Below are 283,962 nucleotides of genomic sequence, written 5' to 3' on the forward strand. Positions count from 1 at the left end.
CCCATTAACTAAATTATTTTCCAGGGCTCAAGCAAACACATGCTCCACAGAATCCGAAAAGCCCCAGCAAAAATAAGAGAAAGCTACACCTCATTCCAGATAAAAGGGATTGCTTCCTACACTCTTGTTACAGAAGATGTGCATATCCTAAATTGGGTATCATTCAAGGCAAAACATAAGCATTGAGTAGGATAATGTGCCAGGATCACCTAGTACCCCAGAGGAAGGTGGGAATGGGAACTTTATGCTCACTCCTTAGGCTATTACACAACTCACCTCTACCAATTCAGAGGCACAAAAACCAAACAAGTTTTCTCTTTATCTTTCCCAATATCAGCTCTCCTAACTGTTTGCTCAGGAAAGCATTTTCTTTGGCTCTTTGTGAGACTGAAACAGACACATTTTTTTACTCCATGCTATATTGAATACCACCATCTTTCAAGCTGTTTTCCTCTATGCAAATGTCAGTGCTTATTAACTGCCTCATTAGTTTAAAAAGTGGTTTCAATTCAGAGTTTCTCATCTGTAACATTCCTGTATATTTAAAAAGCTAAGCTTATTTTCAGAAGACAACAAACAAAACACCTCTGTTTTTCTTCAACATACCAGGTTTCCTCTGGTCTGTTCCTCAGTCATCCAGAAACACTCTCATCTTCTAATCTGTATCTTCCACATATCCCTGATAGAATAAAACACAGCAATTAGTTGAATACATATAAACTACACATAGCAAAAACATGTTTTCAGAAGAGCAGGAGTTATCTTCTCAGCAGATTTGCTAAGGTTGTGAAACAAATCACTCAATGTAGGCAGGCCCCTATCTACACAAGCTCAGAGTACATCCCTCCAATCACAAGGCAACCTTGCTAATCCCCATATTAGTAATACAACCATTCAGCGTAACTTTCTACATCCTCTGAGCTCAACACCTACACCTGTGCAAGGTGGTACTCAGCTAATCTAGGCTGTTGAAAGCAGCAGAGCACCTGTTAAAGATATCCTTTCCTCAGTGCAGGTTAAACCCATTACATTAATTCACCCAGTTCAACAGTTGCTTCCTTCACACCATTTCCACACGTGGACCAGTTCTCTCCCAGCCCCTTGCTAAACCGTGGATAAGAAAACTTACTTTTCTATTTGCCTGGACAAATAGGTGCAGCCATGGCTGCTCAACAACTCCTGGTCTCTGTGTCTAACACAACTAGCACAAAGCATGGGAATGAATTCATACCATAAGCTGAAGCTGAGACATCTCAAGCTCCTTTCACAACACCAACTCTGAACTGGTGAGAATGGCTTTGGTTAATGGCTTAATTTCAGCTGAAGATATGTGGAGAAAATGCTGAGCAGTTCATTAGGGCTAATAAAGACCCACTACTACAGTAGTAGATATAGCAGCTCACTAGAGCTACTGTACCCGAACCCTCAGTGATTCTTGACTGAAAGGATACATATGTACTCTAAACATAAAGACTGTTAAAAGAGCAGTAAAGCTACAGAATTTAGGATTAGGAAACTGTAGCATCAAAGTTACTTGTCACTTACAAAGAAAAAGCAGTTCATGAAGGCTAATCTCAGTGTTACCATTTGAGCTCTATTAAACCAGCCAAATGGAGCGGTTTTCTCCCAGATACCAAGCAAATAATAAATATGAAGTCTGAAACTGGAAGCTTCAATAGTGCTTGAACAGAGACACTTTAAAATACCATTGGAAGTGCTTATTGCCACCACACAGGATACCGCTCATTTTGCTTCTGTTATAATAGAAAGTACAGAAGTATATGCTCATCCTTATACAAATACAACACTGATTACACATACAGAGAGTAGTCCTGTTCTAGGACACGATGCCATATTTGCACAGCCCTTTTAACAAATACTTTCAAACTTCAGCAATACTTCAAGTATATTAGCGTTTGCTGTGTTCGGTGATAGCTTTTACATGCCTTTTATATTCACAGCCTGCTGCTCTGATCTGTTACTTGAAAATTAAGTGCATTTTTAATGGTGTGCAGCTGATTTATGTAGCACAACAGCTCTGATTAAGAGATAAACTGCTGAAATTTGGAATTGAGGCCAGGATGGAGGAAGGAGAGGTGGTTACCAGGGTCTGTGCCCTAAGGAGACCCACTTGAAGGAACAAGCCATCAGCTGCAGCCCATCTCTCTTGGCCACCTTGTGTCACACACACATGACTGACACTGTGTGACCCTATGCAAAGGCACACTAAGGAGAGTCACGTATCAAGGGAGAAGTAAGCTGAGAGCTCTGCATCTTATTGCAGCTTTCCCTGCACTATAATGCCAACATAAAAAAGTTGGATGAAGAGCACGCAGGTCCCCTTCTTCTTGAAAGAAGGCAACAAATAAGCTTTAAATAACCTACTCAGAAACCAAACCTCTTGGCTATTCATATCACACATGACCAGTTGGACACACTCTTTGCAACACAGACTGGAAGTCTAAAAAGGGGATAAAGTGCTTTGTAAGAGGAGTCAGTGCTGACCCTTGCTGTGTTTTCAAAACTTCTGGTCAGATCCTGGCTTTACAGGCAGTATCACCATCACATGTAGCACACAGGAATAAACATAACCATGGCTCTTTTAACAGGAGTCTCTATTAGCCAAATACACAGAGAGGCATCAGGCAGAAATCACCTGCATAGCTTGTATATGATGTTTACCAACTGTCAGAGGTTCCTTTTAAATGACTGATCAGCCAAGAAGAACATATCTAAAAGTAGTTCTTCCATTGCAGATTTGTACCTTGGATATCAAATTTATTAAAAGCCAAGTACATTCCAGTGGCACAAGAAAAGCTCTGAATAAAAACAGGACATTTGCATCCAAGGGTAGTTTTCCACATTAAGCAGTCTGTTGTTAAACCCAAATCCAACACACCTAACCCTGGAGGAGAACACTTTTCCATAGCAACAGATGCTGCTGCAGATGTGATAGGACTAATGATGTCCCAGCTCAAGAACACACCTGGAGAGTAGTAGGTGACTTATTTGACAGAAAAAAACATGCAATGGGATTTGTGTGCTCAATTCCTTTAACATTTCTTTGACTTGCTGTAGGGATGATACAGCAGAGAGTATCTCTCCTAAAAAAAAAGACAATTCATTATTTATGGCTGTTCTGATCTGAATATACTTGTACAGTCTTCATGTCTGGAGAACAGGTACTCCTCAGATGAACAACAGCAACATTGAATTTGATCAAAACCAAAGCAAATTTCATTTCAACCTGTCTTACCTACTTGAACACCTTTACTCCAGGTAACATACAACCCCCTTATTTGCTAGCTTTGTGTCTTACAAGACTTGCATTTTTTTCAGCAAAATAATGCTTTAAGTTACTTTCACTGTATTAAACACATCGGACATTGTTCCCAACAAAGCAGGCACTGAAGAGGATACAGGTACTTTCCAGCTGTAGCAATTAGCTATTTACACTGAAAATCATAAAAAAGAACATATCTGACTCAAAAGAGACTGTTCAACCAAACCAATCTGTAACAAAGCCCAAATGTCACAGAGTGCTCAGGTCAGGGCAGTACTCTGTACAGGAGGAGCCCACTGACTTGGTGCCTTCACATCAGGCTGGCAATACTTCTAATATGAGAGGGGTGGATATTGCTAGCTCCAGGTATGACTGGGGGGATGCAGTGTTTCCCAGTGTAACACAGAGATCTCCAGCAGTTTGGAGTCTCAAAGGAAAAAGCTTACCCCTAACCACACAATGTGACAGCAGCAGAGCTACTAATTCAGGAGAATTTGCACCCAATAACATGGCAAACTGTTTCCCTCCCCTGATTCATCTGTACTACAGGTCAGGAAAAATGGACAGGCCACTTACTAGTGTGGGAGATAACCACAATAAAGAGAAGGCAACACCATGAAAAAGGGGAAAATCAGTTTACAAACTCACCCACATGAGCAATGGAGGTGCCAGGACCAGCCTGCATGGAAGTGGCTCACCACTGTCACTTAACCCTGGCTATGCTGTGTCTCTGCAAAGTCCCAATAGGCTGCTGCACGAAAAGCACAATCCCAGACTGGAAACAGCATCTGGAAGAAGGCCAACAATGCATTTTAACTCTCTGCCTTGCTGCAGTATCTATCTCTTCTCTGTTTACTGCGAGCACATGCAAAAAAAACCCAAAACAAACCCAACATTATTCTTAATGACCCATTTTTTACAGAAACCCTTCTCCCCCCAGAATGGTATGAAAAATGTCAATCTGTTTGTCATTATCCATTTGAGGTACTTTCTCACCCCAAGAACTGACACTTGCAACCTGGACAGTTTGCTTTCCTGTGGCTTAGGTCAGGATCTACCATAGCTCAGTTCCTTAATCACTTTACCCTGTGCATGGGTGATGAGATAGGTCCTGTCGGATCTTTTTTGCTGTAACAAAACTGACTGTACAAGGCAGTGAACTGGGTGACCTGGCATCCCTGAGAATGTGAATCTCCCTGCCACCCTCCTGCCTGCTAACAGCCCTGACGCCAAGGTGATGGTCTCACCTGGTAGCCTATGTCAGCCTAAGGAGGGCACTCGCTAGGAGGCTCTACCATACAGACTGTGCTCAAATCATACCTCTGGGCACTCAGACTCAGTAATTCCCACCAAACTCTATTTTACTTCTTTCCTCTCAACTGCCCCTGCATGGTTCCCTCCTGCCTAAGTCTGATAAAATACAAGATCAGACCCAAAGGAAAACATAGCACAAGTTTTCAGCCTGCAACTGGGTTGGTAATGCAGGTACTTTTGGCTGTAAGCAGACAGACAGACAGCTCTCTACGTTGGCACTATATCACACTGAACACACATGCACCCTTCACGAGGCTAGAGTCCTTCCAGGCAGGCCCATCGACAGGAATAGCTTTTCCTGTAGTGCCATCTTCTGGATCAGGGTGTAGGAACACTTCAACTGAAACTGATCAAGTTACTTATCTGTTAAAAACTTAAAACAGCTTTAGGCTATGGCTCAATATACAGAAACAGTCAAACCACGGGAATTCTCTCAACAGATTATCTACAATTTAAATCTCAATCAGTCATTAGCTTTAAAATGACAAGATTTTGACCATTATTTCCTGGCTCCATCTGCTTTGCCGTTTGAGCCACTGCAATCTTGCTTTTTAGATTTTGTTCTATTTCTCAGCAAACACGAAGGCTGCTTGCTTACAAATTTTGTGCCACCTCATGACTTTGGAACAGCTGACAGTTCTCCAATGCCATGTGGAGTGAGAAAAGCAGGTAAAACCTTATTGATGGAGCCTATATATTGCTTTAACCTAATCCTCATCACAGTGATGGCTGTAGTTTCCAGTCAGTTTGTAGCTCAGGGTTTTGTAGGTAAAGGAAGCAGGTAGGAGCTCCTTTCTCACTGAAAGATCCCAGACTGGTTTGGGTTGGAAGGGACCTTAAAGCTCATCCAGCTCCAACCCCTGCCACAGGCAGGGACCCCTTCCACTGGAGCAGCTGCTCCAAGCCCCTGTGTCCAACCTGGCTTTGAGCACTGCCAGGGATGGGGCAGCCACAGCTTCTCTGGGCACCCTGTGCCAGCGCCTCAGCACCCTCACAGGGAACAGCTTCTGCCTAAGAGCTCAGCTCAGTCTGCCCTGTTCTGGCAGGTTAAAGCCATTTCCCTTGGCCTGTCCCTACAGGCCCTTGTCCAAAGCCCATCTCCAGATGCCCACTTGCAGCTCAAAACAGTGGATTCAGGAGATTATTATCCATCACCTGTGCAGTGTGGTGACCGCATGAGCTGAAGGAAGAACTCTGACTTAAATCTTTATTCTTTCCTGGTTTTCTCTTCCTGACAGTAATGTTCTCTCACCCTCCTGCACACAACGATCATAAACATCCTCCTCATCTTCACTGAAGGATTTTGGTGTGCAGATGCCATAGACCAAAACCCATCGACGTTAGGCCTCAGGGGTCCTACCGCCAATATGGGCCCCGAGGGCCATTGCTGGGCCGGGTGGTACCGTCCCTTCCCGCACCGCAGGAGAACACAGGTTCCCCCGGCTTCCTCGTCCCTGCCGACCCGGGGAGAGGTGACGGACCTGCCCCTGAGGAAGGGGTACGGACAGAGCCAGGACAAAGCCGGGAGCGGCCGTGACTCCGCACAACAACGGGAACCCTTGGAGCCATAATCCCCTTCGGGCCCCCTCCCTCAGTGCCCCCGAGCGGCCTTTGTTCCCACTCCCCTCTGGAAAGTGATTTCAAAACGTTACTATAACAATTAATACAGGTATTTCAGGGCAATCCTGCCCGGATCGAGCCCAGGGTTTGTATCACGCGAAGGCAGGAGCCAGGATGACTCCAGGGGTGCGTGTTATAACAGAGACTGCGGGCAGCAGAAACGCCCTCACCACAGAAGCTGAGGGGAAGCGGACAGAGCCCAGCAGCCCCTGTGGAACGACCCGGAAAGAAAACAATCATCTGGAATCAACAGCACCGTGACAGGGCAAGGACCGTGCCCCGCCTGCTGCCGGCTCGCCCTGCCCTCTCCCGTCCTGTCCCACCGCGGCGTAAGATGGCGGCTCGGTTGTGCTGTGTGAGGGGATTGCTGCGGGCCGTCGGGCCCCGGCCCTTCTCTGCCCAGGCCAGGTTAGCGGGGAGCGGGCCGGCGTTGGTGGGCAGCGCCGGGGTACAGTGGGGTGTGGTGGGGGTGCCTGAGCGATAGTCTGGGGTATAACTCAGTGGGCTTGCACATGCTATATGTATATATGCACATATATAAACTATATGTATATATACGTATGTATACTTGTGAATATACATACGTTGTGGGTGTCCCTGTTGTGTGCGTTTGGAGGGGTGCAGGTGTGTGCTATGTGTATGTGTGGCAGGCAGTTTATAGGCACAGGTCCATGTGTATATACTGATGTATGTGTGCGCCTGTGCCTCCATTGCTGGAGGTAACTGGGGTCTGGTGTCCCCCAGCTCTGGACCCTCCTTCCCCCTGTGCCCTGGGCTGTGGCCGGCCCCCCCCCCCCCAGGCCTGGGAACCCCCTGGATACCCTGGGCTGTGGCATGGCCCCCCCTCCTGCCCCAGGCCTGGGAGCCTGCTGAACCCCCAGTGCCTGACAGGTTTGGGGGCCCCTATGCATCCCATGATGGGGCTGACCTTTGCTCCACTTCCCATCCATGCTCTGGGAACATCGAGTCCCATAGTTGCAGCAGGTGACAGGCTGGACATGCCTTCTCCTGGGAATGCTGGACCCATGGCAGCAGAGCACTTGGAATGGGGTTTTTGGGGAGCAGAAATGCAGGGACATCTTCATACCTCTTCTGACTGTGTCTCCTAGGGTTGTGGTTGGTGTGCTGGAGCAGCCTGGCTCTTCCTGTGTGCCACATGGGCTGTGAGCCACAGTTAAGTGGTCTTAAATACAGCTCAGCAGCATCTTAAACAGCGTTAAATATAAAATGGAGCTTTTGGGAGAGCCCAGCATGGAAAGCCTATGCTTGGGGGTCCAAAGTAAGTTGCAGTAGCTTGCTGCTTTCAGGTATCAATAGCAGTACATAGAGTCCGTGTTTAATCCTTTGCACCAGGAACAGCATGAATAACTTCATGTGGCAGTAAATAAAAACCTTTGTCTCAGTAATGGAGTAAGTGTAGGCTCAGTTAAGCTCTGTGGGACTGCACAAAATTGCTGTGCTGTGCTGAGGATCTGAGGAGAGAGGAACAAAACAGTTTGAGAAAGGAACAGTGAATGCTTTTCTATTTAATACAGCTCAGCTCTGTATTTCTGATTTCTGGTGGTTTGTGGCCATAAAATAAAAGCAAGTCAAAGAACACAAAGAAATGACTTTTCATTACAGCTCTAAAGTAATATGTCATCCTTGACATTCTAAGCCCCTTCAAAAGCTTCAAACCCTTCCTTGTTACTTTGTAATTGCACTTCCCTTGCCTGGTTTCAGCTACTGACATCTGCCATTGTTTCAGTTCTTATTGTTAAAGGAGCTTTTTTGCTTTTAGGTTAGTTTGTATGAGAGTTTTGGGAGGATTAGCCTTTCTCTACAGAAAAGACACTGAAAGCTAGAAGGAATTAAAAAATATATTCAAGGTTAGAACTATGCAGGTATATATGAGAATGCAGAATATACTACAGCCCTCAGAGCATGCAAATCCATATTGTACTTGTTTATATCTTGAGTGTGTGAATTTTCAATGTCATGGGCTTGGAGGCTTTTGGGGGCATATAGAGAATGAACAAAACCGACTAAAAAAGAGTACTTGTTCGAGAAGTTACCCTTCCAGTTTAAATTGAGCTGAAGTGTATCTTGGAGGTTGGGTGGCAGGGGAGAAGGCAGTGATGATTTTTAGCATCTCTAATGAATAGAAACTTTATCCTCTCACCTATGTATGTATTATTATCACTTTTAGTTTAGTTGAAGTGTTAAGGACAAACTGGTGTTGCTTTGCCACCTTTCATAGCCCAGTGAAGTACAGTGTCTGTTAAGTTTTACATTTATCGTGGGTATCCTTTAGACCTAACAGTGTGTAAGGCTTGGGATGTGAAATATGTTTAACAACGTAGGTGTCCCCTTTCTTTTAAAGGGTTATGTAAATGGAGTGTGCTAACAGATGCTTTCATTTGTCTTTTTAGTCCTCTGCAAGCTGAGCAGCATGGAACAAAGCGCCCTGAACCATCTTCTGCTAAAAGCTTGCTTGATATAGGTACTCGGAGGATCTTCTCGTCAGAACATGATATCTTCAGGGAGAGTGCCAGGAAGTTCTTTCAGGAGGAAGTGCTGCCTTTTCATGCAGAGTAAGATAGCTCTTCCAAATTCTGGTTTGCCAAATAATGTGCATTTTTCACAAAAAATGCTTTTTGGGGGTGTTAATATGACAAGATAAACAGGGTTTTTGTTTTAATCACAAGCTATTTTAATTTACTCAGTTAAAACAAACCTGCCTGTGAAAATCATATGGGGGAGGGGAGGAGAAATCACACCTAAACAAAAATCACTTCATTATTTGAGCTCCAGTGCAGGCAGTCTTATCCTTAATCCTATGAGCAGACAAATGCAATTTGCTGAGTTGCAGCAAAAGAATCCCTGCTTGTAGGTATTAACTCCGACACCAAAATCCTGGGGGTGGAATTAGGGAAACAATTCAGTTCTTGAGCTATTGCACTGCTGTGATCTAAAAAAAGCATTGACACTGTCTGGGTTGTATTGCAGTAGGTTTGTCAATAGGGTACAGGTAGGATGGTAATTATGTATTACCAATGTAGTTGGTAATTATGTATTACCAATACAGTTGGCAATTATGCATTACCAACACATTTGCACAGAGCATCTTTGTTTACATTTGTATCTCTTTATTTTTTGCTTCCATGGAAATGTGTGGTCTTTGCACAGATTAGAAGCGTTGTACTTCCATTGAACTAGAGCTGGTGGGTGTTTTTCTCCCTTACTTCAGTTATAGCAAATCATGTTATAGTTGGGGAAAGTAAATTAACTAAGAACATGTTTTTGAGCAAAAAATGTTAAGCTGCAGAAGTGTCTAAGCAATTTTTACGTTATCTGAAAAATAGTCCTCAAAAAAACCACCAGGGGTTAGAGAAGGACTTGTTCATAGAATCCCAGACTGGTTTAGGTTGGAAGAGACCCTAAAGCTCATCCAGTTCCAACCCCTGCCTGTCCAACCTGGCCTTGAACACTGCCAGGGATGGGGCAGCCACAGCTTCTCTGGGCACCCTGTGCCAGTGCCTCAGCACCCTCACAGTAGAGAATAAAATGCAATGCTGTCTCCATTGTTCATTCTGTTGCCCACCACCTGCAAATTCCATGGTGCCATGACTGTCTGATGGTTACATTCCTGCACTGTCACTCCAGGTTTCCTCCTGTGCTGTGCCCTGCTCTCAGACCACCTTCCCAAGGACAGCCCCTGTTGGACCAAGATCCCTGAAACATGCTGACCTGGCTGTTTATTGGGCTTGACTCTTCTGCATAGCCTGGCCTTAAGTGCTTTGAGGGATGGGGCAGTCACAGCTTCTCTGGATACCTTGTGCCAGTGCCTCACCACCCTCACAGGGAAGAATTTCTGCCTAATGTATAATACAAATCTCCCCTCTGTCAGTCTAAATCATTCTCCCTTGTTCTATTGCTAGCCTTTCTCCAGGTTTCTGGTTGGCCTCTTTAGGTACTGAAAGGCTTCTCTAAGGTTTTTCTGGAGCCTTCTCTTCTCCAGGCTGCCCCAGCCCAGCTCTCTCAGCCTGGCTCCAGAGCAGAGCTGCTCCAGCCCTTGCAGCAGCTCCATGGCCTCCTCTGGCCTCGCTCCAACAGCTCCACACCCCTCTTGTGCTGCTGCCCCTCAGCTGAATCAGGACTGCAGGGGGGGTGGCCCCAGGGCACAGCAGCAGGGCAGAATCCCCTCCCTGACCTGCCACTCAAGCTCTGGGGATGCAGCCCAGCACACACACACACACACGGGGGGGGGGTGTTTCTGGACTGCAAGTGCACACTGCTGGGTCATGCTGAGCTTCTCATCAACCAACACCCCAAGGTCTTTCTTCTCAGGGTTGCTCTCAATCCATTATTAGCTCAGCCTATCAGCGATTGCCCCAGCCCAGGCCTTGCAGTATTAATTATTGCACTTGCATTGTTCTTGAATCTTGCTGCTAGACGAGTTTCCTGATGCAGCTCACAGTGTGTTTCCACAAACAGCTGAGGTGGCACAATTGAGTAGGTGGGGTGTTGTGGCTCTGGGGCAGAAATGAACAGCAGGAGGCAATGGAAACAGCTTGCATCAGGGTTGTTGCCAGCTATTTTTTTCATCCTCTAACCATAACCTCAAAGCAGTATGCTTTTCCACTGAACAATCATATCCTATCCAGAAAAACAGATGTTTTTCCTCATCTTTTGTTAGAATGACTTCTAGGGTAGGTCTGTGAATGGGTACTGGCTCTGCTTGAGACTGGTGAAGATCCAGCTAGCTTGCTGATAGAATGATTTGCTAAGCAAACTGGAATAAGTTGGACTTGTATTTTTGTATTATTTCAGCAACCTATGAACTGTTCTTTTCTCAGACCTTTCAATTAAAGGAGGCTTCAGGCTTAGTTTATGAAGTAGAGACAGGAATGGCCCTGAAAGTGGTGGTGGGAAAGCAGAGATGTTCATGAGAGGTTTGTTTAAGATTTCCCGTGTAAGAACAAAAGGTCTGAGAATGAGCTTAAATATGTAGGATAAGATACTTGAGTAACTGTGGATAAAGTTCCGTGGCATAGCTCTGCTGCACACAGGTGTGTCAGAGGAGAGGTTCTGGTATAATCTATCTACCATAGATCTTTAAAATTGTGGTTCAAAGAAAGACACCAAAAGCAAAAGCTTGGCCATTAATGTCTGTCTGATTTCCCGGTGAGTTGGCAAACTCCATAAAGAGGCACTGTTTTTCCAAGAGTAAGTGATTCCTGTGGTGTTCAAGTTTGCAAAGTGTCAGCAAATAAGCCTCAAGTATCTATTTACAACCTTGAAACTCCCTTAAAGCAGTAGTTGACCATGATACAGAACTGACTTGTGATAAGTGCACAGGAGCTGACTTTATATAAAAGCGACTAATATGTTAATGCTCGGTTCTGATGAAGCAGTTCTCATTGGTAGAGTTGAAATCTTTCACAAAAGGTAGTGATGTGTTACACTCATTTTGTACATGGGGAAAATGGAATTTCAGGAAGATAAAGACCAGATGGTTGTAGCTAAAGCAGTCTGGTACTCAGTCCAATAGAGAGCACTGCCTTTCATAACAAGTCTTAAAGAGATGTTAGGTTTCATGTTGGAAGCAAGAGTTCCAACTTGTACAGTTGGTGCCCTGTTGTGTCCACTGTGCCATCTGTGGACTTGAAGAATAAAAGAACTATTATTAAGCCATCACTTCCTGGCTGCAAAATATCGTTGTCCACATACCCTACATGTTGTCTGCTGATGAGACTGAAAGCCTCTTCCTATGCAGTGAAACCTGACTGCAAGTGTTGCAGTGTGAAGCAGCAGCCGTGACAAATAAGCAGTAGCACATGGGGGATTTAATGCATGGCTGTCCTTGTGCTCATTTTGCAGGTGGGAGAAGGATGGCCAGGTGAGCAGGGAGCTCTGGGAAAAGGCTGGGCAGCAGGGATTGCTGGGTGTTGCTATCGCTGAAAAGCATGGAGGCATCGGAGCGGATATCCTCTCTTCGGCTGTGGTCTGGGAGGAGCAGTGAGTATCACATGCTTTGGGAAGAATTTCAGTGATATTATCAAGAGACTGTTGTTTTTCCATGAGGTGCCCTCATTGTGGAATGTGTTTGCTTACAGAAAATAGTGTTATCTTCCTTGTGGAAATAATAGCTTAGACCCTATTGTTTTAAGTTTTGTGGATGATTGTTTTAAGTAACAAATGTCATTGTGCTCCACTGGTAGGGCTTTGTGGCTGGGAGAAGGGTTTTTGCTAGTCTGGTAGGCTGTATACCCATTTGGCTGTGAAAATACATTCTATAAATAACATTGCAAGTGCCAGAGCTCTGATTGTCCAAGACTTCTGTGTGGTAGGGCTTTCTTCATTCTTGGGTCTGTGTTGTAACAGTGTAAAGTTCAGTGTTTAATCTTTGTAGTACTTTTTCTGAACTTCTTTTCCCTTACTCCCCAAGGATGTATGTTAACTGTACTGGCCCAGGATTCAGCCTTCATTCAGATATAGTCATGCCCTACATTGCAAACTATGGCTCTGAAGAGCAGATAAAACGCTTTATCCCCGAAATGATCGCAGGCAAGTGCATTGGAGCTATTGCCATGACAGAACCTGGGGCTGGCAGGTAAGCTAAATACTAAAACAATGGTCTTAACATCATGTGCTGTCTATTAATTTGTCAGTGAAAGCAATTCTGAGCCTCCTGGTTATTTGGTCATTTTAGTTACTAGACTTTGATTTACCTTTATAGTATATATATTTATATGTACCTTGATTAGGTAGGACCTCAAAAACCCTTTTTTTGTCATTTTCAACATACTTGGTCGCAGTCCATTTCTGTATCATCCAAATGTGGGCAAACAATGATTTGTGTTTGCTTTTATAGTCTGAGTTTATAGTTACTAACTTGCTTGTCATGTGAACATAATTTTAATACCCAAGGTAGTCAGGAGAAAATTACATACCTCGGTAAAGAGGGCTTGACTTTAGCTTTTGTTGTGGAACAGAATGCCCTGTTTTCTCTCCTCTGAATCCTTGCAAACAGAGAAGTGTCCCTCCTTGCCCATCATTGTTGAAGGGCAGACAGCACATGTTTGGAGTAGACACAGCTGATCTGGACAGTTCCCAAAACAGAGAGGAACAGGTGAAAAGCAAAACTTGGTGTCATGCTTCTACAAATGGTAGATGTTGCCAGTGGCTTTTTACAGAACCTCCTGATAAGGGTTGAGCCTGCTTAGAAGATGTGATTTTGTCTGGTGTTTATCATTTAAGGCATACTTGTGTAAGGGGATACTGACCCGTTGGTGTTAGTGCTTATGACACCACCTTCCACAAGCCAGACCAGTTAAAGTGGGACCTCCTGTTCTTGTACAGTTGCATGGATTTATCATCCCTTTCCACAGGGTGCTTGTGGTTTCTTACACTCCAACCTCTTTCACCATGTTTCACTGTCTGCATTTTCACTGACCCTATTCCTGGACAGTATAAAATTACTTTCTTTTATATTGGGTAGAATTCAAGATGCAAATTGAAGCTTCTGCAGTGTTTTCTTGAAGGACCTTTTGAATTTCATTTTAGTGACTTGCAGGGAATCCGAACATATGCAAAAAAAGATGGAAATGACTGGATTCTTAATGGGAGCAAGGTAAGTGAACAGACATACACACCTCATAGGCTTTGGGAAGTGAATGCATTTAAGACAGTGAAGGATGTTCGCCAGTGTTATTATCTCCCCCAGTCCTTTCATTTTTGTGGGGTTTTGTGAGTTATGCTGTGATGGTGGGTTTTTTGTTACCCAGTTATTTTTTCCTAGGACTTGAGATGTTGCTGGCAATTTATAGACCAAGTTATGGAAGGGCCTGAGTAAGTTATTTTTGTAGCTTTTAAATAACCTTATCAAAAGGCCCATTTTCTCTTAAACTGGAGAGAAAATAAGTTCTGCACAGAAATAAGCCGCACCAGAGCTGGTTTTTAGTACTGAGGCTGAACAAGAAAATGGCTGTACTATCACTGTGAAATCTTCTGTGACCCAAGTGAAAACTTGTGTTGCCATAATGCAGGCTGTGGAATCTTTATTCAGGAGCCCACTGATTGTGTTAGGAGAAAGAACCCAACCGGATCAGATGCTCTGTGTGTGTTGTCAAGCTGTTGCAAAGCTGGCAGCATTAACCTCTACCTCACTGCCATAATAAAAAAGCAAATGGAAGTTTGGGTTCAACAGGGTTTGTTTTAAAGCTTTGAAATGTCTTAATCTTATTTCTCCCTGCTTTCTTTTGTACTCCTGCTGATAACATGGTGCTGGTAGAGACTTCTCTCCTTAGGAGAATTTCCAGTGGTGAGAATGTGTGCAAGGAAATACATACGTATAGGTGTTCAAAAGGATATTTGCTCATGCTGCACCATTGAGGCCAAGCAGGACAGATAGCTCATTTCTTTAGCTGGAGTTAAGATGGATCACTTTGGCAGGTTCATGAGTCATTCTGCAGGATTATAATAAGCAGTTGTGACAAGGAGCCATTGATAGTTTTGCATATTATACCTTGCTAATTTAATTTTCTAGGAAAGAGATCCTCTGTGTTCATTTAATCTCTACATTCAATACCATGTTCCTTCTTTATCATGGGACAGGCAAAAGAAACAGACGTTTGCATTTAACTTCGTACTTCTGACCCACGCAACACTTCTCAAACTAATTCCTACTTTCATAGACCTGGTTTCGAAACACTTAATTCTGGAAGCTTTAAAGTCTTTTGCATACTTACAGCTCACCCTTGAAAGAGCCAGTACCATTTTTCTAGCATGTTGCTTTATTCCAAGCTGCATTTTTTACAGGTATTTATCACTAATGGTTGGATGAGTGATGTAGTGATCGTGGTTGCGGTTACCAACCGGGAAGCCCGATCTCCTGCTCATGGGATCAGCCTTTTCCTGGTGGAAAATGGAACAAAAGGTTTCATCAAGGGACGCAAGCTGAACAAAATTGGCTTGAAAGCTCAGGTGAGTTCCTACCATCCCTAACAGGTAGCTTGGAGGAAGTCAAAAATCACTTCATGCCTGGCATTAGCTAAATAAATATAAAAACTGTCAAGTTCTTAGGCTTTAGAGCACAAGTGATGTACATGCAAGGTATGATGCTGAGTTTGGCTACATAAGTCTGAAGCATTCAGTGAGTAAGGAGAGACTTGAGGAACCTGGATTTGTTGATTCTGAAGAAGCCTGGAAGTACAGGGTCTGATTGGTGTCTTCAGCTTACCTAACAGTTGGCTGTAGAGATGGTAGCACCTGATTCTTCTCAGAGGAGCATAGTGAGAGTGGCAAGGACACAAGTTATGTTAAGGAAAATTCTAAGTAGGTATTAAGAAAAAAGATCACCATAAAAGTGATCATATAGTGGAACAGGGGCCAGGGAGGTTGTGGAGCCTTCCTCTTAGGAGCTTTGGAAGGAAGTGGACGCGGCCCTCAGCTGTTTGCTTTGCTGGAGCTGCTTTCAGAAGGAGAGAAACAAGGTGAGCTTTGGAGGACTGTTCCAACCTAAATGGTTCTATGATTTCAAATTAAAGTGTACAATAGCAAGAAAAAAATGGGGCAGAGGAAGTGGAATGAAGAGATGAGGATGTTGGGCTCTGAATGGTTGTGTTTAAAATCCTCTTAGGACACGGCAGAGCTGTTTTTTGAAGATGTGCGGTTGCCAGCCAATGCCTTGCTTGGAAAAGAGAACAAAGGCTTCTATTATCTGATGGCAGAGCTCCCTCAGGTAAGAGGAACTGAGTGTTTGCTGTCTGTAGGAAGAATACAGGATGATTTTTGTCATCATTAAAATCTGCCTCAGTCTGTAGGATTGTGTATCGTGGGCAGCCACCTTGGGCTCAGAATCGGGATGTCTGTAGGCAAGACTGTGTTGATAACTGCTGTTTCTTAACTGGAGTACACAGTTCCTAGTGCTAATGGTGCAATTCTTTGGGCATTGATAAAAATGTTGATACCCCACCAGCTCAGCCCAATCTCTTAATCAACACCCCAGCTATTGGAGAAGATGAAGGGTAGTGTATTTAAAAGAGCATACCTACCACAGTTTTCCTGTATAATTCTATCATGAAACCACTTTGCTTAGGAAATTAAATACAGCTTGGAGGTGTCAGATGCATTTGGCATTCTCTTTAAATAAACAAGCAAACACTGCTATTTTAGCTGTTACACCAGTAGAAGCATATTAAAGATACAAGGAACTCTTTTCTTTGTCCCTATAGCAAAGTAAAGAAGTTGCCAAAATACCTTGCTAGTAGAAATAACCGTTTACGACTTAGTTTATGAAGTTTTGTAATTATTTGAGAGGATAAAGAAGCAATGTGGTCTTTCAAAGCATGACTGCTTTGTCAAAACTATGACTTTGTACTTGCCTTATCTGGTAGGGAACATGTTTGTGTAATTTTATGCTGTGAGCAAGTAGAAAACCTGATCAAAGGAAATGTTTTACTGCTTTAAAGAAATAGATGCATTCATGAACAGGTTCAATCTGATGCATGGGATGATTTCAGTGGTGCTAGAAGCAATTGTTCTGTACTTAGTTCCTGTTTTTCAACATGTTATGAGGAAGGAAAAAACAGCCAGGGTTTTGGTTGTTTTTTGGTAGTTTTGGTTTGGTTTATTTTTGAGTTGTCCTATTGAAATGGTTAAATACAGTTGTCCTTTAACCTCAGCAGTGAAAACCAAAGATTGAACCAGAATTTGGTGTGAATTTTTCAGTCAGCATGAGGCCTGTGGTTGATTTGTATCTATTTTCTGAGTCATTGTTGTGATAGAATACTACCCAGAAAAAGACTTAACAGAGCTTCAGGCAGGGGGCATTTGTCCCACTCATTAATTTCAGTAATGCAATGTGTCTGAGTTGATACTTCATGTGACTTCTGCCCCCCTCCCTTAATGAACAGCACTGAACATCTGTGCCCCAGTTGTGCATCTGATATGGAGAAATGTAGGTCTCATTCAGCTGGATTCTGTAATTTGTGTTTCAAAAGGAAAGACTGCTAATTGCTGACATGGCTCTTGCCGGCTGTGAATTCATGTTTGAAGAAACAAGGAATTATGTGAAGCAAAGAAAAGCTTTTGGGAAGACAGTTGCACACTTGCAGGTGAGTTTGAACTGAGAAACTTGTGTACAGATTCCAGTGTGCTTTTGCTTTATATGTGAAATAGGGAGCAAAGGAAAATCACTGGGCTGTTTTCAAAGGACTGTTTGCACAGTTCCACTGTTGGACCACTGCTGTTGTTTGCTTCCATGCCTGACACCACAAAAGCCTTAATGTATGTGTTCAGTTAGATACCTCCCAGCAGTGCTGCTTTTGGAAGTGAAATGTGCAAGCTGAAACAGGCTTTTTGCTGCTAGTGAGACAAAATCACTTCGTTGCTCTTAGGCTTGTGTTTTACTGTCGGGGGTCTTAACCACAGAGTCTGTTACACCTGCGTATGTGTCTGTATCTGCCTGGAGTTCTACAGACTGCAGAAGAGCTTGGTGTATGTGCAGGTGCTGCTTTCCTGTGCACAAAATGCATTGCAGAAAAATGAACTTGGAGGCTGATGGTGGGGGCTGCTCCTAGGCAGTGACCTTGCTGCCTGCATACAAAGGTGTTTGTATTCAGCTTTATGGGTATTGTAATGAGATTCCTCAGCTAGCTGGGTATTCAAGTGACTGCATATAAAAGTGTTGGATCATTTTCTGTGTGCTTACCTCACTCCTGACAGTGGTAGTTAATTGTGGTTGAGACACTTCTGCCTACACTCTTTAGTTGCAGTCATAAAACAGATGTTGCTTTCCACAGTACTGCGATGTTCGAACTTTCCTGAAAACCATGTCAGCTGTTAGGGCTGGAGCAGACCAAGCTCCTGCATGTTTGGTGTATAGGACAGAAGTGATTCACATGGGTTGGAGGATGTTGTTGAGATTTCCTTTGTCAAAATTAAACCTTTAGCTGTGAATAGCAGCAGAATCAGGCCCTTTAGAGGCTGGACTGCTTGTTGTCTTTCAGAAAATTATGATTTTCATCTGTTTTTGAAGCTAACATTCAGAAATATAGTATATGCAGTGTGCAGCTTTAACACAAAAGAAATATTGTACCTTTTTTGTAATGTAGGTAAGGGGTGCTTCCTAATTCTGATAGTTCACTGTGCAGAGACCTCCAAAATAATCTCCTTTTTTAGGCTAGCCCACTACCAACCATCAGGTGGCAAATAATGAAGCATATTATTTTTGCTGAAGTAATCCATTCTTGCATATCTCTTCATTTTCCTTTCTGTTGCTGATGGCTAGAATATGCATATAATGAAAATTCCTTTCTAATTAGAACTCTGCCTTGTCTAATTCAATTAGTCATGCCACAGGACATTGTTTGAAATCACATCTTTGTAATAGTAGACTGGTCCATTATATTTCTTGTCAAGGGAAGCAAGAAGATATTTTATATATATATTTATATATACATATATATATGTGTTTGTGTATATATATACATATACACAGTTTCAGAACTGTGAGATTAGAAGACCTATTGTTAGTGGGTGGTGGTTTTATCCCCTTCCTACCAGAATGTCACAAAAATGGGTGGATGCTTGCGTGGCCTGGCTTTACAGAACCTTAGCAATGGATTTAAGTTTCTTTTACCTCTTCTATTTAGAAGCTCATCCAAAGTGACAGAACTCAGTGTTGAAAAACTTCCTGATAGTCTAAAAATTCCTTTGATTTTGCTTGTGTCTCTTTACATATGACTTAAACTCTCAAAAACTGAATGCATAGAAAAAGCTTTCAATAGATGATGAAACGATATTAATTGGGGAAGTTGGTGGCTCTGTGAAGTGAAGGGACATTCCCCCACAAGAGGGAGCCTAGAATGACAGAGCACCCAGTGCCTCCTACTCTGTGCTGTCTAGGAATTTGTGTCCAGGTTCTTGGGGTTCAGGTTCTTGTAAAGTAATATTTTGAGTTGGTGTTGAGAAGTAAAGGGCTGTAATTTTCTTTAATGAGATTGGTAAAGCCATATTTGTATGGAAAGTAAGCTGTCTTCTGGTGTACAGAGCCAAAGTGGTTTGAAATGGCGATTTCTAACATAAACCTTTTTAGAAAATGCTCCATTTTCTACTTCAGGGATCACTTACAACTGTCCTGCTCTTTCTTTGTCCATTTCCAACATCAGACAGTGCAGCACAAGCTGGCAGAAATGAAAACACAGATATGTGTGGGCCGAGCTTTTCTGGACAACTGTTTGCAGCTGCATGCAGATAAACGTCTGGACTCCCCCACAGCTTCCATGGCAAAGTATTGGTATGTGGTTACTTGTATGATCTTGACAGGAGGCTGATAAGAACACTGAACTGTTCAGATCTACTGAAAAGATAACATTGCTGTCTGATTAATAATAAGGTAGTCAGCTTCTAATACAGACCACTAACTTTAGATTTAGTGGTGTAGCCAACAAAAATCTTTGTTACATTGAAAACCAGTGTTGTTTAAACAGATCAATTTCCAGACAATAGTGTGTTTATAAAACAGGCTTCCATTAATAACCAGATCAGGACTCAGCGTTAGCTTCAAGTAGAAGTGAGTATTTTGTTGGTATTCAGGCAAACACTTCTGTTTTGCTGTAGCAAATTGTTGTTGGGGATTTTTTTTTGGGGGGGGGGTGTTTTTTAATGGAGAGTGTTTGGTTTGTTGTTTTTTTTTTAAAGCACAGGTTTATTTGGAGCTCATATGATTATTAATCATTAATTAGTTAATTTTACTTAGCAGTAGCCCTTTCGCCCACCCAGTTTCTGAAGCTGTCTGGTTTAGGAAAGGAATAGTTGGCTATATCTACTGGTGTAACCAAGACTAAACAGTGCTTTCTTTTATTGGCCAGAACTCCTCCTTCCTCTCCCCATACTTGGTGGTGTTATCTGTTAACTTACATTTAACCAGAGAAAGCTGGATGAGTAGAAATATCTAAGATAGTGGCACATAAATTTGTATAGTTTTCTTTCTGCTTGTAAAGATGGGGGCAAAAAGAGCACATCAGATATGAACAAATCATTGTGTGGAAGATGCACTTGTGTACAGCTCCTAGAAATGAGCAGAGAATACTGAGGAAATCCAGAGAGAGTATTTACAGTGAAAGGAAGGATTTTGATTGAGTGCTGTTCTTGGCAGTGATTACCTAGAAGTACCAGGTACGTAAGGAGAGGCATTCAGTTTTGAGGAGGAGGGAGCAACTACTGCCAGCTCAGATATGTAGACTTATTTCCTCAACAAATTTCCCAGAGCAAGCCATTTGAAACTCCCCTACATTCCGAACTGTTTAGTGCCACAATTTGTTATGGATTTCCCCTTTTCCTAATGGAGTCTAGAAAATGCCGGAATGTAGAATTGCTTTATTCCCTATTAGTTCAGGATAATGTCTCCAGTTAGTTTTGCTTCAAACCTTTTGTATAGTCCTCAACTTGAGTGAGAGCTTTGAAGTATTTTAAAGCATGGTTTGTGCATTTTGTTTCCAATATGTGATGATAGGTCTGAAGGTTTTACTTTTTGGTGACAGTTTGTATTGTGTACCTACATTAATGTGAACATACATTTAGGAAAGAGAGCTTCAGTAACTCACTGCTGCAGACTAAAAGTTCCTATAATAAACTGTAAGGATTTAAGGATTTTGTCCTGTAGTGACAGGACAAGGGGTAATGGGTTAAAACTTAAACAGGGGAGGTTTAGATTGGCTATAAGGAAGAAGTTCTTTACTGTTAGGGTGGTGAGGCACTGGAATGGGTTGCCCAGGGAAGTTGTGAATGCTCCTTCCCTGTCAGTGTTCAAGGCCAGGTTGGACGAAGCCTTGGGTGATACGGTTTAGTGTGAGGTATCCCTGCCCATGGCAGAGGGGTTGGAACTGGATGATCTTAAGGTCCTTTCCAACCCTAAATATTCTATAATTCTAATCGGATGAGGGAATGTTTTGGAGAATAGGAGAGGAGGTGTTTGAAGAAAAGGACTCTTACATTCTTCATTGAAAAGAAATTGCCTTGAATTATTTTCTTTCTGTTCCTTCTCTCAAAGTTACATGCTTAGAAAGTGTGTGGGAGGGTTGGTGTCTTTCAACTTCAGCTTGACCTTCCAGTGCAGTTCAGATCTTTATTTTGCAGTTAAATCTGTATTTTGCAGTGAGAAATCCTGATTAAGAATTACAGTATTTTGTAGAATTCAAAACTATAGCATCTGTTGGGGAAAATAAATTATATTCAGGTGATGGATATACTCAATAGCATCGTGGTGTGTTGCTAGTGGGAGTGTAGGGGGCAGCCTGTGATTGCTGTTTTTTTGACAAAGCTGAGGATTTGGTAAGAAAAGAGACTATTATCAACCTGCTTTACAAAAGAAATCTCTGTAGCTATGAGAAAGGTAAGCAAGCTTGTCTGTGTATAGAATAAAACGTTTGGTTCTATTTTTGACTTGCTCAGTTATCTGTGTATCTCGTGATGTTTCATAGCATAACATTATTCTAAAAACCAATTTTTTTTTTTGGCTATTTAAGGGCTTCTGATCTCCAAAACAGCATAGCTACCCAATGCGTGCAATTGCACGGAGGATGGGGGTACATGTGGGAGTATCCAATTGCAAAGTAAGTGAAGCATTTCAAACTTGAATGATGAAAGATTACCAGCAAACTAAAATGAGGCACCCCTTTTACATCTACTTGACAACTGTTTAATGTTTAGAACTGATTACTGACCCTTTTTTCAGCGTGTTTGTTGAAAGGCAGTCTATGGTATGGATGTTTGCAGGAAGGCTTTGTTTTGATTCTCCAAATAATTCATAAGCTGATGAGCACTTATCTATATTATTATCTGTTTTCCACAAAATAGAAGTTGCTTTTCTAGAAGAAAATGTTAATTGTAAAAAAAGGGAAGCAATGTAAAACTAAAAATGAGAAGAGGTAGTTAGCATGTTTTATCTGAAATAAAATGCATGTGTATAAAGGAAGGAAAACCTGTTGGTCAGTTGAAATCTTCTGTAATACTCTAGCATAACAAATTGCCTAAACAAGAGTATGACTGACTACATTCAGCTTTTTACATCCTTTTAAGTGAAAAAGCTCAGAGATCTATATGTAAAAAGAAGGTTTTGTAATTCCAAATTTGTGGCTTACTTTATAAATTTAGGAATATTTATGGGGTTTTTATATATTTCCTTGTGTATTATCTGTGAAGATGTGTTTCCTTTTGTGTACATGCCATTTGCCACACTAAGAGTTTACTGGAGCTGTTTTTAATAAAACAGAAAGAGGATGTGATCTGATAGGTGGAACAGGAAAACCAGGAGTGCTGTGCAGTTGTCATAAGTAAACTAAATTAGTTTAACTGAGTAGGTTTGACTTTTTTTTTAATTATTATAAATATATTGAGTGTGAAATGTTGCTTTAAAATAACTTTTCTGCATGTTTTAGTGAGTATAATTTGTGAGTGTCTTGCAGCCTATCTAAGTTGGAAGGCCAGTAAGTCCTGTTTAGGGTGTCCTCAAACTGCTGCTTATCTGTGTGTGCAGTAGTTGTCCATACAGGGTTTTATTATCCCCATGGTTCAGCAACATGCCTGTTTCCAGAGAATGCCGTATTGCTCCTGGGCTGCTCTCTGAATAATGAAGCAGAATTAAGATGGAAAAGCAAGCTGTCATTGTCCTGTGTGTTCTCACCAGCTGTGCATGTACTGGCACCAGTTCCAGCACAAGGATGGAAATGGTTTGGCTGCATGCAGCTTTTCGGCTGCTGGCCCAAATAGAGCTGGAGCTGGTGTCAGTAGAAGGCTGTAGCCAGCTGATGTGAAAACCATAGACACTTTCTTCTCCTCCCAGGGTGTTTGAGGCCCACCTCAAAGAAAGAACTGACAGCACCATTAGCAGTCCTCTTGACAGGATCAGACAGGCCAGGGCATTAGAGCAATTTACCACGATAACTATCAATTTGGCTCTGCAGGAGTTGTTTTTTAACAACAAGGAAGCACCTGGGTGTAGCAGTTCATGCGGGCATACTGCTCTGCAGGATGAGTGTGGTGGGGGAATGGGGGTTTTGATGTCAAGCTGGGTTAATGCTCAGGTGCTGAGAGGAAAGGAGGGAATAAGTATTGGGAGAGGAAGAGTAGTAAGAGTCTTGTTTTATAGTTTTATTTGATTAATTAATTAATGTATTTAATTAAGGGGGATAGTGATATCTTTTAATTCTGATTGTGTGTCCATTCTGAAGAGTTGTTTTTAATCTTTCCTTTTTGTTGTTGTTTTTTCCCTTCAGAGCTTTTGTGGATTCCCGTGTTCAGCCAATCTATGGTGGCACCAATGAAATAATGAAAGAACTTATTGCTAGAGACATTGTCAGTGACAAGTAGGGCAGGTTCTTACTAGTTTGAAGAGTCTTCCCAGAATCCCATATACTAATATATGGTATGAAATCAGACATCAGAATGTAAGTAAAATAAATGTGGTATATTGTATTCCTTCAAGGAAGTGATACTATTAAAAATAGTAACAACAGTGTGCTCTATGCAGAATATCTAATATTAAATTACCTTTATTTTAAATATCTTGGTAATCCTCTGGGTTCCAACAGTTCTGGTGGCAAAAGGCAGTTTTTTGTCTGGGATGTTATGGGTAGTATTTCAGACTTGGTGCCATTATATTCAATCCAGCCCTCGCTTTTCAGAATCACAGCTCCAGGGAAATCACGTTCTTCACAAATGAACGGAAGTTATATTAGCATTTATCACTGAATTTGTATTCCCTTTTGACAAACTTAACTACCGTCACTATACAGAATGGGGAGGGAGTGTACAGCTGACCTCGATGTTTACATGTAACCCGAGCTGCCTTATTTTAATTACTTTCTTTAAATAAATATAATAAAGCATTTCTATGCAATCTTACGGTTGTCTGCATTCCTTTAAAACCTGAGGGAGAGTCGCTTCCTTTGGGCCCGTATTCTCCTCAGGGCTCGCAGAAGGAGTTTTGAGGAAGGGGACTGTGAGGCTGGTGAATTTTATCGACCATTTCCAAGTTATACACGTTAAAAAAAAAGAAAAAAGCTGGAAAATGTGAGTTTATCCCTGTTTACGCGCAGAGGGTTGGCTCTAACCTCTCAGCAGCAGGGCTCGGCGTTCTGGCCGCCGTCCTCCCCTCAGCGCCCCGCCTCAGGCCCCCCGCCAATGGCGGGCGGCAGCCCCCACGCAGAGCTCCGCCCCCGGCGGCTGCTGATTGGCTGCGCTCCTCCCCTTACTCGGGGAAGCCCCGCCCCTCTCGCCGCGCTGCGCTTTAGCTGGGCGCGGACTCTTCAACCTCGGCAGTGGGAGCCGCGCCGAGAGCCGTGCGGGCCGCAGCGAGCAGCGCCGGCGGGGCCGAGCCAGCGGGCGGAGGCAAGCGGGGGGCTCCGCTGGGGGGGTGAGGGCGGCGGGGCCGCGGCTCCGCGCCAGCGGGAGGTACCGCGGTAAGGCGCGGTGGGGGGGGGGTGCTGGGGAGGAGAACCGGGGCCGGGCGGCGGCCGGTTCCCGCGGCGGGAGCGGCCGTGGCGCCGCCGAGCGCTGTGCGCGTGCGCGGGGAGGAGCCTGAGGTGGGGGCGGGGTGAGTGAGGGGGGGTGGGCTTAACGGTCATGGCGCGGGGCGGGGACGCCCCTCACCTCATCGGGCCGCCCCTCACCTCATCGCACCGCCCCGCCGGCTCCTGCCGTCCTCTCCTCCCCGCTCCACAGCCAACCCCGCCCGGCCCTGCCCTGCCCGTCTCGGGCTTGTGGAGGGAGTGGGGTCCCGAGTGCCTCACAGCGCGGCCCGTAGGTACACGCTGTTGTGCTGCCTTGGCCTTTTTTCATCGTTATTTTTAATATTTGGGTCAGGAAAGCTTCACTCTGCGTTTTCATGTGTGGTTTTTACGTGTTTTTTTAAGTTCCCGCGTTGAAACTTCCCTGTGGTAAACAGATTACCACAGATTCCTTTGCTTCCTAGTGACCCTGACCCAGCTGGCTTCCCAGCCCCAAGATCATTACTTATAAAACTGAGTAGATAAAGTAGATAGCAAAGCTCTGGAAGGCAGCCCAGCTCCAGGTGCGTCCCCTCAGCTTCGTGTGCTCTTGAGCAAGGCTTTAATCCACTTTGTGCATCAGCTCCCTGGTTGTAAAACACTGAGGTATTTGATACCCATTAGCGGTGGGAAGCAAAGTAAACCAGGGTACAAGAAAGCCAAGTGGATTTTTCCAAGTGATATTACTTCCGTGTGCTTAATAAAAAGGAAATACTAAAAATTAAACTGGGTAAAGCATGGCTGTAATGCTGATAGATGTAGCGACTCGGAAAGCTACTGTGTGCCTGAGGACCCTCCTTCCTTATTGGATCGCAGTGTGAAATCCTGTCAATGTTTTGGGGAGTTTAAATTCCAGTCATCTGAATCAGTGCCTAAGAGCTGAATGGGCGTTGTTTAAGCCCAAGTTTTATGGCCCACTCTTCAAAGAGTGGAATTTGTAAGGAGAACTGAAATGTTGGTAGGGAAATGGATCTGAAAGCATTATGTGTGTTTATGTTAGCGACATATACAACCTGCATAGAGAGACACGTGTCACGTACCACAGAAAGGGCTTAAGTTTAGCATATGTTAAAAACAACTTCAGATGTTATGTTACAAATACATTATAGACAGAACAGGAATTGGTTGATGGCATAGTAAATAAACTTGGGAATAAGATACAACTCCCTGTTCAGAAGCAGTTACGAACAAAGAGAAAAACAACCCTGTTCGGAGATTTTAATGAGTATTTTATCATAAATGAATACTAATGAGTTCCACTTGAAGTGTGTCCTTTTTGATGTTTTTTATGAGTAAAAGTGTTTGGGTGGTCTGTCTAAAATTGCATTTTCAAAGGGAGATCCTTTTAGGATGTTATGTGTGTTTTATTGTTAGTTTGGGGTTTTTTTTCCTCAAGGAGGTGGAATTTCTGGTTATATCTTCTGGGGAGTGCAGAACACTGGAGCTTGCAGCTTTATCTGTATAGTACTGTCTGCACAGTGAGTGCTGCTGAAAGCTGAGACTCCCCACATAATCCTGTTTGGGTTGTTGGGTTTTTTCCCAGTCTATTAATAGAACAAAACACTAAAATGTTTAAATACACGTCAGGAGTAACTGGGCTGCTTTTGAACTGAAAACAAAAGCTCTGCCTACTGAGATGATTTTCCTTTCTCTTAAAGGTTAGTCCCTGGTGTGTTAAATATGGACTTCTTTCCTTTTTCTTTCATGCTCTTAATCAGGACATACCCAGTGGGGCCAACATCTCTTTTTGCCTTCGTTGCTGCAGACTGTTCTATGAGAAAGTGCAGCTTATGCTGTTGAGCTGTTCTCTCTATTCTTAGAAGTTAATATGGTCCTGTGAGTTTTGTGCAAATTGGGAGAGGTAGGTCAAGTACTACCCAAGTGGATGCCACCCTCCCACCAGGCACAGCTTGGAGCTGGCCAAAGCCAGCTCCAGCTCTGGGTCTTGGCACACAGTGAGGGCAGTGCTGCAGTAGTGCTTGTCTGCCAGAACACCGCTTTATTTTTGTCTAACCAGTATCAGGGAGGCTGGCCAAGAGTTGCTAGGGATTAGGGGGCAAAACAACCCAAAGCCGTAGGAAACCAGGTTCTGTCAGTTGTGGTGTAGGCAGATCAAGCTTGCTCATGTAGCTGCCGTCTCTTCTGCAGGAAGGCAGCACTTGTCAGTTTGAAATACAGTATTTTTGAACGTTCTTGCTGAGCTTAATTTGAGGTGTGTCACCAGATGCTGTTTGCTGCCAAGGACTTCATTTTGCTTTTGAAATGCCTTCTAGGCAAGAAATAAACACTGGAAGTTTGCTTATCTGAAACACACTTCATCTATGGATAAACTGGAAACAGTTGTGTTAATTTTACGCATTATTTGTAGGCCCTTGAATTTGAGAGCAAAATAGCATATAGATATATAATATATACACACATTATTTTTTGTATATATATATATATAATGTAAGTCTTCTCCTGGCCTCCAGGAATCTCACTGTTAACAAGAAAGTTTCAGGTGTTTGGGATGACAAAAGATGACTCCATTCAGGAGAGAAGGTTTGTAGAGGGGAGCCTTACAAACGCTCATGCAAGTGGAGTTTTATTGTCACTGAAAACGAGAAGATCACAATCAAAAACCCCGCTAAATGACACAGCAATCCTTCCCCATTAAAAATCCCCCAGAACATTGTCTGCAGCATTGTGTAACAAAAGGGACAGTGTTATGCAAGGGGGGGTAGAGTCAGAAAGTGAAGTGACTATAAACAAAAGCTGTGAAGGGAATGCTACCCTGTATGCAAGCAGGTTTGTGGTTGGGGTTTGGTGTGTTTATTTGAATAGGGTGCTGCTCATTACCAACATGAAGACACTAGTTTCAGGATTTAGACAAATTCCGTTGGGGTAAGCCTGAGAGGGAAGGGTATAACATGAAAATGTTGAGTGAGGACTAAGAAATAAGCAGAAGTAGCAGGGGAGAGAGGATAGGGAAAGGAGCAGAGCTCATGGCAGAATTAAGGATTGATAGCTGTTGCAAGAGAAGGGAGCAGGGAGGGAGTTCTTGGCTGTGGTAAACTGCAATTCCCAGCTATATCCTCCCAGGTAATTAGGGCATTAGGGGAGGATAAGCATAAAGTCACTTTAAACATCAGTTGCTGTACTGTGCATGTCTGGTACTTGTTTTTTCCCTCCCCCGGTACTTTACGTCAGCTTTTCCTTTTACACTTCTTTCTTGTCTTTCAAGTAGAGTGTGTATTCAGCAGATGAAAAGCAAACTGGTTGCCAGTTTAGTAGCATTTCAGCTGGTCTGGTTTTGAAACCGCAAGTAGTACACAATGGAAAAAATCCTTGAAATGGTTTACCTAGGACAAAAAAGCTTTTTCCAGAATGAAAATACAGCCTCTTCCTGAATACTGTGCTGCAGTACTTGTCTTCCCTCCCTCTGCACTTTCTGGGGTGTTTTTTTGTCCCCAGAAGGTAGCAGGTTTGCCTCTGAAAACTCACTTCCAATAAGGTGAACTGAAATTATTTTTGCTGCTTTCTGCCAAAATGAAATAAAATGTGTCAAAATGAAAACTGCACCATTCTCACTGAGCCAAGGACTTGTACTAAAATTTGGGTTTAATTTTTTGATTTTTGTGGTTTTGCAGTTAATACTCTGTTGTGCTCATTTACCAATGACTATTTGTGTCTGTGTTTGTAAACTTCTTGGAGAAATGCCAAGGACTGGAGACTGGGACAGTACCAGCTTTCGTAAAGTCTTTTTGATGGCACTGAAATGAGAGGAACGCACCTGAAGTGTCTCACACGACTGTCTTCAGGGCAGAAACATCGTGTGAAGTTTGCACCTTGCTGGGTAAGGGGCTAATTGAGCGATTTCTCTCTTCGAAAGCATTTTTTTTTAGCTATATTATAATTTCAGCATCATCTGTCAGGAAAACGCAATTAGTGGTTTAGTTGGTGCTCTTCAGTTTCTGGTCCCATTTGAAGGTACTTGCAGGTAAGAGGGAAAGGAATCTAAAAGAGGGGAAAAACTGCCCCTAAACTGAAATAAAGTGTGCATTGCAATTGAGGACATCTGAGGCTGTACCAGAAAGGTTTGTAGTATTGGAGGATGTATAAATCAAGTTAAGACACTAGAAGCTTTTGGTGCCAGTTTTTTTAATAGCCTTCCTATTCACGTAGGTATGAGATATACACCTGCAAACTCCTTCTTTGCTTGAGCAGCAGCTCTGCTGTGTGTGGGTGTTTCCTGGCTTTCAGGAGTAGCAACCTCCGACTGTTAACCACTGGGGTTGAGAGAGGTAGATGGTGAAGTTGGACCAGTCCTAAACTCATTGCGCAGTGTATTGGTCTGACAGTGTTCTGAGAGGGTGTTTTGGAACTCCCAAGGACAGATCTAACATGGGACTCCCTTGAGTTCATAGTAACCCCACAGAGAAAGCATGGGCTTCAGTTCTTTCCTCCTTACAGTTTAGCCATCCTAAATCCCTTTGATTTATTATAGTTATTTGCCATATGCTGAGATGGGGGGAGGCATAGGTGTCTGAATCCATACTCCTTCGGATTTAAAAATTCTGTGCCTGCTAGCAAGAGTTGAAAGACACAAAACCAGGAGTCAGTCAGGTGCTGAGAGCATTGCTAAAGTCACCAGAAGCTTTGCAACTGGGGCCACAGCTCTCATCAGTGCATTTCCCTGTCTTATCCTAGTAACAGAGCTCTTAACTGAATCGCTGTCTGCTGGGGAGGACTTTATTTTGAGCTCCTCTATAGTCTGAAGTTACTGGCTTGTTGATAAAGGTTAAAATCCTGGGGATTTGAATAGTATAGTTCAGGATTAGCATTAGGACCACCAAACCTGGTCCTTGTGATGCTGAGGAGGTAATGTACAGCATGAAAACCTCATGGTTGAAGTATAATGCAGTAGTGAAAGGTGAATAAACCATACAGAGAGTGTTAAGGCAGTACTGGAGCATGTGGTACTCTTTTTTTCTTTGTATTTTGAGGGCTAAGGAGAAGGCATCCAGACTGGTATTTCTTAGCTCCTTAGTGTTTCACATCTCCCTTTAATGTTTGCACCTTCAGTGTAAAACCTGTAGTTATAAACAAGCCAAGGCTTTGGACAGGGTGTTTGCTTTTCTAAGGATCCATACATGGCAGTCTCGGAATCGTTGACCCCTTATGGGATCTGTGCGTTGAAAATTGCTGAGCTGGGCAGCTGCTGTGGAGATCAAAGAAACTGAAGACATTGAAAGAAGGGCAGTGGAAATGCTGTTTGTCGTGGTTTAAGCTCGGCTGTAAATCATGCAGTCGCTCACTCACTCCCCCCCTTTAACTAGTAACCAACTAGTACACTGGTTAAACAGAGAATTTACTGTGGAATTACTATGCTACACTCACTCATGTTTATTACTCTCGTATTGTTTTTGTCTTTGTCTCTAGCTTCTTAAGGAAGATCTGACAATATCTTTCGGGCTTCTGCAGGCCATGTTCAGTTAAATCTTTCATTTGGTTTATTGAACTGTCTCCTACACAGTGCTGGAAGTACAGTGTAAGGCAGTGATTCCTGCTGTGTAGGCTGTGAAATAGATATAGTAGGATATAACAGCATAGCTGCTGACAAGAGGTGGAGGGTGACACTGGTGGTTTGATCCCAAAGTTAGGGAACCTTTTGCTTAAGCTATGGCAAACCACAGGCTAAAGGGCTTGTATAGGAAAACTGTTGGTCTTTACTCAAATAGTAAGGAAAATAATTAAAGAATATTGTGTGTCTAGTATGTAGGCAGTGCCTGACAAAGAAAGAACTGGGTACAAAGGCACGGATAGATTTTTTAGGAAACATTTAGAACTTCCAGTTCTTTGTTTTTAAAGCATTAGCCTTGATGATTGTTTTCTGAAGTGTTATTTTTGAGAATATAGACTACATTAATTTAGCAAATGTTTGCTTTATATAGATTTACATTAAATATGTTTCTCCCAGTAGTGCTTCTGAGTTTATTTCAGAGTGTTTCTTTTTGTGGTAGGTGTTCTGCTGTGCCGAACTTGTCCTAGGTAGCTGCCTAGCTGCCATTGCTGGGATACTGTTGTTAACTCATTTGAGTATAAAAAATATACTTGAACAAAAAGGAAATGCAGCTCAAAAAGTAACTTCTATCCAGGGCAGGTTGCAATAACATCCAGGCAGAGTTCTGGGGTGGGGATGTGTAGATGTTCACCTCTGTGTGTGCCTATACATACACATGCATTCACACACGTGTTTTGAAACACATCCTTCCAGTCACGTGTCTTATGGTCATGTTTTTCAGTTTGGGCAAGCTTAAATGATAGTCTTGAACTGTGTGAGTCTTATTTCTCAGACTGACAGGATCAGAAATGCAGTGAGGTATGAACACTTACTCCCATGAGAGATAAAGGCTTTCATTGCACATGGAACAACCTCTGAATGGAATAAGGACAAAACCCAAGAGTGTTCTTGTTTGACTTGGTGGGGAGTGTAGTCTATCCATGTGCTTTAGATAATGTGCTTTTTTAATTGAATCTTTGAATATTGAAATGTTGAAAGAATGAACTGACAGTTGTTATATTTGTACTATGTCATGAAAATGAGAAAATTTACATGGCCCATGTTATTTTCAGGTTTGCTGTAAACTACCTACAGTAGCTATAATGACACCAGCCCTCAGAGAGGCAGCAACAAAAGGTCATGGTATCCACTTGTCACCTTCTTTGTCCTTTAGAGCTATGGAGTCTGATACAGCTTTGTGCATGGAAAATTCCAGAGCAGTGGAAGAGAAGATAAAAGAGGACTCCATCGCACAGATTACTTGCTCAGTCCTGGGGTTCCCCACTGCTGAGCCCAACCTCAGGAATGATATCCTCAGTGTACAGCATTTTGGTTCTCCACCATCCTCCAAGCGCTATCAGTCTGTCTTGTTAATGAGTACAAATTCTGCGTTTAACAACAAAACCGGGAAGCAGACAAAAGTGGGAGAACCGGGCTGCTCCAGGATGGGAAAGTCATTGCATAATGGTGCTGACACCTCAGCTGGGCAGATTAGTCATCCAGAACCTGAGGAACAGGTCAAAGGGCAAATGTTTTCAGAGACCACATCTTCGAATCTGGCAGAAACGCAGAGACTTTTGGAGTCCAGTGTCACTGAGACCAGTAATGCAGAAGAGATGCAGCTTTTAAATGGGAAATGGTACAAGAAGAATGGTTTTTTGGGTAGGGCTTTGGAAGTCTGCACTGAAACAATAAAGGGGGATTTATTACACCAAATTCTTCACAGGCCTTCAGAAGGGATTTCGAGCTGCACCCCGGAGGAGGTGTATGCTCGCTTACTCCAGTGTGTCACTAAGCAACAAATGGAAATCAGTCGTGCCAAAAGAACTCAGAAACGTTTACAAATGCTTCTGGCAAAGCATGTTATCAAACACTGCGATCAGCAGCTGAAATGCTTTGTGAAACATCACCTACAGAGGATGAAGGTTTTCCATGAGCCAACCAGATTTTTGAGCAGTAGCTCCCTCAGGTGCACTGAAGGTTGGCCAGAAAGCAACACAACTACTTTGGAGAGTAGTTCGAGTACAGACCCACAGAATGGAGTTACCATTGCACCAGGTGAAATCCGGGGATTTGCACTTCATACTGGAGGGCTGCTGTCTCGTGTGGAGAAGGATCTGGACTCCGATGCAACGTGTAGCAGCTCAGATGAAGATGGTGAGGAACAGACTGTCAGAACAACTGGGGAAGCGTAAGTGTTAAATTCCTGCTAGACTCATGTGCTTCATGCTTATAAATCAAGATGCAAGGGCCTAGACCTGCAGGTTCCTTCTTGTGTGAGTAACCTCTCTCAGTAGATAGTCCTGCTGAAATCAGTGGGACTACCTGTGTGAGCTAGGTTTGTCAGGGGCCAGGCAGAGAGTAAGAACCCTTAATTACAGCGTTTAAGGAACAGTTACTTTACTAGACTGTAGAGCTAGATTTTGTAGTGCACTCTTATGAGTTTGCATCCCATTAGTACTGCTAATGATTCAGTACTCAGACGGTGTGGTAAGTTGAATAGTAGTAGCAGTGCTGTAAAAGTGCTTTTTGGTCAGTATGAAAATAATTGTAATTTTATTCTGGAGTTATTAAGAATTAGTCAATGTTAGGATCTTGAAATCCACTGCTATGTGATAAAGAATAAAACTGATCATCTGATGCAGGTGTCAAGCCATCCAGTGTGTTGGGTTTGTACATTGAAAAAGTTTGCTGCTTTGAATTGTGATTTGTAAAATGTTAGTTTACTTCCTGAAGTTAGTTGTTCTGCTCCTGGGAATGAAGGTAGGAGTGGTTTTTTTATCATGGCTGATGTCTTTTTCTCAAGAAGAAACAGAGAAATCGGTCTCATGAACTAATACTGTCTTGACTTCACAGGGATCCTGTCAGTACAAGTTATTGTAGCTTTGGAAATCAGAAGCGGGTGAGAGAAGTAGATAGTAAAATTATTCCTTTATGGTGGTACAGCCTCTTTCCTTTCTCTTCTTTTTTGTCCCCTACCTTGCTACACTATTAAAATTTCATGACCTAAGAGATTGAGTTAGAAAGCAGTGAAAGGACAGCTGCTTGGGAGATGAAGAGAACAGAGTATGTCTTGAGGTCTGTTAGGATATGGTAGTCAGGGCGGTGACACATGGAATAGAGCTTCACATAAACACGGCAGCTTGCTAGGAGCTACATCGCACCTGCATTTCTAGCACTTGAAGTCAGGATTGGTTTTGTCTTTCCTGATCTCTTAAACTGTTGTTAGTGGGTGTCTAGAAAGCATTAAGAGCTACACTGGTGTTTGAGGAAAAATAAATAGTGAAAAGCTTATCTTGGTCTGTTTCTTGGAAGGCATAATGTTCAGAAGAAATCAAGGAAGTTGGAAAAGAGCTGTGCCCTGTTATGTGTTCATAGCTTCAGTGAGGGAAGCTTCAGTATAGCATGGTTGTATGAAATCGTGCTGCATTTCCTTAAATGTATGCCTGGAAACTACAGAGGAGAAAAAGTATGAAGTAAAAAGTAGTTTTGATTTTTCTTTCACATGTTGTCAGAATGGTAAATACTGTACTGGAATGCATCCAAGGCATAATGACTTGCCAGCTAAGTTGGGATCACCTTAGATATTTGAGTTTGTGCAAGTAGTATTCTCCTTTTGAAATATTTCAAAGAAAAAAGAGCATTTTTGTCTCTTCCCAGCACAGGAGAATCTGCATTCTTCTCACTGATAATGTTAGAACTTCTGAGTAATATCTCTGCTTCTCAGATTCTTATCTTGTGATTACATGAACTGAAAAAGAAAAACTGATGAGAACTCATAATTCTTGAAGGGTAGTGGGTAATGTAAAACTTGGACTGAAGTTCTGTGCGAGGGGTTGTTGTTTTATCTCTTCTTGCCAGGGGCAGTTGAGTTTCTAACTCTGCCTGCCAGTCCTTTACCTTTATTTCTTCTTGTGGCTTTTGAATTCCTGAAGTTGTCTTTTCCACTTGAGGCTTGCTCACTTTGTTTTGTGCACTGAGTAAAAAAATCCCCAGAGGATTATTAAGTACAAAGACACCACCTTTGGCTCAGGAAACCCCCAAGCTGCTGTTGCAGGCAGCTGAGGGAGTGTTCTGGAAAAGCCCTGCTCCCTCCATGCCTGCCCTGTTGTGGGACTTGGTATCTTGACCACTACTGCTAAGAGACACAGAATGGGTGGATCATCCATAGTCTTACTCATTGTGACCCTTTATCTGCAGGTTGTGTTTTTCCTCACTTGTTTATGCTCTTACTGCTGAACAGCTGTCAAGCAGCAGCGCTGGGGTTAGCAGTGTGCATTAGCGAAGACATTGCAGTGCAAGAGTCACTGGGGTTTGAACTGTGCTGCAGGGCCAGCAAACTCAGTTTAAGTACAACCTAGTTGAGGGAGAAGGTCTGTGTGCATAGGCTGACGCAGTGCTTGAATTAAGATTGCAGTGAGGACAGACTCTCTTATTTGAATTTATCATTATCTTCAGCTTGGAATGGTTCTCTTCATTTCTCCAACTTCCCTAAGATCTGACTTTGTTGCTGAATGGTTGTTTTTTCTTCTAGTGCCAGAGGTAATTCACAGTGCAGCTGCTGTGATTTGCTGTTTCTGAGCTTTCCCACTTTAAGGCTCTTTGGATTGCCTTTCACCTGGACAAAGGAAACAAGCAAAATTAACATCAATTTTTATTTCTGCTAAGTGGATTTACATTCTTTTAAATGCCTTTCTTCTCTCCAGGGAATTGACTGTTAGTACTTTCCAGCAATAATGTGATCATGTGGATGAGAAAACACTTATTTCATTGCTTGCAACTTATTTTTCGTAGTGAAGACTTTTAATGACCTGGAAAAACTCTTCCTTGGTGAAATTCTTCATAGAACTTAACTGTAGATGTCAGAAGGTTCTATTAATGCAGTGAGGAATGGGAAAAGTGTTTTGGGTTTGCCTATATCACAGTTTACTGTTTGCATTTAACTTGAGTGTGTAATCACACTGGTGGCTGGTCACTGTTATGCCTGCATTGCTTTTTATCCTTTTTATGGGGGGAGGAGGTGTCAATCCATCACAGGGAGGGACCTGCTGTTACTGTGCTTACCTGAGAACAGCCTGTTTCTTGTCAGGAGGAAGAAGCTGATTCCAGCTCCAATTCTTCATGGTAGCAAAAAACCTGGAGCAATTTTTAGCAGTTTGAACCTGTTCATTCTCATTATCCTGAAGAGAGTTCTGCCCAATGAGTGTTGACATAAGCTCTTCTGAGTGGTAACTCAGTGCTTTGTGTCTCAAGTAAAATTGTCTTTATCCATCTATTTCAATACCTTTGTTGTTTAGTTGCAAATAGCTGTTATAAGATATTTAGACCACTGCTCGTCCCTTGTGAATTAAATTGGTGTTGGCCTCAACACCAAAATGAAGAAAGATCCTAGGTCTTCTGGTGAAGGCAGTTGTTCTAGCTGACAGTTCACTTATTGAACTTACCTAGTTCCTAGAGCGGCTGGAAAACTTCATCCCATTTCAAGAGCTTAATCAAAACATATTTGGTCCTTTGAGTGTGTGCTAAAAAGAAACATGAAAAACCAGCTGGCTTTTTTTCAGGAATTCTGTCATTTTCTGCCAGCTTCAGCACATTCATGTTTTTAACCTGTCAGTTTTCGTGGAAGGTTTCTTAGGTAAAGCACCAAGTTTCCATCAGTAATTTGTAGTGTATTCTACTGCCCTTACAGCTTTTGGGTGCAGGAAATTCCTTGGACACTGCACAGGGATATGATAAGAGAAAAGCATGATAGTACTTCTCCGGTTTCTCAAAGGCAGATGCTAGGTGCTGGTCCCTAGCTCCCAGCCTAGGAACTAGCAGCCAAAGTGGATGGGCTGAGGAGGGCATTACAAAGCTGACAATAAGTTAATTCCTTCAGGAATTCACAACTAACATAAACAACTAACTTAACCACTTCAAATGCAACACAGACAACATTTAACGTGAGTTTACTTGGAACTTGTCAATCATCTTTGTAGTTAATGAAGATGGAAGATGATCTGTAGAAATGGTCACAGATTTCCAGCAAGGTTAAATGGGGGAGGATGTGAGCTCAGAGTTTTTTCAGCAACACAGCTCTGGTGTTGGAGCTATATGTTGTATCTTTCCAGGCCAACTCCACATCTTTATCCATGTATTCTGTGTGTGTTCCTGGAGCAGTTTAGAAGTTCTGCTTGTTTGCCACAAAGAAATCTGATGCTGCAGTGGTCAAATAACCACTTTTATAGTTACAGGGTACAGAGTTTTTCTTCTACATAAGATACATGTATGATCTTCCAGAATCGAAGATGTATCTTCTCCACAGGCACTGCTGCTCACTCCATCAAATAGTAATACATGTACCTAATGGATTAGAGAGAAAAGCTGCTTACAATAGATGTTTGCTGCAAAATAAGTAGCTGTCTACTCATGAAAAGTCCTGTGCTCCAGATCCCCTGTCTGAGTGCAGATTCTTTTGCATGCTTTGGTGGGATTTTTTCCTTCTGAATTATTTTCCTGCTTTTTCTCTTGATTTTTGAAAGACATGTTTTACTGATTATCCTTCAGCAACCTCAAGCCTGACGAAGAAGCAGTGTTAGGTTTTTCCATGCCCACAGGGTTTATTGTGCCTGGAAACTTTTATAGTGAATGTGCAGAGATAGTAAATCTTTTTCCCTGCCCTCCCCACCCCCTTAGATTGCCAGTTGGAGAGAAGCTGGGAAATCTGCTTTTAGTACACATACTTGCTGGGGAGGGGAGCAGTGATGCAGAGAGACTACAGGAAGGAAGAAAATATTATAACTAATCTCTCCAGATCTAATCTGTTTGTTCTAGATTATTTTCCATTTTTCCTGGCATTTTTTCTCAAGGCCAAATGAGCAACATCAATGCAGTTCTGCAAGCCTTGCTATAGGAGACACTGCTTACGGGCTAGAGTTTATTGCATGTCTTTGAGCAACATTATAAGGGGAAGCTGTTAGTTTTTGCAAGGTCAGGTGCCAATTTTCCACTTCAAGCTGTAATTTCATTTCATACCTGATATGAGAACTGAATTCTTGTTTTGGGAAAGGGAGGAAGAGAGTCTGCCAAGACTAAATACTCATCTCAGTTTTTCTTAAGCACAAACCCCCAGTTATTTCCCCGTGTTTTTTTAAGACCTTTTAAGTTTACAAGTCTGGGAAATGTCTTGTTTGCATAGAAGATTAACGTGAGGGCTTTTGAATGAGTATAAATTCATAGGTGCTAATAATACACTGATTCTGAAATGTTTTGTATACTGCTTTTTCATGAATTCCATTCTCTCAGTTCTTGGCTCCTGTCACTAGGATGTGGGAGGAGAATTGTTACCGGGGAATTAAAGAAAAGATAGTTTTCTATTACCTTCTGTTTTCATTCCAGGATACATGGATTATTTCAGAATATATTCAACCTCACTTGGTTGGGTTTCTGTAAGAAGGATTTACAACTTCTTTAGGGTCCCACATGCATTTACTGGTTTGTTTTAGAGATCTCATGTACAGCAGTAACAACTTGTTTTTGAGCAAGACTTCCTTTTCACAATACCAGAATAGTGTTCATGTGAGTGAGGAACCTGATTTCTAACCTGTAATTATATTAACATTTTTGCAGCTGCTGAAAGCTTTTAATGAAAGGTAGAAGGTTTGACAAGTTGTAACCTGCAAGGGAATCTCAGAGCTAGGAATGTCAATGCTTTTCAGTTAGGTGTTGAATGCATGTTAAATAAAAACTTGGCATCACTCTTCTGAATGACAGTTTCATGCACCGTCAAGGTAGGGTAGAATAGAAGATCTTTTAATCAGACACACGTGTGCATGATAACCTCTCATGCTTAATTAAATGGTAGACAAGGAGAGTTTGGTGCTTGATGGCAACTGCTGCTGAATCAAGATTTTATGGGCAGCCTTTTTCTTTTGCTAAGCTGTGAAATGTGTTTTAATAAACAGATTTGTTTACAAACAACAAGGAACTGATTTTTTAGACCATCTTATGAAGTGAGGGCAGCATGATTTCATTTCATAGATAACATCGATTCCAGGAGAAGCTACTTCAAAGGGATATATCCAGTGCCTTTGAAAGTCAGTGTACGTGGGCCCCTGATACAGGAAATCATTTAAATGCTTTCCTTTTCTCATGAAATCAAAAGTGTGCATAAAGACTTCCCAAAATAGGAATGCTCTCCTGTAACAGGGTTTCATTCATACTGCTAAATATGGGTTAGGAATGTAACTTTAGATATCAGATTTAAATATATTGACCTGTGCTCTTTCTTACTGAAGCTGAAATAGCTTTAAATTATTTTATTTTCATCCAATCATCATATTTTATTTTCATTACCTTGCTGTTGGGGGTGAGAACAAGTTTGCTGTTGAGGAATTTAAATCAATTGAATTTTCAGTTATCAAACTTTACTGATTCTGTTATGAAGGTCCATGTTTGAATGTACGTGCATTCTAACCTTCCCTTCCTCCCAGCCCATGGGGGCAGACTGGGCAGTAGTAAAAGTCTGAAACTCCACCCCAAGCCTCCTACAAAACACCCAAACCCAAGAAGGTTGTAATGGTTCAAACCTATGTTCATTACACTCTGCATCCATTATCCCTGTGGACCAGACTGTAGGGTTTAACCTCAAAACAAACCCCATCCCTACCCCGCAAAGCAGACAGCCAAGTACTGTTTGGTCACTCCTCTATTACTTAATCACAACATGCTTACAGCAACTGTGGGGGGGCAAAGGACCCTGTTTCTGATATCCCATGTGCCAAGGGCTGGTGCCAGGGTCCCTCTGGGGCAGCTCTTGGGCTGTGCTGGTGGGGCTCACCCCAGACAGGGATTTTGGCACAACTCCTCAGCAGCTTCCTTTGGGTCCCTCAGGAGCTGTGGGTCCAGACCTCAGGGCTTGAAGCAGGACCCATCCCAGCTCTGCCCAACTGTCCTCCTCCCCTGAAGAGTACTCTGGGGTCCTTCCAGCTCTCCTGTTATTTTGTTCCCTATAGCATTCCTCTGCATGTGGTGGGAGGACTGCTTGCATCACTTAACATGTTCACTTCGGTGAGGGGCAGTGGGAGGTGGAAGTCAGTGTACCTTTGTTGCTGCTCCTGCTTCTCATTTCTCACCTGATTGCTTTGCTGTGGGCTTCTCCACCAGCCACAGCCCCTTCTGAGTCTCCTCTCAGTCCCTGCCCAGCAGTTTTCTTTGTTATGCTTCCAGAAACTTGCTGATCATCTCCAGTGCCCCCTTATGCAAGTTCTGGATCAACTGCTAGTTGTCTATCCAGAAAGTCTCAAGAATATTCTTTGTATCCATTTTTACATCAAAATCTGATACTGTATGTAGCTAAAATTAAATTATTTAAAAGCTGGAGTTAGATGTTTTGTGAATACCATAAAATCATAGAATGGGTTGGGTTGGAAGGGACCTTAAAGGTCATCCAGTTCCAACCCCTCCCACAGGCAGGGACACCTTCCACTAGAGCAGGGTGCTCCAAGCCCCTGTGTCCAACCTGGCCTTGAACACTGCCAGGGATGGGGCAGCCACAGCTTCTCTGGGCACCCTGTGCCAGCGCCTCAGCACCCTCACAGGGGAGAACTTCTTCCTCATTTCTAATCTAAACCTCCTTCCCTGAGTTTAAAGCCATTCTTTGTCCTGTCTCTGTATTCCTTTGTAAAGAGCTCCCATTAGGTATTGGAAGGCTGTTACAAGGTCTTCAAATCTCCAGGCTGAACCAGCCCAGCTTTCTCAGCCTTCTTCCATAGCAGAGCTGCTCCAGCCTTTCAGCATCTTTGTGGCCTCCCCTGGACTCACTTGAGCAGGTCCTTGCATTGGGGGCCCCAGAGCCATGCCATACCTATCTGTTCCTTGTGAGAATATACGTACGCATTCTGGGACCAACTTTAGTGGCTGAACAGCATTGATATGCTGCTCGTATTCTGTAATAATGTTCCATCTGCACGTATCTTTAAAGGAATATGTTGTGAGCTCAGTCTGATTTGATGTTGAGCATGGGATCCAGGCATAACACTATTTTCTTGATTTGTTTTTCAAGGGCAGTTGTGTAATACAGAGAATTTCTAGGCCTGTGTTCCTGGTGTTTTGTTGTTAGTCTATTGATGTTGTGCCATTGCAAAGGCAAGAAAAGCAGCTTGTTTCTAGGCAGCCCTGGTGTTCCTGAAGTTTCTTTCATTGTGTGTTAGCTCTACCTGTTTTTCTGTTCTCTGTTGGTCTGATTAACAGCATGCTGAGGTTTAGTGGAAGAAGCTGGGGTGCTGGGGGAGCCAGTGAAATCTTAAACATGATTTTTAAATTCTTTTAACAGAAGGCATTGGCAAACATGTATTTTGCAGTGTATTTATTGTATTAAAAGAGGAAATGGTGCTGGTTGTTTGCTTGTGCAGGTTTTTACTTGGGCAGTTAATATGCCAACTGAGCCCACCTCCACCAACCAGTTTGATTTTTTTATGATTAACAGCTCTAAAGAAAGATGTAAACAGAATTGAAGATGAAAAGCACCTGAAACCAACTACTGGGGAAAAATGAGTACTTTAACAGACAAAACTGCTTTCAGAAGCTGACCTTTTAATTTCTTTTTTTGGGCCTTACATTGAGTTAACAATTCAGTGCAAGTGTAACAGTTCAAATAGAAAACCCATAGTAATAATGTGATTCTTTTCAGGAGCCCTGTAGCAGGCAAGTACTGGCAGTGGTATCCCATCAGTTTGGAAGATGGGATTTCTCAGCTGAGGGAGCATATAGACCTCCAGTGTGAAATTGTTATGGAACTTCTTTGCTAGGGTATCCAAGCGCAGAGACTTTCTCTTTTGGTATTTTAGTTTTCTTCTATAGCCTTTTTTTCCTGAGTATCAATTTTCCTCTTCTCCCTTGTACCATGATTTTTCTCTTCAAGGGAAAAGGCTGTGGTTTATAATTTCAGGTGTTACTGCATAAATGCCTTAGGCCTGATGGATTAGTAGAAATATTCGTCTGGATGCAGGTTTTTGGTTTGGGAAGGTAAGGCTGGTATTATGTGTTAGTATCAACATAGCTACTGGATGCAATTCTGAAAGTATTAAATGGCAACAGGATGTCAGAGATGGTGGGACCAGGCGTGAGTGCCAGAAATTGTTGTGATAAGCAGTTGCTGATGTCTGTAGATGATAGGGAGAACTGTAACCCATCTATTCTGAAGCTGTGTCGTGTTTCAGAGGAAAATCTCTGCCAGGTAAAAATTGCTGTTAAGCACCAGATAGCAACCCAAGAGGCTGCTGAGGAATGACCTGGTTGCAGATCTTCACAGAGATTGCAGTGTCATTTTGAATACCAGAGAACTTCCCTTAACTGATTCTGGGGAGAGGCTCTGAGTGCAGTCAGGCTGTGATGAGCACTCCTGGATGATCCGGGCAAAGGCTGATTGATGAGGGTGAACTGCCAGAGTGAACAGTATTGTGTAGTGTCAATGGGATATGATATCAGAGGATGATATTTGTTGCACTTTGTTTTAATCTTGTTTGCACTCTGGAATGCATAGAAGAGATTTGAGTTCATAAAAAGCACTCACTGGGTTTTTTTAATGATGTGGTTATTATGGGTTTAACAGTTAACTGGTCCAGGGGAATTAATACTTCAACAGCAACTGAGGTTATTCTGAAAACCCATTAAGTGGGTGTGCTGAAAGAATTAGTCCTTGAGAAAGCATTTACGGGTCATTTCATAGTTGGATATGTTTGTTCAGCCATTACCAGTGCTGGAAGTTTTTGTTGGGAGTGAGCATTTTTATCTCATGAGTAAAATCTAGATAACATTATCTAAAATACCTACTTGGATTCACCTAGTTTAAGTGCTTTCTATGATACCACCTCTTAGTTTTCATGGGTAGTCTCTTAATTTACTGCCACTGTCTGTGGAGGGAAGAAAAATCTACATGTTGAATTACACCAGTGTGTTGACAAAAGGTATCACAAGCTCTGCGCTCATCTTAATGGCTTACAAGAAAATGACTGTACTCAGGCCAGCTGCTTTTTGAGGATTACCATGTGTAGTCAAAGGAAAACTGCCGGTGATGCTGGTGTAAAATAAGGGGCAGCTCAAAGAATTGGGAGGGGGGATGATTTTTCCAGTGTATGAAGTCTCATGAATTTCATTGTGAGTCATATGATGTCTGGATGGGGTTTAAAGATATGGAGAACTTCCTGTTTTGGTTTTATTTTTTTCCTTTTCTGTTTCCAGAATTGAATCCTTCATCAAAATTACAATCTTCTGCTGTTGTTTTCAGTGCCTTCCGTGAAGGAAGGTGACCAGCTCTGTCCTGAGGGTAACCAGTCTGGAGGTTATGAGCTGCTTTTTGCTCCCCAGTACTTCACTGTCACATGGTTGGCAACAGGCCTCTGATACCCCAGGAGCTCCTCGTGAGAGGAGTTGATGAACAAACAGGGATGGCAGAGGTCAGGACCATGGGGTCACTTTAGGACTAAATCATCTGAAAACTGGGTGCCAGAACAATGTGAATTAAACTGAAGGGGACATGGACTGGAAGAGCGAGCAAAATTAGGAGCCTGAATGGAAGTGAAAGTGTGAGGGGATGTCAGGAACAACTGCTGTTCTAATGTTTAATGCAGGAGATTGGGATTGGAGAAATTTTTCCCCTCCACACTAAGTGGGTGCCTTGTTTTCTGGCTTGCTTGTGTTTAAGAACGTTGTAACTTGAAAATGCTGCAGTTCTTTGATACAAACCTTTTGGAAGGAGACTCTTGTTTTGTGTTGGCAGACTTGCATTTTGGAGTTTAGATGTGGGTCTGTTGAAGGCACACTTCTTTCCTGTTGAGTAGGAAGCATCCTGTCATTGTCCTTGGAGATATGTCATGGTAGGGGGTATGCTACTTGTTCTTACTGGGAGTTAGGAGGCTTGAAGGCATCAGTATATAAGAAAATTGTGGAGAACCTTGCCTTAGGCACAGGGCTGCCTGATCTAAAATATTCTTTCCTGTGCTCACCATACCTGTTTGAATTAACCTGCCCGGTTACATAGTATTAATCCCAGGATCTATATTTTTTGTGCATTTTAAACACCACTGTGTTTCTCCTTCGTTATTTATGAACTAGTTTTCAGGCTTCTTTTGTTTATAGCAAGGAAATATGCATGAGAGGTTTAAATTCCACCCCTTCTCCTTTCCTTTAAACAAACAAACAAACCCCCAAGCATAAAACCCGACAGTGTGTGTGTCTAGCACAGCATTTTTATCTTGGTTAGCAATTCCTCTTTGCACTCAGGTTGCCTCATTTGGGTTTTTTTGGGGGGGACAGACTGATCTTTGCTGTTGGGAAAACATAAAACTCACCTACAACATATTGGAGGCCCTGGAAATATGTTCATAGTCCTGTTGCATTCTGAGATGTTGGTTTGGCTCTATAAAAGCAAGGTTTGTTCTCAGTTCCCTTTCCTTTTCTAGGGAGGGTGAGAGTGCTGGGGGGTTCATGCATATATTCTGTCCACAGATTATAGTTGATGACTTCTTTCAGTTCAAGCAGTAGTATGTTATAGTAGAACCATATATATATAGTAGATGTATTATACTATATTATATTACATATATAATAGTAAAGGTATATTATTTAGTGCTCTTCAATAAATCTGTTTCCTAGCTGAGTTCCTTCCCATACTTTGGGGAGCATGTTACAGCCTGAGTGTCTGTTTCCTTCCTAGGTACATAGTTTGATTGTCTACATTTGTGGCCATGCTCCTCATGGCTTGTTTGTTCTTCTGCATTTTTCTTTCTTTCTTTCTTTCTTTCTTTCTTTCTCTCTTTCTTTCTTTCTTTCTTTCTTTCTTTCTTTCTTTCTTTCTTTCTTTCTTTCTTTCTTTCTTTCTTTCTCTCTCTCTCTTTCTCTCTTTCTCTCTTTCTCTCTTTCTCTCTTTCTCTCTTTCTCTCTTTCTCTCTCTCTCTCTTTCTCTCTTTCTCTCTTTCTCTCTTTCTCTCTTTCTCTCTTTCTCTCTTTCTCTCTTTCTCTCTTTCTCTCTTTCTCTCTTTCTCTCTTTCTCTCTTTCTCTCTTTCTCTCTTTCTCTCTTTCTCTCTTTCTCTCTTTCTCTCTCTTTCTCTCTTTCTCTCTTTCTCTCTTTCTCTCTTTCTCTCTTTCTCTCTTTCTCTCTTTCTCTTTCTCTCTTTCTCTCTTTCTCTCTTTCTCTCTTTCTCTTTCTCTTTCTTTCTCTCTTTCTCTCTTTCTCTCTCTTTCTCTCTTTCTCTCTTTCTCTCTTTCTCTCTTTCTCTCTTTCTCTCTTTCTCTCTTTCTCTCTTTCTCTCTTTCTCTCTTTCTCTCTTTCTCTCTTTCTCTCTTTCTCTCTTTCTCTCTTTCTCTCTTTCTCTCTTTCTCTCTTTCTCTCTTTCTCTCTTTCTCTCTTTCTCTCTTTCTCTCTTTCTCTCTTTCTCTCTTTCTCTCTTTCTCTCTTTCTCTCTTTCTCTCTTTCTCTCTTTCTCTCCTTTCCTTACAAGTTGTGCAGGATTGACCTCCTATGGTTCAACCAGAACAGGGGAAATGCAAGCCAGAATCTCATGTGGAAGCAGCTTTTGCCTCTAAAGCAGTTCCAGCATGTTTTTCTAGGGAACTTTTAATTCATGCAAAGTCTGTGTTGCTCTGTTCTCTTCCAGTTCTGATAGTCCTAGATGAATGCAGGAGATCATCTGCAGGTTTGGAGTCATCGTTAAGAGCAGTAACGAAATAACTGTGCTACAGTTCTGAACATGGGAAACTTTGCACATGTAACGTGGTTTATATTGAGTTGCCAGCAGAATGAGTTTGCAATTCCTGTGGAGGATGTATGATGTTAGGAATTGCAAGCACACAAACTAAGTAAAGATGCTTTGCAGAAGGAACACACAGGAAGCAGGACAGACAGAAACTGTTTTTTTTCTTGTCTCATTCCCAGCAAAGAACCAGAGCAGGAGCTTCTACTTTAGCACCTGCTCTGACTTCCTCCTTCAGTGACAGGCCTGGTTATTTTTGTAGCTCTTTGTGGTTGGTTGGTTCATGGGTTTATTTTTCTTTCTCTGGATTTTTTTCAAGGTGCCACCTTGAACCAGCTTTCTTCAGTGAGTGAATGTTGTGCTGTGCTCGCTAGCATCCCAGCAACAGATTTACAGATACCTACTTTTGAAGTTATTTATTTGTGTTTTAATTGCAATAGTTTTAATTGCAGTTTATCATTCGTCACTTGGGTGACCATACTACTTTGCATGCAGACAGCCTACTTTAGGAGTGTGAGGACAGCGTGAAGTGATTTTATCTTCCTCTGAAGCCTTGCAAGCGTTAGTAAATAGTTTATAGAGAAGTAGTAGACTTGGAGGCAGAGATGGCAGGTAAATAATGCAGGATCAAACAAATATGAGTGACAGAGATAGTGATAGACCTCCTATCCCATTAATGTGAGCTCATGCTTGCTACCTTGCCCTGAGCTTCATACCCCTTCCTGTGTGGCAGTGCAAAATTGTATGTATCTGTCTGTCTGCAAGGCATGAAAACTGGGAAGAGGATCTCGACTTAACCTTGCTTTGTTCACCCTGCCTCCAAAGTTAAAGTGAAGCATTAGCAGCTCTCCTCCATGGCACTATGAAGCTGCTCAAGTGGTTGTGCAGGCGCTGGGCATGGGGCAGCCTGGGCTGGCAGGAGGGAGAAGCTGAAGTTGCTTCTTTTAGCATGAGCTTAGAATGTTTGTGCTAGGTTCGGTGGAAACTCTTCCTTACAGAGGAGCCTAAGGACATCATTATTACAGTGTAATTAAGTCTTGGTAGTTTAATTATATAGTACACTTTAAAACCTTCTGAAATACTTGCATAGTGTTTTACAATGAAGAAAAAATACATGTAATATGCTTAATGGTGAATGCCATCAAGATTTAATGCTGTGGTTAAATGTTGATTGTTGATTCCCTTAGTGCCTTTGTGATTCCTTTAGTGCCATGCTGATTCCATGCAACATATATGACATCAGACCAGTTCTGGCCTTTCCATTCTGCTTTTTGTTTCCTGGCTGGGTGGGTGCTTCTTCTGCTCATTTGCTCCCCTTTCCTCCTTACTCCCAAATTGTTGCATCTAGCTTGGGGGGATAATTCTGTTAGTGTGATTTATTTGCTTTCACCTGAGCTTTCTTGTTGCAGTGTCTTGGTTTGTGGGGTATTGGGTTTGGTTGCTCATTTGTCTTTCGAGAAAGGAGTTAGAAATAGGGACCTCAACAGTACTGTTGGGTTTTTCTCAATTATCCCCTTTATTTCTATTTACTTTTTTGTGTTACAATGATTAACTAAGGGATTTCCTGCAGCCTCATTAAGCAGCTCTTTCTTAGGACTAGCTTTTTGCCATCCTAGAGTCCTGTGACAAATCTAAAGTGTTAAGAGCCCCCATGCTTGTTGTAAATACATTATTTAATAGAACTCTGCCTTGCCATTGTCTTCCCTCTTTCCTTGTGAACTGTATTTTATGACTTCCAGAAGCACAAACATGCAAAGGCTGTCGATCCCAGAAAGATCTTGGTAAAAAGACCTGGTTAAAGCATAAGTAACCAGGGCTATTTACTATGAGCTGCTGGTGATAATGAATATACAAGAAGGGGATGTCAGAAAAATGAGTATTCACAAGATGACTTCATACGCCTTTTTTTCTAGGACAGATTCACTAATAGAATGTATAAAATGTAAATAATTTAATATGTGTCTATTTATAGAGGTCTTTCAGTTTGTTTTTGATGGTAATCTGCTTTATTTGCTTGCACATAGCATTTGGATTTAAATAGGACATTTCAAACTCCTGTCTAATTTTATACTTTTAGTTTTGTCTAGGTAGGGAAGAGTTTCAACTGGTTGTAAATTATGTAGGCAGATAATTTATGTTAAAAAGGGGGAAATTACATATTTTAGAGGTAACCTACTGAAGACTGTCTATTCTTACTGTTTCTGGTAGCTAAAGTAGACTGAAAGTTCTAAGGTTTTGATTTATATTATGTATTGTAATCTTTGCCCTGAAAATATTAGGATTCTCAGATTTGGTGATACACGGTAAATGTCTAGCAGCTTCTGCAGGGTGATGTGTTACCTTTCTTCAGTTGTTGAGGTAGTTGACCCAAAATTCTGCATAAAACAACTGCACGTGTATGATGTTCTTGTGCCAGTTCAGTGGCATCTGCTTTTTCTTGCATCTTTTTTGATACTTGAGTACTCTTCATTGCCTGGGGAACAGGGGATTATATATTCTGTGTGTGCAAAACTTAGTGTCACCTAGAATTTAGATCCAGCAGTTTATCCCTTGAGTAAAAGCACTTCTTTTCCAGAAGCAGATTGATTTTGGTTTGATAGTTCTTTTAAGTCAGCTGTGGCAAACTCCTTGACAGCTTTAGTGGGAAAAAGTCACCAGTCATTTTCTTTAAATAAATGAACTCAGTTAATGATAGTCAAGGTAGCATGTTCAAATATTGCTTTGTGTTGTCTCTGTTGCTTAAACTTACTGGATATTAAGATTCTTTGTTGAGTGGTGCCATTATGTCATTTGTTTATTTAATGTGTAGGTTGAGTAACATTTGCTGATGAATTTAACATAATAAAGTTAAGCTAGTGACAATGTCAAGTACCAGGAGGCTTATCTTTTGTGTTACAGAATACACCTCTTAGTAAAGAGCAGTGACCTCGTAGTAAGAGTGACCTCTAAGTATGCTATACTGCCACAGCTATATTTATAAACTAGCTTGAAAAAAGAAATCTAAACTACTTAGTTGGTTTTGGGGGCAGTGACTTGATATCTAACTGCTCATTGCTGGATGGTGTTTCATTAGATTCCAGTTGTTAGCAAACAGTATTCATGGAAGCTTGTGGGAGGAAGTGTGGTGTAAGAATGTGGGTTCTTGCTGGTGGAGGTACTGGTATTCTTTACAAATCTGTAATCTACATCAACTGATAGTTTCTCTAGCTCTGGGTTTTCTAATACAGAGCAGTAAACTGGCTTAGCCTGGGAATAGCCAGTGAACGTTGATTGTACTGGTTTGGGCAAGTTCTGTAGTTACAGAAATAAGCTGATGTGAAACTGGATGGTTATAATCAGATAGCTTCTGAAAGCAACTGAGATGCTTGCAACATGAGGCAGAGCAGCTGTCAAAAATGTTCTTGTGCAAATGTGGTTATCTTTATTTTTGGACTAACCAGCATTTTGTCTTCACAGCAGCTATACTTCTGAATGGAAGTGGCTTGCAGACAGAGCTAGAATTGGCAGCCGCTGGACATGGCTTCAAGCCCAGATTACAGAACTAGAATACAAAATCCAACAACTAACTGACCTTCACAGGCAGATACGTGCCACCAAGGTATTGTCTGTAAGCTCATACATGGGCTTTTCAAATAATTTTGGACAGTGTTTCGTGTAATACTTCTTTATTTGGTTCCTTGTTGTTATTGTTGTTTGTTTTGTGCTAGAGTTATTGTATCCATGCAGGCCATCACATGCAAAGGTTAATGAGAAAGAAGACATCAAGAGCTAAAATGTATGGCATCCTAGAGGCATCAGTACAGGACTGGGAATTAGGAGCTCTCACCTTCCTTACATTAACTATCTATGATAGTTAATGACTTTGGTAGTGATTTTCAGGGGCCCAGCACAAGATATTACATTTATCACACTAGTTTTTCCCTCTGCAGAAGAGGCAAGATTTCCTTTTCAGGTTGTTCAGTTTTGTGTTGTGGGCTTTCAGAGTGGGTTTTTGTGTTACTTACAGTGCATGTTTATTCTGAGGATTAGCTAGTTAATGTTTGTACAGCCCTTTGAACAGGTCAAGGATTAATTATTACTAAAATTCCAATGTGTCTAACTCATGTACTAGTTTTTGTAAATGGAACTGGCTAGACAGTGGGAAAGGCACATTCCTAAAACATTAATAATCTATGTATCAATGCAGTGGGTTCCCCAGGTCATTATCATGTGCAAGAAGCCAAAACCTGTGGTAATTCTGGTTGTGTGATAGTGAGAGGTTTTAGAGAAGAGCTCTTTGGTTCTCCATTTAGAGCCTCTTGTAGGTGGTCTGATCTATGCTGTGGTCAGATAAGCAGTGATGGAGAGGAGTCAGAAGATGCTTTAGACTTTATGTGGCTGAATGTGAGACAGGGAGGGCTCCACAGAGCATTTCCCTCTGATCACATAAAGAAAAATTATTCTCTCTCCCCCCTCAAAGTCCTTTTCATATCTCTCCTGCTCAGGACTTATCCCCAGTCTGTTTTTACTTTAAAAAACCCTTTGTTTGAGGGTCTGTCCTCCCTCTGTAGCCACAGAAGTGAAAGGAGATTTTGTATTCTGGTGAAGGGTGAGGATACCTGTATTTTAGTGCTGTCCTAAGTACCAGGTACATGCACACTGCTGCACACGAAAGCTATCAGCCTTTAGGGTGGCAGAGGTCTCATGAGCTGCAGAAGACAGATAAATAGCAGAGAAATGAGAGAAAAAAACATTCCTTTAGTCATGCATTTTCTTCACATTAGGTGGTAAGTTGGCTTGGAGCCTAGTCATCTTCCTGGTGGAGATCTTTAGTGACATTCCTTTTTGCACACTTCATGCCCTTTTTACCAGCTGTTGTATTCAGTTTTTGGCATTATGTCCTGTAGTGAAGGTAGATGCATATTTTCTTTGGCTGTGTTTTTTTCTGTGTACATGTTTGTAGCCCACCAGAGCAGCAGCTACTACGGAAGGACACGCGGACTGACAGAAGAACTCTTTGTTTTCACTTACTGGCTGCAGAGTAGTGACACAATATCATTAGAATTTGTGTGCTGTTTCTAATTGTTTCAGAGTGGTTTTCATGTGTTTTGAGTGGAAAAAAATGTGGTCCATAGCAAGTGAACAATGGCTACACACAAAACACCACTTCTTTAACACTGTAACGCAATAAGAAGTGAGGTGGTTGACTTGTGGGCAGCTTCCTGGCCTACTACATTTGTCTTCTCCATCTCTGTGCACACAGAAGTAGCAGATCTACATCTTTGAGAGTCCTTGGATTTAGAAATATATGTGTAGAATCATACAACCAACCAGGTTGGAAAAGACCTTTAAGATCATCAAGTCCTACCATTACCACAAGACTGCCAGGACCACCACTAAATCATCACTGAGGGCGTCATCTACACAGTTTGGGAACACTTCCAGTGGTGGTGACTCCACTGCTGCCCTGGGCAGCCTGTTCCAATGCCTGAGCACCCTTTGGGGAAGGAATTGTTCCTAATATCCAGTCTAAACCTCCCCTGGCGGAGCTTGAGACCGTTTCATCTTGTCTTGTCTCTTGTTACTTGGGAGAAGAGACTGATCCCACCTCACTACAAGCTCCTGTCAGGCAGTTGTAGAGAGCAGTAAGGTCTCCCCTGAGCCTTCTCTTCCCCAGACTAAAGCCCCCAGGTCCCTCAGCCATTCCTCATCACACTTGTGCTCCAGGCCCTGCACCAGCTCCATTGCCCTTCTCTGGACCTGCTCCAGCACCTCAATGTCTCACTTGTCATGAGGGGCCCAGAACTTCACACAGGTTTCAAGGTGCAGCCTCACCACTGCTGAGTACAGGGGGACAATCCCTGCCTTGGCCCTGGTGCTGATACAGGCCAGGATGCTGGTGGCTTCTTGGCTATCTGGGCACAAGCTGCTCATGTTCAGCTATGTCAATCAGCACCCCCAGCTCCATTCCCATGAGCTGTTTCCAGTCACTCTTCCCCAAGCCTGGAGCGTTGCATAGGATTGATATGGCCCAAATGCACTTTGCCTTGTTGAACCTCATCCCACTGGCCACAGCCCATTGATCCAGCCTGTATCTGCGAAATGAAACAATTCCATTCAGGGGGTGGGAGATGGGGGCAGAGGGAGGGAATGTATTGCCAAAACTCACTCTGGTTGGAACCCATTTAACTGAGAATTCCTATATAGTCAATTTTCTTCTGTTCCTATTCCATCTCTCTCTTTTCATACAGTGTCAGTTTTCTCCTGCTTTTCTGCTTTCCCATTTCCATGTTTGGTCAACAAGATTCTGCAACTTAAAAAGAATTCCATTGGAAGTGTGTGTGTGTGTGTGGTCTCCCTCCTTCACCACTTTTCCTGTGTGTCTTCCTATTTCTCTGACTTCAGAATCTGTGGTTTAGATGTTTGTGAGGGGGGATTTTCCTCTCTCTCTGGTCATGACCTATGATTCTTTTACTAAAAAAGATCTATAAAGATTCTGATTTCTAGAAGAGTCTAAAGCTGTTGAGCTTCTCTCTCCTCCTGTTGTGGCACTTGTAAAGTATATCAATACTTGAATTTCCTTGAACACACTGCCTGCTTTGTAACAGCTGCTGGTCTACAGATTGTAGTATGGTACTCTGAGGATTTGTTTCCATCTTCTGTAAATGGAAAAGCACAGATGATGGGCTACTAACTGATAAGGCATGTGGAAAAATCTAGAGTTGACTTGATGGAAATTCAGAGTCTCTGTGCCCCTTTTGGGAGCTAAAGCAAGTTTTTGAGCAACTACGTTTGGTTTTAGAGAATATCTTTGTTCTGATCTTTAAATTTGTAACTCAAACAGGGGAATAAGTTAGGGAGACATTGAGAACAGGACTGTTTCACGTTTTCTCCTAGTCTCCACTTCGAAGACTGGGTTGGGGCAAACCCTTGTATTGTATCCCCCACGCCCCCAGCAGGCTGGGGGATGAAGGGTTTGAGAGTAGCCCTGAGGAGAAGGACATAGGGGTACTGGTGAATGAAAGACTGGACATGAGCCTGCAGTATGCACTTGCAGCCAGAAGGCCAATTGTATCTTGGGCCGCATCCAAAGGAGCGTGGCCAGCAGGTCAATGGAGGTGATTATGCCCCTCTGCTCTGCTCCAATGAGACCCCACCTGCAGTCCTGCATCCAGCTCTCAAGTCCTCAGCACAGGAAAGATACAGACCTGTTGGAGAGGGTCCAGAGAAGGGCCACAATAGTGATTAAAATGCTGGAGCAGCTCTGCTATGAGGAAAGGCTGAGGGAGCTGGGCTTGTTCAGCCTGGAGAAAACTTTGGGGAGACCTTATTGTAGCCTTGCAGAACTTAAAAAGGGCCTATAAAGATGGGGAGAGACTTTTTAGCAGGGCCTCTTGCAACAGAATGAGGGGTGATGGTTTAAAACTAAAAGAGGGAAGATGCAGGCTGGATATGGGGAAGAAACTTGTTGCAATCAGGGTATTAAAACACTGGCAGAGGTTGCCCAGAGAGGTGATGGATGCCTCATCCATGGAGACATTCAAGGCCAGGCTGGTGGTTCTGAGCAACCTGATCTAGTTGAAGATGTCTCTGCTCATTGCAGGGGGAGTTGGACTAGATGAGCTCTGAAGGTCCCTTCCAACCCAAACCATTCTGTGATTTTAAGTCTTTTTGAGACTTGCTTTCATTGCATTAGGGCAAGTTGCTGCTGAGGCAAGATCAAGATGTGAGCAAAACTACAGGATCCTTAATTTTACACAACCACCACCTAGGTGAGGTCTGTCTCGCTTAAAGAAATAACATAGGAGGTTCCTTGTTCACATGTGACAGGCTTCCTTGGTTTTAGTTGAATATTCTCACTAGAAAAATTTGGAGCAGTGTAATTGAATGGGCCCATTCTTTCAATATCTGCTCGATAGCTGAGTAACAGTCAGTACTTAAAAGCAAGTAAGCTCTTTCCTTTTCTCTTTGGAAAAAGCTTGCAGAGGCTTAATAGCCTTTTCTAAGTATTAAATTTATTTGCTCAAGATAATGACAAATGGACTATTTGAGGAACTGGTTTTGACTGTTACAAAGGAGTTTTTTCTTATTCTTTGTTTAGCATTTGAAGTTGTTAAAACGAACCAAGTAAGATGTTACCTGAGAGTGTATTTGACACTTCTGTTTTTCTCTATCTATCCTGTGGAAAACACAATGGGGTCATTCTTTTCCTAGTTTCATTTATGAAACTCTCTTATTTTCATACCATGTAAAGTTATATTTATCTTAGGAGGTGGCATTCTAGACAGTAGACCATGTCAGCTACCACATTTGTGCAGCTTGTTTTGAAAAGCAATGAGATTGCCAGAATATTTAGGATAGCTGCTCCTGTCATTATGAAACTCTAAAAATGCTCACCTTAAAACCTTATATCATAAAATTAAATAAAGGGCTTCTGGTTTGAATTATATACATCTCTGCTACATAACCTCACCCCCAACCTTGATGTTTTGCTTAGAGCATGGGTGGAAAGAAGGAAAATAGAGCACTTTTAAAATGCCTTTGCAGAATTTATTGGCTGCAAAGACTATATCTAACTTCATATCCAATGGTGGCCATTCCTTACAGAAAAACCTCTTTAAACCAGCAGGCAAATGATCATATTGTTGCTCTAGTAAGTATGAGCTTTTGATTTGAATTTTGGCACAGTTGTTGAAGCAGTGGTACAGTACATAGGGTGATTGCTGATCTAAGGAGTAGTACATACGGTGCAGCTTTTCATTAATGAAAACACCTACTATTCCTATATTTTAGTTATGAAGTGTATTTAAAATCTTTAGTCTAGTAGTTTAAGTGTTCCAAAGAGTTGTTGGAAGGATTTAAGGTGGATGTGCCTGGGTTGATTGCCCCTTTAAAATTATTTAGGAGGGTTAATCCGTTGTCAACCAACTGTGTTCAATTGCTGTTGTCTAGGGGATGGTGATCTTAGAAGAATTCCCATTTCCAAAAGACATTTTGAAGAAGCAAATACAATTGACAGACCAAGAAGCTTTATTAAACGCCACAGGGAATTCGCAAGCTGCCATTGAGAGACAGGATTCTTTGCCGGAGCATGACTTTGAAATGTCACCCAGCAGTCCTACCCTGCTCTTACGAAACATAGAGAAACAGGTAAAGTAAAATGAGAACTGAATGGTCAATGGAGCCAAATGATTTCCTTCAGAAATAGGGCAGGTTCCATGGTGATGACTTCCAAAAAGGAAGATATTTTGCAGTCCCGAAGTGGATGCTGATGAATTGAAGGGCTTAAATAACTACATTGTATACCAGGTTTACAAATTAACCTTTTACTTCTGATGTGTCTGTGTTACCGCTTTGTTTTCATCAAAGCGGCCACATAACTACTTCTAACAGCTATCCACAAACCTGCCTCTGCTGTACAGTCAGTGGAGAGTTACCACAGATTGTTTGAGGAAGTACTTTGGTGAGATGAAAGAGGAAAGCTGAAGATGGAGGTATGTTGCACTTGAAACAAACAAAAAGCCCCAACAGAGTGTAATTGTTGGCCTACCTTTTCAAGCTCCAGCTCAGAGCTGAGGAATTCCAGGTACTTAACAGGCATAGCTTCGGGTGGAGTTGTGGGTCATCTTGTTCAAAACAAGTCATTTCCAAGGTTAATTCCAGGAAATAGGATCTAGACTCCAGCAGGGTTTTCTTTTGCTAGAAAGTACATAAAGAATGCGGTAGGATCACATTGCTGAAGGAGATAGAGGAAATTTAGTTTCAGCATGCAGACAGTGTAAAGCAAATCTGTCAAAGCCAATGTGGTGCATTAGTATGTTTCTCTGTTGCTGTCAATGAATTCTTGGTCAGAGACTTAAATGGGGTAAAAGTAGCTTTGGGTACTGATGCTTGTTCCTGAATCTCTGTGCCAGTTTTTCTTACTTGATAGTCATACTTTTCTATTCTTAAAATGCTTCTCCCCTGTTTGGCAGATCTTACCCATGACAGTCAGGAGTGAGAAAGCAATGATATGGGACATTTATGTGCACAGTGGTGGCAGTTGCACAAGGTAGACCAGGGAGCATTTTTAGAATGTGGTGAATGTCCCCTCTTTAAGTGATTACTTGGAGAATTAAATGCACTTTTCAGTAAGACATTTGGCAAATATTGGTGTGTTTCCTGGTCTCCATGTAGTTACAGAGGTCCAAGAACTGATGATCTGAAAATTACTTGGAAGTAAAGGGTTCATTCAGTACATCTCACAGATTACATCAGAGTTCTTCCCTTTACACCACAAAAAGCTTTGGGGTATGATTTGCTCTTTGAGTCCCAGTTCTGTAAATTAACTTTAGCTCTGAAGGTCTAAGCTTCTTCTTGCTCAGTGCCAGGAGTAGCAATGCTGTAGACTGGAGAACATCCATAGATATTCCCACAGAATTCTTCAGTTCTATGTTAAAGTATTTCCATGTTAAAAAGAATAAGTAATTTTACTTATGAACAAAAAACAAATCATAAGGAATACAAAGTGACTGGGCCTGGCAATTTTTATCCATCCTGGTTTTCAAGTCCTTTTCATATCTCTGCAGTGTTTTAAAAACATGAATTTTTTACCTAACTACATCACTTAAACATGAACAGAAAAGACAGTAGTTGTAATGAAATGGAAAATCAATTTTTCTGCCTCTTTCTATATAAATAGTAGGGCCCTCAAAATGTAAAGAAAACTCACTGGGTAACCTTTAGCAATTCTTGTTTAAAACAATCTTTGTTCTGAATAAAAATCCTACCAAGTTTATAAATAAAGTGTGCCATTTCACATACATTTAATTTCTGTTTAGTGTGCAGACCACAGTTTCCTTAAGAAAGAGACATTTATTGTCAGAATAGCCCCTAAGGTTTGACATTTAAAACAAAACAAAATCATTGTGAAATGTTAATCTGGAGGCAGTCCACAATTCATTGCTTTATAAGGGGTAACTCTTAATCTTAAAAACTAGCTGCATTAGTTATAGGGCAGTTCTGAAAGTCTGGCTTTCTATAGGCTAGGGCTGCTTCTTGCTGTTCTTGAGGATACCAGAAGATTTTAGCTGTTCTATCTGTAGTTACAGTAGTCCTCCTGTAGTTACACTTCCTTTTATACATACACCTTTGTCAAACTACAGTGAGGAATGAAGAGGATTCTTTTAACACGAGTCTTACTTTGAGTGAGCAAAATATATACAATGAGTAGTCAGCAGGCTGGTTTTTTTCCCCTATTGAAATGCTTGTTGAATGGCCAGTTAGCAGCTCTGGGCCGCAACTGTTATAATATCTGCCGTAAGGTTTTCTTGTTCCTTTTGCCTTTTCACAAATGTTTGGTTAAGTGCTAAGATCAGTTACGTGTTTTGTGTACTTCATATTCAGATGTCCTTGGCTGTTGTTCAGGGCTGTGTTGGTTTTCTGTTGTTGTCGGGGTGTCTGGGGAGGAGGGCTGTGTAGTTGAACATAGTAATTGTGAAATTAAAAACCGTGCCATACTTGATTATTCACAAGAAACTAAATATCATCATTCCATGATGTGTGCAGCTGGAACCCTAAGTAGGAAAACAACAAAAAGAAGCCTAGGACCTTTGAGCTCTGTTGAGCCTGGAAAAAAGTCTTACTGCCTTTTATTTGTTGTTTTACTCTTTTCCAGAGCGCACAACTGAGTGAAATCATCAGCAGCCTGATTGCTCCACTCAATCTGTCTCCAGCTTCTTCATCTCTTTCATCCAAGGCCTGTAGGCACAGGCAGCTGGTCAATGGCATCTCCTTCAGGTGGGTGACAGGATGGTACCTCTTTTATTTTCTTGGGGTTTTTTTGAGAATAACTTTTGTTAAAGTTATGTGGCTGGAACTGATCATTATTCCAGCAGTAAGTCAGGAAAAGAGCATTCCTTACTGCTAGCTTCGAGAGGAGTCATGTCCCACTGGTAAGGTTGAAAGTAGTAGGGTTTTGTTTTGGTCTTAATGACAGCGTAAAAGTATGCAGTACTGGGAAGATGAATATATCCGTGAAGTAGTGAAAGGATACAGTAAGTAACACACTGTCTCTGATGATTTCAGACTTAATGGATTCTGTCATGACAAGTGCAACTTTATTTCTGGAAAAGAGATGAATTTAGACTTTACTAGATTAGTAGAATATGTCAGGTTTTGTGGTAGCTACATGAATTTTAAGCACATCAGTCTTCAGTACAAGGCCAAATGTTATATTTACCAGCTACTTGTTTGGGAATGTGGAGATAGCATTTTTTTCCAGATGTGGTCTTTTGTTCTTAATTGATGTAGCAGCTCAAAATTAATACTGCAGACAAGTGGTTCTCAGTGCTACTCCATACTTCTTAGTAATTCCATTTTTCAGTCAAAGGTTTTAAAAGAGAGTGCAGGCTGTGATCAGTATTAGTCTCAAAATAGCATTAAGGTAACTGAGTATAGTTCTGTTTTACAAAAGACCTGGTTTGCTGGATATTTCTCCTGAGATATTGGTAATGCAATTTTTCAGGATGGAGGGGTTGCTGTTATTCATAGCTCTTGAGATCAGGTGGATGAAGACAGAGTTCCCTACTAGAGCTGAGGCTTTCTGGCAGTGTCTGCAGCAGAGCCTAATTCCCTGGCTCCCGGCTCCAGGAAGAGCTGGCCATGCCGTCTGTTTCAGCAGCTTTGCCATAGCCTCCCTAAAAGAGATTATAATGAGCAGCTTGGATGGGCAGCTTCTTTAAATGCCGTCTGTTCCAAAGCGATTGTGTGACTGTGCCCTAAATTTCAGGATGAAGGGGTCCTGTCACGTAGCAGTCATGCACCCGATGTATCACTTGTTTACAGATAATGTAGAGGGAAATTGGAAGATTCCTCTGAGTTTTGGAATAAAAATAGCCCTGAAATAGGAGCTGCCAATAGAGATGGCCATGTGGGAGAGTCATTTAGGCTCTTAGAAGCCTGACTCTGTCTCAAAACAGATGAGGAAGGGTTCCTGCTTTTTGAAATGTTTTTGGGAGTGTTTGATGTTGACTTTCATGGTCAGGGACTCTAATGATGTAACTTGAAGCCATTTCTTGTCTGATTTATCAGGCACTGTGTTCAAAATCAGTGTTCTTCCCATTTTATGACCAGCACAGTTGTTTGCTCATGGGCCAGTGTCTCCAAGGCTGGTTGTTTTCTACTTATGACTTAGGAAAGCCCAAAGAAGCCTGCAAATAAATGCTGTTCATTAAGGTGGTAATTAAGCATGATATAGAGTAGTTATGAGAATCATGCAGGGAAATTCACTGCTGCCTACTTCATGGGGTTTGAGTGTGTTTCAGTTTTCTGTGGTATTTTCTTGTAGCAGCCTTGTGTGCAATTGAGAAAGTTATATACTACATGTAACTTAATTTGTTGGCTGCTTCTCTCCTTGCTCTTTCTAGAGCTCACTCTGAATGTGTTCAGTGCTTGAAAAAGTAGAAATCAAAATCAAATGGAAAATAAGGTGATTTTTTTCTTTTTGAATAGACAAAAAAAGGATGATAGTGATTTTTACTTAAGTAAATTCTTGAAATTAGTTGTAGGCTCTTGATGTGAAAGATAGAATAGTGCATGTTTAAGGCAAGTCTCAGCATGAGATGCTTTGAGGTTGCTTGATTTGCAGTATGTAGTTGGTTACTTGGGCTGTTTATTCCCAGTGGAAGTGGAGGTGCATGTACAGTTCCTGGTTGATTAATTGTGGGTAACCTTGAGTTGCCATTTGTCAAGGTCTAATTTAATTAGTGGCTTCCTTTTATTATGTAGCTTTTCTCTGCTCAATTGAATCTAGATGCCAAGATTAGCAAGATGGATTGTATGAGAGTAGATGTTCATAGAAGCAGTTCCCTAAGCTACTAATAACCACTTTCTTATGAGGGGAGAGGAATGAAAAAGTTTATTACTCCAATACAAATAGTGCCTGTCTCATGGTTTGCTGTGTATGTGTGTAAGGTTTCTTCTGGTAGCTGGCTATAGAGCAAGAAAAGCTAACCTGTGAGCTTTGAAATGAGGGTTTCAGCAAATTAAGGATTCTGCATCTGGCAGTAGTTCATTTTCCTCTTCTGGGGAATCACAGTTTGAGAACCACCCAAACTAAGATCAAAATAAATGGAGAGCTCAGACCTTGACTGGAAAGCCTATTTACACAAGTGGCAGGGCAACTATACTGCTGTGTACTGGAGCTTCAAGCTGCAGAGCTGAGATCTCTGCCTCATCTGAAAAGGGAGCTGTGCATTGCTGTAAGGCACAGGAGGGTAGAGCAGCTGGCAGAGACTGAAGAGAGATTATCAAAGATCTGGGCAGACCACCAGAACAAGAGCGGGAATCACAATAGTTGAGGAGCCAAACTAAGGAGCTCTTTGTTATAATTTAACTGTCCGAGTTGTCTTTCTTGTAAGAGGGAGATATGGGGAAATCTAAAAGTTGGGCTTGGCATGGTCTGACTTTGTGGAGAAAATGCTTTTGAGAATTCAGAGAAAGTATTTTAAGTCTCTTACATGGACTTCAGACGTTGTATTTCTTTCTCAAGCTTTAAGAATGGTGTTAGATTTAAGAATGTCATGCTTCAGTATCTGGGGCTTTTGCTTGGCACTTACTAATATGTTCCTTTAAATACTTTGTACCATCCCTCTTTTAATTAGCACATTTTTTTCACGGAGTCTCTGTTGCTTATTGAGATTGTTCTGATGTGTCAGAAGGACAACTCATATTCAAACCCATCAAACCTTATTACCACACCAGCACAGCATGGGATGGTGTTTAATCACACTTTCATAACAAGCACTTCTACTTAATCAAAATGTGCTGTTAGAAGAGTACTGCTAGTCAAAAAAGATCGATAAATGGCCTTGTCATGAATTCATTTTCATGTTTGATTGTGTTATAACTTTACTAATAATAAGACCGTAACTTGCCAGATAAAGTTCATAAGAGAAAACAATAATTTGTGCAGACAGATGACCTGCTACGAACCAAGGCCAAAATATCTCCTATATTTGTACTCCCCAGGCAGTTAAAAATTACAGTCAAGGTCTTCAGTACTGTAAAAATAAATGCACACTTGAGTGCTATTTGCAGCAGGCCTTCAGCTTTGAGGGCAGATGTTGCTGCAGCAGCAAAGTAAAATCAGGATGCCTTATAGGTATCCTGAAGTGAAGTGCATTCTTCCCATGGAGTCATTCCCACCCAAATGGGAGGGTGTTTTGAGTTTTGACTTGCAGTGTTCCCGGTTCTGGTGAGGAGGCAGGCAGTAGATCAGTGACAGTTATCCAAAGGTGTTACACATAGATGCATAAGGTTTTCTACTGCTCTTGGCTCTGTGTTGTCACATAATTTTGATGAGTGCATACTGTATTACTATGGATGTGAGTACAGCAAGCGTGTGTGTACATAAGGCTGTGGAAGGATGATGCTATAACACTGAGGGAGATTTGAAAGGGACAGACTTGAGGAAATGCAGGGAATAGTGAGGTTTAAACTTAAAATGAAGCTTTTCATGTGTTCATGTTCATGTCATATTGTGACTGGGGCTAAGCTTGCATTCTTCAAAATTCTCTGGATCTTCCCAGATTCTAGATTGTAAAGACAGACAAAACAGGCTGGGCTTTCCTTCCTCCTCAAGAGCTTCCCTGAGGCTGGGCTTGGGCTCTATTGCAGAGCTCTGTTGGCACAGCCCTGGAAGTGAAGTTTAACGGCCTTGTGTTGGTTCAACTGAGCATGCAGAGTTCTCAATTTTGATACAAATGCTCCACAGTGAGTTGCAACCCCTACACTGAATAGACACCAGTTTGTAAAGCTTTACATGAGTTTCAGTTCTTGAGCAAAACTAGAAAATCTTGAAAGTATTAGGTCAGACTCAAGGTCTCCTTTATGTTCACATGACTGCTGTCTTGAATGGAATGTAAGTTTGTAGGGAAATATTAGTTGCAACATATAACTCATGTTATAAGTGTTAGAAAGAGAGTTCTTGAATTTGGAAAACCAAAACCCATTATATGCTCAAGGGCTTCACTTTGTTTTGACATTTGTTTCCCCAAGCCGAAAGGTGAACAAGAATGATGAACTTCCTCTAGTGACCTAACACAGAAATAATCAGTGAGCAAACAAAGCAAATGCATGGCTCCCTGAAACAGTGTGCTAAAACATTTTAGTGCTTCTAAAGTTCTCTTAGAATTAGGTAGCTAATGTTGGTCAGTGTGTGAAATCTTGGCCTGTGCATATGGAGTATATTTAACTTTTTTGTATTTCCTCCCTCCATTAATCATGAAATTACAGAGCTTCAGACAACAGAGAGGTATCTTCTTCAGGCAGCTGGTTGCTCGATCATCAGCACATCAAGAAAAGAAGAAGAGACAGGACAAGGCTAAGACCTATCACTGTGGCTAGTGGGAGCACATCTGCCCGGACAAGGCCACTTCATAGTTTCCAGAAGAGGAAACTCTACAGAATGCATGGTGCCTGTCACTGGAATCAGCAGGTAAGCCTTTGCCTCTCTCTTCAAGAGACAAAACCTAAGAATCCAGCTGCTAGGGGCTGCATGTGTCTTGTCTGGTATGTCAGAAGAATAATGCATGCTGTGCTGGTTATTTGTTATGTTCAAGGAGCATATATATATATGTGATGGGAGTACTGGATGTGTCAGCGGGAGCTCGGAGTTAATGAGTTGAACATAACGAAGATGGCTCAGCATCCTGCTTATCAAGTCAGTTTGTTCTGTGGCTATTGTTAAAGTCTTTGTACAGAGTAAGGGACAGCTCGAGAGCTTCCTTGGGAGGCTCATCAGTTGAGGAAAAATTCTACAGTGTAAATCAGCTGCCTGCTTGTTTTCAGCATATTTATTTTAGCTACAAGAAAGTTTACACAGCTGCTGGCACATTATTTTCTAGGAAATTAAATTGCAATATCTTAATCTTATTTCCGTTTTTGGTGTTTCTGATTAGTTACATTGCCTTCTTCATGGCAGTTGATGGATGCTTTAAAACTCTGAACATTTTCCGCATGACAAAGGAATTAATATTTTAAAATGGGGAAACAGACATTGTCTGCTGTGCAGGGCATATCTGTTCACGTCTGACATGAATAGCATATCACTGGTAAGGATATACAATGAGTTTAGCTGTTGTGCTTAAAGCCAGCAGTTCAGTTTGGGGGCAGAGATGGCATGAACTCATTCTGTAGAGCAGTGTTAATCCAAAGCGGTTTTAATGTCTCAGTTTTTGCTTTGCCTTTTAAAAGTGGGTTATATTGAGAGAAATCTCCCTGTCTTCTCAGCTGACTGCCTAGGATTTACCAAGTGTGCCAGTGGTCTGGGGAGAAATTTCCCCTGCGAGGCTGTTCCGTGTGAGTGTGCTGATTCAGCATCCTTTGCAGAATTGCACAAGTGTCCTAGTTTCAGCAAGATAGCTTATTGAAAACCTGTCCAGTTTCTTATTAGCCTGACTTCCCAGCTTCCTGGCAGTGGGGCTTAGAGACCTGGCAGTCTGCCTGGAGGGGTTGATGGTGGGGGACAGGAGTGGAGGGTTAGCGTTTGAGAGCTCTACCCCCAAGACATTTAGGCTTTTCATCTTCCTTGCATTAAGCAAGGAAACTGTTACAGACTCAGACTCCCTTGTTTCCCATTCAATCCAATCCATGTCCTGTTAAAGAGGTTTGGGGCCTTGTTCCCTTCCTGGTGCCTCCTGTACCACAGGTCCTTCTATGAAGAGGGCTCCTTGGCAAGAGACTTCAGTAAACATGAGGGGTTTCCACTCCAGGTGCAACTTCTAAATAATAGGCTCTTCTGGAAGCCTGCATCTTGCAGGCTCAAGTATGTCATATTTCTGCAAGCACTGTCTATGTCTCAGTGTTTTGAAAAGCTAGGTCAGAGTCAGTGCAGTTCAGAGAGTAACAGCAGAAGTATGTGAAGGGAAACTTCATTTCTGCAGCCTGGCAGCAGGAGTTCAAAGCAGAGCTTCCATTTTTATCTTCAGCCAGCTGTAAAGCTGAGCTGCTTTGCACACTCAGTAGTTTACCTTGACTCGTAGACTAAAAAGGTAAATTTATAGTGTACATTTGATTGTAGATTGCAATAAAGAAGGGCCCTTAAGTTACTAGTTAAGGCTTCAAATATAGGAGCCAGTGCAACTGTGTGTCTGCCCCATACACTTGACGTTTCTGATGCTGGGTTACCATATGCTAAACTGGGTCCAGCGTCTCTGTACTGAAAGTGCAGAGATGTCCCAAAGACCATGTGGTAAAAACTGCTGTAGGGAATGCTGTTTATGCTTACTGCAGCTCTTGGCACAAAACCCTGTGTTTCCACCCTGCTTTCTAATGTCCTTTCCATGGGGAAGTTAACCAAGAGGCAACATGGAGAACTGTGTCATCACACTGCAGATGAATTCTGCTTGGAGAAAAGTGGTGGCAGTGATCGACCTGTCAGCTTCAGACTTTGTGCAAGTGCCAAACTCAATTAAAGTTTTCACAATTAAGGTAAAGCAGTGAACAAAGCCTCTTACACAGTGTTGGTTAAAAACAGAGTAGCAGGAATCCTGCCGGGGCATAAAGTGATAAAATTGGTCTGGACATTTCAGTGCATTCTGACAGTCAAACCTAAATGGGTATCGAGTCTTTGAATTAAGATCCATCATCAGTGTGTATTTTCATTCAGGAACTTATTCTAACAGGGCTTGTCACTTAGTGCTGCACTTGCTACACTTGGTTACTCAGCTGCTGATGAGATTGCTCAGCTTGTAATGGAAGAGCACTGGCTATCAGCTCAGGCTGACTGCTACATTAGGCAGATGTCTAAGGGTAAGGATGCAAAATGAAGAACGGCCTCTGAGACTGATACCTAGTTTTCTTTGAAAATGCATTTTCAGCAACAGTAACCCAGCAAATTTCCTCTAACCTTTCACAGAAAACGGAGTTAACTTCTTAGCAGCATGCAGAAGAGTTGGATTTTTAATATAGTATTAGTGTGGCATCTCTAGCAAGTGCTTCTCCACTGTTTCATCAAGATTAACATTTACAGCCCCTGGTACCATGGCCTGTGAGGACTCCCATTTCTTTAAGGTCACTGGTCCGAGAACAATCTGGAGGTAGGGCAGACTTGCTGCCACCTGCCTGCAGGGGATGTGGAGTTAACAGGGACCAGCTTGCCAAAGCCTGAGGAGAAGATTGAATCTTCTTAACATCACAGCTCCTGCGTCAGATTCCTCTTGGTGCCTGGTTCAGACAATAAGCAAGTGCCTGGCAGTGCTGATGGGTGATGTTGCTCTGCAGAGTAATCTGAGCAAGACAGTAACTAAAGAGTTCTGACCAGAGAATCACAGCAAACTACAGGCTTTCCATGTGTGGAAGTTCAAGAAATGCTGGGAGAGCTTTGAGGAATTTGGGGTTTTGGGGGTGATTGGTGTACCCTTTGTGCTTTGAGTGGCATTCAGAGTCTTGTCCTCCACATCTGTTCAGATTCATTTGGTAAGCTCGTCCTTCTCTCCATGCCCCAGCATCCATGTTAGGAAAAGCAAAGTATGAATCTGTGAACTGCTATCCCATTTGCCAGTTCATAAGGTCACTGGGAAGGCAGCCACATTTTTTCTCTTATCTACTGCCATGCCACATACATTTACAGTGCTGTCAAAAGTTTTGAGTATTTAGTGACCTAGTAGCCTCCCAGTGCCTGTAGAGAGATGCCCTACATTGTCCTCTGCTGTATTTCTTTTCTGAAGAGGACTGCTCTGCTAGTAAAATAATGCTTACACACAGTAGTATATAAAAATATAGAAATCCATGAAACTTTAGAAGACCTAGAAGATCTACAGGATAGTTAGACTGCAGATAAATAAAACAGGATGCAGGGTGTTTGGTTTATCTGTCACCATCCAGTATCCTCAGGAACTTGAAACATCCTTTGGGGCCAAATCCGCTTGTCCCCTAATTCGGAATGACTTAAGTACCACAGATGATCTGTGAGTCATCTTTTGGCCATGGAATCTGTTTTGTATCTTTCTTCTTTCATTATCTAAATAGCTTGGGAAGAGCTTAGGCCATTTGTTGATTGTGAGTCAGTGCACAAACCCCTCAGAATAACTGACATGCACAAGAAACCCTGAGATTGCAGTCTGTGCTTCAGTCTAGAGGACATGATTGTAGTGATGCCTTTCTTCATTGTGATTTTTGAATTAATATTAAAACTTGTGAGCAGGATAACACAAAGGAGTAAACTGCAGACGTGGTCTAGTAGGAGGACAGGTGCTTGCAGGCAGGGGTTGGAAGTCTGAGAGTGCTGGATCAAAATTCTGGATCTGCCATTCATTTGCATTGTCACAGCTGGCAAGTCAAACAAGCTCTGGGTTATTGTCTCTTCCTATAAAATCATAGAATTAACTGGGTTGGAAAAGACCTTTAAGATCATCAAATCCAACCATTACCTCAGTACTGCCAAGGCCACCACTAAACCATGTCACTGAGGGTCTCATCGTCATGGTTTGTGAACACTTCCAGGGACAGTGGTTCCACAACTTCCCTGGGCAGCCTGTTCGAATACTTGATCACCCTTACTATAGGGTAACACTAAGAAAGAAGGCCAAGAAAGTCTGTAAGTAGCAGGTCAGTGTCAGAACTTTAAAACACAAGCAGCAATTGAATCATTTCCCAGTGGTTGTTGCATTTATAACTGCAAACCTCTCAGATGCCTGAGTGCTTCTGCAAATGCTTTTCCTGTAAGGAAAATACGTAGTATCCTCATCCCTGGCTATTTTTTGCCTAAATTTGAAGGAACTGAATTATCTGTGAGATAGCAAAAGTTCTATTGAGTTCATTTAAAAGCAGACAAATACTGTTACTACTCAGAAACCCTCAGAGAGGTATTTGTCTAGCTGATAATGCTCTGAAGTTTTCTTTTCTAGTGTTTTATCTGCGTGGCTTCCTGCAGGGTTTTGTCAGTAACAAAAGAGTTTGTTTTGCCCAGTACGTTTTGTTGGCTTCTCATTTAAAGTGCAAACCAATGACATCAGTTTCACCTTTTCAAGTCATGCCTCACCAAGAGATGGCATTGAGGCTAGGTAGTGTTCTCATCTACCAACACTTCCTGCAGGGAGATCTGAGCACTATCACATTTGGTCCTATCCATTTCTTTGCGGGGTTGTAGGGCACGGTGGGGTGTTTTAACCTGACGATTCTCATTGTATTTGTATCTCCACCTGCTGGAGGAAGAGTTGGTTGTGTGGACACATAGAGAAAACTGGAATTGAAATGTGCAAAGGTGCCAACACCATGGGAGTTGGGAATTGAGGTGCAAAGGCTCACATTTTATACACTAGCAAACAGTTGGTATAATGTCACCAACTCTTGCAGCTGAGTATTGCCATATTTTGGCTTTTCAGCCTCAAACAGGAGTTAAGTGAGACCAGAAGAGTGTCTGCTTTCATTTAGTGGCTTAAAACAAAAAGGGAGGATAAAAAAACTGTAGTGCTTCTTCAGAAGGCTCCAAAACAGACAGGAGAGAAGTATTTAAATTCTAGGGTTCGAGTTATTTCAGTCTAGTTCTTATGCAATTCTATGATTTTCATGGCCTGCTGCATTCCGAGTGCATGCTTAGGGCCAATGATGTGCTCTGTAGATGACACTTGATAAATATATAGGGGTCTTTCACCAAGTCACGTTAATTTTCAGGTTTTAGGGTATACACATACACATGCTTTTATAATTTGTATAGTCCCCAGCATGCAGAGCCTTTACCTTCTTTACTAAATGCCTGGTATCTATCTGCAAGTGGTCTGCTGGTAGCATGAAAGGAGAACAAGAGACAGGCAGAGGGGTGTGCATGCAATGCAGATAAGGTGCTTAATCTTAATATTGCCTATAGTGTGCAAGTTGTACCCTGTTTTCTGCCAGGTGACACATTTGTCTGGGGACGAATAGTTTTAACACCTATTTCCTAGAATATAATTGCATTTCCACTACCATATTATCCCATGTTGTGGTTTATTTGTGTTGAAGGACATACAGGTGAATTCTTTCTGGCCATTACCAATTACTGTTTTCTCTAGCTCCTTTGGTCTGTAAATTTGAAGAAACAGCACTGTTTACAGTAGTAATCATCAACCATAATGTTCAGTAGCCACTTGTAAGTTTTGCCTTTCACACGGTGAAGTAGTCATCTCCCCTTAGTTGCACTGAAAGGATTCTATTGGTTATCATCCACCTCCTTGGTATCCCTAGATAACTGGCTCTGACACCTGCTTCTGCATGGTTTCCTGGCATTGCTGTCTCCTTAAAAGCCATGAATACAGAGAATGTTGTGTTGCTAAGTGTCCTGCAAACTGGGTCTCAAGAAGAGGATGTGTCCTGCGTCAGTGAAAATGAACCTCTGTGGATATGTCAGTCTTCTGGTCTGGGGAGCAGAATTCCTTGGTTATGGTTTTGCAAGTTCGTAAGTGAAAACAGTAGTTGATAAAATTACTGTTTTAACACTGGTAATTAAAAAAGAAGGTCTTCCATTGGATAAAAATCAACAAAACCTGGGGAAAAAAGTGTACCTACAGATTCAGCTCAGTGTGTGACAGGACTGTTGTCTACTGGGGAGGAAGGAAGGAAGAATACCTTTATTTTTGTGATACTGTGTTACTGCCAGTGAAACTAGACCCATCCTTCGTGAGCTTATGGCAAGCCAGTCATCTTGAGCATTCTTTTGTCCCAGAATTAAGAACCTGAAGTGTGCCTTTCCACAGTCCTGCACCTTCAGCTTATTATGACATTTCTGTGGTGTTTTATTGATCACATCGACTCTTAATTTCTGTATGGCATCTTTGAAGAGTTATCCCTTTGGATTAACATGTCTTTCCTGGTCAAAGATTAGGCACTAACCTTGATTTTTCTCAATTGATTTGCTAGTTGAACAAAAGGTCTTTCTTTCAGAATGGTGAGGCTAGCATACACTTCCCACAGAGCAGGTGAAAGTCCATCTCCAATTGGCTTATAACAAGATTAAAGAAACTAAACTCCATGTATACTTATGAGAGGTGAGTACTCCCAGAACCAGTAGTAGAAGCTACCACTCCTTTTATGACACCAGCTAAAAGTCTGAATTTGAGACAAGCCGGATGCTGAGTAAGTTGTCATTAGTGTTTTGTGAAAGTCTCAGGTCTGTTCCTGGAAAAAAACTGGTCTTTGCCACAGGATCTGCTACTTTATCCACAGCTTCAGATGGACCAGAGACAGCCAAATCTGGTTACACCCTTGCTTTGCTGGACCTGACCTGTACATAGATTGCAGGCAAGTGCATGGGAAAGGCCTGTCCATGTGATATGTATAGAAGCTTCATCAGGAAGGGAGAGTCTGTCACGTAGCATGTATTGTCAGCACCATCTGTTATGCACCTTCCCACACAGGGGTGTCTCAGATGCTTTGGCTGCCTTTTCCCTTGCTACCTGTTTGTAAGAGAGAAGGGGCTTTCAGATTAACCTTCCACTATCCATGTATTGTATGTTTCCCAAAGGCATTCTAAGTCCTCCTTAGGGAATCCCTGATGTTTAGTTTGTGAAATAAGATGTTTTATTTAACTTTGTGTTCTGCCAGAGGAGCATACCTCTGTGCAGAGCAGATCCTTGTGTGCAGAAGAGGGAGGCCATGGAGAAGTGGGCTTGCCTTTAAGGCAGATGCTGAAGCACAGAAGCAAGCAGGTAACATGGTACTCTGTTGGTTTGAGCTGTATATAGCACTTCTGGAGGATTCCAATTCAGCAGTGTGTTTGCTGTTTGAAGAGGAGGTATCAGCCACCCACCTGGTGGTTCATTTGGATCCTATAATTAACTCTACAATTCAGCTGGCTACTTGTTTCCTGAAGAACAGTTTCAATATTGAGGGGGAGAGCTCTTTGATATTGCTGAGTTCTGAGTGTGTGTGTTTAGGGAGAATAAATGCTTTTTTCTTGCCTTTTTTAGCTTATAAGAGTAATGCGAAGCAGACGTGAAAGGTATTCAGCAGAGTGTATTTGAGCTAACTTCATTAGCTTCCTGCATTCATACATATCAAGGTACTTGAACCGTGGCTCCCTACACTGTTACACTCAGGCATGTTTCCAGAAATGGTAGGAGTTTCAGTGGTCAGTAGCTGTAACCATGAAATGAGAATTCACTTCCGAGTTTTTAACTGGGAGCATGAAACATGTTTCTTCTCAATTACAGCAGCTTCATAGCCTCAACCTTTAGTGTTCAGTACTGGTTAGCCTTCTGACCCTTCTAGAACAGAGGCTTGAGCCAGTTGTGCCCTCTCTAGTGCATTGATTTATCACAAGCAAGTGCAAGAATTGTTTTGACTATGGAAATAAATTGCTCATGGGATTTTGTGTAAAACAGTACTGAGGGGAAAAATGTCCAAAATCAAAATTCATAATACTTGAGGAAATAAGATTCTGTTGGTGACACCAATCCTTATCAAGTTAAAAGAGAACTGCTAATTTAATTGAAGACTTAGGGCTGCCACACTTCTGATTTCCTCTAAAATACAGTGTATTTTCTTTTCCATGATAGAATCAATTTAATGTAATGTTATTCTTCATATCTACTTTGAGCTGAGGAGGCGTGAGGCTTTCTATTTCAATAATGAAGAAGAATGTTTTAGGAGATGTACAAGGGGCACTGCGGGGATAAAACAAGATGAGTTTAGTAATCTTTCTTGCTTTTGGAAGGGTTGGCATTGTGATCAGGCTTGCTGTAGAGGCTGCGCACTGTGGCTTTCCTGAAACCACTCGTCATTGCTGTGGCTGAATGGCTGTACTTGTGGGGTTGTTTTCAGTTGGGTTTTGGTGGATTTTTTTGTTGTTGTGTTACAACATCAGTAATTAACAACAGTAAAAGCCAGTTGGGTTGTAGGCTGTGTTGTGCACTGAATTGGAAGAGAGGAGAGTTCAGTTTCCCAGTAAACAGTTCTTCAGTTTTGGTTCAATAAGGTTGAAGCTCTTTCTTTGACTGAGCAACACGCTGTTGTTTCAGAATGAAGGGCTTCCGAAATGTTCTCATCAAGGCTTGGTTAAATCGACATTCTTGACAAACATCATGATTTTACTAATTCAGCATTTTCCAGTGGAAAGCTACTCCCATCAGAAATATAAACCAGATCCGGTAGCTGGGAACACAGACATTGCCAGGATTTTTAGCTCTTTTCTAGTAACTTCACAGGCATTAGAGTAAAACTCCACTTGCTTCTATAGAAGTCCTTATTTTCTTCTGAATTAAGAACTGACTTCATGAAAGATTTCATTATTTAGGTGTTGATGGCAAAGCAATCAAGGAAATAAGACACAAATTCAGGCAGAAGTTTTTGTAACTTCCACTACAGACAAGATGAGGAAAAGAATTTTGCATTTACTAATGTTGGCAAATGGCTTTTAGTATCGTTTCAAAATAGATGGAGGCTGTGGAGGTTGTTTGACTACGTATGCATGTGTTTGAGCAGGTGTAGCTTTAAGCTGGTGTCTAAATATATTTGGGACTAAAGTTAAAGCAAGAGAGAGTGGGTCAGAGACTAAAGACTGGATGGATGTCACTTGTGTTGGTTCTGTGTATATATTTTGGAGGTAATTTTACTAATGAGTGTTTGGGGATATCTTTTTATAGAATGAGAGATTTATCATTTACTGTAATGTGGATTCATTCCTGTAAAAAAGACACGCCAGCAGACAGAGTGCAGTCAAACTTTAAATAGTGGAGATTCACTAAACAGTTAATTTTGAACACCAAAATATCAAGAAGAAATTTTCTGCAGTTTTGAAAAGCAAGCCCTTATTGCATTGAAGGTAGAGCAGCTACCTTTAAGCTTTAGTTTAATGGTCCATATAATGGGAAACATTAAATTCGCTTTAGCATCTATTCCTCTAGTGTTTCCAAACACAGGTCCCAGTTCTGCCAACGCTTCATAGACATTTAAAGTTTGACGGATGAAGATTCCCATATGTCTGTCACAGGAAAATAAAAGAATGTAGATTTAAAGGAGTCCTGGGCTAGGAAAGAATTCATTCCAAATGAAGTTGGAAGTACTCATGGATGCACCAGTGTATGGAGATCAAGGTGGATTTAGGACTATGCATGTTTTCCTGGGAAGTGAAATACAAGAGCTCCACAACCACAGGGTTCTCTTTGCTCCAGCATCGTAACGTGCTTACTTGGTCTTAATAGTTCCTGCAATACAATACCAGTATAGGGAATTTATCAGTTGGGAAGAAGGGAAGAGATGGAAAAGGGGAACTTTTTAATGAAATATTTCCTGAATTAGTGTGGGTTGTAAATACTGATGTCACTTGACTGATTCCAGTAAGTGGAAGGGGATTTTATGTGGTGTGGGTATAATCACTGCATCACTAACGCATGAGTGGCACTGCTAGAATACAGCCTGGAATAGTTCAGGCAGGAGGAAGCAGCTGAAGAGGTTTCTTGGATTTGGAAAGCAGAAATACTGAAAATACAAGTAGTATTTGTTTCATCACCTTGCCTTCATGGAACTGCTAGATGGTTTCCTTTTTCCTATGGTTTCCTTTTTCCTATGACATGAAAAGTCATAAGAAAATCAAGACAACCACTCTTATATTGATTCTTAAAGTATTTTACATTAAAATCCTATTCCAGGAGATTATAAATGTGGTTGGTTTCGCAGTGTTAGGCTGAGACCCTTGAAGTACCCCACTGCCCCCATCCCTCCCTCTCTGTAGGATTACTACTGCTAGTATGCAGTAAAGCTGAAAGTAGCATAAGCAGCACTATTTTCCTGCAGTGCTTTTGTAGCTTATTCTGAGGCTAAGTCTGCTGTTAACTGCTGCCCTGTAGTATCACATTCAAAGTCTTTGTCTTTCAGAGCTCAGGATGTTGCCTGCACTCTGCTGATATTCCTGCCCATTTTCCCCCTGCCTTTTTCCTTAGTGTCCTGCTTCATCACACCTACCAGTTCTGTGCAGTCTGTCATTGTACCTTCTGTACTTTAATGACCCTTGCAAATAAGCAGCTAAATTAATCTTCCTTTACAGCTCTCCTCTTTCTAATAATTCCTCTTACTACCTATTAGTCAATCCTCAATGCATCCCTATCCATATTTATTGCTGTGTATCTCTTGTTTGTGTTATCTGATAATTTGAATTCTAACAAGGTTAGGACTTTGCCCCCTTGCTTTGTGTAAGTACACAATGTGCTCAAAATGTTTAATATTGTTTCTTGCATGAAAATGTATGAGCTCAAACTGTCTAGACATACTGAAAACCTTGCTAAGACTAAGAGGATGAATGAAGGTTATTTAGTCTGGTGTTAGTTTTGTTTGTGTATCTATATTATGCCTGTTGTGCTGGAAATGGAATTTTAAGGGATGTTCGTATATCATAGGATATATCAAAGTAATGATTGGAAACAGTTTCATTTTCTGTGGTTGTTGTATTGTGCACTATAGTCAGTAGATGGAGGTGAGCCATATTTAGAGTATCTGAAGTCTGTAGGAATAGTTTTGCTGTTTCCGTATTAAAGAGTGTCTCTTGCTGACATTTTTCTTTCTTTTTTTTGTTTTCCTTCTGGTCTAATTTGCAGGAAGTGAGTGAAGTAGAGGTTAACCTTTGTTTCTTTATATCCTTGCAGACTTTGCCATCAAGAGATGTCTCCTTTCCATATAAAACTCAGTTCCCATATCACAGCACAGAATCTAAAATACTCGATTATGTGCAAGAGCTGGACTCCTCCTTCCATCCAGTCTTATCATTCCCTACAGGTAAGTAACACCATACCTAGAACAGAGGGTGGTTGTGCTTGTGAGAGCTGTAGAGTTTATGGACCATCTTTCTCAGTGGTTTTTAGAACTTAGTTCTCTTACAGTTCTTTTGCCTCATACTGGCAAAATATGTGAGTTTAGGCTAAATGAAAATCTTAACTTAAAATCTGAAGTTCATCCTCACATTTCAGGAACAAACCTTCTGCGTTTCTCATACCAATAATGTGATCACAACCAAAAAGCTTTGTTTAGGTTTTCTCATTGTTTTTTGTGATAGTCATTTTTGATGATCTTTGAAGTTTATGGTTACTGTCAACTGATTCTTTAATCTTGAGCAACACTGTGGATGATGATGTTTGTGTCTCAGCTCTGAAACTGGTGCACATGCAGCCTGACAGCTCTTGGGGCTTCAGAATAGCATATTTAATGCTATTATGTGCACAAGGGATTCATACAATTGGATTTGTAGTTGTTTGGGGTTTTTATTTTAGGAAAAAAACTATTTCCAGGTAGTTGCTGACCAGTACAGGAATTCTGCTGTTCTGGTGGTTGTCTTTGCTGCAAAATAATCCTGGGCATGATGCTGGGGTCTCCATAGAAGTGTTTGAATCTTTAAGCAAACCCAGTGTCTTCCCAGAATGACAGTGTAGATGCTGCAGCCTGGAATTAGGAATTCAGGGATTAAAGTAAAGCTTGGGTTTGGAGAACTTGTCACTGGCCAGTAGAGAAGACCGAAGCATGAACACGGAAACCTACAGAGGACTCAGTTCTTGCAGGTTTACGAGCGTTTACATCCCATGTGTGGGATAAAGAGATTATTTTGAGGAGCACATAGGCGGAACAGAACAGTCACTGCAAGAGTGCAACAGCAAACATCCCAGTCAGGAGGACGCTGTTGTGGAGAGGAGAGAAAAACACCTCTTAAGTCTCTTATTTACACACACTCTCTGTGACTTACCCTGTGACTCTGACAGCCCAGCTGGACAGGAGCCAGGGGGGTTAGAAGTCTGTTCAAGGATAGTCATATAAGGCTATGCCCTTTGCATTCATTCTTACCTTGCTCTTTAAGGGAGACTCGGAAGTGTAACAAGAATATTATTTTCTTTTCCTAAAAGAAAGATTAATCATAATGGAAAATCCTAAAAGACTTTGGATTGCACTGTGCAACTGTTGGTCACTTTGCCAGGATGGAGGAAGAAAAATGTTATTTTAGCTTCGTTCCAATACCAAGAACATCTTTCATTTTGAGGAATATTAATTCTGTTTTCGAGGAGCCTGAGCCTTCTTTAAAATAGCTGAGATAGGAAAAAAGTGCTGGACTCCTGCTGAGATGCAGTCCTTGTTTTTGAGGGAGGCTAGGTTTCTGCTCCTGTCTGTGCTTTGTGTGCTTTGCTGTCTCTACCTCCTCATGAAGACCACTGGTTTATTTGTCATTTTCTTTCATATAAAAGAATTATTGTGGATAAATATTTTTCTCTTTCAAAGGAGAATCATAATTTGCAAATACATTGTAAATACAATGTGGTGGGACTGGTGTACTCACAGAAAACAACAGGAGAAATGTTCTGTTGCTTTACTTAACTGTTGTGACTGATAAACCTTTCAGACCTTCTTTATGTTTTACTCAGAAGTAGAACAGGAAACACAGCAAAAACCTTGGGGTCTTGTGAAAAAATAACTAGTTACATCCATATCAAATTGAAATAAATTGTCATTTTCAGTTAGCAGAATATGTTGAGAGTTTCTTCCCTGGCACATCCTGAAGGTATATGAGGCTAAGGTTGTATGTAAATAAAACCAGTTTAATACCCACCCTTTGGCCCTGCTCTCAGTCCTCATTCTGAATGTAATAGTTGTCAGACTTGCTTCATACACTGACATATTTATTTCTACTTAATTTCTTGTTTTTCTTGTAATTTTGTTTCCGGAAAGGCTTTTCAGATAGAGATTTCTTTTTCTTAAGCCTTCCTGCCTTACAACAGTGGGTAAATTCCTTACCACTTGAGATGTTTTGCAGACTAAGTCTGGGTTAGAACTCACTCAGGAAATGAATTGCATTGCCCTGCTGTAGCCTTTGCCAGAGACGGAAAGAAGGAATGTACCTTGAAATTACCTCTAGGCTCCCAGCAGTAAAGGTTTCCAAAAGCATTCAGTTTTACTTTGACCTTCTTAATTCTGGAGTAATTGCAGTATGGACATAGTTTATTCCAGACATGACACAACCTTGCTCTTTCTTACCTGAATTTTGAACACCAAAAAATAAGTGCTGTTAATCTACTAAGGGCATGTGCCTACACTGGGACGTGTTCAAGACCAGTCCTTAAGTTTGAATCCTACCTTGATCTTCAGTTGTCCCATCAACCCTTAGGAATTCTTATGGGTAGAGAGCTTGGAACTGCTTAAGCATACTGCCTTGGTCAGCACCTGTGGCACTGTCACTTCACAGCTAAAATGAATTTGGTTTTACCCTGGCATAACCCTCACTGCAGGTTAATAGAAAGAGGGATACTTGTGGTCTCAACAACAGAGATAATTATGGGAGATTGCACTCACACAATAAATACCCTGCTGAGAATTACCTTGCCTGAAATTGTCTTTTTAATCATCCAAAAATCATTTCTTTCCAATGTGTGGCTGGGCTTTTTTGGAATATTGTTGTTGCGTTTTCCTTCGGTCTCACCAGTTTCAGGACATCTTTTCCTATATTGTCTTCACCTTTGACAGCATGAAGACACTGCTGCCATATATCCAAGTGTTCAGTCCTTGTGGAAATTACGGGTTCTTCATGAGTTGAAGGACTCAAGGCAGTGATACTCCTCGTACATAGTGTTGTGTGATGTAGGTTGATTCCTAGACTTTCAGTGATGATGCATTATTTATTGACACAGAGGTTGCCATCTTTCTGACAAATAGACCCTATTCCATTTGGATTTTTCTTTTCTCATTAGATATTCCTCTTCACATATACTTTGAAACATTATTAAAGAAGGATGACATCAAAGGAGAACCTGTTGATACCTCATCTTCGGGAGGGGAAGTTAAAGCATCTCCAGAAAATGGTATGTCAATGTTCAATTTATAAACTTGACACAAAGCAGGTTATCAGAGAAGGTAACTGGCAAGGCTTTAGGTGGATTTATATCAGAAGCCTGGGGGGGGTTCCATTATAAATAGTTCAGGAATTGAGATTGCCTGTAAATAGCACCAGTGGAAAATACATTTTCAAGATGATACATGCTTTTTCTGTTGTAGACCATAATCAGCGTAATGTTTCTGTCAAGCAATGGAGGGACGGCTGTTTATCTACTTCCAAATCTCACTCAGTGTCAGGAACATCTGACCAGCTGTCAGAAGGCAGAAAGAAAAGACATCTCAGTGAGACAGCAGTAGGTAAGAAAAAATGACATTACTTAAGGCAGCACCACTTCTTTTATAACATCTGCTCTATAGATGAATTTGTTATCAGTGAGCTTTGAGAATTAATTTTAAGTTGTCTCTAAAAATGATGTTGTTACAAAACTTTACAGGAGTGAAGAGATGGACTTAGGACACTGTGAAAAGAATTTGCTGGTTTAAAGTGCAGCAATCTTTCTCTTTCTTCTTGAGTGTATATTACAAAAAGAGACAACCTTCTGTGTTTCCCTTTCTGAATGCTCCTGAAGGAAACTGCTCAACAGTCCAATTGTGTTTTTCTAATACTGGGTGTTGTTGGTTTTAATATGAAAGAGTTTTTTATAGTAGTCAGTGAAACAGACTGAATTGCAAAGTTATCTGTCAAATCATGTGCCTGACCAAACATTTACTGTTCCTGGCATCTTTGGTCAGCTGTGTTTCATTTGTTGTGTACTGTCCTATGTGGTTCTGGTTTTCTTCCAGACTGTGAAGAGGACTTAGGGGTAGCCAGTACTTAGTGTTTTCACCCTTATCTTTATATTTTAAGCCATTGAATCTCTGCTTAAGCACTTGGTAAATGAATAGAAATTGCCCTGAAAGTTCTGTAGGGTAATATGATATTTGGGGGACAAAAAATTCAGCATACCATTGTAAAGATAAAAACCACCTTACCTCTCTGGGCTATTAGAATGTAAAACCTAACAGATTCATTTATGTGGAAAACTTTTGGCAAAATTCCTCCCAAGATGCTTGAAGAAAATAAATCATTGAGTAAGAGGACAAACTATGTTAGTTTAAAAGTTCCCTAAGAAAGAATTAAAAGGTATAAATGATAGTTAACATTGTGAAAAAGATACTTTTGGTGCATAGCCAGGTAAAACTGTTAGTGTGATCTTGCAATAGAGGTGGAGATAGGGGAATTACTATAGAAATGATTTAACTGAAAGTTATGATCTGTTTAAAAACAAACCAAACCACATCACAACCAACCAAACAAAAAAACCCTACTAATAAAAAGTTATAGGAGAGAGTAAAAGGTGGTTTTGGACACACTGGCCTCAGCTTTAGGTTTTCAACATTTCCCTAAGTGTACTGTCATACACGCTGAGATCAACAATTGGAGTTACTTGAGTGCACTAGTAAGAGAGAAAACTGCTTGCTATAAACCTTTTGAAGTTGCAATTAGTCTTCTACCAATAGTATTTAGTTCTTTGAGTTAATGGAACAAAAAAAAACAATCTTTTATCATGAGGATCAGTTTCCCAGTGCCAGAAAACTGCTATGTGTGGTGTATTTGTGAGTAGCAGCAGCAGTTCTAGCTTATTAGTGCTATGGGTATAGTACTACATATTTATTCCTAATTTGGGCTCTGTCTAGGAGAAATTATCCATGGGGAAGGTCAGCCTGATGAACAAGGCCAAAAATAAAAGCTGTGTGCCAGGAAGCTGCAGAGCTGCCTAGGAGATGAGAGTTCCTGTCCTTGACCCAGCCTGTGCAATGCCATCTTTAGGATCAGTCTTACCTCTTTTTCTGTGTTGGAATTCATTGATTCTTTTTATTAGTCAGTATGTTAAATCTGAGTTCTCTTTTCTTGCTGGAAATTAAGGTAGAGGGAAAGCAGAACATGGGTGGTTGAATTCCGAACCCCTCAAATGCTCTTTACACTGGGAGTGAATAAGAGTAAGCAAGAATTCCAGTTTGTCTGGAACAATGGACCGCTACTAGAAGAAACCACACATGGAGATCTAGAAACTGATTTTGTTTTTCACCCTTGCTGCAAGTTTTCTTTTATCATTCATCAAGGAAGAAACTGTCAGTGTGAGGGCTCAGTGGACGTCAGTGAGATGCACCCCAGCTGGGGAAGCGCCCTTAGGGAACACTGGGGACCGTTCCTCTTAAGTCTGGTTGCATTTGCTGTGTGTGTAGTCTATGGCAGTTCCTGAAAAAAAGCAGCAGGATTTGCCCATATGAAGCTGGTTCCATGAGAAGAAATCCTTCGTAGAAGGAAAGGGATGAGTTTTGTGGAACAAGAAGACAGGATAAGTAGCAAGATTTTATTTAGATGGCTTTTTTTAGTGTTTGGTAAATTAAGTGGTTAGCTGTGGGCTTCTAGAAATGACTTTACTATTACTGTATGGAAAAATATCTTTAGTCTAATAGACAATAGCCAGTATGCCTTTGTTTTATTACTATTTTTTGTGACAGGAGAACATAACACTAGGTTTGAGACATTCTCCTTTCAACAAGCAGAACCTGAATCCCACAGCAGTTTTGCTGCCGCGACCAATGTCAATGTGATGTCTAAGCCCTCTCCCAGCACTTCATCACAGGTAAAGCAAAAGTGTGTCACTGTCTTAACTGAAGTATCAACAGAGAGCTGTGCAGATTAATAATCCAAAACCATGTGCCTTTTGTATCTAGATTAGTGTTAAATTACAGTACAGAGCGTTTTCACAATGAACTAAGTGGATTATGTTAAGTAATTTATTCCAGATTGAGTATGTGATGTTCCTAAAACAGATACTTTCTTTTGCAGATCATATAACTAGAGAGTAAGTTTAGTTTATGGCCATTGGGCCTTTTTCTTTTCCAAATTTTATTAAATATAATGTGATTTATGTTCTGAATTTTACACAAAGGCTCTTATGACCCTTTTGTCTTGGTGCAGCTACATAAAATGGCCTCATGGTGCAAATACAGTTGCAGAATTTGTTAACTCTTAGCTTCACTGTTTAAAACCTTTTTGAGCAGAACTGCAGGCAAGCTCTTGGGTGTATAAATGTGCTGAGGAGCAGCAGAGCTTCTGGTTCCTGCAGAAATACTTTGTTTTATTGGTGTTCATTGACAGTTTCATCATAATACTTGGATTTCAGTCTGATAGTTCTGCTAAGCCTAGTTGTATACTGCTGCTCTGTAAGTCATCATGTTTCAATCTGGTGATGGCTCCTGTAGGGCTGGGTTTAAATCTGTGTCCCCCACATAGTTTCAACAATGCATATACTTCTTTTTTTCCCTTGCTTGAGCAGACCACCACCATCTGCTTCATTTAAAGGTCAGCTAAAAAGTGAGATCTTGTAATATGGAATGTATCATGATTAAGAATTAAATTTTCTCCCATAATTGAGGAACTTCAGCTTTTGACCCATGTAGATTCCATGAGCTGATGAGCAGAGACCACCACCAGGAATCCTGCTGTGATCACAGCAGAGAAATGCACTTTGTCATGTGTCTTTGTGTGCAGATGTCTTCTGTACTTCTTTGAGAAAACCACCCTTCCTCTAGGCTGTTCTTCACTGCTCAGTGTGAATTCAAATTCTTTGGGAATTCTTAACTGTATCACACTGAAGAATCAAAAAGGGTTATGGATTAGTAGATAGATAGAGGTTGCCTTTGTAGACTGAACCATATGAAGAAGGCAGCATTAACTTCAGAGTTCTCATAAGTATTCAGGATTAACTGTAACTGAAATCAAGGAAAAAAGCTCACTGATTTCAGCAAGAGTTATGCCAAAAGATTAAATCCTGGAGATTGTTTTAAGATTCATTGAGATTCCATCGAGGGGAGGAGCAGGGGCAGAGGTTATTAAGCTTCTAGGAAATGTGTTTGGGTTACAGACTTTCTCCTTGTGCAGTGCTGATGTTTCTCAGCTAACATGCAGTTCCTATGATTTGAGCTGACAAATCTCCTCTGATATTGATTATATTGTACAGCATAACTCCAGGAGGAGGTTGAGAAGCGAGAGCTCTTACGATATAGACAACATCGTTATTCCAATGTCGCTGGTGGCACCATCGAAGTTGGAGAAACTACAGTACAAAGAAATCCTCACACCAAGGTTTGTTCCTTAGTTGCAAAGAAGATACTAAAACAAACGTGAGAACGTGATTCTGAGATAATTTATAGTATTAAGATGATCTTTTCATGCACTTGGTTTTTTTATCTCATGTACTTCAGTTTGTGTGGCTGCAGCTGTGGGAAGACAGGGCAGCTGTTAGCACAAGGGAAAAAGTCTGATGCACACAGGGAGGTGGCAGATGCAGACTGGCTAAAAACAGAAGTGGGTTTATATCATGACTGTAGTCATATTCCTGACCTTAAATGCACCGTAAGGCTAACATATTCTGAATGGTCATTTGGAGGCTGCTGTCTCTTTTGTGTGCTACAGTTCATAAGTACATAGTTAACTATTTTCAGTGAATTAAACAGAAATGGTTTCAGCATAGATTTGTAAAATGTATCAATTCTGATACAGTAGAATAGGCTTATTTTTTTTTTCCATAAAGTGTAAACCTGTAATTCTAGAAACATCTTCTAGAAACATCTTTGGGGTTTTTTTGGATTGCTAAAACAAGGTAATTAATCTCCTGTGCTGGATTATTAGCAAATTGCATCAAACGGCTGAATGCAGTTCCATATGTTAACTCTCTGATTTGTATTTGCTTTTATATTGTCTTTGAAGCTAAAAATCATATTAAGACTATTGGGTAGCTTAAAGGCTGTGTTGGAAAAAGGAAGGTTAAATATTGGTTTGGGAAAGGAAAACCTAAATTTGAGGCATCTGTTATCAGCTCTCCATATTTGAAACTAATTTATTTGAAAGGGTTTTGAAGCAGAAGCAATGTTAAAGGAGGAGTAACTAACAATAGAGTGTAGAAACAGAGAGTCATCGCTACTGCTGCAATAATGAAGCAGTGTTCAGGTTAATTAATTTGACTTTCCTTGTCTCACTTCCAGCTGGAGAGTTGTTGAATTTCAACCTTTAGAAAGCTCTCCTACAGATGAAGAAGAGGTAAGCTGTATTTTAATTTAATCAGCAGTTGTTAATTAAATGAGCTATAATACAGAATTGGGATAATTAGTATGTATTTTCCAAAGTCACTGACTTCATGCAAGTATCAGACTGAAAATGTGTCTCATCCCAACCTACTTGACCCTGTGGTAGATGACAGGAATGGGAGTATATCTGTTCATAATCATTGTTCACCTGGTTGTATGGCTCCTGTGTCCCTTGCTGCTGGCACAGTCAGTGCTCCCTAAGGGCGCTTTTGCTCAGGCCTCCACCTTCTCTGCTCCCAAGCACTGTGATGCTGGGTCTCTTCCAGGCTACCTGTGCTGTTATGTCTGACCTTCTCTCTCATCTTATTTGTCCATGGCCAGTTCCCATGATGTGTTGCTCTTCAGATCATTCAGAATTTTGCCTGTGGGCCCAGCATGTTTTCCTCAGTTTTCTTCTCCTGCAACCTTTCACTTGGGAGCAAACTTCTTTTCTTTTGGTGTTGTCAGGAATAATGTAACTTCTGGCATTTCCTGCTTGTCCCTTGAGCTAAGTTTGCACATGGAGTGCTATGATTTCTTCCTCCGGACATAATCTACGTCTTTCTTCCAGGGAATGTCCCTGGATGTTGCAGGTGGGATTCCCTTTCTCCCCTTTCTCAGACCAGGAGGTCGAGGATTTCCTAACCCCAGCGGAAATGTACCAGCAGGTCTCTCCCTAGGCTTGTTCTCTGTCCTCCTTTGTGGCTCCTATTCCATAAACTTGCCAGTTTTGCTGTGCCTTAGACATCTCTGTCTCCCTCCAGTCTCTGCTATAGGCCTCTATCAACTGTTGTAGGACTTGTATTTGTACCTTCATCATCAGCATCATCATCACAGACTGGTTTGGGTTGGAAGGGACCTTAAAGCTCTTCCAGTTCAATCCCCTGCCATGGGCAGGGACACCTTCCACTGGAGCAGGGTGCTCCAAGCCCCTGTGTCCAACCTGGCCTTGAGCACTGCCAGGGATGGGGCAGCCACAGCTTCTCTAGGCACCCTGTGCCAGCGCCTCAGCACCCTCACAGGGAAGAGCTTCTTCATTCCAAGAGCGTTGTGCTCTCAGCCGCCTCCCTGCTGCAGTTGGCACTCATTTGGCACCATGCTCTCGGGTCAAGAGGAAGAGAAAAACTTACTCTGTGTCTGTCTTTTCTCAAGCACTCAAGAAATTCTGGTGCTCAGATTTACATCACCTCCACCACCGCCTTTGGGGTTGGTACTGTGTCTGCTAGCAGGAAACATCTCTGACTTTCTTTTGTAGTGAGAAGGTCAGAGGAGAACTCCCCTGCAAGGATACTTAATTAAACCATTCAGAGAGCATCTAATGAGGCAGCGAGGGTGTGTTGTCCCTTCAGAATGTGCTGTTCAGTACTTTCACTTAGTGATTTGCCTTCAGAGCTTCTAGGGGCTTGCTTGGAGGACTCAGTGGGTTTCTCGTTCAGGTTGCAAGATCCCGTAGACATGACTTATCTCACATACCTCTAGTGTATTTTACTGGAGAGAGTTAAAGGTGTCTCTTTATGAAGCTTATGGGCTAATGGCTCGTTTAGTAGCCCTCCCTGTACATTTGTATTTGGCATGACTGGCTGATCCTGTATGATTCATCCTTTGGCCAGGAAATAACTTGAGTTTAACAATAAAGCAGCTTTGCCTCCTGCTGTGGTCCAGTGCTTCTGTATTGTCTGTCAGCTGCTGGGTGGAATGAGAGAGATGTCAGACAAGAGAAAAATGCTAAAGATCTGTTTGTCTAAACCATCCTTTGCCAATTTCCCCCCTTTCTTTTGGGATTGTGTTAATTGGTTTGGATGTTTTTCAGAGTACTGGAAAAAGGTGGTTGCCCGATCGTAATTCTTCCACTTCCTCGATGTAGGTTTTAGGCTGAGTTAGATTTGTTACTGATTGAGCATGAAAAAAGACATGAGGAAACAGCAGCATTTTCCTTCTTGCATTTTCTGCTCTCACACTCTGACACTCTTGAAATTGTTCCTTGTACTGAAATCAAAGCAAGCTTCAGTAGATCATCCGTGAAGGACAAGAGAGGGCAGAATGTACTTTCTGCTTTTATATAAAAGTAAGCTCGCTCTTTGCTTTCTACTGCATAGTAGCCTGTGGAGGAGCTCTATGATAGTGTCTTCTCTGCTTGTCCTCTGTGTGGCTAAATTTAAAACTTCTGGAGTTGTCCTTGTGTCAGCCAGCAGTTACGGATTGCTTCCACTTGATACCTTCCCCTGCTGCTCTTTCCCTTCTCTTTCTTCTTCATTTAAAGGCTTTCAATGCAACAACCTGTAACCCATACAATAGACTTGAACCCAGAATTTCCACAAGTTACAAAAACGGGGGGTCCCAAATTTGTCATCCTCTGGGGAGCCACAACTCAGAACTTTCTGAAACTCAGGCCTATTTGCTGTCACTTTGAGTACAAAAAGCTTACCTTTTTTGGGGTGCCAGATTTTTGTTTCTGGACATTTTGCCTAACAAGAGCAAACCTAACAGTTGGGCAGTGCAGAAGTTAACCTATTGCCTACGTCTGCTCTGTTTCTTGCCCTAAAAATACTGAGGGTTTGGAAACAGCAATTGAATTTCCTGTTTGCAAGTATGGATTTGCAGTCTGCTGTTGCTTTAAGGCAGGGGAGGGTGTGGCATGGGTTTTCCTGGTTTATTTTGGGTTTAGTTTGCTTTATCCAGGTTAAAGACTCTGGCAAGGCACAGTTGTAAAGTTTAGTTTGTAGTTGTTTTGGTCATGACAAATCCTTTGGAAGAGTTCCTTGTGTCATTAGTTTTGCATTAAGTGTTTCATGGCGTATGAGTCAGTGTTTCCTGGGGAGCCAAAGACTGAAGCACACAGACTTCGTTGTTTTGAGAACCTTTCCGAAACATTCCGGGTGCTGTTCAACATTAATGCACAGTGTCTTGTACCTTAACTACATGTGATGTGGGGATCCAAACCTTAGCTTGCTTTAAGTCCTTTTCCTCCAGTGAAATCATTAGGCATGCCTCACAAACGGGCCTTCCTAATAGTCTTTTCTCTCAACATCCCTGCCAGCTCCATCCAGTGGGGAATGACAGCTCTTTTGTCCTTTTTCAAACCAACCTTAGTAGGGGGAAATAAAAATTCTCCAGTTTTAGCAACTTTAAATGAACCCAAAGGTGGTGGAGGAAATCTCTCAAGTGTTACTAAATAAACAAGTAGTTAAATCTGCTATCACCAGCTAAGGAAAAAGAACAGTAAGGCTTGTATCTGTATGTTAAAGAAACATAGAATAGTTAGGGTTGGAAAGGACCTTAAGATCATCCAGTTCCAACCCCCCTGCCATGGGCAGGGACACCTCACACTAAACCATGGCACCCAAGGCTTGGAGAGGAATGTGGACTTAGCTTTTTGAACGGAAGCATGTTAGAAATGAAGTTTTCCCAGCATGAAAAGTTCTGGCAATTTGCTAAGAAAAGTATTTTCAAAGTCTTGAGTTTTTCTTTCAAAATTATCTTTTGTTTCCACTTCAAAGGCAAGCTGAGCAGAAGGAAAAATCCTGCATTGTCCCTGAGGGAATAGCACTTTTGTAGTTCATAAAATTCACACTTTCACGCTATATGCCATTGACCTTGGAAAGTCAGCATCAGAACTGAGATGCAGCCCCACACTGATGCCGTCCAAGTGGCAGAGCTGGTGAATTCCAGAGAGAGGAGGAAACCCATTAAGTTGACTGTTGACTTGCATGAAAGGAAACCAGCGACTAACAAAGTGTTCTGTGTGTAGCATAAATAAATAAAAGCAGGGAGGCATCTTCAAAAAGCAGTCATGAGGTGGGCAAACAAAGCAGGCCTGTTTGTATTAAGGTTCCTGCTGAGTGCTGGGCTGAGGAGGTACCAGACAACTACAGCTGTAACAAGCAGGTCCTGTGGCCATTCAGATCACTCTGAAGTCTTTGGGATCCTTTTCACTGACCCCATTAGATTTCATTGTGGTGCTGTAGTTTGTGACCAGCTGCCTAGGAAATGTGCTCTCTAGCAAGCTGAGTGCCACTACCAGGTAGTTTATAGCAGCATAAATGCATTGTAATGCTTTGGATTTGTGTTCATAACAGTCATAAACCACCTTAGTGCTGCAAGACTTGATATGAAGAATGGCCTATGCAGAAAACCTATGGGCTGTTAGTTGTTTGGAGTGGAGTACTTCCAGCTGACAGTGTATCCTGCATTGTATGGTGCTGTCTGGCACTGCAGGGAGGACTCGGCATTTGGGTCTGTATTTTAGTAGTCCCAGTTGGAAGATAAATGGTGTTACTTGTGTAACACCACAGGGGGTTTTGCTTTATAGAAGAAATTCAGTTTATTTTCCATAACCCCACGATTATTGGTACAGGTCTTACTTAGGACTGATCTGGCAATGCAGCTGTACAGCTCTTATGACCAGGAATTGTTCTTTCCTAGAATTCCTCTGCTTTTGTCAGTCAGGAGCAGCTGGCATCGAATCCAGTGGCTGCAGCACTCGTGTGCTCTCGCCAACCTTGGCTTTTTAGGTGAACTTTGAAGAGCTTGGATGGTTTGGAGCACTTTGAAGTAACTCTGAGCTGTGCTGGAGGGGTCCAGCCAAGAGCTCACTCTGCCATGTGGGGAGTGAGGGGGAAGGGCAGCAGAGTGCTGCTGGTCCAGCTCGTTCTGAGGAGCTTCCTGGTGTGCTGCCAACAGCAAAACGAAGATAGTTCTTTCTAAGGGGAGATCAGAGGTGATAGCTGCATCTGAGGAGTTTTACCTAGAAACTGGCTCTTGTCTGACTGCAAACAGCTGAAAGTACTCACATTAGGGCTGTTTAAAGCTGTACCAGGGTCATGCAAATCATTTGCTAAGAAATAGTCCCTGCAGAGCAAAAAGCATTTTCTGCTTGGTTTCGTAGCAGGAATGCAGCACCTCAGGTTTGCTGAGTTCCTGTCGGTGCAGAGCTGTCGAAGTCCTTGGTGATCTCAGACCCGTTTCTCTGTGCTTAAAGAGCACTCGACAGATCCTGCTGCCTCCCAAAAGCAGTCTCTGGAAACTCCTGGAATTTTTCCTTGTCTTTATTGTGTGCTTTTAATACTGCCCTGATTTGCAAATGAATACTTGTCCTCTTAATTTTCTGCCTCTCACCATAGAGAAAAATGTGTTAGTTGCAGGAGGGGGATAATTTCTATATCCATTCAGATCAACCACAGACATGTAAAGAAATAAAGTGAAAGTGACAGCATCCCATATACCAGAGCTGTAGTGAGAGCATAAGTTGAATGCATGTATTTTGATGTGCCTTTTTACTGCAAGCATGGATTGTGTTACCTCCTCTTGTTGGGGAACAGACCTCTGCAGTTATATCTAATATTAGCTCCCTGTCGTTCTAGTGATGTTCATCTTTACGGCAGCAGCCATCCCTGTGTTTTGTTACAGATAGAAGATCTGTCAGATGAAGTGTTTGCCTTACGCCACAGCAAGTATGAAGAACGAGAGAGAGCAAGGTGGTCGCTGTGGGAGCAGAGCCGCTGGCCCAGGAGGAATAGCAGGCAGGTGTATTGACTTTGATCAGAGGGTTCCTGTTGAACCACTCGTGTTGGCTGTTGGCTCAGCAGTTTTGGATATGCTATCATAGAAACATTGGAAAATGAGGGCATTCTTCATCAGGGACAGTACTGGCTATGTCTGGTGTCATGGCTGGAAAGGAAAGGCAGTTCTGAAGCATGGATATGTACAGAAACATGGCATGTTGGTGTCCTGGAAGAAAAATCTACTCCTCTACTGAGCACACAGCTCTGCTAGTTTGTACTCTCCCAGCTGTTACAGCTTTAGCCACCTTCACTCACCTTAGATGAAAGTGCACTGCACTGACCATTACTGAAGGGTCCTGGGCTATGCCAGGCTTGAAAAAGTCATTGTGTGAAAACAGTTAACTCTCACAGGCTTGCTACCTGGTGTAAAACTCAGCAGTTGAATATAACCCCTAAAAGCCTTGAAAAAGTAGCGTGTGTAAGAGCAAACATTGTAAAGCTGTAGCTGCAGTTTGGCTCAGGGAAAATGATTCCCATAAATTGCTTCAGAATCTGCCAGGACAAAAAGCCTCCTATAAATGCTGGGATAAGTTTTTCTGCTATTTATCATATGATTGTGTCTACTCTTAGCTGAAAGTGAACCATGACACTATGAGTAAATATGTAGAGATAGGAGGGGTTTTTAATGAAGGATAAAATTAGAGCTAAACAGTATTAAGGAATGCTATTTTAAGCAGTTTTGAACACAAAAAATGCAGGAAGTTTACTGGAAAATCCAAGTTCTGTATGTACCCTTCATTTTGAAACTATAAATGTCTTGGTGAAATCTTAGTGCTCTCTGAATTCAGAAGTAAAACTGCCATCGATGTGAGCAAGGTCAGGCTTCCACCTGGCATTCAGGATGTGTGACAGTATTGTAGGTCTAGTTCAAAGTCACATTAAGGGCAAGGTCAGCGTTTTTCATCTTATTCTGACTGATTTGGAGATGATCCAGAGCAGAGCTGGGGAGTCCAGAGACCTGCTGTTTCCTCTGGAGCACACTGGCACAGCCCACTAACAGCTCAGTTTGGATTCCACAGGCTCTTGCCAGTGATGCCATGTTCTCCTGAGTGGGAACAGCCCACAGCTCCCTGACTTCTCTGGCCCAAAGTTACAGTTCTGGCAAGCGTGTGGAGCAGGAGTGGGAGCAGCCATCCTCTGTTCCACATCCAGAGCATGCCCATTGCAGCCCTGTTTTACCCAGTTAGTTCCTCCACATAGCACGCTTTGCTTTGGCTTCTGGCAACAAGGTTGTCAAGAACCATGTATGTTTTCATCTGCTCTTTGATTTAAATGAGTAGAATGCAGGTAGCATGTATGGAGAAACTGAATGCTCTGAAAATAATCTAAACTGTTCCTGGCAATGTGAAGGGGCAGGGAGCAGCTCTTAAGACTCTCATCTCTTACCCTGCACTAGGTCTTACAGCAGAAGTTCTGATGGGCGACACAGCCAAGATACGGCGCAGAAGGACCAGCACAGCAGCTCCTGCACCTCGCTGCACTGCACTGCTGAGCCTGTGCCCAGCTTGACTTCAGAGGCCCCCAGCTCTGTTTGTTCAGGGACTGCACAACTCTGCAGGGAGAACCAGGAAGCAAAGGTGGGTGCTCCCAGTAGCTTCCAGGTGTAGTCACGTCTTCATTGACCACTGTCTCTAACCTAAAACAAAGAACCTAAAGTATGCTCTTGTCTCACTGATCAACAGTTGAGGCTAACACCCTTGTTTATGAATGTAGTGTTCCTGCTGAGCTTTATTAAGGAAGCCTCAGGTAAAAATGTCATTGAGGCAAATGTGGCAGGCCTGAGTTCAGGGATACTGGATCTTTATTCAGAGATGTTGGCCAGGGTTCCAGACAGGGTCAGGTATCCTGATGGTCTGGCACCAAGGAAAAGAACTTCCCCCGCTCCTGTACTGTGCCTATTCAATTGTAGCTCTTTTACTAGTTCAAAACCATATGAAGCCAGCCTACACTGACAGCTGGTGCCTAGCAGTGTTGTATTCTTTATGTGAAGAGCACTGCAAACATTGTAAAGACAGACACTCATTTGTTACTTGATAGCAGATCATTCTGCACATAGCTAATCAGTTCAGACTCAACTGACATCCCTTTTCCCTCCTCTTTCCTCTTTTTCCACCCTCACTCCTACCCTTCCCATTCCTTTCAGTCTGGGCAGTGGGAACTTCGAGTTTTTCCACTGAAAGATGAAGAAGTGGAAGCTTTAATGTGCCAAGATCAAGTAACGAACCAGACTGAAATGTCAAGTGCAGCTTTGCCCGGCGACTCTCTCTGTAATTCCTGCACACCCATTGGGCTGACAGACAATGGCCATCCACCAAGGAAACAATCCACTGAAGAGGCAGAAGACTGCGAAAACGCTTGCCTGGGAATCAGCAATACAAGAAAACAAAGGTGACAGGGAATAATGTGGTTCATTAAGAAAGCCAGTTAAGGTGGAGAAAAGTGTAAGGTAAAATCTCTCTTGTTCAGCATATGACAGCACAATTCAAAACCTGTATGTTAGCCGCATATAATATCTTTTCTTTCTTGCTTTGTAACAGGCAGGATTAATCCCAAAGACAACACTTTCTTCTTCCTGAACCCCAAGAGAAAGTAATTATTTCAAGCTGGAAGTCTAATATTCCCAGTGTCGGGAGTGGGCGCACATAAACTGCTGGCACCATTCACTTTCTGTTCTCATATTGCCACATTGTTAATAATCATCCTTTTCTGGTTTGTTTGTTTTCAAATGCATTTCTGGTCCTAGTGGATTCTGGTGCAGCAGGAGATGCTGTCTACCTTAACCAACAACTTCAACTGAACACAGAAAAACTGCTTGAGAAAACAGTGGGGCAAAGAGGGAGCCTCAGATTATTTTCCTGTGTGGCATGACCATGGGGCAGAAATCTGCCTCTCTAAGTGCATGCGTGTAACCCATGCGTAAGATAAGGGTAGGTTGAGAACGGGCAGTTTCAAAGCAGGCGCTCTGGAAGCCTTGCATCTAGCTTAAAACCTGTACTCAGCTCTCAGTAGTGCCAGGACATGTTTCATATAGGTGTCCTAAAGCAAAGAAATAGGGATAGACCACTGCATTTCAATAGCCGCTGTATCTGCTACTCACAAAGTAGGGTTTCTGCTTCAGTCAGGTGGGTATAGAGAAACAGAAGGAAGGAGCAGTCGAGTCAAATCAGTGACGCAGCTCTCTGAATATTGTGGTTTGGGTCATCTTACTTCCTTAGTCCTCCAGTAGCAAATGAGGCTCATAATATTTTGCTTTAATATGTTAAAGACAAAGTCTTGTTTCAGTTTCTGTACAGTGCCTTGGAAGAGTCTCGTAAGTATGCCAACATTTGGTAACTAGCTGAAAAGGAAAAGATGATTGATGTCTCGTGTCCTGGGTTCAGAGTTGGCTGGGCTTAAACCACGACATCTAGGATGAAAGACCAATAAAGACCCCAAAGCTTCCCATTGTGATTCCCAGCCAGTTCACAATGAGGAAACAAAAGGCAAGTTGTTTAAACTTGCATCTAAATAGCGTAGCTTGCGATGTATCCGCAATCTCAAGAGGTATTAACAAAGATTAAACATTGAATGTAGATATAATCCATCAACAGAAAGTTTTTCTGTGTAGGACAGTTGAAGGCTATTTAATAGGAGCTTTTGTGCAGAATTCCTTCCATGTGGAACATCTGGAGTGGCACTGGACAGATGACCCAGTTTTTGTGTCAGTTTCTATTTTTTTGGTCAAAATGACAGGAAATATACACTGGGCATCTGAAAACAGTTCAGTTTCAACACTACAACCTATTGCTACATTGTAGTTTATTGCACATTCTGATTATTTTTTTAAACACTTTTTTAACACTGGTTTGTCTTAAACTTGAATCTTGCCTCAATGTCTGATACAATAATCTTTGATGCAAGGTTGGTTTTTTAATTAAAAGTTATTTCTATATATGTTGGATACAGTCTGGATTTGATGGCCTTTTGGCAGCGACGCGTCCTCTTGGCACCGAGACCTGCTTCACCCAGAAGTGCTCTGCAGGCACACTGGAGTGGCAGCAGCACTGTGCTGGTGCTGTGAGGCTGAGGCCCCCCTTCGGTGTCTCACTACACCATCCCTCTTGTCCTACACATGCATCTGCTGCTGGGAAAAGGCTTCTGAAAGTTGTGTGTCTCAAATGCTTTGCAGCTGTTTCCAGGCCTGTGTCCATTCATTAAGAAGCCTCAATCCAACCAGCTCTGATCCAGCTTTGTGGTAAGGTCAGGACTTCCTTCCCTGCCTGGTCCCTGGGACAGTGTGAGGAGTTTCTGCAGTTCAGGACCCAGTAAACCACCCTGCCTTCCATGTCCTAAAGGTGCCTCAGGAAATGGAAATGCAATCCAGCATTTTATGGACAGGACTGAGAGGGACCAAGAACAGGCTGCATCTGCTTTCCTGACATCACCTGCCTCCCTCCAGCAGCCCTACATGGGGGTGGTGAATGCCTTGTGCAGACAGCAAGGGAGATGATGGGCTTTGGGAAGCCCTAGGCTGTGCTCCTCACCCACAGCACCTGTAGCATGATTTCCACCTTGCTGCAGCACACCAGACACTGTGCCCTGCCCTCTCTGCTCTGTGCCCCCTTACTCCAGCCAGTGAGCACCCCATTTTTCACTAGCCTCAGTTCACTACAGACACAAGGTTAGAAAGCTTAAGTGAGCTTGCTCACAGGACCAGCCCCCTCCCTTCACCTTCCCCTGTGCTGCATGCAGCTGGAATTGGCACTCTCCTTTACTGCTACAGCTCTTATTCCTGCAGGGCTGGACTCCCATCTCCAGACAGTGCAGCTCTGGATGGATGCTGGTGGCATGAGGAAGACACTGGTGGTAGGAGCAGGCTCATGTTTGAAGCCATAAAGTGTGTAAGAAACACCTGGCTGGTTTTTTCTCCCTTTTAAGCCAACCACCACGTTTGCTGTGGCTGTTAAGCCATGGAAATGGCTGTCAGCACCGCTCCTAATGTTGTGGGCTGAAGGTATTAAAAAGGCTGACTGTGAAACAGCAACTTAAACACAACACAGCAAGGTCCCCCCATGCGTGAAAAAGGGTGCTGCAGTTTGACAAAGCCATTTCCCTTACACATCATTTACCATTTTCGAAGCCGTTTTTTAAAGCCACTTCCATTCTGCTCCCTGCTGCTGGAGGGTTTAAACGCTTCATCTCTGCATCCAGGACCTTAATGGAAAGTAAGTACAAACACAAACTTCTAAGCCCTATTAAAATTAAGTAAGTTCTGTGTGCATCTACTGCAGTGTTTCCTCTTGCTCAGGGATGTGCTGCAGCACCCTGAGCAGCACATGCCCAAGCACAGCCTTACTCAGCTCTCTTGGAGCTTCTCTTACCCTGTTTTCCCATGCAGACAGATCAGCCTGGACCATCTGAGCCCACATGACTCAACACCAGAGGGGCTCCCCCTTGCTGCTGCAACTTATCAGAGTATTGCAACATCTAACATCTGGCCTTATACGTACCATGCAAGCAGCTCTTCTGGTTTCCTTGTCAGTGCTGGGTTCAGGTCCTGCAGCTGTGGTGGTTCCATTACTGAGGACAGGCTGAAATAGAGCCCGATGGATTAGTTCTGTTTATGTATAGAGGCAAGAAACTGGAATGGTCTTAAGCATTAAAGGACAACTTCACATTCGTGGTACTTCCATGGATGCTCCGCAGTCACTGATAGATGGAACCTTACATGTGTAAACAGTTGTTGCACACACCTGGGTGGGAGTTAGATGGAAAGAAGCAGTTGAGCAAGTTTACTGTGGGTGTAATTTGTCCCTCTCACAGCGCTCCTGACCTGAGAGCTGGTGGAAGTGCAACCTGCCCGATTTAAAACACAGTGATGCAACCTGTGAAGGCAAATGTAGCACAGGGGTCTGAGCACAGTAATTAATCACAATAATCAGTTAACAAAGCACAGGACCTTGGTTAACCTGCAGGACTTGGGGATGTCCCCTGTCCCCCTAATGAATGAAACAGAAATGGTTTGATTACCCTTTCAGCCCAGTTTATGGCCAGCTGCAGGAGGCAAGGCTGCTACAGCTGTTCTGCTGCTTTCAATAGCATGAAAATAGCACTTTCACATCCTAAACTGTCATTTTATGGCCTGTTTGTGGCAGCTTGCCCTGCACATTCGATACCAGAGCTGGGCCTGCTTCTCTGTGCACACTGTATTAGACTCTACACAGGTTCCTTCCTGAGGTGTGAATGAGCTGCTTTAACACACTGAACAGCCATTTGGACAATTACCTTTCCTAGCCAAGCTTTCTCTACAAAAAGATGTCTTCAGTGCAGTAGGTCCTGATGACTCCATTTTTCTTTTGCTAGTTCTCAAATGGGACAATTTGTTCACCTAAACCACAGTTGACCACACAGGAAAAAGCACCTCAGCCATTTCAGACACTTCTCTACTGTTTGAACTAGCCCTAGCTCCTGCTACAAGGACAACACATTTGACTTTGGCCTTGTGCAAGTCCAACTGCCTGCAGCTCTTGAGCCTCTTCCCCTAGGGCAGCAGCAGCAGTGTCTGCAACCCTCCTGTAATGACAAGTTAAAGGGAATAAGCACCATGTGGAATACCATCAACTACCAAAGGAGACAGCAGTCCTAATTAGAGCCATGGGAGGCAGGTCTAATTAAAACAACCTGCTCAGCTCTTCCTCTAGTGGGCTCTGCCCATTCCCATACTCAAGCAGGCCAGGCTGTGAGGTCAGTACAAGCCCACTGAAGGTATGAGAACTATTTGCCTTCATAGTTAAGAGAAACATTAAGGCTGTTGCAGAGCCCTGTAGTGGTTTCAGCCTACATACACTGAAATCACTTGGTAGACAACATTACTGTACGTCACTATGTAAACTGTTTACTGAGGCACATACACAAACCAAGGAGCCTGGGGGTCAAAACAAGGGTTTGGGGTTTTTCCACCACCATCTGTAGGGTTTTAAAGTGTCATTCCTCCATGGAATCCCATCACTGGCAAGCACTGCAGACACAGCTATCTGAACTGGCTAGCTGAAAGACAAAGACATAGCTCCCACTTTATGACTGGCAAAGGTGTTGCACTGACTTGTTTGATGCTTGTCAGTTGAGCACTTGTATGCAGTAAAACAAAGACACAGGAATGTTTTTAGCAGCTGTAGCATTTGTTCTGCCCTCTTAAACTGCATTTCTGCCAAACTTACTGATTCCCAAACCCACTCCCTTTTGGCAATCAGCTAAGAGGACACTTACCACACCAAGGAAGGGGTGTTTAATGCAGAAGTGGAAAAGTTTTGTAGGAATGCACAGATCAAATACCAAATACAGACAGCAGAAGGCAGTTTTGATTAGAGTCTTCCACAAGAGAGACTGCTTGTGGTGATGCTACACTCTTCTAGCAAGCAAATAACTGACTGCAGTTTAGGTCAATCCAGTCAGTGTCTGAGGTTGTCCCTCCTCAGAATCACGAGACAGGTTCAGACCATTGCATTTCCAACCCTGGAACACAGCCAGAATGTTCTGCACTGCTGCCTGCTTCATGGCAGCGAGGAGATGATTCCTCTGTTGAGCAGCAGCACGTTTCCATAACCAATGTTCAGATGTGCATCCAGCCCTCCCTCACACGAGAAACAAGGGATCTCCTGCCTGCACGGAGCCTGCTGGAACACTGCTTGGATGGGTCTCATCGATCCAGACAGCGCTTCTGAGCTGCTTCTGAACACACATTCCTTAGGAGATTGATCACAGATCTCGGATCTTCACTCTTCATAATGGCACTGCCGGATACGATCATATTTGCTCCTGCCTGAAAGACATCAAACAGCCACTCAGTAACATGGAACAGACCCACTTCTGAAAGAGCTTCCTGGCTGCAGAACAGGTGGGACACAGGTAACACCTCCACCTACAACCACAACCCAAGTCCAGCAAAGGGAACTTCCCCGAGCAGGTAACTGCTTCATCATTGCTATTCACCCAAACACACAAGAAGCAACCGACTTCTCCAGCTTCAGCAGCTGCTATTAAAAAGGCACAAGACAGGACCACAGGAAAACACTGATCCTGTGTGCTTGGCTTTGCTGTTCCCTCTGAAAGCTCACAGCCAAAACACAATTCCTCCTGAGCTTTATTTCCCAAGTGAACTCTCAGCACAGTGACTGAGAACACTGCCCTGCATCAGCCTCTCACCTCTGCACACTTGTGGATGGTGTCAGGCCCAACTCCTCCATCCACTTCGATGTCCAGTGAGGGAAACTGTGTCCTCAGCCACTGAACCTGAGGAACAGCACAAAAAGGTTGACCCCGAGATCCACACTCGGCTGCTACAGTTACACAGAGCTGCTTACACACCCAGACAAGGTTTATTTGCTTCCCCACTGTACCCCATACTGTTAATTCGCTTTATGCTCAATACATAAGGGAACAGAAACTTGCTTTACCTTTGGCATCATGTCTTCCATGAATTTCTGCCCTCCGAATCCAGGTTCGACCGTCATCACCAAAGCCATGTCTATCTGATTGGCCCAAGGTGCCAAGTGCTCAACCGTGGTGCAAGGCTTGATCGCCAAGCCAACCTGCAGCAGAGGAGAGACAACTCCAAGTGCGCCTTAGGATGACAGCAGCAGAATGGCCTCCTAGGGAAACAAGGATGTGTCTGTGCAGGCCTGGGAAGCACAGGCTGCTGGAAGTCAAGGCTCCTCATTGCAAACCAGCTTCACGCACAGTGTGGGGACTGCACCAGCCGCTCTCTGACCACCCAGAACGGCAGCGAGGGGTCCTGCATGGCCATAACCGCGGCTGTCGGCTGTGCTGTGCACAGAGCGCTGCTCCAGCCCCACCTCCCCTCACCTTCATCCCGTTCTCCCGAATGTCCTTTATCAACGCGCCCGGGTTGTCCGTCGCTTCCAGGTGGAATGTGTACTGGTTGGCCCCCGCCACAGCCATCGGCTTCACCCACTGCTCCGGCCTGGCCACCATCATGTGCATGTCTGCGGGAGGGGAGCCATGAGGTAGGGCTGCACCCGAGGGGGGAGCCCTGTGTCCCCCGGCACCCCCTTACCGAAGAAGGGGTCCTGGCCCAGCTGCTTCCGCAGGCTCTCCACAACGGGGTGTCCGAAGGTGATGTTCGGGACGAAGTGTCTTGGGGCCGAAGAGACAACACCGGTTACCGCAGGCCGTGCCCCCCTACCCCCCCCGCCGCTGCCGTTACCCGTCCATGACATCCAGGTGCAGGTAGTCGGCCCCGCAGTCCAACATGCGGCTGCACTCGGCGCCCAGCGCCGCCAGGTCACTGTTGAGGATGGACGGCCCGACCCGGCACCCCGACGCCATCGCTGCCGCCCCGCGCATGCGCCGCCGCGCTGCCTGATGGCACCGGGGAGGGAGGGAGGAGGCGCGGCGCATCCCCGCCCGCCGCCATCTTGGGTGGTGTGAGGGGAGTGGTGTGAGGGGAGGGCGGATGGAGGGGCTCGGTCATGCGGGCTCAGGGGCCGGAGCAAGGGCTCCAGCCCTCCGGTTCCGCTCGCTCATTCCCTGAATAAGTTGCCTTAGGCGCTTAGGAGGGCACAACCTCCGCACCAAGGTTTGAACTGGGTTGGGGGAGCTTGGGGCAGTGCTTGAGGGTCCCAGTGACGGGTGTTCTGTCAGGCCTGAGGCAGCCTCAGGCAGCGGCACCCTCGATGCCGGGCTGGGGCTGCTACAGCAGGGTGAGAGCCGGGGGGGAACGTTAACAGTGCCGGGAGCAGCACAGCAAAGGCTGCTGCAGCCCCACAGGAAGGCGGTGTTGTGCAAGAGGTAAGAGGCAGGACGCTGTCCTTTCGCCATCGCTCTGTATTTAGGCCTCAGAACAAGGTTTGCATCACACACCGAGGCGAGGGGACGGACACAGGGACGAGACGCGCAGAGCCCGGACACGTTGGACATGACATGCGCTTTAAGGCCTCTAACACTAGTTAAGCAGCATTGTTTGTCTTGACAGCAGAAACACTCCAGTTCTGGCACAAAGACGCTGGGGCAGAGCAGGAAACCAGCCCGAGTACACTGTATGCACCTCATGAGCACAGCAGTAAGTGCCACCGATAGGAAAGTAAAGCACAAGAGAGAACAGGCTGGCTGTCCCACCACAACACTCATCCAACGCAACCAAAGTCAGCTGCACAGCCACCTGAATCAAATGGAATTACAGAGTATTACATCACTGATAAGCTGTGCTGATTTCTAGCAGGGTAGACATTAAAAAGAGGCATTATAGTCCTTGCTATGGCTTAACACTAAGGATTCACCGGTGTGAGAAACCTGGATGGAAACATGGATTACATAGGTTGAATGAATGAAGGTAACCACAGTTACTTTGTTAGGGTTAGAATGGAGTAACCATGGTGAGGTTTCATTAGGGAAGATGCTTCCTGCTTCCCTCTCAGTTTCGGCAGCAAAGGTCACTATCCAATGCACCACGCGTTCCCTATGTGCCTGAAACACTCCTCCCTGCACACCTGCCAGCACCCAGCCCACCTGGGGTCTGAAGGTGAAGCTGTTTTCCCTCATTGGTGCATCACTGGTACTACTAAAACTCAGCATCTGGAATGTAGCAGTTCTGGGAGCAAGCTCCAGGCTAGGAGCAGCCCAAAGGGGTCTCTGTGTAGGTGGTGCTGAGGAGTTAAGTGGTACAGTACAGTGTGTTTCGGTCAGCACAGGAAGCGGTTTGTCATTGAGGACACTGCCACCTTCACCTCGCCCTCACTCTGACACAACCATGCTCACATTGGGTTGCATTAGTGCCCCATCTATAAATGGTGGTACAAGTGGTGCCCTTCCAGGCCTGCTCTTCCCAAGAGGTGCTGGGAACCTCCATCTCTCCCCAGTGCAGAGGGAGCAGAGCATGCTCAACACCCCCAAGCCGGGGGGAAGGATGGCTTTTGCTACCTTCAGAGGTTTGATGTGCATGAGCCCCTCCTCAGGCTGGTGTGCACAGCTCCCATTCTCTCTGAGCATTTGGCAAGTATGAGGCAGCAGAGCCTGAAGGCTCCATGGGTTTCAGCAGGCTCAGACCTGCTGTCAGGTGTGCGGTTACTGTTCCACACACACCAGTGACAGCTGCATGCTGTGCTACAGCAGTGAGGCAGTGGCTTGTATGGCAGCATTTTAAACAGCTGAGCTGTAGAAGAGAGATATCCCTTCTATGGAGAGTCCTTTGTATGGAGATGGACAGGAGGGTATCATTCTGTCTCCTCAGTAAGGCTGGCTTATGATGTGTGTGTCCAAACTACAAGCCCTCGGGAGCCAGACGGGCAATGAGCACATTTCATCCCAGGATGATCTAAAGCATTTTCCTCGGCACGATAATGCCATGATTACAAACTCAGGCTCCTCTAACATAAGCTGCAAAGGGCAGGACGTGATTCCCAAAGCCCAGGGTAACTTTGGGCGTTGCTTATGATTTCATGGTTTGTTTCACAGCTGTTGTGCAGTTTGCCTGTAAGCAGTAATGGCTAAACTCACATTCCAGTGTAATTCCAGGATGCTGCAGCATAGCCCATAACTCAGCAGTGACTTCAGCTGATCCCCCACGAGGATCTCCACCTACGTATAAATGTTACATATATATATATCTAATACTTTGCAGCCATGAACATTACGTACATAAAATGGAACCTTTTGAAATACAATCTCAACATGCCAAAAATAGATTCTTTCATCAAGTTTCTGCCCTGCAATAGCCATCTTTTGTTTACAATGTACATATATATTTATGTATAGAACATGAAAATACCATATATAAATATTTAACTTTAAACCCCTATAGCTAAGTACATACACCAGCATCCATGGAGCAGTTGCTAGGTACCACATGGTCTACCCATTCCAGATGTGGTTTCTTGGGTGGTATTGAAGCTGTGGAATTACTCAGTACATTTAAGCAGGATGGCATGGGCTATTTATACCATCTGTAGGCCACTCACCCCCTGCCCAGCTCTATCTGTGCACAGCACGTGCATTCCTTCTTCTGTATGTGCTCTATTTAGTTTTACAGAGCAAATATTTTTGTAGCATGGCCTCAGGGAGTGGAATGAAACCCACAGACAGAAGTACACTCAACTGAAGCCTGCAGTGCCAAAACCCAACAACAAAACAGGTCTGATTGCTCCATGGTGCTTATCATTGCTCTGCAAATTAGAAACGATGGTTCCAGGCTTGCGAAAGACCAAATCTCTGGTACTTTTTCATCAGTGTTTTCACTGTCAGTACCAAGGTGTCAGAGCCTTGAATTCAGTCACTATATAGCCCTCCTCTCAAAACCACTACAAAAATAAACCTTGGGCACAATCTCAAGAGAGGCTTCTCTTCTGTCTCATACAGTACAACAGCTTGCTGTTCACAGTGCATGGCTGCCAGGGCAAGGTTTTATGGACCACGTACTTGCCCAGACACCCCTACCCTGAGAATCTGCTAAAACTTCTCTGTTCCTGTGGCCTTGCCTTGAACTGATACAGATTTCACCCACAGGAATTCACCAGTCTATAGCAAGCAGCTGACAGCTATTTTCTGCTTTTGGATAATAAAGTGCTCTTGTTTTAGTTAGTTACCAGGGAACTCAAAGGAGAAGGTTCCCTTCCTCCTCCCACTGCTGCACTTCCCCAAGGGTCAGACATGAGATTCGTCCAGGTCAACATCAGTCTCCCCAAGCTCCACGTTCGTGAAGCTGAAGTGAGTGGCCAGCAAGGGGTTCTCCATGCCATTGTCCTCACTGATGTGAAGGACAGTGTCCCCGTGCTGCAGCAAGCTGGTGGTCTCCAGGCCAGCATAGTCCTCCGAGTCAGAGAGCTGGGTGGGTGGGGTGCTTTGTGCCGTTGTTGGCCGGGATTCCAAGCCCTCCTCTTTCTCCTTCTCCTTGTCAGCAGGAAGAGCCTCACTCTGCAATAGAGGAAAGCCCATGGTCAGGATCAGAACGTGGGAGGGAGCCAGGGGAAAAAAGGAAGGGAGCTTCTATCAAGTATTTTCTCAGTCAGAAATACTTGTTACCATAAAGGGCCAGGCACGTGCAGATTATAAATGCCTAAAAGTTTCCTGTAATGACGTATGTTTGCTGATGAATCAAACCTGTAGCAGTGATCAGAAAGGTTATCTGATTTCAGTCATTAACACTGCCTCACTGCATGTTTTTTAGTGTAGATGGGTGTCTTTAGTTTGTCCATGGCAAAGGACACGACCCCCAAAGGCATGAGATGTGTGTGTATCTGGTGTATAAAAATGATCTCAAAGACACTAACGTCTTGAAGGGATGACTGTGATTGCCCCTGCACTGTCATCACTGGTGTCCAACACACACAGCAACTGGACTAGGAATTTCTTTTGAAATCCAATGATTTTGCTGAAAGAGTCCTGAGGTGCTGAAGAAGTCCTTCCTTTAGGATGCATTTCTCAGACAGCAAGCTGTCAAAAGCTGCGGCTGAACAATGGCCCTGGTGGGCAGGTCCAGAAGGACTGCTGTGTGATGGGAAGCTGGAAAGGGAGGAGGCAGGACAGACAGGCGATGACAGTGTCTGTCACGATGGCAGTGTCAGTCACCTTACCTGGCCCGTGCTCTGGCTGTGGAGATCAGCTACAACAATGGCAGGTGAGGAGGTGAGCAGGGGCTGGCCTGGTGGGTCCTGCTTGCTGGGCTCCTGGGGGCTGCTGTGGCTGCAGCTGGGCTGTTGGGCTGCTGGGACCGGTGTGGTCGCTGGGGAGGCTGCTGGTGCCTCAGGCTGTGCCTCAGTGAAGGTCACCGACCGCTTCTGCTCCACTGAGGGTACAAAGCAGAGTATTAAAATCAAGTATTAAATATCATACAAATAGGTATGTAAATATATATTCAATATAAATACAAATCGAGTATTAAAATGGTGCAGTTTGGAAAGGAAAACACAAGAGAGGAGAAAGAATCCGTAGAGATGTTACAGCTAAGAGAAGATGCATGATTCGTTCCGTCTTTATAAGCTGTCTAATTGGAGTGTAATCTAAAGGCCTTTTACCCCAGGCTTCCTCTAAAGCCACAGCAAGAGTCAGGGATCACCTCAGGACTAGTCACCCTACCTATCTTTGTCATGGCTTGGTGAGATAAATGCCACCCATGACATCTCTCCATCCCAGAAGAATATACTGAACTGAATTCCCATGTGAGTTAGGCATTTCTGCCCTCAGCTATACAAGGAAAGCTGAGATGCAGATACATAAGGGAATTGCCCAAGGTTTTGCAGGAAATCAGAGAAGAGGGCAACTGATTGCCCCCATTCCTGCAGACTGAGTTTGCTACCTGGGAGCAGCAGAACAGCACAGAGTGAAGGCAGCTAGGCTAAAACTTAACAAGTAAAACTGATATCCCTGCTCCAGCTCTTGATTATGTTGGATCAACTTTTCTGTTTCAGACATTTCCAACAGTGCCATTGTCCCAGCACAGCCCTTGCTGAGTTAGAAACATAGGAAGTTCTCAAGCACCCTTTCCTCTACAAGATGTTTCCTCCAAAGTTAACTGCTCACCTCAGATGGTTCAGAATACAGCCCCCTGCTCTGCTTGGTGGTGCTGACTCCTGGAATCATATGGCATGGACTAGAACAGTCCTCCATTCGTTTCCATGTACAACTTATAAAGCTCTGCATTGCTAAGCTTACAAATGATGGGAAATTTCCTTCTTTCTACTACTCTCAATGCAACTTCAATATTTACACATCTGGAGGTTTCAGACAAGGCATCCTGAACAGACAACATTGTTCCCTCAATGCAACACATGGCAATTCACCATCCATGTGCAGTTGCACCTTGAAAGCCTTTGGAGAAACCATCCAAGTGTTTTGAGGGGGTGATTTTCTGATAGGATATCCACATACAGCAAAAAAGGGTGAAACTTCTGGGACTTCACTTTGATACAGGCTATGAACATCATGCTAACTTTTCCTGTAAGCTAAACCAACACCACAGATATCTACGGTCAGACATCAGGTTGTGGGTATGCAGCTGTTCAGGTAAACCCTACCACTGGGTTTGGGCTTGGGCTGGATGCTGCGCCGCGTGGTTGACAGTCGAGCTCCATGACGGCTGCGAGGTTCAGTCTGAGTTTTCTGACGTGACAGCAGTGGTCGTCGAAGCTGAACAACAGAGGAAAGAGTTAAGCTGATGTACGTTCACATGTTACACAATCTCTGCTCTGTAAGGGGAACACATCGCCATTGGATGGGGCTTAGAGCATCCTGCTCTAGGGGAAGGGGTTAGAACTGGATGAGCTTTAAGGTCCCTTCCAACCCAAACTAGTCCATGATTCTATGGCTGTTTATTCCTCTAGATGTCCATTCACTCTACTTTTGGCAGATACTACATTTTAGGGTGTCCATGGCTCAGACATCTCCTTCGTATGAACTTGCAGGGTTTGTGCCTTTTCAGTTTCAATACTGAATGCAATGCAATGCAATGCAGATTGTGTGACCATCATGTCATTTGGGAAAATAATAATAAACCAGTTTGCAGAGGAAAAGGTTGTGGAATGCCAAACAAAGCGCACCTCCTCTCTTAGGAGTCTGTCACAGCTACGACTTGTACTGTGGTGCCTGCAGACTCAATGGACTGCACTGGTGTTATCACAGATCAGGGAAAAGGGACACGTTACATCCACAGATCATTTAAAACCAGACAAAACCAAACCAACTCAAGGAGAAAAGGTTTGTTCCCTCCCCACGTTCTCACCTGCCGCAGTCCTCTCTTCCGCCCCAGGGGCTGCTGCAGGAGAAGGTTCTGCTGCCCTGGCTCGCTCTGCACGCTCGCCACCCTGTTAGATGGTGACAGCATTAGGCCAAGCGCAGAAGCACAGTGTATACCTAGCAGGTGTCCTGGCAATCGTGACTCAAATCAATCAATAAATCAACCAACCACTAATGGCACAGTCACTTCAAAGAGCAATTCTGCCTTTGAAGGATGGGGGGACGTGTCTGTTGGGTTGTGGCTTCTGGGGCTTAGGAAATGGTGGGAGGTGGAGTCATGGCATTCAGGATGTGGCCACGCACAGGTAGCGTCCAAAGATATATAACTGCAAATTTCAGTTTTCAGTCATTGATTGATGCATCCCACTGAGCAACACTCACTTGTCTGCATCCTTTGCCACAGCCATTAAAGGCAAGAGTATCGGATCCTAGCTCAAAAGCCTTTTTGTTTGCTTTTCCTTTTTCAAGGACGATGTTGTAAAAGCAGTTTTTTGTTTCCTCCCAAATAGACTCCCCAGCCTCAGCACAATTTTGTCATCTGGGTTTCATTTCAGTTTAAGTCAACAAACAAAAAAACAAACACAGAGTGACAAAGGATCCATTCACATAATGGATGCATGAGTTATGCGAACAAGGCCCCACACTCAACACTTGCAGCCTTAAGTCCTTCTGTGGCTAACAAACAGAAAAGACAAGTAAACGTAAATTATATGTATAGATACAATCACAGCTTTGTATGTTTTAATAGCTTGGTACAAGTTATCTGAAAATCTACAGTAAAAGAATCTTTAGCAATGAACCATACCCAGCTACATACCATCTCATCCTGCCATTCAGCTAACCAGTTCATCTACTTACTATGAGATTACCACCCTCCCCTTGTTTTTTATCAAAGCACTGTGTTCCTCCAGACAGTTCCAAAGAGGTCATTTAGCAGACAGTGGTCACAGAACACGTTAGCTGAATGAACTGCGTCTGAGAGACATATGGTTACAATAGCAACTAACATTTAAGATGGACTTTTAAATCAGGCAGCTGCTCTTCTGGGACAGACCAGAATCCACTGAGCCACACATCCTAGTTAAGCAACTTCCAGCTCTATCTGGTGTGCATTGTTGAAGATCCAGTGTCACAACCCATTTTGCCTTTGGCCTGCATTTATCTAAAGAAAAACAACATTCTTTTCTCTAGCTGTATTCCTTAGATCTCCCTTGAGATGCTCAATACCACCATCAGAGTGAAGGTTTATCGCCTGACCTTACAGGAGTGGAGGAAGAAGACAAACCTAAGAACATGGTCAGACAAACCTAAGAACATGGAGGATGCCCGTGAAGAGGCTTAAAAAGTTCTGTGTCCTGGAAAGTTCATGCTTTGCTTTGGTAGAAGCCTTTAGAAGCTTTGGTGGAACAGAACTACCTGGTCTGCTCTGGGTTAAAGTCAGGTTACCCAACCTATTCCTTCTTCCCTTATCAATTTAAACTGAAGCCAGACTTCGCACTAAACCGTATGCATGTGTTTCTGTCAGCTCTACAGGGGAGACAGCAGGGGACACCAAGGAAAGAGACATCTCAAGACCATTAAGCTGTTTCTCTTCTGTCTGATCACAGCCTCATAAGCCTCAGCATGCCCTCAGGAGCCTCACCACAGCTGCACTGCTTTGGGAAAGCTTCAGCAAGCTCAAAGCCAGAACAAACAAGATGTATCTGAGCCCTTTTTAACTCAGACAGCTCTTCCAAATGAGATCACCAGTCCCTGGAACATATTTTCCAGCTTTTATGTAGGGTATCAACATGATTTACATATGGAGCATCATAAACATCAAGCAAGCACCCGCCTATGAATAAGCAGAGTCCTCAAAGTTACTTCCTCTTAGCAGGACTGTGTTCTTGACCCAGGCAATGACTGCAGCACATGTGACTGGTAGGTCCGGAAGCAACACATCATTCCTTATCAAAGCAACAAGACTGTGCTTAAGTTACTCTTTGGATTCATGATCCAGGCTACTTGCAATTACAGCTTGTAGCATTTGCTTAACCTTCTGCTTCTAGGATTCCATAAAAAACTTATTCCTCTGAATATGAAGAAGTTTTTAGAGTAGTTCCCAGTCATGGCTCATGCAGGAATCTGCTGGGGAAGGCCTTGGAAAAATCATTTTCTATTGGAATAGAGTTTGAGAATACTGTTGTGATTTCTGAGGAAGGAGCAGTAACTCTTAGTTCTATGAGTGAGGAGCAGAAAGGCTACAATGGCTTTCATTCACCATTACAAACAACGTTTTGGAAACAAACTCATTTCACATGCATCATGAGAACACTTGGAAAAAGTCATTAGATAGAGGAAGTATGTGGACTGCATGAGGGCACGGAAGCTATACATGAGGAAGAAAATGATTCTCATGGAGTAATCTGAAGGCAAACAATAGATGAGCAAAAGAAAGGCTGGACTTTGTATCTTCCTGCTGGAATCTGGGATTTTCAGCCTGGCTTATATCATAAATGAAATGAGTTTAGTGATCTGGTGGATGTTTGTTTCCAGGATGATGTGAGGAGCTGAAGTTGTGGGTATCTGCTGCAGGCAAATGATGGACCCGAGAGCAGCTGAGCTCTGCAGAGCTGCCCATGCACAGCACAGTCCTGCTGTGGCTGTCTTTTTGCCTTCTATCCCAAATTTTGGAGAAGGGAAGGGAAGAGAGGATCATAAAGGCCACACATTTCAGATGAGTCACTGAATTTTCACATCTAACCTTTCACTCCAGGAGTATTTGTGAGGGTTTCTTTGCACATCAAAGAACAGCACTACTGATCTTGTTTCCATGAAAATCAGTGTGGCAGGCAGCCTCTTGGCTCTGTGGAGCTCTCCCTCCCTCCCTTTCTTCTTTGCTGCATCTCCTTGTTTACCAGACCTGACCAGGAGTTCACTGGTTTTCTGTGGGACCCGATCAAGAAACATTGAATCAAATGCCATTTCAGCCCTCCTGTAGCAATGTGATCAATAGGAAGGGGGTTTCTGCAGTACATAAACCAGATCCATTTGGGAATAATGAACCGGAATGTTTTCCTGCCCTACACAAAAGATGCTCTGTCACTCTCTGAGTACCTGCCAGGGGTTTTATCTTCACAATAGTTAGGGCAGAGACAGGTGAGCAAAAGATCAAACCAACCCAACTTTGTGGAAGCATGTTGCTAGCACTGCAGGAAATGACAACCAGTGCAGTCACACAGTGGGGGCTAGAAGAAACTGTCAGGTTGGCCATTATGGTAAGTGATGCTCATGGTTTACTAGAAGCCATGCAGCAAAAAAAAACAAACATAAAAAAAGAGAAAGAACCAAGAAAAACCAAAAACAGAGACAAAAGGAGCAAGGAGTCTACATGTCTGTTAAACAGATGTACATGCTCGTCACATCACTATGGTAGAACACACACACTTTGTGTCCCAGGACACAGGTTAGTGGACAAAGGCCAGGGAAGAATGGGTTAAAATGTAGATGAACTCCAGCTCTTATATTCCCAGACACATCCTCACCCAGTCAGTGTTAGAGCTGCTACATTTGCCCTGGCAGTATGAATTCACTCTGGTTTTCCCTATTAGGCACCATTAAACTAAACATTAAAGGGAAACATGTTTGTGCAACAGATTTCCATTACAATGACTTCTCATTCTTCTTCCTTTCTGCTTTGGGAAAATATCCTCTCAGATTATAACCACAACAAATCACAGTGCTGGACACATATGCTTCTCAGCCCTGTATACCCCATGCTGTCGGTTTACTTCTGAGCACATATATGCTATCCCCTTCCTGTCTTCTCTGCTTTTCTCCATGGCTGGCTCTAATTGCTACAGAACAAAGGGAAACAGACTTTATTCTTTTTCTGTGTTTGTCACTATTTATTTCACTTAAAACTCCTGCCTTCCATAAGGGTCTCCTCTCCACATGATTTATTTCTTCATGCCAGTTATGACTAAACATCAGCTTTTGAATTCAGAAGGCAACCCTCAACAGTTGTTATCATTGCGCTCCAGCTGAAATCAAAGGTTTGTAAGAAAAAAACCCAGGCCTGCTTTATTCAAATCTAATGTTCCTGATTATAATTAATATTAATTCTCCTGAATAACATTAATTCTGTCCTATGACCCCCACAGCACAATAAGCTCCTATAATGTTTGCTTTATTACTTCTGTCCATTAGAGGAGGAATCCAATTTGCACATTTAACAACGCAGCTGAAACCTCTTTTCCTTCCTCACAGAATTCTAATGTAGCCTTTCCATGAAAGTTTGCAGGATTTCCCTGTCTTCTGAGGCTCTTTCTAAGGCTTTTCAGCCCTGATGTCCCTGCTTCAGATGCTTTCATATGTATCCTTGAAAACAGTAATAAACCACAATAGATCTGATTCCTATGCACCCCGGTCACCTTTTTGCCTAAGGAAATCTCTGCTGCATAGAGCAGGATGGATGACAGTGTCCTAGTCCTGAGCAAAATGTATGTGACAGAAATGAGTAGGAACCCACTGTACAGCTGATTTCAGGACTCAAACTAAACTACTGCACTTGAACTCACCTCATTTGAACTCTCATCTGAAGTCGGCCTCACCTTTATTACAAGTGACCCCCCTTATTAAACAAGATTTCAGAGTCAACACTGATGTAACATGGTATCATCAGATCATTATGGCTTCAACTCAGATACAGACCTTCTCCTTTGTCATCCTCCTCAATTGTAGTTAGGTTTTAGCTCTATTTAAAGAACGGCACTTAACTTCCTCAGTTGAATGACTTCTGTTCTCTTTTGGCTCAAACACATGCTTGGATGACCATGCAATCCATTTTACTTTATCACAAAGCCAGACAACAATATTCCTGCCTCTGCCAACAAGCCAGTGTCTTTTCCAAGCACCACTCCTACAGTAGCACCAATGAGAGACTGATCTGCCCAAGCAGGATTCACACACACACAAAGGACACCATGAATTATGGGATGATCTCACTGACACCACCAATGATAAACTCTCCATTTGTCTGCCAAGAAGAATGAACAAAGCAACAAAGCAGCCTCTCCCCACCCGAGAAGGTCACTACTGATAGCTAAAACCAAGCTAACAGAATAGAAACCATTCACACAAATGCCCTTCAACATATTCACCTCTTCAGCTGGTGTGGTGAAGTAAGGAAATGGTGTGTTACCCTCCGTGTTGCCAGTGTAAGGGCCACGTTCTTCTGGAAGGAAACGGAGATGCTCTTGGGACTGATGACAGCTCTCTGACCTCCTGAGGATGGGTTGTGAGGTGCAAGCCCAGCAGCTTGACAGTAAGGGGGATTATCACCACTGGGCTGGCTGTTAAAGGTGCAGACCTCCCTTCTAAGCTCACTCCTGACCCCTTTGACAAGGCACAGCCTTACCAGTGTTTGCATACAAACTCCCCTGTCCATGGGGAGCAGCTAGACCTGAACTCCAGTCCTAACAGAGCAATTTTAAATATGTATTAATGGGGCTCACCTGTGAGCTTTCTAAGGTGTTGTTTGAGAATTGGAAACACTGCAAAACTAACAAGTATTCCTGTAAAGCACCCACAGAGAACCGTATTCCACAGGACTTACCATCATTAATTTTATTAGCAGATGTTAAAGAACACAGCTTGATGTTAAGTCTTTTGTGGTGACACCATTGTGAGATGAATGGAAAAACAGATGTCTCTGTTTTATATAAGCTTCCAGACTAATGCTTATAACAGGCTACAGCTAATGCCTTGCGGATAATCTTTCTCATGCCTTTCAAGCAATTGCTAAAGAAGGGGAAAACCCCGAGGCTAGCCAGCCAGACCACTGCTTCACTTGCTACAGCTTTTTCTTCTCCCTTCCACTACCCCTTAGCCTCCTCAAAGTTACTGGCAATCAAAGCTGAAAACTGAAGGTGGGTTTGCTACACCTTTGACTTGCAGGCCTGAATATCAATGAGCCACAAGAGACAGAGATGGAGAGAGCAACAAAAGGTGAGGGGAAGAGACAGAGGAGGTTGGAAACGGCTCGTTTCCCAGCACACACACTGACAGACAGGTAGTGTTAACACTGTACCTAGAGAGGCTGCCCTCAGTGGCCAGGCTCGGGGAGTCATCGAGGACATTAGGTTCACTGCAGGAGGGGCAGGGAGATTAAGAATTTAGGAAAAGAAAATGCAAAAAAGCATGCGATTGTCTCTGTTTTCAAGGGGAAAACAAAACCAGCAACGGAATCAAGTCAAAAAAGGACGGTAACATTAACTGGTCTCGCACGCTCAACAGCACACCTATGACTCAGAGCAGCTGAGAGAACATCTGATAACGGGAGCAGTCTTGAGAGGGGGTTTACACTGCCTGGAGACTTCTGCATCTCTGCTGAGAACTGGGGGGGGGGGAGAACTTTGGTAGGATGGGTTTCCATAGGAAATAAAGGCAAGGAGCTCTTTTCAAAGCCATTTTCCTGCAGCATTCTCATTTATTTCAGTTCTATTTACTTGCAGCTTCATAGAAAGCTTTTTTCTTCCCCCTGCCCCATGAGCCACTTGTTCCTGAGGGAGGGCTGAACTATCTCCCATGAGCTATAGACCACTCTCCTAGTACAACTCTAAGGATAAACATCTGGAAAACAAGGTCTCGTAGTGCAATGAAACTGTAAGTAAACAGCTGGTGTGGATCCTGGCAAACCAGCACACAATCACTTTGCTTTCCTACACCTCAGCCATTCGGGCAGGAACAGCCTTCACAGCCCATAGGAAAAACATGAAAGAAAGGAAGCAGCCTGCTGGGTTACCAGCCGGAAAGCAATAATAATATTACTTAACTTTAATGAGTTTACATCTGTGAGGCAGGCTGAAAGCTCAGAGAGCATCCATAACTAAAAAGGGCATGATGCTGTGGACTATGATTATGCCTACCGAGCTTGTAGTTTCCCTACGAAGATGAATAACAATTGTCCTGGCATACCATGCACTTAAAAAGCAGAGAGCAGAGCTCTGTTGTAATGACAGTATTTCTTTCCTCAGCATCACCATGACTTGGGATTGCACAAAGCAAACACTGCTGTCAGTCACCTGTGACTCTTGGGAAGTTTATGCATTGAAGATGGTAGTGAAGGATTCAGGAAAACGCAGCCTTGCATGTTAATTTGTCAAGAAACAAAGGGACTGAAGTAATTGAGTTCAAAAGTCACCTGAGTTCCTGTAAGCCCTTTGGTGAAAACTCCCAGATAAAATCTGTGCAACTGCTCTGTGGTAAATCACATCTCCTATCTCTGCTGCTATGTACCACAGCTGTTACTGTGCCTTCATCTAGCAAGGTTATTTCTTTTATTCCAAGCAAGACTGGGGAGGGAACAGTGTTGTTTGAGTTTCCAAGGCTGGTCAAGAGATAACACAGGATTTATTCTTTAAAGGTTCAAAGGAAATAACATAAATTCATCTGTCCATTGTCAGGTATCCTTGGATAACTATGCTGCAGACACGTAAAGCAATAAGCATTTCTTACTTGGGGGGGGAAGGAAAAGGGGAATCACATTTAAATGCAAAACTTCTCTCTGTCTTTTAAAGATTTCCCGAATTCCAGTCTCTTTCTCACCACTCCATGTTAACCAGGAATAAGGCATTCAAAGCTGTTCTATCAACAAGGACATTTCTGGTTTAAAACAGTATTTAATCCCATCTTTGAACTCAACATTCAGTTTCTGTGACGAGCTAGGTACAGTCCTTGGAAGGACTGCTTTCTCCATGGAAGAAAACAGAGTAAATCAAACAGGATGTCTCTGCCCCACTTCCCAGGACTCCTCCCCACTCCCTACATAGGTTGTGTATGGTCCCCTGGGTCAATACATAACACCCAAATCACATCTTGCCTTTTTGCTATCCACGGCAGTGGCAGAGGAAAACAACAGTGCTGAGGGTTTCTGGAACTGTTTGGAAGGAAGGTTCCTATGGATGACAGCTTGTTCTTATGGACCTTACACAACACAGCTCATCCTGGAAAGTCATTATTTCTGACCCTGCACCCTTAGTCCAACACTATTGCAGGATGCATAACTTTAGCATCACTGTGCTGGCACTGATTCTGCCATCCCACATCCCTGATGTGCACATAATATACCTGCGCCATTTCTGCTCTTGTGAATGAAATGGGAAAGGTGAAAAGCTCATGTTGTTACCTTTGGCTGGGTAACATGCCCACCTCAGCCTGAGGTGCAGACACGCTGGAGAGATGGCTGGAGAACCGCCTCCTCCCAATGGCACCCATAAGGTATGCTTCCTGTTCACTTACCACACTGGGCATGCTCAAGGAATCATCTAGAAAGAAAGAAAAAGCAGGAAAGGAGAGGGAACAACCATCCTAACCTCCACCAACATGTTTACAGTTGTCAAGTGATACCAGGATGCCAAAGATGTACCCAGCATTTACTTACCAACACCCAAAGCCTGCAAGTTTGAACACTTCCATTAGATTTACAATCACAGTTCAGAAAGACATATGATGATGAACCCAGGACACATGGGGCAGGGAATTATGTATGATTTCAGCTTATATGGCTCTCAGGAAAACGTGTTTGAGGAATTCAGCTTCCACTAGGGCATAATTCCTGTGATTAATAAATTGTTTGTTAATATACAGTGCTTTATGGCATAAAAGCTGTGACTGGACATTCTGCTGGTGTGAAATGAATGCTGCTATGATAGAGCAAAGCACTGCTACAAAAGAGAAACTACATAACAGCAAAATGCAGAACTGACACCCTTTAGCACCCTCTGGGACATGCATTTTGAAACATCACCCCAAAATTACATAAATAGACTCAATTACATCATACTATAACTGAACTACAGAGCCACCTGGTCTGTGATCAGGACTGCTTGAAATTTTCAGTGCTGTTTCAGATTGTATAAAGCCCCTGGAAAGAAATGACTGTTGTGTTTCTTACCACAACAACTTCTAATTGCAAATAAACAGATGAAATAAAGGGGAAATTTTGTGCAATTTCCTCTTTTCTTTTTGACCTTTTTCAGTTTTGATATTCTGCAATATGGCAGCATTAAGCCAAGGCAGGGCCTGAGGTAATACTGCAGCAAGCACATAGGAAGAGAGCAATCACTGTTCCACACAGTGGCTCATAACGAATCCAAGGCTCAAACCAGAGTTTGCCACAGTGGGTATGTGAGCATTGTATCAGCAGTACAATGCTGGGTGGATTGTACAATGCTTAGTGATGAACCCAGCTAAAATAAGGTTGGGCTGAGCCTGGAAAGTTTCAGGCTTTCCCAAAAGGCAATTCTGCTGTAACTGCACAGGCCTTCCTTTTGTGCCACCCGTTTTCACTCCTTTTGTTTAATGTCTTTGGGGAATAGTCAGCAGTCCTCCAATACAAAAGTGAAGAGCCTGAGCTCCCGGCATGGAGGCAACCAACCACTGCAGCACCAGAAGGCAGTATCCCTGCTAAAAAAGTAGGGGGAAGCCCAAGCTTGATGACATAAGAGCAGTTTTCTACCCTGGCTTTCAGTGATGGACAGCTCAGAAGCAGAGAGAAGGCCAAATTCCAAGAATATAATGAAACTCAGCTGAAATGACAAAGCAACATTTAGGTCATTGCAAATTAGTTTCCAAAAGATTCACCATCCCATTCCTTCTAAATTTGCACCAGAAAGTCTGGCAACTCCAGGACCTGCCAGCTGCCTGAAAGGGAGATCAAACTTTTGTTGTCAATAGGTTCAAGGCTTCATTTCCTCTTTGTTAACCAAGTGATACCAATACCCAGACATTCCTCTCTGCAGAAAGCCACAGCTGGATGCTATTCAGCACAAGGACAACATATTCCACATCAGAATGTCTGGACAGAAGTGATGAGCAGGAAGTACTCAGATCCTGCAGCAACAGGATCCTAACAACAGAGCAGACAGCCTCTGTCTACTGTCATGATGAAAGTCAGAGGACTGATTGCCAAATGCTTTGTGTCAGCAGTGTAAGGACTGCCCCTCAGCCCAGGTCCCATATACTAAAATCTGCCTGTGCCCTTCCCTTTTCCCTACCCGTGGATCAGGTGGGAATGACGAGTTATGTAACAACCCAAGCTTAAATACCAGGAACTCTGTAGCAACCACACTAGTTTCTTAGCCTCGTGCCCCTATGGGCCACTGGTTCACAGTGGGACACCTGCCTTTCCCTCCCAGCCATCCCCTGGGGCATCAAGAAACCACCTTCAATGTGGGTTGGAACTAGATGATGTTTAAGGTCCCTTCTAAGGCAAACCATTGTATGATTCAGTGCTGGGGTTTAGCTTGAATCACCAGTCACATACTTTCTTCATCCTCCTCATCCGTGCGGCTCAGTGTGTCCTGGGAGGCCTGCTGGGAAGGCTCGCTGTCCTGCTCCCACACCGTGCCAGTGCCCGTGTTGGAGCGGGACATGGTGGCCAGGCTCAGGCGGTAAGCAGAGGTGGAGGTGCCCACGGTGCTGACAGATGTCTTCCCTTGGTACGCTGTGCAAGAGTGGGAAAACCAAATCCACGTCAGTGATGGCTCTGGAAACCAATAGCCAGCCAAGCATTCCTGTCACAGCGGGCACTGGATTCTGCCTGGGCTGCTGGGACAGGGGTTGGCAGATGTGATAAAACAGACACAGATGCCCTGGCTCACCTCATATCTCCAAAATCTCTGTTGTTCTCATGCAGTCTGGTTTTCTCCCTTAACCTTCGCACCATGTTTTCCAGATCAGCTTTGACATTTAGTAATAAGGCAATTTTTTTACCAAGGAAAAAGGCTGAGGCATTTTCCTTTGAATTTGTTTTGTTTTCTGAAGAACAAAGCATGTAAAATCTCTTGCTATGTGTAGGCAGTGGCTGCCATCTCGTGGCAACAGGGGCGATAATGCCAGCAGATAAGTGTCCCGGGACCCTGAGCTAGACCTCACAGTAGAGAAGAATCAAAAAGAGACCAAGAGGAGAAAGGAGGAAACAGATCTGCTGCTGACAAACAAACGTTTCTTCACAGGCAGCTCTGAATACACAGAGATTTAGGTAGGGGCTTGCTGCATTGTGGGCAAGGGATGCACACAGAGAGAGGCAGCTGCTGGGAAGTAGGACTTGGACTTTGTGCAATTAATGGGCATGACAAGATGCATTTGACAACTAACCTGCATTTGTTGGCTGTCCAGTGGCAAAGCTGGGCTGGGCATAGGGCTCAATCCAGGGGCAGGCTGTTGGGGTGTGGGTAGATTACCCTATTCCCCCTGCCTCCTCACACTGGCCAGATTGGGCTGATGGCCCTTTGCTTGCCCTGTCCTCCTTACCAGAGCCGCTGTGCACTGCTTCCTTGAGGATCTTCAGCTCGTTATTGAACTCGGCGATGAGGGAGCTCTTGCAGAGCGGGCGCGGGATGAAGCGTCGTTCCAGCTGGTCGGCGATGTGCTGCCTGGCAGTCAGCTCCTCGTGGTTCTCAGCCGGCTGGGCCAGCAGCTGTAAAGTTGGGACATGTTAGCACTGCAGGGAAATGGTGTCCAGGGATGTGGGGCTGGTCTCCAGACCAGCATGAGCCTGCAGCCAGCAGACTGTGCTCTTTTGTAAGCCCGAGGTTTTGACTCCAGCTATGAGGTTTCCACCTTTCTTTCAGGGACAACTGCGTTTGACAGAACAGGTATCAAAACCTCCCTGACACTGGTACACAGGGATGAGGGCTTCCTTATGCTAAGCTCTATGCTCCAACGTGAGACAGCTCCTTCCTCTCAGTCTGTCCAAGCAGTGAGCCATGGTAAGCTAAGTAAGGTGGAGTACCATGTGCTAGTCTACCTGGTAAGCAGGGAAGAGCTGTGAATAACTTAAGCTCTGGCAGCCTCAGCCTAAGCAGCTGCCTGTCCATCCACAGAAGCCCTATCAGAACCTTCATCCAAGAGATGGAAAGCAGAGTGATCCTGGCTGTCAGCTGTATTGGCCAGCTCTGTACAGAGAGGTATTTCTGGAAGCTTTCTGCTATCTATGCCAACCCCCCTCCTATGTTCAGAGCATCCACACTACTTTGAGTGTTCTGAGTGACTCTGCTTGTCAAATTCCACCTGCAAACCCTCTTGGTGGAGCCTTATAGTTTCCCATCCTAGGAACTAAGACTGGCAGTGCTCCATGAATCAGAGCTCCTGTATGACTGCTTTTTAATGCTGTCTAGGTGTAATCCCTGTGATGTAGTTTCAAAGGGTTCTCAGCCTTACTAACTCTGAAAAGTCACTCCCTACACAAACACACAGTTCTTCCAGGAGTGCTGTTCCTCTGGTCTCAGCGGGGGTATAAAGGATATCTTCCCTTCAGGGAGTGATCTATCAGGAGCCAAAGCAACTGTTACCTTGCACTGGATGAAGGGCCGAAGGAGCACAAAGATAGGGATCCGTGTTCGTACGATAAAGTCCAGGAAATCCCACAAGGCCAGCCCTCCCACCTTCCGCAGCGCCATCTCTTTGACTTGCAGGCTCAGCCAGTACCACTGGCTGTCCAGTTGGCGTTCAAAGCAAACAAGGATCACCTTCAGGGCTACAGGGGAACACACACACCAGCAAATGGCAGTTAGAGATGTCATCCGTGTCCCTTACAAGCACTGAAGGAGGAATGGAGGGGGCAGAGTGGGCACAGACCTACAAAGGCATACATGCATGCATGCACGTGCACATGCACACCCACAAACCTTAAGAGTCTTTATGTCAGTCTCCAAATGTGGCAGGGAAGAAGGGCAACCTTCTTGTAATAAAGGCCTTAGGATCAGGACTCAAGAGTCCCATTTCCAGAGAGATTTTCCTACTTCACATCTAAGTTCCTCTGTATTTTCTTGCTCTAACTTCTCCTCTCCCTCCCTGCAGAGTTCTTTTATCTCCCTGGAATCCAGGTATTTTGAAAGCAGCTCAGGTGGGGAAACAGCCCTGGCTGATCAGACAACCTCAAGAATCTTGACCAAGCATATCCACACAGAGTCACCCTGTGAGCACAATAACCTCCAGGTTATTTATGGGGTAATGAAAAGAACCTTTCTAGCAGCGCAGCTGCATGAGTCATGGACAAACTGTAATCTAAACAAAAACTATGGTCCAGTAAGCCAAGGGCCATAATTCACAAGAGCACTGCATTAGAAATGGGGACGAACAGCAGTGAAGTTCAAACCAGTGTTGGTCAGCAGTGACCAACAGTTAGCTCACAGGAGAGGAAAGAATCTCCCCCTTTCTATGCTCCCCTGGTCTGGAACAAATAGGGAGGCCTGGAAATTGCTAGAGGAGGGTTGACTCCTTCTTTCTTGATGGGATTCCCAAAACATCTCAGCCATCACACATCTGTATCCACATTTGTTGGGTTGGGCATCTAAATTAGTGGTGAACTGCCATTTTTTCATCAGTGCTATCCCATTCCTCAGATATGGGCTAAGAAAAACCTGGATAGAGGTCTCTGGATAAATGTCCTCACATAATCAGAAACAGATAAGCTGTGAAGAGCTCTCCTTTGAAGGAGAGAGCTCTGAGACAAAACTCTGCCCATATAACTAGCCCCAACAACCTGCAGTGCTGCTGCATCTCCAGTTTGATTGTTTTTGCTTTCCCTTCACCTCTGAGTCATATGTGAGAAAACACAGTACTACCTTGCAGCAGCATACAGTGAGCAGAGGCAGGACCGGTCAGTACGGACCATGTGTGTGCAGGACCAGCAGGCTGTATCAATGTTTCTCCACAGCGAGCCAAGGGCCAGTGAATCTGTGGCATCAGGGGCTGACAGGAAGCCTGACTTGCCTTCTGTGCCTTCACTGCTAGATTCTGGGAGTGTGAAAACTGAGTGACTTCTACCTGTGCTGCAATCTCCTCCAGCTGCAGTGCAGACACTGCTCACACGTTCCTCAGATACTCCTGGCTTCATGCTCTGGCCTGGCTCCTTGTTCAGGACAAGACCTAAAGCAGCTCCCAAGAGCTCAATTAGCTCCTGCCTGAGATGGTTTCCTTTGGTGCTGTCTATGGTCTTGAACACTCCATTTTATCTCTGTCTCTTCTCAGTGGTCAGCAGAAGCCATCACTCACCCAGGTAGGCAGCCTGGCTGGTGGACTCTGCGAGCCCTTCCCGACGCAGGTCCTTCCCTGCATCCCCTGGGGTGGAGCAATGGGCAGGGGAGCTCTCCAGCATGAAATTCTTGCTGCGGGAAGTGCTGATGATGCGAGGTGGCAGGAGGATATTGATAACAGTCTGGAGCAGCAGCAGGACCTCAGGCTGCTCCAGCCAGGGGCTGTCTGAGATGCATTGGGAGGGGAAAGAGAGAGAAAGATCAGGCTACATTCCATTAGACACCCAAAAGATCCAGACCCGGTTCAGTTCCAAAACGGGGTGCAATCTCATATGCTCCCTAAGCCAAAACTCTGTCCCCCACACCTTGTTATGCTGCTTCTCCTCCTGCAAGCAAAGGCAAAGTTTATTTTAGCATCAACACAAACACACACGCAGAACTACGCAGCACAAAGAAATGTCCCATTCAGTGGTCTCATGATCGCATCTCCTTTTGACATTTCCCTCTCCCTTTACTCTTTGCTTTCATTTAGGGATTTACCAGTGATCACCCTCTATAGAGGAAAGCAAGGAGCAGGGCTTGTGCCAGACAGAATGGGCAGACTGTGGTTCACAGGGGCACACAATTTCTGTGACCTCTGCTCCCCTCTGTGGCTTCAGCTACAACAGATTTGTCTTGCCCTGCACTCCAGTTTCAAAAGGAGCATGTCTGTGTCAGATCTGACTCAAGAACCATGGCACAGCTGAAACAAAGAGAAGAAACAACAACAACAACAACAATTTCTCCCAACGGGGCTCTTTTCAGCCTCAGACCCAAAGGGCTGATACACTGTCAGCAACAGCAAGCCAAATTCAGATATAAAAGTGAAAAATCAATGGGGGGCAGGGAAAGTGCAAACATCAGTTGTCAGAAAAGGGGGAGAAAAAGTCTTTTTGTTAAATTAGTCAGACCTTTGCTTCCAGATCCTACTGTGAGCACAAATGGAATCAGTAGGTTTAAAAGCATTCCTTCCCTTCTTTCCTGATTGGTGAATGGGGAGACGACATGGCTTAGGGGGAAATCTTCTTTCAAAGCCTGTGCAGTAATAATAAGAAAGGATTAAACGATTTCATCAGCAGATCATGAACACAAGTTACTGCAGGGAATGACAGTCCCCTGGGCACCCTGTTTACACAGCACAACACTGGCAATGATGACCTGATTGAACCAGAAGCCCTGAGACCACGTAGTCAGCAGTAAAAGGAATTCACAGAGTGAGTAACAGAGGTGACACCTGCTCTTGTCATAGCCAAGATGCAAAAAGCCGTGATTCCTAACTCATAGGTATCCTTAACAAAATCAGATGTATCCCACAGGAGTCAGCTTAGTGTAAGTCCTGAACTCTGCACTGCTGTGAATGGCATCAGGTTCTGACTCAGATTATGGGGAATACAACAAAGGAGCAGACAAAACTGCACAAATGGCATAATCTAAATATTCTGCTGTCCTAACATGGACATTTTTGTACTGCCTCGCTTTGTGTTGCCCAATCATCCTGCCTATCACAAAGAATGAACTGAAAAATAAAACAATGCACTTCCTGACACATAGTCAAGCCTAAATGGAAAGGTCTTTCATCTTCTTGAGAGGAGGTAGTACAAGTGACTGTCCCTAGAACCTCTGCTCATTTACAACTTCCCAGTTGCTACAGACTTAGCTGTGAAATGCAACTGAACCTTGCAACCCCTCAACCTTGCAGACCTGAGTTGAGAAATTCCAGGAGAAGATGTTTTCTGATGGGGTGTGAAGTGCTTCTGCTGGAAGTGTTAGGAATTATGACCACTCGTGTGTTTTCCTGACATGTTTTGGTTTCGCTACATTTAATGCCCTTGGGTGAGTGAACAGGGAGAAGAAGTTAATAAAAGTAAATCCACCCATTACTTAAATATATATATATTAATTTGGCACCTGGTTTTAAAAAAGAGAAGATTTCAGAGAAGGTGAAGGTGGCCCTTTTTTGGCTTTTGATTAAAGAACCATTACCTCAGAGCTGGAAGAATATTGCCCACTTTCTGTGTCAGTTGGTACCAAAATGTCCTTTTGTGCCTCATGCTCGAGGGACAGCAGTGTGCTTTGGTCCCTATGAGAGCTCCTTCCCAAGCCGCCCTGCTGCTCAGAAATACCTGCTGAAGTATTCGACTGGATGTGCCAATGCATATTAAAAAGTGCAAGTGGGAGCTAGATTAGGAAATTTGTCCCTTCTTTGGTCACCATTCTGTCTGATTTCATGCCAATGGGAAAGGGATACAGAGGCAGAAAGACAGCAACAGTTATGGCACTGCTATGAGAAAGGAATAGTGATGAAAATCTCTACAAAGTCTGGGATGTTGGATTTTGGGTTTAATTCTGGACAACAAGGATGCTATTGAGTCAGCAGCTGAAAAGCCAACTTGCCCTGCTTTTTTCAGCTGGCACACTGTGTGACCAGCTCAGGTAGGAGCAGAAGAGCACAAACTCCACTCTATTGCACACATGGTCCCATGCGAAAAGAGGTAGGGTTGAATGGACATGACCTAAGCCAGGGCCCATCTCCTTGTGGCAGGAGGCTTATGCTAACTCCTTTGATCCTGTAGAGAATTCTAATGTGCTTGTCAGAGCCTTAAACAGCATCAATCAGCCGAACTCCCTGGACTTCAATCACAGTGTTAAGCTGATGGATGCTCGCTGTGGACTTGGTCCCAACAGGTGAATTCTGAGCTCAGTTCAAGCCCTCATAAAGAAGGGAGAATTTACATGTTGCTTCTCTTTCATTTTTGGTGTATGTTCCACAGATTTTGCCCAGCTTTTGCAGAAAGCAAACAGAGCACCGATGAGTTGGTGTCTCAACCAGAAGCTATAACAGGCCTGGCCACAGGCCAGGGCAGACACACCTGTATCTGCAATGCTACAAGCCGGACAACAGCTGTGCTGAAGGGCAGAGGTGGCGAGAGATAAGGGCTGAGATGAAGAAGGGGTAATCCGTCAGCCACACTGGAGGGTCCTACCACTCCCATCACCTGCAATACAAACAGAGCACATCACCACAGCTGACTACTTACAGTTTAATCCATGCCATATCCTCCAACAGCAGTGAAATGGAGGTGCCTTCCATCGAGCACTGAGTTGGGATGGATCTAGGAGAACCAGCCCACCCCAGTGGTCCTTGAGTGAGCTGGGGCCAGTGAGGAGACGGAGTTCTAGCAGGGAAAGGGAGGGGAGAAGAAGGAACCAGCAAAGGATGGGAGGAGTGCACAGGTAACCCGGTACATTTAGAAATGTACCCAGTACCAGCCCTGAATGACCAGCACTGGACTGGTGGAACAGTTAGAGTTGGAGGATATGTCATGTAACGACTGTAACAAATAAAAATATGTCATCAAAGTAAAAAGTCTGCATTGAAACTGGACATCTTTTCCCTTCTCTTGCTGATCTAGTTGAGAAATAATGTCCTAAGTCTGACCCAAGCCGGGTTTTGTACAATGTTCAGATTCCTCTCACAGTCTGTTCTTAGGAACTCTGATTCATCTTACCTGACCTGTCTGAAACAAAGCCACCTGCATGTGACCTGGTTGTCTGGAACAACTTGAAATATCAGCACAAGCACATAGCACTTACAGGTGAGAGTTACGTGAACTGGTTTTGGATGTGTCCCTCAGGACGAATTAAATCACAGGCCTGCACATGCTTGTTCCTCTCCATGACTAGAAACATCTAGATGATGGGAAAGGAAGAAGCTCCCCGGCAGACGCCCATGCTTAGGGGAGATGAATGCACTCTTTTATATTATTCCCAAACTCAGCCTGAGGAAAAAGGCAGTAACTGGTTTTATGCTGGAAAACCAAAGGACAATTTAGAAGGGGAAGAGGCAGAGCCCTTTCTTTATATCACCATGGATTATCATTTAAACATTACCCCACCTTCACAGCTGATCTTATTTTGGACTTCATGAACTAGTCTATACACAATACAGCATGCAGTCAGACATGCTCCTACAGCCAACAGTGGCCACAGTTGTGACAGCTTAAGCCAAAATACTCATAACAGTAAGAGTAATCTTTTCCTGGTAGCTTTCCCTGATGTTCCCAGCCAGCTGAGCATATGCAATACGCATGGTGACTGCGCTTCAGCACTGCAGAGCTTTCTGCTATTTTTAGAGCATTGGCTAATCCTTAATGCAGGCCCTTTGGAAAGCCTGCTGGTGTGATTCACCCTGCCACGCCTGCTTGCCAAACTGCAAGTCCATTCTAAGCTTGTATTTGAGCTAAATCAGTAGCAACTTCCCCAGGCAGCAACCCTGAGTAGTCTGAGGGCTGAGAACTGCAGCACCTCCAAGTAGCTACCTCTGCTTAAACAAGGAAGATGTCTTATGGATTCTCACAGGTTGGAGCTTTTCTGCCCTTGCAGTGCTGAATGCTGAACAGACATGAAGGAAAGAACCTGGCAAAAACTGGTACTGCATTTCAGCTGATACTCACTGGTTTTAAAGCCGCTCAGAGCTGAGAGGTACTAGGAAAAGTTGCATCATTTATGTTCTAAGGATAAAATGTTATAAAGCCCAATAACAATAAAAATGCTAATGAAGCCTTTCCCCCTTTATTTGTATTTTTCCCACGTGGGATGAAAGCACACGTTTGTTCAAATGGTTGGGGCTATACTGATATCAAATGGAGAGGTTGTCCACAGTGTAACAGCTGCAGAAACACTGCAATCTATCACTGAATGGCCAGTCAGACTCTATCTGTATTGTGTCTCTGCTGTAACACACTTAGGAGCCTGAATTCTGCTAGGAGTGGGATCTGAACATTGTACAGTGCAAACCTGTACTAGATCAAGCCACGGACATTGCAGTGGAGTGAATTCACCCATATAAACCCTTCTAACTAGCCAGCACCTGATGGCCTCTGCCAGAGCCACCAGGGTCCTTCCCCACTGGAGACAGTAGGTATCCCCAGTGCCACCCTCTCCCCGTCTCTACCAGGTGAGTGCCGTCTCCACCACCCCACTCTCCAACTTGCAGCCCTCAACTCTCAGCTCAATGTGGCAAAGGTAGATCTTCAAAGTGGTGCGTGGGAAGCAACGGGGATGAATCGCTTGACCACTGCTACAGGTCACAGTGTCTCCCCATGCACCACTTCAAAAATGAACCTTGCTCTCTCTAGTGTCACTTGCGAAGTCCCCTTGCGAGGGGTAAGGGGGACAGGTAAAATGACAGGAATGGGAATGATCTGTCATCTTCAATCCAGAGAAGTCAACAGCAGGGGGAGGTTTAGCAAAGGTTCACGGGGTTGCCGCTCAGCTACTCACCAGATTGACACACACATTGATCAGAGACCTAAGGTGAGGCAGGAAGGATATGATAGGCTGCCTCTGAAGTGTCAAACAAACCCCTTCAATCAAACTGCTGGCAGGCTCCCACTCAACCTGGCGCCTGCAATACAACAGTAGGTGCTGTTAGCCGCGGGCCTCCTGCCCCCCACCAGACGCTCGCACACACGGCGACCGACACACAGTGACGCCCACAGAGGAAACGGTTCAGACAGCGACCACGTCCGAGATGAGCACAGAGAAAAGGTGTTACCCACGCAGCTCAGGAAAGCACAGAGCCACAGAGCACACTGGGCGTTGGAGAGAGACAGGAGACGAAGCAGAGGGGGCTGTGCTAGCAACACAAGCCCCCTCACACAGCAGCGGTGGATGAGCTGGGTTTCACCTCCTGATGCTTCCCTCTGACAGATGGAGAATGAAAAGGAGCCACCAGACAGCTGCCTCAGGTGTGCCTGTGTGGGGAAAAGGTCTGCTTGTGCTGTGCTCCCAGCTCTTGTTGTGGCTTGTGGATGTTCTCACTCCATCATCTGAGTGCCCTCTGTAAGCTACTCTGCAGTCTAGTCTGCTCTGCCAGAGTGACTTCCAGACAGTCTGCCCTAAAGGTAAACTGGTCCAGCAGAACAATTTTTCCCTTCCTCACCTTGTGCAGGAGGGTTGATTCACTCCCTGTTAGGACCAAAGTCCTTCATTCCAGGATCCTTGCTTCCCATACTGGGCTTTTGTCAGAAAAACAGCTTTTAGGGCTTGTGACAGATACTGAATGGAGTCCTTCCTAGTCATAGGCAGCCACAGCTTAGGTAACATCAAAGTGATGCACACCCTTCATCTCAAGTGAAGTCAGGGCCTGACTCTTTGGAGTAAGTACAGTTTTGAAGCCAGCATCTGACTGTGCACTTACTGGGACAGAAAGACAAGGCTTGCTTAACTTGCTAGTTCAAGACTAAACAACATCCTAGCCAAGCTCCTCACTGGACTTCTAGAAACACACAGGGGATCAAGTGTTCACTGTATGTTCTTACGCAGACCTACATACACGTTGTCTTTCAGCATCCACTGTTCCTAAATAGTCTGTTCTTGTACTTGTTCTTACACATACACTACTTCCATCAGACACTGCGTTTGGAGCGGGGTGCCCACAGGGGGTAGCATATAAGATTCTGATGTGAGTACCCCAATGGATGGTTTTTGGGGTCTGGCATCCAGCCCCATCTCTAACAGACTTCTTGGCCCAATGAGCTGCTTTTGATCCAGTGGCTTCACTGTCTCTGTCCCTTGAAGAGCAATTTCAGCCAGGCATAGGTACAGACAGAGAGAATATGAAGGGAGTTTTAATTTATGAGCATTCATTCAGCTTACACAAAGAGGAAAGATGTTGAGGAACAGGAAGACCCCTAAGCTGCCTTTGAGGCAGAGGAAAATATGAACAAGAAAAGAAAGAATGAGCAAGAAGCAGGCAAGACATGGCACAGAATCAAACAGGAAGAGGAAGCACTAATATATCTGCCACTAAATTCCCTGTAAGAGCAGAAGTTTCTTAGAGCAGATTGCTAGCCAAAGAAATGTGATAGTGATGCCAGAAAGAAGAGATCACTTCCCTATTATTTCCTCCATCTTAGCTGGGTACATATGATTACTGCCGAGACCTAAAGCTTTGTGTCTGTGTCCTAAACTAGGATGTTCTCTAACATCATTTGGCTTCTCAGCTGAGACTGCCAACTCACAGCTAAAATAATGAGAGTAGTGTGACGGCACAAATCTGAAGACTTATTTTGGAGGAAGAAAAATGAGATTTCTGGAAGTTCTCTCCATAGTTCTTAATACCATGAACTTCTTTGCTATGAATGAACTTCTTTGCTACCAGAAGACACAACAAAAATGTCAACATAAATGCACACTTACAGAGATAAAAACATCTGTTCGTTTGCTGATATGCTGTAAAGGTTCACCGCAACACGACAGCTTTAGTTAATGACATACCCACACTTCAAGGCTTGCAACATCAGAAACGGACCTCAGAGGGTTTCCATTGTACCTGCTCACCTCAAAGTAGGCATCTTGTGAATTTTATTGAACATACGATCCAATCTCTTTAAGATGAGGATAAGGGCAGGTCTCACCGCCTCAGCTGTCCAGTCAGTGATGGGCAGCATCTCCATAATGTAGCGCCGGAGGCCTCGGCTTTCCATCGTCTGCGTGTCGTAAGGTGCCAGTTTCAGCAGGGAATGTGCAATTTCTGCCAATCTAAAACCAGGATTTGTTAGGAGGAAAATCGAATATGACTTCTCCACACGTGTGTCAATGAACTAACAGATAGCTCTTTAGTAACCTAGTAAAATGTAAAACATGCGAAAGTCAAATGTGCTGCTATTTAAACTCTTAGACCTGATACCACAGTTCCTGGTTTATACACACGTGAATGCTTTAAAGATTAGTTTTTACACTGATATTAAATGCACCAAACAAACATCAGGAATCACAGAATTGTGTAGCTAAAATATAAGTAACTGAGCTATTAGTAAGATTACAACATGGCAAATGCCTGCAAAACACATACCTGACATCACCTGTATGTCAGTTAATGAGTGATCTGTTCTGGTTTCATGCCTGTTTTCATGCCAGCACTTTAAGAGATCTCACTTTGCAATTTTCAGGTGTTAAATTCTAAAAATAATGTGCTGGCCCATGGGCTTACACAACATGCACTTTGTATCATTATTCCCTGCAGCTTTGATTTGTTTCTCCTAACACCTCTACAGATTGTGTTGCTGTTGCTTCTTCTAACTCTCCCAGATGGCCTTGCTGATGGCATTTTCTGTATTGACTGTGAAATACCATGGCAACATTTAACTTGCACTTGCGGTTTGACAAAGATCTACTGAAAGACTTGAATATTTGCAGTAGACAAGGACAATAAAGCTACATCTACTCATAAAAGGGATGGAAACATTTGTACTCCCTGAAACATCAATAGACTTTGTAGTGCAAGATTACAGTACAATCCTATTCGTATTGTGGGGGCTTCTTCTGTAATGCCTTCAACTAATGGGACATATTTCTATTCTCTTTAAACTCTGCTTAGCAATATCAAGGGCAACAAGCTCCTCAGGTTAACCAAAAGTGCTATAGAAGTGTCTCTTTATACAGTATTTCTTCATTGTTACTTTTTACAGCTACTTTGTCCTACTGTGGAATAGATTTGTTTTCTTCAACACTGTGAAATTTAAATCATCATATGATTCTGCTTCTTTCTGGCAATACTATCTCAGCAGTATGTAGTGGTATATGAAGACTTTCTTATGTGTTATAAAGTGCAAGATCCATTTCATCCAACTTGAGACATAAACCTCAAGTAATCTTCTAGCTCCGTTCATGCAGAAATAAGCGACCTGGGAAATTCTCATCTTCCTGAAATACCGGGATAAACAGCTAAGTAGATGTGCAGCTCCCTTTTCACTGGATCCAGAAAGATCTTTAGAACTTCTGCAGTCTAAACATTTAAGTTTTAAATGGCTAAAATGGGGTGAGATTAATCCTTTCTGAAGTGACTAGCACATGATCTTGTTTTGTGAAATCTCTGAAATGGCATCTGTCAGCCTCCCAGTACCACGGCTGTCACATCTCATTCTGGTAAAGCTACTCTCTACTCAGAACTCAGGGGTTCTTTCTCCTACAGCGGTTAAATCCTGTCAGTCATGTCAGTGATAACTTAGGAAATTAATTTCTGTAAGAATCAAGACAATGTTGGCTTTGTTTTAGGCTATCTATGACAATTCCCTGCCCATGGCAGGGGGGTTGGAACTAGATGATCTCAAGGTCCTTTCCAACCCTAACTATTCTATGATTCTATGACTCAGATTTTAACCCAAATAAGGCAGTTATTTCTAGCACTTTCCAGGAGCCACGACAGAATCAGAGCACAACTCATTATCTTCTGCAGTTCAATCCCTTAGTTTGACTGCTGTAACCTTTGACCATGAAAAACCTTCTTCCTTGAAAAGAATGCAGTATTCACCAGCCTCTTCCATGTATTGTGACTCAGCTTCATAGAAAGCTTCTCACAAGAAAGTATCTTTAGAGAAAATATACCAATAACACCTTCTGTACATATGGATTTAAGTTGGTTAACTTGTCTTTTAGGACAGTGACATGAAATAGGGTAAGACCAGTTAAACTAAATTACTCCGGAATATAAAAACATATAGAAGTGAAGTTCCCATGTAACTGCTGAACTACAAATGCTTCTGGGTAGCACACCGGAGCATCCATATGTTACATCCATAAAACTATGGTAGAAGAAGGAGCAAGCCCCTTGCTTTACTGCACTAAATAAAGTTCACTCATCAGATGCATGTTCCTCACTCCCACTGAAATGATGAAAAATCCCAACCCACCATGTTTAACCAAGGAGATAATCTGTCCTGAGCATCTCACTTTGTTTCTAAGACTAAAGTTCTTATCTCAGGCTTCTATTGCTCAGTCATGGAGGTTGCAATACAGCTAAACAGATGTACTGACTTCTGGGGCTTGTGGCCCTTGGAAAAAAACATGTAGAGGTAACACTGCAGAAGCAGCCATGCCCATCAGGTTATGTTTGCAGCCAAGCACTACATAAAAATGACATGCATTTGTGGAAACAGACATCTCTGTAAAATTATCCTTTAAGTAATCTGCAGCCTCAATCCAAAGATCTCTAATTGTGACAGAATCTGCCAGCTAAGGGCCCTTGCCAGTTTTTGAAGAGCTTGTGTGTAAAAGGTAGAAGAGCTTTTAGAGTCCACGGGCAGGGAGAGAGCTGGTTCAGGGCATTTCTAGGATCTGTCACCATTCACCTTCCTATATGAGGTATTCCTGAGGAAGAAAGTATAGTACTCGAGAGAGGAATAATTCACAGCCAGAATCACAGAATCTTACAATCATAGAATGGGTTGGGTTGGAAAGGACCTTGAGATCAGGTGGGCTTCCATGGAGCTATTTCATCCACTGGAGATGGGGGTCTGAATGAGACCAGAGGAAACTATCTGAAATCTTCCTTATACACAAGCAGCATCAGGTACAACCTAAGGAACATCCAAAGCTCTGTGTGTTTCAGACAGCAACATGTGACTACACTACCAAAAAGGTATTCTGTCTGCTATTACAAAAAACTGAGAGCTAAAAGAAGGGAATCCCCCTGAAATGAGGAAGTAAACCCAGAATGCCTGTGGAATACCTCATGTGGGACTTCACATCCAGCAGCTCCAGAGATGTCACTCGTGGCTCACCAGCCAGATTCTGCAGAATCTTCAGCCTCGGACCACAGTGCTTGTAGAACTCTGTGCAGATATTCAGCAGCGACTCCCGGGGTCTCCTGAACTCCTCTCTGGCAATGCGCTCATCCAGCTCCTCTCGGGGAAGACCCTGGCCCTCCTCCAGCAGGTGAAGATTCTCCCTGGAGGGTATACAATGAGAAAAAGTAGGAAGTGTTACATACAGTGGAACAGCAGGGGTAGATTATAGCAGCTTCTCCACATTGATTTTGCAACAGATGCTTTCCATTGCAATCGAAAAGAGAGATAACTGCATCTGCAATAAATTAAGAAAGAGAAAGGATAAACTGCAGTGTGTTGTGAAAAAAAATGTCAATAGTTTCTATATGAATTATCCTTTGGTATCCATCCTTGGGGTAGCTGTCACAGCAACACTGGGTGGGACCCAGTGGGTGACTCTGGAAACCACTGGGGAACAGTTCCATCATGTCAGGGAAGATGGGGTAAAGATTTCACTGTACCTGATAAAGTGTAGTTTGGCTCCCTGTTCTGGGTACCTGGGGAAACAGAAACAGTGCAGTTGTAAACAGCAACTTCCTAGTGCCTACACTGCCTTTCTGAAAGAAGGTAACACTGTTCTAGCCCAGAAATATACACTCACCATGGGCAGGATGGTATCTTGTGTCACTGGAACAGTGGCTATACATAGGCAACATTGCATAGCCTTTATTTCCCAACTAGCAGCAAAAAACAGATTCTTATAGTTATTGCCCTTGCTAGGAAAGGAAAAATTCAGGCTTAAAATCTCTCCCAAAAATTTCTCTTACTGATTTTTACCCCAGTGCTCAGCCTGTTTCATGAAGCCAGAGCTCATCTAGTGGAAGGAATATTCTTTGATTTATTGTCATTTTCTCCTCGTTGAGAAAACATTAACAAACCCTGCACCCCTTGGCTAACACATCCAGTGCTGGAACAGTGATCATTCTACCATCATGAGCTCCTGCTGTTGGTAGCAGATGTCTGTTGCAAAGATAACACAACAGGAAACCTGGAGCAGTGCAAAAATATTTTGGATCAGAGACTGAATGTTTGATAATCAGAAAGATCTGGAAGTGTAAACCAAGATGGTTGAGTCACACAGCATCAGGAGTCTCTACACTGCCTGTCAGCAGATACACATTAACTGCTCTCCCAAATAATAAAGCACTACTTTCCATTACACCTTATTTTTCTTAGACTGGGCAATCTTGCAATGGAAGTAAATGGCATATATCCATTTCAGACTTGAGCATGAAGGGCTATGTCTGCTTCTCAGGATGAAAAGTCAAAGCTGTGTTTCATCCATGTGTGAATCCATCTTAACGAATAACAAATTGATTCCAGGAGTTAGCAACCAAGATGTATACACTACACACCTATAATTCATTATAGCCGCCCTTTGATGATTCATGCAGTGAGTGATTTCTATCTCCCTTCAATACAAAAAAAAGGCAGGGAAAAATCTGGAAAGCATGGCTTGCCAGAAGGGTGTTCCTGATTTACAGTCCTATACAGGCCATGTTATTGTACTGGACTACTGGCTATGCACAGACTTACTACCAGCTGTTACAGACAAAAGAGAAATCCAGAGGAAATACTCTGCCCTGGAAGAACAGCTGTTCCAGTTTTTGCTATGCTATGACCCTTGCAGCTCAGCACAAACATTCAGGTTTTAAGCACAGTAAAGCACAGCCTGGCCAAGAGAAGGCAGGGCTGCCCAGAAAAGTAATCAGTGCTGCAAAGACCTTCATAATCCCAAGTCTTGTGGGTGGATTTTGTAACAAGATTTTGTACACCCTTGTTCTAGCAGTAAATTGGCCAGTGGCCTTGTGTAATTTCAACAGCCTAAAAAAACCTAACCCAGACCAATGTGGGGGTAAAGATGACAGAAAGAGACCATAGGAAAAATAAAAGGGGATGGGAAAAGGAATTAAAAAAACCAACTAGAGGAGGTGCTAGTCTCTGAGTCTCTCACTTGTCACTTCAACAGTGGGCTCAGAAGGAAGCAGAGAACTGAGGGACACAGTCGCTTTGTCAGTATACTTCTAGAGTGCAAAAAGGGGAACGAAGAAAAAGACATTTAAGATGGATGTCCTCCATTTTGACATCCCATTCTTCTATTTAGTCAGATGCTTTTAAACTAGAAATTCTAAGCTTGAGGATTTTGGTTATTGTCAGAAACGCAGTCCTGTGTGCTCTTTTTATCTGTTTTCTCTCATAGCACTGAGACAGCTGAGCAATAAATGTTACCTTAAGGAAAAAATAAAAGAAAGAAAGGAAAAAAGCTGCTCAGAAAAATAAGGAAGAAAGAAAATCCCACTGACTTACCTGGTGTTCACGCCGGCTGACATGGTGTGGTTTGCTGTTGTGGTCCCTTTATGACCTTGGTCACATCGACTCATCTGTGGGGCTGTCATAGGCCTGACAGAGGGAAGGTAAAGAGCACACTGAAGGTTAAATCTAACAGGCACACTACCTGTGATCTGGTGAAATCTGGCACTAATTTTACCATGTCTAAAACTCAGCCATTATTCAAGCTAAGCTGCATATGGTGACCTCCTGTGCATTCTCTCTCCCTCACTGACAACCAAACGAAGGCCCAGACCTTTGAACCATGTGGGTTACCTGGTGAGAACTTCTACACTGTACAAGAGGGCTTGCAAAGAGGTGGCAAGGGCAGACATAGCAGCAATCTCCTCACGAGCTGCTGTCACAGTCTCTGCTTGAGAGGTTTGCCGCTTCAGTTTCTGCAAGTAGCAGGGAACCAGTGCTTCCAAGACCATCAGCATCTGGAGGCTGGAAAATAACCAATACTTGGTCTGTTTTCTTTTGTCAATCCTGAAACTCACATCAGGCATAAGCTTAATTTTCTACCTGAAGAACCCTGGATCTCTCCCTAGCCTTGTGATTTCATCGCTTCTCACCAGATAAGCAGTCCCAGGACAAAGAAACTCTTGGATCATGGACTTCAGGGGGAAAATTAGCTGATGTACAGAACAATAAAACCAACCTGAACTTCTGGGTATCTTCTGAATATGTCATCCATTTGCAGACATTCATTTTCCTTTCCAAAGACACCTTTCTTCTCTGGTTCCCTCTCAGACACTAACCTTTTTGCTTTAGCAGTTTACCTCCCTTCTCTCTGCTATCTTCCTGTTCTTTCCAGCTGCCCATTCCTCCACCTCCCCATTGCTTCTCTGACAACAAAAACCTGCAGGACACAGCATGATCCCCACTTGGAAATATAGTTTACATGTTGCTGTTCCAACTGTCACCCAGCTTAATGCTGCAGCCAGTGGCTGGCAGGATTTGGAGCCAGAGCCCTAAGAAAGGTATCAACAGCAGAGGCTTGGCCTCACGGAGGAGCCCCATGCTTAGGATGCATTTCTATATCCTATGCCTCCATTTGTCAGCCTTGCTTCCACATGCCATATGCAGCTTTCCTGAGTCTGCACAAACGAAGAAAACAGATTAGCACCTTCTGAATGATTCAGGAGCATAGGCCACCACTGTCACACAGAGCTTGATGGCTTCACTGATTGAAAAGGTCAAATCTTCATTCCCATAGCAGAAGTCTGCAGGAGTACAGCAATATGAGAAGAATGTCACACAAACATATTGAATATGAAAGGAGCTAGCACACTCCTTCCTCTTCCCTTCTACAATTGCTTGCCTCTCATGTTAACAATTCCCAACAGGAATTTTTGACAAAAATCTGTCTATATAAAGGAACCATATGTTGCACTCCCACTTGTACCCTGCCATCCAAGAATTCAGCAGGTGAGAAACACTTTTCGGTAGGTCAAATCCTTGCTGAGCTTGAGGAGTCCCATTTCAAATATCACCCATCAAAGCAGAATCTTAAGCTCATGTATGACAAGGACACATGTCAACTTAAGGACAATTTTTACGTTCCCTCTTCTTTTTCCTAGATATATCCACTGCACTAAAAATTGTGCTGATACACCACTGAAGGCAGAAGATGGTTTTACTTCTGAAAAACCAAGCCCTTTTTATGCTGGAAGCCACATGGATGCCAGGTAATTTGTGCCAGGTACCAAGAAACTGAAGTATCCAGAGAATATCTGTAATATAACCATAGTCCCATTTTCAGAAGTGACTTTGGTATGCAGGAGCCCAAGTCAAACTTTAGGTCCCAAAGCATGCAAATCACTTTGAACAATGGAACTTAGAAGTCAGGTGTGTTAGGTAATTCTGCTCTTCATATTGAAAATACCAGGCACAAAACATACTCATCTACAGCCTCATCATCAACACATACTTGGGAATCTTCTAATGCCTTTCAATAACCCTCCACAGAAACCCCAAAGATTTTATATAAATATTCACTACAATCCACAAAGAGGAAGAAATATCTTCGGGTTCTGTACCATTTTCTGTTACAACTTGTGATATAATTGTGTAGCATCATAAAATTCCAGTATGTAACAAACTTTTATCTCTAAAGCTTCACAGTTCATCATTCTTCAAAGGAAGTGCAAATTTGGAAAAGAAGTTGAAGACTCTTATAAACCCAGCAAAAATTATTTCCCTGCAAATCACAAAGCAGTCAAATTCTTTAATACTGCATTGCATGTGTAACTATCAAGAGACACAGTGTGCTGGATACATCATACAGCCATATGTATTCTGCTTTGTGATAAATCAGCACCTCCCCCTAGAACTCAGCAGTGTTGAATGTCTGAATGGCATCCATCATTTACTAGTCACAGTCTGCCCACGGGAGAGGATGCTTTTCTTTCCTGCCCACATGGAGCAGAGGAAAGGATGACACTGATCTTGTCAGCATGATACAGTTATTAGGCATCTTCATTCTTCACCCACACATGATAAAGTTTAAAATGCCAGTCTCAGACTAGCAGGCTCAGAAAAAGTAGCTTTGGAATAAAATAAACTATTACTTCCCCTCCTGCCAAAAATATCAAAAGGATGGTGGGGAAAAAGCTAACCTTAAAAGCCTCACAAGGCATAAAACCCAGATATGAGTGCATTCTGGGAGAAGAAGAAGGCCTCAAACAAATCATGCTGCATCAAATGCATATTGAATCAATAAAAACCAAACCAGAGTTACTGAATAAAGGGTGTTTTGCTGTTACCTAATGACCTGAGAGGCTTTTCTGCTTTCACCAGCTCTAAGATGTCCAAAATGTCTGGAGTATCTCCCTCTAAAGACTGCAGCAGGTCAAACAGGCACTGAGCTGACACTCCTTTGCCGGTTCCGTTGTTTGTAGCATCCTGTTTCAACAACAGACATTCGTGGTTGATTTTCTGAGGGCCTGCTTGCACCCCAGACATGTGTGGGCAACCTGTTTTTGACAAAGGGCCTATGTGGAGCTCAAGAGCTTAGAGCTATCAGAGAAGAAGCCTTGCCTGACTCAACAGATTGATGCTACAGTGGAAGCATCATCTGAAAACTGCACACAGCTACTTCCCAGAAAGAACAGATCTCTACCCTGTGAAGGAAAGAAATGTGTGTGCTCACAGTGCATGTGCAGTTAGATTTGGCAGTCCCACTTAAAACTGAAGTTCCATTAACTTGGCTATTAATACACTAAAATGTTAAAAAGTAATTAGCAAGTATTTCAAAACATGGCTTCAATTCAGCCTTATCATTCACATGTACTAAAACTAAACTAAAGCATTCAGCTTTAGTTCCTATTGCTGTATTCTAAGAAAGGATTTGCATTTTAAAGACTTATAAAACATTATTGTCCTTTTATAACCCATATACACAGAGAAATTTAAAGTGAGACCACATCTACTAGCCTGGATACCAGAGGCCTATTATCTCAGCATCTTGCTCAAATCAACTGATGAACAGAAACATGCAGAAAGGAGTTCAGAACATGGTTCTCTGCAGCATCAAGTGCAGCAAGCACATGTTCAGGAAGAGCTGTTTTGTTTTGGTGACCTCTGATGGGGAGCTGGCTGCACACACAGGTTTCCCCAGGCTGACACTAGGGAATGGTTTTGACTCACCGGGAACTCCAGGAGAGGGGCCACACTTGCAAACAGTTGCAGAATAAAGGGCTTGCGGTGCAGAACATAGAACTGGCGACAAGCAAACTCGATCGCTTGGCGTAACTGGGGGTTGCTTTCATAGTCAGCATACACCTGAGCAAATGAAAAGGACATGGAAGTGCTACTCCAGTGGGAGGGCTCTTCATCTCCTACCCCAGACCAAATCAACTACAGCCTTGTCATTCCTGGTGTGTTTGCCTAATATGTTTTTAAAGATGGAGACTTGACTGCACTCCCTGGCAAAGCATTTCAGAGACAAGCTATCCTTAGAAGAGAGGTTTGCTTGTCATGCTTGAACCTTCTCTGTCACAGCTTTAGTGCATTATGTTTTGTCCTATATATCAGAGGTAGATTCATTCCCTCTCCTTCCCAGAAGCACTTCACATGTTCGAAGCCAGTTAGTGCTTTGCTCCTCAATCTTCATCCTTTTTCAGCCAGTGAAATCCCAGCTCTTTCAGTCCTTTTTCACATGATATGTTTTCTAAACCCCCATTCCGATCTGCAGTGTCTTCAGTTAACTGATCATTTTTGTGCACTGCCCACGGCTGGACAAAGCCAGTGCTTCAAGTCACAAGCAGAATCATTCCATATTTCTTTCACAAGCCACAGATCTGTATAGTCACCCCAGAATGGCATTTGAGATACTTCCTTTTTTATCCTCCAACAGAAAGACACTGTTGATTCATGTTTAGCTTCAGACCTAGAACAACTCCAATATTCTGTCCTGCAGAAGTGCTACTGAATCAGCTACTTTCCCTTCCATATTTATGTGGCTGATTATTCATAAGGACTTGTGTGTGTCCAACCCATTTAACATAATCTGGTTTTTTTCCTCTTTTTTTCAGACAGCATATCCAATTTGTCAGGTTAATTTGAACTCCCAGCCTGTCCTCCAACACACTGACAGTTCCACCTACTCTTAAGATACTGTAAGGTTTTTAGAGTGGCATTTCCTTCAGGGCTGGCCACTGAACCAGGCAGCCAATGTGTTGCTAAAGACGTGGGATTTGTTTCTCAGTTATGTAAACAGTATAAATTGTTAGGAACAACTTCACTGTGCTTCTTCCTTCTGTCCATGTCAATTGCCTGCCTGCACTTCTCTGCTGGTACAAGTCTGTGGGAGGTTTGGGGTGGCAGCAGGTAGGATTTTCTTGCTATTTGCTGGCAACAGGAAATGCTGGTTTTATGTTAGTGCAAAATTCACATTAGAACACAGGGCTCTTAAAGGTTTCTAGGATACTATTAGAGTGTGAGACCTCTACAGAGATGTATTCACTTCTCAGTAGCCTAGCAGGCTGAAGAGATTAGTACGTCTTTAACACAACCAGAAGCCACCAGCATGCTTACAAGGACAGTCAATCACCATGACCTGTTCCACTTGCAATATGCCATGTACTTGAGGAAAGGAAAATAATTAACTGCATATGGAAAAACCTGCAACAAAAAGAGCCCTGTGTGGAGTATGTGCATGGATGCTTCAGGAATTCAGCTACTAATGGCTATTTCAAGACCCGAAGTGGTACAAGAATTTGTTTGTGATGACCACAAAGAAGCCAACAGATCACTTGGTTTTTCTTTTGGAATTGCTTTTGTTTGCCTCCTAAGAGTGGTATTTTACTGATTCAGTAGTTGACAATAATTGGTAAGGGAGTAGGGATAGGAAAGAATTGCAAAACTAATTTCTCTCAATATGAAAAGCGAGAATGAAGGGGAAGTTCCTCATTATGCTGAATGGTTACTGTCTTCAAATTGTCTTCAAAGTACTTCAAATTAAGCTATTAAGTTATTTTATTTCAAAATGCCTTGTTTCTAATGAATAAGCCCATGCACTGCAGACCTGGATTCAATACATACTTATCTAACCATGTAAGACATGGTATCAGAGTTTCCAGTTACTAAAGAGTTTTAGATAATTATATTCATCACTGATCCTAATTACCCTGCTCTGTTAACTGTGTTAAAATGAACGTACATGGGAATACAATTATCATACCTAAAGAAGCGAATGTCATTTAGTTTCAGCTAGCAGCAAATCCATATATTGCAACTATTGCCCAAATTTCAGCCATCCCCAGAGTTAAAAACAGTGAGGGAGACAGCTCTATAACAAAGTGCTCACTCAGAAGTCTTCCCTTATAATGCTCGTGGAAGTGGCTCACCTGCAACATGCTGGGGAGAACCCACTGGTACCCACTGAGGGAGAAGAGGTGGTTAAAGTGCACGGCTGTGTTGATGACTGTGGCAGCGTACTGCCTCAACAAGGCACTGTCCTCGGGGTGCAGGATCAGGGCACCGTTGAAGACGTTCAAGAACAGCATGATCTCATCCCCCCAGGGGAACTCGCTGGGCATGCCAAGGAACATCTCCTCCAGCAGCTTAATCCACAAGCTTTTCTGAAGAGTGTCCAGACCAAAGAGTTCTTTCCCAGCTGCCACAGAGAAGAGGCAACAGCAATCAGCTCTGTCCACCACAGCCAGGTTCACAACATTCCCAGAGACCAAAGGCTCCTCCAGAGAGCCATCCCACAACACTGACCATCATTCTGCCTTTGCAAAATTACTTCACCCATCCTATACTTTTGGAAGTGCCCACAGGGCTTGAGCAAACTTTGACTGAAAGCAACACATATGAAGATGAAGAATGATATCACACAGCTCGTTAAATCTCATCCCCACTGGTTGGAAATTCTCCTTCAGATGTCCCACACATTACAGGACTCTGATGCAGTTACAATAAGGCTTCTAAAAGCAAGTGCCTTTAGGGCCTGTTACAGAACTTGACGATGCTTACCATCCTGCAACAGTGGTGTGTTTAATCCCCAAGTTAGACTGGAAACTCTACTTGACTTTCAGAGCAAAGTTGCTAAATGAGTGGGCTGTTTCTATATCCCTGCCGCAGAACTGACCCAGTCTTCACTGGAAGTCCATTGCTTCCTCCAAGTAGATGGCAAAGGACTCTAAGCAATCTTTTTTTAGTTGCAGTTATGTTACTGGGCAAAATACTGCAGCTGTAGTCTCCTGCATAATTTTAATTCATAATTATAACTTATTCTCCTGTGGGTCCATGGAAAGTAGCTTTTTCTGGAGACCTCTGACAGCAAAACACTTTCTGCTGTTGTGCTAACAAACCAACAGTTATGAATCATTTATCACCTTTCAATAATGCTACAGGTCTGTGTGTTTCTAAGGCAAATGAAGTGTCCCACAGAAACCCACTGGGCTCCATCCAACCACCAGAGAAAGCTATCAAAGGCCATACCGTGGGGATCACTGAAGAGTGAGAACTCAGCATCAATGGCACTTCGGGGAAATGAAGGCAAGCGGAGGAGATCCTCCTGGAGCATAGATACATGGGACTGCTTGTGGGCAGTAGGGATTTTCTGTGTCAGTGATATGAGGAACAACACCCGCCCCACCTCTTCTAGCTTGCGGGTGAAAACCTGAGAGAAAGAGACAAAATCACAGCCAGTCCAAACAAAAAGTTCTTTACAACATACATGCACTCTTCTAGGTAAGCTTGATGGCCTTCCCTAATGGGAAAGATGCTTCACTCATGGCCCAGAGGACCCTGTTGATACTCACAGGCTAGTGCTACACCCTTTCACTAGAATTTGTGTGACCACTGTCCTTCAGCCTAGCTCCACAAAGATGGATCATGCTTGTAAAAGGTTTTAACACCACTTTCTATTTCTATTTGACCCCGAGTGGCTGTCAAACATCTTGCAATTGTGCCATGCATTTTTTTGTAGATTAATGTAAGCTTTGCCAATGTGAGCCCCAAGATGGTCAGAGGCAAACCAACTCCCAGCTGAAAGCCATGCAGTTGCAGCTGCTCTCTGCAATGTCTTGGACTATACTCAGCATGAGGTTGGAACTGTTATTTACCCCCTGGGTTGAGGTTGCTCATTTCTGGCCATAGAAAGTGTATGTATAGTTGCAAAAGAAAAGTAGCCAATAAAACAAAGCAGACCAGATTGTGTGTTACTGTAAATGAGCAAAGTCCTGCTGGCTTCATATGGTTGCTTCCGGTTACATCAACTGGGAAACCGAGTTCCATTCTACAAGCCTCCTTTGAACCTCTGGTAGGATTAGTCGGGGTAGCTATTTAATTTTAATGCTCAAAGTAACCATAAAGCAGACTGATGCTCAGCAGCAGAAGCAACTTTCTTTGGGAGCAGTTTTAAGAGAATTCTTAGCTACTGGGATGAAGCAAAAACTTGAAGTGTGTGGCTTAATATGAAACAAAGCTCAGCTTTCTGTGTCCTGTGGTCACTATGACCTTGTTCTGGGTGCTTAATCAATCAACAGTAAAGAAAGAAGTTTTCCATGGATTGCTGCTCTCTGGATAGACCCTACAGAGCTACTGTCTTTGATCAAGCTGGATGTTGTGCAGCAACTTCTTGCACGCCTACAGAGAGACTGGGAGATGCTTGACTTAAGTTTTATCTTAGAAATATTTCAGCCTTTAAGTGCTGAGTTTTAGCTGAAATAATACAACTGGTAATACCAAACTCATTCTGTTTAACCACGTCCCTCCTCTCATCCCCTTTATTTTATTTCCTGCTTGTTATCATCCTTTGCAGACACAGCTGGAGCAACTTTTCCCTAAATACAAAACTCTGCTACTGAGACAACTTTGCTTTTATGGAAAACAGAACATGGAGCTTCTAAAGGTAAAGTGAGCTTAATACCATTGTCTTACTGTCAAAAGAATTGATACTTGTAGGGGTTTGCAGCACATTAATGGCACTGCCTTGCCACTTAGGGTTTAGTTCCTAAGGGAGAGCTCCTGGGAGCTGTAGAGCATTAGGATCAGACAGATTATCAGGTCATGAGGCTGGAAGATAGGGAAGACAGTGCTCTTCTGAGGGCAGATATTCCACTGATAAAACAGTGCCTCTGGAAGCAGCTACAGTAAAAGACTAGCATCTGAGAGCAGGACAAGGAAGAGAGGCAGGTAACATTCTCTGGGTGAGAGGACATAGAGGAAGACAGAATTCCTGCTCTACAGACAGAGGTTAAAGAAAGGAATAAGCAACTTCTGAAGCTAAGGCAACTGGAGCTTTTCTGGCTAAGCGTAGGAGAACACAAAATGATCCATCTAAAAGAAGCTGGCTGGAGAAAGTGGGAGGGAATTCACATTGCATTCTTTGACTCTTCTTAAAATCCTATACACCTGTCCAATGGCACCAGAGCAGATACCATGCCAATTGCTACTTCTCCAGAAAAGCTCTCTATCTGCATGCAGCATGAGAGGACTCTAAAGAAACAGAAAGGTTTATTTACAGGGTTTGGTTTTTGGCAGAGGTGTTTGATGACAGTAAAATACCTGCTTCTGAATGAGCTCCTGACCCTTTTCTGGATGCATCTGCACCAGGTTGAGCTGGGGAGAAACTGACCTCCGGAAAGGATAAATGTCACGGACGTAGGTCTGCCAGGAAAAGAAACAAGTGTGTTTTAAACAAATGTAGTCACAACAGCATCACTCAACAGAACTGAATAAAAGACCCTTTAGACCTTCCCGAAGCTTTTGGGTACAGGCTTTTAGACAGTGTCAGGCATCATGGAAGAACATGAACAGAAAGGAAATTTACTCTTTTCTAAGACAGCTAGATGATACTGACTTGAGAGCAAGGACTTCATTTCTGCTTCTTCCCTCTTCTGTCAAACTCCAATCTTTCACCATACCCAACTAACCACCAGAGATGTGCCCACAAGACAGAATTCTCTCTTTTTATGGGCTGCTTGTTCTCTTTTAGATAACCCTGATGTTTGAAAAAGGTTCAAAATGGGAAGAACCAAGTTATCTGGACCTGACCATTGCCTTACCTTGTTGTAATGAATAAGATTCCATCGCTTATCCATTAAAAAGTAATGAGAAGACTGAGTTTCAGGTATGTTAAAAAACTCCAAACACTCCTGAAAAGGAAGAAAGAAAACCATCCTGTTACTTGTGAGTTGTCTTGTACAAAGACCACAATACCCAAAAGAAGAACATCCAACTAATAATGCATAAAGGCACAAACCAGCACACCTCAGGCTGGTACACTCTTCTGGCATTAATTCTTAGTATCTTTTTGTAATCATAAAGTATATGAGCATGTTTTTGATAATCAAGGCATGCTGATATCACAGTCCTGAAGACTGATCTAGCTTGTTTTCATGTTTTCACATCACACATATTTGCCTGGCTACATAAGCCACATGAGTATTGCAGCTTCCATTTCCATATTATGTATTTATCAAGTTTTAGCAATAGGTGATGTACAGACACACTAAAGTTCCTGTCCTTCAAAGCACTGAGATGTGATTCCCATTCAAATTCACCATAGTTGCATGAATGGAAGGCATTTACAAATCTGCTCCTTAGGTGGCTCAGTTAAGGCAGAAGGGGGAACTAATCTTTGGCAGAAAGGGGAACTAATGTCACATCTCCCAGATCATCATGGCTACTGAACCACCACTTCCACTCTGTTCTTGATCACTCTGTTGTCTTTAGTGTTGATAAAGCCAAGCATTTAAATGATGTGTGTATTTATCCAAAGGACAGTATACAGTAAATACACAACAGGCTGCATTGTCTTCAAATGTAGTTGCATTTGTGGGGTTTTGGCTGTTTGTGAGGTCAGGGCATTTCTATTGTCCTTTAATATGGGATCCTGTTTGTTGTCAACCAAGCTGTCCTCACAGGGAGACAAATGCCTGCGAGCAAAACTTAACAACATTTGAACAGGATGATCAGGCAAAATGTATTGCTGGTATACAGGTATGACAGGTAAATGTACTATTAAGCAGTTTGTCAGGTTTAAAAACTCACTCCTACCTTCAAAAGAGCCTCAAACTGTGTGTCCTCATGGACTGGTAACTGAGTTGGGATGTCACACTCATTCTGTCCATGCACGACAAGGGTTTTTGTGCCTAAAGGAAGAAAAACAGTTATATTCTCTGTGGCCTCAATTTGAAAAGACTGCCCATGGAGGAAAAGTGATAGTAAAAACTAATTCCTGGGCAGACAAACAATGCCAGTCCTGTCTGGAATCCATTTGTAGTGTTAGCATAGTCTCACACTTCACAGTTAATGAGAAATTGATCTGTTCCTACAAAATGAGCTGGCTTTAGGAGCAACTGTCACTATGAGTAAGGAACAAAACTTAAAGGTCAGATCTGGTTTTCAGCAAGATATCTCTTGCCTGACTTGTGACAGCCTAAGCTCACAGCGTGCTCTTCTTGGGCTCTCTCAAGACTTAAATCAGAGAAGGCTCTGGGGAGACCTTTTGGAGCCTTCCTGTACCTAAAGGGGGGCTACAAAAAAGCTGGAGAGGGACTTTTTACAAGAATACGTAGCGATAGGACAAAGGGGGATGGCTTTAAACTGTAAGAGGGTAAATTTACAGTAGATATTAGGAAGAAATTCTTCACTATGAGGGTGGTGAGGCATTGGCACAGGGTGCCCAGAGCAGCTGTGGCTGCCCCATCCCTGCCAGTGCTCAAGGCCAGGTTGGACGGGGCTTGGAGCAACTAGGTATAGTGGAAAGTGCCCATGGTAAGGGGTTGAAACTGGATGAGCTTTCAGGTCCCTTTCAACCCAAACCATTCTATGGTTGCATCAAATCAAGCTGAGTCTGAGCGATATAGTCTTGCAATGATCATCCTGGCAGCCTTTCACAGTTCAACTGTCACGAAGCTCTGGATTGAAAAGACTGTTCTAACTCACTTTGTTTCTTTTAGAGCTCTTAAAGTGGCTTCCTGAATCTCAGTGAATTAGAGGTGGAATTTACTGACTGAGTGCTCAGCTTAAGAAAAACTGACTTTGAATATGCAGCCACTTGTAGCAGGTCTTTGATCCAGCTCTCATGGATCTTCTTTTTGGTAGAGTGTGTCAAGAACCTGGAAGTGAGTGAGTGAGATTTAAAGGCTCATTTCTTATACCTGGCATTGAGGCAGTCACCAGCAGCTTCACTTCACACTGTTCCTTCTTCATTGTTTGTTTGAGATCCTTGAAGAAGAGTCCTTCTACATAACCCACCACTTCCCAAAGGAAGGTAAGTGTGGCAGAAATGGCATCCATGCCCCACTCACATGGAGTGCGTACAAAGTACATGATCAGTCCTACCTGCAGGTAGTAAGAGGAATATCAGCTTGTACACAGTGTTTTAACTGGGCAGAGCATTGTCTAAACACAGAACAAGAACATTAATCTTACATCCTGGAAGTTTCTATGTACTACAGAACAATCTGCCTGTACTATTCTCCCTTTTGTTAGAGAGGATAAAGGTTGTGGCCAAAAAGTACTCCTGTAGCCCAGCCCAGCTTTAAAAGCCACTGTAGATGAGGAAAAGGGAGAATCTTTGCAGTAAGAGACTCCCTTTGCCTTCTGCTCTGGAGTGCTGCCACATAGACACCTCCAAACCACAGAAGGCTCCTAGAGCCATCTATAGCTTCCTAGAGCCTAGCCTATGTCTTCTGTTTCATCATTTTTCACAACCTTGAAATAAGCTGCCATATTTGCTCCAATAGGACTGTTCATAAGCAAAGCACTTTCTGAATCAAAATAAAGTAAAATAATTAAAGGTTTCTGGTACTGGGATCCTTCTATTGGTCTACAACTCATTTTCTATAGTTCAATTTAGAAATCCATGCTTAAGGGTTTAATACAAAAAATAAAGGTTCCTTTTCCTCTCCCTAGAAGGGCTGAGCTAGGGGTATGATCAGGAGATATGAGCTACATAGGAAAAGTTAAGAGGGTTTATCTCCTTGCAGATCTAAAGTTAATCTAAGATTAACTTTTTAGGACACATGCAGGCAGAGGTGAGATTCTGGGTTGCACCTGGACCCAGAAGCTACTCACCAAGTAGTTAAAGAGGATATGAGATGTCTGGGCAGGAAAGTCTCCGATGTTCAACAAAAGCTTCCTTAACATATACATCAACTCATCCTGGAAGAAAACAAATGTTTTTCCATCACAAAACAGAGAATGGATTCACACTCTTGTACTCTCTGGCTTTGTTTCTTCCCATTTTTCCATACTCCCTTCTTCAGTTATGTCTCTCAGTGCATGAAGTAGAACTATATGCTTATGTCTGCTCCCACATTTCCCAAAATAAGGCCCAGGGCACAATACCCAGGTCAATGTCTTCTATCTCAGAGAGACCAATGCTTCCTATTGCAAATTGTACTGACTGCAGCATCCTGATTCTGCACTCTTCTCTCTGTGGTAATCCCTGTGTTGCTTATCAGAACTGACTATCTCAATGATCAGTGAAATCTGTCGAGTTCAGGTCAACTCAATAGCTGTGGCTGCTGGGTAGGAGGTATGGGCAGAATATGAACTCTGCTTTAAATGTAGACTAATTAATTTCTTATGGTGGGAAGAGGTTGTAGAGGGCAAGGAATCTCATATTCAGCTAAGGACAGGCAGACCGCAATATAGATTTCTTATATAGTCCTCATCCTCTTACCAGCAGCAAATTTGAGCTAGTGTTATGGGCATGAATATGTATAAGGCTACTCATGCCAATGATACATCTGCTAAAACTTCCTAGGAAATGCACCTGTTCTCTGTATTCTGTACTCATGGTTGTAGTAGGCCCTTGAAGAGGTAGTAAAATATCAGGCTATGATAGCTTAGAGGTCTCTAAGGCTGGATGGTGTATAGCTTCCTTCTCAAAGATATTGAACAAATAGAACTGAACTTAAATAGAAGCTTTGGGGAGATGGCTGAGAAGTCTCAGAAACAGTGAGGCCACTGAGAGATGATTACTCACAAGGAACTGAAAAGCATCCTTTCCTGGCCTTTCTCAAGGTTTAACATTCACTTTGTAGTCAGTTCTTAGATGGTGGCTTGGCAGATGAGGACAGTGATATTATTGGTATCTTACACCAAGTGTACACTTGAGGAAGTGTTATGGAGAGTCTCACTGCCTTCCTGCCAGCCAGAACTGGTATGCCTTTCTTCCTTAAAGCTCAACCGTGGCACTTAAAAGCACTCTAATAATCCAGGGAGAGACAGGGCCATCTCCCATCTTTCAGAGAAAGCTCAACACAGTGGCACAGGTGGAGGCAATATTGTCTATGTTAGATAGTGTTGTGCCTTATTAAGCAGCTGTTCAAAACTTGGCTTACAGCAAGTCAGATCCATAGTGGTGGTAAATCAGCTGTGTCCCATTTACATTAGTGGCCAAAGACTGAAGTCAGCTGCTGATCTGGACTTCCATCTACATTATGATAGCAAATGTTCCCCTCTAGTGATGCCCACAAAGTGTTTCTGCTTACAGCAGTCCCCTGCTCTAAGCAATACATACACCCACTGTGGAGAGGAGGAGTTTACCTGTCGGTTGCTGATTGTGAGCTTCTCAAGGAAATGGCGCAGAACTGTAGAGGGGTCTTCGATTAAGCAGTTCCACAGAACCTGCTGAGCAACAGCACTTACTGCAGAAGAGAAAGAAAACAAGGTGAGCACTGCCTCCCTTGGAAAAGCCTTGAACTGGTACACTTAGACACAAACATTCCTAACTTTCTACCATAACTGTCATGTTTTGGACTGAAACACCCAGGAGCTTCTTTGATGCACTAAGATTCCTGGTCACCAGTGTAGTCATCTCAGGCAGTAATGATGGGACTGATACTTGAACCCTGCCTAACTACTGGTGCTATGACAGGAAGCACTTTACCACTGAAGTCAGAGGAATAATAAAGAAATAACTATTTGGATTCACAACTCCAGATGAACAAAACTGGCTATTAAAAAACATGAATTCATGTACTTTTTTGCTCATGCGTGTAAGTTCAATTTCACGGTGATGCACTGAGAGATTCTGTCTGGTACTGGTGAACAGTATTAGACTGTCAGCAGGGAACTGTGTTGATAAACAACTCCCCAAAGTGTTATTAACTGGAATCCTATGAAGACTAAAAACAATTGTGACTTATTCATTATTTTGTCTTCAGTACTCAGCTCCTGATCACAAATGTACATTATTTAGGTGGCTGACTATATCCACCCAAAACTGAACAAAAGATGTAACAGAAAGTTAAATGTGCAATCAGCTGATATGCTGAGTGATGAGAAAGGAAGGAAGGGCAACAGTCCACCATCTATAAATGTTTTAGAGAAACAAACACAGAAAACTGCATTATTACTTTACAGATACATCACAGGCCATAACCAGAATGTTCAAGCTGTGTATAGGTGGATTCCTGTTAGTCATGGGATCAAAGAAATGTTGGTGGGAATAGACCTCCAGAGGTCTTTAGTCCAAGCCCCCCTAGTCCAAGTCCAGACAGAGCAGGAGTGTCATCTACACCAGATTATGCTGACCATGGCTTTGATTAGCCAAGTCTTAATAGCCACTGTAGATGGAGAATCAATGGAAATTGCAGTATGCTCCTAGTTATGAAGCTCCTTCCAAATTTCTAACCTGAACACTTCCCAAATTGTAACCTCTAAGTCAGAGTTCCTCTAACTCTTTGTTTCCTTTTTTATCACACCAGCAAGCCCAGATTCTGCAATCACCCCTCACAGAACACCTGTTCAGGCCTCTTACCATCCTAGTGTCCTCCACCAGATATAAATGTATATAATACAGATATAAATGTATAAATACAAGATTGTGTTACGCTTCTTTTCCACTTTAGTTATGGCTTCTAGCAAAAGTAAGTGTTCAAAGTGCTGGCAGGTTTTGTCACCCTTAAGCAAGAATCCCTTGAAGTTTAATCTAGGTGAGTACCAGCTACTCCATCCTCTCGGACTTCTCCATCTTCCATCAAATGCACAATGGGGAGCACTGCGGCACAGATGCAGGCTGGAAACACAGCTTGAGGTGGCTGTGGCACATGATGGTTTGGAGTATGCTCTGTAGTGTGTTCTTCATCTGCAGCAGGAAGAACAGTAGAAGGTGAGTGTTAGTGAATAAGCTGTGGCATTATCCAGATAGGTTAGATAGAGAAACATTTATGTTAGGTGCCATACAAACAGAACAAAATGATAGGTTGTCTGAATACTGAGTAAGCACAGCGGGTTTACTGCTCTCTAAGAAGAAACTGAGCCTCAAGCCAACTTTTCAACCAAGAGTTTTCATTGTAATATATATTTTTTCAATTTACACTTAATTTCCTGTAGGATTTGATGAAATCACATCTCATTACCGTCTTTCAGCTAGAGTGCTTCCCATGGCACTACTCTCTAAATGAAACATGAGCAGTAGGAGAAGACATTGTCATAGCAGGGGTGAATAAACTAAAGCAGGGCAATCATTTATTAGAAAGTGGCTCAAGCTTGAGAATACATTCAGCAAAAGGAAATGCCACCAGCTTTCTGGGTCAACAGGAAAGGCTTCCAATGAATGTAGTCTTAGGAAAGGACACCCACCTTCAGCACTGACTGCTGACCGCACCGACCAGACAGAGCCACGCCGGAAAGAATAGTTCCTATGAGATGTACTGGAGGTGCAGGAGGGACTCACAGAGAGACGACGGGAGGCCAAGTTGGCAACTTCTTCTACTGACAAAGAGAACAGGAAATGTCAATCCAGATCCAACTGACAGATTTTAGGGAACTTTTCTGAAGGACAGCACTTACAACCAAACTGGAACACTGAAGATTCGAGTGAGGTAACACCTAAAAGGCACCATTTACCATCTATGAAGAGCAGTCAGACATGCAAGTTGCACATGCTTTGGGAACTAGTAGAGCATTGTTCCATTAGGAGTGTTCAGTGCTTTGGTGCATCAGACTGTAACCAAGTCAGCTCTATACTTCTTTTCATCTGCATCCTGTTAACCACCATGGTTGCTGGTGTTTAATATTTTCTAAGAGTTAGGATTTCTGCTAACAGATTTCCCAAGCTATGCTGAGATCTGAACATCACTGTACTCACCTAATGGCACACACTGGAATGCTTTTAATGACATCTCTGTGCTCTGTTAGCCTGGACCAGTGAAGATCCTCACCCAAAGACTAAGCCTTTCATTGACATGTCATGTAACTTAGGCTGTCCGAAAGATTGATACTGAGGTTGAGCTGGTCAGCTAGGCTCCCCCACTAGTCAACATAAAGGTAGAAAACCACAGGGGCAATTCAGCCTATCCTAAGCTATGTCTTAAGGCAGATACTGACAAAGGGAGATTCCTCCTGCCCTGTAAATTATTAAAAGGTTAAATTTAGGAAAGACAAATTTCATTCCTAATGTTGCCTTTTCTCATTGTGTTAAATCCTGCAAGGTGATGGGAGCTTTGAGATGTTAAATGCTGGCAAGTTTCACTGAAGCTGGGGGGATAAGGGGAAAGGGACTTCAAGTCACACAGCAGGTACTCAGTATGTCCAAGGTTTTATGTTTTCCTTGCGCTAATTTTTAATGACATTTTGCCTCAATGACTTGAACTTTCCTATAAATGGATGTGGTTGTGACTTCCTTAACACTAACAATCTATGTTCCTGGACATCACACCCCTAAGCAGTGCTCTGTGCTGGTAGTAGGTGCTCTCAGATTCCTGAAATGCAGTTCCTGGCCCTGGAGCACACCTTCTTCTTCCTGCTCTGAGCTTGGAGTGCAGGTTGGCTCATAGCAGGCCTCCTGAGTGATGGGGATGGCAGTGATGAGACTGGCTTCCCGGCCCAGGCGTTTCTTCTCTTCCTCCTGCTGCAGGTTCTTCAGGATGTGCTCTGCTCGCTGATGGGAACGTGACACAGCTCTGGCTGAAAATGACTTCTGTCAGGAAGAAAAGAGAAGGAGCACGGCCTGAAGGTGTTAGTTGAGATGCACACATCCAGTATTTTCTGCCAGAGACCTCAGTGACATTCAGCAATTCAGTTTCTAAATACAAATCAGACTAGTGCTAGCTGACCAGAGATTCACCAGGAGACTCCTCTTGGATCTATGTCTACAATAAGCCTCACTGCAGACTTCTCCCAAGAGACCCCACATGAACCAGTGGCACAGAAAATGCACTGAACAGTCTGTCAGGCAGTTAGAGTGAGCTGATCTTCTCTTGGAGAGAGAACAGCTGTGTGCTCCTAAGATGTGAGTTACCATCTCTCCCAGGGATGTGACATGCAGTACAATACCTCAGTGAGCACACAGAAAAGCCTTATGCCCATGTAGAAAATTCTGTGTGCCTCCTACACAAACCGTGTACTAGATTTTTCCCAGCTGAGGAAGACAAGAAAACTCAAGAACTTAGTCCCCATATTTGGCTTAACTTTCCCCACGCAGCTACAGAGAAAAAACAGTGCTCACTCTTGTGATGTCTGCTTACCGACTGATCTTCATTTATAGGATCCTGCACACTCCCACTGCACTGAGGAACCCAGGGTGGGTCAAACATTGGCACAGATGGCATCCCCAGGACAGGAGAAGGCAGAGTGAAGTTTATACTTGGAGGAGGGATCTAAACAAAAACAGGAAAGACATTTTAATACAGCAGACTCTTAGTAATGTCAGTACTGCTAATCACAAGCACCCAGATTACCCAAGATTACATCTGCAGACTTTTCCCAGCTCTGTATCTCACTGCACTGTAACACCATGACACACATTTCTTTCTTTCATTCTCTGATGTTTTTCCTGACCTGTCCCCCCACTATCCTCTCCCCATTTTATACAGGAGTTCTACACATCACCTCCCTCACTAGTGTGATTTACACTTCTTTTCTCTAAACAGATTTTCAGGCAATTTCATGGCACTTGTTATTACACATCCAGCCCACCAGGCAAGTTGTATATGGCAACATTGTGCTTCATGTGTCCTATCTACCTTGAAGATCTGCTGTGCTCCCTCTTCCATCCTTGGCCAGACTTGATACCTAAACCTCCAGAGCGTGTGAAATTTGAGGATGGCATTCAGCCTTTGCACTGTCTCTGGGTGATGAAATTCGGACATCAGCATGTCAGAAACGGCCTCGGGCACTTTCACAGCACACAGAAGGAACATGGCAGCTGCAGGGATAGAACATCTCATCATCCGTTTTCCTTTAAAATGTGTTTATTTGGCAGAGAAAAAACTGCAGCTGTACAACCCCCCACCAAAAGAAACCTAATCTTGACTCCAGAAATGAGATCAGCAGTCTACCAGGCCTAAAGAAAACTGTAGTGCTGCATGAAACCAAGCACATGTGATTCCACCTTCTGGAGCCACACAGTGCTATGTGTGAGGCTTGTAAAAGCTTCTGAAACACCTGCTTTTAAACTAAAATACACCTTTGCTCTTCCCACTAAAAACCTCACTCATGACTGGTTTAAATGAAAAAGCAGCTCTTGAAGTACCAGGACTAATTGAGTTTGGCTTTGAAAGATGCCACTTCTGAGTGATTAATGTGATGATGAATAAAGGCTGGTTTAACAGAAGCTCTGCCTTCCCCTCAGAGCAGAAGACAGTGTCCCAGCAGGTCTCACATGTCCGTTTTCATAGATAAAACCAAAAAGAAAGGTTCTTAGGTAAGTGGTCATCCTGCAATGATTGCAATCCGCCTCCAATTAGAAACAGAGTTGCTATAAATTGCAAGACAAAGGATCAGATCACAATGGGAAAGCACAATAGAAGCTGAGCTGACCCATAATTGTTTCAATTGAGCATTGTGAATATAAACAGGCATAATCAAACTCCAGATGATGGAGGCCAATTAATCTAAATGGGTGCCTGAGGGGCACTGAGCAGGAAACAAACTAAGAAGGAAAGGTGTTGCTGTGGCAGTTCAGTGGGTGTGAGGGTCTGTGGCTTCTTTGACCAGTAACTCACCACAGAACACTGGGGACAGGTTGTCTAGGTTTGGTGGCTGTTCCTCCACAGAAGAAAGAGGACATCTGCCATCCTGTTTGCCTCAACAGTTATTCAGAAGATGCTAGGCAGGAGAGCTGTGATGATGGGAGGCAGCCCCCACTATATAAAGTCAAGGCTGTTCTTTGACTGCCTAAGTCCTGCCTTACACAGCACAGGCTCTGTTCCTGCTCCAAAGACCTGCTCCGAAACTGCAGGGACCTTCCTGTTTCACCAACCCATGGCACTTTCTACTCTTTGGTCTTTTCAATGTAACTGTGTCAAGTCTTAGTATGACTGATTTGAAAAGGTGAGCTCAAAAGAAATACTGGCTCGGAAGATGATCAGTAGATGGTGCTGTTGTACACTAACATAGGGAGGCTTTTTAATCCAGCTGGTGAATAGCATCATCATGAGTTTTCAGGTTTTGACCTTGATTAGTGAGTGTAATTTGTTCTTGGGCTGAAATAACTCCTAATTAAAAAGCTAGTTCAGACCCTCAAATGGATTTTAATCCTCCCTTCAGGGAGGGGAGAAGGAGGAAGATGTGTGTCAGAGGCTGCTCTGGAAGAGCAGCCAGCTAGTACTCCAAACAGCACCAAAGAAACCTTTGGTGGCACTCAGACTTCCCCACTACAAAGCTATCTTGCAAAGTCTTGTGATCTACTATGAGTTATGCAGCCAGGGCAGCCATACTAAGTGGTTTTGTTCTCCTACCTGCTGCTCCAGCCATGTGCTCATCCACACTGAGCAGAAGCTCCCATGCTGCTGGCTGGATGTCCCCATACATTTCTTCTGTGAGGATAGGAGCTGCTTTGATTAGCAGTGACAAAGGTGCAGGAGAGAGGCTCATTACCTGCAAAACACCAAGCCATGCCTTACAGCTGAGTTGTGTAAACTCTCCACAGTGAACAACATTCAGTAATATTGCACTAGTTTTGGTCTGCAGATTTTACACTGATAACTTCTAATTTCAGTCACTTCAGATACACTCCATAGAATATAGTTTCTTCCAGCCTACAATGAAAAAGAAAGTGTTTGCAAACTGGTTCCTTGAGTCTTTTGCTAGTTACTCGTGTCACCAAAACACTGATGAAGAGGACAAAAGGAAAGCCAAACTTTCCCAAGGTGGTGCACAGTGACACAGACCCATGAAAATCTCACAGACTCCCAAGAACAGGTCTGTGAAGAGCCTGTTGCTTCTTCAGGAGCGCTGAACAAGGAACAACAAAGAAAAGTGATGCTGTAAACTGACAGGTTGTATTTAAACACATTTGTGGAATTTTGAAATATTTTCCTTATTTTTGTATCCCCAGTTTTGATGTATCAGTTGCTGTGGGAAGCCAGGGGTGCAGAATGCAATTTAACAGAGCTACATGTTTAAAGGATTCTTTGATACCTTAAGAAGCTTAAATTAGCATGACTTGGCTGAGGAAAACATGCAGGGCTGAACTGACTGATATTCAGGAATAGTTCTTCACATGGGTTTGGAGATCCTTATATATTTCCCTTCTTGTTGCAGCCTAACCTGACATCTAAGTATCAGCCTCCCTAACTAGCATATGGCCTAGTAATTACCTGGTGCCTGATGTATTTTAGCATTCCCGAATCCTTCTTCCCTTCCAAGTTGATATCAATCACTCTCTTTTTTAGAGAAGGAGTTCTCAAGCATGACTTGTCTGAGCACTGAAAGGAAAAAAGAAGAAAGAAAGAAGTGGAGTCACATTTAGATTTCCCAAAATGTGGAGAGGGACATCATGAACAAGAAGGATTTCCATAAACTACAAGTCATACAGTAGCAGGGCTGTAGCTCAAAGCCTTCTCCTGTGCTGGCAAAAGGCCTGGTATCAGGGAGAAAATGTCTCATCATATTTTCTTCTCTTTCTAACAATATTTTGCCCAATAAAAGCTTCAAGCAGAGGCCAGTAAACCAAATAAGGAATGTGAATGTGCTATGTGCAATCTCCCCAGGTGGTATACCCATGTATTTCAGGAGAACAGTGCTTTAAGAAGGTTAGAGGTAAGAGATCTATAGTTTCCCTCTTTTTTCCTAGCTGTTCCCTAAGGTTTTGATGGTTTGATGAACGTTGAAATGTGTATCACTTTGGCTTGCAATTTAAAGTTGGAGATGAAACAACACGCAGTAATGCATGGTGTTGTTCCACTGCCTTTCATGAACACTGCCAACCGCTCATTTCAAGCCTACCTTCTGTGGAGGAAATGAGTGCCTCTCTTTCTAAATAACTGATACACTACCTTTCTGTGCTAGAGGACAGTTACAGTTTCCAGGAAAGCAGAATCATTAGCTGTTGTTTCATCTGCTCTGTGCTTTGTTCCATACAAATACCCTTTGATTTTCTAACTTGTCAGGAAACAATCTGCTAGTTGATGAAGAAACATTATGAACTTGTTTCCTACTTCTTCATTTTCCTCTTACAGGGATGATAACCTCTTTACTCAACTGAAATCTTCACAAGAGTTTTATGAACACTTTTGTTTTCAATGTTACAGCAAAGTAGCTGAATGACTCCAGCGTTACAAGTATTCAGAATAACTGTAGTCTGTCTGCTGTAATCAGGTATATGAAAGTATTAACCACCTATTGACATGATTCAGCTGGTACCTGGGTGGGCACTTCACTGAAAGCAGAGATTTATTTCCACTGAAGTTAAAAGCACCACTAAAGTGGCTAAAAAGGCACAATCTTGTATGATTATCCTCCCGAACTGGTACTAAAAGTGTGCCACTGAAGGGACTGCAACATTAAAGACTGATGTACACAGCCCTTGGAACAGCTGTGAGAGTTCAAACTGAAAATAAAGAAATTATGCAAGATTTTACAAGAACTTCAAGAAAAAGAGACTGGGTTCCAGTGGCTGAAAGAGGCTATAAAAGAACAGGCTATAAACTTTTAAATGACATTATCAGCAACTAAGATTCTTTCCAATCAGTACAGATTACATTCCTTCCATAACCCTAATTGCAAAGCTGTGTTTAAGAAAGGCTGTATTAGTTCTGTTGTGAAAGAACAGTTTGAGCACATTATGCAGTTCCTGAAGGTAGTAACGACCTGGCCAGACAACCCCCAGACATTCTGCTTTTTTCATCTACTCACTTCCTTTTGCTTTTTGCCTCTTGCCACAGTGTTCAATGTGCTGTTTTCTCGCAGAGAGTCCACTGTGTCTCCATACAGGAGTTTGATGGCCCGGACAAGGCGAGCACAGGACCGGCTGTGATGGAGGTAGCAGTGTGGGTGACAGTAGTCAATGTGGGTACATATGAAACTCTGTTGGTTGCATAATAGGATCATAACCTTGAAAAGAAAAAAAAGAGAATAGTTACCTACACAAAAGAGCAATACACAGAGAACTGCACAAGACAGACAGTGATGGAAACATTCAAGGCAACTACCTAGGCATGGCTAAAGAAACATTAATGTTAACAAAGCAAAGAGACAGAGTTGCTGTTGGATGTGTATGTCTGGCTGGTGGCAAGATTAAGGCTGAGGAAAACAGTTTGCAGGAAAGCTCTTGTATTACCACTCTGAGGTGAGGGCTTACACTGGAAATTGTCAACGACTCAATCATCATTAAAGCTGCAAACCCACCAGGTTCAGGGGTTAGTTTCCTTCAACCAACATGAAAGGAAATGTCTCAGTGTGCTCTCTAGTGGGAATAAGCTGTGCCAGTTGTTCTATATATGCTTCCTTCCCTGTGCTTGGGTAGGCTCATCCAGCCTATCTTTATGTCCTATTTCTGGTGGTGCTGCCATATGGCAGTAGGGAGTTCTAAAACCTGTCTAAGAAACAGTAAATATCTGGGCATTTAGCTATTCTGAGCTCTGCTGCAGCAGCACTGGTATTAGTCCCTAAACTACTTAATTAAAAGACAGCCTCAGGTAAGTCTACACCGCAGTAACTGCTCTCTGCTGTAACTCAGAGGGTTTCTTCCCAGAGGAGCAAAGCTCAGTCCAGCTCTTTGGACATTGTTCTTCGTATCAGTACACAAACACATCCACTTCTAGCACTTTGATGAAAATGCACAAGCATTCACACTGTAGGTCATAACTGGCCTTTATGAATCCTCTTTATCCCAGAGCTAGTGTAGAAATACCCAGAACTATCAGAAAGAAGCTATCCCACCTTTTCCATCCACTTACAGTCTGTGCTGGCTCTTTTAAAGCAAGGGAGCCACATCACTCTCAATCCTCAACTATTTAGGCTTCTAAAAAGCCAGGAGCTTAATTTAAAACAAATCTGCACTGTGTATGTGGGATTCTTGTCTCTATCTGACCTCAAAAGAACATTAACTGGAACAGGTGATTTTTCAAACCTTCCCTTCTCCTATGCAGGCTAATTACATGCAAAGTGAGACAAACATCTCAAGTTCCCTTCAGTTTATGCCTCATGCTTGTGAGTTCATGCAATCCTCCCACACTGAGCAAAGGCACCATGAGTTATCCTAAGCTGCTAGCTAGGGATATGCCTTTATGCTTTAGCAATTCATCGCCTAGTACATACTCTCATGACTAACATACTCAGTTTAGTACACTGGAGTTTCCAAAGGAAGTGTAATCATTACCAATAGCATCAGAATACTGACAGAGAAGCAAGGTAGTCCAGGGACTGAAGTACTAGCTTGCAAGACATGACATTTGAGTTCCCTCCTCTACTAGCCATGCTGAAGACAGAACACTGAGCTAATGGATTTCTCAGCTGAGGTAGCATGGCTGTCCTGGCACACTAGAGAGAAATAGTCCCTTTCTGCCATACAAATTAAATATACAAGACCAAAGCTCTCTGGTTTTAGTCCATGTTAGAAATGACAGACATTTCCAAAGTTCACAGCTTACTTACACTTGAGATCCTTGGTGCTACATGGAGAAAGCACAGATTGTGATCTGATTATTGCCAGCATGAAGGTTTTCCTACTGAAAATGCCATCCGTGAGAGCACTGGAGGTGACTTATACTCACATGCAGCCACGACATGTTCCGATGATAGTTCTCCTCTGCGCCTGTGTTGCTCAGCACCTCGGGCTCAATGCTAGGTTCGCTCGCGCTCCAAGGGCTCCCTTCTTCAAAAGAAAAATACCCAAAAGCTGGTTGTATTTATTGCTCCCTGTGTGCTTTAAGACTAGGGACAGCACTTGTAAGCCAGGCCAGCCTTGTGGGAACACACCAGAGTACACAGAATATGCCACACTGGAGAGACTGCATTTGAACATCCCTCCCCAGTCCTTGTATCATGCTGGCTTGGCAATTACAAGAACCATTTAGGCTTGGCTCACAGGCCATCGTGTCAGTAGCAAACACTGCTCCCTCCCCACTTTTTTCTTCAATGGAAGGGGAGAAGGCAAACAAAAAACATCGGAAACAAATTCTTCGCACCATTCAGATGCTGCAAGTGGTTGGTTTAGTGATCTGCATTGACTGGGCTCTGTGGTTAAAAACATGAACAAAAAACCCAACCAGAAGTGGCATCCAACTGGAAATGCCAATGGGCAAAGTCACTGCCAATTGCCCATGGAAACTGCTAATGCTATGGGGATAAAAGGGGAAAAAAATCCTGATTCTAGCACACTAGTTCTAAAGAACTCACGCAAGGGAGTGATTTCTCTGGGAACTTTACAGATCCCTGTGTTTCTTCTAGCCATTTCATAACCCGTAGGCCTCCTATCAAACTAACATAACACTCTAAAGAGATGGCTGGGGATGAATTCTGATTAATCCTTTCTTTCTCCTCTTTGAGTTAACTGTGACTTGCCACAGACTACAGAACAGGCAATCCCACTCTCTATGTTCACCTACTGATGCATCTTTTGGGGAACATAAAAATTACCATTAAGCTTGGGACGTTATTTTAGCTCCAAATGTGTCCAAACCATAGGTTTTGGTTAACATCACTAGCAGAGGAAACCCTTTTAGTTCAACTGTGATGGATATTTCTCATGGCAGGATACTCATTTGCTTTCCATAAGATAAGACATATGGTGATCCATCTTTTGAAGATTAAGAAAGTCATCTGTAAACTGTAAAAGTATATGTATATGCCAATATGTAGAAATATAGTATGCAGCATGTACATGTTATGTTCTATATATAGGGAATATATATATTACATTTCATAAAACATGCCTATGACATCATATCCTACATAGAATATGAAGGGCATGTCTGTACATATATATATATCTCCTGTCACTATGGACATATATGCATATGACCTCATGTATTCATTGTATCATAGGACTTAGGGGGGTGTGTATGTGCATATACACACGTGCATGTGCTCCCCTAAAGACAGCATGCGCTTGGCTGGCAGGCACCAGCATTCCAAGAGTTCATGCTCTAACACGGAGCTCTGAATTGCTAACCTGTGCACGGAGCCAACGCTGCACCCAGGATGTGAATGTGCTCCTGGCTCAGGCAGTCACCTGAAGAGGACTCTAGGTTTCCCCTAGCCTGCTGGGGTGTGGGTCTCCTGTCATTCCTAGCTCTGCTGCAATCACATCAGGAGTTTAGGTCCTGCCTATTGTCCCCTCCCTTTCCACCCACTCGTCTAAGTTACCTATATCAGTGACAGTGTCCCTGCTGTGGGACAGCTGCAGCTCCTCATTCTCAGACTCTGAGTCCTGCCGTGATAACTTGGTGCTCTTTAGGCTGCCGGCCCGGCGAATGCTGGAAAGGGAACCCCCCTTCTTCACCCGGAAACTGCGGGTTCCTTTAATCTGGAGCAAGCGGGAGCCTCCTATCCTGATCTTCCTGATGGGAACTGTATTAAAAGAATAAAAGAGGACTTTTTTCCCCTTAATTTTTCCCCATTTAAAAAAGAAAGATATCCTGGCCCTCCCTTCCCTCCCTCCCCTTTGCTGCCAGCCTGTACTGCAGCATCTTTTCTTCTACCAAGGAATGTGGGCCAGAGGCTCCCTCCAAAGCCACCGCCAATGCAGCTCTGTCAATCAGGCAGTAAAGATGCTTTACGGAAACGTGTTCAGCACCTCATTTCCTGGAGACCTGGTACATCACCTCAGGCCTTGTCTGTATTTGGAATTAGCCCTTGTTCACCCACCAGCAAGTAGAGTCAGCTGCTCTAATAGAAACCCAAAACCTGGACAAGGAAAACCTACAATTCACACCAATTTGATTCAATTCCTGGCAGGAAACAGGATCTGCCCAATGGTTGTAAGCTGCAGTTTTCTTTGCCAGACCCTGGGGTTTACATTAGTGCAGAATCCCCTCTTGCTAGGGATAGATGGCTGAATCCCAAACATGAACAAGGCATCATGGACAAACCTATTTTCCTGTGGGCCTGGGGTCTGTAAACCTCACTGAGCTCAGCAGTAGGATCAATTATTTACTCATACAGCACGTGTGACTGCAGAAGGGTAGTCTGCTTCATGGGGTTAGCACGTGAGACTTCTCTGAAGTAAGATTTGCATAAATCCGTGTCTCTGCATGTTACTCTTCATCATTAGAATGCTTTAGAGGAAACAGGAGCACGTAGATCCTCTCCTTCAGACAAATCAGCAGCTTTCAGGCATTAACAACATCCACTGACACTGCATTGTTGATGAGCACAGACATGAAATGGTTCAATGTTCAAAGCACCAACCGTTTGCACTTTCATTCTCCTCTTAGTTCAAAGGCAGTACATGGCAGTATGTCAGTCCAAATGTTGCAACACTCAGTCATTTTACTGCAGATCTAATCAGGCAAGGCCACGTGTGATCGATTTTGGTGTGTTGTTGAGAATGAACAGGATACAGCTTTTTGGATACCATGGGTAAGCAAAATATTTTAACAGAATTGTATTTTGGCTTCAGGCAAAAATCAAACACACCTTTATTCCTGAGAATGCCCCTAATTCCTTCAGAACCCAATTCCCAATCCCATTTCCAGTGGCTAACATCCTGGATGAAGGCATCTGGATAGGTTTTGAGACCTGCTCCTCAGTCCTCATGTATCAGCTGGGCAAATCACTCTTGAGTGACAGAGAATCTCCCTCCAAGTGAATATGCTGAGTTCCTTAGCAATCACTACTGCCTGAATTCTGTTCAGATCAGCCTCAATACAGTGGCTCTTTTCCCCCAAATGCCAAACCACTTAAGCACTTGTGACTGCATTTCATCAGGTCTGTAGAATCCCATTTTAGTACCCAAAGAGTACACAAGATCCTCTGAGAGCCTGCATCTACCTAGCTTTAGTGTCTGTATTTCAGACCTACCTGGAGCAGATTCTATACAGTAAACTTGCAGCTTTTGGATAGCTGTTAAGCCACACCTGGGGTGAGCAATGAGAGCAAAGTTTTTAACACTCCAGTGAAAAATGAAAGGAAACAGATTAGTACTTATCAAAGAGGTTAAGGTAAAGAAACCTGTCACTGCAGGCAACACAGTTCTAGTTACATTTGCACAATAACATTTTCTTATCTAGGAAAGTGTAGATTACAAAAGATGCCTCTGCATCTGTAATGTTTGGCCCAGTTGGATCCCCAGAAGAATGTGCTGTGGCCAGAGAAAAGAACATTAATTACTGTAACTTTAAAATATAACATCATCTTGCATTTATTTAGTTTCCATTTTTGCCAAGAGTATATTAGTACATTAGGATTCAATCTTCCTACCACAGTCACATTTCCCATCTCTAAAATGTAGTAAAGAGGCAGATTTAGTAAAGAAATACTGCATTGCAGCTCAGGGAAAAGGGAGAATGAGGGAAAAAACCCAACCAAAACTGCAGGGAAAATGTAGTTTAACAGAGTCAAGGATGCAGAAAGTTAATACTAACTTTGCAAAAAGAGTTTTGCATTTTGCCTGTAGCACAGTAACACATAAAGGAATATCTAAGTCAGCATTGTCTCTGAGAAAAATAAGATAGAGAACAGCCACCAGCATTTTCCCACTCAGGTAACATCCCAGTGGATGGGTCTGCTGCCTGAGATGCTGAAAAGTGGTTTCAAGTAATTGCCATAAATATATTCAAAAAAAGACCAACCCCAAAAGAAGCTTTTCCTTATCTAAATAGTTAGAGACATATCATCCTGCTGATCTTAGACTACCAGACAGACTACAAGGCTGTGTGCTTCTCCTGGCTGCCAGTGTGCCAAGGGTACCAAAAAAGATGTTGAGCATGAATTTATCCAGCTCACATTTCTTAGGTGTATACCTAGCTGTCTTCACAGGATTAACTGTCCCACCTGACACACACATAAGTCTTGGAAGCAGTTCTAATGTTTTCTAATATCTCCTCCAGTAACTGTGGCAGAGTCACAGCTGAAGAAAGCACAAACTTTACCCAAAACCCCCTGAAGTCAATAAAAGCTCCCTCTGAATCATTAATGCCCATTACAATTCCTAGAGGATAACCACTCAGACTCCATCCTTTTCAAACAACCAAACATTTATCCTTTTCAAACAGTCATCAGAATTACCATGCAAACATCTGCACCTTTACATGGCTATAATGAGACAGAATTTAAACAGTTCTAGAAGACTTCTTAGAGGGAAAATTATTTACAGGTAACTGCCACTTTAGCCTCTAATTGCAAATACACACGATGACTGTATATTGTATTGCAACACTTGTACCATCAGATAATAGGCGAGTTTTGCGTGAGATGGCTCAAAAATGGAAACAATCTGCTGGTCTTAGCAAACACAGTGAGCTTGAGGTTTGCTTGTACAGTATACAGTATGTTGGGAACATTAAACTGCTAGCCATCAAAAGCCACAGAGATGTGTGGGGTTTTCATGTGGTAGCAAAGAATTCAAGAGATCAAGTGATCAATCACTAATTCTGTGAGATGCCATGACTTCCAAACCGGAGCAGATATTCACAGAAAGATCCCTCCTATCTGTGGTATTCCCAGAATGAAAAACTGTGATCAGAACAAAAGAGGAACAAGAACACTTTTGATCTTTATTTTAAAAGTGAATCAAATAGTGATGCTTCTCTCAGCATGGCACTGAGAGACAGTTTCAGCGAAGGCATCCTCCCTTTTGGCAATCTTGCAATGCCCTCGGTTGGCATCAGTCACAGCAGTGTTTTATAAAATTTAACATCTTTGCTTCTCACATTTGTTATATTTAACCCTGAAGGCCAGAAGCGTCTCTGAAATGATTCGAAGCCACGTGACTCCATGGCTGCCTGCTTTTAACACAGTCTATGCAAATGGAACACAAAATCAAGCGCCACTTCACAAGCCCTGAGAATACAAAAGCCTTATTATGCTGACAAACCTTTTTTCTCCTCGAAGCCAGCCTCAGATTTGAGGGTGTGGCTGCTGCTGTGCAGGGAATCCTTCGAATCTTCGTTTTCATCCAGAACCCCAGCAAAGCTGATCTTTCTTTCATACCTGTGCCGATCCATCTCAGGGTCCAGACGCAGCCTGCAGCTCTCCAGATCCTGTAGCAGAATGTAGAGCACAGAGATGTGCAAGCAGGATGAGCCTCATGCTTCCCACTGCAACCATAGAAGCTTCAGGAAGAACTGCTTCAGATGGGAATTTATTTCTAGCACACAGTTCTCCATCTACTCTGACACTTTCTAATCCAGTTACTCATTGGGCTTGCAGCATCCTGAGCCAAGCTGTCAGGATGGAAGAGTTAGGAAGTGTTAACATGTTTATTAGGTTAATACTGTTGAGTGAATTGGTGCCCTGTCTGCAATCTCATGAGGGGAAAAACACATAAATAGTCCCTAATGGACAGGTGGCAATAAAAGGTGGTTGTTGCCAAAGATGCTGGGTAGATGGTTATGTCTCTGCTCCAAAAGGACCCATGGTTGATTAGAGAATGAATTGATCTGTTCTCAAGGGCAGAAAAGCTGAGAAAGCAGCTGACAGTGTGACAGCTATGAAAGCATGGCCCAGAGCAAGCTTTCTGTGTGCAGATCAGACTGAAAGGACACAGCACAAACCAGGGAGTAATAAAAATGTTGGCTGCAATTAAATTCTGGAAAATAAAAAACATTGCACCAGGGAGAAGCTAGTTTGCACCAGCATTCCCTCTTATTAACAGAAATGGCACCATTTGTGCCACCCACTGGCTACTAATTTGGGCCAAAGAAAGCAGAAGTCCTAGAATTCCACAAGCTATGGACATTTATCCTCTTTCCTTAACTACAGCTAGAAAAGGTGAAAGAAGGACTGTGAATTCCCAGACTGGCAAACAGTTAAAATCCTGGGCTCTTTAAGAACATCATTTGTACCTTTTGACTGAGGATATCATCAGCTTTGAGATCTATGCACCCAAAATGTAACTAGGTGAAATCTAAGATGACACAAAGCTCCTTGGTGTGAGTAAATTGATGGTGAACATGAAAGATAACATCATCTGACAGAGCTTAGGATATGAAACAAAGGCTAAAGCATTTCAGGATAAAAATCTGTGATCAAATCTGTCTGAATTACAGCATCTTCACAAATCAGCATGCATACGCAAAGCCATGACAGCAGTACAGGTATATTCCTAGGACATGGCCAGAGTTCCCCTACCTGGAGTGCTTGAACACATTACTCCTCCAGCTGTCTGTCAACATGCTGACACTGGAAATTGCTGCCCCCTCAAATTAAATGACAATGCACACAGTCTATCTTCAGCAACTGCTAAGTTAAAATTAATGACTTTCACTCACAGCAAATGACAAGTTCCAGTTCCCTGGCTCTACCATGGCAGCAGCAGGCTCCAAGAGAATGTATTCATCACTCCCAGACATGTGCAAAGTGAGCTTGTATCTATTCCACCAGCTTCAGTAAAAGGCTTTGTTTGAAACTTCAGTCAGGACTGCCTGCCTCACTCACACATAGGTATGGGTGCTTACATCCTCAGCCTGGCAAGTCTGGATGGACTTGGGTGGTTAAATTGGTCCATCATAACTAGTTCATTGCAAATGCTTCATTTTTTCTAGGCTGCTGTCTGTGCTCATACCTATGGAGCAGGTATGCCTACAAACACGGATGCAAGTGAGATTTCCCCTGCTGGAACTTTAGGTCTATGCATCATTATGTACTTGATTCTCTTGGAAAGGAAGCATCACCCCATAAATACAGAGATTTAGCATTTTAACCCAGAGTGTGTCAGTTCTATTCCCCCCCCACCCCCAAGCACAAAGGTAAAAGAAGCACTCTATGGCCATCTTCTCTACCAGGATCTTGCATAATGTAACTGACCTTAAGGTTTCTTCTGCCTGTGCATAACAGAATGATTCCTTCTCCTCTCTCATTTGTAAGTCTGAAAAGCTATTTATCATTTGCATTTCTGTCTGTCACAAAAGCACAAATTTCTGTTGATCTTCATTACTCAACATATTCTTAGTTCCAAGCCTAACTACTCTACTGAGCTAAATTCCAAACCCTAGTATTATTCTGCTTTTTGGATGCAATCATTTATTACATGGTAAAAATATCAATTAAGTGTTTAGGAAGACTTCTGCTGAATTTATCACTATGTTTTAAAATTGCCCTTCTTGCATACCTGGCGGCTGAGCCACTTCATCATAGGTCATGTACAGCCTTTGAAATTAATTTGAGAAACTAATGACAATAATGCCCAGCCAAATCAGCCTGTCAAGCACAACTGTCATCAGCAAAATTTGATCTAAGGCTGTGATTAAGAAAAAACAGGGTAATAGGACTAAATCCTTCATGTGCTCTTGGAAACTTATCTTCTCATTCGTGCTTTTTAATTTTTATCCTGGTTTCCCAAATAAATTAGGCTTAAAAGATGAAATTGCATGTATGCTATTCAATTCTCATCTCATCCCATGCTAACTACCTCTAAAGCTGATGGTCACCTTCAACCCAATTTGACAAAAGACAACTGAGTGCCTGTGCATTTTGTGAAACAATAGGCTGAAGGCAAAGTTAAACTGCATTAATCAGTTGTAAGAAAATCCACACAAGAATGAACCACTGGAAATCATGGGTTCACAAAATTAGTTCTCCCCTAATCAGTCATTTAGCTTACTGTTCATGCCAAGATTTGCCTATGCCTTGCTCCGTCTCATGGAAGTTTATTTCTTTCCTTGTGTCTTTGACTTGTCTCTTTCCTTACTTCCCCTTCAATTCTGTTGTCTAACCAAAGATCTGCAACCTTTACTCTCCATCCAATTCTCTGTAAACCATCCTCCTCCTTTGTCCTAGCTGCCCTGTTCAGTTCTCTGTCACCTGTCCCTCCTGATCAGCTAGTCACCTCCTGCAGCCCAACACCCACACCTCTCAGGTCCCCACACTCAGTTTCTCAATCTGCTGCCCTCTTCTCTAGTTTGAAACTTTCTTGAACTTCTACTACATATTGTGCTTCCACAGTCTTATCTTCTTAATCAACCCATTTGATGTGCCTTGCCCATCTTCTATTCACCAATGACACCTTTCTTCCTGCATCGGAGATCCACTTGAGTTACTACCCCACCCTACCTCTCCACAGGCAGAAGCCAGAGACCAGTAACTTTTGTGGGCATGGCTCTCTCTTCAGTGTGTGTTGTCCACTTACCACAAGAGGCTCGGTACGTGGCCTGGGCATGTAGGGAAAGGTCTCTCGAAGGAAAGTGGTTATCTCCAGAAGAAGCTGACAGGCTGCCATTTTCAGTGCAAAAGGGCAACAACATTTGGTAGGATTCACAGTGCCTAGGAAAAAATAGTTCTATGATGAGCAAGGAGATTATACATCATGTGGAACCAAAAGGTGATGGACATTTTCACATATGGTGCACAATGCAGGCTGCACTGAAAAGGAGGAAAATCCAGACTTCTGTCTTTTCTGACTTTTCCTACACTAGGGCAAATAACATACCCAGAACAGACACCCACACTCATGAAGCTGCTAGTGCTGGGGTGAAGGTCTAGCTTAGGGCTAATGCCCTCTCTTGAGGTCATTTCCCAAAAATGCCATTGAGCTGCTCCCACCTACTCCTCTCGACTTCAAAGCTGGCCTTTATGCAGTGATAAGAACAAATCCAGAACCACAGAAAAAGACACCAGATACAGAAAAAGTGCTAGCACACTACATTCCATGGTGAACAACAGTATATGTACACAGGAAGCAGTACATTACAGCACACATGTATATACAAATAGTGTCTGGAGAGGACATGTTTGTTACCACCTTCACCTACAACTACAATACTATGTGGTTTAACTTACTTTGATTCACAGGGTTTGTTATAGTTTTCATGCTTGTCTAGACTTTCACAGTCAGTGATCTGTCACTCCCTCCTACCCTTATGTACACACAGGCACAGATGTGTGTGTTTTAGTCGTCTTGTTGTTATACAGGTTTTCAATGATACGTTTTTATACCACTGTGCTATGTTTCTGCTTAAGAATCAGGCAAATATACTGAAGTCAAGATTTAAAAGCCTTTGGTAGGGCTGGGCCAACTCACACCATTTGCTCCCCATTTGTCATGTTGTACTTCCAGGCACGGAAAGAATAGGGAAGGAAGCTGGGGTGAAGGTGAGGGACTGGGAAATACAGCTGGGTGGCAAGAGGATGAAAAGAGAATTAAAATTAAGTGCTCCTAAAGCAGAGGTTCTTACAAGCGGGGGGTCTTGTAGTAAAGGGAGTCTCCTTACTGTCATCTAAAAAGTCTTCTTCCTCATCCTCCTTTCTCAGGCGCCTCTTGGTCTCCTCATCATAAATGAGGCCCAGCAGGTTGGCAGGGCTCTCACTCTCCGCATGGCACAGCTCATTGAGGCGGACACCGATTGCCTGCAGACAGGGAGAAACAAGAAGCACAAACAGGTGACAATTTCAGCCCAGCCCTGGAGGTCAAGGGCTCAGCCCAGTGCAGGCTGTGGAGATGTTCCAGCCAGAACAGGTTGTCCTGGCTTAAGTTTCATTGTGAGGAGCAGCAAAGAAGGTGATGATAAAAAAGTAATTGCTATCAAACCCATCATTTATTCAACACCCCCCCCCCCCCCTTTTTCCAAAGAGTTTTAAATTTCAGGATAAAAAAATTTTGCAGATTTGGTTAATTCCCAAAAAACTCCAACCCAAACCAGCACATAATAGGCAGGAGGAGATCAGGTCATTATTTTGTATCAATTTCTCCCACTTTTCTTCCTCCCCTTGAAATACGTGTTCCAGATTCTTGCTAAGTTTTTCCACTTGGAAGGCGTGCCTTCTGTTAAAGAAACTATCCTCTGACTTAGGAATCTGGTAGCAGTCTCTGTTTGCTCCACAAAACTACTGTGGGAAAGTCTGCTTCTGTCTTTAAAGGAAAGATTTCCTGGTGCACTTCCCAAAAATGAGCAGAATATATGCTTATGAGAGCTGGCAAGGTGTATGCGTAAGGGTGTAGAGGGGATCCATGTAAAGAACACAGACAGATTCCCACTGGATACTGTTACATTCTCCAGAAAGGCATTGATCATTTATTCAGGGCTGATTGCCAGCATCATTATCAGCATGTAAACAGCTCTCATGGTACTGTCAGCAAAGCTACAGATAAGGGTGTGTTAGCAAGAAGAATGCTTTCCTGCCAAGACACTTCAGAGCTGTTACGGATTTGCTTGATTTTCTTTGCTACAGGTAGGTGAAGAGAACACAGCAAGGCACCCAAAACTACATGAGATAGGAAATGTGTTTAATTACAGAGCTTTTATCAGCACTTGCCATTTGGCCTTCTTGGTTTTGGGACAGCTTCAGAGAAAGATACTGAAGAGTGTTTCTGGATCTTCTACAAGTCAGAACTGATGGTCATGCCAGCACTATATGATTTTCCTGTCTCGGCTGAAGTGACACAGTAGTACCTAAACAGTCACTTATTACAACTGTCCTTCCTCACTACTAAGCAGTTCTGGTGAAATCCAGCAATAATGAGGAGGGTAGACTTTGCTACACGAAGAAAATAAGGCGGTATTGATGTGGTTTGCAAGCTGATCCAAGCAACTGCCAATCTCAGCTGTTGGTGAGCCTGCACATTGCTAAATAACAACTCCACATCTCTCATTTTTTTAACCCTTTCATGTTTCAGGCATTTAAAGGAAGAAATGTTCTGCATGTCTCTCCACAAAGCAGTAATTTATCATGTATTATTTATGCTGTGTAGTCCATCCTAATATTAAAGCAATCATACACAATCCTACAGCTTTCTACCTAATGAGGACTGAATTCCTATTGCATTATTACCCAGAAAACAGCATGCCACACTTTAAAACAAAATGTCTCTTAAAAGAAACAGCCAAAGGAAGTGACAGATTAACCTGATCAGAATAGATTTAACACTGTATTATTTCAAATGACAGCATAACAAGTGAGATTGCTTGATTCAATAGGCTTATCACTGTCGTGGGCAGCCAAAACGCTACCTCACATGGCAGAGGTTTACTGCTCTTAGTCTCTGATGGATGTTAGGGAGGCTGAACTAAAAGAGTTGGGGGGGGGGGGGGGTAAAAAAGGTTTTACATTCATTCTTAGCCTTACTAAACTTCGATAATAGCACTGTATATCACAATAAGTGAGCAATTACAGACAAGCTAGGATCCAGAATTAGCACAAATTTCCAGTCCTATTTACTGAAAAGAAAACCAAACCAAACCAGAACAAGGCCTCAGTGCATTTTCTCTTCTCTTTGTCCAAGAATCTTCCTTCCAGAGTGCAGCTCTGCTGCCACCAAGCAGAAAGGAAGGTGTGTTCTAGTGCTGACAAACATCTGGTAGCATGGAGGCAGAGATGGGCTGGGCAAGGAAGCTCATCTTTTTGGTAATGAAGCTGCTTAGGAGCTATGGAGTGCACAGCCCCTCATGTTGATAGTGCCATAGTGAAATGGGCAGGTTAACACAGAAACAGCAAGACATTCTACAGCAGGTGCCTATACTACAGCAACAGAAAGCTGTTTCTCCTCATAGTTCAGCTTATCTGTCTGGAACCTGAGCAGAACCAACAAAAGCAGCTGCCTGAGAGGCACAGGTTGCAGGGTCCCAGCCCTACAGGTTTGGCTGTAGACAGCTTCATCTGAAACAGCTTCTGGGAAGAAAAGCAGTGCCAGAGGACCAGCCTTGCCCAGAAATTAAAGTACATAAAGGAACTGCACCTAAGCAGTGCTAGGAACAGACCAATCCTGAAGCTTGAATCTGGGGGCCAGTGATGCTGTAGGTAACTATGCCGTCCTAGCCTCCAGTGAGAAGAAACAGGAATATTACTGAGCAGCAGGACATCTTGCAGTAAAAAAAGAAGAAATCTTCTCCTGCCTCAAAAGTAAAAGTAAGGCTTTCTCCTTCTGGGATGTTCCTAAACAGCTGGCACACACACATTTCTAGCTTCTAGAATGAATCCAGATAAATCTTATGATGCCATTAAAGTTCAGGATGAAAAGAATTATGCTATGTTGCCTGCCATCACATGCGACCTTGCATCATGCAGGGGTACTTTAACATGTTCAAAACAAAACCTTCCTGGACTTTTTCCAGCATGGACTATTTCAGTTTGTAAAACTGGCAGCTGAGGGAGAATCTAACTGGCTTCTAATAGTTACTTACTTGCTTGGTCCCATTTTTGCCATAATATGAAAAAGAGGAATGTCTAGAAGTAGAGAGTCTGCAAAGAACAATGGATAGCCTTGACTGTCAGAAGTGTATGCAAAAATACTAGGACTATGTAATTCTATGTTCTCCACCTGGAATCCACAAAAGCTAAGGTGGTGACTTAATGGAATATAGAAGCAAATGCATTCACACTATGTACTTGTTCAAGGATCTTTGGTATTTGTGCTGTTACAGTCACCTGTGTTCGAGACATAACAGAGAGTAGGGTGCCCAGGTAACATCCCCTAAGTTAGATTCATGAATGGAAGGAGGAGAGCTGCCAAAAGACAAAGCTTATTGCATGGGTGCTCACACCCAAGCTATGTTCTTCTCCTGGGCTGCGGGCCTACAATGTGCTCCACTGAGATGTATGCATTGGTTTAACCTAGGAGAATATGGATCAGTAAGGTTTTTTTGGTATGGCTTATGTAAATACTCCAAGACTGTGGAATATGTGGTTCTCAAATTCTCCCAAGCCTTGGAAATTATGTCAGTTTGTTTTTTAACCTGATCACAATGCTCACTGTAAAAATCTTTCGTTTTGTGAGGTGAGAAGCACAAAGCTCACTTCCAGACAGACACATGTAACAGGCACCACAGAGGCCAAAGGAACTTCTCCCACTGTTTTGTGAAGTGATTGCAGTGTCAGACCTTCAGCAGGTACACCTCAGTGGCTTTCCAAAGACACTGACAGCACCAGACAGGGCAACTGCCTAGCTCATGGATGGAAAGGGATTGCGATCAAATAAAACTTGAAGGAGCTAAGCTCAAGACAGCTCTCCAGATGACATGTAGTAGCCCTGTAGAATTCCTTGCCAAAGAATGTGCTAACAGTCGGTATGGGTGCAAAGAGACTGAATAAGTTCGTCAAAGAGAAACCCATTACTAAATATACAGCACCACATCTAGCTCAAGCAGCCCTGGGCTAAAAATATTTGTAAGCTTGAAAAAAGCAAATAGTATCACATGCCCTGCTCTTACCCTTCCAAGGCATTCACATACATAAGTGCTGGAAATAGGAGAGGAGACCAAATGGATCATCTGAGGGAATCCTCAGGAGGAGGGGACACTGCTACCTCCTACCAGAGTCTCTTTCCATTAAGAGAAGAGCTGATCCTGGCAGGCTGTGAAGTGCAAGTTGGAAGGGAAACTTATGATTCCTCAGTTTACTGGAAGTGAAATGCTGTACAAGATCCAATTACCTTTACATTTTGGTACAGTTCTTAACATCAGTAAAAGAGAAACAAATACTTACATCTCCCCACTGGTAGAAGAGCTTAGCTGCATTCCACTGCAGCTTCTGGTTCCTTTTGTTGCCCACAATAGGAGAACGTCCACGGGACAGACCTTTCTTAGTAATGTTCACATGGTGACCCTTCATCCACTCGGGCCAGTTGCCACGATTGCAGCGGTGAACGAAGCGCGCACACTCCAGGAACAGGGCTGCTCTTGCCACTACAGGAGCCTCCTGAAACGTGTGCAAAAATCACCTTAAATACAAACATACTAGAGGATTTTGTGCTTTAATCAACTGCTTTGCAAGCTTGCCATGGAGTCACACAGACTGAGCAAACCTGAAACCAGAATCTCTGCCGTAGGTCTCACCTCTTGAGCTGATGAAACCAAAGCTCAGTGAACAGTTCTACTCAGACCAACCTCTAGAGGGGCAGAGAGAGTCTATTATAAAGCTGGTAACAACCATGTGCCAGCAGCCCTCTGCAATGCTTTCTTTAAGAAACCATGTAACTGCCAAAAGCAGAAGCGTGCATCTGACACTCTTACTGGAGGAATGAGACAAGTTTTCTTTTCACCTTTGCTAGTGAGGTTGCAAATATTCCACGTGCAGATAGCAGCACGGCCACATGAATCCTAGAGTTTGTCTTGTTAAGCTCTCCTTGTGCATCTTTGGGGGTGGCAGTATGAATGGAGGCTTGCTGAAACTAGGAAGAAAGCTATTTTGTACTTAAAACAAGCAGATATGGAGACTGAAGTCCATTATTGGCATAAGTTGATGAAATTTTGGTGGCTTAACTTCAACGGCCTTAGCAAGCATCAGACAATTTAGTAGTGAAATAACATCAGGCAGTTGTGTTTTGCAGTGGTTGACTGTTTTTCAGAGGAAAATTCTCTTGTCTCCAGCCTGGAAGAGCTCTTTTCTTTAATGGGACAAATTATATTGAGTGTTTCTTAGTTTGCATTAAATCACCCAGCAAGATCTGTGTTAGACCAAAAAAGAATACTTCTGAAACTTCCAAGGATGTTCAAAAACGGTGCTGTAATTCGTTTCCGAAGGGAAGCTTACACTCAGGAAGGAGCTTCCTTCCCAGCAGTCTACAACTGCGCACAAATAACATCTTCACAGACATCAAAAGTGCCTAAAAGCAAATGGTTCTCCTCATTTCCATTCAATTTCCTCCCTCTCTTCCTACAGTTTTCACAAGCAAAATCCCCTGTAGCCAGCAGTTTGTGTATCTCAAAGTAAACAGTGTCCACAATTTACTTCAAAAGGTTCCCTCCCTATCAGGGATTTCACAGAACACAAGGATACTCCACACATTTAGATGATAACTTTAATGATATAATTAAAACAGATCTGTTTTAAGCATCAACTTTTCAGGGAAGGTTCTTCATCTGTGGTCCATGAATAACAGGCAAGTCCTGAGACCATGGAACATAGCCTATGGAGTTAGGAAACTTATTAAATAGTGCCTCCAATCAGTGCTTTAATCGAAAGTTGAAAGCAAGATGTTTTGGACCAATGTTCCAATAGCTTGGGAATTGACTTAAGAAATTCTGTGCTGCAGCTAAACTCACAGCCAGAAATTACTATCAACAAGACTGAGAAAAAGTCAAGTCTTTCAGAGGACATTAAAAAAATAAGCATAAAAGATAATGTTTTGTCCACATTAACAAGAAAATATGTATTAACTGCTTCCTGACATAATACCCTGTTGCAGCTTTTTGCTCCTGTTTTATTCAAACACTGGAAGCAAACAGCAATGTTTCAGCAATTCTTTTGAATACAAACATTAAAGCTGGCCCAGTGTTCTGATGAGGAAGGCACAAATCTGAAGCCAGACATTCACTGACAACCAGAAACAAAACTAAATTCTAGCATCTGAAAACACCATTACAAATCATTTGTTGCTCATATGCAATATAGAACACAGAGTAGTAGAGGATTTTATCCCTCTAGTCCCTTAGAGTAAAACCTTAACCATACATGAGAAGATGAAGGCCTGACCTTTATTCTTCTAATGTTTTAATTCATCACTGGTAAAGCCACAATGTCTTAGCATACAGGATTCTTGGAAAGATGTGTTGTAAACATTATGGAAGCACTCAACTAAAGGAGGATATTCAGGATGGAGGGGGGAAAAGGGAGGAACAGGAGTTTCAGATTAAAAATCACCAAAGACCTCCTGCATGAAGGAGGAGGCACAGGCTCCCTGGGATTGCTTACCTGAGGCTCAGAGAAACCTGAAGCAGCAGCAAGAGAAAGATGAAGATGTGACAGAATGGACAGGAATGGATTCACACCACAGAGAAACACATCACAAATGGAGAGAAATGAATCAGGCAGGTGATGCATAGCTGAAAAGAACACAAATTACCATGGTCACTGTCAACAGTTAACACAGAAGCATTACTCTCACAAGCCTGCCTGTGCCTTGGAAACTATTCACAAGTCCACTTTAAACACCAGACCTACTGTATCGCTTTGCCTGTTGAAAAGTGTTCTTGTACTGTATAAATTAACATCAATAAGAATCCACCAGTTTCTTAACAAAATTCCAAGTAGTCCCATTGGAGCTTTCCAACAGATAACCTGATCAGCACTAACAACAGCAAAAGCAATAACCTGGCTTGGTATTAATCAGTGTCCTTGATAATTGCCTCAAAAACACTGGTTCAAATCTCTCTGATTATATCTAAAAATAGTGAGGTACAATCCATGACACAGCTCTTTGTTCCTGTTCCCAGCCATCTACTCTGGAGACCTGTTTGGAGCAATCTTTGATTTCCTTCCAGGTCGTATGTCCTCCTATGGATAAATATTTCTTCTATGGAAACAGGGACATGGGAATACCAGAGGCCCCCTAAGACCCTGGCTGATGTGGAGTCAAGATGCTGGCAAGTATTCTTGCAGTTTGGACATTGCTTCTGCTGTTTCAATATTTAGTAGGTCCTCTCAAACTCTTATCCTGCCATAAAGCAGTGCCACCATGGCATTTCAACAAGGGTAAGAGATTTATATGTTTGAACAGATCAGCTCACACATCTTACCAGAGAAATGTACTGGTGATATGTGTCACATTGCTGAACTGGCCAAAGGAAAGCTTGTATTTCCCCATGGGAATCATTTACAGTGGTCCAATTAGGATACTTTATCTAGCATCTTTATACAACAGCAGTTTATTAGAACCCTGCAGAAACTTGACCACAGACTGAAACACCCTATTACTTGCTTTTCAATCTCCAACATTTCTTAAAAGAAAGAAAACTAATTTCACTCTTGCCAAGTCTGGATTTAAGCTGGTGACAAAAGGATTAAACTGTCTGCAACATATTATCATCATTGAATGTCTGCAAAGCCATAAATTGATTATAGTTGTATAAAATTCAGTCAAGGATGGACACTGCCTCCAGGAAAATATGTTAACTACAAAGTTACTAAACCTAAGGCAACACTCGGTTTAAAGCAAATCATGACCTCTATCAGGATGCTCTTGTTTTGTTGCTCTAGTTTCTTTAAATCACTGTGGCAAACCTGTATAAACATCCAGGCTGATCAAAGCTCTTCAAATTGGTATATGAATGGAATTTCATCAATCTGTATAAAAAAGCAGGCTCGAAAAGTCTGTGAAAGAACTGAAAGTGGAGCTCTTTTCCTTTCATTTTTAAAGGCTGCCATAGCAACTAGGCTGGATAAAATTACTTAAGAAGCTTTTAATTTGCATCCAACCTGATTCAAACTGTGACTTCAAAAACCTGAAAACAGAAGTTAAAAAAGCAGAGTTTTCTGTTGAGTGTGCTCTATTGATATAAAATGTGAGAACTTTCCATAACAGTATACATTGCCATTGAGCACTACAGTGAGGTGACAAGCTGTCATCTTTTGATACCTGCAGTGCATGTCACTTCTTCCACAGATCTCCAATACTTTGTAGACAAAATGCCAGCTGAGCAGAGTCTCCCAAGTCTGTAATTAGAACAAGGCTTCTTTCATCTCTACCTACAGACCTTCTAGAACTTCTGATACCAAAGCCTTCTGCATCGTTCAGCAGAAAGGAAACAGGGTCAAACTCTACTTTGTAAAAGCCAGCTCTGGAAGTCAGAACAGGCATCTTCAAATGGTTCACTCTGACCAGTAGTTTTCAGCTGACTTCCGACATGGGCACTGAGGAAGTTGGTAGCTTAAACGTCTGGCAAATTAACAGACATTTACAGGCAAAAGGGACAGAATTGCCATCCCTTGTTTTATCATCTGATTTATTAGCACACAGAGTAATGCATCCCCAGAATGATCTTAGTGACATACTTGTCAGCAATGTGCTCCTTCCTGCCCATGTGCCTTACATTCCCTGTGTTTGTTTAGAATTCACCATGGGGTGGCAGCCTGGCAGGCCTGAAGAATGAAGTTGTCTTTGTGCAGGAGTGATTTTCTCCCCCCGCAGCAACCTTTCCAGCACACTTGCAACCCTGACTGGTAGGAACTACTTCTGACTGTGAGAGCATGGGACAGGCTTTCCTATCAGCCACTGCTACCATAGCTCCCAGCCAGAAGGACAACAGTGGAAGAATGGGAGCTAGTGAAGAAATCACTCATCTACTGGAAGATGGACAGGGATCAGTCTAAATAGTAGAGCTAGATGTGGACTGATGGCAACAGCGACTTTGGGCCAGTATTAATGCAGACTTGCTTGAATCTGCAGCTTAAGGATGCAAGGGAAGAAGAAGGTATAAAGGAGTGGTGCACACAGGGATGTAACATCCCTACAATTAGGAAGCAGACAAGGCAGCACAGCTCAGGGCATAGCACTAGCACAGTGAAAGCATGGCATCCCCAGCAGTAAGTTAAAAAACTGAATAGGAGCACAAATGGCACAACTGTCAGAGGTGAGGTGGCAAGTGGGAATGCAAAGGGATAGAGAGCACACGGATGCTCTGAGAGCAGTGGCTTTCAATCTTTTTCAGTTTGCAGACATCCAAACACTTATGGAAGGAAGAAGAGAAGCTACTAATAACTGTCTTTTCATAGCTGTATTTGTCACATTCTTGTGCTTGTCACATAAGCACCTCAGAGAGCCCTGCTGGCCCATGAACCACAAGCTGAAGGCCACTGCTTTAGAAATGGTAGGGACTGATGAAAGTCCAGCAACTGCAAAGAAAAGGAGGGAGACAGAAGAGACAGTGCCAGGAAGGAGGGACTGAATTGTGTCACTTCAGTGATTTGGATCCGCAAATTTGCAATATCTGCATTTAGGAGCATGCACACTCTGACATTTGACTTTTTTCCACTGTGGTATTTCAGTGTGCTATTTATAACTCTGTCAGAATTCCTGAGTGGAATTCCTATGCCTCTCCAAGTAGTTAACCAGTCTTCAATCCTTATTCTTTACATTATTATTGACACTAGGACCAGAAGCAGAATGGCTGTGGGCAAAGTTTGAAGTCTGACAATAAAAGCTTTGCATTGGCAATAATCTGGTTATGGGAAGCCATATAATCAAAACTAAATCAAATTTGTCTGCATACTCCTCCAGTCACAGATGTCAAAACTCCAACTAACAGCAACACCACCAGCTGGCACTGCTGTGAGGCTTTACCTGCTTTCTGTGTGGGCATGAGCAGCATTAGTGAATGACAATGGACCATCACATATGCATGTGCTTCTCACTCAGCAGGTAAAGATACACCAATGAATGACTTACAAGATCCAGAGCAGCTGCCAAAATGGAGGCATCGGGGATAGTGCCTGGTTCACAGCAGTTCAGGAGAAACTGGAAGCGCTTCATGCCTTGGCGGATTGCTCCCAGGTTCACAACGTTCTTGGATTTTCCTCCTTCTTGGTTGGAGGTCAAGTGATCATCGAAGCTATGGCAACCTAAAGAGGCAGAGTACAGAGGGGATGCAGGGAGGGGTAGGGAGAAGGGAACACAGTCTCTCACCAAGAAAAAAAGTGGAACAAAAATCTTGATGAGTACAGTCTTGGCCTAAAGCCCTTCCTCACCTATGCACTGTCTTGAAGGTAACAGGGACATTTTTGTAATTCATGATTCCCATGAAATAGGTCTAGAGCAAGCCCGATTCTGGTCTTGATCATAGTGATGTCTGCCCAAAACAATTCCGCCATACTCAGCGTGGAAGCCCAGGATTTACTTCAAAATGGGTGAGCCAGAATATGCCCTTCCTCTCCACCTCTTTGAATCATCTTACTTACTGTTTTTCCTGAATAATCTCCTACTTCTCTATTGCCTCTAAGTTTACCTTAAGGGGGAGTATGCCTTGTTCCTCATGTATCAATTTAGCAATGCATCATTTACAAGGATAGAAGAAAATAGTAGCAAATATTGGAAATGTTCTATGTGCAAATCAAGTACTGTCTGTTCTTAGGCATACATCTTCTGTGATTACCAGAACAGCCAAAGTGAGACTGGACTCAGCTCCTAGCTATCATCATCATTCCAGTCTCTCTCCCTTGACGTGCACTCTTTGGGATGGAAAGCTCTCTGATAAGCATTCTTTATGAAAATGAAGCTAACACCCAGGACTTCTTGCAAGCATGGTTTTAAACTCCAGGTATAGAGTTCACATGATAAATAAACTAATTCCATTGCTGATTGGAATGAACACCTCTGAATGCAGAAGACCATTATGCAGCTGGTAGCCAGAGCTGAGAGAGTGGTAGAAAGACACAGAAGAGAAATCAGGAAAGTAGTTTCAAGGGCAAGGAGGGTGGTCAAAACGAGACTAGTCAGCTTCTGGGAGATTTAATCCATAATACTCTCCCTGTTCACATGTGAAAGTATGAAAGTTTACAGAATACTGAAGGATAAAAGCAGAAGAGAACACCAAATGGGGAATTCAAGATTGGCTTTCAACATGGATTTTAAAGACAAGAGGCAAAATGTCAGCTCTACAAAACTGTGATTTCTCCTTCCTCGGGAAATAAGAATGGCTGAAACTCAAAGTCCCTTTGAAATTGTATTCCCCAGAATTAATTGGAAAGAACTTATGCACCACAAGCAATAGTTACAACAGAAAATGACAATCCAGGTCTTCACTTTTGCCTGGAAAACAGAGGTATATCAAAGTTCAACAGATTACAACAACTGTGGCTTTTCTCTCTCCAATGAAGCTGTACATTTTCCAGCAAACAAAATGTTCCTATGTTGGGAAATATTTCATCAAAACAGAACAAACAAACAAATAAAGTAGAAAGAACAGGAAGAACACTTACATAAATGAGCAGGCACAAACACCCTTTTCTTCCAAACCTTCCTGTTTACTTACAGCCTGTAGCAGGCTATCTGAGCATTCCTGCTATGACTGTTGTAACACTAACTTATTTGAGGTACAAACAAGTGTTTTCCTATTCAGGGCCCTGTTAAGCTTGTGCCTGTATGAGATAAAGAAAGGAATTTGGCTTTCTGATACAGAAAGGCACATCTAAGGCCTGTCCTTAGCCCCCACTGTAAAGATCTAGCAAAGGCTCAGCCTGTCTCTACAGCCCTTTGTACTTTGTTGAAGCTTTGCAAGAGAATCCTTCAGACGCAGCTGGGGACCATCCTCCACTATGCCCATTTGGAGCAGCCTTGCTGTAAGCATGGGAGTCCTCCTTGGTGTAATGATAATGTGACAGCCCTGCAGAAAGATCTCATACAGTGAGCAGAGACTACTGCCTAACCTAGGAGGACACTGGATGCCCAAGCTCCCATCCTCACAGTTGCTTCTTGTGTGAATGAAAGATCACCCCTTGGAGTAAAGCATGTGCTGAGGTTTGCCTGTGTTGTTGTGCCCTGAACACCCTGGCAACTTCTGTGGTCACTTCCAATGTCTTCAGGAAGTGCCTGAAGGAAGGTTAAGGGTCTCCTATAACCACACTGTAACTCACTGCTGTATGTATGCTTTGTTCTTAGTATGGGTAAAAAGATCATTAATCAAAACATTTTGTTATGCATGAATGTGCATATATATGTGTATATATATGTATACATATGCACACATACAGATACACACACACCCACACGTATGCTTACATACATATCCAACACAGAATTTCCAGTGGTCTAGATGATATATCACAATGAAGATTGCAATTAATATATGATGGAACAAATTATTCTATGTTCAATTATTTAGGGATTTTTTACTGCAATCTATTTCTCCTCTGTTTTCTTTTAAATTTCGTCTACTATGTTAAAAACCCCAAAAACACAAGAGGAAACACCATACGGAAAAAGCATGAGCAAAGTAAATATGTAGCATCATGAATGACAAGAATGGGAAGGCAGAACTAGGTTCCAAAACAGTGCTTTATGGTCAGACTCCAGGGTTTGAATACAATGCTCATTCACCTTCATCAGGCTTTTATTCTCTCACCCACATGCACATAAAACCTGATCTTTATGAAAGATACAGAAGCACTGGAAATTTCTACTGTGTTATGAACTGTCCCAAGCTGAAAAGCCTCACATTGATTGCACTTTGCACATGTGAGTATGTACACACAGGCATGTATGACTACTCTAGTATTTTTGCTAATGGTATGTGGCTTACCACACCACTGCATACCAGTGATCTTTGTGAACGGTGATACAACTTCCTTATCTGTCACACTTTACCTTAGAAACTTAAAATACCCTCTCTTTGCTTCAATTAGGGATCAGGCAATGGCCCAACCCTTCCCATCAGCATCACTGGACAATTTGCTTGTTTCTCATACTTAACATGCAAGGGGTCTGTCTTTAACCCACTGCATCACTTTTATTACAGCATTCCTAACGCACGCATATGTTAAAACCAAGCATGTGTCACATACATCTATTCTGTCTCTGGCATGTAAAAGATGTTTCAAGTTCTCTTCTTTCATTACATAAACTCTGATGTTACTCACAGAAGACTGAAGCATGGGCTACACTTCCAAAGCTCAAAAAGCCAATACTAACGTCATCTAAGTTTTGTATAAATAGAAGATGTGTCACACATACGGAACAAGACGCTCACAGGGCCAAGAACAAATCAGTGCCATGAAATCAATATGGGCACTCTGGGCAGAAGCAGACTCACAGCAGCATGAAATCAGCATTAGCAAGATGAAAAAAATTACAATTCCTACAAGAAAATATGAAGCACAACTCACATGAGCACTGTAGAAACAGCTGTGGCAGCCTATAGAAGTCTCACTGTCCCTCAGTTATTTGTTCCCAGTGAGGGCTGGGAGGAAATGTGGTGGAAGCACTTCACACCTGCTTCAGCTCACAGTAGTGGATGAAGAAAACAGTGCAGTTCCTTCCATCATGGGAACATTCACCTTCAGCTACCAAGCTACAGCAAGCTGCTGGGCTCATCCATTCTCCTTCTAAAGGAACAATACTTTTCACCTTTTCAAATCACCTATTGGAAAACTACAACCACTGTTTCTGCAGTGGCAGAATGATGACCAGTTTACACTGCCAAGATATGCTCCTACTTTGCTAGAATCACTTGCCTGAACAATGCCTTACATGCATTACATGGCAGGTCTGGGACGGATGATGGTGAAAAAGGCGTACAATGCAGTGTTCAAAGGGTAATGTGAGAAAATGAAAAACACAGTGTCAGAGAATGTAACTTACTGTAAAGCTACAGAAACCATGGTGAAAAGGAAAATCTACTCCTTTTTGTGTGTTTTTGGGAGTCAGGTTGGGTTTTCTTCAAAAAAAGGAGAAAAAGCAACAGAACTTCAAGATAACAAGGTTGTCTCCCTGACAACAAGGAGGAGCTCTGAGTTGAGGACATGAGCATGTGAATCACTGCACGGCATTTTAAAACAGAATATATCAGGACCTTCTATTATTCATAAAGGCACTTTTCAAACGTTGCTGATTTTGAGAATAAACTGCAATTAAATATACTTCTGTGGAAAGGCAAAGTACTGTTGTTGTTATGATGCTGTGCACTAAGGAAAAGGGACCGCATCCCTAACGAATGGTATGCAGACACTAGACATGCAAACACAGAAGAAAAGAGATAATTATAACAAGGTTTGTGCAGGGTTTGCCATTTCTGGGCTGGTCTTTGCTAGAACTGTCAAATGGTCACAAACTGGGGAGGGGGGAGAAAAAAAAACCAACAAACAGAAAACCTGATGGAACACCCATTGTTATATTAGGCAATGAAAGATTTACACACCTGATTTGGAACTGAATAAGTGCTTTGAAGCAAGCGTTAATTTTTTTAAGTGCATTGATCAAATTAAATTTGATTTTAAAAGCCCGAATGTTGCATTTGCAGAATTTATTAGGTTTTTTTTTTAAATAAAATTGACTTTACTAGATTTTTTCTTTTTTTCTCTTTTTTTTCCTAAATCAAAACAAATGAAAGAAGGAAGGGAAAGAAAACAGTTACAAAGACTAAAAAGTTGGAAAAGGCTGGAATGGATACAAAACCTATGGAAAAAGCAGGAAAAAAGGGAAAGGGGTGAAATACAGAAAGAAAGAGATTAAAAAAAATAAAAAAGTTTAAAGGAAAGAAAAAAAGGAGACGAGAACCCTGATTTCTAACCATCTTTTTCTTCTGTGTGATGAAGCTTGGATGGGTGTCTTCGGCAGGTGCGCCATTTACCAAGACGCTTGAAGAAATTCTCCTCTTCGTCTCGCCCGTTGTCCAGGCCACCTCCTGGCCCCCCACCTTCTGACAGCTTCACTGCGCTGGTGAACTTCACCTGTGCAAACACAAAGGGCCAGGTGAGGTTGTAGCATACCACATTCTCTTGGTCTTCCTTGTTTAGCCATAAAGCAACTGCAGAAGGGCTGTAGCACAGAGGATCACCATTAAAATGCAAGTGAGTCTGCACAGATTTACGTACACTGAAGCACTTCATCTTTTAAGCTTTCTGCTTAAAGGATTGGTCTTTCGCAAGAGGCTGTAAAAGCACAAAGAAGGAAGGAGAAGTGTGACCAACAATTAAATCTCAAGCATGTTGACAGAGCATGCATTTCTCTCTCAGTGAACCAAAGCAGACTGACAAGTACCGTGTTGGATAGGTTTAACCTTATCTTTACTGTTAGCCACAAAAGTCCAGTATAAAATCTCCATGGCACTCCACTCTGAAGATTCTATGACCGAGTCTGATTGGCTGCAATGTACATGATGAGTAGAATGTTTCCTTGGACAGACAAAACCAGTCAGATCCCATCCTTCCAAGTTCTCTGCAATTCAGCCTGACACATTTACCTTAGAACTCTGCCTGATGAAAGACAGACGGTCGACAGAGCTGATATCTAGGAGATCTTCCACCCCATCAGCCAGGCCAGAGAGGGAGGAGCGCTTCAGCCAGTTCCCTGTTGCAGAATAAGCCACTCAGGACAACTCTGAAAATGCTTCCAAGCAGAATCTATTCATTAGCAACTGCAGCATATATCTCCAAAGTGGCCATGCTAGGGTTTTGGGAAGACAGAAGGAAAGGGGAAGGCAACCTTTTCATGTAACATGTATTAACTACCATGCAAGGCCAGGTCATGAGACTTGTAAAGGATATATTCTTTACCTGTCAAATTCTATTTGGAATATTTCTCTTCTAGAGAGAAAAACACCTGTGAGATCAAGGTACTAGCCTGCTACTTTGGAGACACAGATTTTACATTCTATTTTGCAACAGATATCATCTGGTACCTTTGGCATATTGCTCACATTTCCCTTTGCCTCAATTCCCCATCTGTAAAATGGAGAGCAGCATTTCCCAGCTTCCCTTGGGAGAACATACAATCTACTTGGATACTAAGGAACTTGTTGCAATATTTCTTAAGACAAGTATATCTGTGTTTCTATGCACATGCAATATGTATATAGAACAGGAAGAGACATACATTTACCTATGGGGAGTTTGAGTTTCTTTCGAAGGGAGATTCGTCGGGAACGGGAGCGGGAACGCCTGTCTGTGGTAGTCCCAGAGTGAGCAGTGGTACACTCGGATGTGTCCTGCTCAGACTGACTACTGGTATCACTCGCTGCACTCTGTGACTTGAACATCTTTCGCCAGAAGTCCTTGCGACCCAGAACGGCCCCTTGGATTTGCTCATCACTGGAAGAAAAGGGATGCAGATCGTGAACTGCATTTCAGAGAAGTTTGGATGCTCAGGGGAATGAGGTCTCCCTCCCACAGCCCCCTCCCAACCTCTCTATTCTTTAAAGATGTTTAATTTTGAATTCCAAACATGCTTTTCCCAGTGGGACATAATCAAGTTCGACCACATGCTCAGTATTGTTCAAGGCACGAAACAAAAGTCTTCTCTACCCTGAGGCACTTGCCCACTGAACAGATCATTCCAGTTTTTAGTTCTTACATGTGAAAAAGAAATCATCTTCTTTAGGTCAACATGACTCATGTTGGTAAGACTTGGTGCTTTCTATAAACAGGTGCCCTGCAGAGCTTATGAACATCACGACAGCCATTTGTGAACCTGCTGGGGTCACAGCTCTCATTAAGGTACTGGAATGGCGACAGCGTATTTTGCTATACTCTTGAGATCTCCCATGGCTATGGCAGGGCTCACAGCAGCATAGCTTGCTGCAATACTGCAGAGCAGTAAAGAGTTACCCTTGAAGTCTCAGTAACAGTGAGCCTTTGCAGGCTCCATTAAGGGAGGAGAATACAGAATATAGAGCTCTGTACCCTTGCGCAATGTCTTCATACAGTGCATTTCAAAGAACTTTAACAAGACAGATGGGTATTCAGAGGCACAGAGAAGTTAAATGACTTATATGAAGTTATTAGGGACCAGTGGCCATTTATAACATTTATTACATTTACTTCAGTATTAAATGGCTGAACTCTTTAGATAATAGAGGCTTCAAACTTCCAATACTTAACAGCAGGTTGATTTGGTAATTGAGAAAACTGGTAGGTCACCTGTGCTAAGGGAAATGCACCGATCTTTGGAGGCTACATGCCCAAGATAGGTCAGGATGGGCTGTCTCTTGAGAGGCAGTAAAGAACTTAGCAACAATTTGGAAGCTGAAAAGTAATAGAATGATCCAGAAGTACCAAAAAAAGCATGGAGAACAGCTGTGATAGCATCTCTGAGGACCTAACAGTCTATTGATGGCTATGGTAGTATGAGATACTGGCTCATCTACTGTGTGGTGATTTGAAAATCTCTGCTGGTTCCCATCAAAATCAGGGTGGGTCCAATTGGCAGCAATGAAGATCAGCATTACCTGGATTTTATCAGTAGCTCCTAAGCACTTAACGTGTTGTATCATCCAAACAGGTAAGTCCTTGCTGTCCTGCCTATTTGTACTAAGCCCAGAAGGAAGCAACTGGCAATAACATGTGAAACAACTCAATATTTACTTACTGTTCTGGTGTTTGCATTGGGCGGCTGGAGATGTAACTACGGCACTCATCAGGGGCAGCTGATGCCTGGCTTTTGTCGATGATGACGCTTCCCACCTCGGATCTATACATACAATATAAATCATCAGCTAAAGTGAATGGATGGCCCATCTCATGGTCATCACATAGCTGTATGACATGGAAACCAGCACTGCTGAGCTGCTTTAGATTTGTACCCTCTATCAATTTACTGCCTCTATACATAATCATTCAAGAAAAAGTCATCACTTCTTCGAAGCAAAGCCAAAGCTTAGAAGTTTCACAACTCGGTGAATCCTCTGCCCAATATTTTCATATGACAAGCCTCAAAGCACCAGAGAAAATTTCTTTTTGATAAAGAAGCATGGCAGGATTAGATATATTCTGGGACTTTTTTGCATACCAGGGTTTACCTGTCAGATAAACAACACTAAGGATGTGATGCACATTAAAAGTGATGTCCACACAGTGCTTTGGGATTGACACTATGCTTCTTACTTTTCTTAACCTTTCCTTCTCCCAGAGTTTCCATTGCACTGTTCTCTTAGGCCTCATGTGTGGGTTAGGTTAACACTTTCTGCTGCAAATCTATTACTGTCTCAGTTCATTATGAAGTTTTAAAGGAGACTGCTGCCACAGTACAATTCTGTACATCAAGAACTGACATACGCTATCATGATAAACACACAAGCCCTTGGACTTTCTACATTTGTGTTCAGTGCATGTATTCATGCAGCCATATGCAGGTCATTTCCCTTCTGCCTTCTACACACCCACCTTTTGCTCCCAGACGGTTTTGGCTCTTGCTCTGTTTCCTCTGTTTTTTTTTCCTGGTGTTAACTTTTCAGCACTGTCCAAGAGGGCACTGAGCGCCACTCTCCGAAACACATTCCCATGAGCTTCCTTGATAAACTGGACCAGCTGTCGGATGTCACAGTACAACCCCTGAGTAGGAAGACATCATGGAAATGAAAGAATTCAGTCTGCAGCTCCTGAAGAAGCAGTATCAGTCATTTCTAAGGTATTTCAGCATTACTGCCTCTGGCTGTTGTGTGATATACTCTCCATCCACAGGGTTTGTGTTTTCTGGCTGAGATCAAAAGCTGGAAACTCGATTTAGTGCACTCAGAAGAAGCAGACAAAGAAGAGCATTATTGCTAGGGAACATGCTCTGTAATGGGCTACAGCAGATATAGAGATATCAGAGACTAAAACAGCTGCAAGATAAGGGAGCTGCAAAGATGACTTAAAGCCCAGTTTACTCCATTCATCTAGCCCAAAAAATCTTAAAAGACATGAAAAAGTTCGGAGGGAAAGGGCAGTAGAGTGCAAAAAATTGCATGTTTTGTTTCTAAACCAGTGGGTGTCTTGGGATTTTTCTTGATTATTTTAGAGCTTTACATCATGGGAAAATAGGAATGACTCACTCATTCCCCAACCTACTCATACATTCAAGGCTGGTCTTAGTTCTGAACATTCATGCACATCTGTGATGTGACAAATCACCTCTCTGTGTGAGGGCAAGGAGAAGGAGGGAACAATTTTACAGGTCCTGATTTTTGATCTGTAAACTTTCCTCAAAGATCTTGGGTTATTGCAAAAATCCCCAGCTAGGAATTTCACAGCTAGCTTTCAACAACAACACCCCCCCACCCCAAGCAAACATATAATTGGATCTATATACTGATTAAGGCTCTTTTTCATAAGATATGTAACACAAGACTGACTTTAGAGTGACACAACAGGAAATCCTCATATATACTCTGTGTACTGTATTCTCTATACAGGCACAAATGATGATGCTATCCTTAAAGGTACACACTAACTAAAACAGGGTCCAGAAAGACATACAATTTGTAAGGAAAATTTACAAATCTAAATCCAGTAACAACACGTTTTTCTGCATCCCACCACATCTCTGCACAGAAACATTCCAAAGGAGGAATATCCACAGGAAAAGAAGGCTTGGACATAGAATCATAGAATCATAGAATAGTTAGGGTTGGAAAAGACCTTAAGATCATCTAGTTCCAACCCCCCTGCCATGGGCAGGGACACTTCAAACTAAACCATATCATAGGTAAACCATCCTAAAACACAGCACAGAAGCTGCTTGAACAGAGAGACAAATGCAGTTCAGAGGGCACAACTTTCATCCTGGCTAAGCCCCCAGGTTCCAAGGCAGGAATATAAGAAGGGCATCACATTTATATCAAGTTTCAACTGTGACTGCATGGCTTGCTACACTCAAGGGATTTGGTTAAACTGAACTAATTCATTGTAAAGCACTACTGTTGACACTCAAGTAAAAACTATCTTTGTTAACATGAAATCAAGTGCTTACCAGGTTTTCTGGGCTGTGCAGTTCATGTGTAGTGGATGCACAACGGGTGATCAATGACTTGAACATGGCACTCACAATAATACCTTCTACACTCTGAGCTGTAGACTTGTTGTCCACTGTGGTGAAGTTATTCCCAAATCCAGCTTTGTCTGTGAAATTCAAGTATAAAGGGATTCAGATATGGGGGCAAGTACCCACATAATAGCTTACTCTCAGTTCTCACAATCCCACACCAAGCAGAAGGGAAGGTTAAAATAAATGAGAGAAAATAAAATCTTCCAGAAACTGGAGTTTGAAAAAGGACTGAAATGATCAGGACCATTCTGGCTTTCTTTTGTCCATGTCTCATTTACAGAAAGTACAGACTAAGATAGAATTTGAACAATACCTCCAGCTTTGCTATCTACTCTTCTAAAGGACAAGAGATGTTTGATTAAGCTGTTAAGTGACAACACCCATGAAAAGAAAGTCTTCTGCACTACAGGAATGCTGTTTTTGCAAGAGGCACAAGATGACCAAGCTCTCAGAAAGAGTCTAAAAAGAATTACACATTTATAGTAAGAACCATCCCAGTTTGATTGGGTGAGAGAAAAGCCTTTCAAAAGCCGCATGAGCTGCCATGCTTCAAAGCATGAGCCTGTCAATACTTGATGAATACTTCAGGAAATGACCTTGGAAATCTTCACAAAAGCCTCTGATATAATATCCTTGATGCTTTCTTTGAAATGCCTGGGATCAGAGGTAGACTAGTAGACTAGTCAGAGTTGCTAAGTGCTTCAGAGGAGCTATTCCTACTCTGCAAACAGTCATTGCTAACTAAACTATAGTTAACTAAGCAAAAAATAAATGTCTGGTCATTCTAATAGCACATGGAATATTTTTTCCTAGCTAAAAATAAAACTAAAACATATATACATATATATATATATACACATGCACACACACTTGTAACTGCAGGCATGTGCATCTGTGTGTTCATTCTTGTTTATTCTATCTGTTCTTGCTGTTTACCATCTCACCTGAGGCACTAAAGGTTTTACTGTTCAATTATACCTCCAGTCAGAATAAACCCTGGATTAAACAGGCCATTGCAGCTGGTGCCTGGCCATGCCATGAAGCAGAAACCCTCCTGCATGAGGCACAGTTGAATGAAAGAAAATATTTCCATTGAAAAGCCATGAACAACAGATCGGATGAATCATAAAAAGAGAGGCCTTCAATTTCAGGTGCATCGGATGATATGAGATCACTGAGTGATCAAATCAGAAGAGATTCAATTCCTCTGTCCCACTCTGGCTGGGTATACTCTATATTCTGAGGATAGTTATTCACTTTTTTCTCTTGAAAGGAAAAGGGCATGGCTTCTTTTTGATGGTAAAGTTTAGGAATATTCAAGTGAGAGTTTTTGATGCCAGCTGTACTTACTGTCAGTGACTGGCTCCATGCAGAATCCCAGTAAAGCATGCAGGAAATCCACCACATTATTGAGGGAATCCCTGTTCACATAGTCCCTCATGGTCTGCCGGAACTGCATCTTATCCAGTTTGTAGAGCTTCGTGAGGCAGTTCTGAGCCTGCAATGATATCCATCACATCGAAGTACATGTTTGAGTTTTGCTAAGGGGCGCAAGGTACTTTTTTCTCTTGCTTAGGCAGTGCTCTGCTGTGCTGTCTAAAGTAACTCCCCTAGGAGCTGGAAGGTTTGGGTCCTGTGACAGAGGACAAGCTTGCCTCTGAAGCCAACAAGAGGCAGTGTACCAGTATGGGTGCCACTGTTTGGAGGGAGTGGTGAAGTCACTGCCAGCTATGTCTCAAGGCCTATCCTCCTCTCTCCAACCCCAGGATAAAATCTCACTGCATATGAATGAAATAGGACTGTCCCATCTCAGTCACACTTACTGCCTTGGTGAAAAAGGTTCTTAGCTTCAGGCATTTTCAGCCTCTGGCTCAGATCCAACCTATTTGATGCACCTATATTCAGTGACCAATTTATATCATGCAAAAAATTGAGCTTTTTATTTAAAAGCTGTTAATTAGAAGTCAACTACTTATCATAGGCATCCATCCTACTGGGACCCCATGCATGCTGGACTTACAGAATTTGAAATATCACTTTTATGGGAAACATGAACTCTCTGCTATCTGCAATAGGGGGCTTAAATTTCCAGTAAACTCAGACATGTAATTGTCCATGCAGTCAAGACAAATGGTGCATGCAAAGCAGTTTGGCCAGACAAATGCACAGAAGATGCAGCAGACTTAGACGTGGAGGAAAATCTCTTCCGATAAAGACCTCAATTCAATAAGTCTGGTAAGAACCTTGGCTCCAAGAGACCTATTCATTTATGCTTAATGTTATGCACAGGCCTAAATGTTTTGCTGGCTCAGCTTCAACACAACATAAAAGCCATCCTTCTGATGACTATGCTATGTGTTCAACCAGTGCTCTGTGAAGAACCTTTTTACTGCTACTACTGGGACTCTCTTACCCTCATCTCTCCCATTGTATCCAGAACTAACACTACTACTGCAGTCTCCCCAGTACCCAGGAGTCCAGTTAAGAGAAGAACGCTGCATGACACAGAGGCAGCCAATCCATCTGTGAGCCACCTAGCTCAGAATCCAGAACCAAATTATAGCTCTGTTGGCATGGCTCAGGCTAAACAAAGCCATGGAGAAACACTTGGTTCCTTCCCACCCATACCACTAAATTCTCATTAGTCGTCAAAAACATTCCCTGGTGCAAACACAGAAAGCAAGGAGGAGGCATGTGCTAGAAAAAGCCTTTGAAAGGCTCCCAATTATTGGTCATTGTGCTGATCTCAGGGACTCAAACTTCTAGATGAAGTCAGATGTCTGGGCTGCATCCTGGGCACTTTCCACTGCTTCAACTTGAGAAGAATCAAAAAATCTAAGGAAGCAAAAGTGACCATCCACCCTGCCCCTAAACAGGGCATGGGTCTTCTAATCCCTTGAAGCACACTAGCATGCCTGTAAACACAGTGCACTCCAACTATCAGGAGCTGATGGAGCAGCCCAGCAGCAACCAGTCATAATCACCATTGAGAAAGGTGGACATAACTACACTTTAGACTTCTAGAATCAGATATGCAACCCACTATAGCTGCACCTTTTATAAACAGCATACTCTGTTGGGGTACTGCCAATGTGAAAATACAATTCTACCAGCTCACACAGGGGATTTGCTCCCATTTGCCCCTTCCCAGACAATGCATTCATTGGAGAGGTGAGAAACACCCTGGGCCTCAGATTCACTCTTAGGAAGCCCCAGGGGCTAGGAGATAACGTCAAGAGCTGCAAATCTGCTACGGCTGGGCTGCAACACAGTCTGAGCTGCGGCGAAGACCAGTACATTTACTGTCGATACAGAGAAAGCTACAGAGGGGCAGACAGCAGTCTCAGCAGCTGATATCGAAAGTACAGGGGGGACACTAAAATGAGCTGTAATTCTCTTACATTCTCCCGGAATACCTGGTGTCTCAGGCGATCTCCTGAGAGCCCCCGGTGTCCTTCTCCACAACCATAGGCACAACCCAGGGACTTCACAATTTTGATGAGCATTGTGAGTGCCAGCCTATGGGTGCTGATAGATGGTCCTTCATCCTGAAGGTCACAGAGAGAAAGACTGTGAAACCAGGGCACAACCACTAGTATCTTGCTAGTACTTTACTTTTAACATACTGCTGTCCATTTCTCCTCTTAGATACTCTATTACTGAGTTGTTACTCTTGAAATGTTTACTCCAATTATTTTTCAAGCTTAAGGACCAGCCCCCTCCCTTTCATCTCCCCTCAAAAAGCCATGCTTTGAATGCAAAGCCCTGGGCAAACTGCTATGAATACCACTCAGCACTTACTTCAAAGAATTCTGCCTGAAAAACCAGAGAGCTGGCTTTCTTGAGCAGAAAAATGAGCATCCCTTTAACACGTCTTAGGCATTATGCTACTATGAATCATGACTTTGGAGGTCAGCAACAGCATCTCTTGGCCAGTTCTCATAGCAACAATGAAAAATTCATGACTTGTGGCCGTCAAAGAAAAGAAACTGCTCACATACTGGATTCTGGTTTTCCTTATAACTTATTAATAATAACCTCCCCAAAAAATCACTGTGGTTGAGGGTTTCAGGCCCTCTGACAAGATACTGAAAATGTCCATGCAATGCTCACAAACTGTGCTTTTGGCAGCTGCTTCGCTGTAGTTACAGTGCTTGAATATCCAAACAGGTTTCTTCTGTGGAACCCCAACTGAGCACCAGAGTAAAACAAAGTAATTTGTCATTGTGGTGCAAAAACAAAAGCAAAACCAAGGAGGGAAACCAGAAGGGCAGTTGCATACACATTCATATTCCATCTTAACAGACCTTACAGTACATTTGGGAATTGTATAAAGGGAAGCAAGACAAACCTTTTCTTGGTTTTTGTCATTCTTTTCATATGGCCCTCCTCCACCACCTCCATCGCTTCCACCTCCACCGCCTCCACCACTTCCACCACCTCCGTCTTCTCCTCCATCTCCAGCTCCACTAACTGGGGGAGCTCCAAATCCACAAGTTGAACCACCAGAAGCAGCCCCTTTGAGCTGGAAGGATCCTTCACTTGGTCTCTTTTCAGGGGCCTCATTTTCTTTGTTCTCACTCTTCCTCCGAACCTTCTCTACACAGGGCACCACACCAAGCTGAAGTAAGCACTCCACAATGTTCAGTGCCACATCGCAAACCCGGGAACTGATGTCATGGTTCAGGACCAAGTAAACAGCTTTCAGGACCACCTGGGAGATTCAAACATCATATTTAGAGTCTGACTTATTTTCTCTCCTAGTGCTATTTAGTGCCTGGAAATCCTAGGCAGAGCAGAGACTTGTTATAGCAGGCACAGTACAAACTCAGAATGAACATACAACCCTCAACCCCTCAAGCTTACAATCTAGGTGTAAGACAAGAAACCACAGGCTGGGCACAGTCAGGCAGGAAAGGAAACCAAGAGATGGCATCTGTGAGCCTGAGAACACTGCTTCAGTGTACCAGGAGCTGTCAAGTCATTAAGGGAAAAGCAGAAAAGGTGAGTTTTAAGGTGCCATTAGAAGAAAGGTGCTATTCAGTTTTATACTGGTTTGTAGGGAACTTGGTGCATGCACCAGGAACACAGCCATTACATAATATCACTTAAGATTCGATGTGTGCATTCCACATGCACATGCGCTCCTTGCAAGGAGTTACAGGAGTTGCAGTATCTCAGAGGAGACTTTTATGATATGCACAAATGTATCTGACTGACCTTTATGTACTGCTGAGAGAAGTCATATAAAGAGGTGGAGGAAAAGCCCATCAAACCCCTGATCTCAATGGCACAGCTACATTGACAGAAGAGGGACCTGGCTTTCCTCATTCCTTGCCAATTACCGAGAGATCCAGCATGCCGTTCTTGTGGACAAAGTTGTTGGTTCCATCAATGTGATCCGTATCCTCCAAGCAACTGTAATTGATGCAGGAGTCTGTCAGGCTCCGGGGGAGGTTGGCACATGCAAGTGGCTCATGGGGCATCTCAGGGATGGGCACCTGGTTGCAAAGCTTCCTCATGTGCTCGCTGAAGAAATCAGCATAGCCCACATTGAATGAGGCCAAGGTAGTGTTGAAGGTTGCCACAGTGATGGTGGAGATCTGGGACCGCACTGCAAGGAGGAAAATGGCCACCTGTAAATTTCCATCTCTAGGATAATGAAACGGGTAACTGCGGCTGTGCTTGTTTACAAGCCAGGATGCTATTTGCCTTCTTGGCCACCTGGGTGCACTGCTGGCTCCTATTCAAACCAGGTGGCTATCAACATCCCAACACTTTCCAGCCACTCTTCCCCAAGCTTGGAGCATTGCACAGGGTTACTGTGAGCCAAGTGCAGAATCTTGTTGTCACTGCCCACTATCCATTAATTCACTGTGTTCGACCAGGTGGAGAGAGCATAGGGAATCCTCTGTATCATGCATCCTATCTCCCATCATGATCACACTAGCATTGCTATTTCTGCAGAGGCCTCCAAGACAGATAAGCCCCAGGAAGACTTCAAGTAAATGTCAAAGCCAGGCTTCTATCCTGGCTTCAAAGCCATGAACCAGGAGAAATAAGGAAGAACCTGTGATTCGCAGCACAATTCAGCAGCTGTGGCCTGCAAAGGGGCATTAAATCCCAGCAGATTCCTTAGGAAGCCACTAAAATTAGCAATACCAAGTTTCTGCCAAACTTGTGTGCTGTTGTGGTAAGGTGATAAAAAAACCAAACCCTGCCTCCTCTCTGCTGATGGCTGCCAAGTTTTATTTGACAAACTGAACCAGATCAACCTGAAAGGTTTGGAACATTTTCCTACACATTACAAAAAACCCTCTTAAGAGATGCAGGGGGCGGGAGAAGGAAATAACACTTAGTCATATACTCAGAAAAGGAAGCAGTAACTCTCCCTCAGCTTCTTAGAGTTGATATTTCGGTGAAACGGTTTTTTCCTGGCATGTTAAATGTACCTTCTTTGACTGTATTCTCTCCATGGCTGTTCGAGTGGTCCGGCAGATCAGAGACCAATGTGTGGTGGGAGTGGGAATGCCTGGCGCTCAGGCTCTCCATCTCCGTTGCTGTGTCAGAGCTCCCCCGTCTGGTAAACTTTCCTAGGGTGAAGGCAAGAAATGGGTATTTAGTTTACTCATCTAAGGTGCTTGGAGGTAGCTGAGGTCAGAAATTGAAGGCCTGGAGTCCACAGAAGTGAAGCCCTCCAGGACCCTGTGTGTAGAACCAAACATTATAGTGGGGCTCACTGACATAAAGACCGAATGTACGAACTCTTTGCAAAGCTCTTCCCCTCAGCACACTGATTTTAGCCATCACCTACATTGTCACCCACCAGCAGTAAGATTCGTCAGCACTGAAAGACTCCACCCTTTGAGGCTGGTTATAGGAATCTGGCTTCTTCTTATCCAAAAGAAATAGGTGTATTAGGATGGGGAGTGTTAAAGCAAAGGGAAAAAATAAATTACAAATCAAAAGAACCTACTGAAAGAGAGGGACTGTATGAAGTAGGCAGGATATGTGGACAACTGAATTTGAAATACATGATTTCATTGAGATATCAGAGATGAAGAACTGTAACTTAAGCCAGGACAAGAATCTGGAACCCCTGAGATCAAAATTTAACAGATTTCTTGAGCTACTGAACATACATAAAGAAGGATTTGGATACTAGATTTTTTATGCTTGTACAGATCTCTAGGAATACATACAAATACATACAAATCTTTAAGGCTTCACTTGGCTAAGCTCATTGTCTGGTGTCCCAAAGATGTTTACAATGGAAACCTTACCAAAATGATGCCATCTAAGCCAGTGAAAATGAGAAGGCTCTGGCATGGCCTTAGGCAACCATTTTGCTGCCTATCATCTCCAAGAAAGGGTGCTAGGATGAAAATCTATGACATTAGGAGTAAGTCTGTGAAACAGAAACAAAGCCTAAGCACTGGTCAGAGAACTTGGAAGCTTGAGGGAGCCAATATTTATATTTAAACATAGTACCTTTGCAGTATCAAAAATCACAATCCTCATTATCTGAGACAATACCCTTATTTATATTGTATCCAACATTCACTTGAGGAAGACTGAATATCTTTTTGCCAAACTCCTAATGACCATATTGCTGCCTCTCCAGAGATTTCTCTTTAAAAGAGGAGAATGCAACCATTCCTTGAATCTATTTTAAGCTGCAGCTGCGCAGTACTTGCTACCACTCAGGAAATGTATTCAAGTGGTACAGATGTCACTACAGGTTGCTACAATAGCTATTGTTCCAGTACAGATGGTAGTTTTCAGAGGGAAAGTGAACTAAAATGGAAGTCCTTCCAGGTCTGCTGTCAGCAGAGTTGCCACTTCTACAGACAGGTATGTAACAGAACACAAAAGACAGCAATAGGATGGAAGAAGAAAAAGCGAGCCTCTGGTGCTCCCTGAATGTTCAGGATAGGAATGACAGAACCCGAGGTAGAGATAACAACATCTCACCTAATATGGTGGTTTGCCATCCTCCTCTCTCAATGCCACGCCGGTCCTCTCCAATTCCAGAGAAACTGCCAAAGGAGAAAGTGCTTCGAGTGGGTGAGACATCCAAATGGTCCTCGTGGAGGAGGAAGGGTACCCCCATCCTTCGCTGCCGCTTCTTCCCAGTATGGTGGAAAGGAATTGACCCTTTGCGCTCACGCTCCCTGTCCTCTTTGCGGCTCTTGAACTGCAGGAAGAAGAGGAGAAGATATGAGAGTAGGTAGAGGCTTTGAGGCATGCCAAGCTAGCATTTGAGGGGAAAGGATAACAGAGATATGTGTGGCCCAAGTATAACCTTCTACTCTAAACTTTTTATCTGGGAGATTTAACCCTGATGGCTGCTATCTGCACTCTGGAACCATGTGAGCATTTAAAGGAACTCAGTCTTTCCCTACACTGGGATGGATGCCCTTGTATAATTTGAAGACGTTCTCAGACCATGACCTGGATTCATAGAATCCACAAAACTCTGCTACATATCCTGGATGGTTGCAAACTCACAGCTTCACAAAGTAAAAATGATTGAAGAACTCACTGAATCAGCCAGAGCTATAGTGAGCACCAGTGCTTAAAAAATCAGCAGTGCTTGAGTCCCCCCCACTCATGCAGTTTCAGCAGGACAGTTACTTGAATATAGATTTTGGTACTGTGTTTGAAATGCACACATAAAAACCTATGTAATAACACACATAATCACTTCCAATGAAAAGAGATGTCAATCTCACATACAGTATAAATACATAGTCCAAGCAGACCTTCAGCTGCTACTTAGCAGGTCACTGAGGTGCTGAATCACAGGTATACTGAAGTACAGTTTTCTTCTACTCACCTTTTTGAAGATGTTCATCCCCAGGTCTGTGGAGAGATCTGGGACTGCTGGCCTGCGCAGGTTGGTCATTGAAACCTTGGAAAATGCCTCTGTGCTTAGTGATTTTTCCTCCTCATTGCATTTCATTGTAAGGTCCTGCAGCTCCCAAAAGAAGACAGTAAGCACAAGGAGAAACAGAGGATAACCAGCTTTAAAAACAAGGCTACCTCCAAGAGCTTTCACAGGAGCACTGTAAAGGGAAAGAACCTTCAATTCATTCCACAAGACACTATGGACACATTTAAAGAAAAACAAAAGAGCAAACCAAATTTAGAAGCTCCTGGAATTATTGACCTTGAGTAAGGTTTCTGTAACCACATTAATAAAGTACAGCACGTTGTGCTGCCACAGAAAGCCTCAGGTGTTGCTGCCAGCGTGGTCTAGTGGCATGGAAGACCATGTTCTACTCTGATTATGATCCTAGGTATGACTCTGGGTAGCTGATGATCTTCTTGAAGCCTTGGTTTACATTTATGAGCAATCACAATGGCAACCCTTTTTGAAGCACTTTATTTAAGATCTAAGAGAATATGCCCTAAGTAACACATGCTTTTAAGCATGTATTTTGGACCTGAAGTGCAGTAAGCAGCACTTACTTCAATAGACTGGATCTGTAAAAAAATCTATTTACTCACTACAGAAACCTAATAATTTCACATCAGTAACATCCTTCACTTGTAATAACAGTGCTCCAAGGTCTGTCCATCATAGTTCTTACCATACTCGCGAAAGCCTCCCAGCTATAGCAGCGAATGTCTCACGGCAATGAAAACCTTGAGACTAACTTACTCTAGTTTCAGTAGAGGGCACTCAACTCCCCCCTTCTGCACTGAGGAAAACGCGTTACAGCTGCCTACTGTAAAGAAAGGCTTTGCTACAAAAGGTGCATAAGCTCAGCTCCTGGCCATCTGTTCTCATTAAAGATTTGACGCCACTCTTCATGAGATGTTTGTGCAGCTGACCTGACCAAACTCCCTCAGGGTAATTTTCTTCTGCCTAAATCCTAGCTTGTTTGCAATGGAGATGCTCCTTTTCCTTGCTCCCTCATCAGAAAGGTTCAGCTAAACAACTTGGTCATGTTAAAATACCTCTTTGGTTTCAATACAGTGATAGCCATATGCCAACAACAGATGAAGGGACTTCTATGGTATAGGAGGTTTAGATACTGCCTAGCCATACTCCATCCTGCAGAGCCAGCCAGCTCTGCAGTACACAGGTGTGCAGTTTTATGCGTATGAAGGTCCAGCAAAAGCCAATGACAGTCTCTGCAGCTGAAGTCTTAACCACCAGTTATGGTGTTTGAAGTTCCTGGGGACCACACATTCTTCAGAGACTTTTCAGACTAATCAAAGCCTATATTTGAATCCTTCCTATTAATTTTACCAACACAAGAATAAAGAAGACACACAACAGAAAGATTCCTCTTCACCACTGTTTTCAGTCATGATATGCTTTTAAACTGTTTTCATATATCACTGAAGATTCAGGGGAGGAGTCATATATAAATTCTATAGACAGTAAATCAGGATTCAGCCCTAGGTGCTCTCAACAGTGAGGCCAGCAAGTACTCATATGGCCTAGTTCTTAGCTTTTAGAGCTTTCTGGCCCTTTCTGGCTGAAGACAGCCAGAGAGCTCATCATATGGACTTATTTCAGATTCTTTATCTTTGTCCATTAGTTTCTAAATCAGTGTTTTATGAGGTGCTTACAGTCACCAAAAAGACAGAGTAAGGACCAGGGCTTACTGGATTAGAAGCCATACAAACACACAGAAAGACCCAGCCCCCCAGTTCTGAAATCTGCTTAGGGTAGGTATCAAGCAAACACTAGAAAAGCAAATTACAGAATCAGCTTAAATCTACAGGGTGGTCTGTGATGTATTTTAATGAATCAAGCTAGGATGCCTGTTGAAGACTGATTACAAATGTGGCTATTCTGTGCAGGGGGCTATGTGGCAATTAAGATGGGTAAGAAAATACAACACTTTGGGGGCTGCTACTCTAGGTTTTCTTGTTTCTGTTTTGGTTTGCCTTCCTTCTGCATGACTGTATGGTACCAGCTCATTTGTATATCTCTCAACTCTCAAGCTATTACACTTGAGACTTTTGGCTTGATACTAGCATTGCAGCAAGCATTACATCTGCATTGGTCTTATGCTTAATTTAAGCTTTGGCTCTTTGCCCTGCAATGTTGGCAGAGGTTTGTGAGCCTCTGAAGGTTTCACTTCCCATATACTTATTCTGAATTCGTTATACTAAATTCACTGTGCACAGGTGCAATGCAGGCTTTCTTCAGCATAGGCTGCCAGGTCTGAAATATGTTTAGACTCAAGTCACTTTCTAGAGGAAGCTAGTATTTATTTCATTCCCACTCCATCCAGTACTCCTTTTCCTATGCAATAAGGAGTGCTGGCATTCTTTGCAGCTGGTTTACTAGGCAATACTCAAGCTCTCTCAATCTCAGCTGCTTTAGCCCATATTTGAAATGTGATTTCAGGCACACAGAAACCAGGAAGAAATGTGAGAGTTTTGCTGAGGCTTTAGGGAGATGCACAAAGCTACCTTGATACACTGCAGAACAATAAAAAGAATGTCGATTTACCAGAAAAATCTACTGGCCTCTGATGTGATTTGCAGGCAGCTGGTTTTGTCTTAAATCAGCTTTTGCCTGCTACTTTAAAACTAGCCTGCTGAAACACAGAGTGCTGGTATTTCTGAAAAGTCATTGATCAATCTTTGAGCAGAAATGATGACTGTTAGAAACTTCAGATCTAAACAGAAAAAGCAGGCTTTAAGTATATTGTTAGATATACTTAGAAAGAAATTACAAATCTTAACCCACTGGAGGTGGCATTCTTTCCTCTGACAAGCAAAGAACCTTGAGTGATGAGACTCTGAATTTGACAACAGCAGTTAAGTCCTTACAACTAGCTGGGATGAAAGAGAGCCTCAGTGTCTCTATGCATTGCACAGATTTCAGTCCTCAGAGTTGTAAAGCAGCAGGGCATGAGCTGAGACTTTGGCTACATGGAAGAGCATTTCAACTCCACCATCACAGCTGTTCTGCATAACAAATTGGAAACCCTTTTAAACAGAATTCCAATTTGATGAAGTACAGTAAAAATACACAGGACTGACACAGAGGTTACCAAAAGCAATCAAACCTAGCCCTGGAGGGAAGAATGCCCTGGACACAGTCCTCAAGTTAACAGCTACAAAGTACCCAGTGGAATTGCTAAATGGCTTTAACAGAAGAATGTTAGTGAACAGCAACCAAGTAAAGCAATCTTTAAAGAGCCTGGAGAAGCAAGAAATAGCCAAGTATGTGAAAGGAGGGAAGCCTTTAACAGTATATAGAGAAGAACCAGAACTACTGCAAACAGTGCCTATGGAAAACAACCCCATTCATGCTGCCAACAGTGCTGAGAACCACTGCACTGTTGCACCAGTAACTGAATTTGGGTTCTTCTGAGCAAGGGCAAAAGGACGGTAGATGCATGGAAATAGTGCCTCACATAAGGAGCAATATCTTCCAATTCTCCCTCCAGGAGATGATATTAAGGAAGACTTTTCTGTACATGCACAGCAATCCTATAAAATCTCCACGCAAACGTAGATTAAGACTGCAGAGTATTTCATATCACCTGGAATTCATGGAGGTATGTCAAGCTTTTACAGAGATGAAATGGGCACCATTTTATAGAAATGACACTAAAGTATAACAGTTTAAACAATACTGCTGCTGCTAAGCCCTTAAAACCACAAGTTACCACCAGCCCTCCATAAAAATCATAAGAATGCCTATAAAACCCTGAGATTTAAAAATAACAGTACTAATATTTACACTGCTTATGCTTGTCTTCTGACTTGCAAGCATCTGGGCTATACAGGAGAACAGATATTTCACCCTTCTCCTTTACAAAATGACATCTCAAAAACTGCCAGAGCTCTACAATATTAAAAGCAAGGATTTTAAGAAAAAAACACCAAAAATTCCGAGAGTTCTGACTCAAGACAGACATTTGACAGCAATATTAACAGAAGGTAAAGCCTTTTACTTGAGGTGTGGCATAAAATTGAACTGCAAAAATAGCATCTGTATTAAATTCCGTTAGGCAGTTCCATCAACTCACTAAATCAGAACTGGCTGTTAAAAGCCCACGACAGGAGAAAAGTGCACAGCCTAAAAGTAGCACAAATCAACAAGGAGATTAAATGAAACTGCAGCAGCATCCCCTTTTTATCCCTGGAATACACAAGGGACCTACACAAACCAAAAAAAAACATTTAAGCTCTATAATGAAGATCTTTACTGTACCAAGGTCATGAGCCTGGCATTCCTTCTCCAACAGAACAGAGAGTAAGTCTTGACACCTATTAGGACAGTTTGTCTACAGAGGTTTTGTTGGCAAATACAGAGGTAAAAGTTATGCAGGAAGAACAACAGCAGGAAAAGACATAACAATGTGGAGGGGTTTTGCTCACTGCTACTGCTTGCAAAGTCTACTCCAGTATTTTAACCCAGATATTTGCCTGGAGTGTTCAGTGCTGTACCAACTGTGATTCCTTTTCTCTCTTTCAAGGGGTTACACCAAAGCTCAATGAGTTCTGAGCATTACAGCATAACATACAGGCAATCTGGTTTCTTCTTACAACTACATTAGTATATTCTCACATTACAAACTAATGTTATCACAGCTCACCTGAGATTAATTATCCCAAATCAACCCTTGAACTTTCAACAGGCACCAGCTCTGACTCTCTGCATCACATTCTGCCTCCAAACATCTAATTGTTCTCAGAGTCTCCTTCTGAACTGATGCACATATTTGACCTCTGGGCAGCTTAACCAGCACCAAAGTTGTGCTTTTCACTAGTTATCCAGCCATCACTTCCCAGCATCACCACAGTTCCTGTTTTCTTATTGATGGTAACTGCTTACCTGAGTTTTGTGGGTATTCACCAGAGAGGGTGCAGCAGCCACCATGGAGCTGCTGCGAGGTCTTGGTAAGGGGGTGACCTCTGGCTCAGGTGGTTTCTCTGGCTTTTCCTGTAGCATATGCCTCAGCCTCTGCAGGTAGTACATTAGTGACCACTGTGTGCCCTCCTCAGACCAATGGGGCTGCAGCAGGCAGCGCAGCACTGCTACATCGAAGTATGTGGCATAGCGAGACTTCTGGCATGGTGGGATCACCAAGGACACCCTGTTCCAAAGAGTAGGAGTAGAAATATTAGTCATCAGGTTCCTCAGCTTTCTGAATAAAGAACCACTCAATAATGATCTGTCAGGTTTGTATGTTCAGCTGTTCTTTAAGGGATCATTCTCGATACCACAAAATTCTCTTGGATAGCTGGAAACCAGTTCTGTCCTAGCATTCAAGCTGGTCCACCCTTAAAGACCCAAGAGCACAACTAAAAGGCCTAAAATTTAAGCACCCATCAAGAGCTGTAAGCCAGTCCCTGCAGAAATCACCAGGATGCACACACAGCTGTGCCTGCTTGAGCTTGCAGGGACATTTGATACTGACCCTTTGGGACTAAGGCCCTGACTGAGGAAAGCATTACTGAAGACACATAAGTGGATATTTAGCTTTCAGCTCCCTAGAGGACTCAAGTACATGCTTTCTTAAGTGTTTTCTTGAACAGGTTTGCTTTCTTAAACTGTGGTGTAAAGGCAGGCCTCCAGCACTTGTGCTGAGTAATTTGTTCAGCTGGAAACAAACAACCCTTGAGCTCCTGCTGTTCAGATACTAGTAATATATGTTTAGGAATGGTTTATGTTTGTACAAATCAAGCCTTACTTAAGAAGGAGCAGGCAGGGCAGCTAAGTTAGTTAACCCTTTAAGCTAATTAAATTGATTCTTATACAAGTAAACAGTTACGGACACTCTTTGCAGGGTGTGCTAGAGAAAAGCAATATTTTTAGCCTTCATTATAATTTTCCTGCCTTTCAGCTGGTGCCATTTCCTGATGGGTTTTAGTATGGAATTTCCTAAGTATTGCAGAAGTTAGCGCATGCACAAGCAAGATATCTGTAGTAAGCCTCAGAAATGAGACTCCAGGGATTTCAGATTTTACAGTTTGGGTTGGAAAGCTTAAAATTACCCAGTTCCAACCCCCTGTCACGGGCAGAGACACCTCATCCTAGACCATGCTGCTCAAGGCTCTGATCAAAATCATGCTTGTCTCCAGAGCCAATCTCACTGCACTGAAATGCCCCAACTTTTTTACTACTTATTTTTGATACCATTTCTCTCCCAGCCAGCAGAGTACAACTGGCCTGACCTACCCTCTGCACAGTCACTAGCTGTTAAAAGACAATCTGTCAGAAATGTAGCAGTGAAAGAGAGTTGGAGGGAATGAGAATCACATGGCGAAAGGTGTGAAATGCTGGGGATGGGGCAGGAACTCTGGAGATTTGTCTGGGTTTTTTTTGCCTGCCAAAGTACCCATTTTAGATGTTTCCACTCAGTGTGTTAGAAACACACTGAGCTGAGTACTTGTGTGATTCTTGGATTCTATAAAAATGAACAGCACTTCCATGATTTGTATTCTCAGGCACTTGGGAATCATCACAAGAACATCAGGTATTTATGTTTTTTTTTAAAGCCATTTTTACTCTCAACTCTGCTACACAACATGCAAACAGCATTAGCAGGACACCCCCATTTCACATTCTGAACAGAGGCATCCAAGGCCACAGTCCAGCAGAGCACTGGGGAACAAGCAGCAATACTGACCAGTGGAACCTCTGAGTGCTTAAGGAGAAAGGCATGCTTGAAGTACTTTGCTGGATCACTGCCCAGTGCCACAAAGCTGTCCTGTGCATCCAAGGCAGACACAGAACTGGCAAAGGATAAAGAAGTGCCTCTGAACTTTGACACCACTTGGAATCACATGAACCTGGCTCCATATTACATCCTTGGAAAAAGAGGGCAGGTGGCAAGGCTGTGCTCGGAGCAATGCATGCAGCTAGAACTCCAACCTGCAGGAGCTGGTTTGCTGCCAGCCACACAGGCCAATATTGAAGGCACTTGGCGACTGCAGACCTGCCCGTCTGTGTCAGCATATGTCACTCTCTGCAATCTATAGATTCAAAGCTTTTTCCCTCAGTGTATTCAAGGCAAAAATGTTACAAGTTTGATGACTTTAAGATGAGCTGTTACAAAACCCTGAAAAGCTGAATTAGGAAGGAGAAAACCATGATAGGGGGATATATGCTATAAAATCTTCTCCATAAACCTAATGTAAAGGCTGGTTTTGTAACAGTCAAGATTGTGTCACATAGATGAGGTTTGTAAAAAACCGTAAGGATAGCTGGGATACTCAAAGCATCTCAGCAAAGGAAATAAAGGCTACGACCTCAGGCAATTGTAGACAAAGATGCATTGCTCTCGGTCACTTTGCAGGCCACAGATCAGTGTCTGAACCTAAACAGCCTTTCATGCTCCCCTGTATGCAGCACAGGCAAACCTGAGGCATCACACAGCTTGGAGCAAGGCATGTTCTCCTTATGAAATATTTATCTCAGGAGTCCTTCCTGTAAAGTCTATTTCCCAGACAGTGTGCTCAAGGCAGCAGCTGGATAAAGGGCTGTGGCTTTATTTGCCTCAGTGTTAAAACTACATCATCTGTAAATGGAGAATTTTACTGAGTGGAGCAGGGATAATCAGCCAGGATCAGAGGAAGAAGCCATTTGCTCATGAAGTGTCTGAGGAGCCAGAAATTAAACTCATTTAATGAAACTTCATTTAGAAGGAAATCTAGTGTTCATATGATCAGCCTGTGACTGCACGGAGGGTGGAAAGGCAGCCTTCCTTCAACCCAGGCCAAGGACAAAGGAATACTGCGGCTGTTGGTAAGCAGAGTAAACAACATTTGTTCCCCAGTTGTCTGTTGCCTGGCAACCAAAGCTCCCTGTACAGTTTTAACTGATCAATGAGTCCTGCAAATGAGGAGGCATAATGATGCTCTCTTCAAAGCCTGTCTGAAGCTTCATCCCCATGGCAACCACCCGAACCAGCCTGACAAATCGATCACCTGATTCTGTCCTCTTAAAAGACTGCTTATTTTTTCTATGGCTGTGCACTCTGAGCAGTAGTGTTCACACATAGAAAGGCAGTTCTGTCCCCAACTTCAGTTTTACTGGCTCACATTAACACAAATTAAATAAAGACCCAGAATTAACAGCAGCCTTGATACAAAATCCTTAGGGAAGCCTCCTGATGGGATCAGAGTCTTAAAGTGAAAGGGTGCACCAAAGCCCTTTTTGAGAAATCAGAGCCTTTCCTAGATTATATCCAGAAACCCACTCCATCCCACATCTCTTCTGTCACAGTAATGAAGCTATTTCATAAAACACAGCAGTGCTTTGGATATGACATTTCCCAAAAGAGATAAACAACTGGACAAAAATTTTCAGGAGGGGTTTAAAGGACGCTCCTAAATCCATAAGGACCTAAAAATATAGCTAGGCTTCCCTCCCTCTCCACCCCCTGAAAACACGCATCAGCTTCACTTATTTTATGGCATTACCGAGAGTTCAGCATTACTGAAAATCTGGTTCTGTCTTTCTGTGCACAAATCTAGATTTAAAGATGTTAGTTTATCAGTGCCATGCTGGAAAAGCATGGCCTGAGCTCTGCAGGGCAAGCTGGGAGGAAGTATGTGTGGCTGCAGTTCTTCGTCTGTTCCTTTGGGCCAGTCACCTAAACCAAGCTAAGCAGCAGGATGCAGAGAAGGCATAATAAGGGCAATGGGCAAGGACTTGCAAAAATCCTTTGCTAGAGGAAACTTGACCAGAAGGAAAACAGAAATCATACCAGTTGCCTGAGACTGAATCCAGGCTCCAATGGAGTGTTGAACCTGCACCTTATATCTTAGTGTGTTTGGTTAAAAGACGCTAACATATTAGAAAAGATCAAAGAAACTGTTCCAACTGACCAGCTAGAGACTTCTCCAATGAAAGTGACATTAAATATGACAATTAAATACCTTGTTCATCACCCAGAACTGAGATTTGTTGAATTGAGATAAACACCCAGCACCTTTGGTGTGTATGGACAACAGCAGATTGAAGACAAATGACTTTTGTGACCTCCACCATTGAGTCACACCAGCCTAACTTTCTGCTGAAGGGATTCGTACCTGGGATGTGCAGTACCTCTCTCCTGAGAGGTTTGGGAGGATACACTTCCATCCAAGGAGTTTCCACGATGACATGCTGAAAAAGTGGCCTTTGGAGGTACAGAATCTGGCTGGGTTGTCTCACAGACTACCTGTAGTCCCTTTGGATAGTTTTAATGAAAGGAAATAGATATATAAATATATTTATCTCTTCCATATTAGTTTTCTTACTGCAATTTGTACTTTGGACATGACTATTACTTATACCATTATACCACGGTAATACCAGAGAGAGACTGATCAAGCCTGGGGCTTCTCACTACTAGGCATTGTACAGGCACAGGGTAAGACAGGGCTCTTGCCCAAGAAAATACATAAGACAGAATAAAGCCAAGGAGATTCTGAGAAGTATACACCATATCCATTGGCTGCACTGCAGACAGGGTTGGGAGCATTCAGAAGAACTGTGAAGAATGGTTAACTTCTGGAGATGCAATACTTTAGGATGGCAACTCCAAGTGCTGTTTCAATATTAATTTCCCCCCTCCCTCAGCTCCTTATTCAAGCTTGTCTAACCTTAGCATAAAACTTACCTCGGTATGTCCACTGTCCAGATTAGGGGATTCACAGGCCACACTCTGATTGTTGGTGGGAGAACTTCTCTTAGCTGAGAAAAGACAGCAAAGGAAGACATTTCAGGAATCACCTCTAATATTAAAACATACCACTGAAAGGATAAACCAGAAAACAAAACCAAACCCAAAGCAGCATCTTTCTGCTCCTGACTGCCTAAGCTTTAGCCACAGCCATATAAAGAATAAGTTTCATTTTTGCACAATCCTTTCAGTTTTGTTGTCACCATCTTATCTGCTGAAAATCTCTATTTTTTTAATTAAAATTGAACATAAATTTTATCCTAAATCCATTTGTCAACAAATAGTGTTTTCCTCTGCATACTAGTGCCTTTTATTTTGGAGCTCTTCCTCCTGTTATTTTTACAGACATTACACTCCTTTTCTAGGTTACATCTCTCAGAATGTATCGTGATTTCCAATTTGACAAATGCCTTCACCACAGGAGACACACGAATGACATGCAGAAAGTTTAATCAGCGATACTCCAGCAGAACAAGGGCATCACAAAGGCCAGGATGACAATCCTTGAAATCCTGTCACATCTCAAGCTGTTCAGATGTGACTCAGTATCAGACTGACTCCAAACAAAACAATCTGCATCTTCTTCAGTAGATTTTTTTAATTCGTTGTTTGAAGGAAAATTAAAGTAAATGAAACTTTTTTGACCCAATTTGAGACAAAATCTTCGTTGATATAAAGAACCGCGTTCCAATTTCTATTTCTGTTCTGCTGAAAACATTTTCAAAACATAACAGAGTATTTTCATTTCACTTTACACCTGAAATTATTCTTTAGGGATTTACTGACCACGTTCCAGACCTATGGAAAAAAATACCAACAGTCAAAAAAAAACAACTTTCCAGGGCTCAAATCCTATTTTTTGAATTCCAGAAACTGAAGCAAAGGGAGGAACAGCTAGATACCAAAGATGGGCTTAAATCATTTGAAAGACTTGATTCTTTTTCAATTCTGGACTGTCCCAGAGACGTACAAAGAAGTCAGAACAAAATATGACATCCAAAATGACTTGCCACCAGAAAAATCTGATTTGGCGAACTGCTGTGAAAATTCCAGCTCCATGCTTTTGAGAACAAGCAAGCAGTGCTACACCAATAAGCCTAGTAATCCACTGGGTTTCAATTTCAGTTCACTACCTTGTAGGAGCTATGCAAAACTATGATCTAAAAACTTAAAAGCAAAATGGGGTTTTTAGAACTAGGCCAGACACAAAGGCTTGGAAGCCTAAGCACCCAACTCTATTCTCATTATGGCTGAAGTATGAAGATAAAGCAACCCCTTCTAGTATGCAAAAACAAATTCACAACCTAAGCCTTCTTTGGAGCTTCTTGAAACTACCTTGTTTAATTTCATAAAATGGTGAAATTCACATTCTAGATAGGAGGAGAACCAACACTGCCAACTGTGCACTCTTCACTGTTGATTTTTGTCCAGTGCCAGCCTGGAAAGGCCTTCCCCACACATGTCAGGCTGCTAATAGATACTGCCTTTGCCCTTCTTAGCAACTAAGGAAGATACGGTGAAAGAGAGATAAAAGGCTGTCAGGAAACAATAACTCTACTGAAGAGTTTCTCATTTTCTATTTGTGATTTCTCTCTCATTTCCTATTTAATTCTTATGCAAATGTCAGTTGACTCTGAGGAGGAACAACTTTAAACTACTCTCAAAAGTTTGACTATTTCCTGCAGGATCAACATACTCCTTCAAATATGATGGCCACAGAACACAAGGCATCATCAGACAAAGGAAAGGCTTCTCAGCTCTCAGGAGCCACATTACCACAGCAAAGTCACAGACCTGTAACGATGTTCCTGATTGGTTTTACAAGGGCATTGAAGGCAGAAACTTCAGGCTGCCTGTGTTCCCACATAGGCTGCCAAATAACAAGGCCACTAGCCAAGCGAAACGTCAGGTCTGACTCCTAGGAAGACAAACAGAAGTTGTATTACACAAGCTCACGTGAAAGAATCTTGTTTCCAGTCTAAAAGGACTGTCATATCTCTGATGCACAGGTCTTACAAGAAATGAGTGATCCCATGTGCAGTTCTAAGGTCAGTATATGTGAAGGCAAGGGCCACTGCCACTGTTCATCATGCATTAACACATTTCAAGTAACACCATTAAAAACAATAGGGAAATCTCAATGGAAAAATATACAACAGACTTTTTCCAAATAAAAATGCTATACTAGTTATGAACCCTGTTTTTTCTAGGACATTAAGCTGTAAAAGTCCATTCCTGTATCACTGAGCATCCCTTTTGACCATACATAACAACAGCATTCAATCTCAACGTTAGAATTTACACTCTGACACTTGAACTTCTTGCCCCAAAAGAATAAGAATACTAAATATTAAAACATAACTTAGAAATTGAGCTTGATCACAAATTTTCTGTCATTTTTGTTTGAGTACAAATTACTCTGAAATAGCTGTATACAATAATGTCATTATTATTATTATTTGCACTGCTAGTACCTGAGCTATGTGTATATATATGAGATATTGGTACTACTTATGCTATCATTGTTTTATGTATGTAAGTAGCTGAAATAATGTAAATTAGTATACAAGTAAATCTAAGGGGGATCAAGGCACAGGTACGCACTTACTTGATCTAAGGACAGATCTACATTAGGCAACACTGCTTTTGGTATAGTCCAGCTATCCCCACAAAGCAAACAAACATTGTAATAACGGTTTTGGCAGCCTAATTACAGCTGCACCATCATTTCCTGTTGACATAGCTCCGCATGTCTCAGAGCTAAAAGAAGAACTGAAGGTGCCTCCTTGTAGCTCTCCATACAGCCCTTCTATTCTCCACTTTTCATTAGTGCTGTCTTACCCTTACGAGCTCACAAGCCTTGTTATAAACTAGGCTTGGTTTTAATTACTATTTTTACTATGGAGCACATTGCAAAGCTTTTGGAAGCAGTAGCAGTAATGAGCTGCATTTTTACTTTCTACTGCTAGCTTTTGGTGTCATGCCAAAATAGTTGTTAAGTTAAAGGATTACATGCATCCCCTTCAGCCTCCAGAAGCCTCATTTAAAAACTCAGTGCTAAATACTCAAGATCCTCTCAGAAGTTAGGAATTCCATCATCTAGGTTGGCCTCTGCAAATACATATCATCTTCCTTGAGCCCATGCATTACTTTAGTTGTCTGATCAGACCAGTATTCTTCCCCTGAGACCTCTAGCTCTGTGAAATACAGAGGGGACAATGCTGACTTAATGAGTCAGTTACATGCCTCATTTACCCCACCATTTTTGAGCTCAGCTTTGATGACAGAAATAGGAATGTTTTCATGGGCTTTTCAATGTTTATCACTACAGTAGCTCAGAGATCTCAGAGATTTTCAAGGTAAACAGGAGATATTGTTATTAATCCCATCTTCTAAATGGGAAACTACATCCCAGAAAGATTAATATTAAAAAAATGGAAACCTGATCTCTAACAGCTGGGGTCTACTTCCAGTTTCATTTAATTTATTCAAAGAGCAGTCCACATTTGTATGTTTAGCACTGGGAAGAATTCAGCATTTCTTCCTGTCATGGCCCTGCAGCTTACAGAGAAAATGTGAACTAGTAAACAAGTATGAAAAATCTGGGCTAAATGAATTGAGCAGTACTGTACAGGAACTTAACAGCAGAAGCAGGGAAAAAAACCTAGCTCTCCAGACCTGCTTTCACCTGCTTTAACCAAGATGACCTTTTATTTCCTGTACTTTCTTATTCAACTGTTGCAGCACACAAGGCAGGATTCAAAGAGACAAGAACCTCCCTCACTTTATGACCTTACAGATCTTTTCCAAGCACCTACTCTCCAGAGCCAGTTTCTATTCTGAGGCCCAGCTGGAAATGTAAAGGCAGCCCTCCTGAGAGGCTGAAGATAAGAGGCAGGAGCCCTAGCATGCTCCTCTGCAAAGCCCAATGCAAAGCCCAATTCACGCAGCCCAAAACCAACAGAGAGACCTCAGCAGACAGGAAGCCTGCAGCCTGCTTCCAACTTCAGAACAAAGGAATGCTCGATAGCCTTTGCCACTGCCATGCTTGTACCAATATCATGCATTCCTGGTAATTAGCATAAAGATGATTAGTAACGACAATAATAAATCCCAATGGCAGCCCTGCGGTGGAATCCCTGAAAAACTAGCAAGGCCCTTCTAACCAGTGGCTGAGAATCACAGGAGCAAGCTAAGCTCACAATATTTTCTGCAAGTTCCAGCGTCCCAAAGACTTCACAAGGGCCACAGATCTTTGTCATTCCAGAGGGATTAAAATGGCTCACTTCAGATTTATTGCCTTTGTGTCTGCCTGATGCTGCAGTGATTGCAAACCACTGGAAGTATTTCTTCCTGATGGCAGTGGTATTCTGCCAGCTTATTAAAACATTTCTAGTGGTCTCCCAGTGTGTAGGCTGAATTAAATAACAATCTCAAAGGCAAAATCATTCTTTTCTGGCTCAGAGCTGTCTCTGCACAGGTACCCCATCAGCGTTCCACTTACTTTAATCCTGTGAACAAGGGGAGCAAAGAGGAACACAAAAAGCTCCACTGTGGCCATGGAGTTCTGGAAGAACTTCCTTCTGTTATTTTCCTCCTCATCATTCATGGTGCTGGGCCGGGCATGTCCTGGTGATCCTTGATTTTCAGCCTGGTGGATAAAGGCGCTACTGCTCCCTCCCCAACTAGAGCCTCTGTCTCCTCCAAATCTGTCATTGCTGCAGTCCTGAGGGGCCTCCAGCAGCATCCAGTGAAGAGTGTGAAGAAGCTTTGTTTCAGCTACTCCAAGCTTATCCTGATGCCCTGGATGGAAAAAATGCATCACAGTATCTCACAGGGTTTCCACTAATGGTACTGCTGAGACTTTCAGAACTGCACAGGAAAAGTGGCCATCCAACTTCCTGATGAGCACTGGAAAATTAAAATTCTATCATTACAAGTATCAGTATAGTGTTTCTCTATGTCTGAAACCTCCTAATTCACAAGTCTCCATTTACTTCACAGCATTTGCACTTCAGTCCCTGAAATGTCAGTCGTAAGCTGAATGTGTGGACACAGAGTGGTCCTAAAAGATGCAACCTCGACAGGCTTGTCTGTTTGACTCTAATGGGTAGGACAAAATGCAAGTGAGCACTGCAAAGTGCTCAAGCTGTATTCTGTTAATATTCCCATAATTAATATAATTATGTTAATATAGGCATGTCTCAGGAAGCAAATTCCTGCTGAAATCACTGATGAAATCATTAAAAGACTAACAAAGTAAGCCTTATCCTTATTACCCAATTGACTTATCTGCTGAGAATCACATGCACTGGTCTGAATAAAGAGAGTATTAGAGAAAAAAATACAAAAGAACTGAAAATATTAGGAGTACCTGCTGCAATTGGCCACTGCAGCATGCCTTGCAAGAAGTATCTATTCCTTCAAGAATGCCATGCCTGCTGGGTAAATCAGTCTTTTGCTAAAGCTAGTCCTACTATCTCTGAAAAATAACTACCAAATTATTATTGAACTGCTTTGACTCTTCAGCCCATCAGACCATAAGCTTTACTGGGGAAGCTCTCACAGGTTACCCTACTATAAAGGAGAACAGATGAAGAAAGGACAACCCACAGAATGAACTAAGTGGGATTCCAGGATTTAGAATAGGTTGGTATCCTGAGCCTCGATGTGTCATATTTTGATTGATAACTTCAGGAATGGAAAACCAGACTCACACGAGCACTAACCTAGCTTGTTTCGGTTGGAAAGCAATGTGGCGGTGCAGTGCAGCACATGCGGGAGCGCAGCTTGGACGAGTTCCCAGCGAGAAATGCTCTGGATGGCTTCAGAGAGAGCTGGAGAAAGGCCATGCAGCTTGTTCTCTACTAAAACTCTTTCAAAAGACTGAAAGTAAGAACAAAGAAGAAAAAGACACTGTATATCTATTTCTGCACATACCTTCTAGTACATAGAATACTCTCTTTTCAAAACCTGTGATCTGTAAGCACAGCTTGTAATACTTTTCCTGAAAGACACACTGTAGCTAAAGTTCACCAGGCATATGGATGTACTTGGCTAAGAAATTAATGGGCCACTCAGTATACTTTCTGTAATAAAAACAGAATTAAAGCAAACATCACGTATATTAGTAAGTGTTGACATCAAGGCAGACTTACAGTTGTGCTGGGCATTAATCTGGCATGCAGTAATCCTGTTGAAAGTCACAGGAGCTAATGAAGCCTGTATTTGTGGAGCTGAGAGCTGGAGGTTCTTTTCACACACAGACGCTCTTTCAGTTTAGTGTAACATAAAGGACAACCCATTAAAGGTATATAGGCCTTAAGAAATGTTTTCACACCCTGCCACAAAAAATAATCAATGTACAGAATTTTTTGTCGAGCCATGATGTAATGGTTTTGTGAACACTTAAAAGAGCTGATGGCTGCAGCAAGTTCATTATTTCCACCTCAAGCAACACAAAATAAGACTATCTGCCTTTGAAATCCCTAAGGAAGTTTCTTATTGCTAGTTGCTCCAACCATTTATGCAAGTTGTTCCTCTGTTCAGACACAAAGATCTCATTATAGGTCACAAAAGCAGTTATATTCCTTCAGTGAAGTTCCTAAAGAGAAGAAATACATTACTGACAGTGCACATCCTTGCCATATACCAGCTTAGCCTCCTGGCTACCCATTTGTTCACAAGCTGTTAAACCAGTTTTATCAAGCTCTGGGCTTGATAACAAGTAACTGTTGGCATTCACTACCTAATGGATGCTTCAAATGCCCTCACTCCAGGTTCATAAAGCTTATTCTTCAACACCAGTCATACTGATTTTTCCTATAAAACTGGGGCGGGGTGTTAACAAGAATAGACTTCATTATAAAGAAAAGCAGACAGGGCAGCAGGACCCAGCTCTCCTATCTGACCAGTCACTCCCATGCATGGCATGCTAACCAGTGCTAGCATGCACTCTTCTGCATGCTCCAGAAGCTCAGCACACTTGTTTCAGGTGATGGCCACACTGCTACTGTGGGCAGACATGAGCTCCTCTATTGAGGGGCAGGATGCCCTAATGCAGGCATAGTGCTGCACTATTATGGTTTTACCATAACAGCTCCAATCTGGCCAACATGGAGCAGGAGAAACATACATCTATCTGCACTTACCACCTAAGACAGATGCTCCCCAATAGCACCAGGCATAGACAAAGAGGTGATGAGATGGACTGTATGATTTATCCAAATGTATTTTGGGGGTATCCAGAACTTCATGTGCTTATAGCAGACTAAGCCCTTTAGCAACACAAACTGAACCTGAGGAAATACTGGCAATAAACATCAAAGCTGACAACAACCTTTACATGTGTATAGAGTCACACTGTCCACCTACAAGAAGCCCCAGGTTCTAGTCAGCAAACTCAACAGACTCCCTTTATGGAGCAACGGCTAAAATTGGAGGGCATTAATTGTAATACATTGACAAAATCATTGGCTTCCTGAGGATTAGTAAAAAATAATGTGCCATGGATTAGGTTGGCAGCAGTGTGTATTTCTTAACACTAGGATTGAACAATATATCTACCAGGGAAAGGATGCTTCAAATCACTCTTTACAGCAATCTGCTGGGGACCACACAAATTGTCTATAGACAATAGAAGGAAATAGTCTCCTGTCATTCTTTCTATCAGTCCGGGAATAAGGGGAACATGAAGGGATGGCTCTCAGGAGTGCCAGACAAGCTGAAGGCACCCTCCAGAGAAACAGCCCTAGAGCAGAGCCCAGTGCTTAGCCTACTGTATGTACAGCAGGACCCTGGCAGAGACACAGAGAAACTATTAGTGCTTTCTGAACCAGACTTCTGTCCTTGGAGGGAACTTTACTGCCCTGTTCTTCCAAAGTTCAGGCTGCATCATGGTGGAAAGCAGAGACCATTGCTTAAGTCACTTCAGACTGGAAAGACCTTGAAATGCAGGTAGGAAGTCTTATCAGTCTGAGGAAGGTCTTTGAGGAGGGAAGAGTTCCTGGAAAGATCTAAAACATTAATCTAGGGGTTCATAGCACAGCAGTGGTAAGGCTTCATTGCTCACTAAACAAAGTAATAGTATTAACAGTGAAAAGCAATGAAACACAGATGCCAAGCACTTTATTTACAGAAAATTTCCATGTTCAGAAAAAAAAAATTATTTTCTGCAACCACATCCATTGGCTAGATAAAATAAAGGTGGCATGTTTTTAAGATCTGTTCCATATCTGTCCTTTGATCATTCATAACCAAATCCTCACCCAAAAAAATCCATTGGCTTTTTACAGGACTGTTTTCATTCCCTTGAGGTCATTTACAGGTTTTACTCATGCACATTAGCAATGTCATGGCGTCAGGGCAGAGCAACTTCAGAATGGGGAGAAGGAGAATCATTGAGTCCATACTGAGGCATAAGATCATTTAGACAGTGTAAGCCAATGCAGGGTGGGGAGAGGGTATTTATCTCCAGATTAAAGGCTATTTTTCATAGTCCAATTGAAGTCAGTGCAATTGTTCAGGTAAGGAAAACAAGGGCCAGATTTTCCCTCAAGTACTATGGCATAAAGCAAAGCTCTAAGCAGCAATGAAATCTGCTCTTGCAGACCAGACGCTGTTCTCATTGAATCTAGGCCTCCAGCATCTGCTTCCTCAATGCACAATATGCAGCAAGTTCTACTGCAGCAAGTTTAGAGCCAAGAATAATAATAGAATGCTGCACAATGTTGTGTCATATGCATTGTCAGACAGTTAACAGCCTATAGACATGCCTAGAACAATTCTGGCTGGAGAATTTTAAGACAGCTCATATAACAGATGCACAGTATTTTTAGGCACACTAAGTCAACACAGTGGTGTTAGATAATCAGCTTGATGTTTCAGAAGACAAGCCAGCTACCTGTCAAGCTCCAGAAACCCTGTCTCACCCATGCACGCTGCATTCTGCCACCCCACTGGATACTACAGAAGGTATTTTGATGTAGGCAAACACTCCAATGCACTCCAGTGATTGTCAGGGATAGGAAATTGGTAAGTAAAAGAAGATGGCAGATGCAGCAGCTAAGGCTGTATCCCATCAATTGGTCAAAACTATGCCCCACCTTTGAAAGCCTTCTACCATAATTTAATGATTATGTTAAGGATTAGAGGAGAATCTAGTTCTCCTTCATCTCAGGGATGAAAATGGATTTGTCCTTCATTAAATGCATTTTTTTCAGAGCCTCCTTTCCCTTGTCTGAAGCATGTAATTTATACTGTCTTGCACTTCAGGGTTTTTTTTGTTGTTTGGTTGTTGTTGTTTGGTTGGTCTGTGGCTTTTGCTTTGTTTAGGCTTTTTGTTTTGTTTATACACTTAGTAAATTCTGATACATGCTCACAAAAGAAAGGTGCTTTAGAATCAGCCTGCGGGACATAGAGGAAGACCTGATGCCAACAGCATAGCATGAAGCACAAGGCAGTCACAGACGGATAAGTACCTCATGGGGAACACGGAGATAAGGAAGCTGTGTCCCTCTACCCAACAGAGACAGACATTAGCTCACAGATAGGCCACAGCCTCAGATAGTAGGTGCTTTGAGGCATGGCTCCTGCACACTGCTGAGGCTCCTGGTAAAGTTCATAAGGCAAAAAAATCCATTTTCTGCACGAGTTTTAAACCTGATATAAAATGGTAAATAACAGTGATAATGCCTTTTGCTCCATCTGCCAGTACTGCAATTCATTTTACTCACCAACACAGTAAGCCAGCAGCCTTGTATATCAGTATTTGGCATCTAGCAAGAACACTGAAAGATTTATGGATTTCTTAGAAGAAAATTAGTCAGTAGCAAATAGGGCTTCACCAGCTTAATATCTTGTGAGGAGGAAGTCAGAAAATTGCTGCAGAGAGACCTAAGTACTTTAAACTATTAAGATACATGTCCAGACCAAGTTTTTCCAGTCTGTCAAGTCTGGCTGCAACTGCTTAATGTACTTTAAGTCATCCAAAGATCAGCAACAGTTCAAGGAACTCTGAAATTCCCTAAACACCCATCTTACTTTAACTTGCTACATACCTTCCTTTTCTCTTCCATTTAGACAAGTAGATTGAAGTTTTATTTGAAATACAGTTAGAAATAAGAGTTAATAGTATCTGCATAATAAACCATCTTTAATTACGCTTCTAAGACATGCTCCCTCTGTTTTCCAGCAGAATTCCCTCCAGCAGAGGAGGTATTTCCATCTTGCACAATGGTAAAAGTACTGCTTAAAGCCTGTCAGTAAGTTTAGATTTTCAATATTTTAAGTCTGAAAGAACTCCAGTGATTGCAAACTGAAATTACATCAATCTAATCTGAAAGCAGATACACACATGAACTGCAAGTTTAGACCTAGACTGTCATATTCCAGTCTGTCCATACCATTATTTACTTTATTTAATTACTAATTAGTTCAATTAATAATATCCAAATCAATTTATTTTTTTATGTGTCTAGAGAGGCACATGATATCCAAATTCTCTAGATGGGAAACAACTTCAAATCCATCATGTATCTGAAGGGGGCCTACAGGGATGCTGGTGAGGGATTATTCATTAGGAACTGTAGTGATAGGACAAGGGGTAACAGGTTCAAACTTAAACAGCAGAGGTTTAGATTGGATATAAGGAAGAAGTTCTTTACTGTTAGGGTGGTGAGGTACTGGAATGGGTTGCCCAGGGAGGTTGTGAATGCTCCACCCTGGCAGTGTTCAAGGCCAGGTTGGATTAAGCCTTGGGTGATAGGGTTTAGTGTGAGGTGTCCCTGCCCATGGCAGGGGGGGTTGGAACTAGATGATCTTAGGGTCCTTTCCAACCCTAACTAGTCTATGATTCTACGATTCTATGGGATTAAAAGATCAAAATTAAGTTGAACAGACTAAATCCACTTCTGGTGTAAGCTGAGAAGCTTCTTATCAGCCACCATGGTCAGATCAAGTTGCATGAAAAGTTAGTTACTCATAAGAGTTGAAAAAGAGAAACATGTACATACCACACAGGATGCTTCATATTGTTTCCCCAATTTAGGTCTTAAAAATGCACTGAAGGAAAGGAGAAAAAGCATTAGAGATCCAGTACTTCAAGGGCAGATTTTGCTTAGTTATTTTTCTCATGTCAGAAGGTTAGCAAAAGGCTGAGAAATTTAATGTAAAGGAAGTTGTAAGGCCATAATAATGTTCAGATACCTGTTGATGACATCTGTCAAAATGCTGTTACCTTTTCTAGAGGGCAAAAGTATCCACACTGATATGCCAAGAGGCAGTTAATCCACCCTCAAGAAAAGTCCTGTTCCCCATGAATAAATCTTCCCCCAGCAGTTTTCAGCCATTTTACCCCAGTGAAAGATTTTCAACATATTCTATTTAAAATGTGTTAAATATTGCTGAACTTCCCCTTGCTTCTGCTTTAAGCAAGAGCTCCATTTGCCAGTTTAGTATTATGTATTTTCCTCCACAGTTACCGATGTGGAAAGCTTACGACGAAATGCAGGCCTGTACCCTAGAGGGAGAGAACACCCACCCTCTGCTATCACTCCCCTCCAGAATGGGATCAAAGTTAAATATTTTTAAAAAACAAATAATCAGGTCACCTTATTACAGCATTATCTTGGGGTGGGTTTTTTTTTTTGAGGACACTAAAGGTGGAATAAAGGGATTTTGTGATTGAGGCCTTAAATGAGAGCCACAACCTTCAAACCTTCCAACCTTCCCCTCAGCTCCCACAATGTTTTCAATTTAGAATTTTGTTAAGACAGGAGACACAGGATTCACAGGGAACATACAGCCCCAGCCATACATTCAGCCTGCTTCTCACGCATCATTACTTTCCAACCCAATGAAATAAGGTGAGACTTTGACGTATCTGTTTGCATGCTGACCTCCCAAAGCATAGATTACAGCTCCAGGATGGCTGCAAATACAGATACAAGCAAATACAGATATAAGCAAAGCTGCAAGTCTGATGCAGCACTGAGGAATGCTGCTTCTGGTACCAGAGCTCCAGAAGTCCTCTTAAAAGTGTGGGGAGGGAGAGAACAGGAAAAGAGGGTACCAGGGACAGTAAGGAGGGGAAAAGTACATAGACACACATACACATGGATGTTTTAAAGTCATATCAAGAAGCTGCCTGGGACTGCTACTAGGTTAAGCTGCCTCCAGTCCTTCCCCCATCCCTGATACACACAGATCTCTCTATATACTGAGTGCAAAGAGAACAGCTTATTTCATGCCTTCATGCTGCAGCTGCAATAACTGCTTCCTCCCTGCCACTGGGCAGCAGCTGGCCCGCCCCCCCCCTCCCCTTTCCACTGCCCTGTTGCAGCTATATCCCAAGTACCCGGGGCTTGCTGCTCTCACCTGGTTTGCCTCCAGAGGAAGGTCTGGATGGGTAGAGGGATGCCACGGCCGCTCTCCTGCTCCTGGCCCTCTGAGCTTTTCCTTTTCACCATGGTGCTGATGATAACTGCTTCTGTGAGCCAGTCTTAGCAGACGTACCAGTCGGGATCTCCCATGGCTGCCTCTTCGCTCTCCGCAACTCTTTACACTCTTCCCTTCATCCTCCGCAGCCCACCCGCTCCCTCCCCTCTTACACCTCCCTTCAGCTTTGCTGGTGCAAAATGGCTGCAGAAGGCAGGGAGGAAATTAGGGGAGCGAAGATGTCCGCGTCCCTCTGCTTCCTCCCTGCCTTCAGCACCTCCCTCTGTGGACAGCTCCAGCACGGAGCGCCGCGCCGGCAGCGGTGACGGGGGAGGGCTGGCGCGGGGGGCGGCGGTGGCACCACCCCGGCCCGGCCCGGGCCTCCCGCAAAACTTCAGCGCCTGGGGAGGGTCCTTCTGCCTCTTCCCTCCTTCCTTCCCTCCCTCGGGCGCGGTGCTCACCGGGGGAAAGTTTCGAGGCCACGGCAACCCGCAGCGAGAGGACGATGCAAAGCAGCCGAGAAACGAGCGGGATAGGAGAGGGATTACCTCTCTTCCTCCTTACCTCCCTCGCCGCCAGCTAACGGCAGGGAGAAGTTCAAATGCGCTGCTCCTGTAAATCGGGTGGAGCTTGGTCAAGCCTCCCCACAGCCGCAGAGGAGCAGAATCGAGAGGGCTAAAAAAGGTGGGGGTGGTGGGGTGTTCATTAGTTGTTTATAAAGCCAGGTTCTCTTGCTTGGGGATCCACAACGGCAGGAGCCCTCAAAGCGTCTGATGCAGCATGGAGCAAGGCTGTTAAGTGGGGAGATAAACCATTATCTTAAGAGTGGGGAGAGAAAGGAAGCCAGTAACTGAAAGCAAAGACTGGTGGTAGGAGCAAAGGAAATTTGGGTAGTTATTCCTTAGGCTTTTCTTACACAGCAAGAGTTGAGATAAACAGTGGTGAAGAGGATGGTGACCACCAAAGCAGATTTACTTGTGTTTCCAACTAGACACCCGACTGATTTGACTAATATAAAGATACGTTTGACTCAGGTTTGCTGGAAATACTTCTCAGTCACTGTTAGATTAGTTCTCCTACCTATCAGAAGATAGTATATTACTACAAATAATTAACAGAAAACACAGAAGACCCTTATCAGTTAATTTTTCACACACACAAAAAGTGCTATTCCATTGCTTATATAAAAAGGTTGTAAGTTCAAAGGGAGATGCTCCAACAAGGCAATGACTTGTACTTGGACAAACAGGTTTGCTGGAAACCCAGTGCCACTACTTTGATGATCTGCATGTATTCCCAATGGGATGAAGTTTTTCCTGGTGCCCAGCCTAACCCAACCCTTTGCTGCAGTGCCTTAGGCTGGTCTGGATCTCCACTTACAGGGAACAGTATCCTACTTAGTCTACATCTCCCTCTTGCACAAAACGAGTACTAAGTCAGTTAGAAGTTTATTTGTTAAGCAAAACCCAAACAATATGTTAACAAACAAAAAGTTTAAATAATTAAAATCACTAATCTGACCACATGCTGAAATGCTAAACTGGTTGGGTTGTTTGCCATGTTTGGCTGATTGAGATTTTTGCTGTCGGTCACTTTCTGCTGAGGCACAGAAGTAAGGCCCTTTTATTCACAGAATGAGCTTACTCAGACAGGAAAGTTTTAAATTACTATTTTCTTTCCTTTGGTTAAAGGAGTTCAGACAGGAAAAGAAATAATCTTATGAGAACTAACTACAGAGAGAATTTACTTCTAAAAGCAAGTTAGGTATTGAAGATGTTTCCCAACTCCACATCCCTTCAATGGATTCAGGATTTTGTATACAAAGTCTTCTTGTTAGGAAAGCAAATTTGAGTTTAATTCCTGCCAGCTTGCCTACTGACAGAACTGAAAGAAAACACAGTAGGAGTGATAAACTTATTTTTAAGTAATTCCTTTTTCGAGTCCTTTAACGTGTTATGGAATGTCCTGGGTTCAGCAGTAGCAGTCATTTGGTGGCTGGTGCAGTGCTGTGTTTTTGACTTTCAGACTGGGAACGTTGATAACACCAATGTTTTTAGTTGTTGCTAAGTAATATTTATTCTGACCAAGGACCTTTTGAGTCTCATGCTCTGCCAGGGAGAAGGGAAAGCCAGGAAGAAGCAGAGGCAGGACATCTGACCCAAACTAGCCAAAGAGGCATTCCATACCACAGCACATCATGCCCACTATATCAACTGCGGGCAGTTACCTGGAAGGGCTAGATCACTGCTCGAGTCGGGCTTGGTACTGGTCAGTGGGTGGTGAGTGGTTGTATTCTCTTCCTTTATTTCCCTTATCATTATTATTATTGGTGGTAGCAGTAGTGGTTTGTGTTATACCTTAGTTAATGAGCTGTTCTTATATCAACTCGCAGAAATTGCATTCTTTCAATTCTCCTCCCCATCCCTCCAAGAGCAGAGGGAGGAAGAAGCACAGGATTGAATGAGCGGCTGCATGGTTTTGAGTTACTGGCTGGGTTTAAACCATGACACACACTTGCATCCTCTCCTTATTCCTACATTCAAGAATGAGGCGCTTACAATAGCTTCCTGTTTGCTGCTATAAACATAATCTTATTATTCCCCTGCTCTGCTACACAACAGGAAATGCCAGAGGAAAACAGCACTGCAGCCTGCTCGCAGACTGCAGCCAAAAGCGCCTACAAATTCTCTTGATTTACAGGGACACCAGAGGCATTTGGTGTGGTTAGTCTACTGGAGCTGTTTAGGCCTTAACAGCCAAGGATGAAAACAATAACACAATGCTCCACAAACCCCAAGTTTAGTTGGAAAGTAAGAGCATTCACTGGTTTCAAACTTACCCAGGTAAACATTATGGCTGCCCCCAAACACAGGCAGTCCTAAAGAGCAGATTTTGGAAGCTCTAGCAGGACTTCACTGAGCCTCCAAAGGGGAATCCAAACATCCTCTCTTTAGCTCAAGGAGGAGCAGGAGTAGGGCATACAAGGCAACTGTTCTCTAGCTCCACACCTCTCAGTGTTAACTGTAACTCAGAAAGCAGAAGGACAATATACTAGTACCACTGCCTGGCTTTCTGCTACATCCTTGAAGGACTCTTTAGGAGGAAGACACAGCTTGGAAGTACAGCACTATTTTCCTTACCTTTTCTTTGTGCATAGCCAGCATCTTCCCCTGTCACATAGCCTTTAGCAAGCAGAACTCAGGTAGCCCAACAGACACCAAAAAGGAACTGCACAGCTACTGCTTGGTACTAATCAAAACACATACCCGCAAAGTGCATTTCTAGTCAAACTCTGTTCCTGCCATGATGCCTCTTGACAGCTAGAAGTGTAACAATGCAGTAGGAATGATAAACTCAATTTTAAATAATTGTTTTCTCCACTCCTCTAATGTGTGATGGAATTACTAAATAAAGCATAAGCTCAGTTAGCAAGACATCTGCAGTCTAATTTTATTTAGAGTTTAGAATATTGCTCTCCAGCAACATGAAGCTGTAAAAGACACCTTAATCCCTCTAATTGTACAGAGGTTTGAAGAACCTCTGAGGCAACATAAATCAGAGAGCAAATAAAAGATTACCAACAGCTGGCACTACCCTAAAGAACTGCAGTCCCAAAGGTGCAGATTCTCCACTCCAGCCAGGCTATGACCAGAACTAACCCCAGGAGGTAGCACAAGTGGTATATATTAGTTTGATGGTGTCTATAGAGACTAATTTTGTCCTCGCCTTGTTTTCAAGACTCCAAAGATATCCCCCCACAAAGGGTACATGAAGTTGAAATGATCTGTACCTATGTAAGTGAAACAGTTTGCAAACTGGAAATTACACATGTAAGAGAAGAAGGAACTTTACAGCCTGCGAGATTTTACTTATCTCCATACTGAACTGTGCTTGTAGTGGAGGCTTTCAGATATGCAGTCAGCATCTGACTGTACCTAAATACTGGGCATGACGTGCTGTGTTATGGAATACCCCTTTGGTTAGTTAGTGTCATGTGTCCTGTCTCTGCTTTCTCCCGGCTTCTGCTTCTCCCTGGCAGAGCATGAGACTCAGAAAATCCTTGGAGAAAAATGACTGCTACTGCTGAAACCCAGGACAATAACACTGCAGTGGATGCTGCAAAGATAAAATCCACCAAATCAGTCCCCTGCTTTCTGTTACAGCACAGAGAGGAAGCAAGCAAACTCTTAAGGGAGATCATTATAGCAGGATAACAGCAAGCTGTCCCAAAAACACACTGTGCTTGGTTCACTAGGCTACACTGGCATCGTGGCTGCCACAGAAACACAGGTCTGTCTGCCTGCACAAAGACCAAGACTAGTGCAAGTCATCACTGGTTTCAGGAAGTAGGCATGAGGAACAGTGGAGATGGTGTCATTACCTCTGCTGTACTCCAGCAATTCCCAGCCCTCCCTCCTTGCCTTGGCACAAAGGATGCCCATGACACTATTTTTCCGTTTCTTCTCTTACTACAGGCAATGTCAATCTGACATCCCCCAAATCACATGATTCTGCTTGATCACTGCTTTTTTCATCACACAGTTGGGTTTACACAACCATCAAGGTAGGATTCAGTCTTCATCCAGAAACAGTCAAAGCTGGCAACATGCCACAAGGTGAGACCACTGAGCAGAACCTGAGCATGAAGCCCCCACTCCACAAAGGAGTGCACAGAGCCGGGAACCTCAGTGTCTTGCAGTTGTTTTCATTTCATTCTCCAAGTCCCCAGCCTCAATCCCTGCTGCACAGAGTCCTAAGCATTCATAGCTTTAATTTATCTGTTACTTTTTTTGTAGCGAGAAAAACAGAATCCAGACTCTCAGGAGTATCTTGAGGCATTCTGTTGTGCAGTAGCTTTTCCAAGAGCAAGGCTGTAAACAGCTCCTAAATGTACAGCCCAGAGCAGAGAACAAAGACAATTGTTTGGCACACTCCTGAGAGCTTAGTGTTCCATAAGCTGCCAGTAGGCTTTGTCCTTGGCTTCAAGGACCCATGCTGAAGACCCTTTCTTGGGACAACCAGTCACTGAAAGCACTGATGGATACCACTCATTTTACCCTTTCTTGTATGGATCTGTTGGGTAGAAGAAAAAGTTATTCCTTCATTTATCCATTTCTCTTCCTAGGAAGTCTTTGGACCTTGTTAAATAACTACACTAAAACAGAGCATCAATAGAGAGTGAGTTCAGAGAGCTACTTCATTAGCAGTATTGTATACTTTGTTATTCACATCAGTATAAAGAACAGATCAAAGGCTGCTGTTTCAGCCTGGGAACTGTATACATCCTCTTTGCACTATCATGAACTACACAAGGGAGAAATTCAGGGCAGTTCAAAACAAGGGTCTGATTCTCTCCTTCCTAGCTGTTTTGTAAAATTTAAAGTCAGGAAAGCTTTGTTTTACTTTAAGGGCTTTTAAACTCATCACAAAAACACTTCAACTAAGGTTCTTCAGATGTCTCATTCAACACTTCCTGCCAGCCCTGCTGGCAATGTGTTCAGAAACAAGGATACATGAACCCCCTAAAACTACCAGGCTTGCTGCTGTTGCTACATGAATTTGGGAGGGAGCAGACTATAGTCCAGCTGGATCAGATTCCATAAGGACAATCATATATTTAATGCCTAAGCCACATTCAGCTGGAATCAGTAGGAGTGGCATAGTACTCATACATCTGAGAATCCTATTTCAAAACAGAGCAGGAACACAGATCCTCCACAGAGGAGGATCTGCAGTCACTACAGAGAGTTACTGCCTTTGCATAACATTAATTCAAGCAACAAATCATATTCAAAGAGCCATCTAATTGCATTTAAGTACATATAAGGTTATGCTCCAACTATGTAAGGCAAAGAGACATGGAACAAAGTCCTACAAAATAACATAGGGAGTCTCTGAGCAAGACTTGAGGGGGTGGTGGTGGAATGAAATAAAGCTTTCACTGCCAATTTATCATACCAGCCCTTGGATGAGGGCTCTCCAAGCCCTGGGATGTGACTGCTTTGAATATTAGCTGCAAACCTTTTACTTCCTTTTGGGAAAAGGATAAACACAGCAAATCTCCCCCCAAGCCCCACCTCACCCAAGCACCTTTTCCCTTCTTCCCAGAGAACAAAGTGTGAATTTCTTTTTCCACCAAGTTACCAAATATGTGTTCCTCTCCACTGCTCAGAAGAGAGCTGAGAACTGCCTTCAACCCCATACTTCTCCTTCCAAGGGTGCTCATACAAGCCAGGTTTGGGAGCCCCACCATCAGAGAACCTTTTATCTTTGAAGCAGCAACCGGGACTTCTGCTTGAACACAGCACCAGGCAAAAGGCCTTCTGACTGCAACTCTGCTCTGATCCATGCTTTTAACTACCCACCTGCCTCTTCTACCACATTCCTTTACAGTGCAAGGAATACCCCATGAGCCATGACAGGCAGAGAAAGGACAGACCCTCTCTACACCCAGCAAACAATTGCAGCAAGATTCCTGCGCTTCCCACACTGCCAGCAACATTGTAACTAAGGTTTTATTCACAGCATGCACTCACCTCAGTGCTCCACCAGTGCTCAGCCTGCTAGCAAGCTATAAAATACACCTCCTACCACATGCTGCTAGTAAGACACAACAGTCATAGCGATATTAGCTGTTTTTCCTTCACATAGAAAGGAGGAAACAGGTTCTTACCTGCTGCCCTCAACCACTGCTCTAGCTGTGAATACTTAAATCAGGATTCACCCTTATTGCTCTCAAACCTCTCAATCCTTTTAGCAGATGATACATTAGTTCTGCCTTGTGCCTAAGCACCCTTAGGAGGGCGCTTCTAATGGATAATTAACAGCACTTCATTATTCCTCCAGGTGCTCTGACTGTTTATTTATGACTATTGCAGCACCACAAGAAAGCGCAGCCCGCTCAGCCGCAGAGCCCTCATGGCGCCGAGGCCCCTCGCTCTGAGGTGAATGGGGAGCGCCAACCCCAACGGCCACCTGGCGACCGTTAACGGCCGCGCGGGAGCACGCGCCCCCCGCCGGGCGTGAGGTGAGGCGGCGGCCGCCATTTTCCCGACGACGGCCGCAGCAGGGAACGGGGCTGTCAGCCCTAAAACACCAGCCCCGCCGCCCCTCATGGGCACAGGTTGCTGCCTGACGGCGGAGGGAGGCTGGCTAGCCGCTCAGCCAGGGGGCAGAAGTGGTGGGACCGTGATCCAGAACCGGGATACACCCGCATCCAGCTTGGACAGAGATGGCTCCGGTCATTGGCGACGCCCTCACACACCCCTGCGCTGAAGGGAACACCGTGGCAAGGGAGGGGTTGCCGGCTCGTTGGTGTGTCATTCTGCTTGCAGGGCTCAATGGGTCACTGTGGGGTAATGAACCTCACCTGTAGGCTGGGACGGCAGGGATGGACAGGATCGTGTGTTCACATAAAGCAGGGAAATACACCCCTCAGGTGAGAGCACTAGCTGTAAAAACTGATTCCTTTGGCAAGAAATAGCAGAGATTAACTGAGGAAAAGAGACTTAATCCTCTCCTGACTCTCCTGGCAAGGCTGACTGCAATGGCAGAGGGTGCACCATAACTTGCTTCCATGCAGGGCAGCAGCGCGCAGTGGTTGAACGCAGGAGGGGCTGCACCACAAACACTGGAAACCAACACAAGCGTTTAGATGACAAGCGATTTTATTTTGCAAAACAATCACTATACAGCAACAAATACAATTGCAAATCGGATTGAAAAACATGAACTACCTACCACCAGCCATTCAAGAAATGCCTCTTATGGTAACAGGCTCTAGAATTACCAGAGAAAAACACAGGTTTGTAACAGCAGACTGTATTCCTTGACATCCCAGCATACAGCATGATTATTTGTTGGCTTTTTCTCTTTGCTAAAGTTGAAGTGGCTTTTATGTGCTTGACTTTTCCAAGTGTGAAACTAATTTACCTTCCTGCAGTGGGAATTGCTGGAGTTGCAGAGGGAGTTGCTTTAGCAATCAGTGAACTCAACAGACACCTAGGCTAGAAATCTATCTGCATTGATTTTCATAGCAAATGTGATCTACTCTTCAAGGCGTTTGCCTTTGAAGGGATATTTGTACTTGGGTTTCAAACAGTATTAGGTCCAGCGTGGAAAAAACTGCTCACATGTGGTAGTCCACACAGGCTGCCTTTCGACTCCCTTTGGGTCGTGCATATAGGCAAGCTTAGGTCTGTAAGCAGTCACGATGAGGTTACTACTGTACCTTAGCAGCATGTTGAATGGATAGTACCATTTACTGCCGTACAGTGAAAATATACATAGCCCTTGTGGGCATACAATGTGCCTCATCAGTATCAGTTTTTCCTGGACAGATTGCTGGACAGAGCTTTGCTCAACTTTGATTTCTTTCTGCTTGTGGTTACATGGAAAGAGAGCTCTGCAGGTGGGGCAGAAGCACTTTTGTCTCTACAACTTGATGCATTATTAATTTGGGGCTCTCCCCTATCTATCCTAACAAGATTTCACCATTCCTTTTATCTGGATGATCTCTGCTTTGTTACAGGGTTGGGTCTGAGGCATCCAGCATACCTGCTGGCTCAACATGCCTGTGGAAAAGAAACACAACGGATGTGGGTTCCAGGAAGGTGGCCCTATCTTCTTTAGTGGGCATTACATATTTACAAACTGTTGTTTTAAAAACCAACAGCCTTGTTGAGAAGATTAGTATGAGCATTTCAGTGAACATCTAGAGTCATGTAACATGACTTTGGGGTTTTATTTATTTAACAGCACAAACCTCTCGATTTCTTTTCATCTGACTCCACAGCGTTCTAGCATTCTGTCTATGGAAGTATGATTATGATTACAAAGATCTTTGCTCAAATCAAGACAAGAAAGCTCTTTTTAATGCACGAAATAAATGACTTTGGACTCATAGGTGGATTAACTAAGCTCAGGGTTAATTCATAGTAATTGACAGTATGATCAGAGCAACGTGCTATGCTGTTGTTTTTCCTTTCCGTCTTTGTTGTTTTTCCAGGAAAAATGGGAAGAGTCTTTTTAATGTACCTCCCTTGACACTGTTTCCATGGAAATTGTAGTATCTAACTAAAAGTATCATATCAGAAATACAAGGCAGAAATCCAGATGCACTTAGCATGGTTCTAAACTCACTGTCCTTTGTATAAAACAACTGACTTCCAAGCAGTATTAGGTACTTTACAGTGTGAAAAAGCTTTTTGTGGAGCTGCAGTGTCATGTGTGGGGCTGTTAGGAGTTCATCTTCAGTAAAATTTTTCGAGCTATAACCTTTTTGTTTTGTCTTTGTGCTGCTGTGACAGCTTAGCCAAAATCCCCCTTTGGTCCACTGAACACTTACTGTCTAGTAACTGCATTTACTACCTGAATTTAATGGCGGGGAATCCTGTGCTATTACTTATTAGAATCCTTCTCCACAGACATAAAAATCTCTATGAGTCTTTTCAGATCAAAGCCCAACACACACACACACGCACACATACAAATTAAGAAGGAAAAAGAACAGATCAAAAGCTTCCAACACATAATGTTAACCTAATACATGTATTGAGTATAGCTGAACTGACAGTGCAAAGTTTAGTTGAGAGATTTCAAAAGGAAAAGATCAAACAATCTGCAAGAATGTAAACTGGTCATTCCATATGTCTACTGTACATATAGTACCAGCAGGTGATTATCTGCTGATGCGTAATACTACCATATTACCTTCAGTGTTCTCTTAGTGTCCATAAGATAGTGTCGGAGTTCCCACAGGTAACTCCGCTGGATTGGTTATTTATGTATCTCTGCCTTTCATCTTTTATGCACACTTTTCCATATACTTTTTATAGTCAGTATGATCCCACTTTGCTCAGGTTTTAAGATGCCCTATTTATTGATGAACAGCTATGGCAACCCAGTTTAGGGGGCTCATTTTATTTATCCACATACTACAACTTACAGGCATCTCTGTTATGTTTATCACTGTTATCTGAGTGCCTGAGTGTATAAGTCATCACTAAAGGAGTGGAAAAAAAACATATTAATACTTTTTTCTGTGTTTCAACTTTAGCAAAAGAAAAAAAAAATAAATTAACATTCACTGTTACTATAGGAGTTAAAAAAAAACCAAAACAAGACCAACCAACCAAAATAAAAAATAAAATAAAACAAGAAAGGAAAAAAAAAACCAAACCAACAACCCAGAACCAAACTATTGTGGATTTGTTTTTTTAAATTCAGAATCCAAACTCAGCCATCTTTGGAGACCCTTTTACAAACATCCGGACCCCACAAAAATCATACCTTTGTGAAGAAAGGGAGAGAAGGGAAGAAGGAAGGAATCCTTTTTCTAGCATCACAGAAGAGACTTGCATCTGGCACTAAAACAGGGTCACGGCTTTTAGTTGTTACAGAAAGCAACTTCATGCTAAAATTTTCATCTTTTTTGTTTAAATGTATTCTTACGAATAGGGAAAAAACCCCCTGCTAACATCTACTTTTACATACCTAAAATTGCAACACCAAAGGGTGCAAGAGACACAGATACTGTGAATAAAGAAGTAGAATATTCAAGTATATGAGGAGGGCGTATCACAAATGGCCACAGAGAAATATATATATATCTATAATACTGTATCAAACAGATGGAAAGGATGTGAAACCGGTGGTGCATACACAAATCTAGCCGCTTAACCAACTTTCTAATCAGACACAAGTCTGTTGGGGTGGAAGTGCTGCTTTTAACAGCTTTATTACGGCACTTCCCCAAGCATGGTTTGAATGTTTTCAACTACTACTTTTAGTTATTAGTTAAATAATTTATTGGCTTTTCAGCTATACACTGACATAATTAACCAGGCCCCCAAAAAATGTTAATAACTTAATTCAACTTTTGTTCTACTCATTTATACAAAATAACACCTTTTTTTTTTAATTAAACTTGAATTTCTCTATATGCCCTTCCTTCTGCTAAGCAAACTGTTCATTTAACCTGTCATAACTTACAATGGGCAATTTCTTTCATTTCCCCAGCTATCAACAGAACAGTGAAATGAGCAACTTGGGATATTAACAAGGCTCTTCAGAAAGAGGTGGATGGCCTTCAGGCACATGAAAGGTAAAAATGCATTTTATCATAGTACGGTACTCCATGCAAGACAGAGCAGAGCAACAATAATTGTCCAATGTAACATACTGCAGTTGTATTACCCATATAAAGCCAGTGTCTTCCTGTTGTAAATGGAGATCAGGCCAATTTCTGTGTCTATTTAATTATATTTTTTTTCTGTTTTTTTAACTGTATGGTAACTACAAGTCTTGGGATGTTTTAGACATGGTAAAGAATGAATGTAACACCTGCTCTGAGCCCATTCCTGCCAAGAGCTCATGCCTAGATATTATTACTTCATACAATGCGAAATGAGCAGATTCATAAGCCCTGCTTAGCAAGGGCTGCCGTGACATCTTCAGCGAGGGTAGCAAGCTGGGGCGACTCAAGCAGGTTGATGCTTCCAGAGGATGAGACGTTGCTGAGTCTGCGTGGTGAAGCCACGCTGGACCTGCCTGGTGACTGTGTGATGATCTCAGCCCCGTGATCGACACGGGCTTTAGCGTGCTCTCTGAAGTTTAGCTTCTGGCTGTCGATCTGCTCCAGGAAAGCAAAGAATTTAACACATTATATATTCACCACATTATCTTGTTATAGATCATCATTTGGGTCTCATTTTGTTTACTTTTAAGAACTCTTACAATGATTGAAGCTTCTTCACTCCTTGGAATAATTGAAACTGAAGATTTTTTACATTGTTTAATATATACTACTTTACTATGTTACATTCTCTTACTATTTCTGTCTCTGATAGATGGATGCTTTAATGAGCAGTACCATTGTCCCTAGTTCTATGAATTTAATATACATTTTATGGGCATTGTGATTTGTTTCTGAAATCTGCATTTTCAAATGTCTGTGGGAGTAATCTTACTGTGTTTTCCTCCTGTTTCACAAAGCAGTCCTGATACATACTACAAACTAATTAGATCACACTGTAAAACAGTCCTAAAAAAGGTTCATCTTTATGGGAAAAGCCAGTGCACAAGCTACAGGATATTGCACTTTAAGATTCATTCTCAGATTAGATGTGGATGTGACACTGGTCATTCCAAATGGAACAAACAGCATGTGAGTGCACTTGAAGGAAAACAAACAGATGTTTCCTACTCAATTCAGAGCCATCACTGAGTTCACAGCTCTGATCATTTCACTGGGTGAGGGGCACAGTGGTGGTCTTTTCTCTGATGGCTGTCCCCTTACCTTGACGTTACCACCACCAGGTACGTGGTGGGCGTTTTCCAGTGAACCAACTTTAGCCTGAGCTTTTTCTTTGAAATCCAGTTTTACGCTCTCGATTTTCACACGCCCACCTCCTGCACAGGAAAAGGAAATACCAAGTAAGAGGCTGGAATGTCTCAGGAGAAAGTCTGACTTGATGCACACGGATGCTCTCACATTACTTCCCTTTTAGTTGAGATCTAATGGTTTTTAGAGAAGCACAGAATACAATGCTGCATGCTCAGTAAAATGTAAAATCTTCAACACATATTCAAATTGTAAGCATGTGCTGTAGCCCTACTGATTTTCATGGGATTTAAGCACATGCTTAAGTATTTTGCCGACTTCAGTCTGCATTTCAGTATCATATCAGACTAACATTATACCACAGCAGCATCTTTCTGCATTACTTTTATCTCCTCTCTAAAGCAGGTGACCCCATACCTTTATGCCTTTATATATATATAGTCAAGGAGAGTTAAGACTATTATTTTTATTTGCAAAGTGTATTTACTTTCTCTTAGACTATAAAAGAGAATGGTATCATCAATGATTTCTCTTTCACATAACAGGAGTAGATCTTTGCTTTGTCCCACATCCCAGAAATTCCTACAGTACCTGGCTTGTGGTGGATATTCTTGAGCGAGCCACACTTGGAAGTCACATGACTCAAGTCAATCTTCTTGGTTACAATTTGTACCTGTCAAAAGCACACATACACAAATTACAGGTATGAAGAGAGTCAAATAAATTAAAATCCAAGCCCCGCAGAGGAAGAGCCCAAGCCTCTCAAAAGCGCTGGAAAAAGAGAGATGGTTAGTAGAAAACAGACCATGCCACAAAGGAGGAAACACCTGGATTAATACAGAAAGCTTCCTTCCCAAGTAGGGAATGACAGAGCTGTGTTAAGCTTTACTATCAGCAGAACAAAGAGAAGGACAAAGCAGATCAGCTTGTGAGTTCTTTCTAAAATGTTTCTGAGCCTTCTCTTGGGGTGGATGCTCCAAAGCCCTGCATGCAGCAGGACCCATCCATTTGCTTCTGCTCTTGAATGTGCATTGTGGCAACTTTTTTTTCCTCTCTGTTTTGTACTTTTCTGCATTCATATACGGTATGTATTTCATGTCAGTCCACTATGGAGGGTCATGTGTGACTCCTGCAGCTGTACCTGAGCTGGTTGGTGTTCAGCCAGCTGGCTTGGTGGTGCTTACCCAGGAGTGGCAGCACTGCTACACTCAGTCCAGCAGCAGCACAGGCACCATCCTTTCCCCTTCTGCTCCCTGCCTTACTGTTGGCCGCATTGCCATGATTGTGCTGAGCTCAGCTCAGGAACAGCCACAGAGCCACACTACTGCCTTGCTACACTCCCAAACACCTTCCAGATGCAGCCCACTATCACAGTGACTGTGGTAGCAGGTGGCAGCCCCTCCAGGCCAGACAGGAGCTCCAGGATAACTACAATGCCATTGGTTTGCTCACATCACCAGCAGTGAGTTAAGCCAGCACTGGTGGCTGTACTGAATCTGTTTAGATCAGACATGCCCACACCACCAGCTCTTCCATCTCAGAGGAGAGCATTTCCATCAGGAGGGTCATAGCTGCCTTAAGCTCTTTCTTAAGCTGTTCCAGTGAACTGAGAGGTGTCTGGTCAAACCCTGAGCAACCTCAATTTGTCACACTGGAAAGTAATGCTGTGCATTAGCACTCAGCATGCTGGCCCATTGCATCCTCTTTAAGCTTTCTTTGTTCTTATGTTTTATTTTTCTTCTTTCTCTCTGATGAATGCACATAACTGAAAGGTCAGTTGAGGAAGGACTGAGGCACTGGAAGATGCCCAGCTGTGAGGATTCAGTCAGTTACTGTGAGCTGTAGTCTCTATTTGGAAATTACTTTCTTGGGCCACTCCCATGAAAGGCACTGAATCATTTCAGCTCACACTAGACTTTTACTGTCAACACCCTTGGATGTTCAGAGATAAACTCTTCTATTCTCATTTTCTTTGCCCATCCAAATTGTGCTCTGTGCAGAAAGATCAGGAGGCTACTATTGCGTACACAGGGCTCACACAGACTACCAGACCAGACTCACATGTGAAACAGTAGCAAGAAGGAAAGTAGTGCTCAGAGGAAGGGAGACAGAGGGGTCTGGCTGTGCGAGGCAGGTCACCACAGTGGAGATGCCTGTTCACAGGGTGTCCATACTACTTACATTTCCTCCCCCTGCAGAATGTTTGATGTTATCTCTGGAACCACAGCGGGATTGAATATCGCTAAAATCGATCTTCTTGTTTAAAATCCTAACCTAAAAGGAATCGGAGGTAACTTACTATATACCATACACACACTCCATCAGGGTGCAAGATGAGGGAGCCAGCGTAATTTTGCCTCCTGTTGTGACTCCTTCCCACTTGTATTGAAATGTAAGAAAGCAAACCATGCCAATCTCTATACTTAGTATGCTAACACAGCACATGTAAATACACTGTGCTGCTTTCTTTCTACTTTACAAAGTGGTGGTGAAATACAAAGGGGAAAGTTTTTATACTGGGAGATAAGAGAGGTGGCTTTTGCCTGAAAACCTCAAAGAACTCCTTGCTTGCCAGGACTGGACATAGTCTTTGGACAGCATGTCCTAGGCTGGTTTGAATGATGTCCGTATTTCTGCTGGACCAGCCACAAGGAAAAGATGGAAACCCTCCTTCCCACAGCTCAGTACTGTAAGATTTCATGCAAAAATCACAGATCCAGCCAGCTCAGGCACAGGTTGAAATCCTGAGGTATTTTGCCCCTCCTGCCATACAGTCATAACAGCAGCTCATAGATCACAGTGTCCTGTGAAAGGGGACTGACAAAATTAGTTAAACTGAAGTCAGAGCTCTCTACTGCTCTCTCTCCTTACAGTCATCTACTAAAGGGCAATGCAGAAAACAACATCTGGGAACCTACAGCTGCAATCACTGCTTTCTGATTTCTGGTGCCACCCATGCAGCTTATTCTTTCTCTGGGTTAAGTATGAAGTCTTTATTCAAGTGCTAGGTTGGATTTTATTTATCTCTATGTTATTAATATACAATATGAATTTACACTCTTTACTGCACAGAAAACCACAGAATTTAGTGGGTTGTCTCTTAATTTTGCTAAATGGCACTTGTAGAGCAAAGATCTCTGGCTTTAACTAGCAATAAGGGTGATAACAACACCAGAAAACACAACTGGTATTATCACCTTCAGATGGGCATCTTCAGTAAGCAAACAGATTTCTGTCTTCCTCCCTCCTATCTGCTTAATGCATCCAACGTATGCTGAAACATGAAAGCAAATGCCTTTGGAGTTTTATTCTTGTGCTTTCTCTCAACAGCCTATTTGTTTAAAAATGTACCGCAGTACTATACAAGACAGGTGTCACATCAGTTACAGAAACACATGTTTGATGTGGAGTCAGATCTGGCTCCCAGGGAGCTTCAGGCCAGACACAACCGGGCAAAACAGAAAGCCTTCCTAGCACTTTGTGAGCACATCTCTCAGCAATGGATCAGCAGCACCTCTTTGCAATGGCCATAGGGGTGCCTTTGCTCTGAAAATGCTGACATAGGGGTCATGACAAGACCTTAGTGCTGCCTCAGCTCAGGCGCCTGTAGCTTACAGTGACCCAAAGCAAAGAGGTAAGTTGAGATGGTGCCTTTGATCAAGTGCCTAAAGGCTGATTTGCACCCAGAAGTCTGGCAGTTTATGAGTTTCCTGGCCCATGGACCTGGCCAGCAGATCTGTAAAGGACCAATCATCTCAATTATCCTCTCTGTCTCACTGGGTAAAATGTGCCCCTGTGTAGAAGGGCCAGGAGACCTATGTGTCATTTATGTCCTGTTCTGAGGGCTGAAGTGAGCTGAGTGATGTGGATGTGCTGCACTGGTCCTCTGGGACAGAGAAGAACTGCACTGATCCAAGGTTTTCTCTGATTAGCTGTTTCTCCCTTTCCTGGATTATATCAATATCCCTGCACATATTTTAGTCATGACTACCTTCTATAAGTAAAGAATTCCACAACTACTGGAACCTTGTTTACTGTAGACTATGGCTTTAAACTGCTTAATCCCTCCATCCTATATTCTTCAGCAAGTCCTATTCCCTCTTGCCAACAGTATCTCCCAAATTTTTTCTCAGGTTTGGTAGACAGGGCAAACAGACACTAGTACACAACCAGCTAGCTTTTTGTTGTCTCTGGTTAAGGAGAAGGGCTGAGTTATCACTGCCTTTACCCCAATTACTATGTTATGCTGAATCTCTGTTTTGTACCCAGTCAACAACTATCACTCAACTTGGAGGGACGCCTGTGTTTCTATCCACCACTCCCTTGCCAGCACTGGTTGAAACTGGCCAACAGCTTACAAATGATTTGAGGATGGCTGAGATTGCCAGCCAGACAGCATGACTGCACAAGCTTTGTTTCCTTTGAGAAATCAAGCTGTAAACATGAGAGGGAAAGTACCAGAGAGGGACAGGAACTATTGAGGCTAAAGAGAAACTTTGGCTTACAAACAAAGAATATAAAGTGATTGTGAATTATTTGAAGCTGGAATCTAGAGAGAAATTTGTAGCTGTCAGAGAAGGGAAGCTCTGGAACTGCCTCCTAAAGGAACAGAGCTATGACAATAAAATGATAAACTTTTATGATGGCACTTGATGAAAGGAATTAGATTATGCAGCTCTCTGTGACAGAGGCAGCATGAAGACCATGACTCACCAGGGAGGTCTCTGTGCTCCTGAATGTGTAAGTACATCTTCTGTGGGGGTGGAGGTGTGGTAGGGACGTACATACATGCACCTCAATTGTGCTGCACATTAAAAGAAAGATGAAGCCTGCTCATGCTCTCATTCAGGAAAGAGAACATCATAGTCTGTGGCAGAAACAAGACTGCTTTTTCTTCATGCTCACTAAACATTCCAACAAGATAATGTCCTGACAGGGTCCCTCACAGCCGTTGCACTGACCTGCCAATCTGAAATGGGTACATTCTCTTCTGATACAATGCTGGTTTGCCCAGGTATGCTGGACAGGGCCTGGAAGTCAGGATTTTGATCTGCACCAAGCTGAGGTTCCTCAGTATTTGTCATATCCATGTAAAGTTAAACCACAATGAAAAAATTAAGCCTTACAGACAGTGCTGGGTTTATACCACAAAACCACACTGCCCAAGGAAAAATTAGCTTCTATCTGAAGCTCTGAAAGTCTGACAGGCTTCTCCCCCACTCTGTCTTCTGATGACTCCTAAGCAATGGTCCAAAACTGAAGCCTAGGGCAGACTGTGCACTGATGTGCACAGAGCATAGCCTCAGTGACTCACACTACTTCCAGGAGTCCCAAGCAGGAATCAGACACTGTGCTCCAGCACCTTCTGTGCTGTTTGAATGCTATCTATCAAAGTACTGGGAGATGCAGGGCATGGATAGGAAACCAAGTGTATAACAATGCACATAGTATGGGAAATGGACAGGAAGAATTAGAAATCCACGTGCAGTAGGTGGGCTTTGATCTGGCTGCAATTCCAGAGACATGGTGACGTAGCTGACGTGACTGAATGTTGTCATGAACAGCTACATGTGTTTCAGGAAAGTCAGGCCAGGAAGGCAAGGTGATGGAGTTGTCCTTTATGTGAGAGAACACCTGGAATGTCTGGAACTTTGTCTCAGGGGCATGAGTGTGTCAAGAAGTGGCCTCACAATCACAGGCTCTGGTTCTCATGGGAGACTTCAATCACCCTGACATCTGCTGGAGGAACAAACAATGTGGGAGATTCCTGGAAAGCATTGATAACTTTCTGATACAGGTGATGCAGGAACCAGCAAGGAAAGGTGTACTGCTGGACCTCATACTAAGAACTGGACGGTGATGTGAAAGTTGGGGCAACCTGGGCTAAAGTGACCACTGACCATGAAATCCTGGAGTTCAGTATCATGTGAGGATGAAACAGGGCAATAAGATCACAACCCTGGACTTCAGGAGAGCTAACTTTGAACTCTTCAGGAGCCTTCTTGGGAGAATCCCATGGGAATGGGCCCTAAAAGGAAGAAGGGTCCTTGAGGGCTGTTGAATATCCAAGGATCACTTCCTCTAGGCTCAAGAACACTGCCTCCCCACAAGCAAGAAACTGAGCAAAGGGGACAGGAGATCTGCATGGATAATGTGGAACTTCTGTGAAAACTCAGAGACAAGCAGCAGACAGGAGGTGGAAGGAGGGACAGACAGCTTTGGAATATAGGGTCATTGTCAGAGTAGACACAAATGCAACTAGGAGAGCCAAGGCCCATTTGGAATTATAGCTGGCTAAGGATATCAAAGACAACAAGAAGGGCTTCTTCAAATAGATTAGTAACAGGAAAACTAGGGAAAATGTGGGCCCACTACTGAATGGAGCAGGGACCATGGTGACAGAGGATGCAGAGAAGGCAGAGAAACTGAATGCCTTCCTAACTTCAGTCTTCAGTGCCAATGCCAGCCCTCAGGAATCCCTGATCCAGGAGACCAGGGAGAAGGCCTGGAGGAAGGAAGTCTTTCCCTTGGTTGAGGAGGATAGGGTTAGAAATCATTTAGACATACCTGACATCCACAAGTCCATGGGCCCTCAAGAGATGTATTTATGTTTTCCCTGCCTTGCAGTTATGGCCTCTGAGAAGCTCTACCACAAACACTGTGCCTAAAGCATTTACAAAAGCTTCACTTGCCGTATGAACATACTGTCAGGCTGTGATATTGGAAAAAGCTCCCAGACTCCTAACAACTTATCAGAAAGGGCCAGGTTCCTCCTACTTACCACAGCATCACAGTAATTTGACAGAACTAGACATTATTTAGTGTTTGGTCTCCTTATTAACACAGTGAGATAAGAATTGGTCTTGCATAGGAACCAAGGTTAAAGTTAAAATCTGATTAGCATCAAAAGGCAGTTCTCAGTGCTTCCAAATCTACATGTTGCCAAGAACAGATGATACTACAGTTTTCATGCTTCTGGCAGAGGCTACAGGTAAAGGGAGAACAAAGGGTGTTGTTTATTTGGCCTAGCAAAGTTCTTGAAGAGAAAGACTGTGCCTCAGACTTTCCACATCTACAAACAGAGCTTGTGATCATGTTCAGCCCTTGCATTCCTGAAATTACTGGATATACACACTAGGGAAGCTGCCAGCCTACACACTAGTGAGACTCAAAAGAAAAGGCTGTACTGGACACAGCATAGGCAAAATAACATTCCATCCTCACCTTGCTTTTTCTACAGGGTGAACAAGACAGGTTCATTTCTGACATTTCTCTAAGTACAGAGAAGACACTCAGCATGTAATATTTCAGCATCAACAGTTAAATTGTGAAAAAAACAATTGAAATAGGTACTTCCAAAGGGAAGTATCAGTAAAATAAACAGATGTCTTGCAATCAGCCACATATATCTTCAATACTTGCATAGAACAACAATAGCTGATTTACATGCTGCTTTCTACCTATTTACAAATCACTGTAATTAATAAGGTGACCACACTGAACTAGATATGTTCCCACCAATAAAGGGAGAAAAGGCCTATAGGGAGATGGTGACAGGTTTTGCAGAATTGTGCAGGGAAATACAAAGCAAAATGACCACTTGCCATGCCAAAGAGTTTACAGTCAAGAAACACCAGCTGAATTTAACAGACAACTCAAGGAAGTGCAAGATCCACGTCAGATGAAGTGTCACGTGTTCTGGAATTGTACCCCTCACTATATCTGGGGAGCTCATCCAAAGAGTGGCAAAAGAAATTGAAGGAGATTCACGCATGCCAAATAAAAAAGACCCTATAAGCTCCACTAATTCAACTAAACCACAGAATCCTTGCTTTAGTCCTCCCTTAAACAAAACAGATTTTACGAAACTACAGAGTTTGATACTTAGAGGCAACAGTCCCTGCATGTGGCAAGAGTACTAATAGCTTTAAATACCAAGTGTTGAGCATCAAGTATCACAGTTTTCCAATCATGTTCCTTATCTTTAAGAAGAGGTGAGTTTTGAATCACTGTGTCTGGATTATCTTTACTGCAGCATAGTGGAGAAAATTCAGTTGCTCAGTTCAAGTTCAAAAAACTCTCTTGTGTTTCACTCTTCATGCAAGCTGGCTTTCCCAGAGCTCAGCAGACATGTCCCTTAGCATCTCTTTTTATTCTAAACCAAATATCCAAGATAAAACCTAAGCATTTTATCCTCTTTTTTCCTGCCCTTTCCCATTGAGCAAAATAAACTCTTTTTCTCATCTTCCTGTGAAAGACAGAACACTATTATACGACCAAACAGCTCTGATGCAGATTATGTATTGCCTGAACATTTTTTTTTCCCAAAAGAACAACTTTCCCTATTTTATTTCTCAAAATCTAGACCAGTTCTTGCTTAGCTGAAAATACCTCCTCTGCTGAACCTGCTGCTGGCATGACTCAGGCTTGCACAGAATTTATGTCCTGGGAATTTCAATCTGCTCTAGAAAAAGAAATAAATTACAGCTTCTCCCCTCACTATTACCAAGAGACCAGTAGTGTATGGTTCTTCATGGCCAGAATTTGTCTCCTTTGTCATTAGCCACCTAAAGTTGGAACTGGTCACTTTAGCTGCCACTGTAGACACTGGAAAGATCCTCCAGAAAGTGATACCTTCGACTTTACCTAGACAGACTGAATATACCAGATCTGACTGGCAGAAATCAGTGCACTGCTGCTAACGGCCTTCGAAAGAAGGAGAAACATCAGCTTGTGGCTACTGTAGTCAGTGGAGGTTTTGTTAGCGGTTAGAGCCCCATCAGCAGCTTGTGACTGTCATGGTTCAACCATGACTGGCAACCAAGTACCATGCTGCTGCCAGCGCACTGACCCCCTACCCCGGTGGGATGGGGGAGAGAACTGAAAGAAAGGTAAAAAAACTCATGGGTGTTAATAATAATAATAAATAATAATACTAGGACATAAAGAGAGAGCAAAAGAGGAATAAAATGAACAAAAAAAACCCATAGAAGAGATGCTCATCACCTGCTGACCAATACCCAGCCCAATCTGAGCAGTGATCAGTCCTCTCCATCTAATTCCCCTCAGTTTCTATATTGGGCTGTGGTACAGAATACCACTTTGGCTAGTATCATAAACATAAAAGAGAATGTCAGGTTGGGACATGAAGTTCCAATTCCCTGTTCATTTCTACCAACCAAATACCTTTCCTCAAAGAAACTTTCTAAAACTTGCTAAAGCTTGGCACTGATTGCTTCATTTTTCTAAAGTATGAGTCAGGAAAATCTTCCTTTTTATCCAGAATAATTCAGGGCTTAACTGTACAGACTGTTCTTGGGCAAGCCTTCCATTAAATGAGTGCAGTCTGAACACGGGAGCTGCAAGATGTTATTTCTGTACAATCTGTAATGATCAGCCAAACTTCTGAATTTCAAAACCTTAAAAATTATGGGTTTGAGCTGTGAGAGTTTTGAAGGTATGCCTGAAACTCCCCATGGCTCTTCGCATTCCATCTTCAATTAACAAGGGATTAATTCATTCCTCATTTTTGGTCCAGAACAAAGCCTTTCAAATGTCTTGCAAATCCACAAATCTGGGAATCTATAAAGAAAACCAAACCAGACTGATTTATCTCCCAGTTGTGAACTGGTGACTTGGCAAATGCACAAACATGTTCCGATGAATGCAGGTACCAGTGTGGAAACAACTGCTTCCCAGTCTCTCATTAGCTAAGTACTTTCATTGCTGCCATGTCACATTGTCAATCCATGTCTCCCTACACAGCTGCCTCCTGTGACTCTGGCTGGGGAAGCATCAAACCTTATAAGATCATTTATGTTCTTCACTGTCCTGAGCAGGGACATTCTCCTAACTCAGACCAAAGTGACAGGACAAGGGGGAAAGGCTTTAACCTGCCTGAGGGAGACTGAGCTGAGCTCTTAGGCAGAAGCTCTTCCCTGTGAGGGTGCTGAGGTGCTGGCACAGGGTGCCCAGAGAAGCTGTGGCTGCCCCATCCCTGGCAGTGCTCAAGGCCAGGTTGGAAGGAGTTTGAAGCAACCTGCGCTGGCAGAAGGTGTCCCTGCCCGTGGCAGGGGGCTGGAACTGGATAAGCTTTAAGGTCCCTTCTAAGCCAAACCAGTCTGGGATTCTGTGATTCTGTGAAAGTGCTTTTAGATCACAATGTATTGGAGAAACAGTATATGATGTGCCAGAAGGAGATGAGAGACAGAATGGGACCCAGCAACAGCTCAGTCTGCACTTTAGTTATGCCTATATCCTTCACTACCTTTTAGGACACTTTCTATCAACCAGTGCACTAATAGCATACAGTCTAGATCTTCAGATTAATTTTGGGGCAGTCATCAGTGGTCATAACATGGTGCAAAGACAAGTAAAACAGAGGAAGAAGAGTTATAAGATGCCATCCCAAGGGGAACTTACTGAATGCCCTTTTGACCTGCAGTTCTCCCAGGAGGTGCTCAGCTCTGGTGTGCCACCGGATCTGTCTGCCTTTGCATCCTGGCAGCCTATAGCTGAGGCAGGGAACACTTCAAGGAGCTTACTGCTCTCTGCAGGTGGGGCTGTAAATTGTGATGATGGAGGGGGGCAAGGTGTGTTGTCATTTCTCCTGCCAACCAGACTGATTTTGAAGCTAACAAAAAGATGACAGATATTCATACAAACCTCCTCCTCTGTGTAGCTCTGAGATGTCTTATACTGCCCTGTGCTGGTCTATTTTATCATCTAATGCAGATTCTCCTTGCCATCATGCTTGTGGTTTCTGGACAGGTTCTGCTGAATAGGGTTGTCATCAATTTATTCAGACGTTCTGACCCATGAATAACTGCACTTTGTTTTCTACTGTTTAGTGAAAAGAGTGAAGCTCTTCCTTAATCTCTTCCTAAAAACCTTTAAGGAACACTTTGTTCTTCAACATTTGCTCTTCAACAAAAGCTCAGGGATTGAGTTTTTCTACACGTCATCTTACTTCTTAGAAGATGCCTGGCTCTTACTGTAGTGATCTTGCATACACCTTGTGTATGGCATTCTAGTCTATACAGCTCCATTCACTTTGATGAAGCTCTGCTGATTCACATCCACTTAAGTTCTTGCCCATGGCTCAGGGTTTAGGTATACATTTTAAGATTAAAACAAATCTAGGTTGGCTTTACCCTTGGTTGCTGGCCTATGCTGCTTTATGAATAGTCTGTGTGGTCAGTAATGGCAAGACTCAATTAGTGCACTTTTGCACTCTGATATGGTACAAACTCCATTCATAGACAGAATTTCAAGAAGATCAAAATTCTGAAGAGAAAAGAAAAACCCCAGTCTTGGCATCTGAACCAAATTTCCAACCCCTTCCCCCAGTTCCTCCATGCTTCCCTTGGGCTGTCTGAGAAATAACAGATGCAAATGGGTTACATTTGAAAGCACAGCATTTCCTCCACAGCTGATGCAGTGTGAAAATCCATCTGAAGCCCAGCAGACATACCCATGAGCGAGTCGCCTCTGAGCTTTGCCAAGAATGATACATTTCAGCATACTCTACTATAAAGAGAAAACCAGACAACCACCTACTGGCTGCAGCACAGAGCTGAGAAGCCCTTATTTCGCCAGCCTGCAGAATACTAATTAAACACATCTCAAGCCATCTATTCCTAGTAGGACCTTAATGAAGTGCAAAGTTAAATTGCTTCTACCCCTTTGAAGCATGCTCCTTTTTTTTATTCCTTCCTATCAGGTGAAGCTATTTTTCTTCTTTGTTTCTGAGGCTGCAAGGCAGAGCTGAAGTAAAATCAGTCTGTTGTCTGATGAGCTTTTGATGAAATTCAAGGATAAAGCACTGTATTTCTTGATTTATTTAGCATTCAAACATCCCCTGCTTCTTTAGCTCTGCACCTCAGCCTCTGGCAGTTTCAGAGTGGGGCTGCTTTCTCTAGGACAGCTGTAAGCTAAAAGAAGATCTTCTGCTACGTTCAGATATGCCTCTGGTAAAAGGATAGCCTGTCTCCAAATGACACTTTTGGGCTGCATATCTGTATTCCTTTAGTGATTTGCATGTCATGTGTATGTACTTAACTTGCCCAGATATATGCTGGCTTTTTGTCTGCTTATTTTTCCTGTGGTTGTTGCTATCAGCACTTCCAGCTCAGGTTATAAAACTCAAGCAGCTTTCGGTTTGTTTCATTTATCATCACTAAAAGCAGATAGCAGATAACAGCTCATTTCAGCCAGCACAGTATTTGCCACCAGGCATTAAAGAAGTGAGCAGACACAAGGAAACAAAATTAGCTTTCATGTGTTCCTCTCACAGACCTATGAAATTAAACTGCAGAAACTGGAAAAGAATTAATCCTAAAACCTCTTGTCTAGACTAAGCAACTATGGAGTAAAGGAGACATAAAGGAAAACTTCAGTGAGTCTCTCTCTGCTCAACCCAGAGCTCAGTGGCCACATATCACTGGGAATTAAAAAATGCTTTAGCCTGAGTGACATTATGTCCACCCAGCAGATTTCCCCTGTGATCCCTGGAAACGTGAAATGCCAGTTGCTGTGCCATCCTTCACTACCCTGCAAGGACTGCAACTCTAGGAAGTGTAGCTGTCTAGGCATGCCATTCACAAAGAAATACAATTGCTCTGCTCCCCCCAGGCCTTGTATGGCTGTTAACAGTCCCCAAAGAATACCAGAGAGGAGGAGGGCTGGCTAACATGCTGCTGGTTTTGAGCCGCAGGTCCAGCAGCTGGGCTTGTTATGAGGAATGCTAATCCAGATGCACAGGCTGAATTTGTGCTCTGAGCCTCCTGGAGCCCCTGCGCACCGTTACCATCTGCCATGCAATATGTCAAATGGGTGTTGAACTCCCCCACAAAATAATTACACAGATACTTGTCAAAAGAGAGGCAGAAGAACCTTTGCTGAGGCATTATCTTGACTTTATCTGAGTAACTGTCTACTGTGGAAAGCAATGGATGTGTTAATTTACCATGAAAACAGGATCAGCTTCTAAGAGATACCTTATTGTTTACAACATGAGCCTGTTTTTTTTTCCCTGCAACACCTGCAAGGAGGTTGCAATGTTAAGTTTTGATCATTATATTTTTTCTGAGACACCATTAGGCAAACCTCGCCACTGTGTATATTCCACTATGAATTCGAAATCTCACATATATATATAAGTATCTAATCTGTAAGCACTGTGCAACCCAGCTTTCTGGAATGTGTGCTGGGCTGCACCCCCAGAGCGTGAGCAGCAGGGCGAGGGAGGGGATTCTCCCCCTCTGCTGTGCTCTGGGGAGACCCCCCCTGCAGCCCTGATCCAGCTCTGGGGCAACAGCACAAGAGGGACATGGAGTTGTTGGAGCAAGGCCAGAGGAGGCCATGGAGCTGCTGCGAGGGCTGGAGCAGCTCTGCTCTGGAGCCAGGCTGAGAGAGCTGGGCTGGGGCAGCCTGGACAAGAGAAGGCTCCTGAAGGGGAGACCTGAGAGCAGCTCCAGTGCCTAAAGGGGCTGCAGGAAAGCTGGAGAGGGGCTTGGGACAAGGGCCTGTAGGGACAGGCCAAGGGGAATGGCTTGAACCTGCCAGAACAGGGGAGACTGAGCTGAGCTCTTAGGCAGAAGCTGTTCCCTGTGAGGGTGCTGAGGTGCTGGCACCATTAGCTGTGGCTGCCCCATCCTTGGCAGTGTTCAAGGCCAGGTTGGACACAGGGGCTTGGAGCAACCTGCTGTAGTGGAAGGTGTCCCTGCCTGTGGCACAGGTTGGAACTGGATAAGCTTTAAGGTCCCTTCCAAGCCAAGCCATTCTCTGATTTTATGACTTTGCTTAACACATGTGAAGTCTTCAGCCAAAAGTGATACTCATGACAATGCGCTTCACTGCATAACTCTGCAAGGTATGAAACTATGTCTTTTTAATTGCATTGTGACCCTGAATTCTTGTTCTTTCAGACAGTGAGAACAGAAAATCATGATCTGCTTTATCACACATTCATCTTTTCTTATATTCATTCTCCAGTTTATACAATTTAAGCCCTGTTCCTGCTTATTCAAACCCTCAGCAAGAAACAGTTAAGTCTAATATCTGCCCCCTCCTATCACCTTTAACTTGAGGTAGATTTGTCAGGTTGGAAGCTACAACCCCCATTAACATCACCCAAGACAATGCACACGCAATGCAGAATGACCCAAGAAAAGGTCATAGTAGTGTGCAATCCTACCAACATCTATCTAGGTTGAATTTGAACTTGCTTGAATTAAACCTCTTCAATTTGTTGGTACTGATAAAGACTAGATAAGCAGCAACTGATGAGACTCAGGCTGAAAGTTATCTATGGCATGGAGTGCAAACTCTTACTTTGAAGTTTTCCAGCTGCTCTCAGTGAGGCATCATTTGTTTTCAGGGGACAAAATAGTTTCTCAAGATTGTCTTGGCCCCTGCCTTTTATCATCACTGAAACAATCAGTGCATACAGACAACAGAAGCAGCATTTGCAAGGCAACTCAAATGGCTCCCATCCCACAGCCATCCCAACATGAAAAGCAGAATCCTTACCTGTCCCCCTTTAGGCTGGTATTTGATATTATCTGTTGATCCAATTTTGGACCTGACGTTCTTGAGGTCAGGTAGAGGCTGATTAATAACCCGTAGCTGCTTTGGAGTGGCTGGAGATTTAGGAGGAGTGCGAATTATGGCAACCTTTTTCTCAGTAGGTACCAGTATGGCAGATTTGGGGGTGCCAGGAGTGTGTGGGGTCCTGGAGTAGCTGGGTGTCCCTGGAGTGCCTGGGGTACGGGAGGCATAGCTTGGTGGTGTCCCTGGAGTGATGGCAGTGGAGCCCGGAGTAGTGGGAGTTGAAGTTCCACTTTTTCCTGTTCTGCTACGAATTGGCTCTGATCCTACATGCAGGACAAAAACTAGCATTAGACCCACAGAAATACAGCTCTTCTTCCCTCTGCTCCTCCCAGTGCTGCATCCCTGTGTGCCAGGAGAGATACAGTTCTAAGATGGCTGTGCTAGTGGTAGAATAGCACACTGGATGTCTATCTCTGTGTCTTACTTGGCTCATCAACCTGTCAGGAGTTACCTTGTCATGTATGGTTGAGCTGGTAAACTGCCCATCTGGTGACTGAGTTCCCTGTCCTGTAACACAGCCGTGCTTCCCACAAAGCTCGCTAAATGAGGCACAATACCACGCTCATTTCCATTTTGGGTAAAGGACAAGAAGCACCCTTGGAATCTCACCTGACATTGAGGGACTCAATCTGACAACCTGACTAAGTAGTAAGAGTACTGTCACCAATTTCAATGGATTTGAGCATTAAACTAGAGAGTGGGAAAAATTCTGATTGTGAGACTGAAACTAAAGGATCTGAGTGCCTGGCAGCTGCTAGTCACATACCCCTGCTAGTTATCCAGTGTCTGCAGCTGAACCCTGGGTCAGCATTCAGCTCAGGAACAAGTCATAGCTCTGTTGTGCGGACAGGCAGATGTCCCTTACATTTAATTGCTATTTTTCGCTAGTGCAGTGAAAGAAAGCAATTACAGAAGTCAACCTAGATGAAAAGTCACATTCTAGTTACATCTGCATGTGAATTAGAAATAAATAAATATTGTAATGTTTTATAGCAGCCCCAGACAGTGCTTGTGGTATTGCCAGTCATTCTCACTGAACACAAGAACAGTTTACTAGTGGCACTGTGTTTTCTGCAGCCAGCTCTGCTTGCAACTCTCAAACACAAGTAAACAAGCTAAGGTACCTTCATATGCTGCTTTAAGTAAAGCTCTGCTGAGAATACTCAGGGAGAGAAAGACCAAACCAACCCTCAAAGCCTGGAAACCACAAAGCTGGATGGCTGCGTGTACATTTTCACCTTTGAAATGTTCAGGAGTTACAAATCCAATGGGCCTCTCTAGAGCATCCAGTGGGGCTAATAAAAAAACTTCTCTGAAGTATTTGTCAATCATTCTGTTTAAGTAACAGTGAGGGACCAAACCCAAGGCACTGCTGCCCCTGGGGTCCAGGAGAAACTCTTTGCTTTACATGACTCATTAAATAGATAGAGCATACACCTCTCACCTCCAGCTTCCCTGAAGGGTTTCTTTATTTCCAAACCAAGCCTAAACCAGAACCTTCTCACCATACCAACTGAGACAGAAAGGGAGCATTATTTTGTTCCCCAGCTCCCTGCAGCTTTGGTATATTTATTTTTCATTCCTCAGCCCTTCACCACGTTGGCAAATGCTCAATGGTCTCTCACTCCTCATCAGCAGAATGGGCTGCTGTGCCAGCTGGGGGTCACTCTGCTTACAAAGGGTCTCTGTTTTACCCTTGGAGAATCATGCAAGAATTTCAATGCACTTTTTCTGTAGAATTTAATCATCTATTTCCCTGTAGCTGTCTTAAAAAAGGTTGATTTCTAAAGAGAGAAACCAGAGGAATTCCTATTGGAAAGCAGGGAGCTACATCCAGGCTCTGAGGCCTGTGTTGAATGCAAATGTAACTAAAAGTTCATGTGGGTATTTGATGAAAATTCTCTTTGTTCTGTGTTTTCTTCTGGTTTGTGATTGATAAGATAGTTCTTGTAAAAGGACCTTGCTGGTTTACTATCCTAACCTCCTCCCATGAGGCACTCCACTAGCCAACATCTCAATTCCCAGAAGAGAGTTTACCCTAGTATTATGGCACAGGGAGATCATTACTGTGAAACAGCAAATTAAAGACTGATAACTACCAGGTTCCCTTTCCCAAGATCCATCAGAATATTTTATGTTGCTTACTTCAAGTTTGTCTCATTTTTTTTTGTTGGAATTTACTTTGTAAATGCCCTGTGTTAAATATCTCGCTGTCGTGGTTTAAGCCACTTGTCCAGCTCTGAACTCCCTGCAAAGGCACTTCCAGGTATCAATGATCAGTCTGAACAGCAGTCCTAGGTCTGGGCATTGCAGAGGACAGAAGGGGTGCATCCTGTCCCTGTTTTCAAGCCCGTGCTGCTCAGCACTTGGTATCTGGACAAAATCAGTCTGTGGGGATCGATTTCCAATCCGCATATCCCAGACCTGCCCCTCTGTAAAAGGCAAGGACACATGATCACTATGGCAATATGACACATCTAACAAGGATAGCAGACATCCACAGCAGTAGGAGAGGGTTAATATGCAAAAGACATACGTGTGGTCCGTCGTACTGAAGGGAGAGAAGCTGTGAGGGAGAGAGAATTCTCCTCTCTGTCTCTGTCTCCTGATACACCTCTTCGAGCAGGAAGGATAGAGGAAGGTCTTGGTAGAGAGGAACGCTTTTCAGGACTCTTGCTTACTCCATCCTAGTAGTAGCAGACATAAAAGGGGAAGGTTTAGTTTTCAAAACTCAAAAGATCAATAGGCTGTGATTTCTCTTAACCTATATAGAAAGGGAAACCTCATCCTACAGGCCCAACTTACCACTCACACAGGAACCTGTGGGGATCCAGCTAGCTCCCATGCTCTGCTTAGCTCCCTAGTGCTTGTTTACTGCATCAAAACACCAGTAATCTTATCTAGCTTAACACAGATACTCTTAGATCGTAAATGAATAGGATTCCACATTTGTTTCTTAGTAAGAAACAAGGGATTATTTTACTGCAAGTTGAAGTTTAAGAATTTACTCTCTGAAACTCAGGTGTGGAATTCTTACATGAATTTACCTGCAAAGTAACTGCAGTACTGGTGCCCAGAATATACCCCACAGTACACTATTAGGTGATGTATGATTTTTTTGCATTCTTCAACTGTACCTTGCACTTTTTTTTTGGAGAACAAATTTTAGCTACAGCTTATTTTTTCAATTCAGGATTATTAATCCTGTTGACTTATTTCCTTCCATACTTATTTTTTACTATGGTTAAAGCAATGGACCTGTATGTTAGAGTATTCTTGAACCTATGGGACACACAGCCAAAGACAGTCTTGCATAAGCAAACAGACAAATATGATGATGGTCCCAAACAGTAAAAGACACACCAAGCATAGTGTTAGCACAGAAAAATGGAAATGAAGAGTAAAACCAGTTTTTCAGTGGGGAGAGTCATCAACTCAGCATCAAGCAGATGTGGAACACAAGTGAAATGTAAACACGGAGAAGCTAGGATGGACTGCCAAACATCTCTATCAACTGCAACTTCTTCAACATGGTCCCATACATAGATCAGACTTGGATCCTAGAGCATTTGGCTTCTGCCCTTACTGCTGATGATTAGAACTGTACCCTCCTACACTGGGGACTCAATTTGTTTTTAGAGAATATTAACTGATTGAGAGTTAAATTGTTTTAAACTTGGAGGCACTTTAACGCTGCTGTTCTTTGCCACTTACCCACACGTAAATGGGTGCAACTTCTCAGCAGAAGCAGATCCATATAATCAATAGAAAGAGGATTATGTTCTTCTAGTTGTAATTTATTTCACTTATGTTTCCTCTGGAGAATCTCCTTCTGTTTTATCCATTTTGTAGCACAAATCTTGTAGCCTAATAATCAATTCTCTTGCCACTGGATGTAAGTAATCCCAGTAAGCTTCACAGAGAATTACTCAGATTCAGTGGGTAAAGAATGTGATCAGTGGGTTCACCTATACGTCTCCAAGCTAATTCTCTCTACCAACTCTGCTACCTTACCTTAGTATCTGATTTTGAGTAGGGCAAGCAGTCTCTTGGGCCTGCTGAGGAAGGCCGTACATAACAACTGTCTGTATCAAGAAAAGTGGCCCTTTTAGTAGTTAAGGAGCAAGCTGAGCTGGGTCTTGGCGGGAGCAATGACTTTGCTCTAGACTTTGAGGCAGGAATCTTTGACAAAGAGGCAGTCTAGTCATGAGAAAACAAACAAAAGAAAACACAACATGAAGCTGGACAAAAAGAAAACACATGCAACATGGAGCAAAAAAAGAAAAACAAACCACCACCACAGCCCAAGCTATGAATGAATACTTTCCTTGTGTCTGGTAATGGTGTCTATGCAGTTCTGACATGCGTACAACTTTCAGTTCTGTGTTGTTGGACTGAAATCATCAGGGACTGGACAGTTACTGATTCTAGCAAGTACTTTTTTCTGCAGATGCTGTATTTATCTTGTATTCCTAGGACAAAACTGATGCCATATATGGCATTTTGCTGGTACAGCTGCTGGTTGTCTGCATTAGAAACAAGTGAAAAACTACAGGAGCACCTTTAAAACCCAGTTGCACCTTTGAAATATATCCCTCCAGGCTACAGTCAAGAATAAAATTGTGGGAATCTTAAAAGCAGTATTCTCACACTGGCAGAAGGACATGACAGCATTGCTTCTTGTGTGTACATACAAAATCCCTAATGCACCCCTTGGCAATGTAGTCCTGGTTCAATCTGTATTCACACTACCATGAAGATGCAAACAGGAGCGATCCCAACAGGTCTGTAATTACAGGATTTGGTACAGAACTTTGACCATGAAAAATCTGGCATTTGATCAAAGTCAGTCACCTAGACTTTCTCAATGCTCAAAAGGTGTATGAGTTACTTCTCAAGTTGTCTTTATTAGAAAATGAGAAAAGAATGGGTTATCCAGCCCTGACAGTCATCTGGCTTAGGCTGCATACCCAGCCCACAGAAATATGAGGTTGGTATGCTCAATGTCATCCATGATATAATTATCCAATAGAATTAAAAGTTGCAGAACTGTGTAATAAACCATTCCTGTCCTACAACAGCTGAGATGACTTCTGTTGGTTATCATCATCCATACCAAGTAGCAAGGCAAGAAATCAGTTCAAAGGATGGAAGTGCTTCACTACCAAGAATATATTCCTAGAATGACTTCTGCAACATATTTATGCCTCTTTCTGTTAATACTCATTTCACTGTCTGGGAATAAACAGAATAAAGTCATTGAATAATTATTTTACACAGAAACTGCACAATGTGTGTTTCTGTCACATCAAAGGCTTCTGCAGTCTTTGATTTGTCACAGCTCAATTTATGGGTCCCATCCACTTGTGAAACTTTGGGCCGTATTTACAAACCCATTAGGGTGGTTACTGATGCTGAATTTCTGGAAGCAGAGTATCTATGTTGGGTGGCCTCAGGAAGCAGACACTCAGGAAGCAAACACCTTTCTCCTGATTTTCTGAACTTGAGCTATAATGAAGCACACACAGTTTCAGTCCCGAATGTTCACTCAGTGTTTTTTGCCTTTTTCAACCTGTGGGTCATGCAAACGTTTCCCCTAACAAGACTGGAAAGTTTTTACAGATTAATATCCTACCTTGTCCTCTTCACTCAAACTGCACACAGTGACCTCCATAAATATGTGCATGTAATGTGGATGCTAAAGATGGACGAGACTGAGATCTTTTGATGGAACAGCTGGGGAAAAGGCATGATCTTGAGCTAACACACTGCTCGAAGATTATCACAGTCTAGATCCCCATAGTGTTATTTAGGGATCAAGTCACTTCTTAGCATCAGCAACAGAAGCAGAATCTTGCCCAACTGGATTTCAGTGACATGCTGAAGGCTGGTAGAGCAAGTAAAGAAACCAAATGCCTCAATCCCTTCCTGTCCTTTACCCAGAAAACTATTCTTACTCTCTCTGTTAGCAATACATTACCTTTGATCTTTGTTACAATTCATGTTGCTGGAAGTGCTAGCTGACCACAGGACAAATCTATATAACTATAAGACTCAGGAATTGCTCAAGTTGGGATGCAGAAACCTCACTTTATTTCAGAGGTGTTCCTAACATGACTGATGTTCTCAACATCTCGCTACCGCAGGTACACAGCTCCTTCCAGCAGATGGAACTGCTCAGCCTTTCTGAACTTGTTCTGCAAAGCAATACGTAAACTTGTAGTTTGAAGATAGGTAACAAAACTGACTGGGTTGGATGATCTAGCCTTAACCAGTGCAGAGGAAAAAGCTGCATTTGAAGGACATAAAAGTTGAAAATCAGGAAGAAATACAACAGAAAGAGAGGTCTTTATAAAAGCAGAGGTGAAGCCAAGGCACAGAACAGAAAATGTCTAAGGGTTGCGTAAGTCTAGCAATCAGAAAAGTGAAGCAAGAGGGAGAGAAAGTAAGCAGGGGACAGACTTCTGGTCTTTGCCATAAGTTAAGGGGACAGCAGATAATCTGTAGCAAGCAGATAATTTCAGAGAACGATCTTGCAGCTTATACTTGGAGTACTCCATGATCACAGATGACCCTGAAAATGGGCTAGTATTGACTTCTCTTGTGAATTGATCATCCCTTAAGAAAGTACAGTAATAAACCATACTGTTGACTCAGACCAGAAACCTGTTTAGGTATTTCTTACTGTACTAGTAAAGAACCTCTAACAGTTTTCCTGGTTATGAGCTGAAATGAGTCAGACCTGAAAACCCACATGAAATCCCAGAATCCATGGCTGAATCCAGGTCTAAATTTCACAGCCTCCTCCAAAGCCTGCAATCAGTGATGCTGCTATCATCATTAAACATTTCTTATGAGTCATAAACTATGTGTAGCACTTTATGAGGCTGATCTTTTTGTTCCTTTGAGGATTGACTATCTGGTTGAAATAAATCAGCCATGGAATACATGAGGAAATTTAGAGAGATCCTAAGGAACTTCCATTGTTAATGCTGGCTAACAATGGCACAGTGCTGTCAGTGCTATGGATGTGTATTAGCATGTGTCAGTGCCATGTAAAAAACAGTTGCATAGGGCATAATGAAAGGAGGTTGGTTTCTTGGGGATTTTGGAGTGATGGGACAGGAGGAGTGTAGGTTCAGCGTGGGAACAGAGTTTGAACACTGCAGTATTTGCTGAAGGAAACAGCAGAAGAAAGCCAGACAGAGGGAGCAGAACAGGCTGAAGAGCAGCTTAAGGCAGGACACGTAACTGTTAGGTTGAATCACCGGCAGAAGTCAGCAGTCCAGGAGACGGCCATTCAAAAAGCACTTAATTGCATATAAAATGCTACTGGCCAGTACAGGCAAGAGCTCTGCAGGATGCATGGCTAGGAAACAGTGCATCATACACCCAGTGAGTCCTGGGGGACGGTTTCTGCCTATGTAGCAACTGAGCAAGGTGGCTGTATGAATCGGATGCTGCAGAAGGGGCCAAGGTACACAGTTCATCCCAGGATGACAACCGTGTGCAGCCTGTGTGCCCCTATGAATATGCAAACTGTCATCACCTACCACTTGGGACTGTAATTCAGGTTATTCAGGAAAGGTGGTTTTAATTACTCTTTTAAATGAACAATGAATACGGCAAACAAATTCTAACTGGAACACAAGTTTTAAATGGAACACACAATTACTGAATTAACACAAAAAGATCTGAAATAAGAACAAAGGAGATTACAAAGATGAATGATAAGATGATTTTACTCACTGAGAGTTTTTCCTTTGCTTGTTTAAATACACCAGGAGCCTGGTTTGTTTCACCACCTGCTGCTGAGAGACCCAAAGAAAGACTTGAGAGTTAAAAACAATAATAATAAGCTTAATACACTTGTTAGAACAATTAAATGCTTTGGAACTACTGTGCAAAGCAAGTACTTTGTGAATTACTTTCAATGAACTGTATGCAGAAATGTATCTGCCTTAAACATGTCCTGTACTCATCAGTATAAGAAGCTCTGGTTATGAAGGCAAACAGATGCCTTTGCAACCTGATTTTCAGGACTATCCTCTAAAAATCAGGGTCCTTTTAAGTAATCCACAAATGAAAATGTTGAGAGACCCTAAAATCACCAGTTTTCAAAATGTTAGGTAAAACTCCTCATGGAAAGAGAGAGCTGCACTGCTGAATTATCATCCTAGTTGCATCAACAAGGTCCATGTGCCGTGGGTCAACTAAGGCCCCAGACTTCAGCAATACAAATTTTATCTGTGATTTCAAGTATGTTAATTTAGTATTGTTTATTTGATAGAACGTGGTTTGAGGTAAGACTGTGCTTTCTGACTTGGATTCCCTCCTTATGAAAACTTTTGGAATGAAGCAGCTTTTTGGAAAGCAGGTTATTAGTTTCAGCCTAACACTGCTGCTCGGGAAGTGATCTGCCACAGCAAAACTAGAGGTGAAACCTGTCGGCATCTGTGCCAGGATGTCCTTAGTAAATGTAGAGACAGGACAGTCATCACAGGTGACAACCTTCTGACAGTAAACCCAGCTGTCTTCCAACTGTAACCCAACCCTAATGCATCATACAGGACAGAGCCAATTCATTTCTCCTTTCCCTGTGCATTTCCCAGGCATGGTGAGGAGACCCTTGGTTTTCTGCCACACTTCCCACTCTAGTTCTGCCATCTTAATAAAATACTTATTTAATAAATTGAAGGAGTAGAGGAGAAAGCTTTTGAGGAGGAAAAGAATGTAACTGTGTACTTCAGTTCTGGATTCATAAGTCCTCCTGCATCACATTTTACCGCATCTGTTACTGCTGGGTTTGTTCTGGTTTGCATCTTTTAAATAATCACAAATAGCATCCTTCCTCCTTCCCTTGGCATGGAGCCCTAACCAGCCACCACTATGAAGTGGGAAGACTAGCTGTGCTGCTTGTGTGGACTTACCTGAAAGCACCACAACTTCTCCATCTGAACAAAACATCTCTAAAGGCACTGCTGCCAGTTTAAATACACAACAAACATGTTCTACCTCAGGGGTGACCCCAGAATTGAAGACAAGGAACAGAAGTGTATCACATAGTGACTCTCACTCATAGCCAGGTAATGGTCTGAGTCTTGCCACCGTAAACACTCCTCTGATGACACAACTGCAGTGGCATCTCACAGCCACTAACAAAACACCAGTGAGATTGGAGTTTCATTCATGAACCTACACCAGCCAAGGCAAAGACTTTACAAGCCTTTCCTCAGAGATGGCCATGAAGTTTCTTTTTCAAATGGCCCAGGCGAGTCTCTTCAAAAGCAGTTCTTCCCTTGTGGATATGGCAATGTAAATTACCAGTATTTTCCAGTGCTCACCAGTGACACGGGATTTTTTTTCTGGTGTTGAGGGGAAATGGGAAAGATGTCATTTCCCTGCCACTGTGTAGAAAATAGGAGTAAATATTTTTTGTAGGCACGTATATATTCCAATTTAAAGTCACAGTAAATGAAACATTGAAGTTTTAACTGACTGCAATAAACTCAATAGACTACACTGCTCAGGGACTTTTGGTGGGGGTCCATTGGCCAGGTATCACTAAAGCTGACAAGACTATTCTAAATAGGACACAGTGAGTTAAAAATGGCTTCAAGAAACAGTACTATATTTTACATAATAGTGGGAGAGAGACAATGTCCCTCAAAATTACGGATCCTGGAAAGAGCTGGTGAAACATGAGATATTTTTCACATTGTTCACATTGTGGTGAGGTTCAAGCTCTTCTGCTTTTGAGTGCAAGCCTCAAAGTTCAACCCTCATTACTGAAGATTTTATGATCGATCTGGGTCCCTCACTTGTTGGTTGCTCTCTATCTCAGTATTTGAACATACCAGGAGTTCATTTTTCTATTACATTCTTCATTTGACTAAATATCTGTCGCACTATGCACTGGAGTGAGAGAAAAGCAGCTCTGACAGTTGCCAGGCAGCACACATTCAAGGCACCAGGCAGATTCCTTATGCAAGTCTATTGGTGTGACTCAGGCCTCTGCAGGACACTATGGGCCAGAAGAGTTCAGAGGAGTTATTGGTAGAGTGAAGGCAAGACAGCACCAACCACATGGCTGCAGAAGGGTAGGCAAAGGTGAGAACACTATAGAGCCAACACTTCCCCCCTTCCCTCCCATTTCTACGGCATACTGAACCCCTTGGGTCTTTTGAAAGCATATGTGAATTGTAGGTCATAACTTCCAAGCTGATCAAGCTGTCCTTCAGCAAACTGCAAAAGGGAGCTACATGAGTCGTTCTAATGCTTTTGAAAGATTCCTCTCTCCTTGGTACTTCTGGTCCAGGTGCAAGTTAGGACAGCCTAAAGACTGCAAACTGAGGAGGAGTCATCACAGCAGCACAGAGGGGCCTGGATCAGCCTTTCCTTCCCTGGCTTTGTTTCTCATGGGAGAAACAGGAGGAAGTAAAAGGACTAGATTCCCCCAGAGGAGGAAGGTGATGGGACTGAATATTTAGTTCTGTTTTCCTAATGGAATACAACCAGGAGACAGTACAAACTTCCTACAGTTGAGGCACAACATTAAAGGTGCCCTTGCATAAGTATCTTGAGACTGATCTGAATTTGGAACAGGAGAGACTCACTGGTACAAAACTGAATGGGAGTGACTTCTTAGGAAGAACACTTTTGGTATTGCCCTGTGGGTAATCTCTGTTCTTCATTCCTAAGCTATGAGAAGAGGCTTATGTAGTTCTACATTGCTGTGCATGGTTCTTCTCTTAGTAGCCCTGGTTACACTCTTGAACAACTGCACCACAGCGTGTGGCTGTGTTACATGACAGAAAACCTGGCCTCTTTTAACAATTTCTTTGTTTTAGGATCACCAAAAAAGTCAAGATGTTCATCTTTCCACCCTAAACTCACAGTAACAATGAATAATATGATGAAAGTGCTGAAAGTACTCTTTTTGGTTTGCTAAACAATGATACACCTATCAAGCTGGAACAGGAATCATTTGTTTCATCCTTTCATCTTCCTCTACCAAATATTAAGATTTGTGCTTGGAATGCATTCGTAGTGTGAGCCCAGATTTCTTCTCTCTCAACTTCACGCTGCGTGTGACTGGATTCTCCCTGTGGATTTTGACTGTACAGCAGAAACATCAGTGACAGATTGGGAAGTGTCAATAGAGATATCATCAATCAACAAAATATAAGTCTGAAACACTTCTTATTATGCATGAGAGTGAAAAAGCAAAGTAATGGAAATGCATCCCATGGTTGAAGCTGTCAACATTTTCCCACCAGAAAAAAAAAGCATAATTAAAAAAAAAGGAAAAAAAAAGAACAAAATGATGAGTAGGGATTCCTACAACACCACACTATAAGCACGATGCCAAGTTACAATCACAGCACTTGGAGGTCCAAGCAATGACGAGCATACATGATCATGGCCTCCAGGAAAGAAATAAACCAAAACCAGGAAAGAAAGAAGAAAAATGGTACAAACCACAAAACAAAACAAAAAAAGCAATACTATTTGTGAAGATTGATATTCTTGGAGGAAGAAATAAAAAATAGAGAAGCTGCTATAGCCATGAGAGTTACAAAAACAAAAATGTCTATGTTTGCCAGCCACATTGCATAACTGAACAGAACGCAGTCACCTGTCTGCTTCCGTTTAACACAGGAGAGATGAGTTGGTCTAGTATATTTGATAGCAGGTTTTAAAATGATTTTCCTGGAAGGAGAGTGGGTCTGAACTTCAGTTTTTTTAGCAAGTTCAGCTTTCTTATACACTGCTACGGACAAAAAAACACAGAAACATAGAATCAGGAAAAGAACCCAGCAAACAGTTTCATATGACAATACATCAAGTGGCAGGCCCACTGCTCCACCACTCCAACCCAACGCATTGCTTCTACTGGGGTGAACAAAGCCTAAGTAGGAAAAGGGGGGACCACTGGTGCATGAACGTCAGATGTGCCACCCAGTGGTCAGTGGGGATGCCTACAGTGAAATAGGGCCGGTGGAGCAGTGAGCCTCGCACATGGCTTTTCATGGAGTTGTACACTATCTCATGAGAAAGCACCACCGCTAATACGGTTACGGTGCACCTCATCTACAACAGAGTAACCGGATAGTACTGTACAACAGTAAAAAAGTAAATAAATACAAATATATATATTGTAATAGGGAGTGTTAAATGAACCTTTTTTCCTTCTCACTTCATCTCTGGAGAGTGTGCTAGGTTCCTTTTTAGCTATTTTCCTTTCAGGAGTAGAAATCCTGCCTCTCCCAGTTTTAAAAGGTTTCTCTTTTTTATGCTTATCGAGAGATGATCTTCGCAATTCTCTCTCTGCCTTCTCCTCTTTAGGAACAGTCTCTAACTGTTCAGTCATGATGCTCCTATCATCATCTGTAGGATCAGAGGAAATTATAACAACAAACAAAAGATTAGTAACAAATGTTAACAATACTGAGGTGGAGCAGGGAAAAATAGTTGAAGACAGAGTAGACATTAATAGATAAAGGAAGACTATTTTACCATTTTTCTGAAACATGCTGAGATTACTGTTATAATGATAATAATCTTGCTTTTTGATCATTATGATTTGAAAGCAAAAGTATTTAACAGACAAAACAGAAAGGATAATGCACACCTTGAGTATCTGCCCAGAGACTGTCTGTGTCCATGACGGAGTCATCGATTGTTGTTTCATCTTTGTAATCATCACATGTCTCTGTCTTGTAGTCAGTGAGCAGGATTTCTTCTCTCTGGGGTGAAGCAGGAGCCTCTGGGGAGCCCTCCTTGGGCTCAACTTGAATGTCTGCCACTTCCTCAACCTCCAGCTCCTCTTCAGCCTGGGAGTCCCCTGTTTCAATGTCTTCCTGCTGAGTAGCAGCAAAGCGCACGCTGTGAGAAGTAGATTCACCCTCATCAACTGTTGTCTGGACCACTGTGATAAAGTCATCCTCTACTGTCACCACTGATTCAATAATGCCTTTCAGTTCAGGCAGTGCTTCTGGGCTACCCTTGGCTAGCATTTCTTCAGCAGTAGGTTTCCCAAAGTCTATTTCTGGGGGTATTTCTGATATGAGATGCTGTTTATCTTCTTTGATTTCTTCTAGCTCTACTTCTACCTCTTCTTCCTCATGTTCTTCCACTTTTGAGGCCCCAGCTGTCACTTCACATGGCAGCAGATTTTGGACTTCTATAGGTTTCACAGCTGTATCAGGAATCTTTTCAGTTCCTTCTGCAGGCTGTGGTATGCTCTCCATCTGAATTTCAGCAGGCTCTTCCTGGAGAGGCTCAGCTTTTGGAAGGAGAAGCTCCATAGAAGGCTCCTTTGCCGGTAACTGCGCAGGCAGCTCTTCACCAGACACAGGACGTTTTGCAGGTTCTGCTTTGATATCCTCTGGTTTCAAGGATTCTCCATTCAAACTTTCTTGGCCTTGGTCATGCTCTCCACTAGATTCATAAGATTCTTCTTTATCAACTGCCTCTTGATGTACCAGATCGGGCTTAGTTACTTTTTCTTTAATTTCTATTTCTGACAGTTTGCTGCCGTCCTTCACGTAACTAGGCTCGATCTTGGAAAGTACATCTGTATCCTTTGCTTCTCTGGACAAGATGGTCTGATCTTTCTGTTGAGTATCTTTGGGTTCAGGCTCTGCTCTTTTAACAGAGCCTCTGTCCTTCTCTGAAGGGAGAGAAGCAAACTCACTAATCTTAGCTTCTAATTGACTCTGATATTCTTGGTCAGCTCTCATTGCAGCCACTTCCATGTCATGCTTTATAGCATTGTAATCTGGTTTAATTAGAGCTTCTACCTCAGCTAACTCAGGAACAACACTAAGAGTCTTCTCCTTCTCTATGGGCAAAGAAACAGCACCTTTTTCTACTGCTGTCTCGGAAGCTGATATTCTGTCATACATGGTATCACCAGTTATATGAACTTTATCAGCCACGCTTTCCTCTTTCATTTCTAAGATTGCCTCAGGTCTTGTCTTCTCTGGCTCCACACCTTTAATGGGACAGACCTCTTTAGAGTCAAGATGATCTTCATTTTTTTCTAGCACAGTATCCAGCTTCTCTCTTTTCTCCTGCTCAAAGTCCCTACCCAGAACAGACTCACCAGTGGCATCTTTTTCACCGAGGAATTCTTTGGATTTTTCAGCTGCTGCCAGCTTCACTTCTATCAAAGACAGGTCGGGAGCTAAGCCACGTCTCAGTTTCTCATCTGTGCCTTCGTAAAAGGGAGAGGTTTCACTCGTTAAATTCTCACTGTCCTGAACTGGAGAAGGGAGTGGGACTGTGTACTTATTGAAAACACAGTAGCCCAAGTCTTCTAGCTGACTTTCAGCTTTGAGAGTCACATGGTTTTCATCTGTCACAGGTGGCAGGGCTGTGCTGCTGTCTTCTACAATAGTGTCAGAAGAAACGGATTTCTTCTGTGCCACCTCAGCATCTGCACTCACAGAGGCTACTCTAGATCTTGTCCCTGCTAAGTCTAACATTTCAGGCAGGTCAGGAGCCAGGACAGCCCCATTTTTGTAATAATCTTTGGCCAGGAAAGGTGATTCGGCCACAGTCTCAGGCTGGACTTTTTCTTCTGCCATTGCTTTTTCTTCTTCAATATGCTCATCTTCCTCTCTACTATCAATAGGGAAGCAGGGAGCCTTCTCCAGTGCTGGTGTGGTTGCTGGCAAGTAGTCGTCACCTTCATCCATACTGCCACTAGTGTTAGTTAGAATATCTGAAGCAAGGGGAGAAAGATCATGTGCACGACCAAAGCTAAATCCTAAAGCTATGGAATCCAGGCAGGACATGGGCAAATTAATAGACATACTTCTCTGTTCAATTGCGGATCTGCCCCCAAGTCCCAAGCTCCTACTCAGAGTTAGGTCATCTTTATTTTTACTGTGGAGGTCTCTCTTATCCCCATAGACTTTGGGGTCAATGGTGAACATTCGCTCTGTTGGGGAACTTGGCTCTTCTGACTTGTCTGGTGTAAAGCTCTGAGCCAGGGTACTGTACCCTATTTCATGAGCAGGCACACTCCGCTGCTGATCCAATTCTGTCTGCAGTTCTTCCTCCTCTTCTTCTTTGTCTTCAGGTATTAGACGATCTGTCTGATAAGGCTCATAGACACTCTCTTTAGTGTCACTTAGCTCATAGTAATCACTGCCTTGTTTCAGAGCATCTGCTTTGAAGGCTTCTTCTTTCAGAGCAGAGGTTTCAAAGTACTTCGACATTCCTGATCGATCCTCCTCTTCTTTGGTTTGAGGAGCTGAAACACTTGTCTTATCTTTTTTAGCATCTTTCGCTTGAGAAGCTTCCATAGTCTTGTCAGTGGTTAAACTTGGTGTCTCAGGGGCTCTCTCTGTTATTCTGGACAGATGAGTGGTGTCAGGGTGCTCTACTGTTTTCTCAAGGGTCAGTTCATGGCCTAAGCTGGCTGGGGGTACCTGTGTGCTTGGCTGCACCTCCTTTTTCATGTCTACTGTTGCTAGGAGTGCACTCTGGTCCATTTCTTTTTCTGCTGTGAGAATATCAGGTAACTTTTTAGCTTCACCAGCCTTTTGAAAGTCTGTTTTGTCTAGGGAAAGTGCCTTAACTTCAGGTTCTGTGGTCAATTTACCACCATCTAATGCTCGAGCACCCCCTTTATCATAGAAGTCATACCTTTCTTCCTCATCACTCTCATCCTTGGTCATGTCCTTTTCCTCCCCCCATGCAGGGATTTTCGGGGTGCTTGGTGTTTTCAGGCCATCTACAGTTACTGCTGAGACTTCCTGCAGAGCTAGTGTCCTGTCTTTAGTGAGATCTTTGGCAAACAGTTGGTCTATGGGTTTTTGTTTTGTTTTGGAACTGTCTTCAAGTGGAAGCTCCTGGGGGACAGCAGGAGATGGGCCTGAAGGAAGTTCACTTCTGACTCCTTCCGCCTTGAATTCTGATAGCAATAGAGAACTTTCACCATAGCTGATGGCATAGTCACGGACATCTTTAAGATCGTCTTTAAATGTCATAGACATAGCTTGGTTGAATGGTGAGGGTACATCTGCAGTCCTTTCTTCTGTTTTGCTCCCTTTAGGCAGTTCAAATGACAAGTCCTTTTGTTCTTGAAAAGCAGGAGGCTTGGCACCAGGTTCTGCAAAACTGGCTTCCCCCTTCTTTTGTGAATCGGTTTCCAAGATCTGTTCTGATAGAGGTGAAGGCATTTTTTCGGTGTCTTTGCTCTTTGAATCCTTTTTATCTATAGCCGCTGTTTTTGCTGGCTGTGGAACTAAGGCATCGTATTTAGGCTGCTCACCAGTCTTACTGTCTTTCCCATATTCATGTTGCTTTGTGTCTAATGGTTCTGCTGCGAAAGGGCGTGCGCCCTCCTGGACACGGAATTCCATCTTCGTGGCTGCAAGTAAATCTGAAGTAGTTTGTTTGGGTTTTATAACAAGATTATTTAAAGCACTTACAGGCAGGCAGTCATGTGGCTTACAACAAACAACATCTTGGTATGAATGATGGAAAGGGAGGAAGATGCAAACATGCAGCAAGGCCATCCACTTAGAAATCTGCTTTAAAGTGTAAAATCCTAGTTTCCTTTCAATAGGAGGTTTTATAGTGAAAAAGTGAGTTGAACACATATAAATATATAACCACTGAAATGAGATGATTTCATGTGATTTTTTTCATTTCATGGTTTGTACACAACAGCAAAACCACAAGTAATCCTCACTTCTTGGTATGCTTGATGGGACTCTGTAGCTTATGTTAGATTTGCAACAGTCAAGTCTGCAAGATTACGTCCAATCAATGGTATCTTTGTATGGTGCTGACATTTAAAACATACACAGTTATACATTTCTATAGCCTTTTTACATTTTTCTTCTACATGCAGCCTAAGCTAAAGAAATATTGCATACAAAAGGGTTTACAAGTGTCAGAAGAGGCTGGGGATTTAATCCTACTGATTTTTGACATTCACTCTTTGGCAAATGACAAAAATCTCACTGCTGTCATGAAACCTGTATGTGTAAATCAGCAATAGAGCTATTAATAGTCCCAGATCTTGGAGGTCTGGTCTTCAAAATGGACAGCCATTTTCAGCTCTAGCTGAAGTCAAAGAATACATGACTTGTTTCAATGACTGTACATCAGGCCCTAATTAAATTAACTTGAAACAGAAAATGCTACTCTTATTGTCTGCCCCTATATTTTTAGGGAATAACACCTAGTTGTTGGGGTTTTTTTATACACACTCTGTTATCATTAATAGCTTGTTCTTTTTTAATGTCTTATGGAAAATACTGATTTCCATCCTACACAAATCTTCCTATCATGGAAAAATACGAAGTGAGACACTGCAAAAGGTGGCAGAATTTTCTGCAGGGATCTGTAAAAGAGTTTTATGAGTGGTTTTCCAAAGCCTTGTTACAGCAAGCATTGGGTCTGACTCTGAATCTCTGTCTCTGATTTCAAGTCTCCAGAGCCATCTTTTTGCTCAATGAATGAGAATTGTTAGATCAATTAATACCAAAGCATTGGTCATTCTTTAAGTATTTCCATACATTAATATTTAATCAAATGGCAACTACCATTTGAAACTCTACAGGTAGAAAAAACAGAGGTCTACAGCTACAGTAATTTTGCTCCTTTATGTTTTTACATTTGGTACATTCGACAGCCCTGTGAAGTACAAAAACATGGCCAGTGAGGCCCATGTCAGTCTTATTTCACAGGAATTAAATAGCTAGATACTGACTCTTCTTTTAGGTATCCTACTGCGCCTCTTATTGTAGCGCAAACGGACCAATACCAGTGGCATCAAAACATAGTCTCACTGCCAAGGGAATTCAATATTTTTTAGCTGGGTCAGCCAGAACACCAGCATCCCAAATGCAGCATTTCTTAGCCAGGTAGTGAATGGGTGCATTACTACTCCACACAGTGTGTCTTTACACTCTGTTGTGCTGGCTGCAGAGAAATAGCAATAGAAAGTAGCCTAGTTCTTATGTACTGAAATATGACTGGTAAATATTTGGCTGAGTGAGCAGATCAGAACTTCACCCTACGATCCCAATCTACTGAATTGCTTCACTATGAAGGCAAACATCCCAGTGGAAGTGATGGAGGTTTTGCCAAAGAAGGTCATTCCAGCAGGGTTAAAAGTCTGTGATAAGGTAAGACACAAAAAATCAGAGTTCTGGCAATGACTGAGGAGAGGAAGGGTAGGCTGCGATGAATGGCAAGGATATGACATAAAAAGCAATAGCTTTAGGGAAGCTAAACCAGAATGCACTGAAGCACACACACAAAAACCCAAAACCAAACAAAAACCTGCACACTGCAAATGAAAACATTTCTAGAGTTTAAGCCTCTTTATGTCATAATCAAAGTCAATAAATCTACTTTTTGAAAGAAAAGCAGATGAATCTCTGCACCAAAAAGAAAAAATGTACATAGATTAGCAATGTGACTGGCAAACACATCTGAGATGGGGAAAAAGGCTTAGGCAGAGGAATCAGCTCAGCTGCAAAGCACATTTTGTCATGGCAAAGTAAAAAATCAGGAATCAGCCGCAGTGGTGGGAAACCATGTTGTCATACAACACCTATGCAATCATATTATCTGCTACACACTCTTCAAGCATAATAACAAGAGCAGTCATAAATGGGAAGAACAGGAAATGAAGCAGCCTTGGAAAGCGCTGGAGAAAGCTGAAGGATTCACCGGCAGCAAACACATGCAAACCTAAGGAGGACACACCTTCCTCAGCCGAGGAAAGGGATGTGTCTTTCTGGGGTGTTTCCGTCACAACGGTTACACTCTCCCTGCTGGATGCCACATTTGGCACTTTGTCTTCATGACACACTTTGGCCTCCAAACCAGAATCCGAGTGACCCTCACAGAGGCCCTTTGTCTGGTCCGAAGGCTCAGTGGGCCCGTGCTCTTTCCCCAGTTGCTTTCCTGGAAGAGCAGCAGGTTTCGCTTCCACAGCCATCAGACTCTTTACTGGTTCTTCTTCTTGGGGATGGAAAAAGGAGGTGACATCAACACCAACAGTAAACACCAAGCACACAGCTCAACAGGACTGCTTTTACATAACACTTTCAGCTCTGAATACTTTGGATGCAAGTGTGTCAAAGGACAGCTAGTATCCAGCCATTTTAGTCATCATGGAACTGAATTTTCCTTAAGGTAAAAGCCAAACCAGAAGCCTGTCTCCCCCACAGAAACACGGTTATGCTGTAAGATGAGAGCTGAAAGTGTTTTACAGGTATACCTCTCCCAGAGATGACTGTGGGTCAAACAGTCATTGCAAATGGTGATGGTATTGAATGATGGATGGCTCTGAGAACACCAACACATCAATGATCTCAAAGTACACTCGTATTTTTCTGCTAAATGGTCTGTTCAATCCAGTACAAGACATTCAACTGTTTGGAGTATGAGGCATTAATACCTTTCAGCTGACCTTGGCAATACAGACTGCTAAATTCCAGCTAGTCAATCTACCACATGAATCCTGGATTTGGTAAAACATTAAGCCACTTCCATAGGCTTTAATAAGCCCTGTGCATAACTGATAGCTAATGGCTTCACAATAATTCAGCCCACAGTCCTACACTGAGCAGGTTTATAAACAATGACACCCCTAGGCTGCCTGACATCTGAGCTCTGCGTGTGAAAAATCAGTTTTAACACCAGGACTCTTCATTTCCCTTCCTGTTTCCTCACCAGCCCCCAGGCTCCTTGTACGAATTAAATCAAAGAAACCCATGAGTGCAATATAGCTACTTGTTCATCTGAATTTATGGTAGTATCAACACCAGTCTTTACTCATGCCATGTCAGAAGAATGATTAGAAAAGTCTCCATTCTGGACTGTACTCCTGCCATTGCTTCTCAGACAGAATACTACTGTGCTCTGTAAGTGTCCCTTCCAGTAAGAAATCAGGATTAAGGGTGAAATCTTTGATTCAGCAACATACTTAAGCAGCTGATCAGCAGCCATGCTGCAGTCAACCTGATGACCTCTTTGGGTTTAATGCGTGTCTTACGATTAAGGACTTTGTTGAATCAGACTTATAACAAAGTGGCTTCAATCTGGCAGTGGCTGAATCCAGCCTCTTGGCATTGAAGTAAAACCTCTTTATCAGGGCTTGGTTTTTCTCCTGAGACTGGCGTGACAAAGAACACACCACTAACCATCCACTTCAGTTATGGCCTTTAAAAACTGGTTTAGGGAACATAAACACAGAGGCTGAGAAAATATTATGTAAAGTACAACAAATTCTTAATAACATATAAAAATGTAATTAAGGTTAGATGCTATATCTTAAATGAACAGAAGACAGAAGATTCAGAATCAGAACTGGATTGACTTAACAAGGATATTGATGCATGGGCAGATTAAGAGACAGCCTGGCAGAACAGGAGATGCTCAGCTACAAGAGGCCCTAACATGAATAACTTGCTTTATTTTTTCTGATTTCATCAAGTTTTGTATGTGCATCCCTTTCATTTAATCAATCCTAAGGAAAGCCTCTCATTTTACTCTGAGCAACTTAATCTGTACACCTCCATTTCCTGAGACACTTCACACAATGTGCCATGATTAAAACTAATTACTCACCATAGTAGAAAGTTATCCCTGTCTTAACAAAGGAATCCTAGAGACTGACTTTGTACAGCAGACTCTTTAATGCCAAACAGGCTGCTAGCTTACAGGCAGCAGGTGAGGAGAGCTGTTTCATAATGCCCATCTTTTCATTGATGATCCAGCTTATTTCCTAGTTTTTTCTCTCTATTCCTCATAGGTGTTCTGAGATTTTCCACTTTCACCAGAGATAGATGCATATGACTGAAAAGGAGGCTGACCAAGAACTAAATGATCCAAGAGTGCTCCAAGCACAGCTATAGGCACCCAGCCACTTTTTGCTGCCTCCCCTAGCTTCAGGCAGACATGCTGACATGAACAATCTCCAATCATTAGCATTGATCTCTTTCTGGCTCTGTTGCAGTATTAAGCTATATTATCCTGTTAACTCTGAACAAATCTGGTTTTGATGAAATGACCCAGTGAGCAACTTCAGGTATACATCTCCACTTTCCTAAGACACAAACCTCTTAAGGATTCAGTATTGGTTTTAACTTCAAAATTGAGTTAGTCCAATGCTGCAAGATGAAATGTGATCTAATTTGCCTTGAAGAAGTCAGCATTCCTGTAAGTCACCAAAATACATTCTCCCTTGATTCCTCAAAGGCCATTTCACTTTTATGTAACCCCTACTGATAAATCAAGACTTACTGATGTGCTCAGGCCATAGAAAAAGGGGGTACAGAAACACAGAAACAGTGAATTATTTCCCCCCCCTCCTTGCTTCCAGTCAGTTGACACAGTGTTAACTGGATGTATCCACATGGAGATCAAACATGACCCAATACTGCCTGAGGTCACCTGTGTATACTGGGATAAAATTGGCTTCTTTTGCCTACTGGAGAAGTAAAGACCTTCCACTACTATCTGTGGTGTAGATATGGGGCTTTTTCCCCAGTGTTAACAACCGACTCACCTCCAGTAACAATCTTTTGCCTATTCTGCAGTAATTCTCTGGCACAAAGAACACATTAGCTTACACTTCTTTTATTTAGCTGCTCCTTTCATTGCTCACACTTCGGCTTCACTTTGACATGGAGAGACTCTGGAGGGGCATCACTTCCATGTAAGGAGAAGGCACAACCAGGTTTCCCTCCCCAGAACGCAGCAATCACAGGCTATAATGTGATATATGGGATGGATGGCAGATGGGTAGAGGGCAAGAGGAACAAAATGGGACCATGCTCAGTTCACCTTCATCATGGCCCAACAAGACCTCTGTGCTCTTCACTGTGGCACTGGGATATGTACTAAAGCCAGTCCACTCTGAGCTGAACAAAGAGTGTTCATAGTACTCCTCATCTGAATTGCAGGGCTCATCATCTGGTAAAGACACTGAAATGAAGGGGGCCAGGTGCTTACCCCACTCCCTGCTGGAAGCAGGTCCACAGCCTGGGCAGTGGTGCAGCAGTCCCACCTTATCCTCTGCCCCTTCATCTATAAACAGACACACAAACAAAGACTGCAGGACAAAGAAAAGACAAGACAGGATGGACACATTCACTAGCAACACCAGCAACTGTGTCATCCTGTCAGGGGGATGAAGTCAGCCAGGCTACAGGTTAAGGCAGGACTGAGGAATGAGGCTGCTGTGCAGTTTAACAGAGGGGCCATGTATAAACAGGAGCCTTTCCTATAGTGCTTGTGGATGTGGGAAACCAACCCTCGGAACAAGTGAATTTCAAAATCATATACTCATTGTTTAGAGGAACACACACTGTATGCAAACCACATCTTACAACTTGCACTGCCACTCACAGCTACTATACACTTAACTGATTGTATTAAAAACCTCTGAAGTATACAAGGGACTGTAGGAACAGCACAAGGAGGAATGGATTTATACTGTCAGAGGGGAGACTGAGTTGAGCTCTTAGGCAGAAGCTCTTCCCTGTGAGGGTGCTGAGGTGCTGGCACAGGGTGCCCAGAGAAGCTGTGGCTGCCCCATCCCTGGCAGTGCTCAAGGCCAGGTTGGACACAGGGGCTTGGAGCAGCTGCTCCAGTGGAAGGTGTCCCTGCCTGTGGCAGGGGTTGGAGCTGGAGGAGCTTTAAGGTCCCTTCCAACCCAAACCAGTCTAGGATTCTATGATTCTATCCCAACACAGTTGTACCCTTCATAGTCATCAGGTAAAAGTACTTGAAAGTATAAATGTTAAAAAGTCCCTTAATGAAAACACAAACTACCTTCCACTTTGCTTAATGGTGGTTTTGTTTCTCATTGCATCTATGTCAAAATTTATCACTTTCTTTTCCCTATAAATTGGTAACATTTAAACAACTAAAAAACCCCTCCCCATATAGCTAGCTACCTTTTTTCCCAATGAAGACCACATAAAGCTGCTCACAACAATCTCTGTTAGTCCTATATTTTACGCTGTCATGTCCTGTTTCTGTGGGTGAACTAGCTCTCACCTCAGTGCTGGCCAATGCTTTGGATGACAGCTTTATTCACCATCGCTGCAGCGTTGCAGATAATCACATAAGCATCTCAGGGACCACACCAGCCTACTGACAGCTGCAGGGAGGGGGAACTTGGGTACATTTTTGCTAGACAAAGGAAAATAATGATGCCCAATAAAGATGGTTGGCCTGTTACCTGATCCATCCAGACCTGAAGGTGAGACTTGAGAGCCCTCTCACCATGTATAAAGCAATGAAAAACTATATGTCTAGTGCTAAAGAAAATACATTGAAGCCCATTCTGTGTGATGACAACTAGCAGTTTGATGAACACTACTCTTATAGGATGCCTTTAGCAGCTGCAGCTATCCCTTTGGATTTCCTACTAGCTTCAAGGCAAGTCTATGCCCAGGCCGTGGCTTTTCTCCAGGCAATAACAACTTAAAATTCCCCCAGAGCCTCCAAACTTTCCTCTCTGATCCAAAAACACTGAGTCAGGAAGCAAGGCTTGAACACAGGCAGCATAACAGATATTAACCAGATCTCTGTGTGTGAAAACAAGTTGGCTCATGAATGCTGCTGTAACTACCATTACCCAAGTCTTGGAAAATAACTTTTATCCAAACCAATTCAATCTATAAGAGCTCTAAGGTTCTTCCTGACGAATAACAATAAGTTTTAAGTTTCTTTCTATAGCACATGCCTAAACCACGACACACACCACGACAAGACATCTGTGTCTTTAAAAAAAGCACCCTCTGCTTTCTACAGCAATATGGCAACAAATGTCCTGTAATGTTAATGACATGTATTCTTCTGCCTGGGAAGAATGCCATGGTATCAACCCATCCAGGCTTGACCACCCACAAAAAAGGGAAGGAAAATTATCAACTGATGGCAATACCAGTAGCTCATGTATGTATCACAGTGCTGCAAAAGAAATATTATTCGTGTGTAAGATTACAAGCTGACAGGACTGAAGGTATGCTATGTGTACCGCATGCACAGACACAAATACCACCCATGAACTTAGCTTAAGGGAATCATCCTCACTATTTCTTTCAGGGCACAAAAAATGACAGAAGCACTGATAGTTGCTTTGTGCTTGCAGTGGAATCCAAACCCCTGATTGAGGGGTTTATGCATGCTTAAAAGAGGTGGGCGTGGGAAGAGAAGCCAGCAACCTGCTACTGCCAAGCAGGAAGCTCTGCAGAGCACTGCAGTAGGAAATGCTAAACACAGGTCTGTACCTGACCTGCTCACCTTTCCCTAGTGCTTAAGAGCCAGCAGCGAGGCTACAGCGAAGCATCTTGACCCACTTGCAATGCCGAACCTGTGGATTTCTCCTCCACAGAAGCTTCTGCAAAATTCAGTGACAAATTTGAGAGGCTTGAGGTTTGCAAAAGGCTTGTCACAGGGAGTGAGGACACATCCCGGTGCGAGAGACCATGAATCAACTCCCTCCTAAACCTGAGAAGATTCAAGACAATAACTCCTGCTTCTTTCCAGGGTGCTCTCACTCTAGCCCATGTGTTACTGTGGGCAAGAGTGGAAAGCACTTGCCACCCCTTCTGCTGGAACTGGCATATTTGGAGAAAAGAACAGGAGATTGATAATGTCAGAAGCAGAACACAGAGAACCAGGATGTGCAAAAGGGAAGGTTCTCCTTCCAGCTGTGGGTCATATTTATCCAAGAGCCATTCAGAAGTAAAATACAACAACAAGAGTGAAGATGAAACCCCATTGGACTTCTCTATGCGACACAAACAAGGCTGAAAATTCCTTCTTTATTGGCTTCTGAATGGTTGTAGGCAAGAAAAATACAGGCCTGGCCCTGCTCCTGAAAACAACAGGAAACTGACAACAGTAAAAATGCTTATAACATATTGTTGTGATGGTCCAAAAATCATTAGGAGGTGCAAAGTCTAGCATTGCTGGGGGCTGTTATTGTCTGTGGCTAATTTACAGATTTTACATTGGTCTTTTATCACTTTTAGTAAAGATATTTTGAAAATCACTGCAGATCATTTCATTAAAAGAATAATGATATCTTAAAATGAGGATATGCTTTTATTTCAGCAACAGAAAAATCCTTTCTTTGTTACTTTAGCCCTCCTAATAGATCCTGTTCATCATGAAGCATGGGGAAAATCCCCACTGTATTCTGAAGTTCAAGATTCAAATCATTCTCACAAAGGCTAATTCTGCTTTAGCTTCCAGGTATCTTTGAAAACAGCTTTTCAGAAATAATATCCACAGTAAATAGATCCATTTGTATAGGACACTCATTCCTTTCAGTTTGCAACATGTCTTACTTGGTAATATAAAGCCTAATTTGAAAAGCCATTTCAAAATAGAAGACAGTCCATCAAAGCATCCTTCTAGCTTACAACGAGATTAAGAAACATTCTTATGTGAAGATGGTGTTGACCACCGTCGAAAGGCGCAAAGCACAAAAGAATGCCAAGCTGGCAAGAGAATATCACATCAGCCACTCATGACCAGATACACACTGTTGAAGGATTAGAAGGTGCCAGGGAAAAGTGCATTTCCCGAGCACAATTATGGTACTGACTCGTTGAAATAAATGGAATCATTAATAAGACAAATTAGTTATCTTACCTCTGCAGCAGGCCAAAGGACAGGCTCATTTGAACGCTTTTCTGCAGCCAAAGGAAAAAACCTACATTCCACGACTCCTTTCTCTCCGGAAATACCTTGACCCACAAACCTCCCTGGTCTTTGCTACCCCTTTTTTTTCCTTTTAAATTTGTGTTTGCTGCATGGGCTGGCCACATCCACCTTGTCATGTCTACAACAGTGATTTTCCTTCCTACTCTGACTGAAGGAAGTCTCTTTCATATTCAAAGCAATGCAACACACACTGACAAGTGCATTAGGAAAACGTTCTAAGAGAAGGGGAGAAAAGGAGCTCTGAGGTAATACACACACCAAGTGCTCACTTTTTTTTTGTTCAACAACTCTAGAATTGGGTTAAATTAATAAATTCTATTCTACCAGACGAAAGACAGACAATGAAAAGGTGCATGAGGATGGGCGAGCCAGATGGTATAGGGAACTGAAGGTTTAAACTAGTACAGTAAAAATGGGTCAAACCCTACTGAGGCAAACTCTTCTGACTGGGAGCTTGCCTGACTAAAGATGATGGGTCTGGCTAACTCAATTCAGCAAAAGATCAACTGCCCACAGAAAAGAAGGAATACATCTTCTAACACAGAGCAGAAACACAAGATTTCTACTACCATTAACTACACTGAATTGACAACATTTATATTTTGGGAAAAAACAACATAATGTACTTGTGGTGAAATTATTTCTGTAAGTTCATTCTGTTCATCAACCTACTCTACTGTGAGTTCCAGTTTCAGAGCTGGACATAAAGCTTCCAGCAGAGTGCATTAATGACTCAGCACATCATTTTTAACCATATTCCCCTTACAAACCTACACTTTTAGGATTTATAAAGGCAATCCGCTCTGCAAACTGAAGAGCTGAATCAAAATGCTGCCATGGAAAAGTCTCTTTTGACTAATACTAAAGGAAATTATGGGAATGTTTTTAAATACTGTGGTATTGTGTAAATCATCTCCCAAACACTGACTTTTCAGTTCTTGCACTGTGGGGGTAGCTAAGAAGTGCTATTATATTAACTCAATTATACATGCAAAGAAAGAGAGAAATCAATGATTGCTAAGTGACTTGCTGAGGCATAGGCACAAGCTGGAAACAGCACAGTCCAGTAGTTCAGAATAACCTCGAGCTGTATACTGCTTTGCCACCTTCCTAGTGTTAATTACAACTAGCAAAATGGTTTCCAGTTGCTTAGGGGGCATTCTACAACCTTCGTCTAGCAGTGTCAATTAATCAATATGAGTACTTTATAAAACCTTGAAATACATGCAAATAACACTGCACAAATAGAGTCTGCAAAGCTCAATCCTCAGCTATGGGTAACGGAAGAAACCGGGACCACTGGCCTGAAGCAGACGAACAAGTCCTATATGTGATCTCCAAACCAAGCAACAAGCACACGCGAACTAGTCAAGTGAATATATATTAAAAAAAATAGTGGTAAAACTCCTGTAACATTTATAAAAGCCTTTGCTAATGCCCCACTTGCTTCCTTTTCAGATAGTAGTAGTATTTGATTGGCCAGTACCCTTGGGGTGATGAGTCCAGGATGTCCTTGTACTGTTTTTTTAAACACTACACATGGGCAGAGAGGCTTTGGTAAAAAACCCCACATCCAGTCAAACCAATCAATGAAATAAAGTGTCTTTAGATTGGGTTACTAACCACATCTCAGCAGGGATTTCCAGATTTCCAGTGCAGCGGACTGACAATGTTGTTACAATACAGCCTTTATTGCATTAGCTCACAAATGACTGCAGAGGATGGAACCTGGCCTAACTGCAGGGTCCTGACAAACTGCGAGTCTCAGACTCTGATTTAGCTACACGAAACAGCAAACCATCAGCTTGCAACACTGTATAGAGGCTCCGTGTAAGATACCAACAAAGTTTGTGCAAAGCAGATGCTAAAAAATTATTTTCAACTATGCACTTACATAACAAGACAGAAAAAAAAAGGCTAAAAAAAATCAGGAGATAGAAATAAATGGACACATAAAACTTGTGCTGTTGACATGGCAGAGTTCATCTGATGGCCCCCTGGAGATTCTGAACCCAAATCCTTCCCTCTTACCCACATGATACAGCTCTAGCTTTAACTATTTGCTGTCTCCTGCCCCGAATGGCCTTGTGTTAGCAGCAATCTGTTCCTGAACAAAAAGCACTCACACACATGCTGACCACTGTGAACAAGTTGCTGGGATTATTAGGCCCATCCATTTAAGATTAAGCCAATGCCTTAAGTTCTTCACTAAGAGGGGATTTTAAGCAGAAGGAATCAGTGACAATGGGCTAATGAAACTGGACATTTGCTGTGTAAAGCTGAGTATAAAATGGTTTGTGAGACTGAATTTGACTCCTGCACTCTGTTGTACAGAACCTCCTAATATACATAGTCATTGAAGCACGAATTACAGACTGAAAGACCAAAGACATGATCCAGCTTCTGAATCTCCTTGCTTTCCATGCATGTGAAGATTGCAAAACAAGCTAAAAAAAAGCAACCAAACAAATCCTAAGAAAAGAAGGGTGACCCACACTGAATCACCTTTCTGGTGACCACACTGGGACAGCACACACCTTGACTCATATTGCATATAACAGACAAAGGTGAGCATCATCACCTTTTTCTCTTTAATATGGATGTGCTTAACACGACCTATCAGTTACCTCTGTGCCTATGTGTCTACCTCATCCATGCACTGCAGTTGGTTTGCAGATGGGGAGTTAATGCTGGAGAATGCCTTTTCACATGAAGGTGCTGAAAGTATCTCCATTTTTGATTCCCCCATCCTTTAGATTCATGTCTCATCCCTCTGCTGACAGCTGTGCGCTGCAATGTCCCGTAGACCCTTACCTTCCTCCAGAGCTCCAGTCTTTTCGGACGCTGGCGATGGAGGTGGGGAAGGAGGCAGGTTGGCTGACTCCTCGACTGCTGGAAACCAAACAGTGAAAATGAGATACAGCAATTAATTCCAGGGAGACTGATGCTTGACACGAGTCAGCCTGTTCTGCCCAGCTGAGGGAATTACTCAATGGGGACTTGTGCCTAGTGGATTTTCAAATAGACCCTTTCAGAATACATGGATTATTAAAGTTATAATGAAAGGATTATATTTTTTCTCAAATGGTATGAATGCTTTTCAAAATTATGGCCGTAGAGTACAATACAAAAATCAAGCACAAAATAACCCTTTAAATTAGTCCTGCCATTTAGAAAACTTTCAGTAACCCAAGGCAACAACAATAAAGCATCTGAGCATAAGAGATTTTATAAACTCCAGCTGACTATCAGAACCTGGCATCCTATCTCTTCAGTTTACCTGTAGTACATGAACAAAAACATTCTGCAAGCCTTTTTTTTTCTCTTTGTCTTCTGCTGAGTTCAATGTTAATCACAGACTACATGCAAAGACTGCTTGTCTAGAGACAAGAGACATCAGCACAGGGAACTTGTGTCAGGCACGACATAATAGTGATTCAGCTGAGCAAGGTACAGGGAAATCTTAAATGCACTCAGATTGGGTTTTAGACTCATTCCCCATCGTGAGACTAGATGTTGAAAACAAATTATGTTTTTGAATTGTTTCAATTCAAGTACAATTTAATCCTCAATAAATTGCTTCTCAAGTGAACTCCACATAGCCTCTGCATCTGATTTCACACCAGCCACTTTGAGGATTTGTTTCTGTTTGAAACCAGATCCACTACTGGGGCTTAATCAACACTTTTTAACCAAAAAACAAACCAAACAACCAAAAGTGACAAATCTGTTTTAACAGATCTGTCTCATAAACAGCATCTCTCAAGAGGCAGATCTCATTCAATCTGAGATGCACGACTTCTTCCCAAGTGTAGAAAGACCAGTTTCAAAGCCCCAGCATGATTTGCCAGGCCTCCTTCTATTGATTTCAGTGTGGTTTGGAAGTGACCCTTATGTGACTTGTCCTTAAGACGTGCTGTCCAGGGATGGAGTATTTGTATCTTCATCACAATGCAATCCTACCTGCACTTATTTAACAGTCATTGACCACAGGAAAGCTAACTGAAGACATGCTTCTCACAGCATTTTTACGTCTAACCAGATGGAACTCAGTATCCATTGTAACTCACCCAGGCCCCAGCCAAGCAATCTGTGCTTACATGTGTATGAAGTGCTTTGCAGAATTTGGGTCTTTCAAGTAAAACTGTGTCTCTGTAAAGACTGGAATTACCAAGCAACACACCTCCCTGCTGCAGTTCAGAACTAGTTCAGTGAAGTAAGAGACCCTGGGAACCAAATGTCCAGTGACTATCCTAGATTACTCATTGACATTAATTCACTCCCAGGCAGGGTCCAGGCACTGTACCAAACACACTGCCTGTGGAGAAAATACCACAAGGCATTATTTTGATTCAATCATAACATACGTGCACTCAGCAGAACTTATTCTGGGGCAGGCTTGCAAGACTTGCCAAGACCTGACCTACCTCAGGATGGAGCACGGCCTTTCTCTGGCCTTTGGTGCATATGTTTTGATCTACTGTGGAAGTTTTCTGGCAGGGAGGAAGCACTGTAAGTACAAACGGCAGTATACTTACTTTTTCATATCTATCCATCCATCTACCCTTGTATTTCAGAAAGACAATTCATGAAGGAGCCAGCAGAATGATAAGGGCACATCATGGACTAGTGCAATGGTACCATTCCCAGCCTGATTCACCGGTATTTGCTTCTACCATATATAACTCCCTCTCCCACAATCTCCCTTTACCCTGCCCAGCTCCAAGTGCTGCTGGGTCCCACCAAACATGATGACCAAACCACTACCACCAGTTCCATTCATGGCTCTGCCACTCAGGAGTCAGAAACCAGGTGGAGAACTGCTGTTAGAGCAAAGAGTGAATGAGACAGTCACAAGGGCATGAAGAATTGAGGCAACAAGGATACTGCTATCATTATGTGGTTCCAGCAACTATCCAGCGGTGCTGCAGTTCACCCATGACCATAACCTATGCGTAGGTTCTGTAACTCTTTCTTTAATATACATACGTAGAATATTTGCAGACAGGAGGATACTTTGAACATCCTTTGTCTCCTTTTACCTAAAGGTAGTGGTCCAGGCTGGTCTTTGTGCTGGGCTTCTTTTTCCTGTTCTCCTTTCAGGACTGCTACAGCTTCAGCTGTTACTACTTGTACTATCCTCGCAGACACTTCCTCTGTAGCAGCAGCAAAGTCAGGAAAGAACAGAGGGAAATATGTCATGAGAACAATGTTTTAAACTTATAAAGATTAGCTTAAACAAAAAATGGAGACTGCTTTAAGCCATTTTTAAAAGGTAATCTTTTTTTCTGACATATAAGCAAATCATTAAAAATGAAATAGAAGGACCAGGTATTCCAAAGACCTCAGTGGAAAATGCTGAGTATTTGTAAAAACCCAGGACTTCAGCCTTTACAGTAACATGCATAGAGCATCATTATTAAAAGTTCTTTCTGTTAGGGACAATGTGCAGCAACTGCAAAGTTTTAGGATGATCATTTATTAAATGTCTAGGATTGTTTTTGCAGGTACTGTTTTGCAAACAAGGGTGAAATGGTCAGCTGAGTAATGGGATTTCTTGACATTTAACACATGGAGTTAGCTGCATTCTTGCATGTACTTCAGGTGATATTTTCTCCTCATCAGTACACAGTGAGTATGAATTAAAGGCACTTCCCCAACAGACATCTATGCAGACAAGGGACTTGGGGGAAAAAAAGGGTTGAATAGCATTTCTGTATGATTCAAATGTGTACTTTGTCCTCGTCATCCCCTGTTAAAACTGCAACACAAAGCTCTATTTAAATAGTAAGTCTCAATATCATGCAGATGGATTGCAGAGGATAACATCAGTTTGGTGGGATGGGCTCTCAGGCCCTGGTGCCACAGGACTCGTGCTTTGCTCTTCCCCACTGTCCTCAATGTGTGGCATGCCCCAGAGGGGCTGAGTAACCAGATGCTCTGCTCTGGTGTGCAGAGGATGGAGACGGGAGTGCTCTAATACTTCCAAACTGAGAAATGGTATCTCAGCCACTCAAAGGTGCAGTGAAATGTCATCAGGTGCATTGCTGTATCTGGAAGTCACTGGAGGTTTCAGTTCAGGCACCTTTGATCTAGCAAATCAGGGACTTAAGGGCTGGTCCAACAGAACCATCTACAAAAAAATTCAGAGAAAAAGGGTTTTGTTTTCTTATCTGTGCATTAGCCCACTCTCCCTTACTCATTACTCAACATATTCCTCCCTCTCATAGCCAAATTCAGTGGAAATAACCCGCTTCATACTCCAGCTATTTCTGGGTGTTAGCTGACAGCTGTTTCAAGTGCAGGATGCTGGGACCTGGCACAGTGCTGAGCTCTGGGGAAGGCAACAGGCTGTCCGGCTGGGCACACACAACAACACACAGAACAAAGCAAGGACTGGAGCGCTGCTGCACCCCTCATACGGAGACAGAGGGTTCTAATGGCAGACAGCAACACTCTCTGCTCCTGCAGAGGAGACACTCACCAAGCCCCCATCAATCATCATCCCGAGGGCACAAATAAAAGCTCTCTGCTCACCCATTACTGCATCCTTCAGGCAAGGACCAGCTGGGAAGAGAAGTATATTTAAATCAATGCCCTACATGTAACCTTACAGCAACCACCCTAATAGGGGATGCTGCCTATTATATTTGTAATGATGATTTCTTCTCGTAATTAGTACAGGATTCCTTTGTACTTTTAATGTATAGTTGCTTCTCTTCATTTGTCATTTAGAAAAGCTGATTTTTTCCTCCCAAAAAGCACAGATGTGCATTATTTGGCTTTCAGAATCATGTTTGTCCAAAACCAAAATGATAGGTTAATCTTTCTTTTGCACAAACAGTGTAATGAGATATTTAAAAGACTCACCCACTGGCAAAGAACTGTCATAACTCTTGGTATTTATATCTTACAATTCACTTCTCTCCTGACTGGTCGCCAGGAAGGCAGGGACTGCAATAGTGTTATAGGCTGTGGCCAATAGTAAGAGTAGATGGATGAATATGTCAGAATAACTACCAAGGAACAGCAACAACAAAAGGCTGATTTAAAAACCTGATAGCCCAAGAATCCGTAAGCATAAACTTGCTCAGTATAAATGCAGACTAGAAAGCTGAAGATGCTGCTTTCCTGCTGTCAGGGGGGTGAAGTTCTGGCTGTTTTCCACATTGCAGGAAACAACTCAACTGGTTTTGAGATGGAGCTCAATGTATTTACGAAAAGGGCTACATATGACAGAGAAAACTGTATCAGCAGGAGACTATGAATAGCAGCTGTAGTTCTCTGTCCCTCTATTCAACAACATGCCCCTAGTATGAGGTGAAACTCCACTTTGTGCTTAAGTAGATCGAATTGAGCAGCATAACCCCATAAATCAAGTCATGCATGTAGCTAGTCCTATGGACCAAAGAACAGAGATATTGATTCAAAGCCCATCAATCTTCCCAGCTGCCATTCACAGGCCTGCACCTCATTTTTGGGGCAGATGGTAGCTTGTCATGCCAGCTCACGCAGACGGCACACTGCAGCACCTTGCACAGGTGGGACATGGGGTAGGACACAAACTGCTCTTCCATAAACCATACTTTGATACTTGTTATATCCCTGTTCACATTCTGCTTTCAGAAGGAATGAGTATTGCCCAGACAGCTTTGGTGAACACAGAACATCAGAGAATCATGGCTCCAGCAGGCCCCTCGCCAACTGCCATCAACACTCAATGCCTGGAGGATGTGACGTGGGACCCAAACTTCCATTAATCTACTGATCACAGCACTATTGACAAAAGTAACACCATCCAGTCTGTACTGTTAGCTCAGATGAACAGATCAAGACTCAATTAGGAAGACAGAAGAATCAATTTGGTAAGCTTATTTTCACAGGGCAATTTTAAGAAAAGGCTCCAATTAGTTTTTCAGATATAGAACATGCAAATCCATACCAGATTTAGTACCCTGGAGCATATCCAAAGGAAACCCACTCAGTCACCTGTTCCCCATCACCCGAGCTACTGCAAGCCACCCTCCTCCCCTAGCAAGGTAAAACAACTCCCTGCCAAAACTGGCCTCCTTTGTTACAGAATTTATACTTGTGCACATCCAGCCTGGTGTAAACGGTCTCTCCAAGGCTGGGAGACGGTTCAGACCCTCTCAGCTCCCTTCCTGATATAATTTGCTTGGGACTAAGATTATGTTCCACAGGGAGATATGGCTGGGGGTGAAAGGTTGCCTTATGAAATATGGAGATTTCACTTTCAGGCTATGCAAAACAAGTAAATAAAAATACAAAGAACCTCTGGGGCTTGGGTGTCTTTTTGGTTAGTTGGGTTTTCTCCCTGGTTTTTTTTTCTTCGTTTTAAACAAGAAAGGTTCACTTCTGAACACACTTTTGATGGATATTTTGGGTGACATAGGAGGCACAGGCAGCTCGCCAGAAGAGGAGCGCTTTTGCTATACATGACTGCTGCAAAAGGACAGACATTTTTGTACTAATGGACACTATAAATAGCAGATCCAACGGGTAAGTCAAATCCTCACAGGGCAGCTATTGAGACTTTTCACAGTTTCCTTATGGTTCAGTTAAAGTTCAAGGAAGCCTAATGATAAAGAACAAAAAAAGAAAAAGCAGAGTTAGCCAGGCTGGATACCAGGCAAATTCTTCATGGCCTAAATGCTCTGGATTCAGTAGATAGTTTTGCTTGTAGAGATCAATTTTCTCTCTCTTTGAGCAGGTAGATGTTCTCTGATTGTACTTTGTGCCACAAAAATGGCACTAACAAATGAGAAACAACACCAAATACACATTTCTTAAAGGCAACAGGGTCTTGGCTTCACATAAGGCAATATAGAACGGCAATGTGGTTTTCCGTTGCATTTTGCAGTAATGCTGCTCCTTTTTTACCAAGATGTCAACTGCTCATGATACAGGACACACACTGAGTGTCCTAGTTTGATTTTAGGGAACACAGTACCCAAAAATACAGATGTCCCTCGAATATGATGTCCATAAGGAGAAGAGACATTGTGAAAGATCCTCAGCAGGAGCTTTCAAGCGCCCCTGCCCACAAGCAGGCTGATCCGAGAGGTCAGGAGCTCACATGCAGGGACAGTGATTCTGCTGCTCCCTTAAAGGTTCTATCTTCAAGACAAGCTCTGACTGGGCTGTCAGTTCAAGTCTGCTCAGTTGCTACGGGTGCCTAGGCTGCTGTGTGGCAGAAACAGAGGACTGTGCCCTGCTGAGGGCAGGCCCCTGTCCTGGGCACTACACTAATTTAAACCAAAGTTAGAACACCAATGAGGAAGCACTCTGCTTCCCATTTTGGAAGTCAGCTCAATTCTCTTACAAACCCTAGCCTGCAGCATATCAAATCAGGGCATCAGGAATCTCCCTGCTCCACAGGTAACTCAGAGACGTAAACCCTTTCAGAGACTGGGATGCACAGGGGATGCTGAACTAGCTGCTGATTGTATGGGGAGCCACAGCCTTTCCCCCTGTTTGGTTTAGAAGGCCTGGTACCCCCAAAAGCTGCTGCCTTCCTCATAAGCACCCCCAAGGGCACAACAGCTGCCCAATCCCCAGCCCAGCTTTGGCACTGGTCTGAACTGCAGCAGGCATCATCCAGACACCTGATCACCCCTTCACTCGCAGAGACTCAACTGAGGACTGCTCAACCAAAGTATGGCTACAGCAGAGGCAAGGATCTGGGATCAGATCCTGAGCAAGGCCCAGATGTCATTGCAAAGCCCTCCTTCATTTTTTATTGATGCTGCTGCAGTTTTCAATGGACTGCAGATGTCTCCACTGGCACCTGAGTCCATTACCTACAATACTTTCATGTCCCAGGAAGCCTTTCCAGTCCATTAAGTTTTCTAACAGACAGGTTTACCCACCCCAGAGACAGAAGTACAGATGGTGGCAAAAGGTATCTGAGCTTTCATTAAATATTTCTAGAAAATTGTTAGAAATAATTGGCAACTATAAGAACAAGAGCAAAATTTAGATCTGTGACACATCTCTGCAGTCATGTGTGGTGTCTGCTTCTTTTGTGCCCTTTCAAATGGTTTTCCTTCAGCCTCTGGCACTTTTTCTCTCCCAACCTACCATGACCTCAGGCTCAATCCATTGAGGTGAACCTGCTCAGGCTCAGATATTTGCCTCTGACAGCTTTTGTCCAGCAGCACCTTTTATCTTCTTCCCTCTCTCCCCACCCCTCTATGCAACACTTGTGTTATTATTCTGAGGATTGTTTTTGACAGGAGAAGCATCCTGTGGGCAGCACTCACAGCATCTCCCCCCCTGACAGGGACGTGACCCAGCACTGCCGCCAGAGGAACAGGCTGGTGCAGCTCGCCCTGGGGAACAGACAGCCCATCACCTCACATGACAGTGTCAGTCATGGCTCAGGCTGGAGCTGCCCCGGTCAGACAGAGTGTGTCCCCAGCTCTTCTCATTCCCTGCCTGTAGCTGCCTGTGTCTCATTACCACCATTCAGCCGGTTCACTTGGGTCACCTATACTATTGCTTCTTCCCACTTGCAAACCCATTTCACGGCAACAGGGAAAGCTCCTCCTGAAAAGAAAAAGCATTTCACATCCCCACGATTTCACCAAGACACTCTTCCCAGACCGGGGCAGCATCATCCCTCTCTCCTCCTAGCAACCACTCTATCTGGTACCACTACAATGGCAGCAGATCTTTCATTTGCTGTAGCCATGGAAGATGCCATCTGGTCTCTGCAAAGCAGAACTTGTTTAAGGCATAAACAAAGTTTACAGTGTGCAGCATAGCGAACGCTCCAGGAGAAAACTGAAGGAAAAGGATGATGGAAAGAAGAGACAGAGAAGAAGAGACTAAAAACTCCATCAAAACATCACACGCATTCACAGCGTCACCTCTCAGACATCTACCAAGAAAATGAACAGTGGGCTTGGTTAAAGCAAATGGTAATTAATGCTCCTGGAGCACTGAGGCTAAAACAGGGATAAAGAAAGATGCAAACAGATGGAAAGGATAAAATAATATGTTTCATTAATTTTGCTGCATTTTAGGGAAGAAACACAGGCAGAGCACAGAAAAAGACTTCGCTACGTGTGTGCTTGTGGAACCGGGAAAACAAAGCAATTTCAGTCAAAATGCATCTGTCAAAGTCCTCCTGGGGTGCAGAGCAGTTTCCAAGGTAACCAGCACTAATTGTTGGCACAGTGGAATCCAGTCAACAACAAAAGCACACAGCAACCTGCACTACTTAGTGAGGCAACACACCCAAATACAGTCCTGCACAAAGGAAAGAAACAAAGCAGCTACTTGTGATCTTTGCCAATTTGAAAAGCAAACAGGACCTATAGATTGCCCCCCACCAAGCAACTGCAACTGCAAGGGCAGCAGGACTCCAAACCCAATAGCTATTCCATTTGTTCAGAGGCATTAGCCAGACCCCTAAGGACAGGTCCTGAAGTCACGCTCAGCTCTCTTGGAAGCTGGTGGATGACTCTTGTTGCAGTGAAGACTGCTGAAATGCTGGGGAAAAAAGACCAGGGCTTCACCCAGTGACATTTCTAATGGAAAAACCAAAGACACATCACTGTGATCACGGCAACTCTAAATACTGCCTTCTGCACTTAGATTAAAAGAGAAATTCACAGCAGCAATCAAAGCAGTATGAATAAGTTACATAAAACCCAAATAATGCCAACAGATTAGTGCTTGCGACTGAAGAAAAGCAGTAACACAGATTTACAGAATTCAAATATTTGCTCTCAAATGGCTTTCGTGAGTGTAAATATTTTGCTGCAAGTAGGTCCTTGATCTGGATGCTGGCAACATCAACAGTAATTGGCAGGGGGTATGAAGGCAAATAATGAGAACATCAGCTTTTAAATTAAATGAAACCACAACACAACTGACAACTATCATTTCCCTAATAAACTCGTTGACTTTAAGCTACTGTAGCATCAACGAGGATAGTGACAGATTAATTTAATCACCAGGATTTACCAGCTAACCAGGTCAGAAAAGGCTTGTGTTTTGGGAAAGAGCATTGATTGTTCAATGCATTGAACCCCACAGGTATGAACATTCAGACTGCCTGTGGGGAAAGATGCATTGCAGTAACAGAGAAGACCATGTGCACGGGAGCTACAGCTGGATACCTGACAGCAGCCCCTGGTGAGCCCCCAGCAGACAGCTTACACCTCTGTGTTTTGGGGTACTTCAGGTATTCAACAGCCCATCCTACCTTCTCCTTAAATTCTGGATCACCATTATCCAGCCCTTAACATATCTGCTTTACAGCAGCATACATCTGGCACACAAGTGGTGTCCTGGCTGCAGCTGAGCTATGTCTCACCAGCTGTGCTCTAGTACAAAGCAGAAGCTGGTAGGTGCCTTTCTGCTGCTCCTCTGCAGCAGCAGCAACTCCAACTGCTTGTCCTTGAACAGACTCCATGTGTTCTGCTCTGCCTGTACTTCAGCTCCACTTCCCTGCCTGCATTTTCCTGATCACCTTCTTCAGCAAGAGAACTGAACAGGTAAGTCCAAATCTCCCAGGCATACAAGGCAGACAGATGCTAGAAACCAGGTGCAATTCTGAAAGCTGGAGTGAGCCCCTTGCTCAGCTCCCAGCGCAAATTCATCAGGCAGAGGCCTCTGCCACGCTGTCTGGAAGCTGTAAAACAAACCACCAAGGGATCAGTCCCCACCCTTGAAATATGAAAGTCTGTTAAGAAGGAGTCATACAAATGTCAGTACAATAAAGCAATGCTTTAAAAATGAGTCCTCATTACTGCAAATACTTGCTCCCTGTGCATCCTCTGAGTCGCATCTTCTGAAGTCTACTGCCTGGAACAAAATATTTACTGCCGTCAGCATTTCCCAGCCAAGTCAGAGGTGGGAAAAGCTAATCAGTTCTGTCTGATGCATTGGCAACACAATTTACAGCTAACACGCAGCACTGAAGCACACACGAGACCCGCAGCCAGATCAGTTAAAAACATCACTTGCACATATAAAGCAGCTCTATGTATCTTTCATTAAAACATGAACAGCTCAGTACTTATGCAGAAGAAACCACATCAGCTTCAAAGCAAAGAACTGGCTATTTAATCCTTTAAGTGTGAGTAAATATATGTAACAGGTAACTCACTTTAAAATCAATATTTGTTTTGAACTTCAGTACAAGTCAGAATTTTAAGCAAACGCTTAAAGACTTCTAAGAATGCCCATAGAAGTCCATGGAGCTTCAGCCACCTACAGCAGGAGGTGACATATCCCTTAAACTTCACTTTTAGCTCCTTTTGAGCTGATCCTGAACACTTTTTACAGTGTTTTCTGTGATCTTTAAAAAAAAAGAATTCAAAGTATGCTATCCAAACTCTGCTGAATGCGAGTTTAAAGTTAACCTGTGCATGCATTGTGTGGCATTTCTAGTCGTGCCTGGTCAGAAGGACTGAAGATCATTCTGTCAACGCAACACAATGTTGGTTTATCCCATCAGGGGATAGAGTAACACCTAAAATGCAGCAGAACCGTGCCCTGTTCACCTCAGGGCTCAAGCTGCCAGTCCAAAACTGCTTCCCCAGCCAGCTCTGCAATGCAGCAAGAGCTGCAGGGATCATCTCACCCCTCCTCTGCTTCCCAGCCTAGCCCCACACCTGTACCTAGACAGATGTTTTCCTGTTGACTGTGAGGAACGGTGTTGTGCGCTTACTGATGCTGGTGTGCAAGTGTTCCCGCAGACAGGCATCACATACACACCAAGTTACACAGAGGCAGTGGTGGGGATGGATTTCCAGAGCAGTCTTCAGCCCTGCTCAGCAGTTTTGCCATCTCTCCCTCTCTTCCAGCACCACCTGCTCCCATCCATGGACTACCCATCCTTGGAGAATACAGGCTCACACCTCCCAGTGTGCAAAGTGATTAGGAAAGCGAGATGTGAGAGATGGACATCAAAGCCCTCAGTGCATCTTCTGAACCACCTCTGACAGAGCTGCCTTCTCCGGGCACTAAAACACCTACAAGCTTCTGCAGCCACAGTGCTGGAGTGCTATGGGGAGAGCCAAGACTAGGGCTTGGGTCACTGCAGCCACTGGGAGAGGTCTGCATCTGCGTACTGAAAGTGAGAAGCAGCAGTGAAGGTCAAGGTCGCAGAGGAGGTACACTGGATGGCAGGGATGAAGCTGGGAGTATGCAGAGAGAAGGGGGGTGGGGGAGCTAAAAGCAACCTAGGTGAGAAAAGAGGAAAAGAAGAAAGAGCTGACAGAGCAATTGTTGAGAACGATAATGTATGCTTCATCCCTGGAAGTGCTCAAGGTCAGACAGCGCTTTGAGCAACGTGGTTCTGTGGAAGGTGTCCCTGTCTGTGGCAGGGTTTGGAACTGGATGAGCTTTAAGGTCCCTTCCAACCCAAACCGGTCTGTGATACTATATTCTTAAACACAGAGAAAAGATGACAGCAAAAGGAAAGAGAAAGGAACTCATGGACATGAACAGCTAAGGATTAATTCCTTTTACAGCTCACCAACAACCTGCACAGGCTGTATTAACCTGGATTTGGCACATACCCTAAATCTGAGGTACAAAGCAACAGTCACAACTGAAGCCTTTTCCTTCTCTCATATGTGGTATAAGGCTATGGATGAAAACAGTTTGGGTATGTCAGCAAGACTGCCACATCTTCACAGCGCTGGCAGCTCATACATTAATAAAGAAGAGCAGAAGTATCTGTCTTGCCAGATGCACGGGCTTCATGGATGGAGGCCCAGACGGTACCTTATTTTATCATAACTGCCACGATCTATATGAGTTGCTGAGAACTGTACCAAACTGATCATATATCACTATAAATTAATCTCAAGGAAAGAAATAGGAATAAAGAAAGTGAAATACCTGAGGTTCATTTTCCCTTCTCAAAATATACAGTGCCTCCAACTGAAACTGATTTCCATGAAGTATTCAATCGACTCAGTCCCGAGTGAAAATGACTCTCTGGGAAGCAGCTAACAGGCTTTCCTGCCTTGGAGTTAATGATATCTCACAGTTCTTTTCCACATACTGCATGCAAACTAAAATTCAGGTACTAAAGCTTTGACCAGATATTTTCCACACATAGGGGAAAGGCTCACTTGCATGATATAATGTACACAGCCAGGGGGGCCTTGTGTTTCCTGCACTTTCTGTATGTCATGAAGAATGCCCAGTAAAAACAACCCCTGAAACCCAATCAAGACTGCATTTCTAAACCATCACCTCACAATTGGTTTTCCAAGCACCACTGCCTCCGTTTGGGAGTTGTTCTGTGGAACAGCACAGAAAAGAGGGATGTTTTACTCAGCATCTCCCAAGGAATGAATGGCAGAGTCCACATCAGCAGGCAGCCCCTCACTTTGAGTCTTCCCTCTGAATTTCCAGATCAGCCTTCTCACAGTGAGTACAGACAGGCACTGGATCATCAGTGCTCATCTGCCAGCTAATGCCAGCTGCTTTATGCTGCTCTCCACCCTTCAGCTGGCAAAGGCAAGCAACCCTGTATTCATTATCATTATAAGGATTTCACTTAAAGTGAGCAGTTAATCTACCAGCAGCAACTGAACAAAACAGAAAAATCAAACCAAAACACCATGTTTTGCTGTTCTTACTCAGGATATGAATATAGCATGAGAAGAGATGTTTTCTTGCCCTATAGTGTATCCTCAGAGACTAAACCAGTAGGAAAGACAAAGACAGGAGTTTATCCATGGCTTCTAATCTTTTCTTGGAGTTTCTCACTCAAATTGAAACCCAGATTGCCTTTGCTTTCCAATTTTAATACAGAGTAGCTCATCAGGGTTAGCTGAACCAAGAAATTTGCATATATATGTAATACACATGTACTGTGCACCATAAATACACCCCGAAGTAGTACTTCTTTTTAATTTCCATTAAAGGTGTGCCCTGGTGAGGACAGCAAAGCACTCCCAGTCTCTCTCCCCATCTACTCTGCTTCCCTTAACCTTGAGAAACAAATGCTAGAGGAAAGGAGGAAGAAAAATGAAATCCTCCTTTCCTTTGTCAGACAGGCTGTCTGCAGCACAGGACCACTCTGGAGAGGCTGTGCACTCTGAATGCTAACTAAGCTCGCAGGCTACACACGTTCTCTCAGTGGAGCTTATGAAGAGATCTTGCTCCATGCAGGGATGTGTTGGCATGGCAACAGGGAAAAAGAAGTCAGCAGCGCCTGGCACCCCTCGCAGGAAGAGCAGACAGGTTTTGTAAGTGATCTGATGGTACCTTCCTCCTCTCCACCACAGGTTAACCCGCACCCGGTGGTGTGTGGAAGGGCACATGGCCAGCTGGACATCCCAGAGGACAGCAGCAGGGAGCTGTGCCTTGTGCTGGGTTGACGGGTTAGCCATGGCTGGCAAGTGCACCAAGCCACACATGTAGACTTCTACACAGAAAAGGGCAGGAAGGGATCTGTGAAGCACAAGGGTGAGCAGGTGAATAACCACACCTCCATGCTCCTCTGCTCCACAATGACAGCTCCATCCCTGGGAGCTGACAATTGCCTATGCACAGGGCGAGGGGCCAGGAGATGAGGAAAGCCATACCCACCAGTACATCCCAGGCTGCCACCTAAGAACTTGCTGCTTCCCTCTCAAGGTGACTTTGGAGGAGAAGTTGCCATTTCATCAGCCTTGCCTGAAAAAAGAGCGCTGTGTGTGTGCAAAAAAGGCTCTGTTGTCTGGTAATGAAACCTTCCTCCAAATCTTCCCTGCCCTCGATCAAAAACTGGAATTGAAGGATTAATATGCTGGCTCCAGCTCTCAGCAGTACCACCTTCCCAGCCTGCAATCACAAAGACTCTCTTTCCTGTTGCCAAATACTGCCCAGTGCTCCTGCATGTCCTTCATGCTGCCATCCTGAGGATGGAGACCATGATGGCATCCCCTTCAGAACATAAGACAGAACACTGCTGAAGCCCTCTATCTACACCTCTCAGCATGGGCAAAGCCGAGCCAAGCATACAGGGCAG

The 283,962-nt window shown here is 43.0% G+C and overlaps 5 protein-coding genes across 10 annotated transcripts; 2 read left to right on the forward strand and 3 right to left on the reverse strand.

The window, feature by feature from the left end:
- The first annotated feature begins 6,450 nt into the window (after positions 1–6,450).
- Positions 6,451–24,106, forward strand: ACADL (acyl-CoA dehydrogenase long chain). The gene is made up of 11 exons (XM_005144176.4): positions 6,451–6,625; positions 8,629–8,790; positions 12,080–12,217; positions 12,648–12,812; positions 13,766–13,832; positions 15,020–15,184; positions 15,840–15,941; positions 17,203–17,316; positions 19,372–19,499; positions 21,730–21,816; positions 23,479–24,106. Exons 1-11 carry the CDS (start codon positions 6,552–6,554, stop codon positions 23,570–23,572), a joined length of 1,296 nt encoding a protein of 431 aa, XP_005144233.1. The 5' UTR covers positions 6,451–6,551; the 3' UTR covers positions 23,573–24,106.
- A 395-nt stretch (positions 24,107–24,501) lies between these two features.
- KANSL1L (KAT8 regulatory NSL complex subunit 1 like) lies at positions 24,502–90,422 on the forward strand. Of its 6 annotated transcripts, none has more exons than XR_004549896.1 (16): positions 24,502–24,592; positions 31,366–32,483; positions 48,479–48,620; positions 53,954–54,151; positions 56,658–56,779; positions 61,277–61,478; positions 72,595–72,724; positions 75,673–75,783; positions 75,977–76,114; positions 78,323–78,447; positions 79,828–79,952; positions 80,852–80,906; positions 86,339–86,451; positions 87,890–88,070; positions 88,637–88,939; positions 89,031–90,422. XR_004549896.1 is itself a non-coding variant. In XM_034065206.1 (15 exons), exons 1-15 carry the CDS (start codon positions 28,508–28,510, stop codon positions 88,883–88,885), a joined length of 3,087 nt encoding a protein of 1,028 aa, XP_033921097.1. In that variant the 5' UTR covers positions 28,414–28,507; the 3' UTR covers positions 88,886–90,422. The 6 variants fall into 6 exon arrangements, 1 of the variants encoding a protein (XP_033921097.1); XR_004549895.1 differs by lacking the exon at positions 24,502–24,592 and adding an exon at positions 28,413–28,585 and having other exon boundaries at positions 78,323–78,440; positions 79,824–79,952; XR_004549894.1 differs by lacking the exon at positions 24,502–24,592 and adding an exon at positions 28,414–28,585 and having other exon boundaries at positions 48,482–48,620.
- Positions 90,423–93,734: 3,312 nt separating this feature from the next.
- Positions 93,735–95,848, reverse strand: RPE (ribulose-5-phosphate-3-epimerase). Its single transcript, XM_005144177.3, has 6 exons — positions 95,696–95,848; positions 95,546–95,625; positions 95,335–95,474; positions 94,926–95,060; positions 94,675–94,761; positions 93,735–94,291 (listed from the first exon to the last, which is right to left on the reverse strand). The coding sequence occupies exons 1-6, from the start codon at positions 95,833–95,835 to the stop codon at positions 94,169–94,171; spliced, it is 705 nt and encodes a 234-aa protein (XP_005144234.2). The 5' UTR covers positions 95,836–95,848; the 3' UTR covers positions 93,735–94,168.
- Positions 95,849–96,331: 483 nt separating this feature from the next.
- Positions 96,332–214,302, reverse strand: UNC80 (unc-80 homolog, NALCN channel complex subunit). The gene is given in 66 exon segments (XM_034065723.1): positions 96,332–99,396; positions 100,056–100,267; positions 101,496–101,607; positions 102,200–102,281; positions 108,284–108,340; positions 110,381–110,519; positions 112,520–112,699; positions 113,509–113,674; positions 114,549–114,733; positions 116,254–116,460; positions 117,185–117,308; positions 119,144–119,269; positions 121,557–121,680; positions 123,618–123,818; positions 126,787–127,005; positions 127,345–127,380; positions 129,191–129,283; positions 129,488–129,658; positions 130,341–130,437; positions 131,980–132,118; positions 132,863–132,997; positions 135,064–135,332; positions 136,163–136,343; positions 138,233–138,334; positions 138,733–138,822; positions 139,727–139,821; positions 140,833–141,016; positions 141,752–141,838; positions 143,231–143,331; positions 144,630–144,773; positions 145,271–145,402; positions 146,423–146,609; positions 147,157–147,288; positions 147,655–147,836; positions 149,371–149,509; positions 150,232–150,339; positions 151,769–151,966; positions 153,628–153,728; positions 155,222–155,425; positions 158,892–159,057; positions 162,144–162,277; positions 163,225–163,360; positions 167,432–167,644; positions 173,112–173,284; positions 178,006–178,105; positions 178,618–178,724; positions 179,256–179,464; positions 180,741–180,842; positions 181,535–181,584; positions 181,586–181,702; positions 183,102–183,250; positions 184,527–184,674; positions 186,578–186,724; positions 187,528–187,890; positions 188,522–188,790; positions 189,629–189,769; positions 191,151–191,373; positions 192,016–192,150; positions 196,996–197,257; positions 201,201–201,340; positions 201,773–201,846; positions 203,630–203,753; positions 206,340–206,638; positions 207,565–207,721; positions 212,848–212,896; positions 214,211–214,302. Coding segments are annotated over 66 exon segments (9,990 nt in total). The 3' UTR covers positions 96,332–99,126.
- Positions 214,303–225,192: 10,890 nt separating this feature from the next.
- On the reverse strand, positions 225,193–272,156 carry MAP2 (microtubule associated protein 2). The gene is made up of 14 exons (XM_034065770.1): positions 271,997–272,156; positions 269,769–269,846; positions 259,968–260,225; positions 253,861–257,613; positions 253,410–253,616; positions 252,865–252,999; positions 248,976–249,037; positions 245,241–245,426; positions 243,763–243,913; positions 241,146–241,489; positions 228,795–228,887; positions 227,205–227,286; positions 226,569–226,681; positions 225,193–225,902 (listed from the first exon to the last, which is right to left on the reverse strand). The coding sequence occupies exons 1-14, from the start codon at positions 272,154–272,156 to the stop codon at positions 225,687–225,689; spliced, it is 5,838 nt and encodes a 1,945-aa protein (XP_033921661.1). The 3' UTR covers positions 225,193–225,686.
- Positions 272,157–283,962: the final 11,806 nt, after the last annotated feature.

This window comes from Melopsittacus undulatus, chromosome 8 (genome assembly GCF_012275295.1).
Source record: "Melopsittacus undulatus isolate bMelUnd1 chromosome 8, bMelUnd1.mat.Z, whole genome shotgun sequence".
Classification (NCBI taxonomy): Eukaryota; Metazoa; Chordata; class Aves; order Psittaciformes; family Psittaculidae; genus Melopsittacus; species Melopsittacus undulatus.

Excerpts from the sequence above, each read along its gene's own strand:
- ACADL (XM_005144176.4), top strand. The coding sequence starts at position 6,552 with ATGGCGGCTCGGTTGTGCTGTGTGAGGGGATTGCTGCGGGCCGTCGGG. Across the intron at positions 12,218-12,647 it reads GCTGTGGTCTGGGAGGAGCA|GATGTATGTTAACTGTACTG; the intron begins GTGAGTATCACA and ends TTACTCCCCAAG. Across the intron at positions 21,817-23,478 it reads TGGGAGTATCCAATTGCAAA|AGCTTTTGTGGATTCCCGTG; the intron begins GTAAGTGAAGCA and ends TTTTCCCTTCAG.
- KANSL1L (XM_034065206.1), top strand. The coding sequence starts at position 28,508 with ATGAGAGGAACGCACCTGAAGTGTCTCACACGACTGTCTTCAGGGCAG. Across the intron at positions 72,725-75,672 it reads AGTCTTATCATTCCCTACAG|ATATTCCTCTTCACATATAC; the intron begins GTAAGTAACACC and ends TTTTCTCATTAG. Across the intron at positions 80,907-86,338 it reads CTCCTACAGATGAAGAAGAG|ATAGAAGATCTGTCAGATGA; the intron begins GTAAGCTGTATT and ends GTTTTGTTACAG.
- MAP2 (XM_034065770.1), bottom strand. The coding sequence starts at position 272,156 with ATGACATATTTCCCTCTGTTCTTTCCTGACTTTGCTGCTGCTACAGAG. Across the intron at positions 245,427-248,975 it reads AAGCAAAGGAAAAACTCTCA|ACTGCCTCTTTGTCAAAGAT; the intron begins GTGAGTAAAATC and ends TCTCATGACTAG. Across the intron at positions 225,903-226,568 it reads CTGGTGGTGGTAACGTCAAG|ATCGACAGCCAGAAGCTAAA; the intron begins GTAAGGGGACAG and ends TTCCTGGAGCAG.
- RPE (XM_005144177.3), bottom strand. The coding sequence starts at position 95,835 with ATGCGCGGGGCGGCAGCGATGGCGTCGGGGTGCCGGGTCGGGCCGTCC. Across the intron at positions 95,626-95,695 it reads CACCTGGATGTCATGGACGG|ACACTTCGTCCCGAACATCA; the intron begins GTAACGGCAGCG and ends TTCGGCCCCAAG. Across the intron at positions 94,762-94,925 it reads TGGAAGACATGATGCCAAAG|GTTCAGTGGCTGAGGACACA; the intron begins GTAAAGCAAGTT and ends GCTGTTCCTCAG.